At 43.1% G+C, this 288,358-nt stretch overlaps 1 protein-coding gene and 2 long non-coding RNA genes across 4 annotated transcripts; 1 reads left to right on the top strand and 2 right to left on the bottom strand.

Moving 5' to 3' along the window:
* Window positions 1-26,017: 26,017 nt before the first annotated feature.
* Window positions 26,018-33,591, bottom strand: LOC142924631 (uncharacterized). The gene is made up of 2 exons (XR_012941743.1): window positions 30,833-33,591; window positions 26,018-30,343 (listed from the first exon to the last, which is right to left on the bottom strand). It is a non-coding gene; the product is annotated as an uncharacterized LOC142924631 (long non-coding RNA).
* A 78,466-nt stretch (window positions 33,592-112,057) lies between these two features.
* On the bottom strand, window positions 112,058-114,351 carry LOC142924630 (uncharacterized). Its single transcript, XR_012941742.1, has 2 exons — window positions 114,240-114,351; window positions 112,058-112,390 (listed from the first exon to the last, which is right to left on the bottom strand). It is a non-coding gene; the product is annotated as an uncharacterized LOC142924630 (long non-coding RNA).
* On the top strand, window positions 113,507-267,600 carry LOC116942588 (exostosin-1-like). 2 transcript variants are annotated; one of them, XM_032954669.2, is made up of 11 exons: window positions 113,508-115,691; window positions 243,825-243,918; window positions 247,633-247,740; window positions 249,849-249,968; window positions 250,506-250,638; window positions 251,975-252,093; window positions 253,676-253,771; window positions 255,141-255,230; window positions 255,854-256,014; window positions 257,529-257,700; window positions 261,921-267,600. In XM_032954669.2, exons 1-11 carry the CDS (start codon window positions 114,568-114,570, stop codon window positions 262,104-262,106), a joined length of 2,403 nt encoding a protein of 800 aa, XP_032810560.2. In that variant the 5' UTR covers window positions 113,508-114,567; the 3' UTR covers window positions 262,107-267,600. The 2 variants fall into 2 exon arrangements, with proteins under 2 accessions (XP_075923332.1, XP_032810560.2); XM_076067217.1 differs by lacking the exon at window positions 247,633-247,740 and having other exon boundaries at window positions 113,507-115,691.
* The last annotated feature ends 20,758 nt before the right edge of the window (window positions 267,601-288,358 follow it).

Genomic DNA, 288,358 nt, shown 5'->3' with positions numbered 1-288,358 from the left:
AGGACACGTTGAAATTGTCTGGATAAAAACAAACATTTTACAACATTCCCTGAGCCTTCAGTATTCACACTCAGCCTCTCTTAAAAAACCCATTATGGATTAGAGTGTAAGACCTCGATGTACCAGACCACAAGTACTTATAAAAACAAAGGCTCATCTACAAATTCAACTATGTTGGTTTTTGCAAGTTGTCGTTTCCCCCCAAAGCTGCGTGGTATCTCGCTCAATTGAAGGCATGTAAGTATGTATGTTGAACTTCTGTTGCACCGTACACAACCAACCGTCATAATTGGGGAAGGACAACAAACTAAACACAAAAGGCGGTTCCAACGAAATTAGTTTTCAACCTAGATTTAAATTGCATAGCTCCGGCCTTCCGACACAGCGACCGTCTTTGCGAGACGGCCAGCCGTTTTCCGCGAAGCCTCTTGGCGTTTTCTGACCTTTGAACCGTCTAACGTGGCGACGAGAAAGAGTGTGGAATAATGGACTCTGTGTTTACACTTCGAAGAGGTGTTTCTGCACAATGCTTTGAGACCAAATAAATATTACTCTCCGCACAGCACAAATGAAAGCTGTGTGCACGGTGCACAGGACAACATTAGCCGTATTTATCTTGAGGAACGCAAGTTATATTTTGCCAAACTCATTCACAACGGTACCCACACTTTACCCCACCACACGCAAACTCCCGATTGACCGTTGTGTAACCATTTGTACTTATTTATGGACAAATTCGGTTGTGGGATTTAAGAAACTTGGCCAATATGTTAACTGCCACACCAGGAGATCGATCGGGCGACCTCTGGATTGCAATTCCAGCGCGCTAACCATTATACCACGGCAACATCCCTCTACCTACGCTTAATGAAAACTACAACTTTTTTAAAATAATAATTATTTTCAAAAGCGGACACATCTTTTGTCAAGGTCAAAGTTAATGTAATAACTACTGCCAGGAGGACAACATTTTCCACCCCCCCCCCAAGCTATTCAGTGTATGCAATGGGGAAATTCCATCAGAAATCCACCATGCATGTGATGCAATACCAATGCAACACATTCCACATGAGCGCGCGTAGCTGTGTCTCCCAGACATTCTAAACCCCCCCTTGCCAGAAAAAAACAGAACAACACTGATTTGAGCAAATAACAATTGCATTATACCTTGCCAGATGTTGCGTTCATTCATCGGGGCGATTTCTTTTGAAAGGAAGGTGGAAGATAAACACGTTTTATTGGCTTTGTAAAGTGGAGATAGCGCTTGTTGACGATGGGATGGCCATCTGTAAACTGTTACATGTTGTACAGAACGGTTCTGATTGGGAAAGCTGATAATGTACATTTCCAATAAATATTTGTTCTATCTGCTGAACTAAATTCCCTATTGTACTAAATAAAATGTGACACTGTTGGCAATGGTACACAAGCTCAAATATCAATAACGCTCTGCTATGAAGAAGGGCTATTGCCTAAAACGTCCGTATGTTGAGTTTAAATCCCAAACACAGTACGGTCCATGGGAACCAAACAGTCTTGATGGGGAAGATGAAATAAGTAGAGAGGTCCAATGTTGTAAGATGAAAAAGGTCACTTTAATGATAATTTATTACTTGTTGTGTATGTGCAAGATTGGAAGGGGTGAACATACGTACATGATGGAGATGCTCACTGCAGTAAAGGCAGAACTGGTAAAGGCAAAATGTGTTTGTGGGCGTCACTGCACGCACGCTCTCAAATGGATAATAGAGAGACAGGAAGGCTTTTAACCTTCATTCACTTGCAACGGGGTACCACTGAATTTTAAATGAATGTTTTTGCGTTTTTTTTCTTTCACACAACTGCTGTCTGAAAGGGCATCTGCCATGGTGAGAAACAGCATGAAAATATTCCGTATTAATTGGATCATGCCTAGGTTGCTTTTTTTGTAAGCTGCATACTGCAGCGGAATATATTGTCGTGTGTGATGCATTCTACCCATACGGAACGCTATTCTGTCTCCACATATTAATGTAAACATGTTTTAGTCCATCAGCCTATTGGCTTTTCAGACCCGTATGACCCAATAGTTTCAGCAAGCAAATACTGGACTGGTTCCAACCTTCGGGGTCTCATCAGCCTCGCGTAACAAATGTTGCTTAATTCCCAAATGTTATTGTCAAGAGTAATCCACCTTAACTGTGTGGCCCTGTTCAATGCCAACAAAAGCAATGTTGCATAAGCCAAACTCGGACCTGTGTTTTCACAAGTATAGTACATAAAAAAATGTTATCGAATAGGCTGATAGACTAAAACATATTTTTATTCATATGTTGAACATAGAATAGAGTTTTGCTGAATTATGCTGAAACCCATAATGCTCCACAGCAATGCATAATGGCGTTATATTGCCTCACATAAGAGTCTGCTAGCATAGGGATTATGGAGCATGACTTCATGATATTTGTTTATGTTAATGTCTGGATGGATAAATATGTATTATGACTTTTGTGAGAAACCTGGTAAAATAAGTATTGCAACTTAGTGGGAGTTTAACTTATAAAAACATAAATGATAAATTATGGTACAATTGATGTCAAGTGGCTGAAAAGTTGCGATAAATTGGTCACAGACAAAACAAAAAAATCGACTAAAAATCACGTTGGAAATACATTGACAGACATACAGAGGAACACACGGATTAGAGAATACAGTGCCTGGTACGCAAGAGGTCATGGGTTTCATCTCGACTTTGATGCCTGTTGTATATTTGGAATTCACGTGTTCCCTCTCTCTCCGCGGTGGTCGTGTGGATTTTTCAGCACGTCCACCAGTGTTGCCACCCTACACATTTAGAAACATGCGTTAAGACCATTTGGCTGCTACTATAATTTCCCACAATTAATGATAAGCCCTTCCACGAGCTATCATCATCATCATCATCATGTGTTGCCAGGTCGCCTCTGAACAAGAGTTACAATCTTAGTAGGCTTTACCTGGTAAATTTTAAGTTTATATTCTTTGGTTCTTTCGGTAAAGTCACGTAGATAGAAAAAGAACTAATAAATCACGACGTTTCGATCGCAACACAAGCAATCGTCTTCAGGTGAAAACAAAAAATTATACAGCAGGCGGACTGCTGAGGCAGGAAGAAATGTAGCGAGAGAGCTCCTGTAGCCAAAGGTTATATAGGTTTGAGGTGGGTACAACCCAAGGGTAAGTGGGCGGGGCTAGAGATGGAATTTGCAAGTCAATGTAAGATCGCAGAGCTAGGTATACCTCGGCTAATCCGAGGGGGGGGGAGGGAGGGGAGGGGCTGCCGTAACGGGCGAGAGGGTGGGGGTGAAATTCAAAGAGGGAACAGTGAGAGAGAGAGAGAGACGAAGAAAAAAGATCAAACTTAGAAATGTAATGCAACTCAGAGAGTCGGCCAACACAACGGTTAACAATTTACCTGGTTGATCAACGTCCTTCCAAAGATTGCTAAAATTTGCATCCATCTTCTCGGTGGAAGTCGTGCCTACTTCGGTTTTGCATGAGTGCCTGTAGGAACTAGTGCTGTTTCAGTTTCAGTTTTCATTTATTTGGTATACCCCAGTGAGCCATTCGGCTCTTGAATCGGGTGCAACAGCAACAAACAAAAAACATGAACAAGAAAACATCTTAAAGTGATTATGTGACCGTGCAAACAGAAAATCCAGGAAAAAAACAGCAAAATATTCCTGAAAAAGCACCATACACCAACGCTGTGTGCAAAAATCCCAGTGGGATGCAAGTCAAACAACAACCACAAGACAACTTAGATTAAGGCCATCAGTCTAACTCCATACAAACAAACATGGCCAAACCAAAAAACATTTTCGACATCACCAAAATAAAGCCATAAAAGCAATGTAACAGTGATCATAGGAACTGTGACCGAATTTTCACAATAAACGACAAACAACATGTAACACCAAACCCTAGAGCCATAGCTGGCTGCATGAATCACTCCACAACAGCAGGAGCATCAGTCGGAGTATCAAAATTTGCAATGCACCTTTAAGATCAGCAACACTAAATCTAAATACAGATCATACTTTGCAGGCATGTACTGAAGACACTTGGCACACGAGAGTATGGTGTGGCCTGCATCATGGCCATTTAAACCAAAGTGTACCCCGATATTATGCACACGTTTAAGTCAGAGTGAACACTGCGGCAGAGGCACGGGCTCAGGTACATCACTTGTTACTGACGTGATCTGTGACCGGTAATAAAACCGAGGTGACCGGAATCGTAGCGCGTTGTCGCTCACCACTCGCACCATCGCTCTGCCCCAACGCCCCCTCTCGACCACACGCGCCTGAGCGGTCGTGGATACGCACGTGGGCCTGTAATGCAGCACCGTGGAGGCAGAGAGGGTTGGTGGATTACCGCAGAGATGTTGTGAAACTCCCTTCCCGTGGGCGTCGATGGTGCTCTAACCCCTGGCTCGCCAGGGGGGGATTGGAGTACAGCAAAAACGTGAACTCCACCTGGTCCTGTCTGCGTGAGATGGCGTGTCCCTCTCGTATGCCTGGGGTTTTCTTCGGGTGCTCCGGTTTCCTCCCACATGTAAACACTCATTAATTGGCCGATGGAACGTGTGCGTGGGCTTCCAGCGAGTGTGACAGGGTGTGAGATGAGCAACAGATGCTGTGTGCAATTGCACTGAGCACAGTCTTTTGTTTTCCACAATAAAGCAGGTTGCATTACCACGAGTGCATTTATTTTTTGCTCGTGTTATTGTTTTTGTTACTGTCAGCAAGATACTGACGTGGACTATATAAAATATGCATATGCAATGTATCGTATGTGAGTGTGTGCATGTCCTAGCTGAGGTCATAATTGTCGAGGGCATACGGATGTTGAACTTCCTTCGCACCGTACGTAGCCAACCGTTGGTAATCGGAGGTGCGGGGGTAAGACAACAAACTAGACACAACTGCGGGACATACTGACGATACGCTCATTTTGGTGCGTGGAGGTTATTTTGTTTGAAAGATTTCGTTTTGACCACTAATCCCTGAGTGGGGCGGTGAGGCCCAATCTCCTCCCCTTCCTAGAACCCAGTTCGGACTTCGGTCGTCCGTGACTTTTCCGTACCCACCTCATTACAGTTTGTGCCTTTAACCGGCTGTTACGAAAACAAAAAGCATTTATAAAGAAATTAGTTTTCAATCTAGATAATATGTAGAGGACTGCAGAACTCGGGCAATTGCTGGTGCTCACGTACTTTTACCGGACTATTGATAAAAATAAATAAAATAAAACTCCCACAAAAAGCAGTTCTAAAGAAACGAGTTTTCAATCTAGATTATATGTAGAGGACTGCAGAGCTTGAGCAATTGCTGGTACCCGTGCACTGCGTGGCTGCCTTCCTGCTTGCCTGTGATTCCACCTCGCACTTCTGGGTTGTTGTCTCTCTTCGAGAGTGAGTGAATACTGTGCGCATTGCAAGTTGACATAATTATTATATTGTTACATACGTATATTTCCCTAGTTTGTACTTTCTGGAGTTGCCAACCTTTACAGGTATTAATTTAATCAGCCATATTTTTATTTCATATTTAAAATAAGAACAAGCAGAAAAAGCGTTGCACTGCCTCTGGTTAATAATGCCCCAGTGAAGAAATTAAACTGACTCACCGGCAACCTGTACACTTTGTTTAAAATAACGCGCTAACTCCACGTCTGTACGACGAAGTGGAAATCCATTAAAGACCGAGAGTGTGTTTATATTGCCGCAATTCAAATTAAATCCGTTTTTTTTTGTAAAAGTGAACACAGCAAAAGTGTGATATAGCAACGAAATATACAAACTTTAATGAACGAGTCAAAAAATAATACATGTACACGTTGGCATAGCCAGAGAATATTGGCGACAAATATATGCTATGTACAGCCCCAATGGACAAATTAGATGGATTCCTACACTGCACAATTGCGAGAGATCGCAGTGGCCTTGGGAGGCATTCATCCAGCAGTGAGGTGACCATGGCTGATAATTATGACGACAGCCCACAAATTTTGGATTTCCTTTCAAGTGTTGTGCATTCTGTGTGGCTTCGAATTGTCTGCATTGTGCGGAGGAAGCAGCATTACATACCGAAGAAATATTTTTCTGTTGGCATTGTGAAGACTCAACCCCTTAAATGGAAAGTGGAACACTTTTAAAAGCCATTTGTGTGTGTGAGTCACGGAATTTGCCAATTTATATTCCTGTAAATGTTCCATTTTAATTTGCATCGTATTTGTAAGTGGGTAGTTTTGTGAATCCTTTAGCATTGTGATATCACCAAGGTCATTAACTATGTGCCCTCAATCAATACCAAGAATCATTATGACCTTAAAGAACACAATATAAGCCAATTTCAGATAGCTGCCTACAAATACTTTCTCACAAGCAACAACCACATTGGGCTTACTTGTGTTACCGTCCTCCCACTTACATCCACCCACATTTTGAGATGCATCTTTTATATCGTTTAAGAGCAACACAAAAGACAGGGGCTGGATGTGAGATCCAGATAGTCTAGGGGCCTCATGGCCTTGTTACGTACGCAACTGTGTGGTGAGGTTTTGTGCATAACATACAACGACAAAGGTGCAACAGCAGAAGAGATGCTGCCATGCTACAATGGTCAGCCCACTGGGCACTTGCAGTCCAGTAGTCGCCGCTTCGATCTCCCAGTGAAGCAGTTGAAACAACGGTGCAAAGTTTCTTAAATCCCCTCCCCCCACCCATCCGCTTCTCTCCACCGACCAGGGTATACGGGGGCACCACAGAGATTTAATTGGCAGGTCACGTGAGATGGGGTCAAGTTGTGGGTACTCCCACCTCTTACAAGATGTCTACCCAGTGGGGAAGAGAGGGCGGAGTATTCCATAGAGGGGCTCCCTAAGATCTCCCTCGAGCGGAGGCCCTTCCATCAGCAGTCGCGCGACCAAGACAAATTCAGGGCTGCGCCTTTACCCATTTTTGCATTCAACAACAGGGCAGAGGTGGAAGTGATGATGGCGGGAGGAGTGTGTGTGTGGAGGTGGTGGGGTGCTGGAAATGCTGCGGTAGAAACTTGAAAGTGCGGGGAGCGCGCAAAAGCAGTGAAGGATGAGACAGATAAGGGAAAGTGAAGCGTGGTGGCGGAGAGAGAGCTGGGGGCTGAAGGGATTGGTGGGACTGGAGCGATGCAGGGTGGGGGGGGGGGGCACGGGCGTAAACAGCTCTCCTCGTCCACAATAGAGGGGGGTTTGGGTTAGATCGCGTAAATATAAAATCTGGCCCTCGCCTGACGATGCTGGCTGTGTTTACCGGCGAGACGTCGTACTCGAATTGTAAATGTTGTGGGTTTGCTCTCCAACACACCGGTGTGCTGAAACTGGTAACGAATTGGCGTGTTTTGTTTGCGTGACAAACCTCACTGATCGGCTGTGTCGGGTGGTGGCGGGTTTCACGACGCATTTATATTGACGCGATCTAACCCAAAAATACTCTGTTTTGGATATTGGTCGCGAAAGCCTACGTGTTAAACTGAGTTCTCCTCATTCAACGAAATGTACAGTCGTGCAAATGTATCCCTCGTTGCTTTACATGAGTGTCCTAAACTAGCCCAGGCATTCGAGAAGTTTGTGAAACTAACCGTGATTGCGGAAATTAAAGAAATCCCAAGGTGTGGATTTTCAGAGGGCTTTAAAGATGGTGCCGAGTAGACATGCCGGCTGATCAATGTAGAAGAATTAGCAATCCTCTTTAGTCATCAGCCTCTTTTCACTGCTTGTCTTTCTATCCGTCACGAGGAAATCCTCAAGCGATGCCTGATACAGGGATCACGTTGAACCGAGCAACATGATTTTAATTGCATTACTTGCATGTACGTAAAAGTAGTAATTTAATACCGTGTCATTTATTTATTCGTTGATTTATCCACGTCTATGGAGGAGAGGGACCTATTTACATTTGACAAGTAGAGGAGCTGACACCATCAATTTCAACGGAATGTTGGGAAGCATTTACACGGGGATGAGAAATAGCGCATTAATCAATTTCAGTGAGTCGCGATGCACACTCAAGGAATTCCACATCCCAGCGAGGCCTTGTTTACTCGCTGAAAGTTCAGCATGAATTATTTCTCAGCCGTGTGAATTTGTGCTTTTTAGGAACCACTTAGATTTTTTTTTGGAAAGCATTGGAGACTGATGTTCATGTAATAGTAAAACAAATGTGTACTGTACTCCAAAATGTGATGTTTGGGTAGAACCGCAACAAAAGCCACCATAAACCCGTTTGTTATTTGGAGTTTCTCATGCTATGGTGTCATGTATTTCTATGTAAAACATAAGGCCACCCGAAATAGCCTCTTTAGAGAGGATTACGGATGATGAACGGTACTTTCACCAAATAACTATTTATGCCGCAAATTGGCCACTGCAATGTATGACAAATCTCGTTTAACCCGAGTCGAATTGTCACCTGTTTAATTGCTTTAAACACAGTAAACACTGGTTGTAAGTGGCTCTATGGACTACCATTTATTTTTGTTCTCATTCATTAATGGTTATTTAGTATATGCTCATTAAAAAGGGTGGGTGTTTTCCTTCCCTGCTGTCATACGAGATGGCAAGGGCCCTTCCCACCACACAGTGCTCAACCCAGCCTGCCAGCACTCAAGAATGAGCTGCTGACGATGATGGTGACAGTAATGGTGTCCATTTGCCATAATGGTGGCAGGTTATTTACATTCATCAGATCAGCTGAGGCTGGTGGATAGGTCGAGTGTAGCACAGCAGTATCGGGGTGGAGAGGGTGTTGGGGGGGGGGGGCCCTCTTTGATGAAGGGCTCAGCTCCCTTTCAAAATTCCTACGGTCAAGTCAAACAATGTTGGTGCAATACGTAACACCGGAGGCAATGACGCCACTGGATGCCCCAGCCTCTCCTGTACGCATGTTGTACTTGTTTCACACCATATGTGGCCAACCGCGCTAATCGAAGGCGCAGGGGGAAGGACAACGAACTAAACACAACAAGCAGTTCTAAATAACTAAGTTTTCAATCGAAATTATTTAAAAGTGCATAGCTCCAGTGGCTTCCTCATATGGGAAGGAAGAGCGTTCCAGACGGCCGCAGAAGCGCATCTAAAAGCGCGATGCAGTGACCGTCTCCGTTCGATGGTTAGTCAAAAGCGGCTGCTTCGAGGATGAACGGAGTTTGCGTGATGGTCCATGCTCCTCATATGCACAGGGAGTGAGAGCTGGAGCAGAGGTTCATGGTCGACAAAAGCAGATCGTATCGTTTCTCGTTCTGCTCAGCGTTAAGCATTTGTTTTTCAGTTTGTTCAACAATTACGGTGTCCTGACCCCCATGAGTTGTCTCCTCACCCGCACCTCCTTTTAACGGGGTCACGCTACACGGATGGTCGAGCGTTCTCGACCAGAACACTCAAACAATTTCGAGCCGAGCTTCTCAATTCTCTCTGCTCTGAAGCATCGAGTTTACTGGTGCATGTGTGTGTGCATGTGTGCAGTGGGGAGCGGAGCTGTAGATGTTAGCCCGCTGCGCTACGAATACGGCGATTCACGCTCACGGTCAACATCAGTGACGAATATCTGAACCGGTTCTGGGCCTCTCCTATGTCGACTCGGCCTCAAATGAATAATCGGTGCAATGTGAAAACGTCGCCACTGGGGAGACAAAGGCGGACGGGCGTGGTGCTGGCCATCCACCCCCTTATGTGCCGTTCCGGCCTTCATAGGCACTCGCTAACAGCACTTGCCCCAACAGTCTGTTACAGCATATATGGGAGATTTTTGTTCTTTGTTTTTGTATGTGCTGGGCCTGATACGTTGTTTTTCAAATTAAATTTTCAAGAGCAAACGTTTTAGTTGCATACAAACAAGGGCAGCATAAACAATACAATAATTTTTAGAATACAATAAAAAAATTGTGAAAATGCACTCTGTCCATCCAGCAGAATAAATGGTTATGCCAAAATTAGTCAATTGGCGTTTCGCGTGTGGTGGGTTAAAGTGTGGGTACCCTGGCCTCTTCCAAGACATATGGCTAGCGAGGAAGACATGAATTGGAAATTCAAGACACAAGACACAGGAGTGCGAAGGTGGCCATGCAACCCAAACTATAGACCATAGAGTGAATTCAGAGACACATAGAGAAGCACAGAGACTCGCAGAGATACATTAAAGACAAGCCGCAGTCCAATTGTGGCCATGCAACCCAAACTATGGGCCATGCAGTGAAGCACTGTCGTCTGCGCTCCTTCAGCGGAGGAGGAATAGCAAAACTACACGGACTCTCTCTCTCTCTCTTAAAGCCCTTTCGTGGCTAGCAGACTTTGATATTTGACATTCAACTCCTGAACATATTGCCATATGCAAGAATTCCCTCTCGTAGAGGTCCTTCTGCCAGCAGTGGCATGATCAAACGATTACAGGATTTCACCGTGACCTTTAACCTTCCAAAACAGTTACCCACACTTCCTCGCATTACCCGTTACCCTTCCGCACCAGTACCTGTATTGTGCGTTTGCTCAATTATGCACTTTTAATTAGTTAAGGGAAGCCTTTTTCCTGTTTTCTCTGCCTCATTGACTGACGTGACATTTAGAATGCAACGGTGTCTATAGCCAATTACTTTTGGAGTCTTCGGCAGCCCTTGGTTGTTGATGAGAAGAAAAGATTTTCCTCCCAATTTCCCACAGATTCAATTGTGCCTCACATCCCACGCGGTCGAAAGAGATATCGGCAAATAGCTCGCTCTGGGACGAACAAGCATTGCTCAGTATTAACACTACACGTACGAAAAGGCGGTTAATTAAAAAAAAATTGGTAGTCATATTGGTAGGATGTGAAGCATTGAAGGCAAATGTGTCTGCGTTTAAAAAATAAAGTAGGTGCAGCCCTGCAATTGCTTGCTCGTGCCACTGCAGGCGAAAAAGGTTATTCATGACAAGGAGCACTAGAGAGCACTTCCGCAGGGTATTTTGGCCTACTCTTTCCACACTGGGTAGACATCGTGGGCGAGGAGGAAGCACCCACATTGTACCCAACCATACGTGAATCTACACATCGACTGTGGTGAACCCACGTCTTTTTTTTACTGCTGAGTGGACAGAGATTGGGTGGATTTAAGACACATGCCCCGTTTATTTCAGTTGGCACAACCGGGAGATTGAGTTGAATCAGCGAGCCCTAATGTTGCAAGTCGGGTGCTAAGCGTCACAGCCGCGGAGTTACCTTCCAAAATAAGTTATCTTCAAGTAATATTGAAGAAATTGTTGTTGCAAATCACATTAATGTGGGCACATATCAAGGTATTTATTTTATACCATGTAGTTGTAGACTGTGCTAGAGGATGACACTTAAGTTTTGTTTAGTAAATGGTCGAACAGAGTATGTATACCTATGGTAGTTATTGAAGGTGCAGTGGGATCAATTCAATGCAAATTGAATTGATCAAAGAGTGATAACAGGTCAGAATGCGTTTGGATAAGTTAATTTAGAAATGGAAAGTAACGTACAAATTCGCCTAAAGAAAAGTTTTTAATACGTGTATATTGCCTGCTGTAACATAGAAATTGACACAATAAAATGGAACAAAGGCTGAAAAAGGGAACAAAAAGCATGGGGAGGTGCGTGCTAGGAATTACACTTTGACAAGAAGAGGAGCACGTGGACTACACAGAAATGAAAGACATCACATTGGCTGTTAAGAGAAGCAAGTAGGCTTGGGTTAGGACACATCTGTCGAAGGGATGATGGAGGGTTGTCGAGCCTAATGATCATGCAGCAGCCACAGAACAGCCACCACCACCAGAGAGATCGAGCGATGAAATTGTCTCATTTGCTGGAGCTGAATGGATTGTTAGCACGAGACAATGGCAACCCCTTGGGGGAGGCCTTCGTCCAGCAATGGATAGGTCATAGCTGGTGATTATTATGGCAAACGGCAAGCGTCGTGAAACAATGTGTCAGATAAAGGGTTAACAGGTCGGGAGGTAAACTGACGGGCATCATTCTTCGTGGTCTGAGACGATGTAATAGAGGCTCGCAATTAGAAAGGCAGATAAAATCAGTAAAGCTACCCAGGACACCCTTTGGTAAACGTCTGTGTCCAGGCATAAATACTGTGCGGTTTTTTGCATGAAAGGCAAAGGCTAATGAAAAGAAGACGATATGGAATTTCACAGAATTCGAAGTGCAAAATATTGTTTAAAAAAGAGAGTCATTTTAGCAAACAGGATTCATTTACGAAAGGCGAGATCTCCAAAGAAAATTCACCCTTGTTCAGCCAGTAGGTTTCATGAAAATATAAATAAAACTCGTATCGATGGAGCTAGTATAGATATGCATAACGCCCTATTAATGCCCCCAAAAGGGTTGTGTATATGTATGCATGCATCGCACGCGTGCAGGTTATTTATTCATGCTTTCATTTCTTATCTACCATCCTCACTTGCAATATATGAAATTTATGATGATGATGAAGCCAGCAATATTTAATTTATGCTGACACAGCGGCTGAAAGGTGAAGCGGTATTGTGTTGTGGCACATCTTTCAACAATTTGATTGCAACAAGTTCACACAGAGCCGACGACACTGACCGCGCCTGTAAATACTTCAGCACCACTATCATTCACAAACGGTGACACAAAATATAAATACTGTATACGCAAAATATTCGTATACTGAGCTCACATTTTGTAAAATGACCCTTCTTCAGAGCAATGGAAAATAAAAGTGACAATGTTAGAATGTTTAGTTCAAAGCCTGACATTTGAAAATATTACTTTGCTGCTGCCATACAAGAAACTGACGCGGTGTAATGCTCACCGCACTCAACTTACAACCTCGGGCTCGCCACTTCAACTTAGTCCTCCTGGTGCGGCAGTTGAAACTACGGAGCAAGTTTATTAAATCCACCACCTCCATCCCTCTGTCCACGCAGCAGTATAAATGGGAACACCACAGTTAGTCGATGGGCAGGTCGACGTGTGATGGGGGTAAAGTGTGGGTACACACCTATCTTTTCCAGGACGTAGAGGGGGCTCTTCAGAGCCCTTCTGCCAGCAGTGGTGTGAGCAAAGATTTTGCAGGGCTGCGCCTTTATTCTTTTTTACACACCCAACTACAACAACGTACACTCCACAGGCCACAAAATCCACCTCTTCCAAAACGTCTGGTCAACATCGCAGGGCCGCATATTTAACTTTTTTTTCGTATAGGAAATGTTTTACTTATAAGCAGTGTAACACTGATTAATGGAATTGGACAATAATCCCCCCTGTAGAGCCCTCCGGACAAAGAGTCTCGCTCGAGACTCAGTGAGATTCTTCTGGATAAGTAAAAAAACAACATATATTTATTTAGTGATATATGAAAACTCCTGTTAATCGTGGCAAATTTGGGGAATAAGATCACGGATCTGCAGGATTTCTCGTCAGTACCCTCCTTGTCCATGGTACGACATTCAGATTAATTGGCCTGCAGATAATAGGATGTTTGCAAATGCTATAGCTGCCACGGGTAAAAAAGAGTTGCAGGTAAGAGGCCGTCCATAAATGACGTCACGCGATTTTGGACGATTTTTGACCCCCCCCCCCCCCTCGTCACACGGCGTCACAAAAAGTCAGACCCCCAATCAAATATGACGTCACAAAGCCATGCCCCCCCCCCCCCCCAAAAAAAAAAACATATTTCCATTTTGAAAATCGCTTTAAACTATTATCATTGTAGTGCGTATTTAATGTGGCGCTGCACTCTGATGTTGTAGGAGTGTTGGTATAACAATTAGTGTTGTTATCAAAATTCTATATTTATTTAAAGTTACCAATTTTGATGTGACTTCACATTTCTTAAGCCCCCCCCCCTCGTCACACATCGTTACAAATGTCTGACCCCCCTCCCCCTAGGTGCGTGACGTCATTTATGGACGGCCCCTAAAAGGGTAATGGATAAGAGAAGTTCTGTATTAGCAGATGGCGTCTTGCTCAATTCAACACGGGGTAGCGTTTATCTTCTCTTTAGAGCCTAGAGCCAGGGATGGACATTCCATATTCCTATGGTGAGTACAAGTAATTCCACAGAAACAACCACTGTTGACTTCCACACATTAGTAGTATTAATATGATCATTCCCAGGGGATAGAATATGCACGGTGACAGCCACACGCCTGTACTACTGTGCCACCTTGGTTGAGTATTCTTTCCACGGCATCATCATGTCTCACTAGTCTGTACAGCATCTTCAGATGCGGTTGCACCTAGACATTAATCATCATCAGCTGTCACTATCCATCAGCTCATTAGCGGCGATATGGCTGAATTAATTTTTTCCACGATTCTCTTTAGTCAGCATTACCACTTCACTCAATGTCTGTCCTTTTCATTCTGCATATGTTTTTATTCGCTGCATCTAACCACCTGGGTTCTTTCACCACTTCATTCATTTTTCCTTCCACTTGGTTCATGGCCAAGTACGGGATTCTGTCCGGTCTCATTCTCACAATTTTGTCCGAACCACGGTAGTCTTCTTTACTTGACATTGTCTCAGAGAGTTGTTTTCACTCCTGACCATATTCTACCATCACAATTGTTCAGTCTCTGCTCTCTTGATATTCCAAGAATCCTTCTGAACCTGCCCACCTGGGTTGAAGATTGTTTTTATTTCATCGAGTTTCCATGTCCTTCCATCATTCTGCGCCATACGGCAATCTTGGAACCTACCATTAACCTACTTACCGTCGTCATGTATCAATATCTTTCCAGATCTTGTCCTGTATATATTTGCCAGCTAAATCCTCCCTTTAATATCATTCAAACATCTTCATCCCGTGATATCAGATCTCATAAGTATAAACATTATTTAGACGCTATCCAAATTGTAGTTGTATAATATAGCTGAAAAGCGGTACATGGATAATGATTATTTTCTCTACATTTTTTTCTACATCCGTAGAAAAAGGTAAGTTCAACTCAGAGGCAGATCTAGAAACTTCCCAGGGGGATGGGGAGGTCTTTACATTTTAGCTTTAGAAATAAGCCCCTACATCATGAATTAAATTAAACATTCAACATATTTTCGTCGGTAAATATCAATTAAACACTAATTTTCGGAAGTGGACTCTCAGTGGGGAGACAATTGCCACCGCTGGTTCAACATACATCTCAGACTCCCAATTACTGTGAGTGCCCGCGCTGTCTGAAGCTGGCATCAACACAACTTCTCCCTCCAGTCTGCTGTCAATAGCTGTCCCTGGGGTATCCTCCGGAGGCAGGCCCATCACACCTGACCAACACCTTCTCGATCTTCCTCTGTCTTGCATACTTACTGTACATTGGATAAACATACTGTATCTTGGATGAACATATTCAACGTACAATATTTGTTTGTAATAACAATAACAACAAATACCTTTATTTATACAGGAAATGGTGGATAAACCAAGGGAAAACCTGGCCCTGTTCTTTAACCTAACCACTGATTCGGTTTTTTTTTTGGCCGGTGCGCTCTTTCCTGAACGTCAATACCTTTTATCGTCTCAGCATTCCACCGTCCACCACATGCCACGAATATGCTTTTGACGCACCCAACAGCAGCATGATTACATTTATATAGCAGCTTTCAGGATCAAGACCTCACAAAGCACTTAACGATCCAGTCGTAATCTATAATTACAATAAAACACATTAATTAAGAGATTAAAATCAGCTAAATAAAGCACATCTCATTGCTGCCAAGTTAAATGTTATTAAAAGCTTGTGTGGACACGTGTCTTTAGGCGTGATTTCAGAATTAACGCTAAATCAGCAATTTTTACCGTGCATATTGAAGAGTTCCGACATCTAGAAGCATCCCATGGAAAGGTTATTATCACACTCGGTGTGCCTTCTGAACCGAGGGAGCCCTTTTATAGTTCTGCATTTTTGTGTTCAGGTCGGATGACCTGGGACGTAATGAGAAAGTGGTTAAGTCAGGTGAGAGGGAGCGACACGTCGGTGCCTCCGATGAGCTCAATGCAGAACTCTGAAACAGTTCTTGAAGGCCACTCTCAGAATCTGTCAAAATCAACTCTAATCATCGTCATCACCGTCAGCCATGATTAATTCACTGCTAGATGAAGAGCTCCCTGCCCCTGTCACCATCCATTCTTGAGTTGCCTCAATCCTGAATCGTTCATTTAGGAGTATCTGGCTGATATAAATTTCCACGTGATGATAAGCCACTTCGTTGAGCTATCATTTGTGGCCAGGTTACTTCTGGAAAAGAGCTACACAGCTCAGCGGGCCTTGCTTGGTATTGTTAAAATAGTTATAGTTTAGTTTACTTCACTTCTACATACGAGCTGATCTCATCATTTCGTCTCTGTTGTAGTTATCCTCTCGGAATTAATTCCTCCTTTGGCTACTGTTCCGTCACCAATTTGGCCCATTGACCAGCATCCCTTCTCGCGGTGTGTCCTGCTACAGGCCCACCTACTCTGTGTAAACACAGCAGCACGGTTGGTCACGTAAGTTGCGAAAGAAGTTCAACACGCGAGAAGTTCAGCCGTCCAAAGGCGACCACATCTCAAAGTCCCCGTTCAGAATCGGTAGGCATGTTTATCCATTTTATAGGGCAAAGAAGGCAATCAGTCAAAATCAAGAGGTGGGACGAGATGGTTTTGATCCTGGCTTTTGAACAGGGGCAGGGAGTCGACAGTACAGATGGCGGGAGAAATCAAATTCTGTGCCGAAAGCAGTGGAGTCACTGGTTGCATCACGGTGAGCCAAGTGGCTGTGGACACGCACAACATCGGTTTTTTTTTACACAGAAATGGATCCCATCACATCTCCATCTCCATTGGCTCCACCTGGGCAAAACTAAATGAAGCTTACACCTTGGCACTTGCATATTTAAGTTGCATGTCATTTATATGAATGATTACAGTACAAAATGTACTTTGTTCGTTTTCCATGTAGACCTGTGACTCCAAGGACGAATTGACCCATTGCATAAGAACGGTATAACAACATGAAAATGTTCTAAGTTTAATTGCAGGCACATTTAATGTTTTTTTATTGGATTATGACACTGACATGGTGTGCTATGGCACGCACCAGTCAGGATAAATTAGCAACACATGCTTAATATTCTTAACGTGTTTGCCTGCATAGCGAACATACGATTGAATTCTTTTTTTTGGTAACACACAAAATCCTGTAATTTATTTCCACGAACGACACGGTTTAGTATAAAAAAAACTTTTAAGCAAAACATGAAATTGAACCCATGGACAAGTGTCATCAGAGCACTGGGAAGAGCGTTCCATCCAGATTGCTCTGCACTTTAGCGGCCGTCGAGTAAAGAGAAATGTGACCCTAACAGTGCAGCAGTCAAATTGCCACCTGATTTGATGAATGGCAAACAAAAAAAACACCCACTGTCGGATCTCGTTGCGGTGAACACCTGGAAATTGCCCTCTGAGAGGGCCCTCTGCGCTCGCGAGAGTTAATTTGAGGACTTGGTAGTGGCATATTTTCCACAAGTGGAGCAGTTGACGGAGAAGAAACAGAGGCGGAGAGACCGATTCCCTGGGAGTCAGATTTCCCTACGGGGATGGCTCCCATGTAAATCACCACCTGGTTAAGTAATGTCATGCATACCCAAGATTGTTCTCGATTGTAAAGGCACCAAGGTGTTGATAGCAATAGCATGAATTATATCGGTAGCACACAAGTCTCTGGCGCTGCAGCTCGATTTGAAGCCGCAGTTTGAATTTTGTGGTAATTCTCTGATGCTAAATGGTGCACTTAAAAAAAAACACATCTGAATGAGGATAATTAATATTGCACTTCCGACACGTGTACTGTTTCAAGCCTCCGCAAATCAATGACGCCCAAAACAATGTAGAAGCTAAGCTGTGGTTTTCTTTTAGCTATTTCTATTTTCTATAAATTGTCATATTAAGAAGCTGTTGACTGGACTTTCATCACAATATTTGCCCAGGAGTGTCCAACCCCAGCACTCTCTACTCTACAGCGCAACCTCACAGCAACCACTTTTCTTACATACTTACACTGTTTCCATGACCGGTGGAAAAACAGACCCAAGCAGTGCTGGGCAATTCCAAGAACATCCGAGAGCAGCTAATGTCTTGTCCAAATACTTCAAGTGGCTGTTGGCTTGGATTCTCCTGTCCTGCTGTGCCCCAAACTCCTGCCCGCTCTCCTGCCAAGCACTGAATGTGCATTTCATGTTGTCTATCGAAGTATGTGTATGTGTGTTGATATTGTATCCCTGGAGATATATACAAGTATATTAAACAGAAACGATACGTTTAACTCGTAGGTTTTCACGACCAAGATTATCCATAACAGAGATTTTTTGGGTTAGATCGCGTAAATATAAATGTGTCGTGCAACTCGCCACTACCAGACACAGCCAATTAGTAAGGTTTGTCACGTAAACAAGACGTGCCAATTAGTTACTAGTTTAGCACACTGGTGTGTTGGAGAGTAAACCCACATTTACAGTTCGATCGTCTTTAATTATTTTTAACTTTTGTAAAAATGTCTACTTGTGTTGTAGATATGATTCGGCAAAAAAAAAAAACTACTGTTGGGTAGAACATACGTGCAGGATGGAGGAGTGCCGGTTACCGAGACAGGCATTAGATTGATCTCCATGAGTCCGGGGGAAGAGCTGAGGCCAGATGGTGGGAGACTGAGGTCAGACCTTGGAGATCGCTGCACTATTAACTGTGCAGCAGCTGCTGGATCTGGTGGATGGAAGGACGTGTTGGGTGCGAGGTGTGGTGGCATCACTGGCTGTGGCCATGATCACTTCTTGATATTGATTGTTTCTTTATTATATCAGCCCTTGAATCTACATTCAGGATGCATACTCTTTGGTTCTTTCGGTAAAGTCACGTAGATATACAATTAATAGATCACGACGTTTCAATCGCAACAAGATTATTCAGGATGCATTTTATTTATTTTACGGGAGTATACAACTGGACGTACTATGCCAATGACTTCCTTTTAAATAAGTGGCATGACAAGCATTTGTTAAGTTTTCATGAGGTTGTACCAATGAAATTAATACAATCTGAAACATGTATACGTGAATAGTAACATTCTACGGTTCCTATACTTCGTGGCTTATTAAAATGTATATCACAAGTGTACGTAACATGAAAACCGCACAATAGAAAAAGGTCTTGTAGATTCCACTGGAAATAACGACGAATTTGAAATGTCAAACACGTTTACTTAAAGTTTACAGAAGCTATTTTAAAGTGCAATTATTCTGTTTATTTAACAAAAGTTCTTCTTAGAATGTTGTCCTAAATTGCTATTTTCTGCAGAAAGCCTTTTCATATCTTTATTATAAAATGAACATAACATTATCAAATGCATTTTTAGATTAAATGGTGTATTGGATTGCTAGTCGCTATTAAAATGCCCAATACATCACAGTACTGTACTCTATTAACTGTGCTTACAATTCAAAGATTATGAATGGAAGAGAATGATTATACATATAAAAAAAAACATTATATTTCCCAACATAATTTATTATTCGAATTAAAAATTCATTCAAGTCGAGTTTGCGAATAAAACATCCCAAATATTACCCATGCATTGCATCACAACAAATAATTGGCAAATGCATAAATATGTTATGGGGCTGTAAACTGCACTTGTGGTAATATATTCAAGATTTGCCAATGAGACCTTTGAGAATTTGCCTTTGCCGACTGTGAGAAGTGAGTGTAATTACCAGAAAAAAGTCTAGTAAGTTGTAGGTGAACGACGGGATTGATTTTCATGGTTTTTTTTCTTCCACAAGTGCCACTGAGAAGTCCCATAATTGTTACAATGCTGAAACATTCCAAGAAGTTTCACAAATACGGACAGCAAAGTTTGTTCATTTATTTGTTTAAAAAGGGATAAGGTATCCTGGGGGCATTGGGGAGGTTGTGTGGTGCAGTGGGGTTAGCGGAGACTCAAGTTGAGGGGGTTGCCACCTCTGAGACACAAAGAAGTGGACATGAAAAAATAAAATATCTTCAATTTTCTTGAGTGGTGATTATTAGACAACGGACAAAAACCGAGAGTTTTAATGTCTTGGGAAGACTTACAGACTTGCCAGGACACCTACCTAATAAAAGATGATGCTGGAAAAACCAGGATAGGTGGCAACCAGATTAAACCCCCTGTCACGGAGTTCTCAATTGTGAATGAACCGGACTGTTGCAAACTTAGCAGCTGCATTTCCATACAACACGGGCAATTTTTACTCGAAAATCCCACGCCACCCCCACAATGAATGGCCTTCTGTGTTCACGCGGCAACTAATTTCAGCACATTTTTGCGTTGCGTTGGGCCCTCAATAACACGCGCACTAGGAAAAAAAGGGGGAAAAAAAAACCGAGATTACATTTGATGCACAGGAGAATGGCTGGCTCATTCCGACTCGCTCATTCTGCTCTGCTGGCTGTTGGACCTTGTTGTGCAGTGAGCCTGACCGGTCTCAGTCGAGTAAATCCGCGGACATTGCCACACAGCACAAATTTCCTCCGCGCAACAGCGGCGGCATCAGCCTTAAATTTGGTACCCCCCCTCCCCCCCCCATTGCTGACAGGCTTCACATTCCAATATGCTATTTTGTTAACCGTTGTACAATGCAAAAAAATAGATATAGGGCATCTACATGGCCTTTTGTGCGTACTCTTCAAGCAACATTCACACATTTTAACATCGGAAGCACATTCGCACAGCCGTGTGAATAATTCATGAAAACTAGACAACACAGTGTGCTTGCAAAGCAAAAAGTAAGAATTTGACACAGATCTTAAGTCACGGCTTCTACGATTACTACTTTAGTCTGCGTTTTGATGGGACATGGCATTACTGAATCCCGCAGAATTTGTTTTTGGCTAAAAGCACTGTTGGACTATTAGCCGAAACCAGCAGTCAGTGGCATGGGCTTGTAGATAACCACCGCCCAAAACCTTGTGGGAGAGATCTCTGCATTTCTTTCCACCAAACATCATTTCCTAGCTCCCCGCAGATTTCTCTCACAACCAATGATTTTGGTCTGCAACACATCAGTAGCTGGAGATTAAAAAAGGGAAGCAATCTCAGGGTGCCAAACACTGTTCAAACCTTTAATTAATGTGTCTTGTGTTAGGAAGTGAAGAACACAAAATGGGCACAGTTACATTTAGAATTCGCTGAATGTTCCACGTAAGTGAACCTGCTCCCTTTTGCTATAATTTTGACTTATTATCACTGTTTGGATTTATTTTTTAAGTTACATTAGCTAACAAAAACTCTCACAGCAAAAATACATTTTGTGAACATTACTTAAAAATATATACTTGCTTTTTTGTACGTTATTTATAAGCTGCTGTTGTTGGACACACACAGCTTAGATGCCAATAGAGTATACAACAAGAGTGAACTGTAAAAACATAGTTCCAGTTACTTAACCCACTCTATTGTACACAAAAGAGAAACTTTTGGAGAAATTGAAGCAGAGCTGCGACAATGAGTAATAGACATGCTTTAGAATGGACAGGAAGAAACTTGCTGGTTAGTGAACGCAATTAGTAATCACACTCAGATGTAATAATCTTGCTTAATAGAGGCCATACATTTTTTTTGGTCAAACAGCAAGTTCACTAAATTAGGTGATACACATCAATACTTTCCACTAAAACACTGCAAAATAGGCGAAGGAAAGTCAGTAATATAATTGCCATTAAATGGCAATTTTTATACGTATTTTCTATTGACAATGTGGAACGATTGAATCAGCAACATACTTGTGTCCTCATAGATTACCATTGCGTACCCACACGGATGTCAGCCTATTACCAAATCACCTAGTATGTGCCCGATCTCATCCGATCTTGGAAGGTAAGGGCTTTGATGGGTGACTACCGAGGACGAAAGACAGCCATCATAGGTGATTCGCGTGTGACACAGCAGAAGGCAGTGCAACAACAACAAAAATCCACTGTTGTTCTGCACTTCCTTTCAATGTTGGGTTTGCATTTGTTCACTATTGTTGCAGTCAATATGTGAGCATATTATCTATCACCCCCCAAGCATATTGTCATTAGTATCCGTGGATTCAGAGCTCACAAGTTATATATTATTTACTGAATATTGCTGTCCAGAGCATACTCTGTACTATTGTGATACGATTTTATTCGCTAATGAGGCAATTCAACATTTTCCCTTGGAATGTACTGTACGGAGTTACTGGTCAATATTTTTGACACAAACACACGCAAAACGCAGCTTCAAATAATAACGAAGAAAAATAGCTCAGCTCATTAGGAATCATATAGTATTCATGTAAGTTGAGTGACTTCATATTCCTCCCCCCCCTCCCCCACAATGGCATTTTTCCTTTGTAACAGCTACCACTGGTGTTTTGTTCCATCATTTTTCCACCTGAACAGTTTTGCTGCCAATTATAATTTGCCTGTACTGCAATTGGACAGAATCTGTCCGACGGAGATTAATTAAAATTCAAACGTTTACAATGCGTTCGCAACTCCCGTACAAAATTTTTACGTGAAATTACGAAGAAAGCGTACTGTACATTTATTTGTTTGCTGTTTGCGAGTAGTATAAACTTTTTTTATCGGAAAGTATATACAGTGCATTTCTATCCGTCCTGTTGACTTTCCCCAAATAACTTTTTTTTAATACACGTAAATTGCATTTCTTGATTTATAAAAAAAAGTTAATTGGAAACGCAGCAACTGTTAACTCGCCGCTTTCAAATTTCAAAGTCTAATAAAAGAGCTGCCGTTTGCAAGTTTCAGCCATTAGGATTGAAGATGTGTTGAGCTAAATCTGCTCATTATCTTCCTCTCTCATCTGAAAATGCAGTTGCCTTTAATTGTTTACTAAAAGATCAGTCAGGCATCCTTTACGTAGCTGCAGGTGCAAACTGGGGTTCACTACATGCTTCTCCAACAAAAAAAGCCTGCATTACTCTTGAGAATAACACTACAGTCAAACTTTGCCCCAAGCGATACCCCTAGCACCTTGTCACTATTATTTGTGAGTCTCGGTTTTTTTGTCACGCAACAAAAAAATGTTGCATTGATGTGGATACGCATTTTAATCTTTTGTTTTATGGGATTATTTTGGGTTTTTTCTCCCCACTCTAGGAGGGACCGAAGGATCACGGTAGCATCGTGCCTGCAAAAAAAATTATACTAAATATCGCACGCCTGCATGGAATGTTTGGATATGCAAACGCTGCTGCGGTTACACAGCGGATTAATGTTTTTTCTTTAACCGAAACTTGAACCCACCTGGCTAGGAGCCTTGCGAAGCTCCCTCAAGAGGTGGGAGCCCATATCTCAATGAAGAGACACACTTCAGAATGCTTATCACCGATTGTCGGAACGAGCAGTATATTATTGCTAGGGCACATTCTCACCCCCTTGTAAGTGACCAACCTCGAAACCATCGCCACCCTTCATTCCCTTCCTGTCCAGCGCTACATCATAACACAATTGATCGTGGCTTGCTCTGCCTTAAATCTAACTCCTTCTTCCAATGTGTTCAGATTAAAATGGAGTGCGAGTCTCTGAAAAAAACAGGAAAGGATCAGAAAAGCAAAGATCCGGGCTCGGAATCTGAGCCAGAGCGTCTTATGCTGTTCATTTTAGGATTGGCAAAAAAAAATCTATCGTTGTTGTTGTGGTCGACGGAAGGTCGCCTTACGTGGCGCCAATGCATAAAAAAACCCCCATAAAAGTACAGAGGCAGCCATGAAGTTGATGGCTCGCGCCACTGCTGGTTTAAGGAACTCCACGAGAGGGAGTTCCGGAGAGTCCCTCAATGAGCGAATTTTCACCTCTTCATGCACGCTGGTCGGACACCTTGGGAGCGATGAGAGTACCCCCACACTCTGCCCCCACCAAACTCAACTTGCAGATTGACTTCTGCGGCGTAAGCACCCTGCACTGCTCGGCGCACAGAGGCTGGGGGACATTTAAGAAGTTCGCCCATCGTTTCAGCTGCCACTGGCGGGAGGTCGAACCGCCGACGGCCTCTTGATTGCAATGCCAGCGCGCTGAGCATCACTCCGTGACGGAATCCATGTGTAATACTTCCAATTTGAATAATGATCTCATCTTCACAATGCTGATTTACTACCGTCCTGATAATCTATATACCGCCTAGAGGTTAATAGGAAATAAGGCTTTTTGCAGAAATGAAGCTATGTTCATTACGAATGCTTCTTGACTTTGTGCCCACAGCCATTACGAACATAAACTATATATATAAAATATATATTTTACCAGGTGAGGCCCACTGAGATATGTAGCTATTTTTAGAAGCTACCTGGCCACAAATGATAGCTTAACAAAGTGGCATATCATGTGGACATTTAAAGCAGCCAAATACTCAAAATGCATGTTTCCAAATGTGTAGGGGAAACCCGGAGGATCCAGAAAAAAATCCATGGGAGAACACGCAAACTCCAAATATAGAGGCGTCATGGTCGGGATCGAACCCACGACCTCCTGTAAACCAGACGAGGTGGTTAACATCTCACCACCGCGGCACCCCTACATGTCTGCATGTGCAGCACCGTGATTAATCCACTTCTGGATGAGGGCCTCCACTCACCGTGCGGGTTTGTGGTGGATATTTGGCCGTACATCACCACGCTTGTCTGTCCAGGTTGAAGGCAGGCAGGATAGACACGTGCGCATGCAAGTTAAAGTTTGACGATGTATTTGGCCGCACAGCTCCGTGCCTCGCTTCCGGGTGGCAGCTGACAACAACCCGTTCGTGCACGGTGGTCACCCATCCAAGCACGATCCAAGCGAAAGCCTGCTTAGCCTTTTAGATCTGAGGGGGATTGAGCGCATTCGGTGTGATTTGGGCACAGGCACAGCTATTATAATGAAGAAAAAAAAGCCACACACGAGAGGTGTTTGCTTTGCAAAAAGGTCAGGTCATACTTCTCTAAATATTTGTTTTATTTCACCAGGGTAAGGCCCTCTGAGCTATATTGCTCTTTTTTCCAGAAGCGACTTGGCTATCACAAATGAAGGCTCAACAAAGTGGCTTATCATCACTTGGGAATTTCCAGCAGCCGAAAACTTTAAATGGATGATGTTGATTCTAAATGTGGAGGAAAAAACCGGAGGACGCAGAGATAAATCCACTTGACCAGAGGGAGAGAGAGACCACAAACTCCAAATATACAACAGGCGTCAGTGCCGGGATTGAACCCACGACTATCTTGCATAGCGGGCGAGGAAGTTAACATCCCACCACCGTGACACCCCTCCAGCACCATCGAGAGGGCCTACTGTGGAATGCAAATTGCTCACTGACCTAGTGACCCAAGTGAGCACAACTATTTTAAGAGTCAAGAGTGAAAGGCCCCAATGTTCCACAACACAGTTCATCCCTAGCAATATCGATAATTGGCCGGGAACTGCACTCCCAACTGTAACCAATAAGTTTTTGAAAATAGCTTTGCTCTTTCTTTCCAAAATTCTAATTGTTTGGGAGTTGTGTTATATATGTATTAGTTCCACATGGCAAATAAGCCATTAAGCTTTTTAAAATCATAAAATACATTTTAAAATTAAAGAGAGACTCAAACACAAAGGCATATGCTGTGGCAATAACGGTATTTTAAAATGTCAAACATAATTGGAAGAAGTGGATGACATCTAATATTGTGAGCTTATGTTCTGAAAGGTTCAATGTAAGCTTTTTATTATTGTGATGAGTCAAAGAGGACTAATCCTGAGTCTTGGATTATAAATAAAGGTACCTGTATATTAAACCATAAGTCGTCAGTAATTGCCTCATACTGTAGTTTCCACAACTATTAGAAAAGTGATGGCCTTTTTTACTTTCAGAGAGAATCACTGCTTGACAATGAATACAAGCACCACATACAACAAAAACATTGTTAATTTAGTGAATGCACAAGAGACCAGGAGAAAATAAACAAGATTTTTTCTCATTTTTAGTGAAAATATTTTTTTAATAAACTTTTTGGCCAGCAAGTCTTCCAAAATTGTGTTATGGTCATATAAACGGTGGGTCATTATAAGAAATAAACAAACGAGGATAACGGAGTAAATAATATTTCACGTGGAAATTTGAATCGGACCTTAAAAATATAAGTGGTTTTCTTGAATCTCAAACTCACTGTTAGGCAAACAATACCAAAACTCTGACGCTATTACGATTCATTATCACAGTGTTTACTTTGGGTTTTCCATCACTCCTGGGATTTTAGGCAAATCATAGACATGCAACTCAAGCAAAATTTGTCGAGAAGGAGAACCAAATAAACTTAGCTCTACGATATATTTTTTTTGTTGTCCGGCATGAAGTGCAATGACTTGAATTCGGTCCCTCAAGCTCCCAGCACGTGGAGAAAAACGTCAGACGTCGTGCCAAACAAACGCGTAGCAACGACCCCAAAAAGACGTCGGGGGAAGCTAAGCAGCGCACCCGTGAAAGCCCACACAGTTGCAAAACATAAGCCTTGCCATGAAACTTCACAAAGGATGCTTTTTTTTCCCCATTCGTACGAAATAAATCAGTCTCAGACGTTATGCTTGTATATGCACGAGTGTCGATAGATGGGGCTCAGATGACTTATTTTGATTGCGCACACATTTGTTGATCGCTACGCACGTTTTCACCTGTTCGATTTAAGAGGCGACACTTGATACGTTGTTATTGTTGTTAGGTAAAAGGAGCCAAACATCAGGCTCACTTTTGCGGTGCCCACACAACAAACATGTTTTGCGTTTGTAAGTGGAGCCTGTCATCCTTGGTTAAAGTTACATGTTGCGTGCATTCTCGTCGCAGGGAAAGTTACACAGATAAATGGACTTTTATAGTAGAGAGATCTCATTGTATATATATTTTTTTAATTCTAGATTTGAAGCTTTCGTGACTGCAAGAATCCATACTCTTTGGTTCTATTCGGTAAAGTCACGTAGGTAAAAAATAAAACAAAAATCACGTTTTGGCCACAACACAAGCGGCCTTTAGATATAAAAAATTAAGTAGTGCCCATTACCAAAACGTGTTCTTATATAATAAAAAGAAAGTCAATAAATCAGTTGAACACGTAGGCTTTTGCGACCAATATTATTCATAATAAAGGGTTTTGGGTAAGGTCGCAAACGTATAAATGTGTCGTAACGCTCCACCACCCGACACAGCCAATTAATAAGGTATTAGTCACGTAAACAAAATGTGCCAATTAGTTTACTACTTCAGCCCACTGGTGTGTTGGAGAATAAATCCACAACATTTACAATTTGAGCAGTACGACGTTTCGCTGGTAATTACATCCAGCATCATCATCGGGCTGAAGTAGTAAACTTATTGGCACGTTTTGTTTACGTGACATATCCCTTACTGATTCGCTGTGTCGGGTGGTGGAGGGTTACGACACATTTATACTTACGCGATCTAACCCAAAACATTTATAATGAATGTCAATAAATGTATGTAATAGTTTGAATATACACACAAGCGTCACTGGACTTCAATGCATCTTCTGGAGGGACCTGCATTGAGATGGGTGGCCAAGGATACAAGAGTTCTCAGAGAAAACCCACTCACGTGAGGGGATACCACTTATGGATCTGCGCAGATTCGTTCTCAAGTCCATTTGCCGAACTGCCACCTCAATGTCACCTTGAAGCCGCAGCAATTCTATGTGATCCATCAATCGTTGCATCTAAAGCTGTCAACGATTTACCCCCCCCTCGCCCGTGTGTTGGTGGCCTCTTCAGGAAACGAATTCAGTTCCAGAAGCTCCCTGCCCGTGGGAGAAAAACGTCGGACATCACGCGGGGCAACGCGCCGTACAAACCAGAACATGCCCGGGATCTGTACGGCACAACGGCGAAAAAACATAACGGGGTAGCGAGCGTAGAGAGTGAACAAAGATTGCTCTTAGCACGAGGCCATCGAAGTCAAAGTCTAAATTGGGATGATGTCAAGTGTGGTCATGCAACAATGTGAAACTTTGAAGACAGTTGGACCGAAAATCAAGGTAAATATATTGACCAGAGCGACACGAACATATGGGCTCACACCACAGACTGTATCTTCGATGTACAGGACAGTCACGAACATTTTATAATTGAGAAAAAGAGTTACAGACTGTTATGAAATATTTTCTCTTCGTAAGATGTTGTAAGATGTTGAAATCCATTAGGAATTATTGTAGTTTTGCTACTCATATACTGGTTAATTGTGGAAATGTTGCTTGTGGAGCACTGTAAATGTTCGTGAAATTACACAGTGTGCGATAAAGTACAATCGCAGTGAATACAAATGAGGCATTGTCCTGATCCAAAGGTGTTGCACATTAATTTATCTTTCAGTGTGCAATCCCAACGCTATTTTTATTTGCAGTGCTTGGCTTGTAAAGGAAGTTTTAAAATTATTTGCATTCATCTTCCCGTGATTAATGTTTAAAACGTTGATACTGTGGTGGATATTAAGCGATTGTTGCATATTATTTTTCCAGCAGGTGGCTCATTCACTCAGCATATTCCGTAGATTTATCTCAGTTACAAATAATGGCAGAAATATAACGAAAAAGGAATTTCCAATAAGTATAACCACAAGACAAAGTTAACAGGTTTGTCGATGCCAACATAAATCAAAATGTTATGTTACGACTAAGTTAAAGAAACATTTAACCAATTTCTGTCATCACAAGTAAAATGGGGATAACTATATATCAGCTGCACTGCATGGATAATGAGAAATGTGTTAGTTAATGTATTTGCATGTCAGAGACAATACTGCTGCCTTAATAAAGTAAAACAGCAGTAACAAACACTGTATAAAGTGGCAGTATCAGCAAAATTCTACAATAAACAGTAAATATTAGTAAACCTCTATTCCATCTCTCCATGTATGCATATCAAAATGTTTGAGTGGCTATCCAGACCAAAATTATCACGCGTTATTTTGCTTCACATTCTGGGCCTCATCGGCAGAGTCAGCCTTTTTTAAACAAAAGCTGCTGGATTGCCAAAAATGTTATTGGGAAGGTAATATAAAAGATGAAATACATTCCCAAAAAATATATAGGACCCTTTTCAATAAAAATACGAGTTAAAACTATCAACAGGTTTGTTAACAGTCATCAAGAGGAAATAAACATGTCAACTTGTGGACATTTCTGCCAAACTACTTTTATTTTCTTTCCTCTCAACGACTGGGGGGAGGGGGGAAGATCGAGCATTTTTTCCCGTTATTTTTATTATTGGGATTTATCCCATTATTTACTTTGAACAGCTACGAAATATAATGATTGTTCTTGGACAACGATGACGAAAATACCCATCATTTTCATCATAGGTTGCGTCATCGCAAAAATAACAGTGAAGTGCAAGCCTCGTGTGCCCGATGTAACCTCCTGAGCAAGGTCAGTGTTGTGTAGCGATCTAATGCAGAGGAGACAAAATGTTAATGTGTTAATGTCTCCATAAATCTGTCGTATGACTCACCAAAGTACTCGGCGCTTCCAATATAATGAAGTAATGTTCGACTGCCACAAACTAGCCATTGTTGGAGATTGAGGAGCTCTTCGATTCAAGCAATTACACTCAACGACGCTCCAAGGCAAGGGTGAACTCAAGTAACGTAAAAACCATACGGAAATCCGCGATGCTTCCATGGCGTAATGGTTCACACACTGAACCCTGCTTTTTGTGTTTCGTTTGTTGTCCTTCCTCCGTACCTCCGATGAGCACGGTTGGCTATGCACAGTGTGAAAGAAGTTCAACATACGTAGTGGCGAGATGTTAACTACCTCGCCTGGTATGCAGGAGGGTGTGGGTTCGATCTCGACCCTGATGCCTGTATATTTGGAGTTTGCGTGTCTCTCTCCCCGTGGTCGCGTGTATTTTTTTATCTGGGTCCTCCGGTGTTTCCCTCCACCTTGAGAAACACGCGTTTAGATTATTTGGCTGCTATACATTTCCACATGATGATAATAAGCCACTTCGTTGAGCTATTATTTGTGACCAGGTCGCTTCTGAAAAAGAGCTACACAGCTCTGTGGACCTTATCCGGCGTGGCAGTTGAAACAATGGGACAGTTTCCTCAATTCCCCGCCCCCCTCAACTACTCTGTCCACCCAGTAGAAGAGATGGATATACCAGATGTCTCGGCTTCGCTGTGCGCTGCGTTGCACCACTATCCGAGTAGGTAACCTCGCATTTAACAAACCTTCAGGGCCAGGGTGAACATCCGACTCCAAACGTATTTAATGAATTGAACGAGGTAAAACTGATGGAAAAACATAGCACAAATACAGCATCTGTTAATACTTGGTAATATCAATACAATGAACACTACAGCATCATAACATTGTCTTAGATAACATGAAACTCAACAATAGATACTGGATGTACCAGGCACCTACACTAGTACTGAATAGCTATACAAGAGAATAAGCTACTGCGTTAAGGGCACATCGTGTAATAACCATATTGCAGCCTAAATGTACGGCACTACACATAACGCTGAACTGTGGATGAGATATTTCGTCATCCTTGCTCTCAAGATCGCAATAAGGTTACATGGGTACAAGTCTGACTCGACTTATTCAATTACAAGTAAGATTCACTATAAGGCAAGTGGCAGGCTTCGTTGTTAACTAGGCCTGATATTTATCATAACAATTTAACAGCATTATAAAGCCATTTACAGCATTATAATGGCCATTCTAACATTATAACATCATTTCCAGTATTATAATAACATAAACGAACTTACAGAAAAAGCTTCTTAAAGTCTCACAATGAACAGATGCAGCTGCCTTCACAGAGACGTTATCGGTGCCTCCATTTTGTACTCTGTGTAATGGCTGAACCGCTACCGCGTGGCTGAGAGGCTGTCAAATCGTAACCGCCTGGTCACGTGACCAAACTCAACCTCAAATCACGAAATTCCTGTTTACACACACCCCCACATCTGCGGTGAGGCAGAACACCAGAAGAAGAGATGGATATACCAGAAGAAGAGATGGATATACCGCAGTCGATCAGCATATTGCGTGTGGTCGGGTAAAGTGTGGGCGCTCCATCCCTCTTCCAGGGCATATGGCCAGTGCAGAAGAGGAGGCCCCAATAACTCTTGAGAGGGGGCTTCCACTTGGCCCTTCCGCCAACAGTGCATGAGCAAGCGATTACAGGGCTACACCTTTAACTGTTACAGAAAGCTTTTATCTACAGTGACTCCTCGAAATTACGAACATTCGACTCACGAACTTTCAGAGATATGAACAAACCTGTCTGTATGTCCAGTTGCCTGTTCGGACCGAGAGGAGTAAGTTTGAACTGCTCCACAATAGATGGTGGTGGTGGCATCTACATCTGCAGAACATGAAGAACCAGTGGCATCTACATTTGCAGAACGTGAAGAACCAGTGGCATCGACATCTGCAGAAGGTGAAGAACCAGTGACATCTACATCTTAAAAATGTAAAGAACCAGTGGCATCTACATCTACAGGAGATTCTCGAATTTTAAAACCATTCCCCGTGTTTAGTGTACATGCCATACAACATGTTTTGAAATGACAAGTAAAACTTACAAACAGACCTTTTGAAACTAAATCGTTCGTAAGTAGAGGAGTCCCTGCAATATCATAAAGAGGAGCTGTTCATTATGTTGGTGCAACTCACATTTTGCCATTACTGTAACTCATTAAAGTTTAGTAAAAAATATTTTTTTATGTAATCCATATGAATGATATTATTTGCTTTTGATTCCTATGCTCATTGTGCATGCAGTAATTCACATTAGCAGAGCTGGTAATCTGATAAACCGGGCAAAAAGCAAACCACTTACTGATTTCACTCCACTTACTTGCAAGTGCAATACTCTGCAAGGTGCTGGATTTGATAAGGCACTCATGGCAGGAATACAAACTTACTTTGAGCAAGTCTTGTCATATTAACTCGCCCATTGTCCATTGATTTGCATACTTTTTGAATTAATGTATTGGCCTGTACGGCGATGATAGACTCCATATGAAGCTCTTACGATTGCTTGGTTAGACAGCGAGGCAGCCTTTACATGGATTTCCAACATTAGTATCACGTTGTGGAAAGTCAACATTGGTTGTCCAATGGTGAGACTTTTCATCGCCATAGGAATGTGACAGTTACACTTCTGGCTCAGATCTGTGATGTGGATGTGAACAGCACCTCTTGTTCATTCGAGCAGGAACCCATTTTGCGTTTGACGCTTTTCATCATACATCATTTTTCTCTCTTTCCTACAAATTTAGAGCGAAAATACATGATCGATTTATAAATAATAAATCGTCAATGTATTGTTCACATTCAATTATAAAGACGAAAAGTGAATTGATCCATTCACATGTCAAAAGTCACACGGACACAGTTCCCAAGTTGCCGAGTATGTAAAAGTAAATACACAAGCAGCTGACCACAAAATGTATCATGTCAAAGCAGAATTCCTTTCTGTATCCACATATAAATACAACGATATGTTAGTCCATCACCCTATTGGCGTTCCAGAAGAATGTGACTCAGCAAAATGTAACAACTTGTCAAATCTGTATATTATAATCTGTCCGTCGTTTCGCTGCACGTGCTGGTGGCTTATTTTTAGGAACTTCTTTAGCTCTTAAAGAAGAAGCTCCCAGCATCTTTGCAGTTGCTGAAGAAGCTCCCAGCTTGTGGAGCGAAACGTCTGATATCACGCCAACAATACGCGGTTACAACCATTAAAATGGTCTTGATGAAATGTTGGAACATATTCTTCTATCAGTAATATTGGGGGTGTATTTTTCTTACGAGCGGACGGAATTGTTAACATTCTGTATTGCCAGCGCCTGTTCTGTCCCTTCCACTGTCGAGAAACATTCATCTTTTGAAACCTTGTTAATGAATGTCTGACAGCATGACACATCATCCACTTTATCTGAAATTAATCTACAACTCATTTACCTGGTATTTTAATCCCCTCAACCCATGGCAGTGTTTGGCAGGTGTGAAAACGTTTGTTAGAAGATTAATTTCATTTTTATTGGCCAACTCTAAACAACTTTATATTGATCAGCGGACCAAGTCATGAATCAATTCAAACTAATCAAACACAATCTTGGCATGTTAGACTTTTTAAGAGTTTTTCTTCCTTTCTATATTACATGTTAATTATATTAATACCGAAACACATTTCCATGTGTTCGTTGTGTTAGCGAAATATAGTTTGTAGTGTTACTTGATATCACTGCGATGTAGGCGCGTTATTTTTTTTAAGCTTGCATTTCAACTGAAATAATACGTTGCAATACCAAATTGAGTGGTTACGTATCAAGTTGATAAATGAGACCAACGTAATGTAACACTGAAATTAAATATTATTGAAAGGATTTACGATATTATTACAATTTATAGCTGATATATTGAGGACGTTTAGATCACAATTAAGTCTTTAATGCCATACTCCATTCCCATGTATCACATGCATACAGTATATATACGTCACATATAATGAACGGTGTCAAGATGGATAAAATATTTACAAAACATTTGATCGCACTCAATAGAGGGAACAAAAGAACAATGAAGTGTGAGGCCACAATGTTTTTTTTTGGTTGTTTTGCCAAAGTCAGCATTCGAAAATTGGTTTGCGTCGATTTTTTTGTGAGACTGCAAATGCTGACGCTGCGTTTCCTTATCATTCATACATTTCTTTGGAATGGCCCTTCAATTAAAAAAACACCGGTAAACACACGCAGGCATCATGCGAAGCCGAAGCCATTTCCAGAGAATAAGGGTGGCTTATGTATTCTCCACTAAAAAAATATTTAAAAAAATCTATAAAGTGTTGGGGACCCCCACATAATTAATAATGTCCACTGCCGTGAAAATGGCTCGCCAGGCACCCCAGAATGCTACAGCCTGTCGTGGCTGATGTATAATCCTAACCTTTACCCCCCGCCAAGACATTCAGCAGCAGAAGGTCAGAACCTCTGCGACAGACAATTTACCATTTTACTGTTTGTGTGCAACGCAGCAGCACAGTTGGCGGCAGCATAAGAGAACGTAAAGTAATGCCACTCAACTCAACAGTCCAAAGGAATGACACTCCAACTTTTGAAAATACAGTAGGACCCACTTAACACCACATTCTTGAGGGTTTAAAACAAATGCCTGACAAAACACCGGGTTGACAAGAAGGGGAGCTAAAAACCGACGTGGGTTAGTAATGTGGCACTAATCAAACCGTTTTTTTTCTCCCTTCATGTCGTTAATATGAAAATAGCTTGAGAGTGACCATAACCACAGCAACAACAACAAAAAACATAAAATGTGTATATACGTAGCATCTAATTGCGTCCGAAGCTCAAAATGTCGTGCAAAAACAGTGGGAACGCCTATTTTACGCGAGAGACGGTCAGTCATGAGCAAGGACAAAAAAATGAAATGTCTCAAAGTCTGGGCTTGAACAGGGGCAGGGAATCGACAGCACGGACGGCTGGGCGAAGGGAGGTCCAGACCTTGGGGCCAGCAGAGGAGAATGAGCGACCTCCCTTCCGAGCGAAAGTTGACTCGGGGGCCTTCAATAGAAAGCCTTGGCCGCTGAAGCAGACGGGTGTGTGAAGTGGAGGAGAGTACGTCCGTATGTTGAACTTCTTTCGCGCCGTACGTAGCCGACCATGCTAATCGCAGGTGTGGGGGGGGGGGCACAACAATCTAAGCCAAAAAAGCAGAGTGAGATGAGAGAGGGAGAGATAGGCAGGGGTGAATCCACGGGGGGTCTTCAATATGGTGTGCGCGATCTTGAAATTAACCCGAGATTGTCTTGGAAGCCATAGGAGGATAAGGAAGCACCGCACACACACACTATACTTAGCATTGACAAAGGCTGTCAACTAGGCGTGTGACAATTCACCCCCACGGTTTTTCACAGAATTCTCATGATTTGGGGCTGCAAAATATTTCCAGAACGATTATATCCCTGTCTTGTTTGTATTGCTTCGATATTCTTTTGGCTCAAATATCACAGCTTTGTCTGGCCCGTTCGCCTCTACATAACAATAGCAAATAATCTCCATGCAATTTGCATGTATCGCAAAGAAAATATTTTTCACATTGCATGATTCAATGCGATAATTTGTTTGAATTCCTGAATCACTAGCTCGCTATACACACAAACTTCTCGGTATTTTATTTTCAGAACCGTATATTGGTGAAAATTTTAATTACATATACGTTGGTATTATGATTAAATAAATTAAAAATTGTTTTGGAATTCCAAAGATGAATGTGACACTAAACCTAAAGGCTAAATTGAATCTTTAAAAGCAATGTGAAAGTAGACCTTTTGAACTAAACCTTGCAGAGAAAGCAAAATGTTTCAAATTTTGTCGTATAATTACAGAGTGCAATTTACCATAACTTTTTCTTTTACTGATGTGTGGGGATATGATCCCATGCTTCGGTTACTGTGTTTTTTTTTCAAAGTCCGCGTACGGTGAGACAAATGTGAGGCGACAGAGGGGGTCTAGAAACGCGAACGTCTGGTTTCATATTAGAGCATTGGCAGCTCCAATGAGCAGGGTTTAACCTCACATGGGTTTATACGTCCATAGTTGTTACGTTAGAGCACCGTACACGAGCCTTTCTCGATGGCTGTCAGACAAATTCAACGCTGGGGTTAGTGGGTGGTGCGTGGATGTTGACGACTATGCGCTCTGAGTCCAGACACCTGGGTTCGAGTACAGGTCACGGCTCGCTCTCCGCTGCGTTTCGAGCTGTTCGGCACGACGTCCGACATTTCGCTCCACATGCTGGAGGCTTCTTCAGGAGTTATTGAATTCTGGATATGCTCTGGGGACTAAAGTGAATGCAGAAGAGGCTGCCAACACGTGGGGTAGAACGTCGGACACCATGCCGGACATCGTGCGATGCAACCCGAAATGCATGGGAGAGCTATACAGCACCACCACAAAGTCCTACGCAGAGGTATCAGTGGCGAGTGAAATCTGAACTGGTTCTTACTCCATCTTCACTATCACAGACTGACCGGCGTGGTGCAGTGTGGGTAATAAAGACACAGATCCCTGATATAGCTTTTAAGTGACTGCTGAGGCAAGTTCTGTTAACGAGCACCTATTAAGGTTAGCACAGGACAAGAAGGAGTGGGTGGCCAGCACCACTCCTGATTACCTTTGTGTCCACAGTGATGATGCTTATACACTGCACCAGGTACTTGTTTAAGGCTGGTTCGACCTAGAGGAGGGCCAGAACAGGTTCACACATTATTATTGTTCGTGAGCGGCAATCAAACTCACTAGTGCGCCCACCGCTACACTGCCATGCACTATAGGTCAACAACCAACACGCACAGCACTGCAGGCGGAAGCATTCATCTAGCTAGTGGATTAAGAAACGGTTATACAGTTTTCACTATTATGATTATTATTAAACAGAAACATTCCGTGTGAATGTAAGTCCATAGTTATGGTCATACTTTCCATGAAAATTAAATTGAATCAAGGTTTGACCTTTAGAACAAGCACAGTTTGGAACATTTTTTTTTACTAAAGATATGTCACGGTGGCGGGGGGGGAGAGCATTTTTTTTTCAAAGCACTCTTCCAATTTTTTTTTTACCAAAAACAACGCCGTGGCCTCTGGCCTGTGTGCTTTGGTTGCAAAGTAAACAGCCGTTTCGAAAAAAAGTATTTCTGACCTGACTGTCAAATATCCAAACGGTTCACTCTTAATACGCTCTGCTATGCTGTAAAGATAATTAGAGAAATAAGTGACATATGAGGTAATCGTTTGTAAGCATTCAGCCAAATCCTAAAGCTGACAGATCACATGGAATGGGACAGACTATTGCAGCTGTGCCACGTTCTCTCTCCCCTCTGGGCGTAAGAGCCAGATGTATAATTCAGGACTACACAGCCGTGGTTTAAATGTGTGAGCAAGTTTGCACCGACAATAAAAAAGGCAGTAAATGTACTTTGCATTGCATTATATACGTTTAAACGTTATATTCACACTCTATTAAAAATGAATTGCTCTGGGATGGTGGGTTACATTGTCAAACTGAATACATTGAAGCACTGTGGATACTGTCAAGTCAAAAGGGATTTTATTTTACTCATGTGAGTATTGAGGCAGTGCTCATCTTCTGCTTAAAAAGTCAGTGACGTAAAATCCACGCTCCTATGGCAGGGCCGAGTCTCTCCACAGGACAAACGCCGTTGACTTCCCCACAAATTGGTACTCACTTTATCGACCCCAGCGTGACGATGGGCTGAGTCGTCTCCCCTACCGGGATTTAAACTTTGCAGCCGACCGATTTGTGAGTCGCTTACTCTACCTGTGAGCCACCTTTCTGGTCAGAAATTGTATTCCTAAAATGAAGTACGGTTGAAATGACTCCGCTTTGTACGTATAATATTTATGTCAGCCCTTTGTCAATCCGACTGACGAATGAATGCCTCCCAACGCTGTGCTAGCCACGAGGGGTTGCTTCATCATACGTCAACCGTGCTGGTCAGTGCAGTTTTTGGGGGCACTGGTCCTGCCTTCACATATCACTCACGGCTCACGTGAGCCGTGGCCAGGAGCTGAACTCAGGTGACCGGGTTCATAGACGCAAGTGCACTCAACCGCTGCCTGCCTGGCCGCTCCACCCTGACATGTTTACATCGTCAGCCGTGGTCAATCCACCGCTGGACGAAGGCCTCCCCCAAGCCGCCGCAAGCCGCGACTCGCAAATCTCTCGCAATCCCGCGACGTGATGGTCGGCTACACACGAGCTGATTCGACCACTCCGTCTCCACGTCGTTACACACGACATCATCCTGCATTTGCGCTACTATTTTTCTTTACAATTTATTTTCAGCGCCGCCTGTGACTGGTGCGTACAGAAATCCATAGGTTATACTGCTCTGGTGCTATGAGTTATTCGCGTTCAAGCCCACGGTGAAGTCTGCGCGAATGCATTCATTCGGTACAGTGCGTGCAGTTTGCCGGGCATATCTACAGTCTGAGGACAATGGAGACTTCTCACGAAGCTGTTGAATGATTCAGTGACCATGAATGGGCCACCTCTGGGTCAATGGTCAGTCACAATCATACCAATACATTTGTTTAGTCTGTGAATTTTCATCCTTTCAACCTCGAGACAAAGGTGACTACAGTAGCAGGCTTTTTTCCCATTCTTTGACCATATTATGACACTGTGAGGCCAAAACAAAGGCGGCCTTAGACGTGCAATCCTATATAATCTTACTTTTGTATAGATATATCTATTCCACTAATGCCTGTGCTAACAACTGTCGCTGCCTTACAGTGGCAGCGAATGTTAGGTTGGGGTTGTAAGTTATTTCCACACACCGAGCAAGCCACATGTGTAGATAAATATTCCGGCAGCAAGCTATGCTGTAATGTAAACTCTGCCTCTCGTGACTTGGAGCTTTGGTGCACAGCAGTTGCATTAATTGTAATCTCTGCAGCCACAAGCATGCGCCTGGGGGTGCCCAAAACAAAAGATACAAGTTAATAACTAAACAAATATTTTGTCATTCCATTGATTCAAGCAAGCATGACTCTCCTGATAAGACACTGCGTGTCGAAACTAGCCCAGAATGTTGCTTGTCTTGAAACAATAGCTGCTGAAAGTATGCACTTTCAGAAGCCCGCGCGGCTGATGGGTTGCATACGAAATATTTCGTTATTTGTGGGGACAGATATGTGAAGGAGACATCGATTAGTAATTTTGTTACACTGCTGGATAAAGGGCTCCTCATGCCATGTCGGTCACGGGAGGTGCTGAGTGGACTTGCCGATGACTGGTACCAGCGGTGTCAAGATCGGCCTCTGTGGAGGAGGACGCTACTGGGCATTCGCCCTCCAACAACAACGGAGGGCAGAGGAGCGACACTCACAACAACGAGCGGAGCGCCGGGCGGCTAAAACGCAGCGAGTTGGCACAGTAGGGGGCACAGGTGGTGCATCGGCCACTCGTCTCAGTCAGTCGACCCGTGGCATTACCTGGCTCTGTCCCGTGACCTCCTGCCAGCGGGCGTTCGACACTTCACGTGGCCTTTAAAGTGCACATCGCCTGGCACAAGCGCTGTGGTTACGTCACTGCCACTTAGTGGCGAATGGCGGTTGTTGTTGTTGTGTTGTAAACCATACTGCTCAGTGGGGGTTCGTGAAGGGGTGCGGGGAAGAAGGGGGGATGGGTTCAGAGAGCACTCGTGACTGATGTTAGCCATGCACTGGAAACGAACTCGGGTTACTGGATTCATAGCAGTGTGCAAATCACGGTTCCACTGCCCCGCTGCAACCGAAACATAAATGCATTTTTCATAAACAGAGTTACCACGCGGCAGTGAATAATGGATAGCAGGGAAAAAATGTAATAAATACGTATAGAGCAATGCACGTGCTTTCTTTAGTCCACTGCTGGGAGCAGGGGCGGAGCCAGGGGGGGTGATAGGGGCGGAGCCAGGAGGGGTGACAGGGGCGGAGCCAGGGGGGGTGACAGGGGGGGTGACATTCTGCGTGTAAGTGCACGACACTCGGTCTGGAGGACTCCGTGCAACTGCATTGTCAGAGTGTGTCGCCAACCGATGGCGTCTGGTTCAACAGCCGGACTCTCTTAATCATTCTTGAAATTAAAATTTGTTGAATGTCACCCCGGCCTGAAATCCTGGCTCCGCCCCTGGCTGGGAGAGGTTATTTTCATGACGTGTGAGCTACGTGGGTTATTTGACCATACTTCACCATGTTGGTCAGTGTGGGGAGCTTTCTTCTTAACCACTTTTTCCCCAGACACTTTGGCTCCCTTGTGCAGTTTTAGATCTTGCGTATACAGGACGCTTCAAAAAAATGTGAACGCTTCCCGAGAATTTGCAACAATGCCACGAGAATTTTGCCTCCGGGCTCTGGAGACCACCTGGAGAAGATTCCAGGCACGATGATGGCAAACAAGTGGAGACTCTTTGACTTTTTGAAGCTATTAACATGTATTTGTTATCATGTTACAGTGCATTATTATCCGTTCTTTTTCCATAAAAAACGATAGTCCATGTAAGTGATAACATTTTTTTGAAGCACCCTATATATTTTTTATCTTAGAATATTTATTTAGAATTGTATTTGAATCTAAAGGTGTACACAGTATTCGGGTTGAGCGGTAATGCATTGTTGAGGGCACTGCAGTGTGAATCTGGCGAACCGGGTTCGATTTCTGTCCATGGTCAAGATTAGTGGAAAATGCCATCTGAAGCCATCATGGTTCACCGTCACCAACACGCATTGGGCAGCAAGCGAAGTGACGTAGGCTAAAACAAACCCCATGACCAAGGGAGCACAGGGAAGCCTTCATCCACCAGCGGATTGACAAAAGGATGGACATTATTATTGTGGAGTACTTTTAAATCTTAAATATACCATGTAGGAGAAACCCCAATATATGGGTATTTCTTGGGTGGGATGTTTTCTGTGACCTTCTATCTTAATCACATTTCAGCGGATTCCAAGAATCTGGCAGAGCCACGTGATTTAATATGTACACCCTTTACTGGCTGCCTCCTTTGAGTAAACACAGCGAGCTATGCCATCAGCAGACAAGCATGCATTTTTCAAGAAGACATTATGGGAGACTATTTAACGTAAACAATCTCTTAAAAAAAACAATCTCTCACGTAGCCGAGCTACACCATACTGCTGCCCGTGTAATGGTCAGCACAACTTGACTTGCAGTCCAGAGGTGGCTGGTTCGGTTAAATCTCCCGGCGTGACACTCCAAAAAAATGGGCACGTTTCTTAAATCTCTGACCGCCTCTGTCCACCCAGCAGTAAGTGGAAGTGGGCGCGCCACACTCAGTTGATCAGCAGGTCGCGTGCGGTGGGGTGTGGATACTCCCACCTCTTCCAAAACGTCGTCTCTCTCTCGAGGGGCTCTCTAGAGGTCCCTCTAGCGGAGGCGCTTCCGCCAGGCACTCTGCCCCCACAAGCAGGAGGCGTCTTCCACCTTCGTATCAATTTGCCCCTTGGAATCGTTGGCAAGCACCCTGCAATCAAAGCCCACCACCCCTCCAAAAAAATTATTGAGAGTCATCCCTATGAATGGCACTATCCGCGTATTTCTGACTTGCATTGTTGTATTAACCATTGGGTTAATCCTGGCTAGTTGAGCAATAGGACACCTTCGGATGGTACCATAAAACCCAGACACATTCTTGACATTTTCTGGTGCTTGGTGCTATATTAATTGTGACAGATTGCATCTCAGGAATGTGATGGTGAGGCATGGACTGAACTCTTGAACTTTTAATCCTCGGAAGAATGACAAGAATGTCTCAGGAAGTCATAAAAAATCCTACCTGAAAAAAGAGCCAGCCAAAAAGGAAAAAATTGTACACTGTAAAAAAATCATTATTGATGTATATTTTTTCCGTTAAAAATCACAGTTGATTTATAAAGTTGTCATAATATTTAAATTATTCCATGACATGTGTTACAAGCTATAAAGCCTTAAGTATAAACTTATACAATTCTAGAGAGAAAAAGAATAATCACCAGATAAATTACATGTTGCTCCATAGAAACAAAATAAGTTGGCTTTTTACTTCAGAGGGGATTCGATACCACAGTGGGACATTTTTTGTGGAAGAAAAAGAGGGCACATTTAAAATTTTCCTTCACATAATAATTTCATTAACCCATAGAGAAGCTGCAAAGAAAACGCAGAAACATATGAGAATACATTCAATCTCAAGATTAACTCTTCTTCAACTTTAATAATTACATGTGCCATCAGAAAAGATTTATTGTCTGCACGTAATTTTTTTATTGGATTTTCAAATGCAATCTCGTGGAGTTGCTAACAAATTGAAGCCGAAAAGTGGGGTTGCACAGACATCATTCACTTTATTAATTTTACAATGACTTAGCCGAGTGCTAATAAAGTGGGTCTCCCGTCTTGTTGATGGGCCTAGCATATCACACATTTCATTAATCCATTGAGTAGAAAGCAATAAAAAACTCATCATTGCCCTTTCACTCGGGAATATCTGCAATGTCCAGAAACGTCCCTTTTCCATCAAAAGTCCACTGTATGTGAGGTATGACCATATCAGGACTACGATGCCCGTCACTGTTAGCAGCGACTTATAAAGAGCAATGTGCGCACTTATATGCGCATGACTAAATCACCAATAATGGTCAGATCATGGAAGATAAAGCTGGGTTGAGCCCGGATCGTGTTTGGATGGGCGACCACCAAGCACGGCAGGGTGTTGCAGGCTGCCGTGCTACGTTGCGAGCAGCAGAGGGCAGTGCTCTAAAATCGAATGTTGTACTCTACTTCTATAGTTCTACGTCTGTGCCCTCCGTCTTCACCAACCCCCACTGACCAGCACGTATGAAAAGTCCTCATCTAGCAGTAGATTGACAAAGGGCTGTATATTTACATGTACACTGTAAATATGGCATGGTATAAATGTATATTTTTGTATGCATTTATCATTCGATAAAAATGTTAAATTAATGATATGCTTAAACATACAGTGTTTTTATTGGGTGGCTTTGACACCCTAGCATTGCTTTGCGATGTTTAATTTGTACATAATTTCCGAGCATCATTGCATTTTCCTGATCATTCGACATTTGCGTAAGCAAGCTGGTGATGAAAAAACATTCCACGCACCACATGATGAATATAAAAAACGCATGGAATTAAAAAGACCATGAATATTTCTAATGAGCCGCAGAATTAAAAACAACCCAAATTGTACAAGTACACTGTTGATATTTGGGCATAATTGTAGCTATATTAGGCGCTTTTACTCCCACTCGCAGGGTAATTGCGGTTATTCTGCTGGCAAATATATTTTGGCTCTACAGTGTGTTTCGAATTAAATGTGTTTTTTTTATGCTAGATAGGTATATTTTGCATTCATAATTTATTCTTAAAATGTAGTTTTTCCATTTAAAAAATAAACAGGAAAACATAAAAATAGTTCTTGCTTAAGACTTTCTCAGCTAGCATCAGATAAGGTAGTGTTTAAGACCACAGCTGTGTGTTTTTAATGCCACACAGAAAGGCATGCTGCTATGTTTCTCTACGTTGTGCTTGATAGCTCTTCAACGTCTATTCGGGTAGAATCGGCACAATGTCCAACTTTTATTCAGTTCCTGAAAAATACCCCAGCAAGTGGAGTGAAACCTTGGACCTCATGCTGAACAACTCGTGGTATAACTTTGAAAACACACGGGAGAGTGATAGGATGGGGTAGTTTATCTTAACATTGTTTTACTTTCTCTGTAGTGGCCATTTTTGAAGAAGAAAAAAATGCATCTGAATGTTTTTTATCATCCAATTAAGTGACAGGACTTGTATCTGTGAGTGAGTGTGTTTCACAATTATCTTGGACCCTTGCTTAATGTTTTATATTTATGTGTTTCAACAGCACTGACAAGAACTAACGTGAGAATACTACCAGCAAGAATACTTCTCGACTGAGAAACAACCACATTACAATTGCTTTCTGTTGATGTATTTTCGTAAAAAAATAAAATAGAAAAAACGAAGCGGTGAGACTTTTGACGAGCTAAATAAGATTTGCCAATGATTTTACGTCACGAAAAGCGATGTGCCGTGGCTTAAAGCATTCCATCTTAGCTATGCATTTTTTTCAAATAAACTTTCGAAAGAAAACATAAAAAAGCTGTAGAAATTAACGTGACTAATAAATTGCTTTTAAGTGTGGCTACAATGTTCCACTTTACGTAGTGTTGTAGAGGAAATTGGTGCACAATAGTGATTCATTGTTTATATACGCATTGTAGAAAAAAAAATGACCTTTTATATTTCAAACAAGCAATCGTTTTGTTTATCTCACCCATTGCTTTAGATCTATCAAAACCTGACGCGTCTGGCCATCAAAAAATTCTCCACTATTCATTCATTTCCCTCATATAAAGAAAGTGAAAACATATTTTAAAATTATGAATGTGTTCCAGGGTGAATTCATAATACTTGGCAATAACCGGTATTACATCAAGAATTGTCTGGATTCTAAATAATAGCCAAATAAAAAAAAATCCTATTTTAAAATTGAAAGATAAACACAGAGCATATTTAATCAAAATAATGTAATTTGCTAAATTGATAACAATCGTGTAATTTAACAAATGGAAATGAAAAACATATTGATGCAGTCAATCACACTTATTAATGTTTTGGTTGCGAGAACATTCGGACATGTTTGTCATCACAATGAACACACTTTAAGTATGAAATGTTAAATATATACGGAGGCTGCTTCCGATGTTCTATGCATTCGCAGGTATATAGGAATGGCAGATGCAAATATCGCATTCTGATACTGGGGAATAACACACTGAAGTTGTGTGGTATAAGTAAAATGTCTGGGGCACAGCAAAATCACCAACGGACCTGGGTCTACTTCGTTCAGGGCACTTGAAGCCATGGTTTGAATTTGATTTGTGTTTCATCAACCATGGCACGGTATCCTGCTGTTCACCTCTGGGATTTACCAAAGCCATTCATGTGTGCAATCCAATATTCTTATAGATTCATTCTAGACCATTGAATTACATTTTAGAGTAACGCAACTATTAGAAGCCGTCAAATGATTTAAATGAAACGGGCAGAATTCTAAAACATTTATTTTGCATGAAAAGCTTTTCTTTGGTATGTTATGATTAATGTAGCATAAGCTAGATTTTACTTGAGCAAAAATGTATGCAGAATTATTAAATATTCATTGGTTCTTGTAGTTTTTCAGGATAAAGCTACCCAAACTAAAACAAAAAAATTATCAAAAAGGCAAGTAGTGATGATGTGACACATGAAAAAAGACAAAAAAAACTAAAATATAAGTTTTGCCAATGCAAATTTAAAGCGTGTATTTTTTTAACGCATTTATAATATCTCTGAGCATCAACAAAAAATCCCCATTATCTATAACATTTTCCTTGTGGAGTGGTGGAACATTGGTTAGCACACTGCTCTATAAACACGGCGGCATGAGTTCCATCTCTGGCAATGGCTTGCATCAGTGACGAGTGATAGGGTCCCACCCTTCACTGACCAGCATGGTGAAATATGGTGAAAACAACCTCCATGATCAACACGACATTGAGAGGAGGCCTTCGTACAACGGTGCATTGACAAGGGGGTGGGGGGGGGTATCATGATATAAAATGTTTCATGGGCCTAGAGTACATTATTACGTACGTCTTCTTTGCCTCAATTGTGCGTGCCAATCACACGCACGGCAGACAGAAATAAAGCCGCGTTAAAGGTCGCCTGTTGAAAGAGGGTGGAAAGTGGCCCATGTGTCCAACCAAGTGACAGCCTTTTGCTGACGCATATATAACCAGAGGCCCTTTGGCTGCTTCAATCTGCTTCAATCTGAAGCAGCCATTCTTGTCCACATTTGGTAAGAGGCTTTGTCCCTTTCCTAAGATGGAATGGTGATGCTGGTGATGCTGGACAGGGGTAAAGTGGAGAAGTGGAGAGCAGATGGAGAGGAAGGGGTAGACATTGGGGTCAGCTAAGGCAAGCGGTTGTGTTGGCCCCCCTCAGCATTTTGCTAAATGTCACTTTCAAGAAGTTTAAAATGGGTAAAATGTGGCCGTTATTTGACCCACACACACTCACTAGGGTGGAAAAGTAAGGCCAAACAGCCCCCCCGCAACCGATCACAATGATGAAATGAAAGAGAGCAGGTTGGTTGAAGTGCTTTTTTATATATAAAATTGAATTTGATAATGAAAAGCACCATACCGGTGAGCCTAAACAGGAACGTTTTCAATCAGTGCATATGGCCTGCCTATGACAAGTATTCCGTAGACATTGGCTCCGAGGGAGAAAATGAAATAAAACAACTCAAAGGTACAAATGAAAGCGTGGGAAAGATGTATGCTGGAAATGGCACTGATAGACGGAGGGATGAATCTGTTGGTCAGAGGGCAAACGCAAATTAGAGACGTCAGTTTATGGGCTAATTAAGAAAAAAAAGGTAAGTGCGCTTGGGCAGTGAACATCGCTGGGAGGGATAGTGGCTGATAGACTAGGCTCTTCAAAGCAAGGCCTTACTACTCTCACAGCCTCGGCTCTTGGCCCCGTCGCTGGGGGTTCGAGCCTTCTCAGCATTGCCCCAAGGATCTGGAACGCCTCTCTGTCGGAGTTCCGGCACGCTACGTGTTGTTTGGGGGGGGGGGAGATTGCAAGACTCACTCTTTTTTCATGGCTTTTACTTCAACATTATTTTATTGTCTTTGCGTTTGATTTTAGTGTACAATGTTTTGACCCCCCCCCCCCCCCTTCCTTGATATTACATTTAAAATAAATACGGTTTCACGGTTGATGGCTGACGGATGAGACTGCAGATTGCAGGGGGAATGGCAGCCAAAAGCGAAAGAGCAACACTCCGAGAGGGGTGGGTGGATTCCCACGGAGATCGAGCAATGAGATTAGTTGATGTGCGGGAGAAAAAACGGATTGCGGCCATCACAAACAAAGTAAGTGTTGGTGATGACATCGGGGAGGGCTTCATTCAGCAGTGGATTGATCATGGCTCTTGATGATGATATATATTTTTAAAAAAGAAAATGTACAAAAATCATTTCATACGTGGACAAATATTGTGCTTGGGTGTGGTTGACAAATTGTGTTGTTGTTATATGACTGTGATTGGTATTATTGTTTGGATATGATAGGTATTATTTTCTGACAATAATAGGCATTATTATCTGGATATAAAAGGTATTATTACCTGGATTTAATAGGTATTATCTGGATATGATCGGTACAGTAGTATTATCCGGCTATGTTAGGTATTATCATCTGGTATTATTATCTGCCCAATGATAACTATTACATTATTATCTGACAATGATATCAACTGGAAATTATACGTATTGATATTTTGGGGCTAAAAGGGGTGTTACATAAAAAATAAACTGAACATACAATGGCAGTGTGTGGTTAAGACCTCGTCGAGTTATGATTGGATAACTCTTAACATTTTAAAACTACTCGAGTATTACGTAAAAGTGTGAAATCTGTAAACCAATTGAGAGATTTCACAAGTTTTATTTACTTACGTTTTTCATGTACAAAAAAACACGTGCTCTCAAAATATCCTGAAAGACTTCATTTAATTTGTTTGGATTGAAAGATATATTTATTTCCTTATCAAGTAAGATATTTTTTTTCCCGAAATACATGTTTCCCCCGTAAGTCTTGCTGTTGCTTTCGCAATAGCACAATTGTTTATACACTGCTCTTCTGTTTTAATTTCTCCAGGAACCTAACTCAATACAACATGAATTGCAGCTGCCAACGTAGCAAGCAATTTTCCTCCTCGAGAGGGACACCAAAAAACCGAGATCCTTCAGTGTTATCCGCACAAGCAAGCGTATAAAGCTCGACCACAGAATTTCTGCGTTTGAGCACGCGACTGTCTCCCACTAGGAAAGTGTCAGCCCGAAAATGAGTTAGCACTTTATGGTGACGGATGAGGCATGTGTCTGGGGTAGTCATTCATTGCACTGTGACACTACATTTATTCCAAAGATCTAAACCACCCCCTCTTTCCAACTCCCCCCCCCCCTTTTTTTCACCCGCCTCTCCTCTCTTTTGTATTCAGTAAATTACAGTAAAGCTAGTCAAACAACCGTTCTATGCCGCAATCTGTAAAACACACACTCACTCATTGCACACACCTTGCCTTTTAAAACGATCTACACATCAGTCAATAGGCGATCACGCCCACTCTGGCAGGTAAAGATTACTCTAAGATAACAAAAGGGTGGAGGAAAAAAGAATTCCAAGGACTCATTTTCAGGATCGTTAGATTTCAAACTGTATGTTTTCCCGAAGCCACGATTATCCTTTAAATTTAAAACATTGACAAAACCAGTCGTGTAATTGATTTGCTTTGAAGGTATTTTTTTCTTCCACATCATCATTATAAAACAGTAATTGCCAGCTCAGTAAGTCAATGGTGGTGCTCTATAGATTTTTCTGTGGCTTCAAATTCTGTAAAATGTCTTCTCTCCTGCTGCGATACAGATCTTTGTATAGATCATGTGTGGCATGTTTGTGCAAGGTCATGTCAGGAGTTTATTGAGGATGTTCAGACATTCATACTCCGCTGGAAGGTTAGAAATTGGGACCCTACTGCCAGATTCAACCTTGGTCAACCTTCATCAAAGACCTTTCCCATTCCCAAAATCTTTCAGTATGAAGCAAGAATAGAATTCCTCCAAATATGCTGCGGTATCCTGCAACAAATCACAGTCAAATGAACCATGTGCTTTGTGTGAAAGTTCAGTCACGACAGTGCAATTCTGAAAATTGAGGCTGCTCTGCTTTTTTATTAGATAGGCCTGGAAAGGCAACAGGCTGATGGACTAAAACATATTCATAATTTTATGTGTAGACAGTTTTGAGTTCCGCTGATATTTGCTTTTTTTCGATACTTTGCTAGTGTTAAGGTAGGCAGATGTAGATGGTTTGTAATTGACATCTAATTATCTATATAATTGCATGCCATCAATAGTTACATTCACAGTACTCGCAATATGGAATCATGCTTGTGAGAAGGTATTCATAATAAAGGTTTTGTTTGGGTTAGATCGTGTGAGTATGAGTGTGCCGGTAACCCGCCACCACCCGACACAGCCAATTAGTAAAGTTTTTTCACGGAAACAAAACGTTCCACTTGGTTTACTACTTTAGCCCACCGGTGAGTTGGAGAGTAAATCCACAACATTTACCATTTGAGAACGACGTTTCGCTGGTTATTACAGTGAGGGAAAAAAAGTATTTGATCCCCTGCTGATTTTGAACGTTTGCCCACTGACAAAGAAATGATCAGTCTATAATTTTAATGGTAGGTTTATTTGAACAGTGAGAGACAGAATAACAACAACAAAATCCAGAAAAACGCATGTCAAAAATCTAATCAATTGATTTGCATTTTAATGAGGGAAATAAGTATTTGACCCCTCTGCAAAACATGACTTAGTACTTGGTGGCAAAACCCTTGTTGGCATTCACAGAGGTCAGACATTTCTTGTAGTTGGCCACCAGGTTTGCACACATCTCAGGAGGGATTTTGTCCCACTCCTCTTTGCAGATCTTCTCCAAGCCATTAAGGTTTCAAGGCTGACGTTTGGCAACTCGAACCTTCAGCTCCCTCCACAGATTTTCTATGGGATTAAGGTCTGGAGACTGGCTAGGCCACTCCAGGACCTTAATGTGCTTCTTCTTGAGCCACTTCTTTGTTGCCTTGGCCGTGTGTTTTGGGTCATTGTCATGCTGGAATACCCATCCACAACCCATTTTCAATGCCCTGGCTGAGGGAAGGAGGTTCTCACCCAAGATTTGACGGTACATGGCCCCGTCCATCGTCCCTTTGATGCGGTGAAGTTGTCCTGTCCCCTTAGCAGAAAAACACCCCCAAAGCATAATGTTTCCACCACCATGTTTGACGGTGGGGATGGTGTTCTTGGGGTCATAGGCAGCATTCCTCCTCCTCCTCCTCCAAACACGGCGAGTTGAGTTGATGCCAAAGAGCTCCATTTTGGTCTCATCTGACCACAACACTTTCAACCAGTTGTCCTCTGAATCATTCAGATGTTCATTGGCAAAATTGAGACGGGCATGTATATGTGCTTTCTTGAGCAGGAGGACCTTGCGGGTGCTGCAGGATTTCAGTCCTTCACGCCGTAGTGTGTTACCAATTGTTTTCTTGGTGACTATGGTCCCAGCTGCCTTGAGATCATTGGCAAGATCCCCCCGTGTAGTTCTGGGCTGATTCCTCACCGTTCTTATGATCATTGCAACTCCACGAGGTGAGATCTTGCATGGAGCCCCAGGCCAAGGGAGATTGCTTGGCAATGGTCTTGTAGCCCATTCCAGCCTTGTGTAGGTCTACAATCTTGTCCCTGACATCCTTGGAGAGCTCTTTGGTCTTGGTCATGGTGGAGAGTTTGGAATCTGATTGATTGATTGCTTCTGTGGACAGGTGTCTTTTATACAGGTAACGAGCTGAGATTAGGAGCACACTCTTAAAGGGAGTGCTCCTAATCTCAGCTTGTTACCTGTATAAAAGACATCTGGGAGCCAGAAATCTTTCTGGTTGAGGGGGTCAAATACTTATTTCCCTCATTAAAATGCAAATCAATTTATAACATTTTTGACATGCGTTTTTCTGGATTTTTGTTGTTGTTATTCTATCTCTCACTGTTCAAATAAACCTACCATTAAAATTATAGACTGATCATTTCTTTGTCAGTGGGCAAACGTACAAAATCAGCAGGGGATCAAATACTTTTTTCCCTCACTGTACATCCAGCATCATCGGGCGATTTCGCCAGAATTGTGACGACACATTTACACTTACGCTGATCTAACCCAACATCCCCGAACCCCACCCACCGCCTTTATTATGAATAATATTGGTCGCGAAAGACGACGCGTCAAACTGAGAAGGTATAATTCACGATTCGAATCACAACACGCCAATGGATGCTAACGATGTATGCGGTATAGGTCAACGGAAAAAAAAGACAAAGGGAGAGAGGGGTTGTGTCATTGATATTATCCGAATGAGAGACCAGATTGCAAAGCCCTCATTCGTGGCAAATTTATTTTAATCACTTGGACGGCAATTTTTTTTGCGAGGCTAAAATGTAGCCAGAGTTAAATTTTATTCAAGCATCCTCTAAACATATGCGGTGACCTATACATCAAAAAACATCACGGAATGCCAACAGGTGTATTCATCGGCATTGCAGGAGTGGCAATATATAAACTGGCAGATTTATGACCATGAAGTTCATTACACACGCACACACACACATAGAAAAAACAGAAATATAAAATGTAACTTGAATATAATGTTACATATGCTTAGCTCATGTGTACAAGCGAGATGGATTGCGGCATTTCACGACTGTGAGAGATGATGAAAGTGTGGTAAGGCCTTCATTCAGCAGTAGATCAATCACGGCTGTTGCTGATGATGATGATAAAACACACATGTATAGAAGTATTTCATACGTGGATACAAATGATAAGTGCTTTAGTGTGGTGGATAGTTATTGTTGTTTGGTTATGATATCAATTTTCATGCAAAAGTATTTCTGTTATTATTATTTGCTGCAGAATAGGGATGTTAGAAACATGAAAACAATGGCAGTGTATTGTACAGTTCCTTGTGTTGACTGTTTTTCCACAATGCATAAAGGCTGAGTGCTTTGTGCAAACGTTTCTGTGTCTTGAGGGAGGGAGGTGGGGTTAGGGGAATTATGGCAACCATGATGGCACGGTGGTGGTTTGGTGAAGTGGGTAGCATTTTGGCGGGAAAATGGAACCGTGCAATTTTCACGTATAGTGGGTAGTGCAAACGTATACGTAGTTCTCATTTGCTTTAACAAGCATGACGTTTTGCCGACAGCCGCCAGCTTCAGATAGGAACTTGACCAGTTGACACCACTGCAGCGTAAAATCGGTGGTACCGATGAAATGAACTTATAAACAAATAACACACAAGCAAACCAAAAAAAGATTCCGTGACCCCTTTTGCTGCACGACATGCGTTTGTTTAACCGTGCCGTCTAAGCTCACGAGAGTATGTCGTACTGCACGCAGCTCGCAGTACTTTCTTCCATCTGTCAACAAAGTATGATTGTCAGGTGGAGGTGTTTGTGAGATGCCCATATCAGAAGCAATTGAGTGGAAAGTGTAGAGGTTGGGTCCCTGACAGCCTGCTGCAGTGCCACTCGCTGCATTTATTTATTTTCTCAAGTGTAAAATGTTCTCATTACAATGAATGCCGATTGTGACTGTGCGTGATCAACACAAATGCCCAGGCACTTTTCTCAGAGAACGTCTTGCTGCGTTTTCTACTTATCTTTTCCAATATGCAGGTAAGTGATTCTCTCTCGGATGCAAGGTGAATTTTATGACATGCTGCAGAGCTGTCTATTAAAGTTGGAATCGTATGTTTTTTTTTTACTTTTGAAAAACGTTTAAGAACTAGCATTATCAGAAAACATAAACGCTTAGCATTGCAATAGTATTAGGACGGTATATACTGTATATATGTATACGTTTGCAAAAAAATAAAGCCTATTTTTTTAGTTAAATTAATTTTAACTGGCATCATTATCGCCAGCTTTAATTTACTTACATTGGAAGTATATATACGACAAGCTAAAACAACCTAATCAACACATGCATGAAAAAGCGACTTTATAAATGATTTAATTACTCGTGCAACAAAGTGATGGCACAGAGGATAGCGTGCTGCGCTGCGAACCTGGTCACCCGAGTTCCACCCTCGACAGTGGCGGGCATCAGTGGCGAGTGGTAAAACGTTGCTGCTATTTCCCCCCTTCATCACCCACACTGACCAGTGTGGTGAAGTATGGTCAAAAAGCCCCAATGGCTTAATATGCCCATGCGGAGACCTTTAACGATTGGTGGATTGAGAATCGCTGGATTTATTTATTTATTTAATCCACGACATAATTACGACATTTTACAAAAATATATAACTTACATATTCAGATTGCTTTGCTGCCGCCATAACCGCAGTGGGCAAACACGATGCTGTGATGAAAATGAGAACGTCTTTCTTTCTTCTTCACGAAGCATCGAAGTATAATGCTCTAGAAGCGAAGCGAGAATAATGTTAGTCGGCCAGGTACAATGCAATCATAATAATAATAAGAATAATGTACAGCCATTTGTCAATCCAATGATGAATGAAGGCCTCCACCATCTAATGCCGGTCAAGTGGGTTGTTTGACCATAATTCACCCATGTGGGTTGGTGCAGAAGGGTTCAGGACTGGTGTAGATATCACCGACCACTGATTTTAGCTGTGGCCAGGAGCAAAACGTAGTCGCCTGGGGTCACAGTGAAGCGTGCTAACCATTGTGCCTCCGCTCCGCTCACCGCCCCACTACAATATTCCAGGAGGTGGAAAATGTGGAAATATTTTGCACCCTCGCTTGAATACAACACGAGGAAGGCGTAATTTATAACGATGTATGCATTCATTGAGTCACTTAATTGCATGCCGCTATTAGCAAAACGTAAAGTGAAAATGTATAAACGGTGGATAAGGATGTGCGATGGAATGACAAAAATGTGCACGTATAGTCAAGGACACGGTTTTAGAACCCATAGATTGGTCTTTTAAAAAATATAATTAAGTAGAAAATAATGTTCCCTGCACTGAATGGATTTCCTTTTGTTACTTGGTATAAATATGGAAAAACTGTATTTTAAAAAGTCCGTGATTTAAAAAGCAATCACGTTTTAATTTAATGATCATTGTGTAGCTGCTGCTGAATAGTAAAAATAAGGGATCTATTCAATAATGGGGGGGGGGGGGGATATCAATGTATAAAAATTTTTTATTTAACCATTATAAAATGAACTTACTGTACCTGGTAAGAGCAATACAGTATTTATGAACGATCACCAGTAGAATAAAATGCAGACACAAATTAAGTGGATATTAAACATAGAACCGTCCATATTTTTCACGACCAGGGGAGCGGTGGTGCAATGGTTATCGCTCTACATTCTGAATCTAACACCCTGAGTCACAGTCCACGCCATAACGAGCATAAGTGGCAAGTGACCGCCTGAACAGAAACCAGGACACCACCCTCCCAAACATTCACCAACCCGCACTGACCACCGCGGTGAAGTATGGTCAAAAACCTTGTGACTGACGTGACATGGGAGAAGCCTTCATCCAGCAGTTGATTGACATAGCCATACAAAACGACACAAAAAAACCACGCAAACACAGATGTCACCCTCTCTTTTATTTTAAGTGTTAATATTTCCACCTCGGAAACAGCCGAAGCAATGCATCAACAAAGGTCGCTTGTCTTTGAAGAATCTTGGCACACACAAGACTGGACTCCAATACACTTTGAGCGTGCAAATATAGACCTCCTCTCCAAGAGATCTTGCTTTATTTAAAGTTATTGGGTCGCATCGACCCCAGAATATAATCTGAGAAATGTTTCGAAGAAGAATGAGCGTTTGTTATTATAGACGAATTCTTCATCATCATAATCAGCCATGATCAATCCACTGGTGGATGAGGCCTCTCAAAGCTGCTGCTGTGTAATAATCCACAAAAACAATGCACACGAGCTGTATTTAGTCGCTCCGTCTCCTCGGTGCAACGTGCTGGGCGTACAAATAAAATAAACGGCTTCCATGGCGGTATCAACCATCAGTAAACAATTATAATTAAAGAGCACTTTGAGCTCAGTCAATGAATCCACACGCACGCACTTTGTAGGATACGGATTTTTTGTTGCACACGTCTGATGCCTCTACACCTCCACGTGTCGACAGTGGTGTTGACAACACGCGTCTCATCGAGACTCGAGAGAGTCCAAGTGTTCCCGAACATCTTGGGTGTGATTTTTTTTGCATGCTCCTGCTGTGCGCTGAAGCACGAACAGCACGGACATATTTTTACCTTTTTTTTAATTCCTTCGGAATCAACTTTCTCCTTCACGTGAACTCCCGTGCAGTTCAAACCGCTGTCTTATTATAATTTTGTTTTAGCAACGGTTGCGGTGGTTTTTGCACTGCGCCATGAACCCGGAAATCCCGAGTTCAATTCCCTGTGCCGCGGATAGCTTTCAGCGACGAGTGATGTGTGGACACGGTGCTGGCTTCTGCCGTCACTAAACCCGCAGTGATCAGCGTGGCGAGGCATTGTCAACCCCCACGACCGACAGCGCGAGGAGGCCTTCCAACGCCAATGGCTTGACGAAGGAGCTGTATGGGGTTTTATAAAAAAAAATATATATATTATGACAGAGTCAAAACCCTGTGAAAGTACGCAAGGTAACAGTATACGCGCGTGACACACGACTGCTGTTGAATCCGCAGCGCATGCAATTACTTCATTCCGCAGCCGATGAAAGCATCCCGCCTGCAGCAGCAGCAGCAGCATTTAAGGTAAGGTCCCTGTGGTATTTGTGTCATTTATACTTGGAGTGTCCCCTTGTCATCGGCGATATCAGCTGTCAACAAAGGTGCAATACACAGCAAAAGAACAACACAACTGGCTGTATGTGTCATCAAGAGCACGGCGTGCAGCACACATGATAGTGAACCACATTATTACTTTATTTAGATGTTTTTAATGCATATGTGTGTTGTCGTGGTGTAATGGTGAATACACCGGACTTACAATCGAGAGGTCACCGGTTCAAATTCGTGGCGTGGCAGTTGAAACTATGGTGTAAGTTTATTATATCCGCCTCTGTCCACCCAGAAGTATGAATAGGTCCACCACTGTTAGTCTATGGGCAGGTCGTGTGTGGCGGGGTGAAGTGTAGGGACTCTTAGATGTCTGGCCTGGCAAGAAGAGTAGGCCACGTTCCCTCCGGAGAAGCTCTCCAGAACTTCCTCGCATGGAGGTGCATCAGCCAGCGGGGAGTGTATGCAAGTGATTGCAGGGCTGCGCCTTTAACCTTGTAATTATACTATACAGCAAGTCTCTAAGCAATTAAAAGTACAACATGAAATTAAGATATTTGTCACTTAAAACTTTCGTGACTGCAGGAATTCGTTTCCTGAAGACGATCGAAACGTCGTAGTTTTTGTTATTTTCTTTGAACCTATCTACGTGACTTTACCGAAAGACCCAAGAATATTAATTCCTGCAGTCACGCAAGCTTTAAGTCAAGTTTTGTGTCTGTTAAAAGGCCTAAAATCAACAACAATAAAATCATAACCTCTCCTCTTTAATAATTTCAAATCTTCGCTATTTTACAATCCGGTGACGTTATCAACAAAATGTTAGCGTAACGGACATACTTGGGATAATTAGACTTTTAGAATCATGATTCTATCATCCGACTGTCGTTAATCCGTCTTCTATTCGCCCATTCATCGTACTTAATAACCTTCGATTTTAGAGTGGCTCGGAGACAAACAATAACCACCCTTTAGTTATGAGACTCCTCTAAGCATCTGCACTTAATACATCGCCATGACTCTCACATTTTATTGCCACAGTTGTACGCTGTTTGCTTTAATGATCACCCGGAGGATCCCTCACGCCTGTCACGGAGCTTACAATTCTGCAGCAGGGCTCCCATTAGGATGAGACTCCCGTTCCTCACTTCGCATGGCTGCGGCATGCGCTGGAGGTTGAGATGATCTCACGCCCCTGCTGCTCAACGTGGAATATTGGTCAAGGCATACTTGTGCGTGTAAGTTGGAATGACGTGACCACACTCCCTCCACCAACCCCCCCCTCCCCACCCCTCCCCCCGTCGAAACTGCCTGGGAAAGCAAGCATGCCAAAACATTGCAAGCAGGTGTCACCGCAAACAGAGTGCTGACAATTTCCACGTGTTCACGTGGCCTTCGCATCAAAAAATGAAAAAGCGCTCTCGTGCGCCAGCATTTGCTGCGTTAAGCCTCGCCTGCGTGGAGTACGCACGCACGTATGTATATTTCAAGATTTGGGGGAAAAAAACACACACACTCATTTCTTTAGAATTGCTTTTTTGTGTTTAGTTTGTTGAACGGTTCGACTACGTACGGTGTGAAAGAAGTGTGTTTGGTTTGTTGAACTTGTCCCTCACAGCATGGTGAGGCTACGCACAGCGCGAAAGAAGTTCAACGTACAGAGACCGTTTATCGTTCAACTGCTGGATGAAGAAGAGCCTCTGCACACGCTGTGGACCTGGAGGAATATTTGAGCATACTTCACCACGCTGGTCAATGTGTGCTGTGGGAGGTGGGGGAGGATGCAGCGCCGACTGCGGACGTCTTTTACGCACTGTGGCCATCCATCCGAGCACTATCCACGCTTAGCTTCTGAAATCTGGTGCAAACTAGGTGACCTGGTCAGAGATGTGTTGAATATTGAGAGTAAAGCCTTACACTCTCAGTGCCCAACTTCAACATGTATGTATGGCAGTGACCATTATTCATTCACATCCGTAACAATCACTCAGGCTCAAAACCTTTTTTTTACCCTCCCAGAGGCTCCTGCTTGGATCTTAGGTCAATTTATTATTGGAATATTTGCCTGTCGGAAGTAAAACCGAAGGTAGCTAATGAGAACTCTTGCAGATAATGAAAGAACAACAACTAAGTCAGTGACTTATATGTGGGATTACTTCCTGTAGAAGGTAACATTCACGTGAGTGATAGTAATACACATCGTGATGCCATTGGTTAATTCTAAGATGACAGTACAGGAGATATATCATAGTGCTACATGAATACTTTGCAACCATTTTAGAACAGTACGTACGTATTTTTTGTCGGCGGGGCCACTTAAAGAGCCTGCGTTAAAGTGGCCGGTGCGTGCAGCTGCCCGCTGTGTTCATGTGGATAAATGACGGTTAGCCATTGCACAAAAGACAAAGACAAAGATGCCCCCGTATAACCATAGCGTTTTGGGGCAAGTGCTGCTAGCGAATAGCACCTACGCAGGCCGGCACGGCACACGTGCGGGTGAGTGGCCAGCACCACGCCAAACCACCTTTGTCTCCCCAGTGGCGATGTATTACCCACCACACCAGGTACTCATTTCAGGCTGAGTCAATATAGGGGTGCCTCATGACCGATAACCATCACTGGTGTTGGCCTTGAGCTGGGCAAAATAATTTGGGTTACTGGGTTCATGGCGCAGCGCGCTAACCGCTGCACCACCGCTCACACACTGCCATTGCGCGCTCACACACACGCACACGTGCGCACCATCACTGGAAACTTTCGAATTTCCCTTCTTGTTGGTAGACCAAATGAAAGAAGCGCTACTGTTATTAAAAAGGCACCGAGGAGTTCTATCTCATCCACAGACATATTTTTTTGTTATGGGCAAAGCTGTCCCGGTTGCAAGGTCTACTAAATACCAACCTCCGGGTCAAAATAAAAAAATAAGACACTTAAAACATAGTCACAGTGACCAGGCCTCAAGGCTTGGCCACAAGAAGTATGTTCTCTACGTTGGGCAGCAGCAGCACATTTTCTTAAATTAAGTCTTCTAGATGCATGGGCAGGAGCCTATTCAGGTGCGAAACATTGACAGCTAAGATGTAGGTGCATACAGTTGAGGGGCCAAATGAACGCTTTGGGAGGTGAGAAGAAATGCAGAATTAACAATTTGTCACTTCTGCATTTTCGTGTACAAATCCTGCCTCGACACATCAGTGGTCACAGATGGAAAAATGTGCATCACTTGATGCGTAATAGGCGATCGTAATGATTCCGTCTGTGTGCGCTGATGGGTTTTTGTGGGCTCCGCGATTATCAATTTGAAATACAAAAATGCAGCAGATTTGGAGGCATCTGCCACGTTTCGGCCTCATTAACATATTCATGCAGTAAACAAACTTGATTTTTTTTCTCCATCACGGCAGCACCTACTTAACAGCTGCAAACAAACATGCATGTACGTATGTCTTCTAATTATAAAACGAACATTTTTTTTCCAATGTATGAAACGGAAAGGTGCAGCCCTGCAATTTCCTTCTCAAACCACCGCAGGCGGAAGGGCTTCCTGCTTGTAAACTTTAGAGAGCCCTCTCTAGACTGCAGAGGGTATTTTGGTCTCCTCATTCCACGCTCGCACCTCAACCCCCCCCCCCCACACGCGACCTGCCCGATCGGCCAACTGTGTTGAACCTATTTATACTCCTGGGTGGACACGGTGTGTAGGGAATCAGGAGACTCGCCCATTGGGGTCGCCGCGGTGGCGAGATGTTAACAGTGTAAAGCAACCGCCACTCTTGCGTGGCCTGTCCCCCCCCCCCCCCACCCTCTATTGTAATAGCTGTGCCTGTGACCAAATCACCCAGAATGCGCTCAATCCCCCTCAGATCTAAAAGGCTAAGCAGGCTTTCCTTTGGATCGTGCTTGGATGGGTGACCACCGTGCACGAACGGGTTGTTGTCGGCTGCCACCCGGAAGCGAGGCACGGAGCTGTGCGGCCAAATACATCGTCAAACTTTAACTTGCATGCGCACGTGTCTATCCTGCCTGCCTTCACCAACCTGGACAGACAAGCGTGGTGATGTACGGCCAAATATCCACCACAAACCTGCACGGTGAGTGGAGGCCCTCATCCAGAGGTGGATTAATCACGGTGCTGCACATGCAGACATGTAGGGGTGCCGCCGTGGTGAGATGTTAACCATCTCGTCTGGTTACACAGGAGGTCGTGGGTTCGATCCCGACCCTGATGCCTGTATATTGCGTGTTCTCCCCCATTAGTCGCGTGGATTTTTTTCTCTGGGTCCTCCGATTTTTCCCTACACATTTAAGAATCAACATCACGATTATTTGGCTGCTATAAATGTACACATGATGTGCCACTTCTTTGAGCTATCATTTGTGGTCACGTCACTTCTGAAAAAGAGACCTGGTAAAAAAAACTAAAATTAGGTTATCGTTAAGTTAATCGTTTCAATTCCTACGCCTGGTGATCAGACCTGCAGCCTCTGGAAAGTGCAGTGTGCTAATCATTTACACCACGGCAGTATCCTGCCACTTCATGTCGTGCAGTATTCCACATAAGCGTGTTTATTTATTTGAAAACAAATCTATATATATAAGTCCCATTAGTGCCAATCAATGCATACATTACTATTGATTTCAGAGAGGTGTTCTCCTGCCGATCCAGATCGCCGTGCATTCTATGGATTCACCTTCCTTTTTTTGCACCATAAGCAACATCGGCGGTTTTAGAGGAGTCAGATATTTGGAATTGGGGAGTTTTATTTATTTATCGAATCAATTTTGTTTCGTTCAATTTGGTTCTTTCATTGATAAAGCAATGTCTGTGCTTCATGAAAGAACACAATCGAAGAATAACCTTATAACCTTCTTTTTTAAGTAACGGGACATCGTATTGCTCATTGCAAGTGGCTGATCAGCAGGATTGGCCCACAGAAAACCACATCATCCCTGACGATTTGCCTGGAAGGTTCATGCCTTCTCAATTTAATTTATATATTTTGGTCTCTGTGTCACATTTTGGGTGTACGTAATAGGTGTATGATTTTGCTGCATTTTAAAAAGCAAAGTGGGATAACAAAAACAATCTAAGCTGTTTCTAACTAAATCAGCAAGGAATAATGCTCATCTCCTGTGTACAACTTTGAGCTATTGGTTGATATTCCACAATTCCGTGGTAGACATTAGTGTATGCACATGACAACCACTGTTAACTTACCACAAAGTGGTACTTATTTTCATCGTCACCATCCATGATCAATCCACTGCTGGATGAAGGCTTCCCCAAGCTGTCGCCATCTCTCACGGTCTCGCGAAGAAACAATCCCCGTATCGACCACAGGTGGTTGAAGTGCCAAGTCGATCACTGACCAGGATTTGAACTCTCAAACTCTCTGATTTCGAGCTGCACATTTCTAATCACTGTGATACCCCTCCCACCACCCACCACCCACCACCCACCACCAGATCGCATAGTAACCCAATATGTTTGTTAATGACATGAAATTAAAACAGTTGCGAAAATCACAGAATATACTGCCTGCTGCATCGCTAAGTCGAATTAAAAAGTTTGCCTGTGCCTACTGAGAATGTCAACAAGAGGTTTTTATTAAAACGTAATCTCTACCGTGGATCGAATGCAAATGCAATTAATTGTAGCCTTGCCCTTTGCCTAAATGTATTCACAAATAATCCACTGCTACTTATAAAAAAATGTAAAAAATATATATATTTGGTCCCACCCTTTTGGTGGTGTTAAACCGAGTGCAACGAGGGATGGGGCATGGGAAAGGAAGGGTGGTGGAGGTGCATGTGCCTCGACATTAGCACGGTTGGCTACGCTACGTGCGACAGAAGTTTAACATGCATTTATACAACATTACTTGTGCGGTGGGTTCACTGAGAGACACACTAATTCAGGATGCAACACGTTTCATTCTATAATAACCACAACGGGATAACTACATAAACGCATCAGGTCAGTCGGCACACTGCCTGACCCACTATGCCGAGCATGAAGACCGAAGACCCAGAAGAAGCCGTAGCACGTAGCACGGCGCGTTCCATTCCAGAAGACAGCCCCCATACAGCCTCGGGACCCTCCTTTTATCCCCCAGCGTGGCCTAGCTCCTTACCCAGCCACGCCTCCTTCTGGAATCCTGCAGAAGGTTCTGGGCTATGCCCCATGTGTCCCTTCTGTCACCCCTATGCCTCACATATATTACTCTAGCACATCACATATCTCGCCAGCCTCCGGCTGCTACATCTTCTGATACCTCTTGTTAATTTATCCGGCGCTACGCGCCGCAGTGGCTCATTATATAACGCTACACTTGCATTGTGCACACGGTTGCCATTTCAGCATAATCGTCACGATTATTATCAATCATCATTGTCGTCATCCATGTTGAGGAATTGTTATCACCTTCACCTAGGTCACGGGTTAGATCCCGAACTGAACCATGTCCTGTATATTTGGAGTCTGCGCGTCCTCTCTCACCATAGCTAATGGCTCAGCGGGCTTTACCTTGTAAATACAATATTTTAGCTTAGTTTATGTCGTATATCTGCTTCTGGATGGCTCTGAACACTGAGTTCCAATCAATAATAATTTACAATATTTCCCACATGCCCCTGTGACAGACATTAGAATACATCTTCTGTTTTCTTCAGTGCTACATTGTGCGTGGCGAGGCAACGTCGTGCTAATAAAAATGTTTGTTTCGAAATAACCTTGGTCATGCGTAGCATTGTTATTTATAGAACGAAAACCTCCCGCCTCCCACAATCCTTGCGTGGAGATCTGCAGCATGAACGCAGGATGCAGCCTCTTATTTATTTCACGTAGATTTCCTTTTGTTTCTCAATCATATAATTGGGAGCAGGAAAAACGGGCAGGGCGCATCAAATCAGTCCACGCCGTCAAATGAAATGCTGCACGCACAAAAACAAACGGCCTGGTCGTTTAAAATGTTTCGTATCAACAACAACAAACGGAACTCGCCAGAAGTGCGCGGCTCTCACTCGAAATGCTCAACGAGGAAACTCGGGAGATGACTCTGGGAGCGTAGCGTCCCCTCGATCCTTCCGCGAGCCAAAGTGCCTTTCCTTCCTTATTAAAAAAAGACTCGCCGATACCCCAGAGTGCTCTAACCTGATATGAAATCTGACAGGCACCGTGATCTTCTCGCCCGATGTGACACCGCGACAGGGATGTGAGGCTCGTCGTGAAATGGACCAATTTCACTCGGCGCCGTGTCTGCACACCAGGCACTAACGCCCCTCCACCCTGATGCCGGGGCAGAATTGCAACCCACCATTGCTTGATTAGAAATGTATACACCGCATATTTTCCTGAGTGGATAATAAGTAACAGTAAATAATAAGGTGGAAGGGGTGGGAGAGATTTCAGAAACTCGCCCCGTTATTTCAACGCTGGGAGATCAAACCGGCGACCTCTGGATCGCGGGTGCAGTGTGCTGACCATCGCACCATGGCTGTATTGTGTTTTAGATATAAGAGCTGACATGTAGCAAAAACAAAAATGAAATATGCGACTTTTTTTTATTCTGTGCAGGCATTTTGCTACTCAACTGAGAACATCAACTCGCCACATTTGAGAACCCCGATGAATCGTGGGCAGCTTAAACCTGCTGTCGACCGCGGATTTACCTGATACTGGCAAATAATGTCCCACAGATATGACTGCTCAACCCGAGCTATGAATACTTCGATACTTGCATTGCCTTTGTACTGTTCGCCTTTTGGCATTCTCTGGCCTAGCAACTGGCGAGGCAAGTTCATGAAGAAGGCTGTCTCTGGTGTAGGCCATCAGTTTCAAAGACTATGCGTATATTGGCAAAGCATCTTTGTTTGCATATTTTGCCACAAGCACGTGTGGTTAATGCAGACTTGATGCCTTGCAACAGGTATCTGTTTGGTGTTTAAATATCCTAACACCTATAGTAATAGGTTTTACCCTTTTAACTGGCACAAAAACTGACACCTTTATTCAAGGTATCATGTTTGCAATAACCACAACACAAGCAGTCAAAATGCAAACAAAAGAGACAACTCTGATAATAATATGCACTGTCCTTCAATTTGATTGGTCCACACCCGAGACGGCTTTTCTTAGAGCCTAGTCTCCACTGGTGTTGGACCAGAAGACGCCAAAAAGCGTACAACTCAAAAACAGCACACTATCAGAGTATTGAGGGCTCGGGGTGAGCATTTACATCATGAGACTTCCTTTGCCAGTAACAAGATATAGTAATAGGTTTTACCCTTTTAACTAAATCCTAACACCTGTTTTATTGCCAAAAAGCTCTGTCCAGCCCTGCCACTGCACTTCTCTATGAATTTTAAAACCTCAGCAAAATAAAAATTATGTTTGGGTGTCATGTATCCTTGACTGGTGTAAGCTTCTTTGTCCTGACTGTTTTAAAATCATTGTACAACACATGCAATGTTAAGTTTCATGTTCATTCATTCATTAAGAGGTGATATTGCCTTTTTTTTTACATAAAAAGGCAGATGTGATAAGTGTATCGTTCATTGCAGCAAAACAGTTGCTTTCAGTTCATGCTCAGATTGTAATCATAGGCACCATTTGCTATGAAAACATGGTAATGATGCCTGTGACATGCTGCGTATCAACTGTCCACATTCAAAAATAACAATTGTATATTTTTATTGCAATCATTCAATTAACACAACCCGTGTCTTGGATGACACACATATCATTGTGCAGCACATCTCACTGTTGAATGCTGCGCGCAGAGTATTATTGCTTTCATACCCAATCACCCCTTGGCGCATTTATTTATTCACACCATACCACGCCAGGAAAGTAAGGGATGAGCCTCCCTATCTACACAATAACCCTTGGTTCACGTTAACCCCCGTGAATACCATGACTTCACTGGCAACCACTGCTATCCTGCGGGTGCACGGAGCCAGCGACACGGCCGAGTGGTAGCACATTCATGACGCATCTTGCAGAGCTTCGCAGTTGGAGCACAGCCGTCGCCCTGGTTAACACTGCCGTGCACGTGAACGAACAAAACAATTGCTGCCCGCGCCACGGTGGACATTAAATATCCTGCGACTTCAATCGGAAAGGGTACAGGCCCATTTGTGCTGGCGCCACGGGCAAAAAAATTGGCAAAACTTGAAGAAAAAAATGCCTGAAAATTACTTCACTCGGTTACAAATTGCAGAGCAATATCGGACCTTACTGACAGACTATACCCGCTGATGAAACGTAGCGCCTTAACAAAGGAAGACGATTGTTCATATTTTTTCAGAAAAGTAAGTGGGCCTGGCAAGGACGTGTCGCTCGAAGGGTTAACGGGCGGGGAGGAAGAATAATGAGGGAGTGGCAACCGAGGAATGAGCGAGAGTCTGAGAGAATGTCTAACAAGGAGATGCAGCGATGAATCGGACCTGACGATCGATGAACTGTGATGTCCCTAATTTATACTTTTTGGTGTTCAGAGGCGGACGAATTTTAGAAATTGCTGTCCCAACTGCCACGCCAAGAGATGAAAGCGGCGTCCTCTGGGCTGCAAGCCCAGCGTTCTAACCATTACGGGACAGCAGCGATTGGTTCAAATGCAAGGGGCCCTTCTGTAAATACTTCATGGGTAAATAAAAAAAGTACTTCGTTATTATCATGACCACCGCCACATTAATGCCACGCTTCTTGTTTACATACACATCGGTGTGTAAAACAAACGTTGGGACTTTAATTGTGTTGACACGTAAGAAACAATCTATTAGCATAGTAGTAACAGTCTGTGAGCCTATCTGATTTGATTATCTAGACGTGTGTATTCCAAAATGTTCACATCGATCAACAGTGACATTATCACGTGCCTCCCCATGGATTAATCTTTTATCGGTGAAGGGGAGAGAATGTTCTGTTACTCAGTCATGGCATATATGTGTTTTTTGTGCATACAGTATTCGTTAATTTAAGCACTTTCAGTTGAATATGTTTCCAGGGAAATGAAATGAAAAATGAAACGAGAGCCATGATAAAATGAAATGCGTATAAATGTATTGTGCTTCATATTATATTCGAGGCAGCGGGTGGAGCGGTGGTGCAGCGGTTAGCGCACTGAGTCTGATCCCTGGCCACAGTGAACATAGGAGGCGAGCGATATCTGAACTGGTTCTGGCCAACCAACACTGATTAGTCTGGTGAAGTATGGTCAAACAATCCCCGTCACCAAAATGGCATGGGGAGGGGCCTTTATCCAGAACAGGATTCGTAATGTGACGTAAAAGAAATTGCCAGGACATGTCATTGCTTTCCGTAGTATAGCTTCAACTCCGTGAATTACGGAAGGCGGTTTGCACACAATTTATTTATTACCTGGGCATACTTGCAGAACCAGCAACAATTTATATTATGTACACGGCAGTATATATTACAGATAGGACCAGTAGCGCGCTCTGTTACCACATCTTCCCATAGCCATTGTTTTTTTTTATTAATGTACAGATTTCAAATTTTTGATTTACAAGCAGTGTCCTTTGTATTGGTGTTTGAAGTTTATAGGCATGCTATAAATTAGTAAACTCGTTTTCGCCGCGGAGAAATATATTGTTATTCTGTTAAGGGACATGACTGCATTCAGAGTGCACATGCACGCAGGACTTCGATGTGTGCAGTTTTGTTTATGGATGTAAAAGCACAGGGGCTTGTTACTGCAATTCGAGTGAGTTTTCCGATGAAATATGTGTTCACTTAACGCCTTGTCGTCTGTTGACGTACGTGTGTGTGTGTGTGTGTACGTTTGCCTGGATTTTATTCTCCCACTGCCGTTTGTTTCAGACTATGAATAACCCAACTGGTAATGAATAGCCATTAGAATTTATATGCATACATTAAACCCACCCCCACCCCCTCTGGTCTTCGCACCTGATTGGCTCACAAGTGAGGACATCACATTTACCGCCTCTATTTTAATACCGAAACGGGAGGATTTCTCCACAACTCTTGTTGTCTGCCTGATGATGCTGGATGTAATTACGGGCGAGACGTCGTACTCGAATTGTAAATGCTGTGGGTTTACTCTCCAACACACCGGTGTGCTGAAACTAGTAACGAGTTGGAAATGTTTTGTTTATGTGACAAACCTAACTATTTGGCTGTGTCGGGTGGTGGTGGGTTTAACGACACACATATTTACACGATTCAACGAAAAAGCCTCTAGTATGGATAATATTGGTCGCGAAAGCATACGCATTAAATATCAGCTCAAATAGACCATCATCTCTTTTCAAAACAATAATTACCGTGATATAAAAGTAGATATATCGGGACCATTATTTTTTAATGATGAAAACAAACGTAACCATCAAGACGGCTGTTTTTACCATTGCAGAGAGAGAAAAAGAGAGCACATCAAGAGGCATTTCATCGCAAACAGTCTGAGAATGCAAGACCGAGAAGGTGTTTTGCGCACATATGGCAAGATCCGGCTCTAAGTGGTACTCAGGGCATTCCTCCATAAGGCCCCAAGAGGAAAGCGTTGGGGGAGGCAGGGATGGAAGTTTTCAAGGGGGCACAGGGCAGGGAAGGCAGCTCGGTGAGAATCTAATGGTCTTATTGTGTGAATGTAAAAGCACAAATAAGCAGAATGCTATTTTCTGTTTCCACATATATATATAAAAATACGTCTGAATTTTAGCCAGCAGTGTGTTCAAGCAACCACACTCTGGACCGGTTTCCACATTCTGGGTCTCGTCAAACTTGTGCACGTTATACATTAGACGTATTATGACTTCCAATAGTCAGGCTTGTTTAACACATTTTTGCTAGGCTACCGACTATTATTGACACGAACACTCTATCTAAATTACGGGGCCTGTTCGCTTTCCAGACGGATATTATCCAGCACAATTTGTTTAGCTTCCACACTGTGCTTCAGTTTTTACCTACTGGGTCTCATCAGCAGGGTCAGGCTCTCTAAGCAAATGCTGCTGGATTATCAGGATGTCAATGGCAAGAGTAACTCCATATAAATGACCGGGTCCCGTTAAAATGTGAAATATAAAGCTCAACATGCATTGTTGTGGAGGATCATGGGTAAAAATGGTAAATTTTGAAGGGTGCGACTGCGCACAACAGCTGCCCTCTCGCTCACGCTCTCTTCATATTTTTGTATTTAAATTTCGAATTGCATTTCAATCACCTAGTTTAATTTATTGGCTTATAATTGCATTCCATGGACATTTTCACGTGTATTGCATTTATCTAATCGTGTGTTTTTGTTTGCCATAATATCACTTTGTTTTGTTTGTCGATTTATCTTATTTTATTGATCCCGCATCATTTGTTTCACTTCTGCGTGGATTTATTTTTTACCCACGTTGTCTTTGACAAAGAGAACAATTAACACACCAGTACTCATTTACAGCCCCTTCTCAATCAACCACCGCTGCACAAAGGTATCTCTATACCTCATTATAATACAAAAAATACATTTGTAAAATTGTACATATCATCCGTAGATCCCCAATGCGCCCCGTGCATGAAACGCAGGAAACGAACTAGACATGTAGGGTAAATGGCCAGGACGAGGGGGCTGAAGGCCAATTTAAAGAAGCGAGTTTTCAAGACGGGACTTAAATGGTTCCAACGACTCCGATTATCTTATTAGCAAAGCGGTGTTCCATTGTCTTGGAACTGCATTGCCAAAGACCCCATCACTCCAGGAACAGAGCCTTGACATCGGAGTCCTTACAACAGTGGTTCTTCTTAACCTGGGGTGCACGTACCTCCTGGAGGTGCGAGATGCCCTTTCTGGAGTGTGCGATACATGGTCAGGTTTTATTTTAAAGTTAAATCATAAAAAATACAAATTAGGCATGGGCGCTTAGGTACAACTACTTTGTTTCATGAAACCTCTTTATTTATTAACAGTATAATTTATTTTGTGCGATTGAGAACTAAATAGGTGCAATGCTGCAGTCAAGGTTAAGAACCACTCCTGATAAGACGGAGAACGGAAGATCCCAAGGACCTTGTTGGAGAGTAAACGTGGATCAGTTCACGCAAATATTGTGGGAGGCTGTTTGACCATACTTCATCAAGTTGGTCAGTTAATGGAATTGGTCGCGAAAAGCCCATCTGTTAAACTGGTGAGTGAACGGTTGTAAAGCAGATGGAGCCCAGGACTGATTCAGATATCACTTGCCCCCAATGGCGGAGCCAGGATTTTCAGGTAGGGGGGGCAACCCCTCCAGCAATGAAAAATGAAAGAGGAGTTGTTAGTAAGTAAGGACTTGTCCCTTGCTTTTGATTCTACGTGTGTGCGGCGATGGCACAGCCATCGATCGAGGGTCGAATTAGAACCGCGTTGTGTGATCGGCATCGCGCTCGCTGAAGGTGTCGATGCCTTCAGAGAAGTCGTGGACTCTGTGTACGCAACTGCGCACGATTCTGAGTCACTTATTACCGCTTTGCCGTTACTTATTGCCAATTATGGACTCAGACTATTGTTCTATCATCTCATCGAGTCACTGGCACGTAATAATATGCTACACAGTGGCAGTGGGGGTCGCAAAATTCCGATTTATTACTAAATAAACCCCAATGTTCCTATGGAAAGAAGGGATTTCGATCAGATCATTGGGGGTGGGGGGGGGTACGTGCCACCCCCCCCCCCTCAACTGGCTCCGCCAGTGCTTTCCCCTGATGTTCGCAAGAGCCAGGAATCTAACTCAGGGGTGGAGTGGTGGTACAGTGGTAATCACATGACATTATTAACCTGGCAACATGAGTTCAAGGGGCTCTTACTGGGTTACAAATAACTCTTCTTTTTCTGCCTGTCTTTCATTTCCCTCGCTCTAAATCACGTCATCTTTTCAGTCCATCGGCAATATACAATGGGACCTAGAATCACGATTTGCCTCTTCATGTATGGGGGAGATTTTGTTTTGTCCGTTAAGCAAAGATACGACGACGACAACAACAAACGGTGCTTATCTTGTAGATGCATAACCTTGGCTGCCTGGGGCTTTCCAGCGTGAGTTTGAAGCTTCCTTAGATGAGGGGAAAAAAAAAGACTACGGAATTACAATAAAGTGCGTCACAATTGTGACGACAGTGTGACGTCATTCCCATCCTTTGTATGCATCAAAGGTGTGATGCAATTTGAGCACCGCAGATATTCGTTAAAAATTTCGTTTTTCTCATTAAAAAAAGCCCCCCCCCCCCCAAACTCATGTTAGACAACCCTGAACAAAATAAGGCATTTATAATTGGGTAATAGCTTCCTTTAAGCCATGACCGGAAAATATAACGATTCCAACTTTATATTCTTGGTTCTTTCGGTAAAGTCACGTTGAAGGGAAACAATAAAATAATAAAATATATATAAAACAATAAAATTCTCACGACGTTTATATATATTTTATTATTTTATTGTTTCCCTTCAACGTGACTTTACCGAAATAACCAAGAATATGAATCACTGCAGTCACGAAAGCTTTAAATCAAGATTCCAACTTTGTACAACTGAAAAATACTTCGTCATACTTGTGGCTGTTTACTCTGGCTTTAGCCAATGCAACTTTGTGAACTTACAGCGGCTGTTTTCGTAACTGTGTCTCGTTTGTATCAATCGTCTCAATGTACAGCCGAGTCTATCGCCACCCCTCCACTGATGAATCTCAAACGGTGGCTTCATTACAATTCTCTTCGGCGCAATATCAGCTGTCTAAGATTAGAATGATTCTCATCATTCCAAATGAGCACTGGCGCTCCTGGGTAATGACAGCGTTACATCAGCGAGCTACTCTCCTCCGTAATAATCCATCGATGAGATTGAACGCTACATGTTCTAGCGAGGGATCAATGCTGAAGTAAGCAATACGTTACGAGTGTGCAGCGTCTGAACACAGAGATCACAATTTGAAGTCACGCCGACGGTGTGTTTTTTTACGAGAGCGGAGGGCAATTATTCAGTTGGCCTCCACCGTTTGTCTATGCCTTTGGCGCAGGTAGCCAAATGCAGCGCACCTTTGCCACGCGCGTGCACAACTCTCTCAAAATTTCACACAAGGTGACATTTTCCACTTCCCATTATTTACGTCCATTATTATTTTTTTGCGCGACAGGGACGCACGCACAATTTTTCGGGGCCACGCAACCAAATGAGACACTGCCCTACCCTTACCGTCTCTTGACCCTTACAGGGTTGTTTTGGTTTCAAATGACTGCTCAGTGAGTTAGTCCCGTGCTAAGTACTCCAATTCACCAAGTGCTCCCATTCATACGCATACCGTCAGAGCCCTATACAATTCGGTCTAGTTCAGGCCTATTCTAATGATTCAAGTGGTGAGTCCAATGTTCCAAGATCTCTTGACACATTGCAGTGCATAGTTGATAAAAAAAATGGCTTATTCAAGCAATGATATATGTATATATGTTTTAAGTCAGTGATTTATTGCTGAAATGAACATTAAGGTATCGCTACTCTATTTGTTGATAATTCCTGAGCCAGTTGTGGACGTTCCACATTCCTATTGTAGGGGCAAGTCTCTCCATGAAGGGTTACATTATTTTATTGACCTCAGAAGGATGATGGGCTGAGTTAACCCCCAGCCAGGGGTTGGATTTGGAAGCCTCCAATTGCGAGCCGCTTGCTCGACTGCAGAACCACTTGTCCGGTTTTACATTTATAGAAAACATTTAAAAATGTTGGCTTTTATAGTATCAACATAAAATGCAAATATTTTTGGGTTATAAACGAGCATGCGTTTTGACCTTTAAATATTTTTGAATTCAGCTTGAGAAGCTGCTATATGAACTTAAGAAACTGATTTTTTTTATAATGTAGTATTCCAATGAATGGCGCAATTGAATTATTAGTTTATTAGCAAACAAGTGTTTTTTAGGCGAAAATATAATAACGTTTATTCATAATGGTAGTGGTAATTGGGCTGAACAAAACTTTGTAATTTTCTTTTCTCTCTCCGTTTAATCCCACTTCAACAATGGCACACACTTAGCCATGATTCATTTACGATGTTGTAATGTAAAAGCTTAGATAATAGTTAATTAATCCATTAGCTCTTTATCTTTAATATTGCATTTCATTTGTTAGAAAAGTACTCTCTAGGCCCAATTTCTAAAGTCGAAGGCATTTTTGAAAGAAAAAAATCCTTATCTTCCAGCAAAAGTTCTACAAAATGTACCGACGCTTTGTTTTTGGGTCAGATTCTCATTCCTTTGATGGCCTTGGCTTATACCCGCATGTTGAGATAGGTAACCAGAGAGGCATGACAGCCTCACGGTTATATCTGATTTGCGCATCGTAATCATTTATCAAGGGCATTCAACTCACCTGCCGTCTTTTTTTTTCGTTGGCGCAATAAATCACTGACCATCATTTTATGGCAAGGGCCATCCCCACGCGCGAGAGGTGACGACGACCCGACAGGTCACCTGCTAGTGACTTCTCGGGCGTTTGTTTTTGCAACATAAAACGTCGCACTCCGTCGGCAGGTCTCCCGTCACGCGTTCTCAGGTGAAACCGGCCACAATCAGCGCCTTTTAAACGAGGATGTTATTGTGACCGCGACAAGACTTTTTTTGTGTTGTCTACCCACAGCTCTCCACATTGCCCCCATTCTTCTCTTGAATTCAACGCTCGTTTATCCCCGAGCTTGCATCATTGAATGCGCCACTATATTTCACTATCTTGTTTTGAAATGCGGTGGAGGAGGCCCTCATACCGGACTCAACAACAACAACAACAAAAGCTCATTATGCGCTGCTGTCAATAGAACGAAGGCATTTGCGCGTCGGGGATAAAACTGCAACTGGAGGGTGGCTGCGGTGAATAAACACCGTAATGGGGGCACCGTGCCCAGCGCCTCCGGGTCTCCCCGGTTCAGATCTGGCCATGGGAAGGGGCGGGGGGGGGTTGGCAATTTATCTTCTTCCACTCTCAAGGTTGTTGAAGTATCGCCTGCCCGCCGCATGTTGATGGACTTGCCCCTTGGTGGCTGGCTGGCTGGCTGGTTGCTGGCGCTTGAGCAACGAACTTCTCGGGCAGACAACGGCATCGACTGCCCCGGAAAATGCTGCGATTTCACAGTCGAAACAGCAGCGCAAGCAAAGCAACGCCCTCTTGTAAGCTGTTAATCACTGGCTATGCCTTAATGTGTAATTTTGCCTCCCGTTCGGCTTGCAGAGTGATTCTGATGGAGAGCAAATTGCTTGCGAGATGTGCGCTATTGAAACTAAGCGGAGGCGTGGAAAGCTATAAAGAACATAATTTTCATATTCTCTGCCAAGTTGCACCTGGTTTACGTTGTAACAAGTAATTAAAATGGACGTTGCTGTATCACACTTATTTATGCACTGTAATCTGATAATTAATGCTTAATTTTTAAACTAAAATGCATTTTGACAGCAGGGACATTATCTATGTAGCCCATTGAATTTTTAATCTGCCCGTTCCTTTCGTTGGTTTCACAGGCATAAATGATGCACGCCGGTCTTTTTAATTAATTGTTGGTGTGGGGAATTGATGGGGGATGTTTGGGAAGTGCAAACTTTCACTCTCTTTCCCCACGCAAGCATCCTGCCCTTAACCCACAAACTGCATACTTGAATCAAAGGACAGGCGAATAGGGCAGGTGGTGGCATAATGAGGACATCCACCGGCTGATTAGCCTGAGGAGCACGCAAACAAAACCAGCAGAATCCGCTTACACGATCAGGGGCACTTATCCAAAATCCCACGCAACGCATTAACTGACAGGCATCCTATATGTGATGGCATTCCTCTACAGACGCCTAATGATTGCTTGGCCAAACTAGCAAAGCCTCCTGACACAAAAGACCAATGCACAAGCACAGCACACGAAGAGTGTGTGACAGCGTCAAGGAACTAACCATGAACTAAAGCTATATTCATGCTTTCAACGAAAACAAATTACAGCATTTAAAAAAAATACCCACAGGAATCGCGATGGATTATTCCAGCATTGAATAAAAAACAAAAACGAAATCTATTTTTTTGAATGTTCATTTTTATTTTCGTTCAAGATTGTTGAGCACAGGGTCCAAAGACCCAAAATGCCAAGTGGTCAGCAACAAACAGCACCGCTGAAGATGTAGCGGTAAAAAAGAGCTGCGACGTTTGACGAATTTAGCAAAGTTATACCAACTCGGGAGTAGAGATGATGGGAGGGAATTCCCAAGTCGAGCCGTGCGAGGGAGGAAATAGAAAAGATAAGCGTCTCGACCCGGTATATGGCTGTTGACCACAGTGTGCAGAATGACAGGGAAACAGTGGGTCCGGTAGACTGAGTCCTCTAACATGGGTGGACATAAATCAATTGACCGAAGTTAACGCGGAACAGTAACCACGGTAGTAGCAGTAGACAAGTGATAAGGAGAATGACTGACTGCCCGCGAGTGAGTGACTGGAGTGAATCAGTGAATGCTGGATCATCAATCAAACCCGGCTGCTTTACGTTGAATTATTTCAATTGCGCAGGGGGGTAGGGACCGCGTACTATATCGCAGTATTCCAACTTCAAACAAATTGTTTGGCGTCAAAAGGTGGCCGTGGAACGGAAAAGAGAGCCGAGCTTAAAAAAAATCTCTCCAAATGGGAATGAACGATCGGGATGGGGGGTTTGAGTCCTCACCACGAGTGGATAAATCGCCTCCGATGAGCACGGCTGAATACGTGCGGTGTGAGAGTAGTTCGACATACACACTGCACGTACGTACTGTGTGACGTTCAACGTGGCATCCGGTTGCAGACTCCGCAGTGTTGGGCAGCTTCATTGCGCTGGCAAAACGGGCAACTCTCGAGCTGCGTTCGTCCGACTATTTGCACGTGGCTTTACCCCCTTTCACCCTCGTGCTCGAACTCACGAACAACGTGCGGGCGAGGTGAGAACTGGGTACTCCACCCAACAGGATGCCAACTTCCACTGAATTTGTCCTCCGCACAGTAGTGACATCAATAATTGTTAAAGAAGGCTTTGGCAAATGGAAATAAGGCATCTTCAATTACCCCATAGCTAGATTAGTTCTAAAGCCAGCGCAGGCAAAGACGAGGTATGGATAGCAGCAAGGCCACTGGGTACTTCCTCCGCCACCTTAGCTTCGCAAGGGGGAACGCTTGCACATGCTCTGCGCGATAAAGCATTGATGAAAGCGGCTGCGGTCGTTCCCTTCATGACATGTGTGGAAATAATAATAATCGATTAATCAATTTCACATATTTAACCAGGCCAGGGTACAGTCGTAGATAAATAGTAAGTGGAACAAAAAATTGTATCATTTAACAATATAATGGACTGCCTTGGCAGCGATGTGCAAGCATGAATAAAATTAACTCACAAGATTTGTCATTAACATTGCCTTGTAAGAGATAAAAAATATAGTTATACGGGGGAGCGGTGGCACAGTGGTTAGCGCACTGCCCAACGAACCTGGTGACTTAAGTTTGCATCCAGGTCAGAGCTAACAACGATGGAGAGTGACATCTGACCTCGTGCTGAGCCTCCTTGCTTCACCAATCCATACTGCCAAGCAAGGTGAAGTATGGTCAAACAACCCTCTTGACCAAAAGAAAAGGGGAGACCCAGAATTCGGCAGTGGATTGCCAAGGGTTGGCTGTATGATCTTACTTCACCACGCTTACTGGAAGGTGGGGAGCATAGGCCTGGGACCATAGAAGTACAACACAACAATGGATTATGCTTGCGTTGCTTCGCTCTGCCCACTACGTAGCCCTGCAAACTAAACACCCTATTTGTGCGTGGTGGTTATCCATCCGAGCACTATCCAGGCTCAGAACTGCTCAGCTTCTGACATCTGATGACATCGAATGCATTCTGGGTAATTTTGTCGCAGGCCTTTTGTTACATCATTTTATTGTAGTGGCGTTTGAATTATTGTAATATAAAAGGGTAAACTCGTATTATCTGTGATTACATAAGTATCCATGGAAGCTCCGATTATTTGCATATATTTCGTTAAGAAATGAGTGTGTACATTTATACATTAAAGGAGACTATTTTAAATTATAAAAAAACATACATTTTTGGACAATTTGACTAACAGCAAACATGCAATGTCCCACTCGAGCGAATGGCAACAACGCACTTTTAACGTTCGCTTTAGAGAAAATTGCACATTTTGGTAATGGGCAGTGAACCATTGACCCTGTGCGAAATAGATTAGTGGCAAGCATGCTAACCATGAGGCTTTATAACCACAATAAATCCTCTCCTGTGGGTGTAAGCCAATAGATAGCCGCAAATAAATTATTCTCATGCTTTAAGTTAAGGTCATCCAGCCATGCTATTTACCTGCCTCCTACATGCTAAATGATTAGGGTAGGATGACTACATTTTGCCTCGTATACAAATAGCGCCTTGGAATAAGGTGCTCAATAACTCTACATAAGGTAAGATAAAAACAACTCTACCAAACTGCGTAGGATTGTGCGGCTGTGCGGTACAGCTGTCTCGTTGTAACGCGTGTTGCTCGACACGATGTCCGACGTTTCGATCCACGCTTTTTCGAATGAGTTCGTGGAAAGCTCCCAGAATGTGCAGAGAAATGTCAGACGTAGAGCTGAGCTCCATGTGGCACAACGTGAAACACCACGAAGAACTATAAATGCCACACACACCCCATTGACTACGATGTTCAGTATTTATACCGTGTGAAGGCTCCATTTTGGAAAAATAAAATCAAATTCCTGAACAAAAGCTCGCATGAGTTAATTTATTTTTCAACCAGAGTTATTTTTTTTATTATTATTTCTAAGTTACGTATCAGCGTATCCTGCTGTCTGTTGTTTTGTGAATGCGTTGCTTAAATATGTACTGTATCCAATTGTCCCACTGCATCACTTGCACGTGCCGCATTTTGGAAATCAATAATACAATTAAATATGCCTTTATCGCCCAATGTAACAATAAGATTGTAATATAATTCATGCCTATACCACACAATGTAATACGATAGTCCAAAACGTTGTGTGTGTGCATATTCTGGACTTGACAATACACTGCCGTGGGTGTATTTGAGTGTAAATTGCAATTGTTGTTTTTCTGTTGTTTACGTCATAATATACAGATTTGATTAATCGCTAAATAATTGCGATAATAGGACTATTTCATCATTTACAGTCATTTGCAATCCACGAGTGGATGAAGGCCTCCCCACGCAATGTCGGGCATGGGTGTTTTTTTGTTGGTAACATACTTCACTGCTTTGGCCAGAACCAGTTGGTGAAGGGGAGCAGGCAGGCCCAGTTCTGATATAATTGGCTGTCCGTGGCCCTGAATCGAACTCCGATCGCTGGGTTCATAGCACAGCGTGTTCATCACGAAACCACCACTCCAGCAAAATAATTTCTACAGCATTATGCACTTAGCTATTGTATAATGTAATTTTAGTTTTCACTGAAAACATCCGTGTCGTAGTAGAAAAAAACCCTCCTCCTTCATTTATAGCATACATTTAGTACAGAAATAAATGTTCATTTATACTTTGGTGTATAGAAGAATTGGGAGAACTGTGCAGGGGTGGTTCAATATAACCATCAATGTTAATGTCGCTTTAAACGCGTTCCGTACTTCTACTCAAAATATGCAAAACCAATTGTAATGTGATGACGTCTTTTCCGTTCAGTCACTGGTGGACGGGGATGTGACCATCAACTCACCGCACTTTAAGGACCCGGTTTGATCACAGACAGCTGCTTGAATGTGAATCAAGGATCTCAGTGGAGCCAGCTTGGAGCTCTGACCTCTGACCTCTGAGCCAGGTGGCAACCTCCAGCTCAATATACAGGGTGGCCCAAAAGTCAGGACACAGAGGGTTCTTATATTTCATTTAACAAAACACATAGGGTTATCTTTTTATATATATAAATGTTCAAACTGCCTTCCATAAACAAGAATGGTTTCCTTTTTTAAAAATTTCGGACTTTGTTTAAGATTGTAGGTGTAATCTCTGAACACTGATCAATTTTTTTGTCTCGATTCATTAGGGTTCTTGATCGAGTTTTGTAAACAACGGATTTGAGGTGACCCCACAATGAAGAAGACGAAGAATAATAGACATGAATAATAAGAGACACATTTTTTACTTAAAAAAGTGAAAAAATTACATGTTTTAATGCCAGTGTTAAAATGTATTAAAAACAGTCATTCCATGTGTGTCCTGACCCTGTATGCACAACTCAAAGACTTACCCTTTACTTGACTTATACTGCACTCGTCCGCCAATCGTGTCCTACAGACACCCAACCTGATTTTGACAAGATAGTCTCGTTGTCTCAATGGGCTTTCACTTCGTCATTGCAGAATAACGTGATTGCATAATGGACAAGTGTCCATTCTCTGTTATATGCTGCATTGTTGATAGCACAAAGTGGTGTTCATTTTGAAATTATCCTGAACAGAATACGTATAAACACCTGTGATCCGTGATTATCCAGATGAGTGCCATTTCACTGATTGACAAAGTGCCTTATCATTGTCGCTTGACTGCATTTCAATCGTAATTAAGTAAAGGGGCCTGAGGTTCTGTTTGTGACTAAAGCCTATTTTTCCGTAATTGCTTTCTTGACAATGAGGTGATTAAATAAACCCATCCGATTAAAGTATCCAATGCTTCCCTGCCACTCGGTTAACATGACAAAGGCAAATGCTAGGCACGAACAGACATCGATGTCAAAATCAAGCCCGTTTCAATGGTAAACAATGCAGAGCTAATTTATACAATGCACTTTTAATTGTAAAGCAATTGTATCTGTCACACACATACACTAGAAGATTTAATTTAGTTACTATTATTTCATGTGCCATGCATTTAAATAGAGCGACACTGCATGATGTAATCAATTAATGTATATTATTCATGGCTGCGTTAATTATTCTCACTATTATTACATTGTCATCTACAACCCTTACAGAAAACATCCCATGGGACTGCTAATTATGAAGAATAATATCCGACAAGTACTGCAAAAGCCAACCGCATGTTGAAATGGAAGATGCAATCCTGTTGATACGGGGCATTCGTAAATGTATATGTGATAACTTTATGAGATATCTGAACGTTGTATATTTGAAATCTTTGCACTGGCCTAGGATTACTTGAATGTCCGAGTGTTGTGCAAAACAAGAACTGCCTTGATATATTATACAAAGCGAAGTGCTTTGTCAATCCACTGCTGGATGAGGGCTTCCCAATGCCATGGAGGTCAAGGGGCATACTTCACCACGCTGGTCAGTGCAGGTTGATGAACATTCGGGAGCGACAGGGCGGGAACGGTAGGGAGCACGGTACAAACTTAAAACTTTTTATTTTATTTTACCAGGTAAGGCCCACTGAGCTATATATATATTTAGAAGCGACCTGGCTATCACAAATGACATCTTAACGAAATGGCTTATCACGTGGAAATGTCTAACAGCCAGACACTCTAAACGCACGTTGATTCTAAATGTGTAGGGAAAAACCCGGGGACCCAGAGAAAAATCCACACAGTCACGGGGAGAACATGCAAACCCCAAACATACAGGCGTCAGGGTTGGGGTCAAACCCACGACCTCCTGTATACCAGGCGAGGTAGTTAACATCTCGCTACCGTGGCGCCCCAGCGGTGAGTCCTGGGTACTGACGTTAGTCGTAACCGTGATTCAAACTCAGCTCGCCAGGTTTACAGTGCAGTGCTTTGGCCACCGTGCCAGCTTGATTGTACTAAAGTCTTGAAAATTTAGCTTTTTGGGTATATTTTAGTAAACTGTAACATTGGCAGATGTTTTACATTGGTCTTAAGAAATGTACACGTACCTTATGCCCGATAAATGCAACAATCACACCAGTACTACCAATAATTGTAAATGACGGTGGCATTGTGTGACAATTGAGATGCCATCTGTACTCTACTTTGATGATTCAATATCAAATAATCCGGCTATAGGTTGACCGTGGTGTTGAATCATAGACTGCATGCTTTGCAGTTTCTTTTTCGTTTGCATAAAGACACGTAGAGCAAAGATTTGTAGTTTTTGCTACCACCCGATGTTATAAAGACCCATGCCCTCCATCAACCCCCTCCCTCCCCACCACCTTTTCATATGCATGGCAGCACCTCCAGACACAGCCGTGCATTTCTCAGTACGCGGCAGGAGGCGAGCAAGGGAGGGGGAGAAGTTGTGGGAGGGAGGGAGGGAGGAGGAGAGGGGGGGTTGTGGAGGTGAAGAATGTGGATGAAAAGTTATATTGTCGTGCCAGCGTATGGGTTGCCCGTGGCACCCTTCCCATGACAGAATGAATAATGCCAAGTGTTCTTTTTTTTCTCTCCTGAGGCATGCTCGCCAAGCCGGGCACCCTGAGGTGCCTTTGATGTGTTTTTGCCCCCACCCGGCATTTCCCTGTGCAGAGTTCAGTCCGGAAGGTCCTCACTCTTTCATCACTGCATACACAAGAGGCTATAGCCTCCAGCAATGCAATTTGTGCTCTAACATATGGGCAGCTCTCTCTTTAATGGTATTTAAATAAGTCCTATTAAATCACGTTTATATGCAGATTGATTTCATTATATATAAGGTGTGAAAGTATAAATTAACAGATATGCAATTTTACTTGACGAGACCGAAACAGTCCATACAATGTACTGTATGGAAGGGATGCGATATATCGTAGTATCGTGACATTTACCGCACTTCTGACGAACAACAAAATATACTGGCTGCTGCTGCGTTGGCAGTGGTACACATGAACGAACAAAAGGAAGGGGTCTCCATTTGGCATTAACGCAGCCTTGTAAGGAGAGCCTGCATGGCGGACTGACATGTTGGGCAAACGGCCCTTGTCGATCAGGGCAGAGAGAACAGCGGAAGGAAGAAGGCCATTTGCATGTAACATCAGTATGTGTTACTCTTAATCTTTGGTTCTTTCGGTAAAGTCACGTAGGTAGAAAGATAAATAAAACAAAACATGATTTTGATTTAAAGCTTTCGTGACTGCAGGGATTCATAGTCTTGGTTCTTTCGGTAAAGTCACGTAGAAGGGAAACAATAAAATAATACAAATATAAAAAATACAATTCTCACGACGTTTCGACTGCAACGCAAGCAATCATCATCAGGTGTGAAAACCACAGCAAGAAAATTTGAAGAAAGCGGCGTTTTTTTAACGTGGCGGTTTTTTAACGTTAGCACCGTGGTGCTAACGTTAAAATTTTATTGTTTCCCTTCTACGTGACTTTACCGAAAGAACCAAGAATATAAAAAAACAAGATATCACGACGTTTCGATCGCAACACAAGCGGTCGTCCTCAGGCGGAAAAAAATAATCCAGCAGTGGAAACTGCTGAACCAGCGAGAGAGCTGTTACAACAAGAGGTTATTTATGTGGCGATGGGCAAGCAAGCGGGGTTTGAGCTGGAAAGGAATTCCATCCCCGGACGCAAGCACGTCAGTCGTATATAATATATATTTTATAATTTTATTGTTTCCCTTCAACGTGACTTTACCGAAAGAACCAAGAATATGAATCACTGCAGTCACGAAAGCTTTAAATCAAAATTCACGTCAGTTGTGTTAATGGCGGAGATTTGGGATGTTATTTTTTGTTTTATTTAATTTCTTTTTCTGCCTACGTGACTTTACCGACAGAACCAAAGAGCGTGGATTCCTGCAGTCATGCAAGCTTCAAATCAAGATTTGTTACTCTTGTTCACCTTGTTCACCGTCATCATCACGATCCACGGGCAGATAGCCCCGTGAGTTGCCCACTGCACATTTCGTCACGTGTTTCCACTTACCTCTGTCTTGTGCCGTCAATCTGCTCAAGTAGTGTCCACATCTTTCTGGCACCAATCTCTTATGTCGCCGTCAAAGCCATTCTCTGTTAGCTATTCTGCTCTTTCCGGTTCCTTCCATTTTTCCGAACAACAAAAACAACAACAACAACAACAACACACTTTTAATGTTCCTATTGTTGTCTATCCTACATGTGTGTGTGTGTGTGCAAATAGTGGCAGTTTCCTTCTCATCGCTGCCTGCATCATCATCATCATCGGGTCGTCTTCTTTTATGTGCAACATTTGTCCTATTTTCTACGTTGGTGACTCTTTGGGCCCATCCTAAGAGGCAGCAATATCCTTCTGTAGCAATACACTTCGAGTGGCAATACTACTACCACTGCCTGTTAGTAGGCAGTAATAATAATAACAACGAATATGGTAACATTGTACAATCGAACACAATGAAAGAAATGTATAATTATAATGAATTAAGTATTACTCTGGCCATACTTCACCACTCTGGTCAGCGCAGGTTGGTGACATAAAGGGGTTGCAGGGGAGCCCCCCCCCCCCCGGACTGGTTCAGATATCACTCGCCACCGATATAAGCCGTAGCTGGGAATCGAACTCAGATCGTTTGGCTCAGAGTGCATCGGATTAACAACTGTCACCACTTGCCCAGTCAGAAAATCTATCTCTATTTCCCATCAATTTCAACGTTACTTTTTTTACAATACAGTAAAGTATAAACGTACATTTTTGAATACTGTGTGTGTGATATATGTGTGTGAGCACACACTGGTTCGCACCACTTTCATGCCAGAGTTGCTCGAGGCATATATAACGTCTATTATTTACCGCTATTAATTCTTGAGAAGGTGAAGATAGTGGCACAGTGATTAAGCGTGCTGCACCGTGAGCCGCGGGACCTGACTTGGATTCCCACCCACAGCTTGCAACGGCGGCAAAGGGATATCTGAACTAGTCCTAGCCCCATAGCTCCACTCCCCCACCCCCCTTCATCAACACATCCTGACCAGCGTAGTGAAGCATGGACAAACACTCCCTATCGCTGGCGCGGTGTGCAGAAGCTTTCATCCAGCAGTGAATTGACAAAGGGTTGAATATTATTGTTGTTATGAATGTATTACGAGCTCTTTTATTATTATTATCAATCTCAATGAAATATAACGTGTAGACAACACATTGCTTTGTTCAGTCAAACATTTTATTTCATTTCTATAAACTGCCCAACTTTTTCAGTTTTTTGGCAGCAGACTATGGCATGTTTAATTTATATTTTACATTGTGAATTGCTTCAACATTTTAAGAATATAATTTTACATTAAGAGGCACATGAGTATTTACACGATGGGAACCACCTGCCCAATGAAGTTTGTAATCGCATATAACTTGCATACATCCGCGCGCACACAAATATACAGCATGCTTCAAGAAAATGTTAACACTTCGGAGAAATGCAACAATCCCACAATAAATGTGCCTCCGAGCTCTGGTGACCACCTGGAGAAAATTCCAGGTATGTGTTGACAATGATGGCGAATAAGTGGAGACTCTTTGACTTTTTGAAGTTATTAACATACATTTGTTATCATGTTACATTAAAAAGCCCCATTAAAAATCCCATGTAAGTGTTAACATATTCTTGAAGCATACTGTACAATCCTAAACCGCACACTGCGTGCCAAAGAAGTGTCCTTACACTTCCAGGGACAGCATGCATATCCTTACCTCCTGATCGTGTGCGTTCATACAGAATCACCCGTCTGCGTGCATGCTCGCTCTCGAGTTCAAGCACATTCTGCAAATGGGGAAATCTTGTGGCTTCAATTAATGAATTGTATTCCAGTCGTGTCATCCGTGTGTATATTGATATGTGGAGAAAGCCGTAGCTAGACAGCTGGGGGGCCTAGGGCACATTGCCACATTAGCACCAGCCCCACCAAAAAAATTGCACCACCGGCCTCCACTTACTTTGTTTCCAAAGACTTGGCTTCTCTGCCTCTCCCCTACCCCCTCCTCCCTCCCTCCCTCTCTCCCGAGGCAGCCACTTTGCCTGTGTATACATTGTTACGTTGTAATAGTACACGTTACATTTTGCATACGCACACACTTTTGAAGTGTCATTGCATGAAGCTTCAGTTCGTCGGGCTCACAATCCTGAAACGTTCGGATGAATTCCTGGCAACTGTGGTTCAATTCTTGGAAGTGCCTCTGCATCTGGCTTTGTTATCGCTCACCCAAATGACACATCATCGTCATCACCATCATTAGCCATAGTCCATCCACTGCTGGATGAAGGCCCCCCCATGCTGGCACCATCCCTCAAGTTCAAGGCCACAATCCATCTTACTCCATCTCGTCCGTGCTGGTCTCTCAGCAGTTTTTTTTCTCCCAACGTTGCCCACCATGAATAAATTATCACTTGACATGCATTAGTTATATTGATCAATTACTCATCATTTGTTAAATACGTTGCAATTAGTAAGTTGGTTGGAGGCTCACCTATCCACCAAATAATAGTGGCATGTTTTAGACGCTTTGGCCCGTCACTTTGATATATTTTATGAATTGCTTCATCTAATCATTTCCTACTCGGCCTGATTCTCGATTATGACTGCAGATTTTCACAAGTGCAAACGTAACCTTCTCCAGACAAGCATACACATGTCTTTTCAAGCGCTTTATGGTTCGTTAGGAAAATTTATTTAATCTAAAACTCTGATTTCCGAAGAAATTAAGAATCCCATTCTTCCATAATCACTGTCATCTTTCAATCTTCCATCCGTGGGAGAAAATATTGCTTCCACTTAAATGTATGGAGGTCACTGCTTTCCTTTTCGCCTCACCGAGTCGAACTATGTTCCAATGTATTCATTTTAATTTTATCTACGGTTCAACAAGGTTTGATTCAAGTGACAAAAATCTGGATGTGTTGCACGTAGCAGTGGTCAAGCCAGAAGGCGTCCGTCCGGTTCACACCCAGTGACGCTTAGCACCTCCTGTTCCTTCACCTCCCCAGCTGACGCGCAGGAATACAATATCCTGGGGACGGAGGGCTGTGGTTTGGGCAAGTTATTTTGGGGGGTGGTGGGGTGGAGGTTGGTGGGTGCAGTGGGGGGAGGGGGGGTGTGACCATACTTCACCACGCTGGTCAGATTAGCCTGATGAAGGAAGCAGATTATACCTCTTTTCTCTCCGTGTTACACGATTGGTGTGAGTGCCGCTATCCAGTAAAGCTCCTCAGGTCTTCAAAGCTGTCAAGCGTCTTCGCCGCATCAAGGCGGTGCTCTCATCGAAGGAGAATGCTCATTGGTCAAACACAAATGTGCTCTCTTATTGGGCATGTGGATCGGATAGACGGCCATTAACCGACAACATTGAAAACTGAAATGTGCGCGAAAAAATCATGGAGTGATTCATGCTTCAATCAATCAACAGTTATTTTACGTGCCAATATCTCCCTCGATAAAGTACGCATCAGTGGACATGCTTGACAATTGATTATCGATGACAGAATACTCCAGGCTCTACTACTGTTGTTATTCCACCAGCACACGAACAACACACGGACACTTAATCTGAATGAACATAACCCTAACTATAACAAATAGACTGAGGGCGATTGCCCCGAAATGTCACATATTTCATATTTATCGTTTTATTTTAAGACAAGGTTGTCAAAGGATGTGCTGAGTTTTTGTTGTTGTTAATTGTGCTTGAGCGCCACTCACGGCAGCAAAAACATCACCAAATGATGTAACTCTTTTTTATATTTAGTCCTGGGAATTAATTTTAATGATTAGTATAAGGGGCCGTCCATAAATGACGTCACGCACCTGGGGGGGGGGGGGTCAGACATTTGTGACGATGTGTGAAGAGGGGGGGGGGTTGAGAAATGTGACGTCACATCAAAATGCGCAACTTTAAATAAATATAGACAACACGTTCTACTTAATTAAATATACTTTTTAATAAAACGTTTTCTCCTACAACATCAGAATGCATCGCCACATTAAATACGCACGACAATAGTTCAAAGTGATTTGAAGCATGTTTTATTTTTTTGGGCGGGGGGGGGGGCAGAGCTTTGTGACGTCATATGTGATGGGGGGTCTGACTTTTTGTGACGAGGGGGGGGGGGTCAAAAATCGTCCAAAATAGCGTCACGTCATTTATGGACGGCCCCTAAGTGAAACATAGCCTGTATAGCCTCGCCGAAGCCACGAACATCCTGCTACATCGGGACGCTTGGCCAATTAAATTTACACACGCACCTTCCATAAAGGGCACCTCTTAAAAGTTTTGTGTATGAAAGACAACCCCAGGTTGTACGGATTAGGGATGTTGCTGGCTCAGTCATTTACATTCCAGTACAAGTCGCCCTCCCCGTGGGGATTAGCGCGTCGAAGATGTCTTGCGGGCAAAATGTCACGTGGCTGCCCACAAAATCGTTTTTTTTAGTTTTGATTCAAATTTTGTTTGAATTTCACCGATTATTTATATTGTCGGGATGTTGCTGTTCATGTTCAATTTAAGGGCGAACGGTAGTGCGGTGTTATATGCGCAGCGTTATGGACACGGTGGCGACCCGACTCCGATTCCGCACCATGGCTAACAGCCGCGGTGAGTGGTATCTGAACCGGTTCTGTCTCTTGCCTGGCCATCGCCAACAGACCCTGGCCAGCGTCGTGAAGTAGTCTGCCAACCCCCACTGCCAAGTTGGCATTGGGAGGCCTTAAACGAGGGGCTTGACATAGTTACCGTCACTTATTGTTTTTGTATTATTTTGAAATTCGATTAATGCCCGATATAGACACGTGCTCTTTTTTTGTTTTGTTTTGAAGTTCACACTACCGAGGCTCCCAATACATTGGTGACCCAGTGCTATGTGGTGGCGACAGGAAAATTCGACACGCCACGCGTCGTACTGAAGTTATGACTTTCCACCTTTTTTTTATATAGAACAGGGGCGCGACCGTGCCAACAAGGTGACTATTAAAGCGTAAAGCTTGTGCATGCACAATGCATTCTTCGGTCCGATGTCACATTACGTGCGTGGTATAGCACTCATCTTAAGCGACGCATAATCCTGTTTACACGTAACCTTTCGGTTTTTATGTTGGTGCTCGGTATATATATATTAAAAAAATGTAACATGTTGATACGCAAAAAAGTGTCAAATGTTTATGTTACTATAATCCAAAATGCACGTGTAATGTTTTTACAGGTGGCCCAGAGTCTGCTCGTGTTTTGACAGCTAGAATGTAGGAATGCTGCCGCGGGGTTCAAGTGGCAAAAGAAAGGTTTGCTTGTCGACCGGAGAAAACTTTTGACTTTTGCAGAAACTGTAATATCAGCGAAGGAGTCATGGCCCAGTTCACTGAGGCGCTGGCTGCTTCGCGTGCGCAATATGCACGGCTGCCGACGTGCCTGCGTTGCTTAGACATCATCTCAGCTGGGCACGTTGCTAAATTACGCACGCAAGCGCGCCCGTCGATTTTCAGGGGGACGCTGCCGTGGTATAAGTCAGCGGGTTAGCACACCGGGCTTGCAATGCCGGAGGTCGCCGGTTTTAATCGATCTCTCCTGGCAAAGCAGCTGTAACCGCGGTGCAGGTTTCCTAACCACACCTCCGCTGCCCTCTCCCCCAGCGTCGCCTGTCCACCCAGTAGTGACACCGAAGGTAGCCGATCGCCAATCCCACCTGTTCCCACGATATCTGCGCAGTGTGCCAGTGGAGGCAAAACGCAGATTGCGAACGGGACTGTCTAAGAACTCTCTCTGTCTCTCTCGAGTGGAGGCCTTTCTGCCAGCAGTGACGTGAGCAAGAAATTTCGCAGCTTTATCTTTACTTTTGTATATTCACGATTTATTATATATGCTACCAGTCACAGAATGAAGAACATAATTTTAACCAACATGCAGAGACTGGTGTTGTACTGACACAATAAAAGAAAAAAGATGCAAGATTATATTGCATTGATGTCTATTTACTTTATCGAGAGCACAAGAATAGTAATATGCGTGCATGTTGGACAGTATAAGCGATTGTATAATCAATAAGTAAATAGCGAAGCTGAAAACTTAACCTATTACCTTGAGTTTTTGAAGTGGAGTGGTGAGAGACAGTGGCCATAGCTCACCGGTACAAGGCAAATGCATTCACCTCCAGACCGTAGCTCTGCCAGGTCTAATCTAATATTTAGCTCATTGAGCTCTGCTCATCTGTCTTCAAAGCAGCAACATACATGGCCATCTATAATTGCATTTATTGTTTTGTCTTTTCCTCCCATTTTTGTCCCATATGGGCCATCACCTTCATGCCAAGAGACAATTAATACATCCATAACTCAGGCACGGAGGTACACCACCCCTTGTTAGAGAACGATGCGCAGGAGGAGACATCACTGAACTACAACTTTGAAACCTCTGCAAGTGACTTATTATCTAATCTAGGGATCGGCACTTTCCCACCTGACATGCTACACACAGAGCAATGCTCATTATATGACAGTCAAACCGATATGTACAATTTTTATTTTGAATTCTCAATGCTTGAACAAATCTTACACAACATTTTTGGAGAATATTATAAACATGGCGAACCTCTTGTTTTTTGGCGCAAGTGATTGCCATTCACATTTCTTCCACATTTCCTTAAAACGGAGTACGCTTTTTCATTCATTAAAATCTAACTGCGAGCAGCTCAATGAAACAACTGTGGGAGCGAGTAAGTAAATAAGTAATACCAGATAACCACACGAGACGCAGCTTGGGGTGAACTGTATTGTGTCCAACACGTGTGATGCTACAGCAGTGCACGAAGCACGAATCACAACAAACTCAACGCAATCGTCAAATACATAATAGGCAGAGCGACAGAGAAGCCAAACGGATTGAGCGAGCCATTTTCAGATAACGCACGACACAACTGATGGAAATGTAGTATTAATTGAATGTAACTATACATCGTATGGTAAATAGCAGTCTCCAGCTATTATTCACTCCATCTCTCCTGCCTGTCTGTGAAGGTCTGTTGTGTCAGGGCAGTGAATGAGCTTCGGAAAATAAATGGTACGGTCCACATTGCGTGCTCTGCAGAGCAACCCCCTTTCTCGAGGAAAAGTGACAGGCTGTAGGAATCACCCCTTCACTACCCCCCCCACCTCCCTACTCCTCCCCCCACTTCTCTCACACCTCCCCCATCATCCCCCATCATCCCCATAGCAGATTCTTCTCTGGGAGAGCCCCATTTTTCGTAAAGAATACAAAAACATGTTTTTTTAAAGAGCGCCATGGACACACTTATCGCTTGCGTGCTACAACTAATGCAGTTATCAAATCGGGGGGGGGGGGGGGGGGGGTAGAGAAACAACGACACTTGAAGGACACAGCGAGAATGACCAGTGCAGTCTTTTATCACCCAGCTGTCAGCCTCGGTGGTAACTGACATATCCAATGATCCACGCTGATGTACAGCACCTTGCAGTGACACGCACTTGATGAAAAATTGGACTTGGTTCTTACCCATTACACTGTGACTTCCCCTCTCTGCTCGCGAGTCACCGCGCACTTATTTCGTGAATTGCAAATGCAAAAGCAGCTCTGGCCAGTCCGGGAGCATTTTTCATCGGGCCTGCTGTGACCACTGTGCAACATTCAGCCGATGGATATCCGTAACATATACTCTACGGACTACATAGCGTGCATTCGCTTCTTGCGATATGAATAAATGTTCAACTGCGAATACATATGTTAAGGCCACACACTTGTCAGGCATTCTCAAACAAACCATTTGCAGGCTTTTTTCATGATCACAGCCAATTAAAAAAAAACTATATAATCGTAGCCGCAAAACTGTCGGCTGATGATTCAAATTTCTGAGCTAAGTTTTAAAAAAGGCTCATATTTTCATGCAATGAGGAAAGGGTTTTGCTGACTGGCTTCCTGGATGGATTCATGGCTGGCAAGTTGGCATGATATCTCCCGTCATGCCTCCTCCTCATCCACCCTCCACCCTGGCTGTGTATTCCCAAAGAATGCGACAGAGTAGAGAGGTGGAGGGAGATTGAGGAGAGAGGTGAGGGAGAGGACGGAGATAGAGGAGGGAGATAGGGGGTGGAAAGTGGGTGGAGTTGCAGGCGAGGGAGGAGAGGAGTAGAGATAGAGGAAGAGATAGAGGGGACAGATGAATATAGAAACAGAGACAAAGTGACAAATTGGGATATATTGTGTTATACAGTACAAAGAAGGTAAGAGAAAGGTTGAGAGAGACAGAGCTCTATATAAGATTTAAAAAAAGTTTTGCTGGCTGTCTGAGAGGGACGGACAGATGATCACGTTCAAAGGATGTGTGGGTTATTAGTTAGTAGCTTAAATCAGTTGTTAGTAATACAGAAACATTTTTGAGTTATTTTAAGATATTATATGAATTTTCTAAATTTAAATATCTGCTGACCTTCACGAAGTTAAATCTTTTGGGTTTTTGTTTGTGAATTCATGTTGAATTACATACATTTGAATGTTTGATCAATTAAATGTTTTCCGACACTGTTATTTTAGGATTGTTTCATTCGTGTTATGATTCTTGCAGGAGTATAATACAATCCTACTGTTGTGTAATGGGTGCTTTCCAATTTATGACAATTAAGTGGCAGTTTATGCAACAAAAAATATATTATTTTATCACCGTAATCGTAATCGCCGCACGAGTGCTCGCTAACAGCACTTGTCCCAACAGTCTGTTAAGGCTATATGGGGTCTTTGTCTTTGTGCAGAGTGTCTCTGAAATTCCGGTGCAGACAAATACTTTATAAAACAAACTTGCACGGACGAACCGTTACCTGATCACCAGATTCTCCATAGCTGGCCAACAATGAACCGGGTAGCAAATAAAATTTGTTAATGGTTAGCTGTCGTTGCATTAGGGGCCGTCTATACATGACGTCACGCGTTTTTGGCCGATTTTTGACGCCCCCCCCTCCCAAAACCATATTTCCATTTTGAAAATAAAACATGCTTCAAATCGCTTTAAACTATTGTCATTGTAGTGCGTATTTAATGTGGCGCTGCACTCTGATGTTGTAGGAGAAAACATGTATTAAAAAGGAGGCGTTGGAAAGCTGAAATTTAGCACAAAATTCACTTGAAAATATTTAACGTCTAACTAAAACTGCAGATGTTCAGAATATTATATTGAAATTATCTTATAATTATAAAATATTAAAAGTAATTATAACCATAAAAAAATACTTTAAACTGTGTAGTAGAACGAAGCAGAATGGAGAGTACAATTATAACAATCACATATTCATTTCACAGAATGAAAAGCCCTGGTAGAATCATTAGAATCAAAATGTTTAATAACAATCATTCAACATTTTTACTAAATGTATGCTTATCCATTCTCCCATGGAGAAGCAAAATGCTCCTTCATGGAATAAATAAAAGGTAACCTTAGTAAATTAAAATAATCACATAGTTAATAATGAAAATTAATCAAATTAGTGTTGTTATAACAATTCTATTTAATTCATATTCATTAAAAGTTGCGCATTTTGACGTGACGTCACATTTCTCAACCCCCACCCTCCCGCCATCGTCACAAATGTCTGACCCCCCTCCCCCCCCCCTAGGTGCGTGACGTCATTTATGGACGGCCCCTTAGGTGTTTACGTTAAAGCCCCTCTTGTAATCCACTGTTAGATGCAGGACTCCACAGGTCTCGTGCCAGCCATGGGGGTTGTTTGGCCACACTCCACTGCGCTCATCAGTCTGGGGCGACGATGAAGGGGTGCGGCGAACACCCAGAAGGCAGAGAACGCACGAGACGTGACACACGCACGTGACGTGACACACGCACGTGACACACGGACGTGACGTGACACGCACGAGACATGACACACGCACGAGACGTGACACACGCACGTGACGTGACACACGCACGAGACGTGACACACGCACGTGACGTGACACACGGACGTGACGTGAGACACGCACGAGACGTGAAACACGCACGAGACGTGACACACGCACGAGACGTGACACACGGACGTGACGTGAGACACGCACGTGACGTGACACACGCACGAGACGTGACACACGCACGAGACGTGACACACGCACGAGACATTTTTGGGTCTGCGTGTTGTAGCGGATATCGTGACTGCCTCTGAAGCCGGGAACCCGGGTTCAAAACTCACGTTAGATTTTGTTAGGAAGCACGGTTGGCTACGTACGGTGCGAAAGAAGTTCAACACACATACATACATACATGCACCCAATCACTTGTTAGAAGCTAAGCAGTGTTGAGCCTGGATAGTGCTTGGATAGGTGACCACCATGCAGAACAAGGCTGTTATAGTCTGCAGGGCTACATAGTGGGCAGAGCGAAGCAACGCAGCATAAGCCATTGTTGTGTTGTACTTCTATGGTCCCAGGCCTATGCTCCCCACCTTCCAGTAAGCGTGGTGAAGTAAGATCATACAGCCAACCCTTGGCAATCCACTGCCGAATTCTAGGTCTCCCCTTGTCTTTTGGTCACGAGGGTTGTTTGACCATACTTCACCTTGCTTGGCAGTATGGATTGGTGAAGCAAGGAGGCTCGGCACTAGGTCAGATACAATTCTCCACCGATGCCAGGCATGGCTGGGAGTAGCGCAGGTGAAATAACCACTGTGCCACTGCTCCACCCAGTCTAAACACACCGCTAAATGTCCAGCTGTGGGGGGATTATCAGCAGCTGGTGTAGGTGCGTCATGCTCTCATGCCGTTTGCCCGCAGCATATTTGTTCGTGTCAACTTCATTCGCGTGCCGAAATTCGGGCAGTAGCGGATGCACGAATTTGAGGCCTTTAAACCCACGGCGCAGGGACATCTATCTTGGCCCAGTGGAAACAAAGTTATTAATTTGAACGTGTCTAACATGGCCTTTGGTTGAGACTGCATTGAGCGATGTTGCAATGTACACACACACACAAATGTTTGTCATTGTGTTCATTTATGGGGTTTATCCCTCCCCCCGGTCAATTATAAGAACACGGGGGAAACTCGCATTGTTAAATGTCCAGCCCTGCATTTTCTTGCTCACGCCACTGCTAGGAAAGACACTTATAGTAGAGGGAGCCCATATGGAGGGTATTTGGTCTACTTTTTACACGCTGACCAGATGCCTTGCAAGAGGTGGGGAGTTACCCACACTTCACCCTACCACACCGAGGCCTTTAGATCGCCTTATTGTGATGTATCCATTTATGTGGCTGTCTGGGCAGAGGTGGGAGTGGGGGGGGGGTTAAGAAACATCCATTATTTTCACTGCCGTGCTGGGAGATCGAACCGGTGAGCACACTGGACTGCCAGTCCAGTGTGCTCACCGTTATACCTCAGTATATATCCAGAGAAACTAAAATGCCACTTAAAATTCGAACAGAAATTAAATGCAACCTTCTGGCAACAAACCTCTCCAACAAGAACACGTCGTGCTCTACCTCACTAAAAAAACAACACGATAATTGTTGACTACTGCGATTATTATTTTAAGAACTATCTATTTCACACGTGTTTTGCTTACACATTATATCAATACGATACTTGCTCGGTAGCTGATACAGCATTACTGATGAACTTCAATTATAGCCTAGTAAGCACCTTGTTTCAAGTGCTGGATATGGAGTCTATAAATAATATCACATCATGACCCGCAATGGTATTCAGCTCTTTGAACCCTGAGCTGAAAATGTATTGTAAAGAAGATTAATACTATTCGTGCATGACAGTATATGTATGCTTTGTGTTTAATTTTGCCTCAAATGCAATTAATTGCATTTATCGGTTTAAACCAAGGTGATTATTTTCAATTGAAAACTATTACGTGGATGTAAAGTAATTTTCATACTTAATTGATCTGATATTCTTTAGGTCTTTCGGTAAAGTCATGTAGAAAGACTTCAAAGAAAATAACATTAGGAAAAGGGAGGTTAGCTTCTAAAGACAACCGTTTATAAAGGTTTGAAATGGGCGTAGCCCGAATGTCAGCAGCCAATGTTAATGTAAGTGGTGGGCAGTGACCGTGACGGTGGTGGGTTTTCCACCAATCAAAGGGCTGCCAGGTCAATATTAGCATGTTAATGGTAGATTGCCGAGCATCCTCCACGTCGAGTGCGCCAAGGTGGCTATGTTAATGTGATAGATTAGCATCTTAATGTGATAGATTAACATGTTAATGTGATAGATTAACATGTTAATGTGATAGATTAGCATGTTAATGTGAGATTGCCGATCAGCAACCTCGAGGATGGTGCGCGAGGTAGCTGTGTTAGTGTGAGAAATTTAATCTGTTAATGTAAAAAAATCAGAGAGCCGAAACTAACAACTAACATCGGAAAGTGGTAGGACGGGAACATCACAGCCAGTTATGACTTCAACTGGTTAATAACGTCCTTCCAATGATTGCTCAGTTTGTACCCATCTTCGGCTGATTTTTTACATGAATAGATTCATTTTCTCACACTGACACGGCTACTTTGCGCGCCATCTTCGAGGTTGCTGATCGGCAATCTTACATTAACATGCTAATCTCTCACATTAACATGCTAATCTCTCACATTAACATGCCAATCTCTCACATTAACATGCTAATCTCTCACATTAACATGCTAATCTCTCACATTAACATGCTGATCTCTCACATTAACATGCTAATCAATCACATTAACATGCTAATCTCTCACATTAACATGCTAATCTCTCACATTGACATGCTGATCTCTCACATTAACATGCTAATCTCTCACATTAACATGCTAATCTCTCACATTAACATGCTGATCTCTCACATTAACATGCTAATCTCTCACATTAACATACTAATCTCTCACATTAACATGCTAATCTCTCACATTAACATGCTGATCTCTCACATTAACATGCTGATCTCTCACATTAACATGCTAATCTCTCACATTAACATGCTAATCTCTCACATTAACATGCTAATCTCTCACATTAACATGCTGATCTCTCACATTAACATGCTAATCTCTCACATTAACATGCTAATCTCTCACATTAACATACTAATCTCTCACATTAACATGCTGATCTCTCACATTAACATGCTGATCTCTCACATTAACATGCTAATCTCTCACATTAACATGCTAATCTCTCACATTAACATACTAATCTCTCACATTAACATGCTGATCTCTCACATTAACATGCTGATCTCATACATTAACATGCTAATCTCTCACATTAACATGCTGATCTCTCACATTAACATGCTAATCTCTCACATTAACATGCTAATCTCTCACATTAACATGCTAATATCTCACATTAACATGCTGATCTCTCACATTAACATGCTAATCTCTCACATTAACATGCTGATCTCTCACATTAACATGCTGATCTCTCACATTAACATGCTGATCTCTCACATTAACATGCTGATCTCTCACATTAACATAGCCACCTCGGCACGCTCACCGTGGAGGATGCTCGGCAATCTCCCATTAACATGCTAATTTTTACCTGGCAGCCCATTCATTGGTGGAAAACCCACCACCGCCGCAGACGCTGCCCACCACTTACATTAACATTTGCTGCTGACATTTGGGCTACGCCCATTTCAAATCTTTATAAACAGTTGTCTTTAGAAGCTAACCTCCCTTTTCCTGATGATGACTGCCTGCGTTGCGATCGAAACGTCGTAGTTTTTTTTGTTATTTTCTTTGAACCTATCTAAGTGACTTTACGGAAAGACCCAAAGGATATTAATTCCTGCAGTCACTAAAGCTTTAAGTCAATATTTAATTCATCTCATGGCAATGGACCTATGTAAATGCTGCGTAATTATACTTTCAATTAGTAAATCTCCTAAGCACTACGTATGGTAAAGGAGTACATGTAAAATGAGTCAAACTCGCATTCCATCTGCATGGATGTCTTACTAATTAATGCACACAAAGAAAAAAAGGACTGCACACCCTGTTTGCTATGGTCTGCATGCGGTGCGTCAGTCCCCTTTCCGAATCCACGGTCATGCCCTGAATCTGAGCTGCCCCCCAACTTAATCATGCCTTATTGACACGTTTGAGGGGCTGGGCGCAAAATGAACTCGGTAATAATTTTATGAAAGCCTGGAAAGATTGATGGGCTGTGGCCTGAGTCGACATGTGTGGAAATGGATTGGAGTTGTGCACTGCATGGATCATGTCTCTCTCTGATAGCCCCGGCCTGTTTCGCCGTGCTTTATAGAGGCCGCCATGAAATGACTTTCTCCGGCCCATAGATCAGAGTGCTGTTTATCTAATTTGGCGGAAACCCATTTCACTGTTTATGTTTCCCATTGCCGTTTTGTGTCGGCTCCCGTCTAATGCCACGCGCTCGCGCGCAACAAAAGATAAAAGACGAACTCAACTGCAGACCGCACGCCGCGATCAAGTCAAGAGTGCGTCGATTGCAAGCGAAGAAACACACCGTCTAACTTTTTGCCACCGACGAGACAGATAACGCTGTCCATGAGGTAAACCCTCCCTTGGCGTGGACCAATTTCACGCACCTGACCTCTTTAGCCTCCTCGCAACGGTTCAACTGTGGTGTGAGACAATCGTGTCGCAGTGTTGCTTTCGTTACCGCGTTATGTTGTTACGGTTGCGTTGCTTTAATTATAATCTGCAATTTGACGAAGCCGAGAAGGGAAAAAAAAAACATCGTAACAGACATTAATGGCAAGCGGTTATGTGAGCAAGTAGCTTTTTTTTATTTTCATGACAAGAAATATCGCCTTTCATCTTCTGCATGTAAAAAAATAACTTATAGCCTTGAATGTTGCATATTTTGCTTTTCGCAAGTCATCCAGTGTGTGCAACTGACAGCCTCAACCCTAATCTTTGAGATAGTAAATAACGTGACTAAGTAACCAAAATGCAGCACTCTGCATATGAATTCGACGCAAAACAAAGTTCCATCGTCGCCAAGGTTGAGTCCGTCCGAGACCATCCCGCTCCCTGTCACGTTGGCATCGCACGCCCGCCCCTCACCCCACGTCCTGCAGATGGTGGGGTCCACGGGACGGCGCCACGTAGCCCTGTCGGGCTTGGGGGGAGGGTCACCCGGCCACCAGGCGCTTGCCGGCGAACACCGCCCCGAGGCCTGGCTACAGAGGGCTGTCCCGGTATACCTCGTCCGGGCGAGGGTCTCTCATGTTTATACTTCCGAACCGTTCATAAGGGGCTTTTTGTTTGGACCGTTATATGTCCGCAACCTCCCCCCAGACCTGTTCGCCAAGGGAGACCCGACCAGGAGTACAAGGCTTCAGGCGGCGTAGCTCTGAGGGTTATTGGAACACACAAACCCCAACACCACGATCAGGATACGATCCTGAGCGATGAACCCGGGGCCGGCCCAGGACACGCTGGTGGGACAATGTTGCTCAGCTGGCCTGGGAATTCTCCAGGAAGGGCTAGAGTCTATGTAGAGTAGTGTAAAGTGTAGTGTATAGTGTAGTCGTGTATAGTGTAGTAGTACTGGAGTCTGTCGCCGAGGAAAAAGGAGGTCTGGACCGCCACGACTCAACACGCTGCCGCCGCGACCCTCACCAGGACAAGCGGATTGAGAAACGAACTAACGATTATAACAAAGGTCGAAACCTGTTCTCGAATCAAACAATAGAACGAAAATAACACTCTACTACCAACTCATTGAAAATCAAATTGTTACAAAACATTAATATAGGGGGGAAACATGACCAACAAAAGATCTAATTAAAGTCATCTGTATTTTTCGATTTAAAGCTTTCGTGACAGCAACGATTCATCTTCTTTGGTTCTTTCGGTAAAGTCACGTAGAATGAGAATAAAATAATAAATTGATAAAATAAAATAACACAATAAAATTCTCACGACGTTTCGGCCACAACACAAGCGGCCTTCATCAGGTGAAGGGACGAGACTGTCTGGAGGACAGCGCTAAAGTCACGTAGAAGGGGAGCGAGCGCTGTCCTCCAGACAGTCTCGTCCCTTCACCTGATGAAGGCCGCTTGTGTTGTGGCCGAAACGTCGTGAGAATTTTATTGTGTTATTTTATTTTATCAATTTATTATTTTATTCTTATTCTACGTGACTTTAACGAAAGAACCAAAGAAGATAAAGTCATCTGTATAATCTCGGCTGTAACTGATACATATTATTGCTGATTTTTAAATGAAGTGTTTCACTACTCTGCATGCATATTCTTGCTTCTTTCGGTAAAGTCACGTAGAAGGGAAACAATAAAATAATAAAAATATAAAACAATACTCTGCATGCATGAAGCACTCGGACAAAAATTGCAGAAAGGTTTCGGTTTAAAAATAATTGGTTTAATGTTATTTTAGGTCTCAGACCAATCTGCTCACGCATTTAAAATGCACGTGACTTTGATCACCAGTTCATGTGGCTGTGTGAATTTGTTTGTCATTGTAGTATATGTGGAATATAGTTATGTTATATAAATAAAATGCACACAGGCATCGAATTTTCAATCAAGAATTGAGTATCACTCGGACCTGAGTTGTTTGTGACTTTTTTTGTTGTTCTCTCTTAAAGAAAATACGCGATGTGAAATCAACTTAAATGTAAAATTCCTGATGTATATATAGCCAAATGATTGCGAATCAATTCATCTTCAAAATAATATATTCATCGTCAAAATAATACATAATGCAATTCGTGAATATGTACACAAAAGTATAATCCCAAACGGAAATTAATCGCGAGCAAATGTCCATTCTAAATATCATAATGTTCAAACGTTTTGGGCAAAATATCTCTCATCCATGGGGTTGTCACCATCACAAAGATCCTACAGTTGTGTCTTTGGAAATTCTGTCCTTGTCTGTGTCCACACGTTCCTCAAGGCTTTTAAAGCCGCTACAAAGGTTTGCTGCAGCACTGTTCTCACAAGGTATTTTAAAGCAGAAACAGACCATTGTGTTTCCAATTACCTCCGGCATTGCCGAAGCAGTCTTCTCGAGCAATTTCTTGACTCAAAGGAAAACAGAAGGAATAGATGTCACGTGAGGCCATGTCTGGACAAACAGGGTGGTGGGCAGTGCAGAACAAGAAATGATTTTAGTTCTCAATGACAGTAACGTATTTGCTATTACGGGTTTGAATGAGTCATCCTTCCCCCAGCAATTCGATGAATCTGTCATGATCCAAAACATTTTGGTGAATGGTAGCACATCCAGTGGCTGTATTGGTGATGTGAACCCATTATTTGAACTATATATCGGATAAGAAAAAACAATGATGATTCCAGAAGCAATGTGATGCATATATATCAATCAATTAATCTATGCATCACTCCGACACTACTTGCTACACTGCGTTTGATATGGTAACTGACACTTTTACAAGACTGCACGCTACCTGTAAGTGATATTTATGGCTGGCTCCATTGCATTTCTTGACAAAGATATGAGATGACAACGATGTAGGTCTTCCCAAGTAACCATTTAAACTTCAAATGTGCAACAATGATGAATTAGGTCATTGTGATGAATAAAATAATTACAAGGGACAAAAATAACCTGGAGCACTGCATTTACGTGACAAAGAGGCTTGATTAGCTCATCAACCCGAGGAGCTACAACTGGATCGAGGCATCCGTAGCAGGCAGGTACAATTTTTTTTTTATTTTACCAAGCAAGGCCCATTGAGCTACTGCATATAGCTATTTTTTTAGAAGTGACCTGGCTATCAGAAATGATTTACTAATGAAGGGGCTTATCATGCTGAAATGTCTAGCGGGCAGCCAAATACTCTAAACGCACGTTTCTAAATGTGAAGGGGAAATCCGGAGGACTCGGAGAAGAATACACGCGACCATGGGAAGAAGATGCAAACTTCAAATATTCAGCAGGTGTCAGGGAGGTCAGGGTTTAACCCATGACCTCCTGTATACCAGCCGAGGAAGTTAACATATCGAGACCATGGCGATCAGTGTGGTGAAGTATGGTCAAACAACCCCAAACTCCCCCGCTCCCTCCTAGACCAAAAAAAAATGTAACTCAAATAAATAAACATAATTAAAAAAGAATAAAAAATTGTATCCACATTGCCATGGGTCCTATCAATTTGAAATATTTCTAAGGAGAGAGGTAATTTATTGCAGGAACGTATCATTTATCGCTGGATCGAACAGATGTTTCTGGTTTATTGCCTGTTACATTCTTGTCAAGGAAGCTAGTACCAGCATCAGATGCGTTACACTGTACATATTGCAGGATAAACATTTACACATATATGCATTTTCCCATGCCTCACCTCTTAAGCCACACAATTTTTATTTCAACATCAATTATATAACCAGACAACGATTATTGACTGTCAAGTCTCTCATTCAGGAGGGTCTTGCTTTGGAATGTTTGGCCAATTCCATTAATGAAGCATATTATTAAATAATACACGTTACATTTTGATTTAAAGAATTACTAATCTACAACTCATTACTAATCATAACCAATGACTGATTACTAATCGATTATATAATTACAATACCCCCCCTCCGCCTCTAATCACTGCATCTGATATGAGTTAAGTGATGACGTCACCCTGCTGCTCTATATAAAACCGGGAGCAAGCGAGGGCTTTACCATTCTGGTGAATTGCCCGATGATGCTGGATGTATTTACCAGCGAAACGGCGTACTCAAACTGTAAATGTGGATTCACTCTTCAACACACCGGTGGGCTAAAGTAGTGAACTATTTGTCTTTTTGTCAACGTGACACTTTTTTTTGCTGATTGGCCGTGTCGGGTGGTGGAGGGTTACGACACATATATAAATAAACGCGATCTAACCCAAAAACCTTTATTATGAATCCATTAATGAGTGTTTCACTTTCATGCATATTTTTTGAACAAGCTGGCCAGGATTGGGCAAGGACCCAGGCATGTGGGACGACATCGGAGTACCCGGAGATAACCCACCACGGATATGAGGTGACACTCAGCACTGCCAAATCACGACCACCTCATACCCCTATGCCCACAACACCTGGCAAGCCCGAGTAGTTGCCCATCAGGCTCCAGCCCCCTTATCTTCCCAAATCTGATGAATTGGAACACATTTAGACGTTCGCGATGTCGGCGAGGGGAGGGGGGGGGGGTCATTTTTCACTTGCACATTGTGGATGAAGTATGAAGTGCAATGTTCAAAGTCTGATGCCAAATTGCCACTGCCATGCACCGCGTGTCTTCCATGGGCATTTGACCCACGTTAAAGTGGCCAACTGTGCTTAATGATTAACAGTGCATTCACCCATAGACCTTGGCTCTGGATAGACACATTTCCTCATCCACTGAATCAATGGCTCAGTTTCCAGGGATGGTTTGCCAAAGTTTAGATACAAATTTGGCACTGTTCATTTTCTGGGCGCAGACTCATTGTGTCACTTTCAAGACTGGAACAGAAAGAGTAGCATCTTATTTTACTGACTTAAAACTTTCGTGACTGCAGGAACTCATATTCTTTGGTTCTTTTGGTAAATTCACGAAGAAAAAAAAGACATGTTTTTTTTCTATTTTTTTCTATCTACGTGACTTTACCGAAAGAACCAACGAATATCTTATTTTATTATGATTTTATTAAGCGCCTCAACTGAAGGCTCTCAACATAGTTTAAAAAGCGGTAACAAAATAGAGTGATTTAGATGGCAGTTAGGAATAAGCGACGCCAATAGCGGACACATGGAGGGGGGTGGGGGTCACTAAAAAGCAGGGGACGCACAGGAACGAGTGGAGGGGTGAGCGGAGGGAAAAAATAACGTTCCATTTGGTAGTTCGTCCAAAAGATGGTGAACAGTGTAGAAACATAGACTAATAATTATTATAATAATATTGGGTTGAGGAATAATCTGGTGAGCAACCCACACTGGCAAAGCAGGTGAAGTATGGACAAAAACTCTCGAGATCGATTGGTGTGGGGAGACCTTCATCCCAAATGCCTACAAATTAATTAGGAATAAACTCATTCTCAATTTGACTGTGACATATTTGCAGTGTCCAATAAGATTTGCTGCCGTTTCTATAATTAGGAACAATTTGTACAATTAATATCGATAATTATGAGGTGCATGAGATGTGTATTATCACTATGTGGAAATGACACATTTTTTCAAGTAACATTTCTAACCATAAGGGTTTTTTTTTAGGTTAGATTGTGTCAATATAAATGTGTCACTGCACCCGCCACCACCCAACACAGCCAATTAGTAAGGTTTGTCAAGTAATTAGCTGTGTCGGTTGGTGGAGGGTTGAACAAAACATTTATATTTACGTGATATAACCCAAAAAAAACTTCTATTATGGATAATATTGATCACGAAGCCAACGCATTAAACGGACATTTCCAACGTTTGGCAAAATTCTGTTGCGAGTGCAACTTAATTTCTGAGATGTAAAATTAAATGTAAAAAAATTGCATGAGTTTTGGAAACGATTGAAATTATTGGATTATGTTCACATGTGGGGGGCAATTATTAGAATGTCTAACATCAACTTTATGTCTAGATTTTTCGAAATATATTTTAAGAAAATAATTTCCATCTCACAACGAAATTCATCTATTGAAAGTGGCTTTTATGCATGCTGTGAATGAATGAAAAAAGCGTTCTGGAGACTTATTTAACTTCTAAATTGTCTAAAATTCACTGTATATATGTTCTTACAATACAATTGTAAGAAAATATAGAAGTGGTTATGCATTCACAAACTTTTTTTTGTTACAATTCTCAAACTACTCAAATCCATTTAAAAGTTTGTGCCGCTTACTCTTCCAAAGCCAAGACATTGGTAAAGAACAACAAACTCACAAGATGTAACAACTTCCAAGCATCTAGATATAACATCGATAACGATTCCTCAAATGTTCACTTGAAGATATTTTAATGTCTTCGGTACAATCGCCTCAATACACTGGATTAGAATTGTGCAATGAAAAGGAATATATGGAAACTGTGGTGCCAACCTATTTCAGACATTTTAATCAACAAATCATTAAAAAGCTTTGCCATCTCAATATTCTACTGCACTATTAATAAGCATAGATATGTTTTGTTTGTTTGCCAAAAATCATACACGTGGCTTCATATATATATGGCCAAGAGTAATGTTTGCAAGCGGTGCCCTCCATAAAATCTTTGGCTTTCCTCGGATGTGTTTTCCCCACACCTGGGCTTTATGGCTATTGAATTCTAAAGCTCTGGGCTGATGCCTTGTGGCATGCTATTGATTTCTCCTGGCACCTATGCATTCTGTCATTCTGTATGATCTTTCCATCACCCAGAGGCCATGAAACAGTACGTTAGGAGCTCGTGAGACTGCCATCCAGTGTTAATTTAGTCAGCAATTTTGTTTTATTGCGGTCATAGTCTTAGTGTAGTCGATGACAACCTGTGGAATTTAAGAAAGTCTTATCCGATGGATTCCATTTCGTCATTCTGTCGACCTTGTTGACCAAAGCAGTCAAAAATGTAGTTATGAAATGTTTGTATGAGGTGCATGTTCATTCCCTAATAACCCCCCCCCACCGCCATAAATATTATCAGGTCAGGGAATTAGTGAACTCATTAAATCTTGTTATGATGCATACACAGCATAGACAAATGCATTTCTGGTCTTCCTCAGCGAAGTGCTGTCTCGCAAAAGGTTGCTAAATTAATTTAATCTGCGACTGCATTCAGACTTGTTCATTTTGTCTTTGGGTGTTTCGTTAAATAGTCGTAGTCCTAGTAACGTTTGAAGGATTTTAGTCCACTCACAGTCACTGACGAAAATACATTTAACAAAAACCTTTGTTTACTTGTATATATTCATCACTAATTTGTTGTAAAAAAATCAACACACCTGCCATCCCATTACGGCCCACAACGACACCACATCACAACCGTATGTACGATCATCCTGTGGCGCTGACCGTACGACTGACGGTCCGTACAGTTAGTTCAATAAGAGTGATACTATCAAAGAGAACTTTGTCAATCGACTGGTGGACAAAGGGTGTGTTCCCCCAAGCCGTGTTCGGGTTACAGGGGTTGTTTGACCGGACATCACCACGCAGGTCATGGCATGTTGGTGACAGAGGGAGGCCCACAATAATGACAGCCATGGCTGGGAGTTTAACTCGGGCCCCCCCCCCGGGGTTCACGAGTGAAGGTCGCTGGGATCGGTCTGTACCTTGCCGATGACCAACGGGGATCTCTAATGATTGTGAACGACTGCCGTGTTCGCGTCGGGTGCATTTTGAGACTGAACATGTGTGTGCATATCCACTGAAACTCACTTTCCCACTGGATCCCTTCAGATCAGTTGCAACGAGCGCACGTATGGCTGTCACTCAAGAATGTATACCTCGGGCTAAATAATTTCCAGAGACGATGAAAAGACAGATGAGACAGTGAGAGCCCAAAGATAAAATAGCCAAATTCTTTGTGCCTTTTTTGCAGACAGGCAACCCAACCCCAGCCTCCCCACTTTGCGAGCACATGCCCCCATCTAGCCTTCTGCTGATTCTTTACATTCCCCGTTTTCTTGCATGCCAAATCTTTATCACGTGCTTTTAGATAGCCTCCCCTTCTCTGCACATATAAGCTTACTTTCCATCGGTGTCATGGAAGTGGAATTTTCAATTTCATTAGCCATGAATGAATGGCCTTGGGCAGAGAGAGTCCATCAGGACAATACTGACCCTCACCTAAATGTCAAAAGGTTGGCAAACCTCTTGGGAAATTGACAGAGACAGGCGGATGTGGGAACGAGGTGGGGGGGGAGGTAGAGATTTGTTTTCTTAAAAATCAGAAATCCCGCAAACTATTTACAGATAAATTATCTAATCTCGTGGAATTGTTGTGAAACTGATTTGAAGTGCACTCGTGTTTGTTTCCGTTTATTGTTTTGAGTTCAAATGGGGTTCGCTGAGATTTTCTGACTTCAAGAGATGAAATGAATAGATCAAGGGAACATTACATGAATGTTTTCTTGTCTTGGTCGTTTTAAAGACAAAACTATCGTTGCGATGAAACAGAAACATCTGAAATATAATATGACACGAAAAGAAAACATGTTGATACTACCATATGCTACTTCAAATGAATATACATTTTTAAAAGCCGTCTCATTTTGATATCGATTCATTGCAGTATTAATTAGTATGAAAATACATTATGTAATAAATACATCCTCCCGTCTGTTGTATAGCTTATATTTTCCATGTGCTGACAACGTTAATACATTTAACTCGAAAATGTCCCTCACCTATAAACATATATGTTTAATTCAAGTACATGCAACATATTCAACAGTATTTCCTTTTTGGGCAATTACTTATGAATGCATTTGCAGTCATGAGCGTTCTCTCTGCTTACCATCATCAACCATTATCAATCCACTGCTGGACGAAGGCCTCTGGAACACGTAGATTAGAGAACGTGACACAGTTGATTTGAAGCTTTCGTGACTGCAGGAATTACTCTTGGGTTCTTTCGGTAAAGTCACGTAAAAAGAAAATAAATTAAATAATAGAATAGGACGTTTCTATTGCAACACAAGCAGTCGTCATCAGGTAGAACTAAATGTGAGAGAGAGACAAAACACAAACACGGAGACACACAGACAGACACACGAGCAGAGAGAGACAACACAGAGACACACAGAGAGAGACACACAACATAGATATGTGTGTCTATGTTGTGTGTCTATGTGTGTCTATGTGTGTGTGTCTGTGTGTCTATGTTGTGTGTCTCTCTCTCTGTGTCTCTGTGTTGTCTCTCTCTCTCTGCTTGTGTGTCTGTCTGTGTGTCTCGGTGTCTGTGTTTTGTCTCTCTCTCAAATTTAGCTCTACCCGATGACGATTGCTTGTGTTGCAATCGAAACGTCGCATTACATTATTTTATTTATTTTCTACGTGACTTTACCGAAAGATTCAAAGAGTAACGTGACACAGGTTAAAGGATTTTAAAACTGCGAGGAAAGGTGAGTTGGCCCTGAGCGGCGCACGTCGCTAGAGGGAAGAATGATGGCAGATGGTCAATAATAACGATGGAATGGCAGCCAATGAATGGAATTCATCCGAGAGGACGTCCACCAACGGGGCGATTCAATCGGCTCATTGCAGCTGCTCGGTAGATTATTGCTCCGCAAGTTCGTGAGATGGTGGCGGGATTGGAGGAGGCTTTCATCCATCAGTGGATTGACCATAACCTGATGATATGCGTGATTTATAAAGAAAGGTGTATACAATATATATATAAAAAACATGTATATCTGGTTAACGTAATATTTGATTGCAGTTTGTATCATTGGTCATCGAGCCAATACGAAACTTACTTTTATATATGACTGGAGACTGTGCTCGGTCTCTTTTTTGTTTAATTCTATTATAAAGAATGTATACAATCTGTCATATGCTTTGATATTCAGAGGTGCATGTCGCACAACCTTATATGGTAATGCGTGCTCACAATGTCACGTTCACAGAGTGTAATATTGCACAAAGTAGTGGTGTATTCAGCCAGGTGCTTGGAGGTTGTATTGGCGCCCAGCTTGAGGATAGGATGTCTGTTTATTTCAACATGCTGGTGTTATAGCATGCACGCAGCACAGCTGGGCTTACAAAGCACCCACTGTGAATACTAAAAGTCAATAAACCGTTTAACGATTTTGAAATTTGCCAATTTGTGTTGTGATTTTTGATCTCCCTGAAAATGTGTTAATAATAATAATAAATCTCAGCTCTTTGTCAAGCCAATGGTGGATGAAGGCCTCCCCATGGTGTTTCGGTTCTGGAGCTCGTCTGGCCGTACTTCACCATGCTGGTTAGTGGACATGGATGAAGGGGGGGAGTTCCATGGATCCCATTAGATGTCACTCGCCTCCGATGTTATGTATGTAGAACTTCTTTCGCACCGTAGGTAGCCTACCGTGATGATCGTAGGTGCGGGGGAAGGACTACGAACAACATTTTTTTTAGATGTTGGCTAGGAAGAAAATTTAGGCGACTGGGTGAACAGGGCTGTGCGCTGCCCACTTCACTGTTAAAATAAGCGAGCGTTTTATTAATACATGTAGATGTAATAAATATATAAATATATAAATATATATATCAACCCTAGTGTTAATAATCTACAAGGAAATCAAAAATGTTGCCTACGTATATATTGTTGTATGAATGTTGCACTTCCATCACACAGTACATAGCCAATCATGCTAATATTCTGTTATAGCTAGATCAAGAATATTCATACAGGATGTACATCGATAATGCTGCAGATATTAAGTATACAATTGATAGAGTAAATAACAAAAAATAACCCCAATCATTTCATTTCCACTCGAGAGTTGTTGTGAATCTTGCGGAGTTGAACTATGACCTTTTCCTCCAAAACGTAATCCATGGCCAAATTGTCAAGGCACGACTCACCTATGAAATTCTACTCACGCAGGTCACACGGTTCGCAAGGTATTGTGGCTATGAGACTAGGAGAGGTTGTGGGAAATAAAAATGCAACCTTGGCCTTTGACCTTCAAATGCGACAAATCGATCCTATGCAAAATGTCATAGTCAGAATCAATCACTAAACGTTCCGTAAAGTACTGCAAAAACGACAGCGACATTGTTACTAAATGTCCTTCTCCCTTTGTGGAGGTTTGGCTTTTAGCAAATAATTGCAACAAAAGTCAATGAACGATTAGAATAATACTAATGCACTGTCCTTTGTTAATCCAAAGTGGTATGTCAATCAATGGAAGAAGATTTTTTCATGCCACGTTAATAATTGTGACTGTTTTGACCATACTTCACCACACTGGTCAGTGTAGGGTGGTGAAGGAGGTGTGGGGAGTGGGAACTGGGGCATGACTGGTTCATAAAAACATTCCACTAATGCTAGTTGTGGCCAGGAATCAAACTCTATTTAAGGTAAACCAATTAATCTAGTTGTAAGTATTTGGGGATTCATGTTTCTATTAATAAACTGCTTTGCCAGTTTTATTTTGCTATTTTGCAAGAATTTCATGGCTATGATTTTGCTAATTAAGGAAATGATCAAATACCTATGAATTTAATTTAAAATCGAGCCTAAGCTGTTACTTAAAAGGCAAGAGTGGCTCCTAATCCTCGTCAATGCTTCCAAGTTTGCATGCAATTAAAATCAATTAACTCTCATGGGATGCTGCATGAATGTCTCAAGATTAAACAAAGGAGGTGAAAACCACAAAGCAGGACTCAAAAACATTAGATTTTGGAATAAACCGAGGCAGCTGAGACCCTTTTTCCCCTGAAGGCTAAAGCCACAAATTGGTGGCTCATTTCTCCTGGATTAACAAGGCCAGCAATTCCTTCTCACTTCCCCAGATTGCATGCAGGACCCATAGTACGCGGCGGTGTCTAATGCTTAGCAGACAGCTGATATTAAAATACTAAATCCCACATAAGGGCAGCCCTTCAGCATGGACAAAAAAACAGCAACCATTCAGCAGCCATGGCAGAAGAAAAATGGGGTGGAGGGGGGGAGACTTATGGTAAATAATTAGATAACAGCCCCACAGGACATGATCGATGGAAAATCAAATCACTCTGAGCTAGGTTATAAACCATATATATACAGCTCACACATGACGAAGAAAAATGTATTAAAGCCTGGTTTGAAGGTTGTGCTGCATTAGTCCACAGAGCACTCATTTGCATGCCAAATGGAGAGTCAATCCACAGTCATATCTGGAAGCCTGGTTACTCATACCAGAATTAAAGTTTTTAGGCCGAATTAACCTCCGTGAGCCTCGAGTAACAATTGAATACTGTAAAAGTCACTCATGCGGTCGCAATAAATTGAGCTCAGACCACACGGATTTCACTAGATGCACAATCTATGTCACTGTTCCCCATGTACACGGCATATACCAACGTACACACCAAATGGGATCCTGCTGTGGTTTAATTGTTGGCTTTCCATGTGAAGGCGTTGTCGAAGTTGCCATTATTAGTAGCTCACTGGACTTGCGAGACCATAGGTCCGGTTCAGTCTCCCAGCGTTGCCGTTGAAGCAATGGGATAGTTTAATAACACCCCTCCCCGAATCCCTTGTCCCATCTCTGTCCACAGAGCAGTGATATATATATATGAGAACGCCTCCGTTAATTGATTGGCAGGTCGCGTGTGATAGGGTAAAGTGTGCGTACATCCACCTGGTCAGCGTGGGAGAGTAATATAACAAAACATACGGCGTAGAGGGGGCTCTTCAGAGCATCCGTCGTTAGTAGAGGTCCTTCTGCCGGCAGTGGCGTGAAAAACACTTTGCAGGGATGCACCTTTATTATATATTATTTTTACACACCCAATTACAAAAATGTTCACGCAAAATGGTTCCACGCATCATTTGTGCCTGCAATTCAAAAAGTATTCCACTGGAGGGCGGTAGTTCTATGCCGAGTAGACATTTGCGTGCATCAGTCGAAATTCTAAGAAACTAAAAGTGAATGACAAAATGTGCTTGCTAATCCGGCACATTTACATAAATATTGGCCAAAGATGAATCGTATCGGAAAAAAAAATAATAACAGGCCATCCACCTCTAAATGTGTGTAATTTAACTTAAATGTGTAATTCTTTTTCACTATTAATCTGAGTTATCACAATGTCAAAAGCCCTCGACGTTATGTCGACGCCACTTCTGGCGCATGGGCCCCCCTCTAGAGGGTAATTTTGACCCTCACCCTTCTACGTTGGCCAGTCGCCTTGGGAGAAGGGGGTGGCAGGATTCACACTTTAACCCACCACACGTGACCCGCCGATCGATTGACTTAACTGCCAGGGTCTGTAAAGCCGCGGTACTGAGGTCACTGCTTGACTCGGGTCATCCTTGCGAGAGACTTGATGTCTCGTTGGTTTAAGGCTGGTGACGTGAAGTCTATTGTTATTATAAACATGCAGTCAGCTCCCCAACCACTATAAGTTATACTCGTCATTTCATGTTTTTCCCGAGAACCACATATTGGTGATGTCCCTTCTTGATATGTCAGCTCATTTATCCAAAACTGCGTGGTTCAAAACTAAATTGTAAACATAATTTACGTTGATGTGGCTGTATATGTAAAATATATATTTTAGCCATTTGCAATCCACTGCTGGATGAAGGCCATTCATTGCTCTGTCGATCACGGGGTTTGGTTGATCATGCTTCACCACACTGGTCAGTTTTGGTTGTGGAGGGGAGGCCTAGGACAGGTTCAGATGTTAATAAAGTATTAAAGCTTTCGTGACTGCATAAAATTACTCATTGTTTTTTTCGGTAAAGTCACGTATGTAGAAATACAATAAAATTATATTAAAACAAAAAACAATCACGACGTTTCGATCACAAAGCAAGCGATCTTCATCAGGTGTCAAGAACAAATCACGGAGGTAAATACAACAAAAAGATGAGAGACAAGAATTCAACAAACCTGAAAAAACATTATGTGAAGCACAACCAGTCAGGCCAACAACACAGTTAGACACTTCCTGGTGGACCACGAATTTCAGACACTCTTCTAACACTCTTCTGAAATTCGTGGTCCACCAGGAAGTGTCTGTGTTGTTGGCCTGACTGGATGTGCTTCACAAAATGTTTTTTTCAGGTTTGTTGAATTCTCGTCTCTCATCTTTTTGTTGTATTTACCTCCGTGATTTGTTCTTGACACCTGATGAAGATCGCTTGCGTTGTGCACGAAACGTCGTGATTGTTTTGTTTTAATATAATTTTATTGTATTTCTACATACGTGACTTTACCGAAAAAAACAATGAGTAAGTTCAGATGTTACTCGCTGGCAATGTTGGTGATGGGTGTCTGGGTTTACTAACCATTGTGCCACCGCTCCCCTCATTGATGAAATGGCATATACTCTGTTCCAAGTGCTGCAATGCCTTAATACCTAAGTGCAAATGCATGCTGCGTCAACAACGCACGTAAAAGAAAGAATAATTATCGCTTTGCTCATTGCTGTGTATACATGTATTGCTATTTAAGGATTTAAATTCTGTCGTTTGGAATTTCGGCACCAAGGGGCATATTAAAATATTACAATTCATTGCTCGTGTTTAGGCCTTCGCTAATTTACTCTGCGTACCACTTTGCCTTATATTAACCCAGAACTGTTAACGAGATCACATTACCAGCTCGTAATTAAAGGGCATCGCACGAATCGCTGGCTTTTTTTTGCTCGCATGCACGCAAACCCACGACTTTGTTTTTGTTGTTCTGTACACACACGTGTGTGTGTGTGATGCTTCGAATGTGGAAACAAGCTAGTATTTCCTTGACATTGTGAAGCGATAAAAACAACGAAACACAAGTCACACTTGGTCTCTCCTCCACTTGCACGGGTGCCCATTTCACAAAACGCGCCAATCAAGGCACACGAGGGGACAGTTGGCGCACTTGGTGATGAAGATCAACATTTACAACACAATAATGCCATTCTTTACATGTCTACACACACATACTGTACGACTACATGTCGATAGCTTTCGACTCCACGATAAGGACACGTCAGAGAAACTATATCATGTACTGTTAAGCTTGAGAGGGGTGTTTGATGCTTTAACTGAAAGGAGATATTGTGTCACTGTGAGTTGTTGTGTCACTGTGTGCCAATCGTAGTGAGCTACGAACAAAACACTTTTTTTGTAGATTACTCAGGCCGTAGAAACATCGTGTTTTCTGGATTATAAGGCGCTCCCGAAAGTAAGACCCATTCCAAACGCTTTCTTTAACTGCGGGGGGAGGATGGGTGGGTTTGTTGTGCGTCTTATAATCTGGAGAATACGGCGTAACTGTGATGCGTTATGCTAACTGGGGAGGAAGCTTCCTTTACAAGCGCTATTGTTCTTCGGGGCTTCTTTTTGGTAGTGGAGGGGGGGTGGCGAACACGGGCTGGTGTGGCTGTTAACCATTTATTACGGGGTTACTCATTTGGAGCGTGACTCCTGCGGCAACAAAGGGGCTATTTGGTAACGAGGCGGTCACGTGATCTTTAAAGGCCCCCCCCCCCCAAAAAAAAAAGGAAACCCGCACGTGCTACCGACAGGACACCCGCACCGCCACCTTCTTCCTCTTCTTCTTAATTATTCAGCGATCCTTGTGGTCACAGTGAAGGAGGGATCTCTCGAGAGCGAAAGCGATTGTGCGCCGCGGGTGTCGAGATGTTAACTACCTCGCATGGTATACAGGAGGTCGTGGGTCCGATGCTGACGCCTGCTGTATATTTGAAGTTTGCGTGTCTCTCTCTGATCATCATCATCATCACGTTGGCTAGGATATGTTAATTAACGACCTTGCCTGGTATACAGGAGGTCGTGGTTCCGATGCTGACCCTGACGCCTGTGTATTTGGAGTTTGTGTGTCTCTCCCCGTGGATTTTCTCTGGGTCCTCCCGGTTTACCCCTCGACCTTTAGAAACGTGTGTTTAGAGTATCCAGCTGCTATACATTTCCACATAATACGCCACTTTGTTGAGATGTCATTTGTGGCCAGGTTGCTTCTGAAAAATAGCTATATAGCTCAGTAGGCCTTACCTGGTAAAATAAAATAAAATAGTTTAGTTTTCGTTTATAAGACGAAAACAAACTTTTGATAAACCTTATCATATGACTGGTATAATAAACCCACACAACATAAATTCGATGGTGACTATTGAATTGAAACAGGACCGACTCACTCTCCCAAGTAGCAGAACAAACAAGTGCACATGGGGCACTCGCTAAAGAGCGTCCAATAATCCCTCCCCATGACTTTTGAAACCTGTAAATTCAGAACAGTAATAAATGCGGTTATTGCAGGCATATAAAAGGCGTCTGACTCATTTCTTTCTTTCAGAGAAAACATAATAAAGAAGCAGCCCTTCATTAAGCAGAACATAAACTTTACGTTATGATATCGCTTCCCCAACAAATTCTATTACTCACGTTTGTTAACTTAATCCTGGCTGTACGTGATAAACCTTATTCTTCTGTAAGAGATAGAATGATGGAATGCAGAAAACGAAATGGTCAACCGGAGGTTTTATTAGACTGACATCTAATTAGTTTCGGTGATACATTTCGCATGACCCATGTCAATGGGTATTGATCGGAAAACATCGATTTAATTCAGTCTATCAAAACTTGACAAAGTCCAAGGAGACAGATTGATTTTGGAGTTAGCAAATTCCAGCTGCTTCGCATTTTAGCACGTAAAATTCCGATCCGTCAAAATATGATGTTGAACGTGTAAGTGGGCTCATGGCAACGACAGACGTGGATTTTTCATGGGCTCTGTGCTGTTGTCCGGGTTCGGGAATGATGTCCGACGTTTCGCCCCACGTGCTGCGTGACGCCGAACTACACTGGGCGGCACAACCCGAAAACACATCGGTTAGAAACTGCAACAAGTTGAATTAAAAGAGATTAACTTTGCATTAAAAGAAGGCTTCCAGTGACGGAAGACAACAAATTGGTCCACCGAAACAGCATTCCATTATGAGAGCGAGAAAAAAACCATCAATATCGTGGCGGCGACCACGTCTGGCATTGAGTGGATGTAGTTCAATCCAAACGAATGCTTGGAAGCAGGGAAGGGCTGTGATGAAATCATGTTGGGTTATTATTAGCCGTGACTTGGCAACCTCGTGTTATTTAGATTAGCCTATATAATGTATGCACGTGGCGTGCTCGCATGCAGTCAATGTTGAACGTACATATATACACACACACACAGCACTTTCATATATAACCATGCCATATATGCATAGTCATATTCGAAGTAGTTACTGTTTAAAATAAAAATAAAATATTGTCAGGCATACTCGCATCGCATATTCCACTACACATAAATTATACACCGACAATTCTCTGTGCATCCTGGAACGACCTCTTGGGCCAAAAGTGTTGGGAGCGAACACGGTGTGGACATCACCATGCCCGGCCACCTTTGTCTCCCCCAAAGTGCCGATGCTTTTTTTTTGTTCTCTCTCACCAGGTACTCATTTGAGGCTGAGTCCACCTCGGGGAGGCCCACGACCGGTTCGGCCCACCTTCATTGATGTTAACCGTGGTCGGGAATCGAACTCGTCGAGCTGCGGTTCGGAGTGCACTTCCCAACTCCTCCCTCACCAACGCGCGCGCGCGCACACACTATACATTGCGCGTGCATATAACGAATATATATTGACAAAAAAACAACACATATATACAGCGGCAAGCAAATTGATATACTACACAGAGATCCATCAATTTCCCCTTTGCTAAGAGACTTCTTTGCATTGCTGCTGCTGCTGCTGTTTTTCCAGGGGTGTTGAAACACGGAGCTGTAAGGACACGGGGCCATCATTCATCGGGAAACGGGTTAAGCCGGAGCGCTGACGTCAGGCGGCTGTGCAAAGTGGAGAGGCAGGAGGAGGAGCCTTCATCGAGCTGGGCAGAGGGGAGAGGAGAGATAGGGGGGGGGGGGGTGGAGGGGATCCAGGACTCGTCCGCTCACAGTCTCGACCGCACGGCGACTCAACGAGGCGACGTGGGCAGTGTGGAGGGGAGCAGAAAGGGAGGAGTAGAGGCACCCCAACTCTCCCTCCCTGTCCTCCAGCCCGCTCCTCTCTGCTCTTACCAGGCGGACCCAGGCCAAGCGCACGGCAGCACGCACCCCCCTCTCCTCTCGTTCCAACACCACCTCCACTACCATCCGTTCGCCCGCCCGCCCTCTCCCTCCTCCGCCACTCCGTACACTCGCATACACCTCTCTCTCTCTCTCCTCCCAACAACACTGCCATCCACCCGCTTTCTCCTCCTTCACTCCGTACACTCACCCCTCTCTCTTCCCAACACCACGACGGCCATCCCCCTGCACCCACCCACCCCACCACCCACCCCACCGCTGACAGAGTGCGCCTGCCGGCTAGAGACGCGAACAGCGCGGATTCGTATCCTCGTCTGCACGTGTGATAGACAATCCTGAGCGCGTGTCTCTCTTCCCCGTGTGTGTGTGTCTGTCCCTGTCAGCATCGCTCGTTGTGTGTGTGTGTGTTGTCTGCTACTCGTGCTGTCTCCCGTTAGGCACTTTTGCTTGCTTATCCGTCTTGTCTCTTTAAAACTAAGAAACGCAACCTCGCTCACTCACACCAACAACCACCACTTTTGTTTTCTCTCCTCCTCCTCCTCTTCCAAGACACACCTCCCTCCCTGACTAACCACCTACCTCCTCTCAAAGTCCTCCTCCTTGCGCGACTTCTGTCCTCCCTCCTCCATCATCCCTTCTCCTCCTCCTCGGTCTTGCCGCGTTGCCAAAGTTGCCCACACACGCGCACCCCGATGCTGGGCTCTCAGGGCCGGGGAGTCCAAGCGCCGCTGCCGTCTCGACCGTGCCCGGCAGGGCTTTGCCTCGGCCCCAGCGCGTCCCATGTCTCCGTGGCAAGCCTAGGAGGAGAAGTCCTCCTCCTGCTGCTGCTGCTGCTGCCGCTGCCACCACTCTGGTGGCCTCCGCGTCCGTGCCTCCAGTGCGAGCTCCCGTTGGCCGGCCCGGACACATGCAGGCAAAGAAGCGCTACGTCCTAGTGTCAGCGGGCGTCTGTCTACTGCTTCTCTTCTACCTGGGCGGCGTGCAGTTCGGGCAGCTGGTGGCGGCGCGCAAGGGCTGCAGCCCGCAGCTGGTGGCGCGGGAGAACGCCGCCGACAACCCCCCAGGATGCCGCCGCTGGCCGGCGTGGGTCGGGCTCCGGCAGCCGGCCGGCGTGCACGCTATGGACGAGGAGGAGCAGGAGGATGGGGAGGAGGATGGGGGGGAGGATGGGGACGGGGGGCAGCCGGAGGTCGAAGCGATGGGTTCGATCCCGGACGAGCGAGGAGCAGCAGCAGCAGCAGGAGGCGGCGGTGGTGCTGGAGGAGGAGGAGGAGGCGGTGGGGGGGTAGACGTGTCGCCCCGGCGCAGACGGGAGATCTGGGACAGCGTGTACCGCGGGAGACGCTGTCGCATGGAGAGCTGCTTTGACGTCAAGCTGTGCGAGAGGAACGGCTTCTGGGTGTACGTGTACCCGCAGCAGCAGCAGCAAGGCGGAAAAGTCGAGAAGGTCTCCGAGAGCTACCAGAAAATCATTGCCTCCATCCAGGAGTCGCGCTTCTACACGCAGGACGCGAGCAAAGCGTGCCTCTTTGTGCTGGCCATAGACACCCTGGACCGGGACTCCCTCTCCGGCCACTACGTGCACAACGTGAGAGCCAAGATCCAAAGCCTGCCGCTCTGGAACAACGGCAGAAACCACCTGGTGTTCAACCTGTACTCGGGGACATGGCCCGATTACACGGAGGAGCTGGACTTCGACATTGGCCAGGCGATGCTGGCCAAGGCGAGCATCGGCGTGGAGAACTTCAGGCCGAATTTTGACGTCTCGATCCCCTTGTTCTCGAAGGACCACCCGCAGAAGGGCGGCGAGCGAGGCTACCTTGGGCACAACAGCATTCCGCCCACCAGAAAATACCTGTTGGTGTTCAAGGGGAAACGCTACCTGACCGGCATCGGTTCGGACACCAGGAATGCCTTATATCACGTCCACAACGAACAGGATATCATTCTGCTGACCACCTGTAAGCACGGCAAGGATTGGTGGAAGCACAAGGATGCCCGCTGCGACAGGGACAACCAAGAGTACGAGAAGTGAGTTCCCATCAAACTGCTCCTCTGATTGTATAATGCAATGCGCTGTTGTACAATGAGTGCTGCGTGACGTTAGCGCGAGGTCGTTCAATTCGAACTCCTTGCGAAAGTAGTTTGGAAATGGATGTATCGCATTGGATGGTGTTGGTGTGCTCATCATCACCCTGTCCCTCACCGTGACCATAATTGGTAACTCTTGTCACTCAATCCCGAGCCTAACGTGAAACTTCAACAGTTCAGTCCCGACGTCGAATGCTAATAATGATGCTTGTGCAGCACATTGTTAATCTACCCCTTGTCGTCAGTCATGGTACAGCATGCTATGTTTGGTTAGTACAGAACTTTGGTTCCGATATCACTCGCCACTGATGTTCGCCGTGGCCGGGTATTAAACTCGGGCAACCATGGATTTACATCCAGCACCTACTAATTACGCTACTAAACTTGGCACCGAACAAACTTGTATTCTAAACCAAAAACCGTATCTCGAACACAACAATTACTTGTTCTTGGCCCCTTAAACCTGACATAATGAATCACCAACTCCGAGTCCCCAAAATCATTGTTTGAAATCAATTACGAAGTTACTTTTACACAGACGCACACGCACACAAATCTATTGTTCCAGCAGCCACGACGCCAGGTGAGTTTGCCGAATGGACAATTGCATTGACGCTGCATTTGTGGGTGTCGGCGATGCGGGTTTTTTTTTTGGTTGACATGCGTTACGAAGGCGCGGAATTGCTTTGAGCTTTTGACGCAATACAATCTCCCCTGCGTTGTTGTTGACACAGAGGGGGGGGGGGGGGGTTGCATGAGAAGGAGGGTGATAATTGCCAACCGTTATTAATCACCTCCTACTGTTAAACCCGCGTAATACTTAGGGGCCCGATCGTCGGGAACAAGGAGTGGATATAAATAAACACCCAATTACTTATTATCATCAGCCCAATGTCCCGTGGTGGTGGGGTGTGGGAGGGGGGGGTGAGCGTACAATTATCAACAATCACAAGCGTATAACAGAATGCATGGCGGGGGGGGGCACGTATTGTCTTGCCGTTAGAGGAGGAAGCAATACATTAAGGAAGTGATAAGGACGCAACATTCGCAATAGATTAGGATATTGGATAATACACTTCAAACAATGTTCCTTTGTCTTGTAAGGCATGATCGCATGCGTGGTAAGTGTCAGACGGTTATTAATAGTCAGTGATGGATATTTGTGACAGCCCACTAAAAATACACGAACAAAGTTTGGAGTCGGGGTGGAGGGGGAGTTGGCTCTGCTATTTTATTTTTACTGCCCAGCTGGGAGGAAAGAGGATGTTAAGTTAATGGGCAATTGAGCCTTTGTGCATGCTTTTTTTTTGTTAGATACAGTTGCTAAAGTACTACTGCACGAGGCCTTTTTTTTGCTTTCGTAATATTCGTGTAAATTAGTATTCAACGTTGTGTTGTCATCAGTACGTAGAGTATAAGGGTAACATTGCTGTAGCTTCTCTTTCGCCTGTGACTCCTAAAGATAAACACTTCGTATGGGGGAATCGTTGGTTGTTCTATTCGTACACGTCTCGGAATAGATAGTACCCACATATTATTACGGCAACGCACGTGACTTGCTGCTGATGGACGAACTATTGCCGTGGACTCATTTATCGGGCGCCGTGGTGGTGAGATGTTAACTACCTCACCCGGTATACAGGAGGCCGCGGGTTCGATCCCGACACTGACGCCTGTTATATATTTGGAGTTTGCGTTTCTTCTGGTGGTCACGTGGATTTATCTCTCGAGTCCTCCGGTTTGCCCCTCCACATTTAGAATGAACATGCGTTTAGAGTTACTCTTTGGTTCTTTCGGTAAAGTCACGTAGAAAGAAGAGAAAATAAATAATAGAATACGACCTTTCGATTGCAACACAGGCAACCGTCATCAGGTGTGAATGCAAGCTCGGAGAGAGAGACATACAGGGAGAGAGACACATAGAGAGAGAGAGACAAACACATATAACACCTCGTCACAGAGGCGCAGTTTCTCTGTCTCTGTGTGTGTGTCTCTGTCTGCGTGTCTCTCTATGTGTGTCTCTCTGTGTGTCTCTCTCTGTGTGTGCGTCTCTCTCCGTGTCTGTGTTTGTCTCTCTCCGAGCTTGCATTTACAGCTGATGACGGTTGCTTGTGTTGCAATCGAAACGTCGTATTCTATTATTTATTTTCTTTTCTTTCTACGTGGCTTTACCGAAAGAACCAAAGAGTTATTACCGCAGTCACGAAAGCTTCAAATCAAGTGCGCGTTGAGTTTTTGGCTGTTGTAAATTTCCACGTGATAAGCTACTTTGTTGGGCTACCATTTGTGGCCAGGTCGCTTCTGGCAAAAAAAAAAGCTTCACAAGTGATGGATATTTGTGGTCAAATAAAAAAATAGTTGAGTTTACACCGCTTTTGTGGACACAGCCAGTGAGGATTTTTCGAAACTTGCACCTTCATTTCAACTGCAAACGCCAGTAGATGGAATCGAACCGGTGTGCCAACCAACACGCCATGGCAGTAGCATCCTGGCCTATATATTGTTTTATAACACAATAACTATCTCTGGAGTCGGGCATGCAATACGCTAAGGCTGATAAATTGTGCACATTCAATTGAGAGGGGAGAAGATTGCTTATACTGCACTGTATGTAAATCTACATTATTTGGCAATTGAGTTTGGCTGAGTGGAGGAGTTTTAAGAGCTCAAAAATGTGCTGTGTTGACATCAAAAGGATGGCACCATCCAAAGTGTTTATTGCTTTACTTGATTATCCTTTCACTCTTTCCATTCTAGAGAAGCACAATACAGCAAACTGCCTTTTCAGGGCCTTTAACTTAAATTTGCGAGGACAATATTTGACCGCATTGTTGTCACTGGCCCTGCTTTTTTTTTGCAAAGGAAGAATGCCTTGGGATCTTTTGTGTCCACAGGACCAATTTTTGTGGCAAGTCGCAGCCATCACCCCCCCCCCCCCGCTTCTGAAAGCGCGCTTCTTTTGCGATAACCATCCCATCACAGTACACGGAGCGAGATTGTATTACGCCACTCTTAAGGCCCGATTCACATATGCAAGTAAAGGTGGCCAACGTAATGCCTCGCATAACGGTGAATGGGAAGTGACAGTTTTACAAGGTGTGAGAAAATGCACCATATGTCTGGCGCTGTTAACATTTTTTGCCCGCGTGTTTTTGCCTAATATTACAGGGCAAATTGTTTTGCGACTGTAACTGCTCTGGCCTACGACCAAGCCCCCCCCCACCCCATAACCTAGCACAGCACTGTACTCGTTTTTGGATTGTAAACGGTAAAGGCGCAGCCCTGCAATTGCTTGCTCATGCCACTGCTGGAGGAAAAGTCCTTCCACTAGAGGGCGCTTTAGGCGGCCCCCTCAAGATGGTGTTTTGCGTGCCCTTCCACACTGACCGGGCATCTTGGAAGGAGGCCTGGAAGTACCCGCACTTTATTCCACCAAACTTGACGTACCAATCGACTGGGACATACCCATATATAGTGCTGAGTGGATGGTGGCCAGCGGTGGTGGGGGGGGGGGGCATTTAAGAAACTTGCTCAGTGCTTGAAGTGCCTTTCTTTGCTGGGAGAGGAAATCGACAGGACAACCTTTCGAATTGCAAGTCTGGTCCGACTAGCCATTACGCCAAGGCAGCCACCCTCGTGTATTGTAAAGACTTGTAACTTTGATTTTTTTTCTCCTGGGCTGCTATGTGGCCAAGCACTTTAGACTGCCATCCCTGCAGGATGCCAAGTTACTGGTAAGTGGGAGATTGGGAGCAGATTCTCTGTGCGCCTCCTGAGGGTGCCGATTCATCTGCACAAGGCATGTAGAGGGAATGAGCTATTCCTCATTCCAATGTCTCGCCACAGCAGCTCAAAATAAAGGGTTTAACTTACCCGTGTGTCCTATATTGATTTTTTTTTTACCGTGGTTGGTGGGCACACACTCCAAGGACACATAACAACAAGCGGCCGGCTACAAACGGCACTTTTGAAGTTGTAATAGATAGATGAATCCGTATGTTCATTGATTTGCAGAAGGTTGCTGAAATAACTTTGTTAAAAGAGAGGAAGGGAATTGCAAAGTTGAGGAGGAGGCGGCAAGCAGCCAAAGGGGGGTGGGGTGGGGGTATTGTGACCTGCAGTGTGGTTGTATTAACACATTGTGGATGAGACGACACAGTTTGTCAGAGTCCTCAACACGAGCGGAGCGATCCATGAGTTGAAGTCCATGGGGACAGTCACCGTTGTCGTCGTAGTAGTAGCGACACAAAAGACACGAGTCGTAACTGCGTGGCTGACCGCCGGCGAGCGAGTAACCAGAGTGGTGCGGTCAGTACTGGATCATCAATCAACCCCGGTTGCTTTATGTTGAATTATTTAAAGCGCGCAGGGAGGTAGGGGACTGGGCACTAGATCGCGGTATTTCAACCTCGGCCAAATTGTTTGGCGCTAAGAAGGCTGTGGAACGGAAAAGAGAGCCGAGCTTGAAGAAACTCTCTAAATGGGAATGAACGATGACGGGAGTTGAGCCCTCAACCACGGGGGAGGGTGGAGGAATCACCTCCGATGAACACGGCAGGCTGCGTACGGCGCGAAAGAAGTTCAACACACGTACATACCGAGTGAAGTTCAACTTGGCATCCGGTAACAGACTGCAGTGTCGGGCAGCGTCGTTACGCTGAGAAACAGGAAACTCTTTAGCTGCATTAGTTCGACCATTTGCATGTCGCTTTACCGCCTCACCCCCTTTGTGCTCAAATTCGTGAATAATGTCCCAGGCTAAAGCCTCGAGTGTGCGTGGCGCATGGACAGCTTATTCATAGCTGTAACCAGAAGTTTTTTATTCTTACAGTTTAAGTACTTTACTGTACCGTGGTTCAATTGCTTTGTCATTGTTTTACCCATTTTAGATTAAGCGTGTTATTGGTATTAAAGTTCAAATTAAGTTGCCTGCATTGAACGTGAAGAAATACGGTGATACGACATTGCACCAGCTCGCATAGACGAGTGTGAAGCAAGCACAATAAGTTTAGTCTAGGGTTGTATTTATGACACATGTGTTTATATCTTGATCACTGTATTAATACTAATAATGATGATGCACCCATCTGTCAATCCACTGCTGAATGAAGACATCCAACATGCTCTGTCTGGTCAATGGTGTTGTTTGACCCTACGTCACCACGCCAGTGAGTGCAGATTGGTGAAGTTGGGCAAGGTTGAGTGAGAAGGGGGCCACCCTCTCGACTGGTTTGGATGTCACTCGCCCGCCGATATTGGCCAGAGGTGGGAATTAAACACGAGTCGTGTGGCTTCAGAGAACAATGCATTAGCTGGCAAATAAAATCACCTGCGGAAGTTCAGACGCTGGAGGCAATAATCATGCACTCGCATGCAGACACGTACTCTTGCTAACAACTGTAAAGCTCTCACTGTCACACACACACACTCACCGGTACACCTTTACCAGCTGGCTGTTTCAAAAATAGACGTCCCCCTCCCTATTGTGAATTGTTAGCATAATTCCAAAAGATGGAGACGTGAAAATGGATTGTTTGCAAATCAATTGGAAATCGGGATACCTAAAATGTAGATATGCCTGAAAGTGTGATGCGTGATATGCCATTGGCCAATTATCACAATGCAGACCCCTTCTGGTGAAAAGTTTGAAGATTCACCAAGGCTTTCCTGGGGGAGAAATAATAATGATTACATGGGCAAATGTTGAATCGAGTCATTAAACACTAGATATACATCTAGCATTGTATCCACTCTGGTGTTGGGAAAGTAAGAAAACTAGATTTGAAAATACGCGAGCGTTGCATTCATTTGGTAGCGTTATGGCAATGTCTTCAATGTCTTATTTCCCGAGCTCACAAACACTTAACAAAGACTATAGACGTTGGGACAATATATAACATTACCATACTTACGTGGCGAGGGATTGTGTGTAGTTATCCCCGTCGGGATACCATCATGGGCTCTTCTTCCACTGCTGAATGGAGGCCTCCCAAAGCCACGAGGAGAGCGTGGGAAAATAAATTGAAAACACCTTTAAAAGGATTACACCCCCTAGATGGGCCCTGTTTTTTAGGAATAATCTTTGTTATACACATTCAAACACTGTCTATCACAGGCTCTATGAGATTCTGCTTGTAAGGGCAACATCACATGATTAATACATGTGCACCTTCGTAATTGACACCAAACTTATAGCACAAAGGCTACGTATGACAAGGGTGCTATGTTTCTCAAATGGGTATCGACTGCCAGTAAGGAGTGATCCTGCTATGTGGTTTTAGCCAGTTCAGTAATTTGTGAGTAATTGAAAAAAAGGGGGTTGCCAAGTTTCTATCATGACAACAGCACACATATATACCCAGGTCACTTTGGCATATGACAGTCAACCTGGTCTCTAAGTTATCACCTGGTTCAACGAATTACACCTGAGTACATGACCTACTCCACAAACAGACAGTGTCAATTCGCGGTTACTACACCTGCAGGATTGCAACTGCAAACAATAATGCTCAACAGAAGTTTGTTTTTGTTGCTGTTGCATAAACCTGGACTGTGTCGCAATAGCTACAGATATTATTTAATAGCCTTGCATGCACACCGATTTTACTTAAAAGCTTAGGGAAGAATGGTGACAGTGGTGGGGATTAAAAGTGGGGGTTGGGCTGAGAAGTGGACTGTCCACCACGACTTATTTTCCTTCTTCCTCCCCCGGCTTAAGACCTGCAAAGAAATTCCAAGCAATTTTTTCCCCCCAACAGTTTGCCCATTACCCATTAGCAATGGCTGCGCTCCTTGCAACGGACGAACGGCAACAACAACAGCAACGCCGCAAAACATTGTCGGGTTTGTTTATGCATTGGCAGCAAATGAGATGTTCTCTCTTGCACGATTAGTGTTAGCATACACCGGACAAACATTACAAGGAAATCGGTATTGGCATGCAAGGGAGCCCTGGGCCGGCCGAGGCCATGAGCATCGTCATGTTAAACGCACTGAGGCCACGGGGTCCCTTGAGAATTTGTATGCATCAGCATGTGTGTTGTTAAAAGTAAAGGGGCGGAGAAGCTAGCAGCATTGGGGGGAGCGGGAGCGGGGGGGGCTGTTGCCAATTGTTTTTGTGTCTGGAGTGGGGTGGGAGTTGGGATGGAGGGGGGGGTTGGGATGGAGTGATGGGGGGGGGGTTAACGTTTGGTGGGGTCGTGTAAGAGGTGTTATTTCGGGAGGAAGAGAGGGAGAATCATGGGGGGGGGTGGTATACATTGAGGGGAAAAAAGTATTTGATCCCCTGCTGATTTTGTACGTTTGCCCCCTGACAAAGAAATGATCAGTCTATAATTTTAATGGTAGGTTTATTTGAACAATGTGAGACAGAATAACAACAAGAAATTCCAGAAAAACGCATGTCAAAAATGTTATAAATTGATTTGCATTTTAATGAGGGAAATAAGTATTTGACCCCCTCTCAATCAGAAAGATTTCTGGCTCCCAGGTGTCTTTTATACAGGTAACGAGCTCAGATTAGGAGCACACTCTTGAAGGGAGTGCTCCTAATCTCAGCTTGTTACCTGTATAAAGGACACCTGTCCACTGAAGCAATCAATCAAATCAGATTCCAAACTCTCCACCATGGCCAAGACCAAAGAGCTCTCCAAGGATGTCAGGGACAAGATTGTAGAACTACACAAGGCTGGAATGGGCTACAAGACCATTGCCAAGCAGCTTGGTGAGAAGGTGACAACAGTTGGTGCGATTATTCGCAAATGGAAGAAACACAAAAGAACTGTCAATCTCCCTCGGCCTGGGGCTCCATGCAAGATCTCACCTCGTGGAGTTGCAATGATCATGAGAACGGTGAGGAGTCAACCCAGAACTACACGGGAGGATCTTGTCAATGATCTCAAGGCAGCTGGGACCATAGTCACCAAGAAAACAATTGGTAACACACTACGCCTTGAAGGACTGAAATCCTGCAGCACCCGCAAGGTCCCCCTGCTCAAGAAAGCACATATACATGCCCGTTTGAAGTTTGCCAATGAACATCTGAATGATTCAGAGGACAACTGTGTGAAAGTGTTGTGGTCAGATGAGACCAAAATGGAGCTCTTTGGTATCAACTCAACTCGCCGTGTTTGGAGGAGAAGGAATGCTGCCTCTGACCCCAAGAACACCATCCCCACCGTCAAACCTGGAGGTGGAAACATGCTTTTGGGGTGTTTTTCTGTTAAGGGGACAGGACAACATCACCGCATCAAAGGGATGATGGACGGGGTCATGTACCGTCAAATATTGGGTGAGAACCTCCTTCCCTCAGCCAGGGAATTGAAAATGGGTCGTGGATGGGTATTCCAGCATGACAATGACCCAAAGCACACGGCCAAGGCAACAAAGGAGTGGCTCAAGAAGAAGCACATTAAGGTCCTGGAGTGACCTAGCCAGTCTCCAGACCTTAATCCCATAGAAAATCTGTGGAGGGAGCTGAAGGTTCGAGTTACTAAACGTCAGCCTCGAAACCTTAATGACTTGGAGAAGGTCTGCAAAGAGGAGTGGGACAAAATTCCTTCTGAGATGTGTGCAAACCTGGTGGCCAACTACAAGAAACTCTGACCTCTGTGATTACCAACAAGGGTTTTGCCATCAAGTACTAAGTCATGTTTTGCAGAGGGGTAAAATACTTATTTGCATCATTAAAATGCAAATCAATTTATAACATTTTTGACATGCGTTTTTCTGGATTTTCTTGTTATTCTGTCTCTCACGGTTCAAATAAACCTACCATTAAAATTAAACACTGATCATTTCTTTGTCAGTGGGCAAACGTACAAAATCAGCTGTTGAAGAGCTGCAATTTTGCTGTAGGCTTTCGTCGGCGGACGGTCGCGAGATGGGAACTCGCCACCTGTGCCGCGCATGTCTGTGCATCCGCTGCAGCTGGGAGCGCCATCTGAATGTTGCGATTTGCAAACACGGGCAGAGGTTTTCACTGCACACAAAACAAAAATGGGTGCTTTTTCAGCTTATTTGTCTTTATTTTTTCAAGAAAGATTTCTCTGTTTCACAAGTGAATTCGGGGTGAGCGAAATCGTCGGGAAATCTAATCTTTTGAAATCTAGACATTTCTCATACATTCAGTGAAAGTTCGCATATATTGCAAATTGCTCGACATTAAATTGAACATCCTGGTTGATGTCCTGATGTGCGCCATGTAATACAATATGCACATCTATCAGGTATTGCTCGCTCTTTCCACACACGATAACATAAATACTCACTTTTAGTACACACACATACACACCACACATTGATATACAAAAAGGTAATGGTACAGCCCCGCAATTACTTGCTGATGCCACTGCTGGCAGAAGGGGCCTCATCGAGACCCAACGCTCGAGAGCCTATCTAGAAGGTATTTGGCCTACTCTTCCACCTGGGCCAGACATCTTTGGAAGAGGTGGGTGTACCCCACACGTTGACCCATTTACACTGCGAGGTGGAGGAGGCATTGGCATTTAAGATTTTTCTGGATCGTTTAAACGGCACAGCAGGGGAGAATGAACAGAGCTGGTGGCCCCTGCAATACAAGTCCCGTGTCCTCACCATTAAACCACAGATGGCAGCATTCCATGAATGCATTATATCATGTAAGAACACTTGGGGCACCATGGTGGCGAGATGGTAATAACTACTTCGCCTTGTCTGCAGGAGGTCGTGGGTTAGATGATGCCTGCTCTATATTTGTAGTTTTTGTGTCTCTCTCCCCATGTTTGATGTGGATTTTTCTCTGGGTCCTCCGGTTTTTCCCTTCACATTTAGAATCGACGTGCACTTAGTAGTATTTGGCTGCTATACATGTCCACGTGATGATAAGCCACACTTCGTTGAGCTACCGTTTGTGACCAGGTCGCTTCTGAAAAAGAGCTCTGTGGACTTGACCTGGTAACATTTTTTTAAATAGTTGTAATAGTAAATATTTACATATATAAACATTTATCCAATTAAAGTGAAGTCGTATTTTATTTACTCCTAAAATGTGTGTGTGTGTAAAACATGTAATTCAATCAAATAATAATTGCAGTGGTGCAATTAAGGGATATTTAAGAGACATGAAATCCTCATAAATGAATGCTTGGAAGCCCTATAATTACATGAGCTGAGTATTGGGAAAGTAAATAATACATTTCTTGAACCCCCCCCAGTTTCCAATAATGGTGATGGCCTGTTTGTGTACACTTATTATTATACACATTAGCATAGAGTCTTAGCTCAATAATTACATGGCACGTGTTGCTAGTTTTGGTTCCTGATGATTCTCAAGCTATCACATTTAGTGCTGCACATTTATTCATACTTCTTTGGGAAACACACATGGAATGGCGATTCAAATCAGCATTTCTTTGAAATGGTTGCATTCAAGAAAATAATATCATACTATAAGAATTGTGGTTGTTCTGAAAGTGACAATAGACCCTTTTAAGTAATGTATCTTAGAGGCAGGGAGGTGAAATTGAGTGAGTAAGCATTAGAGGAAGGAGTAGAGACGTTGCAAGGCTTATATTATTGATAACACGTCAACTGCAGTAAGTTGCCATTAGCAGAGCAAATGGAGAACCTTTGATAATATGACAAAAGAAAAGGATTAACAAACTGTATGGCAGTGCGTAGCATTTATGAGTTTTTACATCAGCTTGTGTCACTCCACTGCTGGATGAAGTCATGGCCGTACTTCACCACACCGGTGAGAGTGTGGGTTTGTGTGCGGAGCCCCCGACTGGTTTTGGATATCGCTCGCCACTGATGTTAGCCTTGGCCGGGAATTGAAGTCATATCGACGGGTTCATGGCACAGTCGTGCTAACCACTCTGCCAGAGCTCCACCAAGCATATACGAAATTGTAGAAATGTATTCAACGAAGTCATAACAAGGTTTTGTTTTAATTAATGGGAAATAGTTGCATTGAGATGCTTTCTTTTTAATGCCACATTCCTCATTATAAAACTGTTTTTACGTTTTCTCGGCTACTATGCAGTATTTAGAAACATAATCCACGTCATGCCTTAGCCCCAGTTTCCCAGACAATGTTTGTAATAACAGTGTACATATCTGTACAATGTACCTTATCTTCGTAGACATAACATATGCGTCACGTTCCAGTGAGAGAAAAAAAAGACACTGACTTGATCCAACGTGATTCTTTACTTTAATGTCAAATATGCTTATAGTACTCATAACAATGTCATTGTTTACCGACACATTTTCAAACAAAAGGGATGTTTCATTGGGGATCCGAGGATCCATCGTCCATCAATTTGCTTTGACCATATGTTTTTAATTATACAATATGCCTTTGAATTTGTGCAACAGGGACATCATTGTAAACATGGCTTAATTGATCATCTTGCATTAATGCAAATTAATAATTCATAGCTGAACGCATACCCTTTGCCTCGGACCAAAAAAAATATGCATTGCAAATATGAACATGCTGCTACAAAAAAATAATAATAATAATAACCCATCCCCCCCCGCTCAGTCAGAAATTGCTTCTGGAGAGCAAGGTCGCTGGGTTTAGGAGTCCGCCGACTACACTACAAACGACATGCTACATCCCACTGGATGTAGGAATGCATGTACCACCCAGGCAAGCCCGGGCATGTAAGTTACTTACGATTTCTTGGAATAACTGCTACTGGGTGAGCAGAAATATTTGTTTCTTCCTCGCTTCCCACAACCGGACTTTTGGTACACTGATATTATCACCGTCACTTGCATTTCACCGACGCACCTCCAGAGAGGCCATTGACTGGCACACATCTCTTCACACTCTGGGCGTGGCAAAGCGCACGGGAACGGTTGTCACATTCCAACGGGGAGGCATTGCACTTGCCACTGCTCGACTGTTCGGAACACGTCTCATTTCCCAAACAGGAAATAAAACATCATGTCAGTCACGAAACGTTTCAAATAAGCACCATTACTGCATGCCAACTCTATTGATGTCGTTTTTAAGTGATGACTATCGCAGCACATATTCTTGAGAGGTTTGAATTTTTTTTGTGAATGCTAGTTTCAAATTTGTTCAATATTTTAACTTGTTCAATCGTGCTACAGTACATGTTGTTGTTTTAAATTAAAAAAAATCAGGTTATTTTTTTAAATGTGTAATGTAGAATATAAGCCCCAAAAATGTGTAATGTCAGAGGATATTTTTGGGAACCTTATTGAAGTATACAACATCCTATCACACAAGATTCCTAATACGATAGTATCTTTTATTTGCAAGAGAGTGCTTTGTAGTGTCATATTTAGGGAGCCTTTAAACAATCTTGAGTGAGGACAGTGCACTTTATAGTATGGGCTGTAATTCAGTGTGTACGTGCTTTTCTTGCAGCGGGTCATTAATCACCAAAATCAATGCACATGTAATAGGGAAAAAAAGTTGATTGATTAAAATGCATTAGATAAAACGTGTAGCCAGCCAGGTTTGTAACGGTATTAAAGGGTAAGAGTATTATATTTTGCTGTCGGGATTCACGGGAGCACTTTGCGGAATTAATATTTAGGACTTTATTAAATTTGGTGACTAATGAAAAGTTTCAATCATGCAGATTACAACAATAATTTGTCGGAGGCTCACGGGATAAACGTATGTGCTGGGAATGATTGTCCTATTTACAAGCCAAGATACCAGAGCCGCCTGCTTTTGTTTGTTTGTTTCATATTCCTGTGACATCCTCTTGGACATTCAAGAAAATACGCAATTGTGTCAAAAGTTGGCCGTGTAAATAAACCATTAATCATTTCACACGATGCCATCTTTCTCATGGGAGGTATTGAAACCAATTCGGCGATCCCCGACAGACGTTATTTGTGCCTACTGACACGGTTTTGTGCCCAGTCTCTTCAGTCCAATCTGCTACACGCCTGTCCAGAATGTGTATATCATCCGTACCTCGCATTGTAATTGTATTTATAACCACTTGCTGCATGTATGTATGTGTATTTGGAGTGTAGCGGTTAGCGAGCTGCGCTATTGAACCCGGCGACCCGGGTTCGATTCCCTGCCACGGTTAATATCAGTTGGCAAGTGATGTCAGAACCGGTCCATCTCCGCTTGGGCAAATCGACCTTAAAAAAAAAGCAATTGTACCTGGTGCGTTTGTGTAAACATCAACGTTCATGGATGCTCGCTAAACGTCCCAACAGTCTGTTCAAGGCTACGCTGGCAGGGAGGGAGGGGGGGTCTTTGTTTTTTGTGTTTCACTTCAGTCCCGGGTGCAGGATGACACTGACATGGTGGTTCGCAAGTCTGTGAAATTTGCAACTTGACACCCGGCGTGATGCTGTCATGCCGGGTGACAAGTTAGACATGTTCTCAGGTGGCACGTACACGTTTCGTGCCACGCGTTGCATCGGCGTTGCAGCAGCTGGACGTCCGAGTCGAGGTGGAGTGAGCGGGAGGCAACGATTGCGTGCAGCTTCGCCATGATTGGATCGCGGGCGTTCAATCACTGCCGAATCTCCGTGATGTATCTGGGACCTTGGGTGTTACCGGTTTGTTTTTGTGCAAATGAAATAAGGTGGTGGGTATTTAATTGGAAAGCCACTTCAGCAGGGATCACGCTCCGAGGCAAAACTACAATAAAAGCTTATACCACCTTTTAAATGCATATGGTGAATGGCAATGTTGCCAAAAAACCCACATGATGGTTGAATTAATGATGACAGGAATGCTTATGGATGGCAATTTTGAGATAGACGCTCACATCACAAAATACTAGCCTAGCTTAAGTAAATAACTCAGTTGAATGCCGTATTTGTTTTCCATTTGTTTTAAATATAACATTTGAGGATGCTATTTGCAGATTCATAAGATAGATATGTTGCTTGTAAGACGAAACATGAGGAGTTATATTTTCTAAAGCAACAACGTGCCATTCGTATCGACCCAGTTAAATCATCAGTGCTTGCATAAAACATGAATGTTGAATTGGATGAGAGCTAAATTCATGCGCCAAGGCTTAACTCATGAGTTAGGGCAGTGCTTCTCAAACTGGAGTCTTAACGACCTCCCACAGAGCACTCCGTGCTTGCTTCGCCATAAGGTGTGTGTACACCATACGGCGGCTTAGTCCGTAAATTAACATAAAGGCGCAGCCTTGCAATTGCTTGCTCAAGCACCCTGCTGATGGGGAAGGGCCTCCAGTATAGAGAGCGCAAGATAGCCCCTCTCTGGAGTGTTTTTTGGCTTTATTCTTCTACGTTGGCAAATATGCAAAACGAATCAAACAACATCAACAGCAACGACAACAACAACAAATCGGTAAACCTAAAAATATGGAGGGTTGCAATGGCAGGCGTTTGCCATACAATAGTTTGGAATTTCCGATGTTTATAGTGTTTTTTTTTCCTTCTTCCAATCTTCTAATCTTCATTTTAAGCACACGCATTTTCATTTCACCCACTTCTCCTGGGCAAATTTTGTTGGCCTGCTTCTCTGGTGTCCGCGGTTTGGTGGAAATGATCAGAAGGAAGACCCAAGAGTCGTGTGGGGTGCACTGAATTTAGAACAGGGCGATCCGTTTCTTACGTCAAATGCGGGAAATCCCTTTAAACGTGAATACATCAGCAATGCAATTCGGCAATTGCCTCTATCGGCCACATATGGCAATGGGAGTTTTAAAACCCTACGGAGGTTCACCGACAGCGTGTAAGTGGAACCTTGCTCTGCCTATAAGTATGACTACACATACAGTACTTGCCCGTGCTACTGCGATTAATGTTGCTTCATTTCATCTTTCTTGAAGCCTATGGCTCCCCCCCGCCCGCCCCTCCAGCCCTACTCCCCACACCTGCCACGGTGCCTAGCCCTCTCTCCATCGCGCCGCCAATGCTTCCAGTGTAGGCTCAAGGCCCCGATCTACGCTGCCTTAAGAGGCTTTCCCTCCTTCCGGCCTAAGGAGTCCCCTGCGGTCATCAAACCCTCCCTAACTATCGGCGGGCTGCCGTAACGTGGCTAATATCACAAATCCTGAGATTCCTCGCGCAGCGTGGCAGCGGTGCGGGACTGCAGAAATTGAGGCGGTGCATTTACGCAACGCTAAAACGCTATCCTTCGGAAGAAAAAAAACAAATTTCCTTGAGGATTGTTTAAGGGAGTGTAAGCAAATCCTGCAGGTATTTTTTTTGTGTGCTACAATAATTCCTACAGGTATTGCACAATTTAAGTTATGTTTATAAATTTCCTTTCTTTTTTTATAAGGAGATGCAATTATTTTTGTACTTTGAAGGTTGTTTTTTTTTCTTCCCCCATTTCATTCCCTGGTATGCTTTGGTGTAATTTCCAGAATTTGGATTATGCTGGAGAGATCTCGGATATAAGATATGTTTCCTAACATTCTATGCTGCAGGCTAATACCGGGGGAAAAAAAAAACAACCTGTACTTCCTACTCGCGTGATTCTTTGTACTGTTATATTTGTTAATGAGTTTGACGATAAACGAATGTGACGGGAGATCGGATTCCTCTGGTAAGTGTATAACTCTGGAGTTTGTTACGCAGCGTTTCGATGATCACAGACTCCGAACGGGGCGCTTGTTATGCATTCGCCGTGGCTGTTTGGAATTAGCGGTCGGCGTTCCGTGTGTGCCAACTTCCTTGACGAGGGACTCGAATGCAGATATGAGAGTGATCACAGCGATAAGTGGAATAAACAGGACGGGGGTAGGAGAAAGAAAGGATAGCTAATGGGCAGCATTATAAAGCAGTTAGGACAGAAGTCGCAGAGCTCTAGTAGAAATGGTTGCTCCAGCTAAATTAGGGTGGTTTGCACCGGCGAAATGTGTGGAGATTTAATCCCTACAGAGATTGCAGATTAAATGAGGAAATACCTGAAGGGGAGGAAAACCTGCTGCACGGAAACAGAGTACAGAGGGAATTTGCGATGCTTATATTATAACGAAATAAATAAAACATGTATACGTGCGTGAATACACTTGATCAGTATTCGTAAAGCTTCTCGACACGCTCAAAAGAGATTACAGTTCATACGTTGCAAATACATAAGAATACACTTACCATTTTTTTTTTAAGTTTTGCAATATCGACGGTATGCGGCACAAACAGATGCCGCCGGTTAATGGTGAGCCCACTGGACTTGAAAATCCGGAGGTTACCGGCTCGAATCTATCCCGCAGTCAAAATACTGGGACAAGTTAATCAATTATCCTCACACCTCTGTCCACCGCGCAGTATAATGGTTACATGGGTACGCCGAGTTTGTCGTGTGTGGTGGGTGAAACATAGGGGTACGCTCACCTCTTCCAAGATGTATGGGCAACGCGAAAGAGTGGTCGGCAAAACACCCCGAGGACTGCCTCAAGCGTGTTCCCTTCTGCCAGCAGTGGTATGAGAGACAAACTTCAGGGCTGCGCCTTTGCCGTTGACATTTGCCTCTGAACGGGAAAACTGTACCGTATACTGATGACTTGCAAAGGTTAATTAAGCTGTGGTTTCACACGCATACACCTTGTAGGTTATTATAACTACTGCAAGGCAACAGTTGAATTGTCCACTTAATAGGCCAGAAGTTTATCTGTGTACTTTTAATCCATTTTGTGTGAACAGTCCATGGTGTGGGCAATGGGAATTCATGCGCGGCTTTGATTAGTCATGATCCACTCTCTTCTTGTTTTATACAACTGTGGATATAAATGTCAAATATCTTTGAAGCACCGCACATAACTCCGTCACTGATAGTTTGCCAGGAGCAAAAGGACGTTACGTAACGCGATGCCAGCTTGTCCATGACCGGTTTTGTGCGTTTACAAATTGTTAAGCTTCAACTGTAGTCATCCAGGTAATGAACATTTAATGCATTTTTAAAAACTTATTGCTGCTGCTGTGCAACTGCTTGCTCAGGCCACTGCTGGCAGAAGGCTCTTCGCTGGAGCGAGCTCTGAGAGAGCCCCCTGTAGAGATAAGTTGGCCTACTCTTCCACACTTTGGACAGGCATCTCGGAAGAGGTGGGGAGTTCTGACACTCTACCCTCTGTTTTATAAATATATATTATTTAGCAGGAGTAACGACAGATGCCAACTCCATTCTGCATTGTTCGACATTAACCCGGTGGTGTTGTGGGGGACCTTGAAGCAAGCTCATTTTCGCAACTCAGGAGCCGTCGTAGACATTCCGCGAACAAGTGGACAGCACCGACTTAAGGCGGTTGAAAAATTAAGGTCATTAGGAAGGCGCATGTTGCACACTGGTGCATAAAACTAGAACTAGAATGGAAGCCTCGGCGGGAAAACGCAATTTGGGGTAAGGTCCAATCTGCAGATTGATCACGGATTGGTGCCGAACTTGCAATCCAGAGGTCGCCAGTCCAGTTCCTTCTCCCAGCACAGCAGATGAAATAGTGGGGCGAGTTTGCTTTAACCCTTCCCACCGCCTGTCCATCCGGCGGCAGAGATGAGTAACACCACAGTCGCTCGGCAGGGTGGCGTGTGTTGGGTGTAACGTCTGATTGCTCCCACCTCTTCAAAGATACAACGGCAAAAACCCCTTCTCGAGGGGCTCTTGACAACTCCCTCTCGTCGAGGGTCTTCTGAGCAGCATTGGCGCGAGCAAGTAATTGCAGGGTTGCACCTTTGCTCTTCAGAAGCAGACGAAAATTCGCCAAACATGGAGCCTTGAATGCAACAGTGGATTTATTTTGTAGGCTTCCAGTGTTCACTTAAGAATTAAAATAAAAACTGGGAGGCCCCTGTATGTCCACGGTGGCTAGGAGATGTTAACTACTTTGCCTGGTATGTAGGAGGTCGTGGTTTCGATCCTGACCCTGACGCCTGCCGTATATTTGGACTTTCCACGTTCTCCTCGTGGCCGCGTGGATTTTTCTCCGGGTCCTCTGGTTTTTTCCATCCGCATTTCGAAACATGCTTTTAGAGTATCTGGCTGCTATAAATGTCTACATGATAAGCCACTTTGTTGAGCTATAATTTGTGAAAGCCAGGTCGCTTCTGAAAAAACAATTCTATATAGCTTAGTGGGCCTTACGTGGTATAATAAAAAGTTTAGTTTATGTAGCCTCAGGAATGTATCGGTTTTAAATGCCCCATCTCCCGTTTTACTTTTTTACCTTGTCATTCTCCTATTTACAGCTTCTCTTTCGGTAACGGTTGAGCAACCTGCTTCTTCCTCCTGTGAGCTTGCTACGTGAGCAACTTTCTTTTTTTGCTTGCTATGAAAAAGTTAAATTACGTGGAAATGCCCTTCTGACATCCGCGATTACTTCAGAGTACAGTAATTCAGCAGTTGTTAAACAGAATTAGCCAGAGCATGAACACATTTGACATGAGTGAAAAAATATATATGCTTAACAGCGTGGTTGTTCATTCTGTATTGTTTAATCACAGCTTGTTTGTATACTAGATGGTCATATTAAGGATACAAATAATCTGCCGGGATTCATGAAAGTAAAGGATTAAGATGCAGGTTTCCCTCGCTGTATGCGGGTTCGGTTTGTGCCATTTCACGTTTATGCAGGTTAAACCGACCCAAGTTTCGCCGTATGCGGTTTTAATTCACTCGCGTGCGGTGATATAGTCAGATTCTGTATGATTATGTGTGTGCACTTTATGCAGGCAGCTTTCTCGTGCGGCTTCGCTTTACGCCCTCTACACCCTTTTTTTTGGAACGCATCTACGACCGCATACAACCAGAACGCCTGTACAACTTTACCCGTGCTTAAAATTACGATTATGGAAACACGTAAGCGCTGCTGCTCAATCGACGACATGTATGTTTAAGTCAAATTTCCAAGTTGTAGGAAGGATATATTTGCAAGTAATCCACATCCTAAATTTTTTTTTTATTTAAAGCCCCATTTGTCAAACCACTACTGGAGACGACCGGGATCATAGCCGCCCCAATACCATTCCAGTATTGGGGGTTATTTGAGCATTCTTTACCACGTTGATCAGTGGTTTAGTGAAGGGAATTGGGACAGGGGAGGGTGGCGATGTCCTGCAATTCAAAGCTGACGTATGTCAGTCCTGTGGGGGAATGACAACAAACTATATAAAAATAGCAATTCTAAAAAAATAAGTTTCCAATCTAAATTTCAAAGTGCATAGCCCCCCAGTGGCTTCCTAATGTTGGAAGAGCATTCCAGACAGCCGCAGAAGTGCATCTGAAAGTGCACGTTGTGGTAACCATCTTTGTTCGATGGCTAACCAAAAGCCACTAATGTTCGCCATGGCTGGGAATCAATCTTAGGTTACTGGGTTCATAGTTCAGTGCACCAACTGATGTATATGGCAGGGAAATTTCAACTGTCCTTTCTAAGGATAAGCTGAAATATTTTTTACGAGCATGTGTTTGTCTACTGCAGTGCTATATATAGCGGTAGTGACGAGTGGTAGTGTAGCGGTTAGCGCGCTGTGTTACGAACCTGGTCATGGGCCTCCCCTAGGTCGACTCAGCCTCCAATGAGTACCTGATGTGGTGTCTAAACATCACCATTGGGGAGACAAAGGCGGCCGGGTGTGGTGTTGGCCACCCACCCCCTCGTGTGCTTTGCCGGCCTTCATAGGTGCTTGCTAACAGCATTTGCTCCAATAGTCTGTTCAGGCTATATGGGGGATCTTTGTCTGTGCTATACATAGCAAACAATTGGTGGAACATGCGCTATAACCATAGTTATTACAAAAATACTATGTAAAGTCAGAAAAAGAAGTTTAAACATAAAATGTAATTTCAACACGTAGGTTTTCGCAGCCAATATGAAAATGTATAATTGTTCTTTGGGCTAGGCCATCTAATCATCTGGTCAAACTTCTGTTGCAAGACCTTCAACAACTCCAATGTTGCTAAATATATAAAATGGTCACGTATACAAGTGTTTTCCACAACAATACGTAGCCCTTAGACATCTACTGTTATTGCTTCATTTTTGTTGCGAGAATTGTTCATCGACTTACCCGTAACATGTAACAAAAATTTGGCACATTAAATGCTTGTACACGTGACAATTTGTATTTCTCTGGCTGTGTGCATGGTGGTGGAGTGTCTTTTGGCGTAAATTTGGCCAGATCATTACATGGCCCGACCTAACATTCTATCATGAATCATAAACACTACTGTGGCGGTGTTATACCCCAAGTGCCATCAAGTCTGCACTCCACGACATGTTAACACTGATGTGACCCCCGTGTCTCCACAAGGAATTCTATACATGGGATTTTATTTTTCGCAGCTGCATGTGCTCAGAATTCATGAGAAAATCCACGAGCCGAATGGCACATATATGTGTAGAACAAATAAAAAATGAAACGCTATCTAACGCACAGCACGTGTGTGGCTATGTACGAGAGGCTGCGACGAAAACAGGCGTTGGCATTAACCACAGCGATGTGGGATTACTTACGTACCAGGATTGTTTCCGAGACATATTGCTACAGCAAGCAGGGATATAAGTAGGCATTTAGCTCTGGTGAGTGCAGTCTGAATTTCGAAGCACAGTCAGACACAATATTCTCGTCATATGGTGATCATTAGCTCCAACTATAGAAAGACCTTTTGTAATAATAATAGTATAAGCTCGTGATCATATAGCTTATTTTGGCATATGTAATAATGCAGTAATAAAAAAAACAATACTAGTGCTTGATAAGTGGTTTACGGTCATAAAGGACATGCATTGAAACCTTTAAGCTTTTTTTTAAAAAAGAGGGATTGGCAAAGCCCCCCCCTGCCCCCCTCAAGGGTGTGGTATGGAAGTGGAGTGAGTTCAGCCACTGGGAATGCATCCTGCGCAGAAACACGAAGTCAGCAATATCACCACATGGTGACCATTGCTTGCTTTTGCTCTGGGGGTAGAATGCTTGGCGGCCTCTATCTGTGAGGTTGCTATAATTGTTCCAAACAGGGGACCAATTATGCTGTGCATTAAAGCATGTGAGAGGCAGATTCCATTTGGCCGCTTGCACTTTCTCACATTGTGCAATGAAAATATACTTTGGCGTGATTTCAATACGGTTTATTACAGTGTGTTAGTCTTGCGTAATTAGGCGCTTATTGTATGGCCCTCAATAAAAGGCTTATTTTTTTCTTTCTTGAAAGCATAAACATCCCGTTTGCCTTAGGGAATAAGGTACAGTTAAATGAATGCTATTTTCTTGTTTGAACAAATTGTTGCGAAATTAGTTTTTCGTTCCAACAATGTGCACACTCGTGTTACTGATACTGACAATGACCAAAAGATTGTGGTATTTCTGCCGGTTGGCCCTTCTTCATAAAATGTTTTTTTTTTACATAAATAAGTACGACTCTATTAAAGCAGAGATGGCTTCTTTTCAGAAATACATTCCAACTCCCAAAAATATATCTCGCTTATATTTTCACTTCATCAAACTGTGTATGCCGACGCAGCAGTTTTTTTTAATGTTTTGAGAATTCGCTGTTAAAAATAGCATACTCTGTGCTGTAGTAATGCACGCTACGAACACGGCCATCAGGGAAGTTCGATTCCCATTCACACAGCTAGCCTCGGTGGCACGTGAGAACTGGACCATGTCTACCCGTGTCCATCCATCCAGCCACCTGTCCGCCCACCAGTATTGGCCAGTATTGTGAAGTATGGTCGAGCAATTCATATGATTGACACAGCACGGTGAGTCTATCATCTAGCAATGGATTGACAAAAGGGGAGATGTACACACGCGTGTATCGGCTGTGGGTCCGAGTGTGTCTGTAGTTGTGCGTTCGTGTTGTTTGCCAAATACGGTGATCATGTGCGGCGGCCGAGTGAGAACACAACCGTTTCTTTAAAAGCTGAAAAAATTGCAAAAAAATGACTGTTCCAGGACAAAAGTACAAATGCGAAGTACTAACATTTATTTTCACTCTCAAGTGCACCTCAAAGCAAGTCAACAGGTCACGCCTCTGTGTTGGCAATCGTCCCTTTGTTACTCTCCCATTGTGGAACTGTAATGCCTGAGTTTTTCTCTCTCTCTCTCGCGGCTGTAGAAAAGCAATCTGCCCAAGAGAAACGCGCTTGGGTATTGAAAAATAAATGACGGGGTGCCCAGGCACGCGGGTTGTGATGAAAACTGTGACATTCTTATTGCGTTACACGGGTCCCTCAGTCTATTGAAGTAGGAAGCGTGAGCGAATGTGTTGAAACACAAAGGGGTAAAGTGCGCCGTGCGTAAGTGTCCTGCAGCAACGTGATAGCTGATAAGGTGTACATGTTCTCTTTGGTTGGGTGGCCAAGGTGATCGTAGTCATACCTGGCCATCTGCATTTTTTCCACAATCAGGGCTTAAGCAGAGGCTATAGACGCACACAAGAACATAACTTAATTCGCAGGTTAAAAAAGCTAAGGGTGCAGCTCTGCGATTGCTTGCTAACAGCACTGCTGATGGAAGGGATTCCACAAAAGCAGTGGTTCTTAACCTGGGGTGCACCCTGCACCCGCTGGGGGTGCGAAATGCCCTTTCTGGGGGTGCAAGACAAGGTCAGATTTTTTTAGAAGGTAAAATAATCGAAAACACAGATTAAACGCGGGCACGTAAGTAAAACTACTTTGTTTCATCAAACCTGTGTATTTATTAACATTTTACATTTTTTTTACGATTGCTTCGACTGCCGCGCCAGGAGATGGAGTCGAACCAGCGGACCTCTGGATTGCAAGTCCAGTGTGCTCACCATTTACACCACTGCAGCTCCCTAAATATCTGACATTGAAGCTAACCGTCCCAGCATCAATCTATACTGTTGCTTTTAAAATACAGAAACTGTAATCGTTTATTTTTTTCCAATAAGACAGACATGCTGCTTTTGTCAGCGATTATTCATTGGGATATGAAGGTATTTTAATCACTAGTAGAAGATTTTTTAAACAGGATTGTATCAGATATACATTTTCTTTCAAGTGCGTATAAAAATGCGGATTGTCTAACCTTAATCAGGATCTTCCTGGTCCTTTACAGCATCTTGAGATCAAATGAATTCGAAATTACCCTTTTTAACTGGCACAAAAACTGACACCTTTATTCAAGGCATCATGTTTGCAATAACCACAACACAAGCAGTCAAAATGCAAACAAAAGAGACAACTCTGATAATAATATGCACTGTCCTTGAATTTGATTGGTCCACACCCGAGACGGCTTTTCTTAGAGCCTAGTCTCCACTGGTGTTGGATCAGAAGACGCCAAAAGGCGTACAACTCAAAAACAGCACACTACCAGTGGAGACTAGGCTCTAAGAAAAGCCATCTCGGGTGTGGACCAATCAAATTCAAGGACAGTGCATATTATTATCAGAGTTGTCTCTTTTGTTTGCATTTTGACTGCTTGTGTTGTGGTTATTGCAAACATGATGTCTTGAATAAAGGTGTCAGTTTTTGTGCCAGTTAAAAGGGTAAAACCTATTACTATATCTTGTTACTGGCAAAGGAGGTCTCATAATGTAAAGGCTTACCCCGAGCTCTCAATACTCTGATAGTGTGCTGTTTTTGAGTTGTACGCCTTTTGGCGTCTTCTGGTCCAACACAAGTGGAGACTAAGGGCTCTAAGAAAAGCCGTCTCGGGTGTGGACCAATCAAATTCAAGGACAGTGCATATTATTATCAGAGTTGTCTCTTTTGTTTGCATTTTGACTGCTTGTGTTGTGGTTATTGCAAAATGATGCCTTGAATAAAGGTGTCAGTTTTTGTGCCAGTTAAAAAGGGTAAAACCTATTACTATGAATTCGAAATTATTAGCGTATTAACTAATTCACACGGACGGAAATACAAATTCTAAAATGTCAGATCTTTATATCACATAAAACCGCGATTAAATCAACGTTCATAAAAAAAATTAACGACAAGATAGTAACTAGGAGATGGAGTAATGAAATTAGTTCACGTGCAGGTGCTTCATAAATCTAAAACATATATACCAAGGCGTACGCCATACGAGGTAGATCGGTGTTTACTTTTTGCTGTATTAGTAAATCAATTATAAGTGCTCTTAGAACATCAAACAACGCATTAAATATCATAATGCAACCATGAAAATGCTGGTTAAATATATTTTTTGTTTAGTTGAACACCCCCCCCCCCAACCTTCCCATCTTGGACGACTTAAAGTTAAAACTATTTGCAAAGCTTCGGTCGTTTAACTTTTGCACGGCACAGATTTTACCATCGTGTTTTGCGACGCGCGGGGACGTGGTTTCAAGATAACGAATGCGGCGCTACGCTTGGCTGGAGCGCGCGCACGATTCGTGCGCCGTTCCATGATGTGCGGCGTTGCCGCAAGTCGTATGTTGCCGTGCGAATGTGAAACCGGTGTCCTGCGTCAATGTAATTGATCCCAAGAGCCATGAACTGGGCACCACAGATTCCATAAATGAAAGGACACTCTTTACGGTGTGTGTGTGTGTGTGAACAGGTGGGTTGACCCTTTCATATGTAGGTCACTGGTTAGAAGTATGAGATGATAACAACAACGAAAAACCTTTAGAAAGTGGTCGCTATTAAAATATAGAAAATGTCTGCTTACAACAACAACAACAAGAAACGTCGTCTGCAAATTCGAGGCTTGAAGGAAAGAGGTCGCTCACTGTGGCTTCAGACGGAACTAATTGCACGAAATTGGTTAAACTCGTGTGAATTCCACACCCGATTTTGACACAGGCGCAGAAGACGTGGACGAAAAGTAATCCACCGAGGGAAGACATTAACGTGGCTTTGTTTTCGTAGCTCTGCTCTTTATTTGGGCATATATACAGCACGTGTGATTTGGACAGCATTTGACACAATGGGGCATTTTCTCTCTCAAAGCACCGTAATCCATAAGCGCTCGTGTAATCCATATGCATTATGTTAAGTAGCGGTTGTGTAATTGTCCACGGGATTTCCATGAGTCAACAAGTAATCCTGGGTGGTTTCGCTCGCAGAATGCAACCCTGAATCACCGTAATGATGGTGCGGAGCAGCGATCCACATCCCGCAACATCCATAACATCGTTTTCTCCCGGGCACCTTTGCGTTAGAATTTTCATTTTAGATTTATTTAAGGAAAATGGATTTTGCACCCCCCCCCCCCCTCCTTGTGTGTAAAGGTCACAGTTAATGAGATTTCAATGCGTGCCGAGTCGGAAGAGGTGTGGTTGGGTTGTGTGTGCCGGGTTGCCAGGTGACCGGACAGGGTGCAGCGGCGGGTCCGTTGCTCTTGCCTTTCTCTTCACATCTTCACGCGCCAGGAACGTTCAAAAACCCTTCTCCATGGAGATGCAAGTATCTCGAGCGGGCTAAGTTATTGGGGCATTATTCACACCGCGAGTGACCCCGTCAGTTTTTCTGTCTATCTATTATGTGCGCGGCATTGCGTACGGGCGTCAAGCAAAAACATAATACAGGTTTTTATTATGGATGATATTGGTGGCGAAAAGGCTACGTGTTAAACTGTCGAGCAAAGCGCGTGCTATGAACGAAGGAGGCTAAATGGGATCCCTTTCTTTAATTTTTGTCGCAAAAATATTAAATAACAATGTGTGTCTCACAGCCCACAGATGGGTTTTGGGGTTGTAATTTCCTCTTGCTCGGCAATGATGTCCGACGTTTTGCTCCATGTGCTGGGAGCTCCTGCTCCCACGATGAAAGTTCTTCTCCCAGGACATGGGGCGGAACGTCGGATATCAAAACGAACACACGGTGCAACGCGACAATGCAACGGAGAGCGACGTTGGCAGCATAACCACTAAACCCCACACAGTATTAATGATCGGCTTACTTTAAAATTCCTGTCTTTACATCCTAATCATACAATATAATGACCGTAATAATGTATTTGGAATTTTTTTGATAAACAATAAATCAAGTTTTAATCTGCATACATTTGTAATACTGATCAACAGGTTGTTTAAATGCGAGTGCCCTTGATTAATCCACACGTGCTCTCACTCTCAACATTGATCCTTGCGGTACAGTAATTGCAATTTTTTTTTTTACGATTGTTAAGAAATTATCTCCGGTCAGTTATTAAAGATGCTGTCAATAAGATGTCTGATTGCATATTTCACAATCGACTTATCGACGCAAGCGCCTCATTAATGACAGAGGTTGGGTCAACTTTAATGAACGTTAAATTTACACCCATCGAGAAGCCAGGGAGTTCGGGTTGGCGTAATGGCTTTGTTCTTACCCTAATCCTTCTCGGTATTGTGTAAGCCATGGCTTTGCTTGGCTGCCCAACATCTGTACTGCCTCTCAAAGACCACATTTCTGTTTGATCGTTAGTTGTTAAATTTAACAGGGGAGAGCAAAGAGAAAAGGAGCGGGTAAAAAAACTCACCCCGAGGTAAGAAATAGATTTAAGGTCCAGTGCAGTATTTGGCAGGTCGGAACAGGCTTAAACCAGTCATGTTGTCAGACCCACAGAAATATGTAATGCCAAAGTCGAGAGAAAAGTACATTCAATTCGGTAATGTTTTGTAGAAACACGATGCAGTCAGGTTGGCATGCAGCCGAATCGTAGTATATTTGCCGTTCTGAAAATTGTTATTTTGTTTACTTTGAAAATTGTTATTTGTTTACTTTGAAAGGTAAACATGTCAGGGCGGTGACATGGCCCAGCGGGAGTGTTTGCCGCTTGTGGCAGAGGTCAGAACCTGGTAGGACGCCCCGGTTATTACTGGGGGTGTATACACTGTGCATGGAACACGCCGTCTGCTTCGCACCGGGCGTTAAAGACCCCCTGACGTCATTCGAAATGAGGAGGCCGTTGAGTGCTAGCATCGTGGTCCACATTTGAATATTACCTGCATATTACTCAGTTGGGAATACACAAAGTAACATCACATTTTCTACCATCAGACTATACCTGTCAGTGAAACAGCACCTTCATGACAACCCTGCTCGATAAGAATGGTGATATTACCAAATGCACTGCATTGTTAAAAGTTTTGTTTAAAACATTTTATTGTGCAGCTGTGGCATTACTATTTGCGTCATATACCATATAAATGCACGTTTGTAAGTTGCATAGCTTATAATTCAGAAAATAAGTTACAATAGAGACGTATTTAAAACAGTCAGTTAATTATTACACATAAACCTACGTTGATGTGATGATACAAAATAATTTGTGGATTAGAGCTCAGAACACTGAGCTGATGCCCCTCAGCTTCTGGGTTTAAAATGAGGTTTGAGTCGCTTGTGATTAAACCGATTCCTGAAGGGTGGCAGATGTTCTCAGTCTGGTCACGAATCACCGCAAAAAAAACTTGTAAAATTAATTTTGGTTTTTCACTTAATTGCATCAAATTCCAACACCGCAAATGTATCTTTCGGTTCGACTGTCATGTGATATGATATAAAAAAGGTCACTGGAATGTATTTTTTTTCTCAAAAGAGGTTCTGTGAAAGTCTCTTTACACGGCCGTCATCAGATGTACAGGATTACACAGCACTGCGAGATTTCTGAATGGATTCTTTGTTTTGTGGCATGATGCTGAGTGTGCACAGTTATTAAATTTGGTGAATAAAAAAAAGTCCAATGATATTTAAAGAAAACTAAATTGTCGATGAGTCCTCAAAAAATGCACGTACTGTATGCATAATATGAATACATGAGTTAATCATGTGGTGACTTATATATATATAAAAAAAGTTAGACATGATATTCCCTATCCTCTATTTTATATATATATAAACCATGTTATAGTTACATCAATAAAAGCATAAATAGAAGGTGCAAGTTATTTATTATCTCAGAATGAGGAAAGCATTGATCTGGGAACTAATGCAAATTTTCCGAGTTAATCTTTATTTTGTAAAGTAAGTGGGCTCAGTGACACACCTCGCTCAAAAGGTATGATGACCGATGGCTGAGACTGGTGATAGAATCGCAGCCAAAGGACAGAACACGCCTTGATAGGATGCCCACAACAGACATGATGTTCTAGATTTAAAGCTTTCGTGACTGTAAGGATCCATACTCTTTGCTTCTATTCGGTAAAGTCACGTGACTTTATCGAATAGAACCAAAGAGTATAGACACGATGTTATGAGACGAGTGAGATGGATTGTGGCAGCAACAACAAAACGATGACACGTATCCAACATCAATTGGGCCCTACATAGGCAACATGCATGTTCATAACACGGGATTGCCTGGCTCTTCTGTGAACGAACGTGCAAGAAAAAAAAAATCGTGCCCCTCGGATTCTGTAGAGCTCTCCGACATGCATTCGTCGTTGGAAGTGTTTCATTAGCGACCGTGATGACAGCACTCGCACCAGGTTCGTATAAAGAAACTCATCCCATAGGCCACAGTGAGGCGACAAGGGGGTTCGGGATCGCAGCTCTGCTGGGGAAGGGTCAGCCACAACCCCTTGGTCAATTGGGGCGGTTTTTCTTGTGTTTTTCTTCAGGCGAAGTCGCGAATAGCACCACTACCTTATGCCGCAATTGCACTCGCATAGGGATCGTCTTTCAAAAGCGTTATCACGTCCCCCCCCCTCCCTGTTGCGGACGAACAGACTGTGACAGATGGACATCACGCGAATGCAAACACTTTCAATCTTAGGGTCTGAAAATGTCTGCATGGTTCATAGTGAATTTGTAAATAGACTTTGCATTCTTAAAGAGCTGCACTCGTAACCATGACACGACAATTCTACTTTTCACGACAGACGAATTAAAGAGCACATTTAGGGTATAAAAAAGTATCGTACTAATAATTGAAATAAACAAGCTTCATCGCGTATAATTCCTTTGAATCCTACTCAAATACCATATAGAGCACTGCTTGCTCTATATGGTATTTTTGTTGAGACTCTGTTGAACACATCTTGACAGTTCGAGGGCCGGAATGAATGAAAAATAAATTCTCAAAAATGTAACGAGATGAAAATCACGATCAACTTTGATACATTTTAGAGCTGCTGAACAATGGCTGCTGGGTGTATATATGTAAGATGCGCGCGTGTGAAATCATGCTTCATGGGAGTAAAATTACCACGCTTTCAAGAAAATTAGGTAAGATAGTCCAATTTTGTTTCATATAAATTGCCTACATCAAAAGCAACAATGACAGGTAATTTTTTTTTTACCGAACTGGATCTTTTTCTGGGAAATATAAATGACGACTTTGACCAAAAAAAAAATCAGTTGGAGTTTTTTTCCCCCAAAAAACTTCAGCATCAATAATTATGTAATTATATGCTTTTGCGGATAAGAACATTTTCCTTGAAAGAAAATTGTACACCAATGAAAGTACCTACAGTAGTTTTACTTCGCTATTGTATAAACCTTCCAAGCCCGTTTAATTTTAACGGTACATATGGACAAACTTCAGCACAAATACCTGGTATTTACCGTATATAACATTGTACACGTACAGCCCTTTTGTTATTTCACTGCTGGATGAGGGCCTGCCCAAGTTCTGAATATCGTGGAGATTATTGGACCGCACTGTATATCACGGCACTCGAGTTCACGTGGGTTGGTGAAGGCGGGGAGCCAAGAGGAGCGAGCTTAGGGGCCGTCCATAAATGACGTCACGCACCTAGGGGGGGGGGGGGGTCAGACATTTGTGACGATGTGTGACGAGGGGGGGGGGGGTTGAGAAATGTGACGTCACATCAAAATGCGCAACTTTAAATAAAACTAGACAACACGTTCTACTTAATTAAATAGACTTTTTAATAAATGTTTTCTTCTACAACAGCAGAGTGCAGCGCCACATTAAATACGCACTACAATGACAATAGTTTAAAGCGATTTGAAGCATGGTTTATTTTCAAAATGGAAATATGGTTTGGGGGGGGGGGCAGAGATTTTTTACGCCATATTTTAGGGGGGGGTGGACTTTTTGTGACGCCGTGTGACGAGGGAGGGGGGTCAAAAATCGTCAAAAATCGCGTGACGTCATTTATGGACGGTCCCATAGAAGTACAGCACAACATTTGATTTTGCTGCATTGCCCCCTGCCTACAACGTAACCTCGCAGCTTATAACAAACACCTGTTGTTCATGCCGGTCTTCCATCCGAGCACTATCCGCGCTGTTCAGCTTCTGAGAGCAGACGAGATCGGGCGTGTTCCGGATGATTTGGTCAGAGGTGTGTGTTTCTACATCATGTGGGGAGCGGTGGTGTCGCGCTTAGTGCGCTGCGCTATGATTCCTGCTAATGGCCAACACCAGTGACGATTATCTGAACCGATTATGGGCCTCCCCGACGTCGACTCGGCCTCAAATGCGTACCTGGTGCAGTGTATCGCCGCTCGGGAGACAAAGGTGGCCGGGCGTGGTGTTGGTCACCCGTGCGCCGTGCCGACCTCCATAGGTGCTCGCTCACAGCACTTGCCCCAACAGTCTGGTGAAGGCTACACGTGGGGATCTATGTCTTTGTTTTGTATACACATCATGTTAGCAGACGTGAAAAAAACTGCACGTACAAAATTATCGCCACTTTTTGTGCACCCTCGTTTTTTGTTTGTACTTTGAACTCTATGGGATGCGGATTATTTCAATTTGCTTCTTCAATTTTATCCTCAATATGGGACAGTTCTGATCCCAGCCGCCGTATACACACACACACACCCTTCCTCCTTGCAGATCGTGCCCAGCTGGCCTCCATTCATTCCTCTGGCTCATGAAAGGAGCTGCTCATGCATTTTGTGCGATGCTCGGTGAGGGCATGTAGGCCTAGTTTTGTCTAGACACTCAGTCATCCAATCCCTTTGTTATTGCCCAACGTCACAGTTCCTCTAACGGCAATGTAGAGCCGCCTAATCATCCGGTCTCAAACGCACGTTCTGCCTACATTGTGTCGTACACTTTTGTACGTGGCCCGGATGTTTTAAAGTAACGCGCGCTGTGCATTGGTGTAACGCATGACTGCGGCTTTGATGGCACACAATGCCGCGTCGAACGTACATGGCACAGACGGTGAAGTTAAGAGAAACACAAAGCACAACGCGTGTTTTTTTTTTTGGTAAGGCAATCACTCAGTAAGTGTCCTTACATACAAATACATACGCACATAACAGAACACAATGATCCCCTTTTAAGTGATGTCAGTAGGGCACATCGATGTCAAACTGATATTCGACTATAAAAAGAGAAAGGTAATAAAACACAATCTCCCACCACTTTATATTGCTATATAGAAAACAAATCTCAGGAAGTTTGCGCACACACCTAGACATACATTTGAAGATACAATTAATACGAAAAATGTTCAATATCTTCTGGAAATCACGAGTACCTTGTAAAATATGTCCCGAGTACCTTGTAAAATATGTCCCGAGTATGTACAGACAGAATTTCTAAAATGAGTCTGGTAAAATGCTTGCAAAATTGGACGTTTACAAGAACAGAAACTGTTTAGCAGCATTAATTTTTTTTTATAACTTGTAGTGCACTTGCGAGAACAAGCAACTTTTTCTCTGCTATATCTAAAGAACGTGTTACTCGTTACAGTTACTGTACAATGCACTTGAATATCAGATGCACGTATGAAAGCTTAATTTTATTTTATGAAGTGTGTTGACTCTGCCCTGCCATAATCCCCATTTCAGATGAAGGCCCGAGCCAATTCCTTTGCTGCATCACTCTGAAACCATTGATATCACGGAGCCGTGAATTAAGCTTGTAAATTTATGTTAATCTGCGAACAGATGGAAGGAGGAAAAGCTGACCCCAGAGAGAAAACAAATAGAAAGCTTTGACAGAGTGCATCCGAGCATGAAGCTTACAACATTGCCATAGAATGCCTGTGCATTTATTCTCCAATTTTTGTATGCAAACTCAGAGGCCCGTTTATGGTCACTGAAATTGGCGCTACAATTTCTGTCAGTTGTATTCCGTGAAAAAAACGTAAGGGAACGACGACATAAAATTAGTTTAACACGTGTTATCACAACTGTACAATGCAAACGTGAGATTTTCGATTTGGTGGCATTGTATGTGATAGTAAGGTCTAAATTTATAAGTAACTAATTTGAAGGCTTAAATTAAATATATGCACGACTTGAAGCTTTAGTGACTGCAGGAATTTATATTCTTTGGGTCTTTCGGTAATTCTAGATTTGAAGCTTTCGTGACTGCAAGGATCCATATTCTTTGGTTCTATTCGGTAAAGTCACGTAGGAAAAAATAAAATAACAAAAATCACGACGTTTCGGCCACAACACAAGTGGCCTTCATCAGGTGAAGGGACCGTGCTGTCATGAGGACAGCGTTGGAGTGAAAACAGCCAAGCCCAGGTCGCGTCCTTTAAGCTGTGTGGGAGGAAGCAAAACGCTTTGACAAAGGAATTAGCATAAAAATTAGCATGATGTACGTAGGAGGTGCATGGGCCATGATGGACCAGGAGCGGGTGGGGACCATGACGGACCAGCAGTAGGGGGGAGGGGGAGTAGAGTGAGTGGGTGGAGTGAGTGGGTGGAGTGAGTGGGTGGAGTGAGTGGGTGGAGTGAGTGGGTGGAGTGAGTGGGTGGAGTGAGTGAGTGAGTGGAATGAGTGAGGGGAGAGAAATAAGCAGCTGTGAAAGTTTGAGATACCACTACTTGAATTTTTTTTTTACTGTACCATTGAAAATTAGTTTAATGTTTGGTTTGATTTAGAACATCTTTCCAATGATTGCTTAATTTGAAACCATCCTCTCGGTTGAAATTGTGTCTGTGTTTGTAAATCTGAATTGCCTCGTGGACAAATCTCTGATAAAATCCCGTGGGTTTGCAGAGAACCTTGGTATCAGAGAAAACTATATCGTGATCACCCACAGCGTTGTAACAGTGGTCAGCTACAGCAGAAGAATTCGTTCTGCCGTGTTTCAAATCTGATTTGTGCTCGCGAATTCGGTCAGAGACATGTCGCTTCGTCTCCCCGATATAGCAATCACCACAAGTGCAGCTCAATTTGTAAACCCCGGGGTACTGTAAGTCAGGAACGACATCCTTCACGGTAGTGGTAATGCCACGTTCATAGAAAAAAATAACAAAAATCTAAATCACGACGTTTCGATCGCAACACAAGAAATCGTCTTCAGAAAGGGAAAATCTGCTGAGGCAGGCTGTTTATAAAGGTTTAGAGATGGGCAAGGGGCAGCTCATGTTAATGTAGGGGAGGTCTCCGTAACCTGCAGTCGGTCTACACCAATCACTGAGCTGTTTATAAAGGTTTAGAGATGGGCAAGGGGCAGCTCATGTTAGCGAGTAGGAGAGAAAAAAATTGCTTGTAAATGTAAGCTTGGCGAGGGGAAAGCTGGGCTAGGGCCAGGAAATTGGAGAAGTAACAGCAGCAGATGTGAGGAAAATTTGCGACTCGTTCAGATGAGCCTTCTTGTCTCGAAGTTTGTTGAAAGATCTAATAGTTGTGTAGAAACCCTGCACAGTTCTGCCCTGTTAACACCTCTCTTTTGAACAGTATCAATAAAAACGTCATTAAAATGATGAAATAAAACGTTCGTTTGAACAACACATTCGTTATTACACTATCATAACTTTTTTTTGGAATATAGTAATGCATGAAATCAACAATTACAGTTCGGTATATGATATTGATCTTTTACAGATCAACGCAAATTATATGCTCATGTTACATTCATGATAACGGGAGTGTACTTGATTTGCCACCTCCGAGATATAAAAAGACTAAGACATCAGAATCAGCATCTTGATTTAGACTGCCGAAGGATTCCGATGAGCTATGAAGCTCTTCATGTGACAGATGTCCAGTATGGGCGGGTCCAGAACCTTACAACAGTAAATAATACAACGACAACAAACGCTAGGAGTGCAAAATAGAGAAAGCAAGTCACTAAATATAAATAAATAAAAATACTGGTAGGAAACGTAGTGGACTGGAAGCCCAACCGGGATTTATTCACAGGAGGCAGGAGATTAATTGTGGATGTCTGTGGATGTCTGTCCACGTCGGAGGGGTGGGGCTGGGTGGAGAGGGGAGGGTAGGGAGGGGCTGGGTGGGGAGGGGCTGGGTGGGGAGGGGCTGGGTGGGGAGGGGCTGGGTGGGGTGGGGCTGGGTGGGGAGGGGCTGGGTGGGGAGGGGCTAGTCACCCCGTGGTGCCCTTATATGGACTGGAAGCCCAACCGGGATTAATTCACAGGAGGCAGGGGATTATCACACTGCACTTTCTGGTGCGACCTCTTTTATTTACACTGCACTTTCTGGCGTCGTTTTATAATTCTGCTCACTTTTCATTTTGCTTTCTTCTGCGCACGACCCTAACAAGTTTGGCTTAAATATCCGTACATAATTACTTCATGATTATTCTTGGTTCTTTCGGTAAAGTCACGTTGAAGGGAAACACTAAAATAATAAAGTAATACATATTTTATTATTTATAAAATAATATATAAAATATATATTATTTATAAAATAATATATATTATTTATAAAATAATATATATATTTTATTATTTTATTGCTTCCCTTCAACGTGACTTTACCGAAAGAACCAAGAATATGAATCACTGCAGTCACGAAAGCTTTAAATAAAAATTCACTTCATAATTACTTCTAAATTTCCTACCAGCCCCCTCCGCAGGAATGTGTTTGCATTACCTACTATAATCACCCAGAAATGTCTGTCCGTCCCGCGCGTGACGTCACTGCACATGAAGCCCGCCTCCCCTCCACGTGACTTCACTCCACATGAGCACCCCCCCCCCCCTTCATTAATATTCATGTCCGCGTGCAAATTACACTGACGCACAAGAAGGTCGCGCACTCCACATGCCGCACCCTCTCATTAATAATCATGAGCGGGTGACGTCACTCCACATGCCGCACCCCTCAACAATAACCATGAGGGGTGACGTCATTCCGCATGCCGCACCTCTACCACAATAACCATTAGCGGGTGACGTCACTCCACGTGGGGCAACCCTCCCCGCCACCCTCATTAATAATCATGAGCTGAACAATTTTTCTATTGACTATTTCAGATTTTCTGCAATCTACACCGGGCCTTGGACGTGCAAACAAGCTAGTGAATATATGTCCGATTTATCAAGCTTGGGCAAGACAACAAAACCCTAAAAGAGTACCGGACCACACCAAGATGACACACTCCCAATAAAATGACACATTAGCATGTAACTCTCGATACACGGCTCAGGACCAACGCTACACATCACATTCGCAAATGTGGCTGTGCCCAGCACTAATTAGGATTCGTGCTAATTATATTATGATATGTCGTGGGAAGACTAATATCTCACAGCTCAGGGAGGGTGGGGTTGGGGGGGGGGGCGATAACTACGTGAACACACTTTTCCTTGAGTAGTTCATTATTGCTCGACTGACAGCCGCCACTGAGACTCGTGCTGTCACAGGGGGGACGAACAAATGTCTCAGGACCTTGGGAAAAGCAGTGCAGTTGGCAACCAAAGGGAGTGACCACCCTTGTACGAGTCGGAGCGGAAGAGATTTTATCGAATTGAACACGTTGGCTTGTTATCACATCTACCCACTCTATTTGTGGAGCGTAACAGGACGATTTTTTCCACAAATCTGGCTGTCGCCTGATGTAGCTAGTTGTAATTACTGGCGAAACGTCGATTGTACATGCTGTGGCTTTGCTGTCCAACACGCCAGCGTGCTGTACTCGTAACGAATTGGCCACGTTCTGTGTCACATGGCCTTAATAAGTGTCACGGTCGAACACAATGGAGGGTGGGAGTCCACCTGTATTAGGGAAAGCGGCCTGATGAAAACGAGAGACACCTGCAACAAGCAAGATGTCAATCACCATTAGTGCGGCCGGCTTCCTCTCAATAGAGACCCCCCCCCCCCCTCACCAGAATGAAGGAAGACCCCAGCTATATCTGCTCGCGAGCTCCACCCAGCAGGGAACGGGGAGCGGTCCCCCTAAACCTGCAAGCGTCCCAGTTTGGGGACACCCCGTGGAGGTGGCCAGGGATGGGTGGCCAGGGATGGGGGGCAGAGGAGCGCAGGGAGGGCTGCCTCTGACTGCTGCCCCCTGTTGTGGAGAGGAGCTGGCAAGGGTGCAGGCTCCTGTCCCTCCTCGGGACCCACGGTGGCAGGCCGGGGTTGGCCCACGTCGGGCGACGTCGCCTCGAAGTTGCCGTTCTTGTGAATGTAGCCCAAACGTGGGTGGTGAACGCCCTGCTAAGGCTACACGTGCCTTGAGGGTGTTGTGGGGGGTGTGTTGTGTGTTTGGGAACGCGTAGCCTCAGGTGTGAGTGTGGGGACAAAGGGTTTGTCCTGGGGGCGGGGGGGGGGTAGAGTGTAAGCACACCGTTGCGTTGCAGATATACGCTATGGTGTGAAAGCAGGCAGGGGGAGCTTGTCTAGACTTTAAAGACGAACCAACCGTCTGAAACCGTCTCAGTTTTGATTGCCATTACCCATGAGACTCGACCCACGCTCTACACGAGCGTGACTCTGCTGACCAAAGATCTAATCGTGGCGGCAACGAAGGGGGTGAGCTTTGACGCAGGCTCGAACCTACTTACAAATTGTGACAAACATTATTAATTGGCTGTGTCGTGTGGTGGTGGTGATGGCGGCGACGGGTTTAACGACACATTTATACCGGTAGGAACGGAGTTGTAAACTGAGTGTACCAGCCTGCAATAGATTAATGTGTCCGTCCGTCCCCTTTCAATACTTTAAAGAAGTAAAATCTCGTGCTGTTGGGTGTAAAATCAGCAATAGACAGCGCAGAGACTTGTCCTACCAGCCCACCCTGCAGGGACCTGTTATTTATGCGATCAAACCCCACCTCCGCAAAAAAAAAACCTGAATCATCGAAGATAGTTTCAAGAACATAGTCTCTCGCACTGGATTGTGACCTTGAACGGTGAGCAGTGTACGGTGGGAGAGGGGTTTGTGTTTGGGGGGGGAGGGGTCAATAATTAAACGCCGACTTTTTTTCTTCCCCGCCCCACCTCCTTCCCTCCCCCCCTCATCGTTGCCGAACGTTTCCACTCCGTCAGTAAGGGGTGGGGGAGGCAGTGAGCCCACAACCACCTTCCCTTTCTCCTGCCCCGTGGGCATCTGGCCCCCGGGGTTGTTGTCCACAGTACATCACTTACCGACCCCTCCCCTTACCGCTCGTGCTCTGTACCGGACTCCTGTGTTTTTTTAATAATACAGGAGGTCGTCGGTTCGATCGAGACCCTGGCGTTTGTTGTATACTTGGCGTTTGCGTGTCTTTTTCTTGGGTCAAAGAAAAATAATCAAAAAAACAACAGATTATTTTTCTTTGAACCTATCTACGTGACTTTACCGAAAGACCCGAAGAATATTTTATTCCTGCAGTCACGAAAGCTTTAAGTCAAGGTTTGCGATGTCTCTCTCTCTCTCCATGGTCACGTGGATTTTTCTCCGGGTCCTCCGGTTTTCCGCTCCATATGTAGAATCGACATCACACATTTAGAGTATTTGGCTGCTGATAAATTCGCACGTGATAAGCCACAAAGTGGCCAGGTCGCTTCTGTAAACGAGCTTTATAGCTCAGTGGGCCTTACCTGTTAAAATATATTTTTTAGTTTAATAAGAATTTTTTTTTAAATGGCTACGTTTTTACAAGCAAACTCAACATTCTTCACTCAAGGGTCGGGCTGAGTTATGAGTTCTTGATTTTTTTTCATGAAAACCATTTTAACATGCGGCCCCTAATGCTGTTTTCTCTGATTTGACCCGTAAGAGCAACATCATCATCACCAACTTTACTACCCATTCATCGCACTCACTCATCATAACCACTCATTATTACTTTAATTATGGTTTATTTCATGCATTGTTATATTCATCATGTAATAACATCCTTCTCATCATCTCCTCTCATCACACAGCACACTATTCTGCTGTGCAAATTGCTAATTATTTGTTTTAGCGCCTTGGTTAAGGCTCAAAATAAATAAAAATAAGAAAACAAGATCTGATGGTCTTACAGTGGTGAGACAAGGCCATTAAGGAGGCGGCCTCTGGTGTAGGCCAATCCGTTTCAAAGACTGTATATATGTTATTAAAGCAGTTTGTTTGCATATTTTACCACAGGTACGTGTGGTTAATGCAGACTTGATGCCTTGCAATGGATATCTATTTGGTGTTTGAACATCTTAACACCTGTTTTATTGCCTGTTGTTATTTTTTCATCACTTAATACTTGCAAAAATGTCCCAAGATCTACCCACAGGTCTCCACTGTCAATTCAGAGTCCCGCGACGACACAGTGCACAAACATCGCTCCCGCACTTTTACATCTAGATTGAAACCTCATTTCTTTAGAACTGTTTTTTTCGTGTTTAGTTTGTTGCCCTTCCCCCGCACCTCCGATCAGCACGGTTGGCGCTACGTACGGTGCAAAAGAAGTTCAACGTGCATACTTACACCGTAGCCGATCCCATTGCTCCCATCCCCGTGGTGGTCGTCCCTCTCGGCTGTGTTCCTTCCTTTGGCTGCCATTCCATCACCAGTTTTGTACGTTGCCTGTCATCTCTTCCAGCGATGCGTTCTGCCTAAGCCTCTTCTCTTTGCCTTATAAACACGGTGTCTAATTTGCTATTTTTGTTCCCCTGATCCACGCATTTATCTTTCTGTCTCCCGAGTACGATTCGCAGCACACGCATCTCTCATTGCTCATTTGCACACTTTTAGGCGTGGGAGCTCCGGATTAGTTCAAAGATCACTCCTCCACAGGAGTTTAAACTTTGGCCACCGACTTCATAATGCAGTGCGTTAACCACCATCACTCAGTTAGTGTGCTCGTCACTGTAGTTTGTTTAACATACAAAGATCCCCTGTATAGCCTTCAACAGACTGTTGAAGCAGTTGCTGTTAGCGATTACCTATGAAGGCCAGTACGGCACACGAGGGTGTGGGTGGCTAACATCATACCACCTTTGTCTCCACAAGTCGTGGTTTTTACACACAGCACCAGGTACTTAGTCAAGGTTAAGTTGACCTATGCGAGGGCCCAAGACCGGTTCAGATATTCATCACTGACATTGAGCGGGAATCGAACTACTACACTACCGCTCCCCACTCAATTAGTGCGTTAGTAGACACTGTTGCTGGCTTAAAAAAACCACGAACACTTCACAAATGCATAGTTGGTTTCTTTTGGGTTAGATCATGTATGTCAATTTGATACTGCAATATTGACAACATTTTGCTTGCTTTTCATTGCAACGGTTTGCTGGCAAACAAAATCAATTGGCACATTTGCCCATGTGACAACTTGATTTATTTATCTTTATCAGGTGGAGGCTTATAGCTCAAATTGACATTGTACCTACACGATCTAGCTTAAAATAAACCAATTATAAATCATAATACTGGTCGTGAAAGCCTTCATACAAGATTGACTTCACACATAGATACTTTATATTTCCCTTACCATTTATAATTAGTTTTTTTTTAGATTGTATTACTTTTGAATGTGTCGCCGTGCAGCCATCTTTGTTTTGGTGATGTTTTGAATTATCACTAGAAGCCTGTAATGACTAAAAACACATATATACGTGTAGTGAATATATTAATAAAAAGCAACGTGTGAATATAATGAAATGGTATAGCTGATGTAGATTTTTTTAAACGATATTAATTGTGACAAGTGTTTTACAATTTAGAATAGGATTTTTAAACACATGAAATGATAATCTCGCTTTGAGCAACGAAAATTATCCTGACAAGAAAATTATATATCGATGAACATAACAAAGGCATGCCAGTAGAAAGTATTTATCCTGCTTAGAATAAATGACTGCTTTGTCACAATAATCCCTTTTAAAGTCATTGTTCTTTCCTAATTCAGTGCCAGGCTGTATTTAAAATTGGACTTATTACATCTTTGTCAAGTTACATTAGAATCTGATTGCATTAACTGTGTTGAAGATTTTTTTTGTGCAAAAGTTGGTGCATGAGCAAAAAGAAACGACATCAATTTAAACATCTCTCTCGTGGACCCTGCACTTTAAGCACACAGTGAAAATAGAAACAATTGCACCGTTTTTTATCGAAAAAAATGTTCAAGAAACAAGCATTTTCTGTGATTGGCTCCGTTTTGATTATTTTTTTACATTCATAGTTTATAGTCCCTTTGTCAATGCGGTTCTGATTGAAGGCCTCCCCCATGCCTTGTTAATTGTGTGGTTTTGTTTAACCATACTTTACCACACCATTCAGTACAGCTTTGAATGTTGGGGGTAGGAGGGGAGTGGTGTGACAGGACAGGTTCACATATTAATGCCACAGGTGCAATGCGATGGGAAACATTTGTAAATAGGCCTTTTAATTTTAAGGAACCATTTCAATAAATGATATCGAGACATTGAATGTAAACATTTGTATCACGTTTTTTTCTGAAAATAACTTTCTATAAATAACCCCACAAGTAGATATCTGCTTTGTGCTGATGCAAGTCTATTAATATGTTTTGTTCCATTCTTAATTGCTTACCATGGTGCAACGGAGCAACATTAAGCCACTGTAAAAATTAATCATCAGCATTGCCTGCAGAGAGACCGTTGGACATAAATGGGCCTAGGAGGCCCCTGGTGATTCGACAGGGCCAGCCTCGGACAGTTAGCAGTACAAACTGATGCACCACAGTGGTGTTGGGTCTGTCTGTGTTTGCACCTTACCATTGACAAAGCCACCACATTGTGAGTAATGACCTAGACGAAGCTGGTCTCTGTGTGGAAGAAAATGGCAATTTTATTTTGTAGCCAGGGCATCTGCAGAATTTATTATTTTTAGTTCATCGTGCAATATTGGTGGACATTTCAGTCCATGAAAGCAAAAGACAAGAACATTTTACAAAACCAATCCATAGAGGAAAAACAAACTTATAGCACTATTTTAAAAGAATAATAACAGTACCAGTGCATTATACAGCAGAAACCTGTGTGAGTGTTACACATGTTACACTCACACAACGCAGGTAACACGAGTGTTACGACTTTTGTAGGCTGTGACGATGTACAACCTGGCTTTTCACCTTGCTGCTGGAAAGCCCTGTGTTGCTACCATGGCAGTTGTATTGAGTTCACAATGTTGCAGCCTTGCACGATCACGCGGGAGTAGGCTGCCATTTCATAAGACATTTAAATCAGCTCCAGCGTTCTGTAAATCACGTGACTTGCTGTGTGGCCAACTCTGAATCCCTTCTCTTCTCCCCGCCCCCAGTGAAAGCAGATACCCCTCCATGCAGTGCCGAAGCTCTGATGCAGCCTATTCTTACCTATCCTCATCTTTCTCCTGACCCGTTGGTCCCATTTTTCTGTGCAATTTCCATCGTGTTCTGAATATTTCCCATTCATTATCTTTTCCCCCTTTTCCTGCTCCTCTGTCTTTTCCCATGCAGTATATCCTTGACACTACTCCCCTTCCCATCTTTGGGGATTTCTGGACACCCACAGCGGCTGAATCCCTGACGCAATGCCTTTTCCAACTTCGAAGAGATAAGTTGCATACAATTCCTTCAGGGGAATTTCTGGATAATGAGAGATGGTGGCAGCTTGAGGAGGCATTCATCGCAGCAGTGGATCGACTACGAGCGATGGTTGTGGCAGTCTAGATTTGCCCACATACTTTTTGCATATTTTTGCCGAATCTTCAGAATGCATTCCCTCCATTACATCTCGCCATCGTGTCCAATTCCACGTGTCCCCTAATTGTGCGTGCGCTGCATGTGGCGAAATGAAAAGATGACCATGCTGTGAGTGGCAGCTTTACTGACAGCGGCAGGTATGAAAAGTAACCATATGGAGTGTGACCTAATGGGGTACGCCTCAATAATGTATAAGGCGAATGTTTATAGGCCTGCCACGTCAGCGTTATTTGAAAATGAATGGGTATTGTTTTTCATCTCCGCATGTAAATTTCAGTGCAGTGTTCCCTCTATAATTAGAAACGGATGTACCTGCGGGTTCCACAAGGGGATGATGCTGCCGTGGTCTTGCAATTCAGAGTTTCCTCTGTTTTGTCTCCTGGCGCGACAGCTGAAACAATGGGCACATTTCTTCACATCTCCCCCGCCCCAACTCTTTCCTTTCAGCAGTATAAATTGGTAACATCGCAGTTAGAAGTCACATGTGGTGGGGGGAAATTGTGGGTACTCCCATCTCTCCATAGGTGTCTTTCCGGCGTGTCGATAACACAAATACCCTCTACAGATTGGGGGTGGCCAATCTGTAACAGACCAATAGCTAAAAAGTACCCATGAGTTCTGCAAAGAGACAAGTGTATGTGTATATATGTGTATATATTGACAGTTTCGGCACCGCATGGGAGGCATTCATTATTCTTTGCTACTGTGACAACACGTGCTACGTTATGCCCCTTCGATAGAGCGGCATGTGGTGGATTAAAGAGCCGCATGCGTCTCGGGAGACGCCAGTTGGCTACCGCTGGTCTCGAGGAGTACTCTAGAGAGCTCCCTCTAGTGGACGCCTTTCTGACAGCAGTGCTGTGAGCAAAAGCAATTGCAGGGCTGTGCCTTCACCTTTCATAGTGCCACAACTCCTTAACATCACGGTCTTCCAGCTGCAAAATCCGCAACCATGAGGGGCGATGTAACTTGTAAATTATTTGAAATAAAAGTAACTTGCTGTTGCATTACATTTTATTATCATGTGTGCAGGATGGCAACTGAAGCCCAAATTAGCCTGGTACCAATCTACCACTATTTAATATAGATGATCGTTATTTACAACCGGTTAACAGCCCTTCGAGATCAAAAGTATACTTTTGAAGGTCATCATATAAAACATACGCATACAGCCTTTAATGATCAAAATGTGTGAAATTATTTCTACTTGCAGTATTTAGATAGTTTCACCCTGAAAGACATAATTATTTTCCACCGAAAAATGTAAAAGTTATAGGATACTTAACGCTCCGTTTTTAAATGTCTTGCAAAAAAAAGCGATTTATTGAGCTGCAAAATAATGTTCGGTCAATGTTAAGTTAATTGCATATTGCATTGCATTTGCCAGAGCCTTCTTGTTTGCCGAGTCCATTAAGCAGCCATTAAGTTTTGGCAGCCTCAGATCCTTCTAATAGGATGGTTGTGAAATGGAGATAAGAAAAAGGCCACACACATGGCATCTAATTTTTGTGCTATTACACTGCCATTAAGTATGTTATCTTGAGAGAACAGGCTAATCGTCTCAAGCAGAATGCTGCGAAGGCTTTTGTTTAACTTTTGACGTTAAATGTGTCTGTCAGAATGTACAGCACCTAGTAAATCCAATGTTTCCAAGGCATGGCCTATTGTGACTTTTTTAACACACGCCAAGACGTGCAAAACAATTACCCTGACATTTGTACGTTTTGTGCGAATGGTAGTTTAAATTTAGGGATTTTTTATTTTTATTTTATTACACCATTGTGAAACAGGGGAACGCTCAAATGTAGGACGCAGTATGAAACTACGAGCCAGAGACGTAGTAGAGGGCAAAATGATAATATATGAATGAAACAGATTATTCAAGAGAAAATGTCATGAATAAACAGCGGTCCTTGTGCGTGTGTGTTTTGTTGAAATGTCAGTCTGGTAAAAAAATCATTATACGCAGTGCGTAAGATTATTTTAAGGAGCACAATATGATCATGGCCACGACAGCAAACGGGTTATACATTATGCTTCTTTTGGATATTGCCTCAAACTGGACTTCCTTATTCTGCATAATAATTAAATGCTCACATCTCCCTCGGTTGAGAGTACAGCTTCAATCCAACACCCCCAAATAATCAAGCATTACACGTCTGCAGATGTAGTTAGTACAGAAGTTGAATATATACATTATCTAGTAAAAAAAACAATATAATATACTACTATCGTTAACGTTTGTAACTTACTGCCTTTTTAATATTCCACTGCTGGATAAATGCCTCCCCAATGCCATGCCGGGCATGGGGGTTGCTTGACCATATTTCACCACGCTGGTCATTATGGCCTGATAACTAGGAGCCTCAGAACAGGTTCAAATATCACTCCGCTGCGATATTATCCGTGGCCGGGAATCGATCTAGGGCCTCCTGCTTTATAAGCGCAGCTAGCGGCGCCACCGCTTAGATTTTGTTTTTCTCACAATGCCTTGTACATCGTCATGTCTTTATGGGAGGGGGGGGGGGGGAAAAACTGCGGGCCTTAAATGACAGACTGTCCTTGTCTGGGGATTGTGCCAAGGTGACCTTTAGCATCCCTAAGGAGGGCAGCGGATGGCCTCTATCCTGACTGGTGCAAGCAGCTGCCTTGGGTGCCAGCTCTTTAGCTTCACCTGCCCCAGTCACTGCTGCGGGCATGCTGTGCCACGCTGAAGATTCGTCAGTGCCACCAGCACGGTGTCTGTGCCGCAATTGCTGGGGTGGCAATGAGCCCTTGGCATCTGTCAGGCATCAATTCATTATTTCTTGGCTTCCTCCAGAAACCCCCCCCCCCCCTCAAAGTTCGGCTTCGTCTTGCATCTTGGGGAGGGGGGGGGGGGGGGGACCTGGGGGAACCTCCCAACTCATTTTTTAAGGGAATTGAATCTATGAGATGGTGTATGGTGATGCTAAATTACATGCATATAGCTCTCTGGTGTGTTAAGATTGTACCACGTGTTGTTCGGCATGGTGCCCGAAGTTTTTATCCATGGGCTCGAAGCATCTTTTCCCTTGGGAGCTTCTTCGCTCTCTCTTTGTAGAACAAAATGTCAATTCTTCATGCCGAACAAAATGTCATACTTCATGCCGAACAAAATACGTGGTAAAACCATAAAATACCGCGGAGAGCTAGACACTAAAATGGAATTAGGATTTCAAAAACACTGTTGTACAAACGTCTGTATTACAAAGCTTACATTATTGGCATATTTCATCGTTGCTCAGTGCAGCCCTTGATGTATATATAATATAAATGATACGTACATCATCAACGTGTAACTAAATCAAGGGTTTTAAATTGCAGAATGTATTGCTTTCAAAAGTATATTCAATACGTCAACGGTATTTTTTTCCCCTGCAGTTTGTTCACCTCAGGCACTTTAAGCCACGTGATTAATTTGGTATTTATACTTGTCTGAGTCACCCTTATCAAGTGGAACACTTTATGTTTACAGATAAGAGCAAGGTGCTACATAGCGAAGACAAATGTTTGATCAGTAGAACACACAAAGACACACAAACAGGCCGGGACTGAACAAGTGACCTTGCAGACAAGTCGATTTTAGGAATTGCTGTGCAGTTTTTTTCTTCTGAGAGTGAAGGAGAAGGTTGTTTGGGGGGGGGGAATTGAGTCCGTGGGAGAAGGGCGGGCCTTATGATTTAAGCAACGCTATCTAATAATATCATTCATAATAAAGGTTTTTTTGGGTTAGGTCTTGCAAATATAAATGTGCCGTTAACCCGCCACCACCCAACACACCCAACCAGTAAGACTTGTCACGTAAACAAAACGCGCCAATTATTTAGTACTTCAGACCACCGGTGTGTTGGAGAGTAAATCCACAACATTTACAGTTTGAGTAGTACGACGTTTTGCTGGTAATTACATCGAGCATCATCGGGAAATTTTGGCAGAATAGTCAAACCATACCGGTTGGCTGTGTCGGGTGGTAGCGGGCGAACGACACATTTATACTGATGCGATCTAACCCAAAAACCTTTATTATAAATAATATTGGTCGCGGAAGCCTGCGTGTGAAACTGAGCTTTCTAATAAACCCCACGTGGTTCCCTAAATTTGTTTTTATTTTCCCCAAACGGCATTTGAGATATTAGCGAATGGGGATGATGTATTAATCAGTCATTCTTTCATTGTCCTCGGCTGTAATCGCACGCAAACTGCGGATAGTCTGCTCAGTTTGATGTGTTGCCTCGAAGTAGGGCAGAGAACTGCCCTTTTGTTATTTGATGCCACCGCTTGTCACCATCACGTTGGCAGACGATCACCTTCTATTGTTCTTCTTCCCTTAATGTTTATTTTGCTGCCTTGGGTTTTTTAATTCTTCTTCTTCTGTGAATTGCCGGCGCGAATGGCAAATATAGATACAAATATCATGTATGAGACCAGACCAGGGCAAGGAAAAGATCTGATAGGGAAGGGCAATCACCGTTATTATTCCCCGTGTCTGTCTCGTATTGTGCAAAAGTAAATGACTATTATTTGCTGTCATCGCGAGCAGCAGTGTTGGTATTAGCAAAAAATACCAACACGTTGTTCTTAATATATTTCATGCCAGCGCCTTTTGTCTTTTAAAGGACAATTTTAGATTGCCAACAATAAGACGTGTATATGCCCTGTTTGAAGTTAATGAAGGGAACTATCACGACTTTGTGCATTACTGCAATCTTTCGAGTGATATCGAAACACGGTGTTTACATGAAATATTAAACATCGCATTTACCGAAAGAACACCTAACACGATGTCCATTACCTTCTGTTCCCTTTGTACACGCTATCGCTACGTGAACTGGTTTCGCTCCCTTATGTACGGTATTCTATTCAATTGTGCCTCTTGATTCTGTTGTCACTTCGGTGCTTGCTGTATACCCGTGCAAGGAACGATATATTGGTGTGGTCTGGGGCTCTTCTAGCTGTTGTTTTGCTGCCTTGCCGAAACTTGAGAATTTGTGTACTTTTGCAATTTGAACGTATACCATTTACCTATAATTTGTGTTCTTTCGGTAAAGGCACGTAGATAGAAAAGAAAAATAATAAAATACGACGCATTTTTTCTTTTCAATTTTTTATTTTAATTTTATTTTTTATTTTTTTATTTTATTTCTATGCGACTTTACCGAAATAACCAAGAATATGAATTCCTGCAGTCACGAAAGTTTTAAGTCAAAATCATTTATCTATTTTACGTATTTATTTTCAGTAATTTGCTTACTTTTCCGAGACTTTGCACACCTATTTGTGGTTGTATTGTTTGTTGTTGTAACTTTCTGAACCCGCCACCAACTGGACGCCTGTAAAAAAAAGCTTCCTAGCTCATCGGATTTCTCCAGGATAAATAAAGCTTCTGATTCAGAGTAGCGGATTGAGTTTATTTTATTTGGTACACGGGTGACGGTGCCGTTTAGGCAGTGGCCTGCTGTTGTACACGGGAGGTCCGTGCTGCTTCAGCGCTAGCACAGCAGCAACAAAAACAAAAGATAAAAAACAACTCGTTTAAAAAGTTTTTTTTAAAACAACGGTTTTCTTAACAATTTCGTCTAACTCACGGTCAAGGAGTGCGTCAATGGAGCCTGAGACACGCGGCGCCTGCGTTTTGTGTGAGCCGATTACACATGTAAATTGCTTTAAAGTAACGAATTAATTGATTAATTGATGCCGATTTTGATACAGGCATGTATTGTCACCGGATCTGAGTACGTGTGCAAAATGTGGAATTGATTGGACAACGGGAAGTAGACTAAATTTTGATTCCAAGATTTGACCACGACACAGGAGTCAAGTTAAGTATAAAACCGTTGAAAAAAGAGGTCAGATTTTTGACCCCGAGTACAGGGTCTTAAAGGAATATTTGCCATGTAAGATGATGATGATGACATTATCAAACGTAAATTTTGACGCAGATTTCAGCAAACGTAAGTCGAATATGCATGGATATAAAAGGCACACATTTGTATCAGAATCTGAATCTTGGTTGCGACTGCAGGAGGAATCCGATGAGGTACAAAGCTCTTTTTTTCACATATGTCCAGTAAGGGCGGGTCAGGAAGTTACAGCAGCAAACAGTACCAGAAAGAAAGACAACTACAGGAGTGCAAAATATAGAAAAAGGTCAAGCAAGTTACTAAATACACGTAAATAATCAATCAATTAATTATATACGTCCGAATTATTCAGCTTGGGCACGGCAACAAAATTCAACTAAACAATCCCAGACCACACCAAGACGAGATAGCAGTGGTCCCTCATTAAACGGCACATCAATATTGAACCATCGATACACAGGTAAGGATCAAAGTTACAAATCACATGTGCAAATGTGACTGCTGTATCCGGCGCTAATCTTCTGCTTCAGGATATATTTTTTTTGAAGGAAGATTTACGATGTTAAAGGGGGAGGAAACAGGGTTGTTCCCAAATGTTGCTGCCAGTGCATTGGACAAAGACCCCGGCCATATAGACCGCGATCTGTTTTCACGAGGTGTCTCCTGCGCTTAAATACATAATGCCTTTTCGTTTCATTCACGTAACCACCGCAAGTGTTTCATTATTGCTTGGTTTAACCTTTGGCTCAATATGTGGCTCTATCTCATCTGTGCTGGCTACGAGCAAATGGTGTCTTGTAACATCCCCCAGGCAGAATAACGGCCTCAAGCTGTTCTGGTCAAAAGCAGATGATTTAAATGGACAAGTGAAGCCAACAAGTTTATCAGGTCACAGTGAATGATTTGATGTTTCCTTGCACCAAAATCTATCCGATTGATATGTGTACAAGCACGCACGCACGTACACATGAAGAGTGATACGTAAAGACAGACGCAAACATACAAAGATCCCCCCATGTGGCCACTTAAAAGCTTTTGGGGCAAGTGCTGTTTGCGAGCGCCTATTAAGGCTCGTATGCCGCACCAGGTGTGGTGTTGGCGGAACCACTCCCAGCCGCCTTTGTTTACCCAGTGCTAATGTTTACACACTGTAGTAGGCACTCATTTGAGGCTGAGTCAACCTAGAGGAGGCCCAAGGCAAGTTATTATACCGCGCGCGACTTATGTTGACAATGACTGCGAATAAATCTCAGGTGACCAGGTTTGTCTTGATTGTCGCCAAGCACGCACATTTTTTTTGTTAATTAAATGTGATTCACATCTCTTGTGAGCGGTACGTAATTTTTATTTTAAATGTGTTTTTTTCCAAACATTACATGAATTGGATACCTTGTATTACAATATTTCCCCACTTACCTTGTGATGTAAATTGACACAGCTTAATTATTTGCAATGTCTCCAATTTATTTGCCTTTCAAGTGTCGCTATCCATTACATCAGACAAATTATTAAGTGAATTTATGTTTTGCATGATAACGTGGCCACAGTACGGGGTGGGGGGGGGGTGAAGAGATGAATTTGGCCGTTGGAAATTATTAGCGCAGACTGACTGTCAGCTTAAGTTACACCTTTCCTCAGTCGTATAATTTGCAGCCGGACCAAAATGCAATCTAGCAAGCCGAGTTTAATTTAAAACTTCCGTACATTATACATGGTCGCTTGAAAATATAGGGCCCAGGGAATCTATAAACAGATTCCACTTTCCCCGCTCCGTATAATTTGGGCGACCGCTACTTGTTACATTTGTTACAGCAAATTAAAAGGTGAATGGCCGAGAAACACCAATGAATTAAATAGATTTCTGTGGAAAGTAATGATTGCTTAAAAACTCCCACTCGACGATCCATAGCCCATTTGCCTATTGACAATTTACGCAGACACACATTATAAAGAACTCCCCTCCCCCATGGACGGTTGGGACAAGTGCTGTTTGCGAGCACCTATTAAGTATGTCTCTGTGTACAAGTGCGTGGGTGTGGCCAGAACCACGTCTGGGCTGCCTTTGTCTCCCCTGTGCTGCTGCTTTGACACTGCACCGGGTAACTCATTTATCCCGACCCCGAAAGAGAGCCAGGGCCTAGTTCAGATACGTGCGCCACTGATGGTTTCGCCCTGGCCGGGAATTGAACTCTGGTTATTGGGTTCATAGTACAGTGCGCTTATCCATCGTTCCCCACACAAACACACGCCCATGACAACCAGAGACTTTCCACTCAACCTGCTTTCATGTTTGAAATGACAAATCTATTATGCTATAAATACTAATTAGTACATTAACTTTTGGAGACTAACCCCAGCTATAAACCATTCATGTGGGTGAATAACAGAAAGTAGTGCCGTGAATGGCAAGCAAACATCCCCCCCCCCCCAACGCATTAGTGTGATACCGCCCTTCCTACATGCTGACATAAGCACATTTGCAATCTGTTTCACTTAGGGATAACCTTTAGGGATCCATTGAGGACGGTGCGCAGCCAATTACACGGCACATATTCTCGATTAAGGTGAAGTACATGTTTCTTCGCTAATGTTGCAATGTAACAGATGACTGCCAGAAATAACACATTGTTCTATCACAGAACGTTATTACGGCATGTGTACATCCACGATGTGAAAAATGACCCCTCTCTCTTCCCCCATGCTGTTGCTTGCGCACCACCCATTTCGAAGCCCACGCGATCCGCAATCAAACAAAACAAAGTCAAAAGTCAGAGCGATTTCCTGCTCATCCGCTGTTTACAGCACTGAGCCGGTGGTGGAAATTCTGTCTGTCTATGGCAAGTGCGAGTCGATCCACAGCGCACACCTAACGCGGTGCAGCGTAGCCCTGTGAGACGCCAGTATAACGACTCAAGCTGTTGCAATATACGACGCAACATTGTGACTCGAGAGAAAGGTGACAGCCACACCCTTGCTCCTTGGACCGATATTGGCAAATTTCATCTGCGCTGACCTGCTCCAGTTTGTGTTGTGGTCACGACGGGTGAATTGTCAGCCTTCTCGGCTTTTGTTTGTCAGAGCATTGGTGATTATTTCCCACGCGTCTGTTGCAGAGTTTTCGCCCCATTGGTGAATTAACGCGATAAGGCAATATGCAGATGTATGCGTGCTGAACGTCTTTCGCACCGCACGTAGCCAACCGTGCCGTTCTCGTTTTCCGTCGATCTTTCCCATTCTCAAGGCCAAAGTGAGTTGTCATCTACGCGAGGAAACTTTTTGCTGGGTCCAGGATCACCAATCCCACGGCCTTCCAACAGTGGACCCAGGGCCCACACACCCACCCTTTTGTTGAGTGACATGCGATGAACGCGCCCAGCTTCTCTACGACGTGAATTTTTTTTTTATCAGCGGCCAAACAAATACCCTCCTGAATGTATTCTCAATGCAAGATGGAAAAAAAAAATCGCACAAAAGTATATTCGAAATACAAAATATTATTTAAAAATAAACGCAATCAAATGTATGCGGTGTATGCACTGCATGTTTATCTGTCTGCATTGGTGTGTGGGGTAAAATTTGTGTACGTGTGCATGCTTGTGTACACGTGCATGTGGACGTTTGTTCTTGCGTTTTGAAATGTATAACAAGCAAAATATATTGCAGCAAAACTAATGTATTTTATATACATGTTTGAAACACATGCATTTGATATGATGGCCACCTTTGAATACTGTACTTGCAACAACAACTTTAATTTCCCAATGAAGCACACATACAACACAATGGACATTTAGTTTTTTTTTAACAGATGGCTCACTTTCTCACAGGAAGAGAGAGAGAGGCATTATCCATCCTCTTTGCCTGGCTTCCAGTGGCATCGTAGCGTGTTTGGTGTGGGGTCCTTGTGCAAGGAATGACATGGGGGGGGGGGGGTGGGATCCCATCTCCAATTTTTCTCCTTTTCTTAGCTATGCTCATGGGCCCATCAGGCCCATGCTATAGTTCCCTGGTGCAGTTGTAGTGAGTCATTCAGAGACGCTATTTAGGGGGCAACATCGTTTATTCTACATTTACGTAACACCGTTACACACGGGACTAAATACACCTATCTCTCTTGTTACACACAGGACCATAATACACCTATTCCTCTCGCATACAAGATAACTATAACCGGCTCAGAGCAGCCAACGTGTTGTCTGACCCACAATGTCGAAGATGGAGATGAAGACGTAGCACTTGAGTTCCTCTTCACCTGCAGACAGCCCCGATAAGTGATAGGAGCTCCCCTTTTATCCTTCCCGGCACGGCGTGGCTCCACCCTCGGCCGCGCCTACCTCTGGAATATTCCCGACGGTTCCAGGCCACACTGCACCTGTTCCCTCTCTGGCTTCGCCCTTAACCACGCCCCCTTTGGCAACTCTCCAGCTACTCTTTCCGTGTCCCCACGTTCACCCTTGGCCCACATTCCTCACCCCCGGACCATCACGTGCTTAACCCGGTGCCGGGGTGACTCGTCCTTACATGCCCCCCCGCTACCGCCAGCCTCCCCCACCACACCCCCCCAGTGACCGACTCTGTGGCGATTACCTGCGGCGTTGGCGGAGGCTGTTATCCCCTACTCTGTTGGTAGGACTCATCTGGCTTCCTTCTGCTAGCACCCAGTACCATGCCCCTAGTGGCCTACTGAATGGTACTGCATGGTGTGTTAGTCTCTGTGCCCATTTCTACAGCACTTGGCGCTACGTGACGTAGTGATCCATTTAACATCACTATATCACCCTCCCCCCCCCCCTTATAAAACTCAGCCGTCCTGGCTAATCCCCATACCTTGCACAGCGGGACGAACCACTGGAACACAACACATAAAAAATCAAAGCCCCTAGCTTGCAAGTCAAAAGTAACCACAACAACTGGAAGACCTCCTGCAATCAACAGTGACATAACAATGCGAAGACCTCCTCGCAACGAACAGCAACAATAATAGGAACCCCCCCCCATTGCGAGTCAACCAGAAACAACAACCAACAAAAAAAATTCTGGCGCACCCTAATGACCCAACACCCGACGACCGCCGACTCGCCGCCATCCACAAACCCAGGAAGAACCCAGTTCAACCGGCAAACGCAGCCGGGCTCATGGCTGCAGCCTCTTGCCAGGCAGTGTCGAAATAAATAGGTCGACCAGGGTGGTCATTTAAAAATCACAGTTTTGGAGCGGGTTCTCATCGTCGGGCCCCCAGGCGGGACGAGGGCAGGTTTACCGGGGGCCCCGGGGACGACGTGAAGTTGGCCTAATGGGCGCGGCCCCTCCCGGACAGAAGATGGGAGAGGAGGGGAAGCGGATGTCAGTCGCTCCCTCCCCCTTGCATGGCTTTTCGACGACGTGACTGGCAGCTCCGTGGTCATCAAGTGCTGGATTCCTGTGGGCAGAGGAACAGAAATCCGCTGAGGCACAACCTCGGTGGTCGCACACCCGGGCTCGTCGGGCACATCAGACAGCCGGTCCTTGGGGCAGTGAGGATGAAACATTTTAACAAGGCGGAAAATACAATTTCAGTCGCGACGGGTGCACATACCAACGTCTGCGACTGACCTGGATCCGAACGCACTGGGGCCTCTTGACCTCTATCACTTCGACCGGGCACTGCCATGGTCTATGTAACTTAGGGGACATGCCCAAGGGCACCTGACGGAAGTGTAGCCAAGCCCTCTCCCCGACGTTCCACGGCTTCCCTAACTCCCGGAGCCCCGCAAGTTTTTCGTTGGACGCTTGCCGTTTAGCTGAATTCAGACAGGATGCCTCCCGCGCCTCAGTCAAACGTTTAAGCAAGAGGCGCATCATTTCCAGCACAGCTATATTTTTAGTAGATGAGTAAATATTTAACTGGGCCTCCATGAGGGGGTTTGGGGGGTCACACTCTCTCCCATGCATCAAAAAGAACAAGGAGAACCCAGTAGAGGCTTGAGGGGCCATTCTATAGGCCACGAGGACGCCCGGAATGTGTAAATCCCAGTCGGACTGCGCCTTGTTGACCTGCTGGCACAAATGGCCGTGAGAGTCCTATGCAGCGGTTCCACCATCCCTTCAGTCTGAGGGTGCTAGGGCGAAGTCCGAATTTTCCTAGTACCCAATAGGTCGCACACATCCTTCGACAACTTGGAAGACAAATTACGGCCTTGGTCCGTAAGGAGACATTCCGGGGCCCCCTTGTCCAATACATATCCATTAATTAAAGCATTGGTAATGGACGCAGCCGAGTGATCCTGCAGGGGCCATGCGACGGCCCACAGTGACAGGTATTCTACTCCCACGAGCAGAAATATATTTTCCCTTGGCGTGGTGGGAAATGGGCTGAGGATGTCGAGAGCAAACAAGCTCATTTATGCGTGACACCCCAATAGACTGCAGCGGTGGGGCCGGTTTTGGCGGAGGTTTCCGACCCGCACACTTTACACATCCTTGCAGGATGTTGTGGACATCTGCAGACATCCCGGGCCAGAAGAAGTCATGCTTCAAAAAAGACAATGTCTTCTGCACACCAAGGTGCATTAGCTGCACATGGGCAGCCCTCAACTTTACTCCGCAGGACAGTTGGCACGACGATGCAATGGCACTGCACTTCTGCATCCCACCTCATGAGCATCCCATATCTGATGACCACTGGGGACATATCCCCTGGGCCCCAACTGCAGCTCGCTGTACCGACGCTGTGATGCATTTTCAAAAGGGAGGCATCCTCCACCTGGGGGCGTCCCCCATTCATCGATCGCAAGACCGATGGTACTGTCGCACGCGACTGTCGCTATGGGTGGTGAAATGTCCACAGACACCACCATAGCGCAAGGGACTCCATCGCCTACCAGTTTACAATGCCCTGCCCCAGTCGAACACGCACACTGACCTTTTGGCGGCAAACGCGACAGAGCGTCTACGTTACAGTGGCACAACCCCTTTTTGTAGGTAACTGTGAAGGAGTAATCCGGCAAAACATTTCACCATCGCGAGAGCTGTCCCCAATGGTTTATCAACTCATAGCACAAATTGCAGAGCCGCATGATCTGTGCGTACCACAAAATGTCTACCGTATAGGTATGGCCGGTACAGCTGCACAAAGTTTACGATGGCTAGCAACTCATGGCGCGTAACACAATAACGCTGCCCTGCAGAAGACAGCACCCGGCACCTGTACGCGACCACACCTTCTACCCCATTCTCCACCTTCGATAGCACGGCCCCTATTCCGGGGTCGCTGGCGTCCGTGTCCACCAAAAAACGGTACAGAGAAATAGGGGCAGCGGAGGGGAGGTGCATTCACGAGACCATCTCGCAACGCAACAAAAGCGGCCTCCTCCTCTCCCCACCGAAATCTCTGCCCCTTAGCAGTGAGAGTGTGGAGCGGTTTCGCGACTGTCACAAACCCTGGCACAAAGCGGATATAATATGACGCGAACCCCACAAAACTGCGAACTTCACCCACCGACTTGGGAGTTGGCCACGAGCGCACACAAGCAGTTTTGTCGGGGCCCGTGGCAATCCCCGCCTCACTCACAATGTGCCCCAGGTAATGAACCAACTTCTGCAAGAAATTACACTTCTGCGGCTTAAATAAAAAAATTGCCGCCCGCATTTTAACAAACACAGCGCAATTGCTGGAGATGCTCTCGAAATGTGCGTCCAAAGACAATCACGCCGTCCAAATATACCAATCACGACTCCCACTGGAGTCCCGATAACACCAATTCCACCAGTCGCTGAAACGTAGCCAGGGCCGAATGAAGTACCATTGGCAAACAGTTAAACTGAAAAAGCCCTTGTGGGGTGCGAAGCGCTGTTTTGGGCTTCAAGTGCAACTGCAAAAACCCCGACAGCAAATCCAAGGTGGAAAAGTATTGCGCACCCGGAACTTCAAAATTTGGCGCCATTTTGGCGACAAAATGGCGGCCGCCCGCGTGGGCTGCGGCCCCATGGCTTTCCACGCTCATGAAATGGCTGTCTCCTCACTTTTCCTGTGCCGCCGCTTCTACATCAGGCTCTTCCATCTCGATCTTGGCCACAGGCGCCGCCGCAGACAACAGGTTGGCTTCTCAACCGGCATCCCCCTGCAGGGGGCCACAGCGCCGAGGTACAGTCCTCCTCATGCTGCTCCACGGGGAGCGCCTCCGCGGGATTTTTCTCCAGGCTCCCGGTCCCCAGGGCTGTCTGGGGAATCATCTCCCCATCGTTTTCATCGTCCGTGGACATCACGGTGAGTTGCAATCTCGACTTTTACATATTACTTTAACTATTCTTTCCTAAAGTTAATCGTTAACACTTCCGACACCAAATGTAGTGAGTCAGTCAGAGACACTATTTAGGAGGCAACAATGTTTATTCTACATTATGTAACACCGTTACATAACGGTGTTACATAATGTTACACACGGGACCATAATACACCTATTCCTCTCGCATACGGGATAACTTTAACCGGGTCAGATCAGCCAACGTGTTGTCTGACCCACGATGTTGAAGATGGAGACGAAGACGTAGACGTAGCACTTGAGTTCCTCTTTGCCCCGATATGTGATCGGAGCTCACCTTTTATCCTTGCCGGCGCGGCCTGGCTGCACCCTCGGCCGTGCCTACCTCTGGAATATTCCCGACGACTCCCTCTCTGGCTCCGACCCTTAACTAAGTCCCCTTCGGGAACTCTCTAGACGTTTCTCAACTACTCTTTCCGTGTCCCCTCCTTCACCCCTGGCCTACATTCCTCACCCCGGACCATCACGTGCTTAACCCGGTGCCGGGGTGACTCGTCCTCACATGCCCCACCCCTCCGCTACCGCCAGCCGCCCCCACCACACTCCCCCAGTGACCGACTCTGTGGCGATTACCTGCGGCGTTGGCGGAGGCTGCTATCCCCTACTCTGTCGGTAGGACTCATCTGGCTTCCTTCTGCTAACACCCAGTACCATGCCCCTAGTGGCCCACTGAATGGTACTGCATGATGTGTTAGCCTCTGCGCCCATTTCTACGGCACTTGGCGCTACGTGCCGTAGTGCTCAATTTAACATCACTACACAGTTATAACTGTACCTTGCACAATCAGTAGCTATGCCACCGGTGGGTGCACTGCAGTTCTCATTTAAGTCGGCACAGCAATGAGTGGTGTGATTTTCACCCGTTGCAGTATTCCATTGTACAGGAAGGAATAGTGTGGGCGTTATTTCTTTCATTTTAGAGGTAATACTTAAACCTGTTGTACAAGTTGTTCAGGAACATACCACTTCCCATTTTCTTGATTCGTGCATCACATGCGACTAGAACATTCTAAATTTAACAGCAACTTACGAAATGTATTGCGTTGTGGCACATATTTTTTGTAACAAGATAAATTACGATCATTCTCTGCTTTACAATGTGACACAACTACTAATGAGAAATATACTAATAAAAAAAATCCGTGCTTTTTCTGACATGAAACATTCGTCAAACCGTAATTGTAATGCTATATTTAACACGTAAAAAAAACACTGCAGCTTTACATAATGCGATTATGTTTGGAAACTAAAAGGTGACTTTCAATAATTTATTAATTTAAATAATGTCAGTTGTAAATTTCATTGTTAGTGATAATTCTGTGAATGTTGCAAAATATGGTTAATCCTGCAGACATTGAGCCTATTAATGTCAAACTGACAGTCAAATGATGTATAATGTTTCTGCAGGGTTATCTCAAACGCATTATAATGCATATGTATTTGAATTTTAAATTAACCCATTTGGAGAAAATTATTCTTCCCCAACCCCGTCACTTTCTTTACCAATTGGAAATACGCATTTTAAGTTTGTTAAATACAGAGCCGCTTTGAACATACCATTGTTTTCGTAACATTATTTAAAATGTCTTTCATTTCACAGCTGAAGGCAATCGCATGCATCAACACAATATTGTTTGCACGCACACAATCCAATTTCAAAGGAGAGGAAGGAGAAAAAAAAAGAGAAATCCCTAGGTGAAAAAAAGAAAGTCGTGGGACATACATTACGCATGAGCAAGACATTGCTTAAAATTCCAGATAAGAAGCAAAGCGATTTACACATTATCCTATGGGCACCTGCTCGCCCGGTGGGACTTGAACAAAAAATGGGTTTGCAGGGGGAGAACAGCCATTTGTTTTTTGCTGTTGGCAGATAAGAGGACACTAATTGATGTGTACCGCCTAGGTATTGGATACCGTTATGTGCTGCTGAGGGCAAAAGTTCCGTGACGATATGCTTTACAGCGCCCGCGGCCAAAGCGGTAATTAAGGCCAGCGTGTGGCTTCTTTTCAGCGTGGCAAGTGTAATGAGTCGGGAATTAATCTATTCCCTTAGTTACATATTAATTGCTTTGATTTTACAATCCGAGCAGATCTAGGTTTTTTTTTGCAGCTCGAATGAAAACGACGCCAAAGTTTTGTAAAGTGATGCGCCGTGTCGTTATTCCACTGACGATGAGGGATGTTTCTGTTTCTTATTTTGGATCGTAACAGCACGCATATCAAAACGCGATCGAGTCGTCAACGACAGTCATGGTCAATCTATTGCTGGTTGAAGGTCTCCCCAGTCTGTTGCCAAATCTCATGATCCTGCGTTATAATAAACAAAGAGAAAGATCCCCCCCCCCCACCGTGTAGCCTAAACAGTCTGTTGGGGCAAGTGCTGTTGGTGATTAGCACCTATGAACGGTGGTACAGCATACGAGGTGAGTGTCCAGCACCACGCCCGGCTCTGCCTTTGTCTCCCGAGCGGCGATGTTTAAAAACCGCACCAGGCACTCATTTGAGTTATAATAATCCACTAAGTACCTGGACGCGAGCTGATTTAAACACCTCCATCTCCTGCGTGGACGTCGCTCCGACAATTTCCATTCCTTGGTTCCCATTAATTCTGGACCATTGGCCAAGAATAATGGACATCATGTCCTCGCGATGTGTCCAGCCCAAGCCGCCCACTTATTTTTCTTCATAATATGTCTAGGTGTTAAACTAATCGTGATCTATTAGTGCGCATACGTTATGGTACGTTTAAATTTTCGCGTTGGTCAGACATGTTTGATAACCTTCACACCCGGCAGCAATGTTAATGTTGCGTCTCTCACTTCTCCACTTAGTCTCTGCCTGCTCCACCCCTCTTGCAATCCTTGCTACCGCAATGACAAAGTAAACAGCAGATTTAATTTATGAGACATTTCTGGCAGTGGCAGGTGGTCAGGGTCTCAGGATGCTCACCAGGGTCCTTAATGTATTGCTCATGATTATGATTGGCGTGTGGCGCTCTGCATACACGGACAGTAATTAGAGAGCTCAGAAGACCCCCCCAAAAAATAATGACGTTACTGCTGGCACACAATGCACCCGCACGGTCAGCTGCTTGATCACTGGTCTCCAGAATTGGCACGTCTGTCAAATTACTTATTAGTGGCCTGACATTGGGACTTTAACGACTAGTTTTTGTTAGGTGGTAAGGTTGAGCGATTCTCTTGAGGTACGTAAAGCCACCTCTTAAGATCCACTCTCACAGCAAGGCTCCATGCCACCTCTGGGGCAGAACAATTCAATATTGTCTATGTCTATCGACATAGATGCCCATGACTACTCTTGAGCCGGAGGGTAATGTGGTCAATCCCACCGGGCAGAAGTACAAATATGGGTGGCAGGCTGGTGTGATTGAGAGACGCACGTACATGACACCAGATCAAAGCTCATTCTCCCTGGGGGTTTTCCACAAAATGTACATACATGTAGGATGTGTTACGCAACATGCTGGCATTTAGATAGTGTATGCTCTCACATGTATTGTGTAAAGCTTACCAACTTAAAATCTATGCAATATATTTGACAACATTTTAGATTACAGCCCTTTTGTCAATCCACTGCTGGACGAAGGGCCTGTCTGTGCCTTGTCGATCGTGGGAGTTTGACCATGCTTCACCATGCTGGAGTGAATGGCAGGTGACCCAGGATCGGTTCAGATTTCACTCGATACAAATGTTATCTGTGACCAGGAATTGAACATGAGTAGCCGGTGGTCATATCGCAGTGCAGTAAGCACTGCACCACTGCTCTCCCACAATATGTACAGTACACAGCAAGGACATGTTTTTCAGCTCAGAGAAGATAATTATATTTACCTTTTTACTTGTCATGAATGGTTTTGTCTCCTATTGTGCAATATATATTTCTACGAATAGACTTGTATGTTTCATATGCATCATTGGGCTGGTTTTATGGCAGTGGGAATTGCTGAGAAATGTAATGGTTTTGCTGTGGAACTCAAGCATGGAGTGACTATAATTTAATGAATGGATACTCTATTGTTGCTTATGGTCGCTATTTTATATTCCACTTACTCAGTTTCATACATTATCATATTGGTCATAAACACTCGCATTGCTCAGTTTACAACACAGTTTACTTGTAGAATGTTGTGTAAGCGTATGTATGTTGAACTTCTTTCGCACTGTGTGTAGCCAACTGCGCTAAGCGAAGGTGCGGGGGAAGGACAACTAACTAAACACAAAAATCAGTTCTAAAGAAAAGAGTTTTCAGTCTAGATTATTTCAAAGTGCATAGGTCCAGTGGCTTTCTAATATCAGAAGGAATAGCATTCCAGATGGCCGCAGTAGCGCATCTGAAAACGCACGATGCAGTGGCCGTCTTTGCGCGAGGAGGATGACCGGAGTTTGCATGGTGGTTTATGCTCCTTGATGAGATCAGCAAGGCATTGTGGTTCAAGCAAAGATATTGTGATATAACACGTTTCCATCCTCGTTGGTATTTTTTTAACAAAATATCTTCCCCCCCCACCTCCACCCACCCACATTTCAAATTGAACCGTGCTATTTTATTTTAGCGCGTATTAAATTACGTTTCAGACAAGGGCCCTCACTGCCGCCTTGCAGCATCCAGACATTCTTGTGTCGCAGGGCCAGCGACACACTCACAAGCGTGGCATTGTGTCTCCCTGCAAAGGTATGGTGCGGTGCAATGTGCAAGTGTATTGGGAAGCCCTTTCCACAAGTACAGTATCAAGTGCACAGGACAAAAGCTTCCTTATGCACTGTGGGTGATAATCCAAGGTTTTTTTTCTTTTCTCAAAGGCACTTGACTTGCTCAACTTGCCCTGCAGTGCACCTGCCTGACTATTTACAAAACCTTATGGCCCTGCGCTGTATAATTAGAAATATAAGCCGCCTCTGAATCCTGGCTGAGAATCTGTTTTTCATTTTATGCCAAAAATTAAGGACTTTGGGCTTGCGCATCCTTTTAAGGTCGACTTGATTTGGGAGGGGTTTGGACCGTGGTGTGCTAACAAATGTCAGAAAATCTTGTATACGGGGATACGAATACGTGGGAAATTGTGGACCTTGAAAGAGAAAAAAACATAACATTTGTTAAATGTTTGGGGTAAAATTATAATGTAAAACATCTTTCCAAAGGTGCTACCTTGAAAAAGGCCTTTTTTTTTCTCCTGCAATGATTATAACATCATATAAATTTCCACGCAACCTTAACATGTTGTTCACTCTGAGGCTTAGCATGCACGCACTATTCATGTTACAATCTCAACACATTGATGTTACGGGATAGTTTATTTCAACACAAAAGTAAAAAAAATAATTTGTGGATGCTTTATATTAAATTGGGTAAACATTTGTCCACTTATATATAGATTTGCGGAGATAAATAATTTTTTTCGTGCCCTTGAAACATTTCCCAGTGTATTTTTTTACAATTGATAAATCCATGGGTAATGGTACGTTTGTGGCATCGTGTTTCGATGGTATATTCATAATAGTAGTTTCAAGGTTGGCTTCAATCGATATCAACTTTTTAGTTTCGCTTTATAGAATACTGTACGTGGGTTTCACAACAAATGCCATTTCTTTGAGAGGGCTTTGTTTTGTCATATCTTGCGCGTAACTAAATGATCGTAGCAATAATTTTCATATGCACTTCTCACACCTATCACAATGTACGAATTATGCTTTCATTGTGCATTCCAGGATATCTGTAATGCTAGATAAATGTTGCTGTTCATAGCCTTGTTAGGTTCATGTCATGAGCAGTTTTGCAGTTGGTTTGATTTTGCGATACAAATATAAGCAGTTCACTCGCTGGAAATCTGTGTGTTGCCCATGGAAACCAGTTTGGCCATATTTTCAAGTGACCAACATGATAACAACAACTATGGTACAATCCCAATGAAAAAATAATGAATATCAAAACATTTTAAAAGAATACGTGCGATAGCTGCAATATTTGTATATGTTATATAATTTCCGCAATTCAAAGTTTCCGGTAAATTGTAGTTCACATTTTCAATGCCAAGATATAGCCAGTGAGGAGGCCAATTATATAAGTGCTGCTCGGTTAATTCTCCACATAGCCAGCGATGAGTAAGTATTCCACTTACTATCCTACACAAGGCTGCAATGCAGCTATTGTGCAGGAGTACAATGTGACAGTGCCTTTACAAATGTTTATTTTTGTAAGAGGGCCACAGTTGAAAAAAATAGACAAGGCTCCTTGTCTGTACCAGTTTAAACCAGGTACACCGCAGTTAGCCAAATCGGCAGGTCCTATATAGTGGAGTGAAGTGTGAGTTCTCTCACGTCTTCCAGGAGCCTGGAAGAGTAGGCCAAAATGTTCTCTCCTAGGGGCTCTGTAGAACTCCCACACGTGGCGGCACTTCCGCCAGCAGTGGTGCAAAGAGTAATTTCGTGGCCGTACCTCTTGCTGTCGCTTTTTTTGATACACAGAGAAGCAATTACAAGTCAAGCTTTGGGAAAGCTGGAATCCATGCTCTCTGATGGTCATTTCCCTTCACGTGACCGCGCCTGCCCTGTAAACCACATCTTGCAACATGAACTCTCGCAGGGCCAGTAGTGAGCCATGAATTACCTCCAGGGCATGTCAGGTCGAGTGTCCACTTCCCCAGAGCCCGTTCACGAGTCTCCAGGAACGGTTCGCAAGCCTGACCTTTCTTGATGTGGCTTCACATGCAGTTCACTGTCTTAGCGTGACTGCAGCGTGCCACATGTGAGGTTGGTCGCTTGTAAGTGCCACTGGCATTGCTGCCACTGTTTCATTCCTAGACCTACAAACAGTAATTCGTGAAATGGGTAAATACCATTTATGGTAAATCTTGGGTTGTGCATGTGGGATTTGTCCCCTGGCCCCAATTAACTTGGATCCAGCGCAGTTTGTGTTTTCCGTTGTTATCCTTACCATATATATTGTTAGCAATTTGCACATTTTTTTACAGTGAATTTAAGTGCCTTACAAAAATGATGTAGTGTGTTTGTGTGTGTGTGTAAATATGGAGAACGGTAGTGCAGTGGTTAGTGTACCGCGCCACGAACCCGCTGACCCGAGTTCAGTTCAAAATCAAGACAAACAATGGTGGCGAATATTTGAATCGGTCAACTGATCCTTAAATGAGTACTTGGGGCAGTGCGTAAATATAAGAGCTGGGGAGACAAAGTCGGTTGGGTGTGGTATTAGCCACCACCTCCCTCGTGTGCCCTGCCGGCCTTCATAGGTGCTCGCAAACGATAATTGCCTCAACAGTCTATTGAAAAGGCTATACGGGAGTATGTCTTTTTTAATATATAGAGTATACATGCATATATAAACACACAAAGTTATTTTTTTTATTTACGTAGATTTTAAATGCAACTACATCATGAATAGAGAAGACTTGGTTGGTAATAGAGGAATCTTAAGAAAAAAAACCCCATAAACGTATCGCAATATGAAAATATATTTGCACACGATACAATATATCATCGATAGCCACCGCATGAGTTGGCAACAAATGCAAAGGTTCCGTCTCGATTTTTTTCGAGACGATAACCGCCGAGCGATTCCAACAAGGAGTAAATCTCGCCATTCACGCATCCCCTGGGTTGGCTGAGTGTGAAATAGTCCGTGAGCTTAAGCACAAGCGATGAAATGCCCCTACCTGCTCACCGGCTAATAAAATATGCTGTTTGCTTTTAAACGCGTATGAAACAAGATGCGGAGCACTCGGCCCCTTTGTCGAAGAGCCACGTGCGTTTGCGGCGATGGTGGTGGTGGTGGGGGCGGACGATTTTCGGGCGGTAAAGAAACGAAGGCGAAAAGCCAGCTGTGGCGAAAGCCACAACACTCTCTTGTGCCGGAGGTGGCGTCTGCTGAGGGAAATGAGAACATCACTCAGAGGCAAACGGGAACGCTGTGACCTTCCAGGCCAGAAAATGAGCTGCAATGGGGTGTTCCCGAGGGGGCGACTGCGCTCAGCTCTCTCTCTCTCTACCCTTGCCCGTGCACTCGCCAAGGTTTCTGCTCCGGCCACTAATCCTGTTTGCGCGAGATTAATCTCGGGGGCTTGTCGCCCCACCCACTGGCTTGTGGGTTTGGGGGGAGTCAGATGTGGGGTGATGGTGGTGGTGCAAGGCTGGGAGAGGAGTGGGGAGCGGTAGTGTAGTAGCGGTTAAGCGCTACGCTGCGCTATGAACCCGGCGACCCGAGTTCGAGTCTCGCCTATGGCCAACACCGGTGACGATTATCTGCACCGGTCCTGGGCCTCTCCTAGGCCGACTCAGCCTCAAATCAGTACCTGGTGCGGTGTGTAAACATTGCCACTCGGGAGGCAAAGGCGGCCGGGCGTGGTGCTGGCCACTCACCCACTAGTGTGCCATGCCAGCCTCCATAGGTGCTGCTACAGCACTTGCCCCGACGAGTATGTTAAGGCTGTAAAGGTGATATTTATCTTTGCAAGGCTGGGGGGCGTGGGGGAATGGTGGTGGTCGTGGTGGGTGGATGTTTGGGCTCAGACATATCCCTGTTGCTGCCCAATCACGAGGACCACCGACAGAGCCCTAACCCTCTTCACTTCACCCTTGCCTCTGCGTGCTCGGCGAGCTGTCACCTATCTCGCCCGGTGTGCAGGTGGGTCGCGGGAGCCTGAGGCCCGCATATTTGGCGTTTGCACGTTCCTCCGTGTGGCCGCGTGGTTTTTCCCCTCCACGTATCGAAACACGCGTTCAGAGTATTTGGCTGCGGTACATTTCCACGTGATAAGCCACTTCGTTGAGCTATCATTTGTGGCCAGGTCGCTCCTGAAAACGAGCTGCTTTATATATCTCAATGGGCTTTAACCTGGTAAAATAAAATAAAAAAATAAGTAGTTTAGTTTGCTACGATTTGCCCCTTGCAGTGAGGAAAAGTGCCGTTCCCACGACATAGGTGAAGTGGCGTCTGACAAGTACAGCGGCCCTTTGGTCAATCCACCGCTGCACGGGGAGGACCTTTCTACATCGTGCGTGCCATCGGTTGTTGTTTGACCATACTTCACTGGAGCACAATCACCAGTGTGGGTTCGGTGGAGATGCGGCAGGGAAATATATACATGGGAGCACAGATTTCACCGTGCGATAGATGTTTTTGCCCTGCACTCTGTTTCCCACTACGTAGCCCCCACAACCTATAAAAAAATAATAACCTGTTCCTGCATTCCAGGAGATTTGACTAGAGGCGGTGTATCGTACAGAGGGGTAGGGGTGTAATGATTTAATGCGGTGGTTCTTAACCTTTACTGCAGCTTTGAACCCCTTTGGTTCTCAGTCTTTATTTTTTATATAGTTGTACTCATGTGCCCGTGCTTAATTTGTGTTTCGATGATTTTATCTTCAGAAAAAAACTCTGGCCGTGTCTCGCACCCCCAGAAAGGGCATCTCGCACCCCCCAGGTTAAGAAGAAGCACTGGTTTAAACCATTCTGACTCTCCAACCCCCGCAGCCCCTGTTATTAAATGAATCGTTGTGATTCAGGGATGCGATTAAATTTAAGCATCGATTCTCTTCATAATATTGCTTCGAATTGAGCGGCCTCTAGTAGCTAAGCTGCAGGAGGTTCTCACGACTGCTTTAAAAAACAACTTACGTTGATTAAACAAAAACAACAATTATGGATTGAGTTTGGCTTTGTCAATTATTACACTATGTAACACAATTTGTGTCCCTGGGTACTAAGTGTTATTTTTGATTGCTTATGCCTAAAAAGTATAGAAAAAGACTTATTCCCCACAAACTTTGCGTTTGTGACCAGGACTTTACGTGAAGGAATGACACAAATGCACACCACGTTTTCTCATTGAAAATAGGTACATGTCAAAATATCAATGTCCTGGTCACAAAAGCAAAGTTTGTGGGGAATAATATCCATTTTCCGTACTTTTGAGGCATAAGCAATTAGGAAATTACACTTACTACGCAGGATCAAACAAAAAAAGTAGTTTTTGTTATTTGTGGTGAATGGAGGCTACATGCAGAATTATTAAAATAACTGCAACTTAATTATGGAAAAAAAATAGACTTTACCCATGGAATATGACTTCGCAGCCCGAACAATTAATGCTTTAATACTCGCATTGCCTATGTGCTCATTGCCTTTTGGCGTCATTCTTTGGTCTAACTCCGGTGAGGCAAGGCCACAAAGGAGGAGGTGGTCTCTAGTGTAGGCCAATCAGTTTCAAAGACAGTGCATATGTTTATCAAAGTATATTTACATGTTTTACCACGTTCATGTGTGGTTAATGCATATATATTATGCCTTGCAATAGGTATATATTTGGGGTTTTAACATCTTAACACCTCCTGTATTGTTGCCAGCATATTATTTTTTCATAAAAACGGTCCACTAGATATAGCTGCAACTGAAACCACAAGAATGTGGCGCTATTCTGTCCAACTTTGTGATCTCATGTTCACGTATACGTGGGCACAATTGTAAATTTTGTTGGCATTTAGGTCTGGCTGTTGATCGCTAGAGTGATCATGCCACTGACATTGTACAACTTGTGTCATCATGCTTGCTAATTACATTGAGCCAAGTATTAAATCTTGTAAGCCAGTGATTCAGTCGAGGCACAACAGGCTATTTAATAGGTGGGTTTGGAGCATGGTTCACTATAGTCCATGCCAAATCATTAAACAGCCAAGAACAATTGAACTCAATTGAACATTTCACCACACCAAAAACTGCTGAATGTTTTGAATAGAAATGTTCAACTACGTATGCAAGGGCAGAGCAGCTCGATATCAAATAGACTTGGGTGATTGAGTTGTGCTAAACTCAAATGCCAGGGTGCTGTGGTTCCTCTTGATCTTTGGGTTGTCTGGGTTCAACGGATCTGTAAATAAAGGCAAAGGCATTTGCTCCATCGTACAGGTGGCGTGTTTGAATGTGTTGAATATTGCAGAGAATGCATTTGCAAATCGAGTTTTGACTTGCAGAGGTTTAACTCAAAGATAATTAGTTGTGGCTTAGCAGAGAGAACAGTAATTCTGGCATTTTTTAAAAAGAAATATTAACCCGAAGTTGCTTTCATGATTTATTCATCTTGAGCAAACGATACAGGATAAAATGGATAATAGTAGACCTGATATATACACTATATATAACAATAATAAGCATGATTAATAAGCATTATTTCCGAAGGTGAAAATGTGTGTGTGAGGTTATATTATATGGTGCTAAAGAGAGGAAATTTATTCCAAAGATCAAAAGATTTGTGCCCCTATTTGCTGAACGCCCCTCAGACTGTGCTCTGTGGGTAATAACTCATTGCAGGCAGAACATATTCCCCACATTGATTTCAGTGCACTGCCTCTCCCGGCCCTTGGTAAACACTTAAATCAATCAGGCTGGAATGTGTTAAGAAAATTGCCTGTTTAGAAATGAGAACTTGGGTAAAATTGTCAGAGTCAATTTCCACTTCATTTGAGCACTAAAAATGAGTCGATCGCCAGGTTGTGAGGTAAAGTGGCCGTTACCCCTCACCTCTTCCAAGACATTTGGCCAATGTGGAAGAGTAGGCCAAATACCCTGGAGTAGGGTTGTCTCGACCTTCCTCAAGTGGAGGCCTTTCTGCCTACAGTGGCATGAGAAAGGAATTCCAGGGCTGTACCATTATCATTTCTAACACTTTAAGATATCTGATATGAAATGCAGAGTATGTGATGTTTGCAACCTAACAAAATGAATAATAATTTAATCACAAAACATGCACGCTACATGTAGCTTCCAATCAGGTTAATAAACCGTGGAGCCTTAAAAATATTTTTGAAGGCGTAACCCTTAACCAGAGGCTACTTTTTGGGGGGCCTTCTACTCATGACATATATATTTTTAAGTTGAAAATCTGTAACAATGAAGTTCCTTTTAGGAACAAGATACATATGGGTGCCCATAACTCTGTAACATAGATACTGTGATAAGTATCATCACAGGGCAGTATAGGGTGAAAGTTAAACAACCTGTCTGGCATGATACTGAAGCCATCGTCATACTTCTTGGCTTTTAGCATGATCAGCAGCTTTGCAATGCTACTTTTTATTTTCAGCCAAAAGTCTCCATAATTACGTGGGGTCGACTGCCCGGATTTGTTTTCGTTTGTGCTTGTACTCTGTGCCTCTTTTCCAGTCCCATCCACTGCCTGCGTTTTATTGTACCACCGCATCCTTCCATCTCGGTCTGCATCAACTGTTTTTGTGCTGTGGGCTTCTCCACAGCCCTTCTAATTGCATCTTCCGTGCCTCTTATTTTTATATTAACGCAATCGTAGCAAAAACAGCACGCAACCAGTCACACCAACCACCAGCCCCCTACCCGCACTCCCAACCCACTGCTGTGTCTGTGTCACGGCGGGTCACCACATCTCACGCGAGTGGAGCCACGTTCGTTTGTTCGTCCGACCGTGGCAAAGTTGTGACGCCACAGTGTCGGTCAGCACCGGGCAAGTTGTCGCAAGAATTTTCATGAAAGTTCAGACCTTGAAAATGAACCATTGAGTGTGCCCCAGTTCTGTTTCGTGTATCTGGGACTTTATAAATAATGGGCATTGGAGAGCTATACAACACAAACACATGAGCAAGGGGCATGCGTCAACATTTCCCCATGCCATCTAACTTTAAATGCAACTCTGCATTATCTTTTTACATTTTTATACGTACAGAAAACAACAAAAAGAATATATAATTTTAAAAAAAAATGTGTCAATCCACTCCTGGACGAAGACATTCTCATGCCTAGTTGGTCATGGGGCTGTTTGACCATAATTCACCAGGCTTGTCAGTGTGGGTTTGGTAAACACAGGAGCTCAATACTGGTTCAGAGATCACCGAGCCACGACTAGGAATCGAACTCCTAACGGCAAGGGTTAATAGGGCGATGCACATACCGCCATGCCCCATCACTTTCCCTTACATTTTTTATATGCATACAAAATGTATGTTGTTTTTCTCCCACCTTTGACATTTTTGGGTGTTCACAGTGAACTAATAAGAACCCTAAACCCACAGCATAGAGGTGGCGGCTCATACAGCCGAGCTCCTGGAAGACGATATAAAACTTACCTTGCCGTAATTTCATTGCGTTCCAGTGTCCAGGGGATAGCAGGTAGGAAAGGTCAACATCAGCTTTATGAAAAGTGCACCTTTCATTCAATTATATATGAGTAGGTCAAGGCTAGCAATCATAGTTCATAAAAATTAAATATTTGATGCCTCACACTCGGTGATGGAGCCTTCGGGGAGGCCTGGGGGACACGTGGCCCTGCCTGGCCGTGGCGAGATGTTAACTCCCTCGCCTGGTATTCAGGTCGCGGGTTCGATCCTAACCCTGACGCCTGTATATTTGGAGTTTGCGCGTTTTGGCTGTTGTCGCGTGATTTTTTTTAATCTCCGGATCCTCTGATTTGTCCCTCCACATTTATAATCAATATGCGTTTAGAGCGTTTGACTGCTAGAAATTTCCACGTGATAAACCACTGCATGGGGCTATCATTTGTGGTCAGGTTGCTTCTGAAACAAAAGCTGTATAGCTCAGTGGGCGTTACCTGGTAAAATAAACAATAGTTTAGTTTCGTCGTAGTGCTTCTTATCACTGGCCTCCCCCACATCGCCCATCACATGTCTCTCGGTAAGCGAAGCGCCACGCATCCCCAGGTCCAATTGGCGGTGCATTGCAAAATGATATTGTGCGCACCGCCTGTGCCAAAATGTAATCATTTATGGATTTGCTACGACGAACAGGACATGAGAAGTGCCATATCTAACCCTAATGTTCTTCTCAATGTACACATTAATGTGCTATTTTATTTGGCTGCAGACTGAGGACGCTGGACTAAGAAAAATGGTTAAACATCCCGAGAAAGTTAATCATCACAAAACCCCCTTGGACAAGGGGATCACGCATTTGTTGTTGTGTGTGGACAGCATCGCTGCAGTTTTTCACCGCCTGGTTGTTTTTCAGCATTCCTATTGGCCACCACAAACACACACGCGCGCGCACATGCACGGAACGAAATGACGAAATGTCTCAAAAATTAAATATTGACCAAACGTGGTAAAGTGCCGTCAATTGGTGCGCAGCAGATTGAAGAGCCCAGACTAATGATTGCTCTTTTGAGGGTCACCTTGCATGGGACAGTTTGCTTGCTCATGGTCTCCGTGATGAAGAAGGCCACAAGCGGCGAATCTTAATTAAATGTTTACCGTGTGCCTCTGCCCAGCATGCTTGCTTAGCCCTGCTGCTTTAATTTTAATGTAAAAAAAGAGAAGGGAATTGACTTTCACCAGATAAAGGGTACTGAATTTAATTAACTTCACCTTCCCAGTTCATATAACCAATCTCCCTGTACAGCATACCGGATTATAATCAAGATATCACACTTACGTGCCATTATTTTTTGCGAATTTGACACAATTCGACTCGCCCTGTCAGCAGCTTCACATAACTTTGAATGCACGATATGACTACAGTCCACGCCATGTGATGCAATGGAAATAAATCATGATAATAATAATGCGAAACAAAGACTAAAATTATATTCATCATTGAAAAGTAGCCAAGAAAATTGTCCAATTATCATTTCGCACCTCGCATTAGCACGGTTGGCTATGCGCGGTGCAAAATAAGTTCAACATACAGTGAGGGAAAAAAGTATTTGATCCCCTGCTGATTTGTACGTTTGCCCACTGACAAAGAAATGATCAGTCTATAATAATGGTAGGTTTATTTGAACAGTGAGAGACAGAATAACAAAAAAATCCAGAAAAACGCATGTCAAAAATGTTATAAATTGATTTGCATTTTAATGAGGGAAATAAGTATTTGACCCCCTCTCAATCAGAAAGATTTCTGGCTCCCAGGTGTCTTTTATACAGGTAACAAGCTGAGATTAGGAGCACACTCTTAAAGGGAGTGATCCCCCTGCGCAAGAAAGCACATATGCATGCCTGTCTGAAGTTTGCCAATGAACATCTGAATGATTCAGAGGACAACTGGGTGAAAGTGTTGTGGTTAGATGAGACCAAAATGGAGCTCTTTGGCATTAACTCAACTCGCCGTGTTTGGAGGAGGAGGAATGCTGCCTATGACCCCAAGAACACCATCCCCACCGTCAAACATGGAGATGGAAACATTATGCTTTGGGGGTGTTTTTCTGCTAAAGGGACAGGACAACTTCACCGCATCAAAGGGACGATGGACGGGGCCATGTACCGTCAAATCTTGTGTAAGAACCTCCTTCCCTCAGCCAGGGCATTGAAAATGGGTCGTGGATGGGTATTCCAGCATGACAATGACCCAAAACACACGGCCAAGGCAACAAATGAGTGGCTCAAGAAGAAGTAACTTAAGGTTCTGGAGTGGCCTAGCCAGTCTCCAGACCTTAATCCCATAGAAAATCTGTGGAGGGAGCTGAAGGTTCGAGTTGCCAAACGTCAGCCTCTAAACCTTAATGACTTGGAGAAGATCTGCAAAGAGGAGTGGGACAAAATCCCTCCTGAGATGTGTGCAAACCTGGTGGCCAACTACAAGAAACGTCTGACCTCTGTGATTGCCAACAAGGGTTTTGCCACCAAGTACTAAGTCATGTTTTGCAAAGGGGTCAAATACTTATTTCCCTCATTACAATTCTGGATTTTTTTTGTTGTTATTCTGTATCTCACTGTTCAAATAAACCTACCATTAAAATTATAGACTGATCGTTTCTTTGTCAGTGGGCGAACGTACAAAATCAGCAGGGGATCAAATACTTTTTTCCCTCACTGTAGATAGTTTGTTGTCCTTCCCGCGTACCTCTAATTATCATAGTTGGCTACGTACGGTGTGAAAGAAGTTCTACATATGGTACAAATATAAGTTGACCACAATGACACTGCCTGCCATTTAAAGTATGAGAATATTCCTCCGCTACAATGCGCTGTATACGTGTTAAAAGCAATGTGCATATGTATAGCATTCAGAGATAATTATCATACTCATCAGCCCTGATCAATCTACTGCTGAATGACAGTTGTTGCCATCTCTTACGAGCTGATGTCATCACTCCGTCTCCATTTTGGATCTAAGCCTTGGGCGCGTTTCTTCCTTTGCTTGCCATTATGTGATTAGTCATTACCATCAGCCAGCGCGTTCTCCCCAACTGATTTTATTTTTTATAGTTCATGCAGTGTTTTCTTTTCCTCTGGAGAATGTTTCAGAAAATGCAGAGTTACTTAATAATAGGATCAAACGTGTCTCCGTGATGTAAGCTATTTATGCTAGAAAAATTAAATATGGATAAAAATATATATTAATTGGTGAATTCATTCCAGTGCTACTCCGTGGTCAAGTAAAAATCATAAACAAATTCCAGCGATTCGCCCCATGCGATGTATGTCACGTGTTTTTTTCGTTTGTTTTTACCCCACTTCACGCTGGCCGGTACGAGTTGGCAAAGCGGGGTGGATGGCAAAGATATCGCTTGCCACTGATGTTCGCCGTGAATGGGACTCGCTTCAACGGGCTTTCATAGCGCAGCATGCTCACAACTTTACCGCTGCTTCGCGATTATCATGTTATGTTAAAATTACATATTTTAGCTTACTTGAGTTTATCGTAAATAAAAAAACTAAAATGGAAGAAACCGTGGAATGCAGAGCTATTTTTTCAAACAGCACGCTGCAGTTCACGGCCCCTTTTGCATCAAATTTAAATCAAATTTAATTGCTCACTTGCACGCGTGTTCAAGTGCACGCACGCATGTGTTCTCCAAGGCATGAACACACGCACACATTACATTTTGACGTGGCCAGGATGGGTGACGGGAAGTGCCGCGTGAGACACCACTGTGCACAGCAGCAGGCTGATCATTACTAAAGAGGTTCAGCAACCCCTGTCCTTCTCAATGACGTTCAGTGAAATTCATATTGCAAATGTGTACCAAATAAAGAAACGTGATTTAAAGCCCTCTGTCAATGTTACTGCTGGTTGAACGCTTCCCCCATGCAGTGTCAGCCAGTGGTGGGGGGCTGTATGACTATACTTCACCGATGCTGGTGACTGTTGGTTGGGAGATATTAGGGGATGTCGGGAAGGGTGACAGCACAGGGGTCAGATATCATCCGGCATTGATGTTAGCTATGGCTGGGATGCACGCTTGGATCACCGGGTTCATAGCAGAGTACGTTAGTCACTGTACCACCGCTCAACTCTAAGCTTGGAAAATGTGTCACAAAATTAATTTATAAACTATTCGTGCAGAGTATCCATCTGAATAGTGCCTTTGTTAATGCTTAACAAATAACAGAGAGTGTCTCTGTTAAAACTATCAATGTACTCACTGCATGTGCTTGTGCGATAACACGAAGCAAGATGTGTTACTTATCCCATGGAAAGTCAACATTTAGGATCCTGCTATACTGTATATAATTAACAGTAGTGGGTATTCATATATACATTGTGGTAGATTAATTAATATCTAACCAACCACCAATGTAGTTTTAATTGCATTGTTTAGTTGGTTTTGAATAATGTCACACTTTGATGGACCTGGCTTCTGACAAGTAATAAAAGATAAATGATTACCCATGTAAGCCCAGTGTGCACAATTTCCCAATGTTCCCACCATGTACTTTTAGAGAACCACAAAGAGTTTGATGGCCAGTAGTTCTCTGGCATTATACTCACACCACTTTATTTGACTTCTACACTGTCGGAATTCATATTCGGAATTGCTTTAAAAATTTTGTAATATTTCAGTCGAATGGAAAAGTAAAATAAACTAAAACTCATAAATGCACGGAATGGAAAAAAAAAACATCTGAAAAGTAGACAAAGAAGGATGAAAAAATAAATTACACCGAGAGACATCAGGAGAGAAAGATATTGATATGAGAGAACAAAAAATGCTAAATAGAGGACATTAGATTGACGGTGAAGGAAAGGATAGTGGGCTTGGGCAGGACACATTGCTTGGAGGGATGGTGGCCTGTGGACGAGGCCTGTTGGTAAACGGCAGCCAAAAGGGACACGTCCGAAGGGACGACCACCATGGAGACGCGGCACTGAGATTAGCTCATGTGCAGGCGTGAGACGTGAGCGTGAAATCGCAGAACCTTTGAGTGCCGATGAACTGTGGAGGGCTTCGTCCAGCAGTGGACTGATCGTGACTGTTCATGACGATGACAATGACAGTGGTATTAAAGGCATCCTTTCTGCTGCCAAAATAACTATTTTAGCACAGCTGTGCACTCACAAATATGAATAGAACTCGCTGTTTCTTACACATGTAGGAAAACAATTATTCCGATTTGAGCCGAGGCTGTTGCGGAAAGTGCTCTTCCTTAAGTGCTATTATGGCTTAAACAGCAATGCGACATGAGGGGGGTAGTGGGACCAACACCGCTCCACACTGACTCAGTCTCTCCTCAGCACTGCTACTCATAGGCTGCGCCATGTACTCATTTCATGTCCAAATCACCAAACAGGAGACTAATTCAGGCACAGGTCAGGCTGATCTGCACTGAAGGCCACGACTGGGAATTGAACATTGGGGTAAAGCTGTTGTGTGTGTGTGTTCATGGACTACACACTCACAGAAAAACAAATAGCGCGATTTTGTTTCTGCTGGACATTGGATATAAAATGCTTTTGAAAATAAACTATGTATGGTCGGGTGGAGCGGTGGTTCGGTGATTGTGGTGCTACACTATGAGCCCACCACCTGAGTTCAATTCGCAGTCGCAGCTAACTTCAGTGGCGAGTAACATCAGAGCTGGTTCTGCTTTCCCTACGATTAATCAACCACGCACTGACCAGCGTGGTAAAGTATGGTAAGACTGACATAGCACGGAGGGGTCCCTTATCCATTAGTGCATTAGGGTTGGATTGTATGTAAGGGTTAGAGCATTTTTGCTCAGCAACCTCAAGCATTCACGAGTCCTGCAAATGTATTTATTTCTGAGTTCAAAATAATTAGTTTTTCAAAAGAGCTTTAGTCTAGATTTTAATTTGTACATGTTTCTTAGCTCGATGGTTCTCATAGTTGAGCAATTCCCTCCCGAGAACGGCGCGTTTAGCTGTATTCGTCTGGGGCGTTTGTTTCTGCAACTCACCTCGTGCTTGAGCTGGGTGTTTGAGTAGGGTGCCGAAGGAAGATGATCTTAACAGCAGGATGGTCTCTCAGAGCCCTAATAAATCACTCTAATGCAAGTGGATCAAGTATTTATTAACGTTAGACGGGGGGGGGGGGGGACACACACAACAGCGTCTCGATCAAGATTCCCAGAAATGATTCCACATTCTCAGCTGATTTTGAACCGTGTGATGTGAGTGTCCTACATTGCCAAGGACATTTGCTTGTCAGGTTGCAACAAACGCATCTGACAGTTCAGGCTTTAGAGGTATTGTGTTCACTTCAGCAGTCCAATGTTCACCAAATTCGTAATCCAATCACCAGCCAGCCAGGACCATATTTTGAGAAGAGAAGCTGAGTGCAAGCGAGTACACGGCACTCTGTGTACGGTTAGGGCGCTGCCTTCCCCCCTGCGCGAGATGAATATCAAACGCTCGATGCATTTCCAAAACTTGCAAAGAATATGAAACGCCGCTTAGCAAACAGAAAATAGCCACGCGGGAAAATGTTTCATTTCCGTAATTATGAAGCGAAAAAAATTGTGTTTGAGATATACTACCATATGTGTGATGCAAATATTTGTGCATGTATGCATAGTTATAGTTTCACAGACTTAATATTGTATCACAAAAACGGCTTTAACTATGACGACGTCGAGACGTACTATTGTGGGATCTTGTTATTCGCTTCTGTTATTCGTCGAGTTCTCTACGGATACCAGGATGAATATGCTACCACTTCCAGGTGAATACGGTTAAATCTTGATGGGAAGCTTTCGTGACTGCAGGAATCCACGCTCTTTGGTTATAAAATAAAATAAATCACGACGTTTCGGGCGCAACACAAGCGTCCGTCATCACTCGCCCCGGCCACTACTTTATGACCCTTGGGCTACACCCATTTCAAACCTTTTTAAAACAGTCTGCCTCAGCAGCAGACCATCGCTTTCCCACCTGATGACGGACGCTTGTGTTGCGCCCGAAACGTCGTGATTTATTTTATTTTATACCTACGTGACTTTACCGAAAGACCCAAATAGTATGAATACGGTTAGTCAACCAGTAGAGCACGCGTGGTGGGGTAAAGCTGTGGGGATGCTCACCTGTCCCAAGATGTCTGGCCTGCGTAGGAGGGTAGACAAAATACCCTCTAGATGCCGTGTTCTTCATTGCAAGGACCGTAGGCCACTGGCGGTCCCTGGTGCCCGATACACAAATGTGAAAACACTCCATTTGAAAGGCAGTGTGACAGCCCTCACACTGATGGTTTCTTAATGGCGAAAGTGCCCCCCCCCCCCACCTCTTCTGAAAATGCAGTTCGCTGCTCTAGAGAAGGCTCTCTCTATAGCTCCCTCTTGTAAGGCCTCATCCACCAGCGGTAGCATAAGCACGAAGGCTTGCACCTTTACTTTTTTCTATTCGTTCGCCCTCTTATCTGTATCAAGCCAAGGGTAAATTTGGCACTGAAAGAAAATCACTTATTGGTGACTCTTTATCCGTGTGTGAGCACAGATAAAAGGGAGAATTTGCCAGCATTACCTGCTGAGGTATCTTATCTATGTTGAAGTGGGGATGTAAGAAAGTATTGATTCAGTAGTGTGGACAAAAGGAAGATTGAACAATAAGAAGATCAGATAAGGGGAGTTTCACTCTAAATAAAAATGCAGTTGAATTGAAAAATAAACTTTTGATGAAATATATTTCGCCCGCTGTCAGTTTTTTCTCGTGAATAAATTAGTTGTTTAATTGCGTAACAAAAGTTTCACTGAATGTCTGTTGTTGTTGTTGCACAATGAGCATTGCGTGATCTGCAGAAAACAAATCTAAACCCAATGGTTATATCATGTTAATAATGTTCGACCATTTAGCAATCCACTGCTGGATAAAGGCCTGTCACATCTGTCAGCCATCGCTGGGAATTGAACTCAGGTCACCAGGTTCATAGCGCAGTTCAGAAACCACGGCACCCTTGTTCAAATACATTGATTATATGTAATATCATTAATAGGTAATTTAGTCAGATGTGTGCCTTATTGACAGGTGGGATCCTCTGCCAATCAATACGAAAATGTCACATATAGTGAAATATTATTACATAAGTAAGCAATGTAGGTACCGTGATATTATTCTGCAATTTACTCCATCGTAAATTGTCATGGACAGACCAAATCAGCCTTAATTCTCAGCTAATGAATGGTGGTTTTGGCCAAATTGATTTTTACTACCGGAATAAATTGGGTGAACAAAGGCCATACCTTTGAAATGGCAATGTTGATTAACAATAACAAGAAAAGAATGCATACATTGCATTCGTTATGTATGTTGGCTGATAGCTGAGCATGTCAAGGTCATCTGTTGCACATACCTTCGAATGATCCACTGTGATAGAAACTGCATGTGCAGAGAGTAATACGAGACACTGTGGGCTTATGGTTAATCTACTGCCTGCGTTATATCCATCGGTGAGTACTCACGGGACTCTTACTGCTGGGCCCTTATTTCGTTAAAATGTCCCATATATCCAAATATAGTGTCATATTCCTTAACCGACCCGATCTAGTCTGCATCTCATCCGAGAAAAAAATGTAACCTTTAACTCAGCCTTTTAAGACGATATCACTCGCCAAATCGCAGTCTGCCTTTATCTTCGATGCATTTTCAGCAATGCTTTCGCATTGAGCCAACCGGCCATGTCTCGAGATTCACACGCCAATTGCACTGCCAAACAAGGCTCGAGAGAAACGTTTTCTTTGTGGGGGAAGCAACCGCTTGAGTTGAAAAAGTAAATGTTTTTGTTGTCAATCTGTTTCATTATTCTACTCTCGTATTCCAGTACAATCCAAATCTCATTATTTATGAGCATAGAGTCGCTTCAGCTCATTTAGTGAGTCACAGCTTAATTGTAGTTTGTAAATATGCTGGCTTATTTGAGCAGCGCCGAGAGAGACAGCTCCTACAATAGTCACGCATTTAAATATCCGAGGACAAAGCGTTGGCATGTTCGTGGCCCGCGATGATTTCATACAATTACATTTTAACATTCGTTAGAAAAAGCAGAAATGTCAAGCTTCGAATGCATTTAATTGTTCTGCATTAATTGTGAACACACTGCCTGCCTGCCGTAATTTATATGTGTAGCTGGTAAAGTTAATGTTTCTTGAATGTGCGGTTTGTTTGTGGTCGTAACAAACCACCTATTGTTTTAGCTAAATGCATCCAAACCAATCACAACATATATTGAATGCACTGGGCGTTGCAGTCACACCGGGCCAACGTGAGTCATTAAATTTTTTAAATAGGAATGTAACTTTTAAAATACTCGTCTGTGCACACCTTTGTGTGTGTGTGTGTTTATGGATGACTAAAAATGCTTGTATATTGTTCGCCCAACGTGCAGCTGTTTGAACCCACTGCATTGCGTACGCACATCGGCAATAAATACCGTGCCCCCCCCCCAACACACACACACAGCTTTCATTCGTTTTGAAATACCATTGGTGGAGTGTTCACCTTGAAAACGTGCACAAACTTTGTTGGCCCTCATGTAACGTAGTTTAAGGAAATGAAACACTGGGAACACTGTGTGAGTCACACAATAAAATTATAATGCACTCTAAAAATTGACTTAAGCACGACGTACAATACATATATAAAGGAATAATTCACCTTTTTTGTGCTACTATAATTGCTCTTAATGCTATGATTATATTCAGTGCTAATTAATGTTACTACTAAACGTATTATTGCACGAATGATAAATTTAGTCAATTCCATTATAGGTATGTGTTTATTTTTAAAGTCATTAGCCACATTTTGTTATGCCTGTGACCAAATCACCGTGAATTCGTCAGAACCCGTCTAAGGATCGAAGCTAAGCTACGTTGATCCTGGTTCGTGCTTGGGTGGATAGCCACCAGTGCATATCAGGTGTTGTAGGCCTGAGGCTTTTGACTGGACTGTGGCCAAGAGATGAAAGTACAGCAATGGGCTCAGTTCACATACAGATTGATTTTATTTTATCCGTCTATACAAACAAAAAAAATTTTCATTGTGAAGTGTTGCATGTTATCCCCCTCATATGCATGGATTTTCTCTAGGTGTGCCCCAGTTTCCCCTGACATGTAAAAAGGTACATTATTGGCACAGGTATTGGTCAAACATTCCGATGTAGAACCCTCGAAAGGATATATTCTTGAGACTTAAGGCCCAATTATATATTAATGTGTAAATTGGTGATATTATGACAATTTCATTAGCTTTAACAACAAAATACATGTAGGCATGGAATAAAATATGGGTATAAATGTAAAAATATATACTGCGTTGGCAGCGGTGCTTAAACACAAACACTTAAAATGTTTTGTGCAATGGCCCTTATTCATAGCAGACCTCTCTGCAATGAAGAATTACCATTTCCTGAAATCTCACCTATTCGACATTTTTGTTCCTTTTAGGGCAGTGTTATTGATGAATGTGTCCAGTTTTTTTTTATTTACACAAAATACAGATAAGCACTGCGAGTCATGATGCATGCCAGAATCCTATTTGCTGACTCACTGTGCTTTTACAAATTTCATTCGGTCCCAGGTTTCAGAATGTGTTGCCACTGCCTGCCAAATCTACTTTTACGGGAGGTAAGTAGATAGACATTTTCTTTGCTTCAAAACAAATTAAATTCCTATTCTGCTGGCAGCTTTTTGCTGCCACAGTTCAGCTATATGTATAATAATATGACCAATAATTTTGTGAAAATGCCCAAAGCTGTTATGGTTGTATAAATGTAAATTATACTCAAAGTATCAACTGTTATTTACTAAAAAAAATGGGTTTGGGTAATCATGGAAGAATACGTTGAGATTTACACATTGAATGGGCTGCAACCATCAAATTACTTTCTTAAGAGCTGATATTACACTTCACAGAGGCAAAGGCTTGAATGGCAAATGGTTATACATCGCAGGTCTTATTGTGAAAGGCTTTTAAAGGAATAGAATGGATTGCTGGTCACGGTGGCGCAGTGGTGAGCTGGCACGCCGCAATACGAATCCGGTGACCTTAGTTTTAATTGTTAATCACATCCCACTTCAATGGCAGGGGATCTCTGAACCAGTCGCACCTCCGATTAGCGCCGTTTGCTACGTACAGTGCGAAAGAAATTCAACGTGCCTATGTACGGTACTGGGCCCCCAACAACGCGTTCAGCAGTCCGCACTGAGCAGTGGGACGAAGCATGGTCAAACAAACCCCGTGGCCAACATAACACGGGGACAGACCTTGATCTAGCAATCGAGTGACAAAGAGCCGTATCTTCTCTTTTCTTCTCCTTAAAGAAATACGATTTAGCATATGTAGGGTATGATTAAGCACGCGAGTACATCATAGCTAAGCCTCTGTCATAACATACATTTCGTCGAATTTATGTTGGACTAATATGAAACACATTGACATTGTGCGACGTTATCCAAATTAAATATAAATGCGTGTTTTAAATACGACATTGTAATTAGATTGCCAATATCTCGTTGGAACAATGTTATCACTAACGAAGTGAGAATATCGCCAGGTGATTCATAAGGAAGCAGCAGGCTCTGCTGCTGCACGAACATGGCCAAGCAGCCAAGCGATAGTACGTTTACTGCTTGTTGCAGACGTTCATGGTTCAAGCACCCATGGCTGCCCTGGTTAATACTCTGGGTTTATTAACCATAAAAAAATACACGCCATCTGTGCACGGGCATTAAAGATCCTTTGACGTTATTCTAAAAACAATAGGTGATGTTTTGCTGGCATCATGACCCAAATTTGCTAAATGTGACTTACTCAATTTGCTACGTATATATGCGGCAACATTGGGCACTACTGTGACACATTGTAGGACCCTCCTGAAAAGTCTTGAGACTCGGTGTATCTTTTCTGGGGTAAACAAATGTCTTCAATCAGTTATCGTTGTGATTTATGTGCCCAGAGTATGTCTGTGCATTAAACTTGCTGTAGGATTTAAGAGAACCTACAAGTGTGTGTGTTTTATATATATACACACCTTCACCGATATGTGTTAATACCTACAGGCACTTCTAAATGTGGCCGTGCATAGCAGAGCCATTTATTAGCTGAAGCTTTCTCCCGTTTCACATGTGAGTGAGAAAAAAAGTGTTTTTGTAGCTATCTCCCATGATAGAAGCAGACCACCCTATGCCTGGACTCGATGCAACGTAAATCCTGCTCGGGCAGATTTATCCAGTGGTGAATAATACTACTTCCAGCTTTCTTTTGTCTCCACTGTGCTGTAATTTTACAATTGCCCAATAATTCAGATATTGTAAAGCCAAGGCCGTAAGTCGAGACTGGCATGGTTAAGATACGCGCAAAAGTTTATCGTAATTCACATTAATTCCAACAGGACATAGTCAATCTTTTAGGATTTGGTTCTGTGTAGCTTCTAACAATGTTAATGGTGGGCAGTTGGATTATGCTTTAAACAAAATGTCACCTAGTTATTACAATATAATGTAAATAGGAAACATATTTCTAAATATTTAAAGCCGTGTAACATCCATAAATTACGTTAGTATATTATCTGTGGAATTTTTCACGACATTTATAGCTTTGCCACATCGTGTACATGTAAGCTATATGACCTCCGCGCTGCAAGCCTACACCTTCATAGGGAGTTTAAAGTATGAATAACATCTTGTTTTACGCTTGCCAGAAGATAACACAAATATGCCCACTTAAACTAAAGAGTTACAATTTTCAGAATTTTATTATTATTACCAACCATTATAATTTTTTTTTATTTACGCTTAACAAAGTTAGCAAGGGAAGCACGCACAAACAAGCAAAGGTCGAAGGAGATTTTAGCCCATTTTCCATTGCGGTTCTGAACCGTAATGGCCTCCTTGGGGCAAAATGTATTTCGTGGAGCAGTAGCAAAGAATCCATCAGACCCTAAACAATTGGCCCGCAGGCCCGGGGGCTGCTCTATCACTCCTATTTCACACCGCAGTGCCGCTGGCTGCTGTGCAGTTTATATCGGGCCAGGCCCCCCCCCCCCCCCCCCGCCCCCCCCCCCTTTTTTGCTTCTTATTATTTCGTGAGGTTTTTTTGCACTTGGCTTCCCCCCCACCCCCCCCCCGCCACCACCACCACCCAAAAATAAAAATATAAAACGGAACTGAACACAAAAGGAAAGAGAGAGCCCAGGGGTGGCTGATGGATGCAGAATCTTAATGCAGCCTCGGGAAGCCGATGCTGTTATAGGTCACCTTTGGCGCCGCTTGTCAAAGGGGGGGGCCTAATTAATTTGTTAATATTTTATAAACCCACGTCTGAACATATTTGAAACAGGCGCATGCAAGGAGCCATTGCGGCGCACTTGTTGGCCGGCAGTATTTGCGAGCGTTTGTCTTCGGAGTATCTGGCGACGCTTATTCCAACCGATGTTTGGCTCATTCAATTGCATTTACACGGGTGGTAAAGGTATGGCCCTGCAATCGCTTGCTTTACGAAATTGCTGGCGGAAGGGGGCTTCCACTCTAGAAAGCCAATCCAGAGTGCAGTTTAACCTACCTACGCTTTTCCAGGCAGGACAGGCATTTTCATGAGAGGTGTACGAATACACCGTATATAACTTTAAAACCGTAAACGCTACATGTTACCTTTCAAATATATATCGAGCATATATTTGTATAAATTACAATGTGTAGAGTGAATTAAAAAAAAACGTTGCTATGGTATGTGTAAATCTAAAAGGGAAGATTTAATGTGTGAAAAATGGCACGCATTTTTTTTTGCACCAAAAAGAAAAATGTATTCCCAATTTGACCTTATGCTGTCACACGGAGTCCATTGAGTGTCATAATAATCATTGCTAAGATTTATCAGTATGCTTTTAAACTCTAACATAATGGCATTTAATCTTAACAAATTGCACATTATGAGCAAGGGAGAGTTCACGGGTCATTAGTTTCAAAATTTATTATCTCTGGGGATTACTAATGGCAGTAAATGGACACTCAGCTTCCACTTAGGTTTTCAATATATTCCTTTATTAGACTTTAAACAAATTGTTTCAATTGTTTTATAGAAAATATAATAAATACTTTGGAATTCAACATTTCAATACGTGCAGTTTCACTTTCAGAGTTTCTAGAAAACCTGTTTTGAAATTTCACAAACAAAAAATACGAAAATATATATTTCAGCAGACTTCTGCTAATAATGTGACATTCTGAAAGTCCCAACAGATTTTGCTACATGTATGTGAGAGTAGGAATGTTTTGTTGATGAAAAGTGGTGAAATAATTTGTTTGACAATTACATTGTACAAAATGGGACTTTTTTGCCAGTATAAAAGTATGAAAAAATAATCATGGGTTTTACTCTTCTGGTAATAAAACAGCAGGTGTTAAGATGTTCAAACACTAAATATGAATCTTTTGCAATGAATCATGTCTGCATTAACCACATGTACTTGTGGTGAACATGCAAACAAACATGCTCTGATAATATATGCATTGTCTTTAAAACTGATTGGCCTACACCAGAGACAGCTTTCCTTAGGGCAAGTCTCACCAGTGTCAGACCAGAAAACGCCAATAGGCGAACAGTCATTTCCTGCAAAAGGTTTGTATTTGGTGTTTGAACACCTTAGCACCTGTCTTATTGCCAGAAAGGGTAAAAATATTCTTATTTTTTCATTATTACATTGTACTTTCTGACCATTTGCTGATTTTTTTTAATTAATTGTAGTCTTAAATTTTGATTCAAAGCTTTCGTGACTGCAGGGATTCATATTCTTGGTTCTTTCGGTAAAGTCACGTAGAAGGGAAACAATAAAATAATAAAGCATATTAAACAATAAAATGCTCACGACGTTTCGACTGCAACACAAGCAATCATCATCAGGTCCGTTATAATATTGTTGTATTTTAATTAACTTAGACAAGTTGAATGGTTCTTATTTTCCCTCAGATGCAGTCTCTGATATGTTATAGAAATATGCTTTGACATGCCCCTGATGAAAGGAAAATAACATTTGCATGCGTATGGACCCGCACATTTATATTTACACGTTCTAACCCAAAACAATATTTGTTACGGACCAACACAATTTTAATTAAAACCCAAAAAAGATGAACTGTGAATTTCTCAAGGTGACAAATTATTGTCTCACAGTCAAATTAACGCCTCTCTTTTTAAAACCTTAAACCTGAACACAAGTCCCACAAGTAATAATCAAGACAGTACCTCTTTTGTTTGTGGATGCATTCTATTAGCAATACAAAAATGTTTTTGGGGGGGGTTAGTTCGCGTATATATGTGTGTCGTTAAACCCGCCACCACCCGACAGCCCGTTAGTAAGGTTTGTCACGTAAACAGGACGTGGCCAATTCATTACAGCACACCGGTGTGTTGGAGAGCAAATCCACAACATTTACAATCTGAGTACGATGTTTTGCCAGTAATTACAACTAGCATCATCAGGTGGACAGCCAGATTTGTGGAGAAGTCCTCCTGTTTCATTCTAAACACGTGACAAACCTTACTAATTGGCTGTATTGGGTGGTGGCGGGTTTCATATTTACACGATCTAACCCCCCCCCAAAAAAACTGTATTATGGATATTTGTCACAAAAGCCTACGTGTTAAACCATGCATTCCATTCGCCTCACTATACTGTGAACATTTTGAAAATGGTATGAATTGCAGAGAAAACTCATGCTTGACTTAATGATTAAAAATGTAAATATTTAAAGGAATGTTTTGAGGTATTTGTACAGAACTCGTTTTGAATACTTTCATACGTTATACATTTTTCATGCAACAATTTTCAGGGCAGCGTGAGTGGGTTAGTATTCATATGGTGTGTTACTTGCCTGCCACATTTTGGGTATCGCACTGGGTTGGGACAATACAGGTCGTGGATAGTGGCAGTTACTACACCGCACTTAATTGGGTTTATAACGTAGAAATTATCCTAGAGTTCATTGACAGTTATACAAAAAAATCTAATTTAGTACTGGCCACGCATTTATCCGAGATATATGTCTGGAGTGGAGGGTGGGGGCACGGCGTGACGTCACGGCGTGACGTCAGCACGCATGAACCTCAACGCAGTGGCACGCGGGCGACATCAGAATGAGTATTTAGTCTGGAAAAATCCAATGAGTGATGAAGCTCTTTTTCACAAATGCCCAGTCAAATATCATCATCATCACCACGGAGATTGTGCATTGGCATCACCATCACACTTGCCCGCACCGTGTGCCAGCCAGCCAGCAAAACTTTAAACAATATATATTTAAGTATTATAGTATGCCCCGCAGCATGCTTTAGATTCTAGAGTTAAGTGTCTTTGTTTGACGGGGAATTTGAAAAAAACTCGATTTTTATCCACATACCATAAATCTGCAAACGTTAAGCATTCTGTAGATATGCGTTTTACCGTTTTGCATCAGTACTTGAAAGTGATAACACTGTAACAAATTTTGATTTCAAGCTTTCGTGACTGCAGGGATTCATATTCTTGGTTCTTTCGGTAAAGTCACGTAGAAGGGAAACAATTAAATAATACAAATATAAAACAATACAATTCTCACGACGTTTCGACTGCAACACAAGAAATCATCATCAGGTGTGAAAACCACAGCAAGAAAATTTGAAAAAAGTGGCGGGTTTTTTAACGTTAGCACCACGCAGGGCGATTTGGCAGTTATTCAGGTGGACGAGTCCATCTATGTTCGGGAAAAGAGGAGGGGGGAGACGAAAATAATGGATGCGGTCTGAAAGCCACCGTAAGCGTGAACAATCAATTAAGACCCGAAATGGTTTATCAAATCCTTCCAATGATTGCTAAACCAGAATCCATCTTCTCGGTTGAAATTGTCTCTGTGTTTGTATATGTGGATAGCCTCATGAACGAATCTCTCATGGTAGCCAGATGGCTTGCAAAGAACCTCTGTCTTGGAGAAGTCAATGTCATGTGAGCCTACTGAATTATAACAGTGATCTGCCACGGCTGGGGTGTTGGTCCTACCGTGTTTTAGGTCTGCTTTGTGTTCACGAATGCGGTCCGAGACATGTCGTTTGGTTTCTCCAATGTAACTACTACCACAGAGGGAACTTAGTTTGTAGACACCAGGGTACTGTATGTCCGGAATCACATCTTTTACAGACGGAACCAGATCACGGATTTTATGTAATGTGTTGAATCGGACCTTGATCTTGTGTTTATTCAAGATTTTGGAGATCTTTTTGTGATCCCCGCAATGTAGGGTAAAGTGATGGTTTTGAAAGGCTCCTCAAGAGGGTCCTTCTTCATGGTTGGAGTGATAGCTTTGCGGATTGTGTAGTCGGAGTAACCATTAGCCTTAAAATTTTGGTGTACGTGCTTGAGTTCACTGGCTATGTGTTCCTGGTCGGATATGCATTGGGTTCTATGGTGCAGAGTCATGATGAGGGAATTCTTCTGGGATGAATGGTGGTGGGAATCCGGTTTCAGGTAAGCATCCGTATGGGTAGCTTTCCTGTAGATAGAGTGGCTCATTGAACCATCAGGTTTCTTTTTTATTAGGACATCCAAAAAAGGTAGCTTGCCATCTTTTTCGACTTCCATGGTAAATCTGATGGCTGGGTGTATGGAATCGATGTGGTCGAGGAATTGGTCTAGAGCAGGCCGGCCATGTGGCCAGATGACAAAAGTGTCATCCACGTACCTCTTCCATAAGGTTGGGCATAGAGTGGCAGTCTGGATGGCGTCAATCTCAAATTTCTCCATGAAAATGTTGGTTACAACCAGAGATTGGGGGGAGCCCATTGGGGTGCCCTCAGTTTGGTTGTAGAAAGTTCCATTCCAAGTGAAGTATGTATTGCTTAAGCAGTGTCTCACCAGGGAGGGTACCTCAGTGTTTAGTCCTTGATGAACCAAGTGTTCAATGATTGCGATGGTGTCAGGTACAGGAACTTTGGTGAATAAGGAAACTACATCAAAACTGACAAGCAGGTCGTCTGGGGACAGGGAAATACCCGTGGTTGTCGATACCAGGTGAGTAGAATTTTGTACCGCAGAGGTGTTTTTTCCAGTGAAAGGCCGCAGGATTTCAGACAGAAAACGAGCCAGTTTGTAGGTGGGGGAGTTGATAGTAGAGACGATGGGACGAAGGGGTGTATCTACTTATGTATTTTTGGTAAGCCCTATAATCTTGGTGGTAACAATTTTGTTTTGTTCCTGGGTAGTAAGTGTTATTTCATAATTGCGTATGCCTCAAAAGTACACAGAATGGATATTATTCCCCACAAACTTTGCTTTTGTGACCAGGACAGTGATTTTTTTCAATTTACCTATTTTCAATGAGAAAACATGGTGTGCATTTGTGTCATTCCTTAACATAAAGTCCTGGTCACAATAGCAAAGTTTGTGGATAATAATAGCCATTTTCTATACTTTTTAGGCATAAGCAATTAAAAAAGAACACTTACTATTCAGGGACAAAAATTGCGTTACATAGTGCAATCACTAGGAAAACGAATTAAATTAAATTTGAATCTCATAATATTTAACCATGTGTGCTTGTTTCATTGTCTTTGATGGTGTGGACAATTAACGTAGTATCCCACAAGTCCACAAAATACGTGGAAACAGCATGTCGAGCTATATGCGTATTTGATAAACATCTGCAAATGTGTTATCTGCGACCCGTGTAACGATTGTCAAGGTATCAGAATGTTAGGCTGCAAAACATCTGCGTACAATTCGACAAAATGCCTATCCATGCGGTTGCTATGTCAGGGAAATTTGGAAATGTGTTTTGCCGAAACATATGGTTCAAAACTGTACCCTGATTCTAAACAATGTTTCCTCCCCACAAAGACGGAATTGTCAAGAAAAAAGTTACAGTAAAAAAATATCTACATTTTGTTTTAATGTGCACGTTTTTCGTCATCAGTTGATAATAGGTATTTAAATGTTTTTTTTTTCTGTGTTAGGTTGTACATAGGTCAATGCCGCAGTCCTGACGTTTTAGGGAGCGTTCCTATTTTCGGTTAAAGAATCCCCTAAACACATTGTTCTGTTCAATTGCACACATTTATTAGAACTGCTCACTGCACAACATGTCAGGTCGACTTACAGTTCAAAATCAAAGTAAAAGCATACTATAATAGGTAAAAAAAAATGGCACGTGTTTTAGCACAAAACCCCAATGGCATTAATGTGGGGGGATATAGCTGTGTAATGTCACTTCAAATTTTGTCACAAATGCTTTGCTGCCCATGTTATACCCGAGTGCTTTTTGAAAGATTAAATGGCACGAACACATTCCGGATGTTTTCGACTGTTTGGAGACAGTGTGATATAGGCTGCTGCTTTTTTTTTATTGTGGGTCTGCACAAAAAAAACAGTCTTTCCACTCTACACAGCCTTTTTTTACCAGATGTGCTTTCAACTTGTGTGCGAATTCAGGAGGACAGCCGGTTCCGAATTAACATATCAACATGCCAATTGTAACGTAAACACTGGACATATGACACATCGGCTTCATAAACAGAGTAAACATTTAGACCCGTGTGCCAAAGAAGGGCCTTGTTGGCTTATAACAAGTGAACTTGTTTAAAACTCACGACACACGAATCATAAACTGTATTAGACACCTGACTCCAATACCTAAACATGTCTAAGGGCCTTCAGGGGTTGCCTTTAAAAGGCGGTTTCTGAAACCTTCAAACAAAATCCTATTGGATTACAAAAAAGTCACGTAGAATCCCACAGGAATTTAAATTCCAATAGGAACCTACGTAGGATTATTTTAGGATTGCCAAGGGGTTTGTTGTGATTTTCGTGTGTGTGTTTAATTTGTCTCAAAGATATGAAGTTAAATGTGAAATATATTTTTATTATTTGTTCAAACACCGATATGTTGTCGTTTTTCTTTGTACTGTCAAATCAACCCGACATGCATAATGTATGGGATGTACCGAGAAACAGATCACATACATATGTAAGGTTTATAAAACCAAAGTGCATTTATAGTGCAGTTGTAGAATTCCTGTGTGCAGCGTAAGACCGGCATAATCTTTGCATAGCTTGAGAATTCAGTGAACTCTAGAAGTTTTTTTTTCCCCACAATAAAAAAAATCGATTTCATCCCCTTCCCTCCCTTCAATGGACCTTTCCACTATTCCATGATTATGTGGCTTATTAATTCACGCGCAAATATACGAAACACACATACACTGTTGACACATAAGGACACACATCACAATGCTAAGGGGTCAGCAATGATAGAGTTCTCAGAATAGCAACATTAATATAAAATCAGTATTGTCGTCATCCTCGGGCAATCCACTGCTGGATGAATTCCTCCCTAAGCCTCTTAAAGGCATGATCTACTTGAGCCTCAAGGAACCAGGTTTTTATGGCCATATGTGATGACACCCATGGAATATCATATTTGGAGATTTTATTTGTGTCAGTGCTTTAAAAAACAACTCCCAGGCACCATATTGCTGCATTTGTAACCATCTCTCCCATCCACCATCTCAGCTTGGATATCACTGATAATAGATCTCAGATGTATAATTAATTATGTAGGGCTACTGGGTGTTGTCATAAAAAAACATTCCAATGATTATTCACCTGCCAAATGGATAACGACCTCCTCACACCATGTCGATCAGTTGTTTTTTGTTAAACTATATTTTACAACATTGGTGAGTGTGGGTGAGTGAAGAAGAGGCCGGACTTGTGCTGACATATTCTTTTCCACTGAACTTTACCATGGCCGGGAAGTCGAACTCGAGTTTCCGGGTTCACAGAGTATTGCGCAAACCACTGTACCACCAATCCACCTGTGTAACCATGTCATTATTATAAATTTATATAATGGCACACGTTAGAAGAATAAAAAAAACTGTTGGCTGATCTCTTTTGTTTCTGCTGAGAATTTACAGTCTGTCCATCCGTGGGCTGCTATGTTTTCTCAACTACTATTGATGCTTGTCACTGATAAATATAGAAACAGCAATCGCCACTTTTATATGGCAGAAGAGGACCCGTGAGACACGGAGCACCTGCTACCTCCAGACTTTGCAGCCAGGACCTTCTTATTCTTGCCTTGACCCCCCTAGGGGTTTCCATGAATAGCCAGGTGCCCTGATGCAAGGTCACATCCCTGGAATCCAGCCCTGCCTGCACTCTGCATCCTGAGGGCTGAGCCTCGTTTTTAAATATCCACCAGGACCTGGGGAGTGTTCCTCATAGTGGCACCAGAGAGGGGCTTTGTGGTTAACTTTGTCAAGAGTTCAGTATTTGAAATGTGTCTCAGGATAATAATAATTCGTAATGATCGTAGTTCTACTACTGAGAGTGAATTATGATGCTGCCATGGTGTGATTGAGTAGCACACTGGAATTCCAATCCAGAGATTGCCTCTTCAATTTCACCTCCAGGTGTGAAAAAGTTCAAACAATGAACAAGTTTATTAACCACCCCTTCCCCGACCGCCCTGTCCTCCCTGAACTAAAAATGGGTTCACCAAAGTTAGTCAACTGGCAATTCACATCTTGTCAGCGTGAAAGAGGAGGCGAAATTACATTCCAGAGAGGCCCTCGAGAGCTCCTCTCTAGTGGAGGCCCTTTCACCAACAGTGGTACGAACAAGTAATTCTGTAATAATAGGGGTTTTCCCCTTTTTTCTGGCAACAAAATTTAAACCTTTTTATAAGGATTCATGTCTGCATTAACCACAATACCTGCAGTCAAAATACAAACAAAAAACATACTATGATAAAATATGCATTGTCCTTGAAACTGATTGGTCCACACCAAGGGACGGTTTTCTTTTGATACCTCGACCCAATTGGTGCTCGACCAGATTGGTGCTCGACCAGATGACGCCTTTTGGCGTCTTTTGGCGTCATCTGGTCGAGCACCAATCTGGTCGAGCACCAATCTGGTCGAGCACCAATCTGGTCGAGCACCAATCTGGTCGAGCACCAATCTGGTCGAGCACCAATCTGGTCGAGCACCAATCTGGTCGAGCACCAATCTGGTCGAGCACCAATCTGGTCGAGCACCAATCTGGTCGAGCACCAATTGGGTCGAGGCTCAAAAGAAAGCCGTCCCTTGGTGTGGACCAATCAGTTTCAAGGACAATGCCACATATTTTATCATAGTATGTTTTTTTGTTTGTATTTTGACTGCAGGTATTGTGGTTAATGCAGACATGAATCCTTGTAAAAAAAGGTTTCGGTTTTGTTGCCAGAAAAAAATAAAAAAGGGGAAAACCCCTATTATTACATTTTGGAACTGGCAAAGGAGGTCTAATGAAGTCATTGTGGAGTTGCACCTTTACCCGTTCACACCTTTAATGTTCACACAGACAATTATTTTATTTTAAGATTGACTAATTTAAATAACGATGCGGTTATGAATGGAAATAATATTCAGGGAGCAATATTATGCCACGATATTGTGGATTCCTATGGACAAGCATCAACGATCAAACTGAGGAGCTAATGCATCGCATAAGGCTTTTAGGGATTTAGATGAAGGAATACCGTAAGTACTTGTTATTTCCAGATGTTATTTCCAGATGGAAAATTATTTTTCGTAAATGTGCAAAAAAAACATCAGTGTAACAATACATTATTCCTTAAGATAAACACGGGATAAACACGTACAAATGTCGCCGTGTAATGCACCAGAGCGAGTAGTGGACTCCATCGGGTACCATTGACGGACACTTCACTTCGTAACTTAGCCGTGGGGCATCTGGGAAATCTTGAAGTCATTCCCCTTAAGTTGCAGAAATATGGCATTTACTGGTCACGGCGATGAATCAAATGCAGCTTAGAATGGCAAAAATCAATAGGTGGGGGTTTTTCTTCGGGCGTGCCTGTGCGGTCATGTGTGAATGGAGTTGGGGCCCTTTAAAAGAGGCCCCGGTAGAAAGGGCAGTAGCTTACTGCTGCCACCCCTCTGAAGGCGGCCTGCCTCATTCTTCCAATTCCTCACATTCTGTTGCTGGGTTATCACAGCGACCACCGTGTTTGTCACGAGGTCTGAACAGGGCATGTAAAATTCCTGCTGCGCATAAACATAAACGATGCCCAGTAAGTAAATAGATTTCTATATATGTTTTTGAACGTGTTTTTTTCCATCTAAGATATTACTTGCTCTCGTCCACCTCTTTATTTAATCAAATTTGACCACGTGAATTGTTGTTGTTGTATGTGTTTGCAAGATTGTTATGCACCAGTTTCCGAGTCAAAATATGTTATCTACATTCAGAGGATACAATCACAGTTTTCGGGGGGGAAATAATAACCATTCTACAATGGCAGCACGTAGCAACTTCCTAAACTATCTTTTCCACAATGTATTTCAACGAACTTTTCATGTTTGTCATTTACTCAATTTCATTTTAATTCCGTATACGTTTTTTTTTATCACGAGACAGTATCCATTCGGAACACTTTTGCAGAGCCAGTGCATCATCCTGTGTTGGAGAGAAGTTTGTTGAAGACGATGTTACAGAACAACTTCTGCGAAACGAAGTGGCCTTTTTAAAAAAAAATTCTACACACAAGGAGGGGCTTTATCTTCCCGCGTGACATGCCAGAGAGGTATTTGTATTGCGTGGCAGTGGAAACTAATATCTATTTTATTCTATATCTGAAAGTTTGCAAAATTAAGTGACAAACTAAATGCAATTTGTTGGTATGTTTGGTACAGTAATAGGTGATTGGGTTGAGACCATCAACTTCCTAGACTTGAGAGAATCCTGTTTAATCACATGGAAATAAATCGCGAATTCTAATATTGGACCTCAGCAGTGCCGGTGCCATTACTCTGGCCACGAAGCCATCTGACCACCTCTTTATTTTAGCGACGTTATCTGATCTATGATTATTATAGGTTGTAATACAGCCATCAATGTGAATTGTTTTGAAGGACCTCCGATGACTTGATGACATCCTTTTAATCACTTTGAAGTGTTAGGAATTCGAAGGGCTCGGCACGTTTTTTGCTCGGCGAGATGTATTCACGTTAAAGCCGACTGGGGGAACTGGGGGCAGCAGTGGCCCCAGGGATAGTGTGTTGCGCTACGAACGCCGGCGACTTGAGTTTTATTGCCAGCCACAACTAACGTCAAGCGTTGAGTGACGTCTGAACTGGCCATGGGACCTCCCCCTTTCACCACCCTTCATTGACCGGTGTGGTAAAAGTGTAGTAATAATAACAACCTCTATTTTATAAGGCGCCTTTAATCTTGGAAGTATCTCAAATCGCTGCATTGTAGAAACTACGCTCACAAATATAGACGACAACTAAGCGAAATAGAAAGCTGATAACAAAAATATCAATAACCACTCTTGAAATTCCAATGAAATTAAGAACTATGATGCAAGTGAATCATAATTACAGAGTAATACAATCAGACAAAATAAGTTTTTAAAAAAAATCATAAGTTACAGGCAAAGCATATAGTACAAACAGGGTGAATTTTAAGACGTGATTTAAAAGTGACACAGACTTGGAGTCCCTAATGAATCGAGGAAGGGGATTCCATAATCGCAGAGAAGCAAACCCTATATATTTGGAGAGGCCTTCATCCAGCAGTGGATCGACAAAAGGCTCCAAATTATAGACGAATGTGGAATTAATGGATAACTGAACGGTGATGAATAATGTTCTGTCTGTGAATTTGAGAAGAATTACCCATGTCAAGCTTAGGCTCTACATTTCACAATATTACCATGGACTAAAAAAAAAATAGAGATTCGTGTGACATTATGCGTTATCCACAGCAATTTTAATTGCTGTAACACAATTGAAAATGGCATAGATACACGCAATAATAATCATCAAATTCCTGTGATCTGTGCTCCTTGTGTGGCTTTTACGTAGATGACTTTACGATGTAAAAACGATGGGACTTCGAACCAAGCAGTAACGACATGGGAAATGATGCCCTGATGTTCATCAGATAAATCCGACCTTTATACGTGAAACTGATTAGCAATTAGCTGTCAGTGTGAGTTACACAGAAAAATAATAAAACATTTTTTTAAACATTTCATCGGGTAATCATGTTTGTTGGTGTCTTGAGGTGTCAATATGAAAAAAAAATGGGCTTGGCCTGCGCCTGTAAGTTGCTAAAAACACTTATTAATGTGTTAGCACATTTTATGACTGCTGGTTTATCTACGACGGTGACACGGGTCTGCAGCGTGCTCTATTTAGATGAACTGGAAGTGAAGCAGCTGTAAGAGAAGCGTTTTTGTTTTGGATAAGTCTCACGCGGCCCTTTGCCCAGAGTGGCGGCAAAAAAACAAACGCCCGCTCTGCCAGCTGAAACGCGATCACCGCCGCGTTAGGGTTAAGCGACGCCGTCGCCGATGGAGGAAAAAACGCCGTCGCAGTGGCGAGCCTCGCGACGGCGGGGGGGGGTTTGACCTCGTGTGGACGACCCCACCGGGACCTGCGTACGCTCACACGGCGTGACCTCGCGGTGCGGCCTCTCCGGCGCACGCGGCGCCAGACGATGGGGAAACTTTTGTTTCGTCACGCGAAGCAGGTCCACCGTGGGAGCTGCAAAATGCTGTGCCGCATGAAATGTGCGAGCCTTGGCAACGGAGAACTTAAGACGATGGGGTGAGGGATGAGTGTGGGCAGCGATTGCTTCAAATCGGCATCTGAAAATGTATAGATGAGGGTAATTAATGACGAGGCAAATGCCATTAAAGGATCACTTCCACGGCTGTTGTTTTGTTGCTGCTGCTGCTGCTGTTGTTTCAGTGGGTTGCTGGTATATTTCTCAGCGACAGCCTCAGGAAACAGTGGTGTGGCTATTTTCCGAATAAATGTACACATCAAATAAAAAAAAAATATTTCCCAAAGCCATAACACAACCGCCTTCATCGGCTTTCATGCCATTTTTCACCCTGTGTGCCCCCAAATACGCACAATTTATCAACACTCTGAATGCACGTGCTCTGATAATCAATTTTGAAATAAAAATCAATTATCATTATCACACGCAATTCACAAGAGGCAGTGCTTAAGAGGCCACTTGTTTCTGATAAGCTCACTTGAGATGGGAGGCACTTCTGCTAAAAACCCCATTACTTGGCCACAGCCTTTTCTTGAGTTTTATAAATGTATGCGGCATTGCGATATTTCAAAACGTTGAGTGTATTATTTATTGTCATCCTCTGACTTTTCCGCAAAATGCATTTCAGAGCAAGCCCAGTGGGAGCGTGGCTGTTGAGTTTTTGCTATTGTTAGTATGACGGGGAAAGGGTCACGCTCATTTTCAACATGCTTAGCGAATCGACGGTGGAGAAGCTGCTGGGGTTCTGTACTGCGTAACAACCTAATTTAAACCAGTGCAGGTGCATTATTTTTGAAAGCACGAAACACAATAAGCATCTGACCCCTTTGACATCATTCCAGCTTCGGCAAACATTTATGTCTACCTCCGTGACACACGTGACCTCCTCTGTCCCCAACTAAGCAGGCCGCAAATGGCTTGCCGCACCCTCAGACGCGTTTTGAGCTAAATTAATTTGATTGCGTGAACGGATGACGGAAAGAACGCTTAAATGAACAAATGGAATGAGCGCACTCGTGAAGACATCAACACATTCGTAATTCATATTCTTAGTTTTTTCGGTAAAGTCACGTTGAAGAGAAACAACAAAATAATAAAAAAATATATAAAACAATAAAAAAATTCTCACGACGTTTCGACCATAACTCAAACGGTCGTCTTCACCTGAAGACCCTGAAGACGACCGTTTGAGTTATGGTCGAAACGTCGTGAGAATTTTTTATTGTTTTATATATATTTTATTATTTTGTTGTTTCTCTTCAACGTGACTTTACTGAAAAAACTAAGAATATGAATTACTGCAGTCACGAAAGCTTTAAATCAAAATTTGCATTCGTAATTGTTTACCCCGTAGCATCGAGCATGAGCAAGCTACGCTGCAGAATATATATTCTATATATATTCTATATATATTCTGCAGCGTAACTTAAGGATATATAAATATATTTTGAACTATCTTCTGCAGCGTAACTTTATTTTGAATAATTTCGGAATGAATATAGATTACTCGATAACATTGAGATGTGAGATGACAGGAAGTCTATGATAAAATGTGTTTACTGAATTTTCAAAAGCTACCTTATGATTTATTTTAATAACCACTACTTTGTATTTGTGCTCTATGTAATTATGCGCTTGCAAGTTGTGGCTTGTGCTCCGTTGGCATGAGTTGGATAGCATGACTTTGTTGTTAAATTATGTCGGGAACATAACCTACTCATATGTAGCCTGCATGGGCGAGTTCATATATCTGGTCGTGATGAGTGTGTTACATTCTTGCAATAAAATAAATATCATGTGATTGAAAATCCTCCCATCACCTGCACACAAACTGACTTCACCGCTCCATCTCCTTGGCAAACACTCTCTTGGACGTGTGTTAATTCCTTGGCGACCACTCCGTCGTTATTCCCGACAGTCGTCCACCATCCCTTCTAGCGATGTGTCCGGTCTAAGCCCGCTTAGTGTAACACGTCGTAAGCTTTCGCGACCAATATCATTCATAATATAGGGTTTTTTTGGGGGGTTAGATACGCAATCTAACCCAACAAAAGCCGATATAAAGCCCACTTACTCGCCTTTATATTTTCGAGGGTGTTCTTCACCTGGGTACGTTCTCTGATCCACGTCTTCTTTCTTCTCTCCGTCTCCCCAATTTAATTCCAAGAGTGCATCTCTCCATGTCCGAAATCAATCGACATATTAATGGATTAATTAATGAATTGGTTACTTGAGAGACGGAGAGAAGAACACATGAATTAGGGAATATAAGCAGGTTAATAAAGGAGTGGTAGCCAAGGAATGAACACGTCCAAGAGAGCTTTCACGAAGGAGATGGAGGCTATGGGTGGATATTTAACATTGCAGGTTCGTGAGCGGCGGCATTTTGGGGAGGCCTTCATCCAGCAGTGGAGTGACCATAGCTAACAACGATGATTTTATTGGTTATAATTTGAGATGGTAGTGTGTTTTAAATTACTGAGCTTGTCATCTTCCTTTATATATTTTGCTCAACATAAGTAATGTAAACGAGGATGCTATAGATAGTGAGTCACCACACATGAGACTGATGCTTCACAAGGCTGAGGAATGGTGTTAGAGTGAGAGAAGGAAGCAAAGAGGAAAGTGTATTCTTGGTTCTTTCGGTAAAGTCACGTAGAAGGGAAACAATAAAATAATTAATAAAAATATAAAACAATACAATTCTCACGACGTTTCGACTGCAACACAAGCAATCATCATCAGGTGTGAAAACCACAGCAAGACAATTTGTGGTTTTCACACCTGATGATGATTGCTTGTGTTGCAGTCGAAACGTCGTGAGAATTTTATTGTTTTATATTTTTATTTTTCATTATTTTATTGTTTCCCTTCTACGCGACTTTACCGAAAGCACCAAGAATATGAATCCCTGCAGTCACGAAAGCTTTAAATCAAAAGAGGAAAGTGTCGCAAACTATTGAGCAGACGCAGAACCCTGTCTTCCTCCACTGCTGGATTGTTTTGTGAAGCCACACGTGGGCCCTGCAATCCGCCTCTTTGGCCACTCGCGGCACCTGAATCGATCACTTCGCCCCTTCGAGGGACTGGCAGTCGCTGAACGTCGTCGTCTTCGACGACGTCGTTTTGCCGGATGCCACCCCGCGTCGATTTTTTCGAATCGCTTTTAATTTACACGGGACAATCTCCGTGAGGTGTTTGTCGTGATGATTAACAATGTGCATGCTGCCAAGTCATCCCACCCACCCGGTGCCAGGAGGCAGAGATACTTTTATTTGTTGGGCGCGGCATGTGTGGGAGACGGGGGACATGGGGCCTCCTTGACCCTCGCTCGACATCAATGGAGCTCCCCTCAGAGTGGCGGAGAGAGAACGAGAGAGAAGACTTTTAAACAACTTTTATTGCCGCCAGCAGCAACAGCACTGGAGGCGATTCCGATACGAAATACACAAAGTCACCAGCAACACAAATAAACAAACGCTGTACATCCACGCGCTGCGGCGCTAAATGCACCGCGCACAACACAAATAAAATCCACGTGGTGGTTGGTGGTGGTGGTCATCGCGCACGCCACGGTGACGGAGCGAGCGCTTCAGAAGGTGAACACGTGGGGTGCCGTCCACGCTGGTCCAGAGGGCTTGAGACAGAGAGAGAGAGAGCACGCGGTAACGGCGCCTCGTCGAAATGAGCGTGGCCGTCGGGGGCAAGAAATCCAACGGCAACCGGCGGCTTTTTTGAAAACCATTGCGGCTGCGTGTACCTCCCAGAAGCTGCTCCGCTCGGTCCGCGGGACATAAATCGCTTCACACGGTGTGCTACCTCTCTTCGGGTTTCTGCTTTGCTTTCTGGCAGGCGCATGTCAGGTACATGTAAACAGTGTTGTTGGAGGACCTGTAGTTTCCACTGTCGCATCCTGCTTTGGTATTCAGGTACAGAGGCTGCAAGTAGATGGGAGGACTGACATGTGAGAGCAGTTTGCTGGTGCTTCTGTGTCCAAGTTTCCACTGCATATATATATAACCTGGCAAGGGAATCGAATTACTGCTCTTGGCAAGAGTATACGCGGTTCCTGTCTGTACTTTGTGCAAGTTTTGTATTTTGTTCTTTAATGGTTTTGGCTCAAAGGAATGTTAGACCTTTCTACGTCTCCTTAGTAAACACATCTTACCACTACTACTACTAATAATAATAAAACTTACACAGCATGAGATTTTTCCCTAAAGATTTGGCCAAATAATTAGTGCTGCCATAATGTGAGCAATTTACATCGTGAATAATTAGAAAGTTAGACGGTTGGCCTATTGGGTCTCTTCGCTGGTCTGGCAGTGTCTCTAGAGAGGCGTAGTGAGGAAGTATAGTGTTGGCTTAAGGGAAAGGTGTCGCATACCTGGAATATTTACAAAAAGCTATGCCTTTGGTCAAATAGTTTGCACCCGCAGAGGTTACAAATGGAAATTGGTTAACAACTTGTTTCAAAATAAGTTAATGTAAATTCTATTTGTGTTTAGAGAGAGAACACATATACAGAACAAAAAATGTGTTATATCCTTTGTTGTGAAATTGTGTCAATGTGCTTGAAGGAGGCACAACATGAGGGAATCGTAAAGAAAATATATTTCTTCCCAGAGAAAGCAAGTTTTTTTTCGTATTATCCTTGTCATTAATGAAATTGTATACGTTGTCTTCACGCTGCTGTGGTAGAATAGTTAGCACAATGGACTTGTAATTAAAATGTCTCTGGTTGGTTTTTATGTCGTGGCAGTTGAAACAAAGGTACACGATTATAGAATGGCCCTGCCTCGGTCAAGCCAGCAGTATAAGTGTGGGTACTGCCGGCTCTTCAAAGACACGTGTCCCTTGTGGAAGAGTAGGCCAAAAATACCCTCTAAGAGGAGCTCTTGAGTTCCCGCTGGTGGAGGCTCTTCTGCAAACATTGGCACAAGCAAAGGATTGCAGGGCTGAACCTACACTTTATCCCATCACGCGTGACCTACCGATCAACTGTGGTCTACGGGGCCGTCCATAAATGACGTCACGCACCTGGGGGGGGGGTCAGACATTTGTGACGATGTGTGACGGGGGGGGGGGTGAGAAATGTGACGTCACATCAAAATGCGCAACTTTAAATAAATATAGACAACACGTTCTATAAATGTTTTCTCCGACAACATCCGAGTGCAGCGCCACATTAAATATGCACTACAATGACAATAGTTTAAAGCGATTTGAAGCATGTTTTTTTTTTTTGGGGGGGAGAGTTTTGTAACGTCATATTTGAGGGGGGGGGGTCTGACTTTTTGTGACGCCGTGTGACGAGGGGGGGGGAGGTCAAAAATCGTCCAAAATCGCGTGACGTCATTTATGGACGGCCCCTACTTTTTGGGTACTTGCAGGTGGACGAAGATGGTGGGGAGAGAATTTAAGAAACGTGTCCATTGTTCGAATCGGGCGACCTGTGGTTTGCAAGTCCATTGTGAAATTTCACCACGACAGCATATATCATTATCCTACTTGGCCTCAACATGTACGTTGGTTGTCATAGGTACAATGGCAATGTGGATATCATGGTAGTGATGCATGGCAGTTGTGATTCCCAGATACATTGAAGCCTTGGGATCTCGTTGAACAATGCATTAACGCTTTGCCCATTTTGTCTAATATTAGCTCCTGCCTTGTACTTATTGAAGTAAAAAAAACATTGTTACAAGTTGGGAGGTGTCTAGGGATACTGTAATAATTGAATGTATAAATATTATGTACTCTGCACAAAATCACTTTTTCGAGCATAATCCAATGGAAGCTTCTAATTACACGTTTTAAAAGTCTGTATAATCACTCCTCGTGTTGTGTTTGTGAGTGTTAAACTAAAACAACACACAATTTAACATGATATAAACCTTTCCAGTAGTCTGATCGGGTTGTTTTTTTAAGACGAGTTAAAAAAAACACACCACTCAAGCGATGCAATATGCCATAACCTTTGTGAAGGTCAATACAGGGAGCTCTGCCAAGTGAACGGAGACATCGCAATGGGGGGAAGAGAGAAACGGAGCAAGCTGCTCCATGAATATAAAACAATTGGCAATCCATTGGGGGTCATTGATAAAAGTGATGAGAGGTCAATTATGATATTGTTATGTTGTCTGTGTCAGAGTTGATCAAAACGGTGCCCATCTGCTGCATGGCAATATAACAATTATGGTGTAAACTCCTATTAACACAATGTTCCAAAGAGTTGTGTTGCTATTTGTGAATAGTATGGGGTTTGTTGTCTAAGGCAAGGTAGAGATTGACATTTTCTTCCAGTTTTTTTTATTCCACTTTTAAATATATATATAAATGTGCAGCAATGCAAAGATGTTAATACATCGTTGCCGTTCACCTCACCGTTTGGTTAGCTGACCTGCATAGTTTATTCATAACAATCTGTAGTCCTTTGTCAGTCCACTGCTGGATGAAGGCTTGGAGAGTTGTTTGACCAAACTTCACCAGTGCAGATTTGTGGAGGGTGGCACAGTCCTCGAATTATTTGGATGTCCACATGCCAATGACGTCTTAGCTGTGTTCAGGAGTCGAACCCTGGTCGCCGGGTTCTTAGCGCATTGCACCAACCTACTGCACTACGATAGAAGAAAATAAATGGGCCGCTAACCTTGGCTGAAAATATTTCGAGGGATTTATTGTAGACTGGCCCTACCAATCTGTTGTACTTGAATAAGGTTAAGGAAGCCGATGAAATATTGATTTTTCAGCAATGTATGTGTGCATGTGTGTGTTTAATTTATCACAGAGCATTGAATTAAATATATATGGAATGGTATCTAGAGGGTGTGTGTATTCTATACGAAGCTGTAATGCTTTTTTATATAGAAAAGTATTGTTCTTCTTTGGTTCTTTCGGTAAAGTCACGTAGAATGAGAATAAAATAATAAAATAAAATAACCCAATAAAATTCTCACGACGTTTCGGCCACAACACAAGTGGCCTTCTTCAGGTGAAAGGAACAAACCTGTCGGGACGACAGAGCTTCAATGAACGCTGTTAAGATTCGCAGCGTCTTTAACGTTGTGAGAATTTTATTGTGTTATTTTATTTTATTATTTTATTCTCATTCTACGTGACTTTACCGAAAGAACCAAAGAAGATGAATCCTTGCAGTCACGAAAGCTTTAAATCGAAAAAGTATTGTTGTTTGGAGTATATCCTCAACTGTGAAGAGTTGCAAAGACTTTTAGCAGGGCTGTTGTTTTCACCCAGCTGTGTTCCACAACAATTAACGACTCTTGATTTTGTTTGTGGTACTTTTTGCACCCACCCTAATTAAAACTTAAAATGTGTTAAAACCCTATTTGCCAATCAACTACGATTGAAAACAAGCACCACAGTCAATATTTGGGATCAATTAGCACTGAGCAATTATTTTATGTTAATTTTAAAACGCAAATGTACGCAGAGGACCGTACTAAAGAGTATATACGCATGATACATGTTTTGAAGTTCCGCCAAACATTTGTACACAATTTTACCAAAAACAGCTCTTCCTAAACGCCTCACCAGCGTGGAAGAGGAGGCAAAATGCCCGTTAGAGCGGCGTTTTAGTGCTACCCCTAATTGGAGGCCATTCTGACAGCAGAGGTACAAGCAAGTAATTTCAGGGCTGCACCCTTAACAAACTAAAGTATTTAAATCAAATGCTACTGTTTTCTGAGATGTTAATAGTAAATGTATTCGCCAAAAATTCATCCCTAGAAATGCATGGAGTGTATTAAAAAAAATACTCACTCACTCTTGTGCATATGCATACACACCAAAACGCAAAGGCATATCTTACGTAAATTCTTCATGCAGATTTACAACAAACACATTTATTACGGCACAAAAAAACTGCACAATTTATCTGGACGCAGTTCAAAGACTCGTTTGCACTTAACAGCAGGTCCATCATGTAGCAATCAGTCTATTGAGTGTGTGTATTCAGGCTTAATTGTGACCGTGGAGGGTTGAAAAGATGGTTAATCTTTACCTGCAAATTACAGGGGGCTCTAGTGGGGGCTCAGGGTAAAATACGCCCTGGAAACTGTAACATACACATCGTGACTGTTTATTTTCCCGTCACAAAATTTGCAATCAAAGAATTTCCTTCTGAAGATCTCCCGACATAAGAACACGTGTAATTCGAAGCATCTTGACCCCTGAGGGTAATAAGCAAATATGTGAGCATTGTGGGTTCGAACGGATTTACAAAGGGATAATGGCATGGATGCCCAGGGACCACTGCTCTTGTATAATTCTTGAGAGATTACCTCGGTTTGGATGTTTTTTGTTTGTTAGTTGTGTGGGCACCGTCAGTGCATTCTAATCTTCTCAAATATGTGTCTGTCGGGCTTAAGAAACCTTTGGTGATGTCCATTCGCGTACATACAGGAACTATGAAGTATTTATTTGTATTTTAATTTCGCCGTAACAAATGTGACCTGCCACCTGCACGGTTGGCTACATTCGATTAGCACGGTTGGCTACGTACGGTGCGAAAGAAGTTCAACATACGTACATATACCACAATGTGTGTAGTGCGTATATAACCGTGAACCCATGAGCACAGCAGTTGCCCTTAACCACGACGTCGTTTCCCACCTCTTTTAATCCTTTCCAACTATTACAATAACGAGTACAGTAGCTACGATAAAGATGATTCAACGTGAACACCTCATTTAGTCTTATTTTGTGCAATCAAAGGGTCGCCCGACACGTGGCCATACAAAACCAGTGCATTGTAGATCATCAGCCTGTGTGGCCAAGGTGACGACATCACAAGTAGAGGCTCGCTGCCCGCATGGAGTGTGACTCCGTTGTTGTGAAGTCACCTCACGACGGTCAATTGGCAAAGCGGAGTGTGCCTTCCACCTCATTACGGCTCAGAACGCAACCTTTTTGCTGCTGCACGTTAATACAAAAAAACGCCTCTGTGTACAAAAGGAAAAATTGGGAAAGCGTTACAGAGATCCACGCACATTAACGATTTGTTTTCTTGATTTAAAACGTGTTTCCAATGGTAAGTGCCATCGGGGATGTTTAAAAGTGGCTATGCTGGATTTATTTGCATTAATTGTTCACTTGAATGCATACGAAGGTTTATACAGGAAAAGTTTTTTTTGCGCAGAAGGACTGGAAGATATAGTTCAATCATAGGCATTATTCATTGGGAAATACAAAAGGTGAGGTGTTTTTAGTTTACCTAATCTGTGCCATTGCCAAGCCACCCGTTACATTTATTTGAAGTTCATCGTCAGGTTTTCTTCTTCATGTTATGAAGATCACACATGGGACGCACAAGCGTTCTGCTCTTTGATTATTTCCACACATGGCCTCGTTGTTTCCGTACGTTCTTTCCATATTTTGTGTTTAAAAAAAATATACTCGTTACTATTTTAGAGGACAATAGGAAGCTTTTTTTTTACAATTACTCCATGGCTGCTCGTATAACAACCTCCGTGGGTGTTTTGGTTTGAGCAGCAACACAATGATGGACAGCCAGCGTCTTCCGTCCCATTTTGCCGAGAGTCATTAATTTCATGACACCACATTCGTTACTGTTGCTTTGTCGAACACCCTCCCTTGAGGTAGTCTTAGGGAATTAATTACATGCAGACTCTCCCTTTGTTGTCGACTCTTAGTTTAGAGACATTGCAAGAATGAAAGGGTGTTTTACCAATTACTGTCATTGTTTAGATGATACTGCAGTACCCTTCTACTAATAATCAGAAACTCTTGCGTTTATTTCTCTGCAGGGGTGATATTCATTTGTTTATGCAGTAGCATAATGAATGCCCAGCATCCTCAATTCACAATGTGTTTCGATTTGAAATCTAGTTTAGGCCTCGTGATGGTTTTAAATTACAGCAGAATACATGCTGTGTTAATCGTATGTGGCAATTAACCAAACAATATTTTTATATTGAGCAACAGTTCTTATTTTAAGGCTTCCGTCTTGAAATGATTGGCTTAGACAGTAACAAGCATAATGGGCATGAGACAACAACAAAAACAACAGATTCGTCACTAACACCGCATTAAAAGTAAAAAGAGACATACAATAGGTGACATTTTCGGGCAATGGCACTTGACGATTGAGTTGTTCTTGTTGTTAATTGTGCCCCACCGCTGCTGCAGCATAACCAAATAATTTGCTTGACAATTGAAATTAGAAGCTTTCTTTGCAAAACCTGTAACAGAACATTACAACCATGTCCAAGTCGCCTCGCCCCCCCCCCCGCCCCTTCCCCGAGGTGTTTACTTGCAATTATTTTACTCCATTGGGATGCCTCTGTACTTTGTGACTTGAGAAGAAAGAGTGCCACGAAATGGCGGTTTTCACTTTAATCATGTTGTTGTGGAACGCAGCCACCGTTGCTGTTCGGCCAGTGGACGGAGGTTGAGCCGTAAGTTTAGTTCATCCATAAGTTTTTTTGGGTTAGATCGCGTAAATATATAAATGTGTCGTTAAAACCCGCCACCACCCGACACCGCCAACTCGTAAGGGTTGTCACGTAAACAGAACGTGGCCAATTCGTCACTAGTACAGCACACCGGTGTGTTGGAGAGCCAAGCCACAACATTTACAATCTGAGTACGACGTTTCGCCAGTAATTACAACTAGCTTCATCAGGCAACAGCCAGATTTGTGACGTTTACTTCATGCAGATCACCCTCTCTTGTCCCTTGCACATTTTCTTCACATGAGCACTTGAACAAGCCGGTCCATACGGGTGGGAATTCACGAGTGCCTGATGGCAAACATTTCCAGGCAATTTCGTGAACTTTCATTTTACGATAAAATGACTCGTTGTTGTAAATGAGACTTTGTGACCTGCCAGAGTGCTCGCTTGTGTACAGACAGCTGTAGCTAAGCGTCAGTCTGCCCCCCGGGGTGGCAGGGGGGGTCGGCAACCAAAATAACATAAATACCCTTTTTTTGGGAGGGCAATTCGGTAAACGCCCCCAATATTTCAAGAGCTGCAATGCACGTGGTGAATGCCAGTCACGAAGCGGTCCTTCAAGAGCCGCATGCTGCTGTGGAGCCGCAAGGCTGCCGACCCCCTGGTCTGGCCCGAGTGGCTAAGTGGACTAAAAGCACTGTGTGAGAGTATTGTGCCGGACACATAGATGCCCAGAGCTCGATTGCATCCACCCTTGAGAGGGCCGAGCGAAAAGCGCTGCAGCTCGAGCAGCTGTTCACGGATACCACGCAGAACATTTTCATTGACTCGACTCACACGTACGCGAGCTTCATACTCAATTCAATCGTCACCTGCGGTCACGCATTCATCGTTTTTTTTCTTCCGCAGAGGTTCGCAGTTCGAGTCTTGCCAGGCCGCCCTGTTAATGCAGTACTGGGGGTGTATTAGCCATAACGTACGCACCCTCTGCTTCACAGCGGACTTCAAAGATCTCGCGACGTCATTTGAAAAGCGAAGGCCATTGCGTGCCTGCTTCGTGGTCCACACGTGTATAAATCTACCTGTGAAGCACACAAACGGAATTAAACGTGTGAACATTTCCCTCCCCCCCCCTCCACGACTGATAGGCTACTGCAACTATGTCCGTGAAACACAGCGCCTTGGTGACGTAGCCTTGCCTTGCTGTGAGGATACCGTGAATACCAAATGGTTCTAATGATTTTATTTGGTAACGCTTCACACCTTTCACCTCTTCAATGTGGACCCTCAAACTCCCCAGAGGTTGGTGGTAGGTTGAAACTAAATGGAATGTATAAAATGCCGCATTGTCGATGTATAAATCGGGTCAGGAAGGAAGCGCGGTTTCACAGATCAGAGCACACACACACACGTTGAAAGAGCTGTCCGCGGAGAGTGGCATAGCAATGCTTTGGCACGTCACCTCAACCTGACAGCCTTGCGAAGGCACCAGGATAAATATGGAATCTTAAGTGCAATAATGTACGTCTGCTGGAAGATGAAAAATGTAAAAGGTGCAGCCCTGCATTTGCCTGCTTATGCCACTGCTTGGACAAGTTCCCTCGCAGAGGGAGCTGTTGAGAGCCCCCTCCAGAGGGTAATTGGCCTACTCTTCCAAGCTGGCCACATGTTTTTGGAATATGTGGAAGTACGCTCGCTTTACACCACCACATGCAGCCTGACCAATTCACTACGGTGTACCCATTTATCATTTACACTGCTGGCTGAGACAGAGGCCTAAGGGGAGCAGGGGGGTGCTGGTGGTGGGGGGGGATAAAAAAACTCGTCCGTTGTTTCAACTGCCACGCGGGGTGGTGGGCAGGGGATGTCACCAGTAACTTCTAGAATAATGGTAAATGTGTGCCAGTCATCGCGCAACACACCAGCATCCTCTAGCTCAGTGGTTCTTAGCCTTTTACTGCAGGCCTGCACCCCTTTGGTTCGCAATAGTTTAAAAATATATATATGTTTTGTTTTAAATAAATACATAGGTTTGATGAAACAAAGTAGTTGTACTTACGCGCCCGTGCTTAATGTGTGTGTTTAGATGATTTACCTTCTTAAAAAAATCTGGCCACGTCTCGCACCCCCCAGAAAGGGCATCTCGCACCCCCAGGAGGTGTGTGCACCCCAGGTTAAGAAGAACCACTGCTCTAGCTAGAAGGTAAAACACCCTCCCCCCCCCCTCCTAAAATGTAGCACCGCAGTTCTGTATACCAATACGTCTTGGGAAAACGTTGTTGAGGGAGATGTTGTGAAGCAGATTTCTCATTAAGAGCAAGCAGGCCCCGTAAGAGGGGAATGGGTCCAAGAATACGAGCACCGTTGAGACGGAGCCATGAGATCACTGAATGTTGCATCGCAAAGACCGTAAGTGACAGTGAGAAGCCTCGATCCAGCAGTTGAAAGAGCACAGCTGCTGCTGCTGCTGCTGCAGCGACGTGCGTACACACGTTGAACTTTTTTCGTACCGTACGTAGCCAACCGTGCTAATCGGAGGTACGATGATGGCCATGATGCTGGTTAAACGAAGGACAACGATTTAAAGCGTGATTTATTTTTCCGCTCCACGAGAGCGGTGGTTCACATTGCCACGGTCTGCACGGTTCGTAGAGAGGGGCGACTGAGGGTGATGCCTAAATTGGTAACGGAATGGTTGTATCCACAGGCCCCCTACCTATTGGGGCCGTTCATAAATGACGTCACGCACCTAGGGGGAAGGGGGGGGGTTCAGACATTTGTGACGATGTGTGACGAGGAGGGGGGGGGGTTTGAGAAGTGTGACGTCACATCAAAATGCGCAACTTTACATATAGACAACACGTTCTACTTAATTAGACTTTTTAATAAATGTTTCTCCTACAACATCAGAGTGCAGCACCACGTTAAATACGCACTGCAATGACAATAGTTTAAAGCGATTTGAAGCATGTTTTATTTGGGGGGGGGGGGGCAGAGCTTTGTGACGTCATATTTGAGGAGGGATCTGACTTATTGTGACGCCGTGTGACGAGGGGGGGGAGGGGTCAAAAGTCGTCCAAAATCGCGTGACGTCATTTATGGACGTCCCCTAACGGAATGGTTGTATCCACAGGCCCCCCTCCCCATTAGAGCCCAGACCTTACTGCAAGTAAACGTGGCACAGATATAGTAGCCTACCTCCGCGCGCACGTAACACCGCATGCCAGACACGCTCGGAGAGTAACTGGCTTGTTGTGACTTCCATGACATGTATTGCACAGCTGACCTCTGTAACATTAACATTTCCCAAGCATTAAACCAAATGTATTTTTTTTCATCTTCTCACTTGAAGCATGTCAGTCTGCGCTGGAAGCGAACATTGTTTGAATGCCATATTCCTTTGTCACGTAGGCCTGTAACCTCGGGTGTGGGTGTAGTTTCTGAAGCAGCGTTGCCTTTCTCGCTTGAAACGGGATGTTACAAAGGTTATCTTCTCGCACTTTCTATTCGGCCGTCGCAGACCGTGTTTGACTTTGCCCAGAAGAAATAAAGGGTATTCTGGAGAGAGAGAAAATAAAACTAGACTTGATAAACCCCCATCGTCTCCTCAACCAGTGAGAGTAGGCTTTTGTTGAGAGTAGGTTTTGTTAAGTGCATGGAAAACAAAGACGTGATTTATTAAGTTAATTGTGCAACCGTCTGTGCGGAGACGATACTATTATATTTATTTCAGTTGGAATGTAAAGTTTTATATTTTTTATAAGAATAGGTTTTTCCCCTTTTTTCTGGCAACAAAACTGAAACGTTTTTTAAAGGAATCATGTCTGCATCAACCACAATACTTGTGGTCAGAATGCCAAAAAATAACCATACTCTGATAATGTATGTGGCATTGTCCTTGAAACGAAACTGATTGGTCCACACCAGAGACGGCTGTCTTTTGAGCCGAGTCTCAAACGGTGTTCGACCAGAGGACGCCAAAATGGGTTAACATTTTCTTTGGTTCTTTCGGTAAAGTCACGTAGAATGAGAATAAAATAATAAATTGATAAAATAAAATAACACAATAATATTCTCACGACGTTTCGGCCACAACACAAGCGGCCTTCATCAGGTGAAGGGACGAGACTGTCTGGTAGGACAGCGCTGGAGTGGACTCCAACACAAGCGGCCTTCATCAGGTGAAGGGACGAGACTGTCTGGTAGGACAGCGCTGGAGTGGACTCCACTCCACTCCACTCCAGCGCTGTCCTACCAGACAGTCTCGTCCCTTCACCTGATGAAGGCCGCTTGTGTTGTGGCCGAAACGTCGTGAGAATATTATTGTGTTATTTTATTTTATCAATTTATTATTTTATTCTCATTCTACGTGACTTTACCGAAAGAACCAAAGAAGATGAATCATTGCAGTCACGAAAGCTTTAAATCGAAAGGGTTAACATTTCATAAACTTTTCCGGGGACACCCCTCAAATAGTGGCTGTGGTATGCGCCACGAGTGGTTTTGATATATTGTGCAATCTTACAGATTTAGCGTGAAGCTAAATATTAATAATAACAACAATTAGAATTACAGGTGAACTCTGCAATATGTTTTCGGGTTGTGCCGCATGTTGTTCTACATGATGTCTGACGTTTCGCTCCACGTGCTGGGGAGCTTCTTCAGGAACTGAATTCTGAATCCTTCTAACCGAATTCAGCTCCCAGCATGTTAAGGGAAACGTCAAGACACCGTGACCCGAAAACACATCGGAGAGCTATACTAAATAACCACAGACACCTACACAGTGGTATATATATAAATTCTTGGATCAATGGCACTTGAGATACGGTTACATTTAGACGCTATAGTGCCAATCCAAATGGTATTCTATAATTGCATTGTTTTTTTTTTGCCGTGTTGGGCCAATGGCCCATGAGTTACGTGTGATGCTAACCTGGCTGCACGAATGCATTGCAGCCATGGAAACAGCATTTCCGCTCTCCGCAGGAGCGCTCTGTAATGCCGTAAGCTGCAGCTCTCGTGTAGCAACAAATGAGGCCACACCGAACAGATTTTTTTTTAGACGTGCCTTTATTCGTAAATTAAAAATTCCACTGCAATGTTTATGCTTCACAGGCGCACGCATGTTTGTGCATGGCACGTCTCAGAAGCACCATCTGCGATACGCTATTCATTAAATGACATTGATAAGCCAGATAAAAGGCAGGTTTTGTACGCCTAAAGTTGTTTTTTTTTCATTGAAAGTACGTAGTTAAAATGTAATGCTCCGGCAATTGTTGTGGTGGAGCGATGCCTCATTGAGTTCTGGGCTGCCTGCTGCACATGCATTGTATTAAGTGTGCATGTCTTATTAGATACACGAGGGGGGAAATATAATGAGTATTGCATTCGAGATGTATTCCTCTCCTGTCTTGAGTATATTTTCTTAATGAGGCAATGTAGGAGTAACCCCTCTGAAGCGTTTGCTTTGCGATGGGCCAAAAGCTGATGCTAATGTATGGACGCAAAAAAGGATAAAACGTGCTTTAAAAGCTCGCCCTGGTACCCATATGTCCGTGAAAGAGGCCAGCACAACAAAGCTGCATCAACACAGAACTGAAAATGTTTTTTTCCTCGCAGGCCTCTTGGCTGCTTGGGGCCATCCCCTTGCCCGTTTGTTTGATCGGAGTGGAGTTCGACTTTGGCCTGCCTGGGTCACGCACGTGGTTGTTTTTAATGCTGCTGTGTGGTATAGTCATAATAATAACAATAAAAAATCATGTAGCACCCTTAAACGATCCTTCTCAGGGCGCTGTGCATGGAAAGGTGGAGCATTGTTTCGCGTCAATCGAGGAAAGCAGAAGTGAGAACGACGTTAGGAAAAAACAACTAAAGAGAGAGTATTCATCAGCTACGGGTGTGATGATCAATTAAAGAATCGATCCTTTTTTCATAATAATTCATAATACGCTGTGGTGAACGTCGAGGCTTCCAGCGGCTGCAGGGGTCATGTCTCATTTCACATGGGCGTTGAGAAGCGACGTTCGTGTGTCGAGGTTGGTTTCTGAGTCAACGGATGGCTTCTGGAGATTGCCCGTGGACATCTGAAAACGTGCCACGAACGATTGAAGCGGGCAGTGGCGTCATCCTGCGGCCAGTGGATTTGAGATTGGTGGGCACAGTTGCACTGTGGGCTATCCTGAACTTTCCATCAGTGTGAGAGATGGCTACTGTGGTCAGTCACGTGAACCCATTGCATGCAACATATTTGAATCAATAAGCGAGCTTTAGGAATTAAATGATTCATCGGTTGCATCATTATGGTCCGACCACCAACATTTTTAACGTGCATCTGAACAAACATCTTTGAAGATGAGTTTGCCCCATGTTAGTTTATTTGAAATATTGCTATTTATTGGAATTAACTTGTTAAAAGTAAATTTATTCGTTGGGAATCAGCTGAAAAGACATTGATGCATTGTTCTGTTTAACAATCACCATTATATTGCGATTTGAAATATCAAATTATTGACAATAAGGATGTGAGGATGCATTGATTCATATTAATCGTGAGCATCCATTATTTAGGATTTTATGTGGGTTGTAACTCGTAGGTTCATGTGACCCCTGCAGCCACTAGAGGTGCTACCGTGCACCACAGCATTAAAATTATAATAGATCTTTAACTTAGAATAGCGACGCCGAATTGTGACAATTCATATAATCGTATCCAATAGTTCCACAATTGTACCCTAAATGAAATGCAATATACATAGTAACCAGGTAGGAACAGCTCGCCTCCTGTTTCTCCGAAAATGTTGAGAGAGTTACGAGTAGCATTCTAGTGTCTGCTCCCCCAGAATCATAATATCTATACTGGAGGAATCCGATGAGCTATAAAGCTCTTTTTCACAGATTTCCAGGAGTTGCACAGATGCCCCCCTGTCGCCTGTCATGTCTCCCCACCGCCTACTCTTGAATCCCTCAGCCTGTCACCATAAACAACAACAACAACACTCAAATAATCTCCAACCCAAACAAAACAGGCTCCCCTCTGCTTCCACACTTGATCTTATGACCGCCACCTCATTCCTCATTGCCTACCCCACTCAAACCTACAACATTACCAGCTTTTGTCAATGCCTCCATCTCATTCCGTACTCTACTCTCGGCGCTCGAAGATTGCTGCTGTCACTCCAATCCCATCTCTCCTCCACGGCCGACTGGAATCCCTCACCTCCAAACTCCAGGATGATCCAAAATGCTGCTGTCAGACTTTTTTTGACCCACACTCCTCATCGAGACATTACCGCAAAACTCTAATCTTCCCACTGGCTCTCAATCCAACTCTTGATCAATTTCAGGATGATACTCGCCACCCTGAAGATCATCCGTGGACTCGCCCCTGCCTACCTCTTCCCTCTCACCTCACTGTACTCCCATCCACGCACTCTCCACTCCAGCGACCACGGCTTTTTGTCAGAGTCCCCCCCCCCCCCCCCCCCCGGTCAACCTTTGCTGAGCGGGAGGTCGCTCATTCTCTTCTGCTGACACCATTGTCGAGAAATCTCGTGCACCCAGCCATTTTTGCTGTCGGCTCCCTGCCCCCGCTCGAGCCTTGGCTAAAGACCTTGCTCCCCCCCCCCCTTCTATCTATAACCGACTGTCTATTTCTCTCTATAAAGCAAATATGCTCACCATTTTTGTACAGCGTCTGTCGGCACGGTTGCATTTTAACGTCACACCGGTTCCCTATTGCATTGTTATAGCTCCGGTCAACTGTTTGTGTTGGAGCGCTCTCAAACACAACCTGAACGAATAAATGCATGGCTCACTTTCGCTTTGCGATGTAAAATAATAATTCTCGAGTGAAAACCCCGCGAAGGCTTTTGGGAGGGTTACCGCTTAAAGTGCAAGGTTCACCCCTGTAGATGCTTTTTGTTTGAACGTAAGGGGAACATGATATGGCAGCCCCCTATCCGCCCGGGGGACCTGTGGAGTGAATCCAAAATCCATGCGTGTTGTAGCAGGTTGTATAAAGTATCTGAGAAGACCTGTCTCCTCTGATGAGGTCTCACAGGTCCCGACAAAACTTTCTATACATCGAGCCGACCACACGGTGCATTATTTATGAGCCACATCGATCCAAAGGATGCAGCTCAGAGGAGCGGAGGTATGATGCTGGTTACAGGTGTAATAATTAATAACGTACTGCGTTGCATGGCCGACATGCTCATTTGATTTTGGTTGGGCATGCGTGTGCACGTGCATTAAATTGATTGGAGACATGTAAGCTTTTGCGAATATTATTTTGCACTGGGGCAAATAATTTTTTTGCACTGGGGCAAATACATTTTTTCCACACCTATTAAAGTATTTTTGGATTAATTACGTTATTTTTCAGTAGTTTGAAAGAATAGTGGCTCTGCTTTGATACGACTGCCGCGTTGCAACGTTTGTCATTAGATATAAAAAAAACCGGGAGTTCCCATTTCATCCTGCTGTTTATCCAACCCTGTGACCGTCATTGCCTAGGGCTGAAAGAATTTGAAGTCATAATAACATTGTCAGGCTCATGGTTGTTTTTTTTTACATTGCAGGGAAATAAGAGAGAACATGACCCCTCTGCTAATTGTGTCACATTTTGTGGACATGTTCACTTGATTGCAGCTGATAGAAAGCAAGGTATAAGGATGCAATCTCTACATTCAATCAATGTTTTAATGTCAACAAAGCCTTTGCGAATGTCTTTTTTTAATCAAGCCTGGTGATATTACTGACAGTTGCATATGTTAAAATGCATACTTGATTATTTATTTGTTTCCAAGCAAAAGCTGGAGACAAAAATGTTGCATAATTCAACATGTGTAATAAATATAACAGAATGTATCGGTAAACATGGTTCCATTAGGAACCCAAGGTTTCAGTAGTCTTAAGTGCTTCTAAAAATTGTGATGTTCAATGCCTCCCATTTGGCATGTTTGCTTGACATTGCATTTGTTGGAGGAAGCTGGAATTCATGCTGGCAAACAGCTAATACGTTACAAAATGTACCTAAAGGCAGAGTGACCTCGGGCTAATTTGGGGTGTTTCCTAATCTAAGCTCAATTAATGTCCCTCGGTTTAACTGATGCTGCGAATCAACGGTTAATTGTATGTTCGTACAGCGACCGAGCAGCTCACACTTATGAAGCAATTAGTGCATTCTCTTCCCTTATTTACAGGCTCAGCTGATGATAGAGGGCAGCAGATTTCCGGTCCCTCACTATGACCATCAATGTAAATTGAAGTGTTACCAACATGCATGTTTATACTCCAGTTGTGCATTCAGAGTTCAGTAATTGTTCCTTTAAAGCCCGGACACCAATGACTATAAATCAAAGATAGACAAAGATCCCCCGTATAGCCTTGACAGACTGTTGGGGCAAGTGCTGTTAGCGAGCACCTATGAAAGGTGGCACTGCACACGAGGGGGTGGCCAACACCACGCCCGGCCGCCTTTGTCTTCCCAGTGATGATGTTTACACACCACACTAGGTACTCATTCACCGTGACACTACCGCTCCCCACTAATGACTGTATCCACACACACTCAAAATCGCAATAAATTATGTCCTGCACAAAATTTGTAAAAAAATCCAGGATTGAGCTTAGTTGGACTTATGCAGCAAACATTTTAACTCTCATGCGAAGAGCAGGTGTAAAAGTGTTGCCATTTACCACTTGGACCAGAGGTCATTTGAAGGGATCTCAGACGTAGCTCTCTGATCTCCGCTTCAGTGGGACGTTCACGAACACGAAGGGTTTGCACAGCTCTACGGGAGATCACGATGAATTCTTAGCCTCATGACGTGACGTTGATTGCACGATTAGTATACACTTGCCAGGATATGATCATTAAGAGGGGAAAAATACTATTTGCTTCTAATTTATTGGCATATGTTTAAGTATGGTAATAAACTAAATTAGCGTTTTACCAATTCACCCGGAATTAGCCTGGCATCGTTCGAAGCTTAGAAGTTAAGCTGGTTAAAACTGGATAAAGCTTTAATGGGCAACCACCATACCCAGTTTGTGATAGGATTGCAGGGCTACGTGGACATCCACCACGATTTGCACGGTTGACTATGTACGGTGCGAAAGAAGTTCAAGCAGTGCAGTACAATCCATTGTTGTACTGCACTATGTTTCTATGCTCCCATGGCTATGCTCCCTGTTTTCACAAATTCCTACTGAGCAGAGAGTGGAGTGTGGAGGCCCTCATCCAGCAGTGGATTTACACAAGGGCTGTACACGTATTCTAAATAAATTACATTCTGCAAGTCAAGTGTTCTTCACCACTCACCGCTCTGAGCCATTGCTCGTTGGATTTCGTTTAATTGCTAAATCCTGAAAAATGTCTGTATAATGCGAATTATTCCTGTTTCTATGATGATAAGTCCAGAAACATGTTACTTGCATGAATCCGTGTGTCAGCTACAAATATCACAGTGAAAGCAAATTTGCATGCCTTATGAAGGTTTAGCATAGGGCAAATCACAAAATCTTCTTGGGTTCGTTTGCGTTTAGCAATTCCATTGGCAAAACGCTGTCATACCACGGCCCTATTCGCTGGCTCTTGTGAGAAGGAAATTGGCTTGCCATCACATGTTTAAGCCCGATTAGCGGGCACTCACATTGAGTCAGTTGGCGGCTGCTCACTGTTGAAGCGTGCCAACGTGTACACAGTCCTTATAGCAATATTGCTATATACAACGCCGGTAACTCTTAACAATTTCCGAGTGCAACTCCCGTGGTGCGCACGTGAATGTTTGCATATGCGCATACGCTACTCTTTGCACGGCGTAGCATTATGTTGAATTATGAAAAAAAACGTTAATAATATTTATATTTTTTTAAAATACCGCAATTCATGAGGACTCAATTAAAGTGTTCTCGAGGCAAACGTGCACGTGGGGGGGCTGAGAGTGGGGGGGGGGGTGAGCACGTGTTGCAGCACTGTCCTCCAAACCTCAAGTCATCAAGAGCCACAAGCCTCTCAGCAACCTGATACCTGTCTCGCGCCGGCTCACGCATAAAGCATGACGACACTTTAACCTACAACTACCGCAGAAAGCTGCGAGTGTTATCACTCGCCATCGTCTCGGTCGACTTCATTAACACCCGTCGCATCGGCGGGTTCGTGTCGTCGTGGTAGCTTCGTGAACCGGTGGCGCGATTCCCATTTTTTTTGTGTGTGTGTGTGTGCTATCGACGCGGAAACAAAAAAAAGTCTCGACTCGCGGAGCTGTCAAGGGTCTCTCCGTGATTACCGCCTTAATTGCGAGCTTCCCACAAGGGTTTGACGGGGCACTGAAAAAACATGCCATCGCAACTGTGAGTGAGCATCGCCGTAGCGTGCAAGAGCCGTGTATCGCTTGGCTAATATGAGACGAGGAATGCGTGTCATGTGCCTCGAGGTATATTTTGGGTTGAAGATACCAGGAGTCGTTCTTGTCAAACAATTTATCACAGCGGTCTGTAATCGCAGGTTTTCCCCCCCCCCCCTCGTCTTCTTCTTCTTCTGCTGCTGCTTCTTCTTCTGCTGCTTCTCTCGTGCATTTAGGGCACGCATCAGAAGGTCCATTGCTCGCGCTTTGAAGCCATTTCTGGCTGAGAAGTACGAGGAAGAGTTGGCGTGGCATTTTGTGAAACAACATAACCGCCACGAGTCAAACTCGGTTGGGAGTGTTATTGCAGGCGCTCGCGTTGGTGCCGAAGATCATCTTATTGGAAGCGACGCTGTTTACGTTTACTGCTGGGCCTAGATTGTTGTCATGAATTAGATCGCACGTTGCGCTAGCTGAGCGTGAGGAAAGTGCAATAAACGCGGGTTCCTTTTCCTGTGCACCAGAAGCATCGTTTGTCGTCCTTTCCCCGCACCTTCGATTAGCACGGTTGGCTACGTACGGCGCAAAAGAAAGTTCAACACGCATGCGTACGAGGCAATGCTGCTATTTGCAGAGCATGTTTTTTTTCTTCTTTTCAAAATGTAAGTTTTTCAGAACACGGCACATTTCTTTTGACGGCTCGTAGTTTAGGCAGGCATTGTAGTGCCAAATTGAAGAGAACAATGCATTGTCCAACTATTATGGAGAAATAGATCATAATTATTTATCTATTTAAAAGTAAACCAAAACAACCCCGAGGCTTTTGTCCATCTTCTAAGCAATCTGTACAGGAATCACGAACGAGAAAGCGTACTCCCTCCATTTCATGGAATGGTACATTTAAAACTTTTTTTTTTAAGATTTGACAAATCAAAAATATATTGTGTATACGCCAAGCATAATTGAACAACACTCGAAAAAAATATTTAAAAATACAACAAATCTTGACTTAATCAAAATGTTTTAGAGATGAGATCTGAATATTTACAATGACCTTGCGTGAGTCTGATATTGAGGCCCCGACATTTGTGCATGAATCATGTAACAGAATAAATGTTTTGATAATAGACTTGGCTGTATTTTCATTATACATTAATAAGCACGCTTCTTCCACATCAGTGTTAGTGCTCTCATGGAAACGACGGACAAACAATAGCACCTATAATTACTCAGAACGTCATTCTCAGTTCTGGTTGTTCCAAGCTTTTAGGCTGCCAAACACGTGCACATATTGTTACGTGTTTAACAAATGAGTTTGAGGACAAATAAACATATGTACCTTTGCCTTTTCACAGTGCAGCTTATTTGCCAAGACATACACACAGTTTTATGAGCTACTCTGCAAGGCACACTTAATAATTGCAATGCTTGCTCTCCTTTGGCTGAAATTTACAATGAATAAGTTAGGCAATGGTGGCCTTAAGAAGTAAGAGACTAAGAATAGCAGCATTGCTATGCCTTTTTAAAAAAAGCTGATCAAATGGCCACCCAAAGTGTACACAAAGATGGGTTATGCCATTTCCACCTCTCTTGCAAGAACAGTTTCTTTGCCACCTTACACTATTAATATGAAGGGACTCGTGTTGCTGTAGGTTAATCTGCAGTTTAGATTGTCTGTAATAAATGTTTTTGGGTTACATCGCGTGAGTATAAATGTGTCGTACCCATCCATCACCCGACGCAGCCAGTAAGGTTTTCATATAAACAACGCACCATTTAGTTACTACTTCAGCCCACCGGTGTGTTGGAGAGTAAATCTACATTTTGAATACGACGTTTCGCTGGTAATTGCTACAGCATCATGGGGCGATTTGCCAGAACAGTGAAGCAATCCACCTGCTTCCGGTCTTAAATAGAGCAGCAAGACGACGTCATCACTGAACCCATCAGGTGCAGGAATCAGCGAAAGCCTACGTGTTAAACTAAGATTGTCTGGTTTGCTCAAACCAGATTATGATCTATCGAAACGAGTGGTGGTGACCCTATGGATGTATAAACTCCAAGTCAGAATGAAAGAAGAGATAAAAAATCACAAGCAATGTCAGTGTATCGAGATAAGAGAAATGTGAACAAAATATCGAGATGTCGTTGAGATGAGTGAAAAACAGCTGCAGACGAGATAGAAATCAAAGATTTTATTTGGATGTTATTAAAGTTATTTCGTTTTCTATTTCATATTTATTAGGATCTGAATGTGAGGTGTTATTTTGTGAATTTCAATTTTTTTTTTTTAAATCCAGAGTCCACCTTGAGCTCTTCATGGCTCTGAGATTTTGCTCGGTGGTTTTCTTAGGCCTAGCGCCACTATTGCTCGCAATCAAAGTTGTGCCACGATGTTCCCTTGACGAAATTGTGGTACAGTGTCGCGTGTCTTTTGCAATTAACATGTTTCCCTCCCAAACTATCTTCTTTGGTAAACCGGATTAATTGCTAGGACATTTTGGGTGGAATATATTTGAATTACTGTTCTGCCCAATTTATTTTTCACTTTGTTTTTATCCAATTTATGGTATGCATTTTCCACTGTAAATGGTTTGAATTTTATTTAACTATTTTATATTTGACACTTAATTCTCATACGGTGCAATATGAATTGTATTCCTCTCATATTCGCTTCATTAACCCCAGGTCTCCCTTGTGAAAAGGATACTTGAAGAATCTTATTGAACAAAAAAATCTGTGGTTTTGCTCTGTATTTCCGTATTACCCAGAAACAATCTGTAGCTACGCATTGTCACACAATTTACCGTAGATTATTAAAAGTCGTTTTCTGCTCAAACGAGCGTTGAGGCGGTGCTCTATCCTGTGTGCAGCCCTCGGCCACTGGTGGAAATTCCACGTTCCTGTGCTGTCGAGGACTCTCTCCCTAGGACCACTGTTGAATGCCCCCCAAAGTAGTACCTAATTTTACACACTCCAGAGGGATGAGCCGAGTCAACCCCGCTCCGGATTTGAACTATTTATTTTTGGAGCTGCTCACTCAACCACTGTGCCACCTGGTCGGTTAATTATGCATTATTGGCGTCACTTAAAAAACAACAGCCTGCTGTGCGCTTTTAGTCATCCTCCTGGGCTGTGCGAGGGGGTTAAATGGGAGCGTGTGGACTTAACAAGGGAGGCTGACATCGTAGCACGTGCTTATTTTATTGGGATGACCCCGAGTTGTGCGAATGAGGCCTTAATGGCTTTACGGGGCCAGGGAAAGATGCGACCTGCTCTTTCCATCATACACCTATGACAGATGGGGTGAAGAGACGTTGCAGTGGTTAATGCACAGTGGTATGAACCCAGCATCCAGAGTTCAATTCTCAGCCATGGCTGACATCAGTGGTGAGTGATTTCTGAAGCGATCCTCGTCCCCACCTCCTTCATCAACCCACCATGACCAGAGCAGTGACGTATTCTATCAATCAACCACCCCTCACCCAAGGATGACACGCCATGGAGGGGTATTTATCCAGCAGTGGATCGACAAATGGTTGTCATAATCTGTCATGTAGTGATGTGTACTGATATGTATAGCTATATTAAATGTTTTGTGATTAAATGTGCATTGGACACCTACGACTATCTGCCCGTGGATCGTGATGATGATTTTTTAAAATGCAGAAAACCTTAGTAAATAATAGGAATGCTTCACTAAGTAAACCTAATATTAGTCCAAAATCTTTACATTTTCACGAATGAATATTTAACGCATCTGGCGATTAAAAAAAAACCCCACCCACCAAAACCCCACCCCAGCTTTCTGTTAGCATTTTGCCGCACCACAGGAATTTCAACCATTTTAAGTATGAATCATTAGCAACACTGGCCACAAAAGGAAATACAGGTGGTCTCCAGTTTACAACGTCCCATTTACAACGATCCACATTTACGACGTTTATAAAACGCCACTGTGGATCAATTTACGATGCAGGAACTTGATTTACGACGCATCTTCCGGCATTGACTCAAAACATGAAACGAGAGGCAGTCTTGTTTCTGACGTGACTTGGCGTGGAACTTTTGTTATTCACAAGGCTTTTTTTTGCGTATGTTTACCTATAAAACCCTGCCACAATGTGGCTGATAAAAGGTAATAAACACATCGGAAAGTGATGTTTCGACTGTCCGTGGTAAAATAGGATCCGATTTTACGTTCGACACCATTGACGATGGGAGTTTTTCAAAAACGACGCATCGCGTCGTAAAAGCGGGGACCGCCTTTATATTGCTTTCTATATATACCAAACGGCTGCTTCATTAACTATTAAAACATTTCATGGCCACCCACAGTTTGCCCAGCCACCTGTACCCTATGAAACTGTACCTTGATATATACATAGCGAGAAGATTTTGCCCAGCCCTCATTCTTTACGCACTGCTGCTGCTGTGCTGTGCCCCCTGAAACTGGGGCATTCTTCTCGGCGAAGCTGCAAAAGTTCGTCCCGCGTGCTGTTCTGCTCTTGAGCTTCGCTGGCTCGCGTCCAGCAGTCGTGTCACCGAATCACTTATCGCTTGCGCGATGACGGACGGGTTTCTAAATATTGCAAGGTGCCGAAGAAGTGCTGCGCGCAGGCAAGCCCGATGAATTTGCCGATTCGTGGGAGAGAAAAAAATGCAACCTGTGTGACAATACAGTGTGGGTCTGGGGGTTGCCACCTCTGATGTTACGCAAAACAAAACCAGGGGGCATGTCATGGGAAGAAGACGACCTCGCGATATCCGAAGAATGGAGGGCCACGTGTGCTTGTCTTTGGCCATGTCAACCTTGACTTGAAGCAGGAATCCATATTCTTTGGGTCTTTCGGTAAAGTAACTTAGATAGAATAAAATAAAAATGAAAATAAAGTAAATAAAAAATATTCACTTTATTTTTATTATTTTATTGTTCTATCTACGTGACTTTACCCGTAAGACCCGAATAATATTTGGTCATGTATTATTACGTGACCGACACAACAACAACTGCAATGAGAGGACATGATGCGTTAAAAAACCAGGATGGTTGGGCGATCAGAGCGTAGTCTCCCCTTCCACGAACAGGTTTCATGTCGTTCTAGAGCAGATAGATGCTGCTGAGCCGAAGTGCCCTCTTGAGCCCCACGTGTCTGTGTGCCCCACAGCCCATCCCCCCTTTGGTGATGCTTCTCACGAGTAATCGACGTTCACTTGAACCCCGTCTGTTACTCGGGTCGGTCGGCATGGGCCCCGTGTCAGTGCAGCGTCTTTCCTGGGCCAGGCACAGCAGCAGCATACGTCTGCAGCACGAACACTTTGCAAGTACTGTACTTTTGATTTAAAGCTTTCGTGACTGCAGTAATTCATATTCTTAGTTTTTTCGGTAAAGTCACGTTGAAGAGAAACAACAAAATAACAACAAAATAACAATGATGACCGTTTGAGTTATGGTCGAAACGTCGTGAGAATTTTTTATTGTTTTATATATATTTTGTTATTTTGTTGTTTCTCTTCAACGTGACTTTACCGAAAAAACTAAGAATATGAAGTACTGTACTGTTGTACGCTTGAGATGCCCGATATGGAGGACTAGAAGGTGGGCCAGTAGAGAACGCGATATAAAGCGGGTTGATAAACCTACCTGTCAGCTTTTTATCATGTACATTTAACAATGCTGTACGTGGAATTTGAGTAACATACTCAGACTGCGATTCATAATTTGTTTCTATTGGGTTAGGTCGTGGTTTATAAATGTGTGCCGTAAACCCTCCGCCACCTGACGCGCCCAATTCAGAAAAGTGTAACGCGGATGAAAACGTGCCAAATGTATTTCTCTCCAGCAATGCAGCAGTCGTGCCGAAGCAGTCATACATTCAGCACGCTTCATTCACGGGGAGAGTCGTGTTCATTTGCCGCGCTGGGTGGAGGAGCGTTTAACGAAACACAGTTTTACACGATGGTCTGACCCAAAAGAAAAAAAATATGAATCATAATATTGGTCGTGAAAGCCTACGTGTAAAATAATCAACTCAAACTGTGTATAGTATTCCCTCGCTATTTGCGAGCAAACCGTTCCGGAAATGCTCGAAAATAGAAATTGTTGCCGCTAATGATATATCTTGTTAGTTAATTTCCTTAAATAAATACACAGGCTATTAAATATATAAACGTGTTCGTAATCGTATCACGTTATCTCTCATCACGTTATCTCTCATCACGTTATCTCTCATCACGTTATCTCTCATCACGTTATCTCTCATCACGTTATCTCTCATCACGTTATCTCTCATCACGTTATCTCTCATCACGTTATCTCTCATCACGTTATCTCTCATCACGTTATCTCTCATCACGTTATCTCTCATCACGTTATCTCTCATCACGTTATCTCTCATCACGTTATCTCTCATCACGTTATCTCTCATCACGTTATCTCTCATCACGTTATCTCTCATCACGTTATCTCTCATCACGTTATCTCTCATCACGTTATCTCTCATCACGTTATCTCTCATCACGTTATCTCTCATCACGTTATCTCTCATCACGTTATCTCTCATCACGTTATCTCTCATCACGTTATCTCTCATCACGTTATCTCTCATCACGTTATCTCTCATCACGTTATCTCTCATCACGTTATCTCTCATCACGTTATCTCTCATCACGTTATCTCTCATCACGTTATCTCTCATCACGTTATCTCTCATCACGTTATCTCTCATCACGTTATCTCTCATCACGTTATCTCTCATCGCTTTCTTTGTTTCCATGCAGTCGCGTCGGATTCCAGATGCGGTTCGCGGACAGCCAAAATCGCAGATGGCAAGTTAGTGAATTACGAGGCAATGTTCGCTATATGTGTCAAGCAATCCAGTGCAGAGCACTATTGAATACAATTTTAAAATTAGTCAGGCATTGCTGCATAAAGGGCTATCACAACTCTTGCTATTGCAGCATTTCACGTCAATTTTCCAGCATGATTTTAGTTTGCACTGTGAAAGCGTTTTCATTTATTCAACACAGTAAATGTTTTGATTTAAAGCTTTCGTGACTGCAGTAATTCATATTCTTAGCTCTTTCGGTAAAGTCACGTTGAAGGGAAACAATAAAATAAATATAAAACAATAAAAATTCTCACGACGTTTCGACCATAACACAAACGGTCGTCACCATGACGAAAGCATATGAATATACAGTAAATGTTGTAACGTTGCTTTGTATAAACATAAAGCAAAGCAGTAATTGGATACATAGCATTGTTATTAAGCCTTCACACGCTGCCAGGATTTCCACGGCTGTAAGGACCTTGGTCCTATTTACTGTTTGTGGAATCATTCTGTCGAAAACATGATTACATGAAGACAAACGACAGTGCCCTTGACTGATACAGGTGTTACCTACTGTGAGCCCTACATACATTCATATCAACTTTGTACTTTTTTGTAAATAGTAATTTATCAGTTGTGTTTTTATTCCTAACGCACGTAAACCACGAGGACCACGTAGATACCCACATAAGAGACCCATCGACTCACGTAGATAACTGTAGACTTACATTATAAGGTCGGCACAGCACACGAGGGGTTGGGTGGCCAACACCACGCCCGGCCGCCTTTGTCTCTCTTAGTGGCAATGTTTACACACTTCACCAGGTACTAATTTGAGACTGAGTAGCCCTAGAGGAGGCCCAGGACCGGTTCTTAATAATCGTCACACTGGAGTTGGTGTCTGTGAGCAGGAATGAAACTCGGGACCGCCGGGTTCATAGCGCAGCGCGCTAACCGCCACACTTGCTGCTCGCCACTAGAGAAAAAACAAACACACACACAACACTCAAAATAGTTGGCGTATAGTTTCTCGCGGACGAAATGAAGGACTCTGCGCTGCTAACCGAGCACCGTAAAGCGGTTGTCGAAAAGCCTACTTCAAGCTCATCGCCTGACAGTTCGCGCGTTGCAAAGCAGGCTACCGAAATAGATGTGTATGGGCCAAACTGCAGACTCGCATTCCGTTTGAGCAAGCGTTGTTGCGCGGCGAGGAATGTGGGACTCACAATTCTCTTGCGATGCGACTTGTTGCCTGCGAGGCATTCTCCGGGCTTGCCAGCGACACGTTTGCAGGTCGTGAATTGTTTGGTGAAGTCAGTGGAGCCGCGAGGTGCCCTCGGGTTAACGCAGAATCCTACAGAATCCAACGGTTAAGAATAATGTATTTTTTTTCTGGTGGACGTGGACGTTTTAGTCGATACCTGTTAGAGTAACGAGTTGAAATTTTTCATAGTACCGGAGTAATTTTTTTACGGTAGAAACTCATCTTGAAAATACCGTGATGTACGGTTTAACGTTGTGGATGCCATTATCCACGATGTCATCCGCAAACGTACTCCGCTTACCCTGCACAAGACAAGAAAGCAGATTTAAAAATATAATCTTATTCACGAAAAAATATGCAGATTGCATAATTTATCAATAAGTTTACAAAGTATATCCTGGGGAAGAGGGAAAGTCAATACACACGATAAGCTGTGGTTAATTGGATACATTTTTCACGTGACTCCTGTTATCCATCAAAAATTGCAGATGATAGGAAGATATTCTGCCAAACAGGATGGTGATAAGAGCAGATAATCACGAATTATAGGAGAAATAGGATGCAAATACAAGTGTAGTGAGCGACTTCTGAGACACGTCGACTAGAAGGCTTCTTATTTATTAAGAGCACACTGGGCGATACATTGTGTAACGCAGCTACACATAGGCGATCCTAACACGTAGCCCCATCTCCGGCTTCGCTACGCAAGCTGTTCGACCAGCGCAGCGACGGAGAGAGTCTTCAGAAGATCAGCCACGTGGTCGGAGACGAAGAGATGACGACAAGCAGCGACGCAGCCGAGACCCAGGACCCGTTACAGCCACGAACCTCTGGTTCGGTGCCCTTTATATCTGTCCCAGTGTGGCCAAGCTCCACTTCTGGCCACGCCCCCTTTCCAGAACCTTCGAGCCGGTTCCCGGCACTTCTCGACTGACTCCGCCTTTCACCTTTATCCCGGACACGCCCCCCTTATAATAAGGCATTACGTAATGCAGCTACGACCCTAATTACCACTCCCGGCCGACAGGTGTCACCCTGTCATTACACAAGTAATAGGAATAATGGTTAAATGGGTCCGAGATAGCCCTAGTTATACTGTATATATTGTATCGTAGCAATGAATGGGGGTGAAAAAACATCAACACATTATTTCTGATATATTCCTGCAAACGATGGCAATATATTCAGGAGCTAAATACCAATGCCGAGGTCTGCTAGCCACGAGAGGGCTTCAGGAGGGAGTTCGTGGAGTTTTGCTGTTCCACCATTGAAGGAGTGCAGACTGCAGTGGTTTATCGTGGTCCATAGTTTGGGTTGCTTGGCTACAGTCACCCGACTGTGGCTTGTGTCTTCAATTTTCCATTCATGAAGGAGATGTTGTACATCGGACTGTTGATGGTCTGATGCATTTAAGCTAGGGCATGTAATGTTTTAAACTCTGGTTATATGATTTGAAGTTACTGAATATTTTATGTGCTCAGAATGAATACTAAGAGATACTCCTCGCGTGTAAGCTGTTCCATTAAAGGAGACATTCTGAGCTGATATTTGGATATGCAGCATCAGCTATGAAACAAGCGGCCACTGTACATTTTCGGAATTTTCCACGTGAGCACACTGCACTCAAAATTAACAGAGGCGGGTTCACCTTTGTACACATTGCACACTGGTGGCTGTAGTAGCTGTACGATGCCATCTAGTGGATAGATAATAATTTCAGAGGCGTTTTTTTCCATTTCGAGAAATAGAGTTTTACTTCAGAAAAAAGCAACGCTATTTCGAAATGACGAGGGCTTAATATTTGTGGTGGTGTAAAGCCACGTAGAAAATATGACAATGCACCATCAAGAGGCGTTGTTGTTTCTGTTCTGATTTTTGCATAAATTTGAAATGTATACAATCATTAATATTGAGTTGAACACGTGCAGTCATTGCAATTTATTACCATAAATGTTCATGCGATGTCAGTTGAATATACATATCGTAGTCAATTTATTAACTACACATTTCCTAGCATCACAAATAACACAATATTTTACTATAATGTTTAGCTGTTGGCAGCTCTACAGAATTCCTCTGCAATTTCAAACTACTTTTTGCAAAAAAAAACATTTTATTTTTTCACGATAATTTTCACTCTGAATTTGTTTTATTTTCTTTAAACGCATGTTGCTTTGTTACCCCCATTTTAAGTGCTTTCCACCACAGAGAGTATTGAGTGCCTAGAAATGTGTTCCAATTAGCCACTATCCACTATAGGAGGAAGGACTCACGGTTGGTTTCCTTCTGTCCATTGTGGCTGAGATCAATGTTTTTTTTTTTGTCATCGTTACAGCTGGCATATATATTTTACCGTTTTTAGATCATTTTGATCCAATTGCATTTCTTTGGAGGGGACTCAGTGGAACTACAAAATGAGGTTTGGCTTTTAAATCTGGGAGATAGGCAACACCTTTTAAAGCATGATTTCCACCACGGAGATGATATTGCAAATGGCTGTATACAGTGAGTGACTTGTAATACATTTAGATTTGCAATTTGCTCCTGCTGCAACACATTCTCTCCTCCAATTATCAAGCCACCCTTGTCCACTCGTCATTCTGGCGGTGTAGAAATTCAAAGAGTTTTCTATAAATATGCGCCATAAGAGGTTAGGTTAATAGCATAGAGAAGACGTGGCCAGGACGTTGATCGTGGAAGAGATGAACTGGAGAAGTGTCCAACAATTTGTATCACATGATCATCACCAGCCATGATCTACCGCTGGATGAATGCCTTTTCAAGCCATTGCAATCCCTTAGTTCAGTGGTTCTTAACCTTTAATGCAGCCTTGAACTCCTTTGTTTCTCAATCGTTTAAACATGTATAATGTTAATATATCCATAGGGTTTGATGAAACAAAGTAGTTGTGCTTACATGCCAGTGCTTAATTTGTGTTTCGATTATTCACCTTCTAAAAAAAAAATCTGGCCGTGTCTCGGACCCCCAGAAAGGGCATCTCGCACCCCCAAGTGGCACGTCGACCCCAGGTTAAGAACCACTGTCTTAGTTTCTCGCGATTCCACAGCACATTGAGTTTCTCGCTCGACGAGCCGATTTCACTGCTCAATCTCCCCCGGTGATTGTGCCCTTGGTCGTGGTCTCTGTTGTTAATCTCAACCAACTGGCATCCACGACACTGTCCATAATGAAGATGCAACTATACACAGACGGGTCTGCAGCGCTTCCGTCAGCAGTGGCCACGACCTAGAAACTGCGGGGACTGTTGTGGCCGAAACGTCGTGAGAATATTATTGTGTTATTTTATTTTATCAATTTATTATTTTATTCTCATTCTACGTGACTTTACCGAAAGAACCAAAGAAGATGAATCCTTGCAGTCACGAAAGCTTTAAATCGAAAAATAGAGGTTATCATTATTATAATTACCTTCACTGTCAGAGCCCAATCCCGTGCCCATCAGGCCGACCAATAATGCTTCACAGTTGACGCGCGTCTTTTAGAAACCTGGAGGCATTTTTCTGGACAAGGGGGGTGGGCGGGGGGGTGGAATCCTCCTTCGGTGAGTTGCTTTTACGTCCACCCACGCCGATGCTAAACCGCGCTTGTGTGTCGCAGGTACGACTACCAGGAGATGCTACACAACTCCACGTTCTGCCTGGTGCCCCGCGGCCGACGCTTGGGCTCCTTTCGTTTCCTCGAGGCACTGCAGGTAGAAACCCGCCTGCGCGTGCCCCCTGAGGCTTTCTCTCTCTCGTCCGACAGGTTTCCATGTTTAACACCCGTTGTGTTGTTCAGCGTGATGTCCGACGTTTCGCCCCCCCGCCCCCGAGACACGCGCCCAGGGAAGGGTTCCGCAAGGTTGGCGAAGGTCCGGGCTCGTGGAGGCAAACGTCAGAACGCGGTGGCCGGAGAGTTGCCATGCAGACCCTTCCGTTAAAGGATTCGATTTGAAAGCAGACCGATCGAGTACATTTAATTATTATTGTCAAACTTGTTTGCCGAGGAAAGCCTCCCTGTGTCTCAGGACATAGTCAGGAGGGTCCTGCAAAGCGTCACAGTACGGGGCAATGTTGAGCTCTGCAATACAATGTGATTGATTTGCAGGGAATTTTTCAGCATTCGGATGTTTGGCCAATTACCAGTTGCATTGTATGGTGTTTTTTTCTTGCTATGGAAGGAAAGCAGAAACTCGCGCAGAACAGGGGAAGGGGATATGCAACACTCCACACACACACAAAGGTGTCTGTGATTGGAATCTAAACGGGGCCCTTCTAGCTGTCAGGCACGCATTATGACTGTGCCACCCTGCCACCCTTATTGTAATATAAACAGGCTTGGCATTTCCGCTCGGGAATTTTAATAGACTTTTTTTTCTTCCAATTGGCACTTATTGTTATTACTTATACAGCACTTTGTCAATGCAACTCTTGATTAATGCCTCGCCGTGCCATGTCGGTCGTAGGGGATTGTTTCACCATCCTTCATCACGCTGATAAGTGTGGGTTGGTTAAGTGTGGTGTGGGGCCTGGTTCAGATGCCACTCGCCACTGATGTTATCCGTGACCAGGAATTCAACTCAGATCGTCAGACTCATAGCGAGGTGTTCTAACCACTGCACCACTGCTCCGCTCCCAGTGCACACATCAATTTTCATGCAACTATATAACCATAACTCTAGGTAAGTGAGCCGTTTTCCCAGTCCAAAAATGTTTTAACAGGTACATTTACATATAAAAAAATACATATTTCTTTGCTGGCCATGCCCACTGCCGTGTTAGTTTCGAAAACCTAGCCATGCCAAAAATAGGCTGGTCCAGCACTGATTGCATTTCTGCACTTAGCGGAGAGAAAATGTATGAAAGAAATCTTAAATACACAAAAAAATACAAAAAAAAAATTCACAGTTTTTTTACAGTGTTTCAATGGACTGGTAAATAAAAGCAATTTGGCATGGAAGAGAGGCTTTGTACATTGTGGGAGTTCCTGGGCAAAAGCACACGCATTCTTTTTTAGAACTAGCAAGCACATAACTGCGAAATAGAGCCCTACCATGTAGTTATTTTACCATATTGTAACATCAGTCTTTTATTTTTCAGTTTGCAAAGAATGTTTGAAATGTACTTTCATTAATCATCCCATTTAATAACCTTGTAAATTATTTGTGTTCCGATTTTAATGCGATTATTATCTACAGTAACACTGCCAATTGTGAGTTGTTTAGTGTTTCTCGTGATTAATTCCTGTGACTTCCTTACTTAACATGGCATCAAATGTGACCTAATAAAGCGGGTGCCTAAAGCTTAATATGGATATGTCTTGTTCTATATAAACCCCCCCACCCCCCAATGCGTATTGATTAATTCACTTCTTACTGTCAAAATAATTTTTTAATCTGTAACTTAATTAGGTCAATTTTAATTGCGATTGCTTTCACCTGCGTTAAAACATTCCAGTAATTAAAACCTGCTGAGGATTAATACAAACTTAAATTAGAAACACATCAACAAGTAATGAATGTCAATGTTTTACACCCTCATTTAGGAATGAAACTTTTATATGTTTTAATTTGTTTTATCCCATATGCTATAGATATACCTTTGAAAAAAAAGTGCAGTCTGCTCGGCAAAAAAAATGAACAAGTCAACACAGTTTAACACGAGCCTCATTGTCACAAGCCAAGATATGCAGATGAGATTAAAATATTATTTTATCAGGCATGCATATCAATACGCCACATCATGCATATTTTATTAAAACATTGCCTTTGTTTAATCAATACCGTTATTGTTGTATTGCTTATTTACACATTTTTGTTTGTTACGAACAGCAATTACATCATTGCAAGTTTACTTGGGACAAGTCTCGTGTATTCATCGTGTTTTCCTGCAAATGACATTTTTTTAGGGTGCCTTAAGTGGCATAATAATGTGTTAGTACAATGTGCAGGATGCAAGCACGTGGCACGTGTAATTCAATGCAGAATATTTGCAGCAAGGGATTTTTTTTGTTTTACCCAGAATAACTGGCATTAGAGTTGTCCAGGGCTAAAGCAGTGCAGCATGCAAGCTTTCCTTGCTTCCTTCCAAGGCTGGCTCTAGCTTCAGTTATGACACCCTCCATTGCCTCTCTCTCTCTTGCCCCTTGAACAATACTTGCCTCTGTGCTCGGGGTCACCAAATGCCAAGCCCAGACATGACGTCAGTGCGTTGGGGTATGGAATCACAAAGCACATCGTCGGCCTTCAGAAGTGACACAAAACCCTGCTGCCTCCGAGCACTTGTGGACGTTCTGTATTCCGCAACTCTCCATGTGCCCAGAAATCTGTTTGGAGCCAAATCCGATGCCAGCGTGACCACCTTGAATAATTCTGTGCTTGCATTTTTTTAAAATCACGGTCTTCATGTTGCCAAACACCTGCGCTTCTAGCCCTCGTTGTTGGTTTTGGTTCTCGGACGCACATACATTAATTGTTATTTGAAAGGCAATTTGGCCAATTCATTTCAGACCACATTTCACCACGCATTAAAAAAAAAATTGACCTCACGCTTTTGTTTTGTTTTCACTCATTGATTTTTTTCCTCCTCCCCCACAGGTTTATTAATTTTTCAAGCAAATTGTGCAATCATTTTTTTTGTGTTTCTCCAACGGTCTCAATTGGCTTTTACCTATGTACCAGTAGAGTAACGTGGACGGTGTAATGGTTACCGCACAGGATTTGTAAATCCAGAGGTCACCGGTTCCATTCCATATCTCGGCATGGCAGTTGAAGCGATGAGCAAGGTTCTTAAAAACTCCTGCGCCTCTGTCCACCCAGCAGTGCGAATGAGTGCATTCTACAATGACTCGATAGGAAGTTCACGTGTGGTGGAGGTGGAGTGTCGGTACTCACTCCTGTTTCAAGATGTCTGGCCAGCGTGGGAGAGAAGGCCAAATATACCCTCGTGGAGGCCATGCCGGTACCATAAACCAAAATAAACAATGAAACAATTCCTCTCGACCCATGCTTTCCGAACCCCAATCTACTTCCCGCTGGGCAGCTTTGCGTTTCCGCATTTGGTGGCTAGGAGATGTTAACTACCTTGCCTGGTATACAGGAGGTCGTGGGTTTGATCCTGACCCTGAAGCCTGCAGTATATTTGGAGTTTGCATGTACTCCCTGTGGTCTTTTTTTTTTCTCTGGGTCCTCTAGTTTTTTTTTACCTTCACGTAAAAAAGAACATCTGCTGAGAGTATTTGGCTACTATAAATATCCACATGATAAGCCACTTTGCTGAGTTATCATTTGTGGCCAGGTCGCTTCTGAAAAAGAGCCACATAGCTCAGTGGGCCTTACCTGGTAAAATACAAAAAAAAAGGTAGAAAACAAAATCCAGCCTTTTCTTCCTTAACCACGGGCACGATGATTTATTCTCTTCTGTGTCAGGCCGCATGTGTTCCAGTGCTCCTTAGCAATGGCTGGGAGCTTCCCTTCTCCGAGGTGATCGACTGGAGCAAGTCCGTCATTCGCGGGGAGGAGAGGCTGCTTCTTCAAGTATGCTTGCGAGCGCACGTGAACGAGCGGCATAACTTTCCACCACTTTTCCGCTTGACCGCTCCCAAGAGCATTCTGGCCACAGCTTGTAACCCTGCAGATTAATGAGGCACCGCCACAGGCTTAAGGCAGGACTTTGATTCCGACAGGCTGGGGAAAGCTATTATTAAATGATTGGTGTTTGAAAGAGGAAGCAGTTCACTGATCCAGTAATTTGCAGTTCTGTCTGATGTGTTCTTTGTTCTTTGTGATGCAATGATAAATCAGTATTTTTTTCATTTTGTGAAATAAAATGCATGAACAAAAAAACATGGGATTGTTCACCAAAGCGTACATGCAACTGCATATCTCTTTCATATAGCCTGATCCATCCTCCCTTAAGAGACCTGGAACATAGATGTGGGCAGTTTCATTTTATATGAGGTCACTTCATGAAAAAGAAATGCCTGTTAAGTTTACTTCTGCTGCAGAAAAGAGTGCAACATTAGGCAGAGTGCACGCGTGTAACCCACGTGACTCAAAGCAACACAATGTATGAATGCAGCAGCAACAAAAAAATAATCAAACACACACAAATAAACAAAGATCTCTCATATAGCCTACATAGATTTTTTTTGCAAATGCTGTTAGAAACCACCTATTAAGGCATATCTAGCACCATGCAGAGCCACGTTTGTCTCCCCATTAAAGTTTCTACATCATAAAGGTTCTACATCATACCAGCTACTCAATTAAGGCTGGATCGTCTTGGGGAAGACCCAAGACTGGTTCACATATCGCTCGCCACTCACGTCAGCCCTGACCCGGAATCAAATTGCGGTCGCCGTGTTCACAGTGCGACCTGCTAACCATTCTCTATCACTCTTTTCCACCCCGCAAAGTCCCGGCCATACACACACGCGCACACACGTATATTTTCCCCCAAAAATATAGCCCCAGAAAAATATCAAAGGTATACACAGAAGGTGAGGTCATGTCTAAGTGCACCCATTGTACGTTGGCACGAGTGGCGTTGATTTCGTCAAGCGCCTGGGGTTCGCGGCTCGCGTGAAAACGCGGATGGGCCACGGCACGCCGTCCTCTCGTTGTGGCCACAGAGGACACGTGGGCAAGTGCGGCCTGTGCATCACTGAACCAGGAATGGGGGAGGAGGGCCCTCCTCCCCCACATTTTATTCCGATACAGCTGATCGCAGACTTATCGTGGGTCAAAAAAGCACGACGATCCTATCTGCTGGATCATCCTCACCAAACGGATCTCCCAGGAGGATCTGCCGGCTAGGATTTGCCAGACTCGGTGGCTCCTAGGCCTCGAGGCAGCCACAATATGGCAGGAGGGCCTGTAAGCTCGTGTAATCCGTCGAAGTAAATTGGATCCAATGCCAAGCACTGCCTTAAGTGCACTGGTGGCAGAAGGCAATCGAGACCTCCTGAGGCCAAGTGTGGCCTTAGAAATGGTGATTAACCACTCCACGTTTTTACATTTTAAACAAATCCAGTGTGCTGCATTCAAATGAAGTGGGTTTTGGCACGTTGCGCTATCATTTGAAATGGGACACTTTTAATGGAATGTGTGTTTTGGTATTGTTCGGGTGGTGCACAATCCTGTGGAATTATCACGAACACTCTTCCATTGCACACATGTGGCCCTCAATGAACGTGCGTGTCAAACATTTAAGCTGGAGTTTTTGTGAGTGCAACATGGAGAAATCCTATCCATATCAGCGCCAATGACGTCATTGGCGGACACCACAACTTGTGTACAACCACGGAGGTTTTTTTTGTGTGGTTCCTGCTGCAATGCTGTCCGGTGTGTGTGTGTGTTTGTTTGTTTTTGGGTTCCGCACTGCGTGTTGTTCGGCACGATGTCCGACGTCGCGCCCCACGTGCTGGTAAATGGAAGCCCCCAGTGCGTGGGGCAACACGTCGGATATCGCGGGCACAGCTCGAAAACACATCGCAGAGATGCACAGCTGCACGTAGCCGTGTAACGTACACCGATTGCTCTAATTAACTGAATCACATACAACATTTACACGGCGTGGTGCCAAGCGCACATCATTTATGATTAAAACATCTGTTTGTCCTAAAATCCCCTTCCCTACCTAGATCCCGTCGGTCGTTAGATCAATTGACCATGACAAGATTTTGGCGCTCAGGCAGCAAACCCAGATGCTGTGGGAGGCTTACTTCTCTTCCGTTGAGAGGATAGTGCAGACCACACTTGAGGTAAGACCGATGAAGCGCACTGCCGCATTTACCCACCTGCTCTCTGAAGTTGCAAAAATGAGAGCGTCTCCATTGTTAAGAGAAATCGACTTGAAAAGGATGAAAACATATGACAGGATATCATTATTTGCCACCAGCCAAAGGCGTTTTTGCATTGACTTGTAGTTCGTTAAATATGAACCGCTTTAACTGTGCGACACATGCTCTATATTTGGTTGATTGTGGCTTAAAATAATTTTATACGTTAAACTTGAATACATTTTCGCTTTGTAGCTCAAGTTACACGCCTGTGAAATAATAGTTTATTGCGTTGAAATGACGGATACGGTAATTTAACGAATACAAATTATGAAACTAGTATTGTTATAAATGACTAGCAGTGACGCTGGGCTTAAAATATTGAATCGTGCAGTTCCTCGGGCAAGTTGTACATCATGTGGTGTGGTCCGGCGCAGAAAATAGCAAGTTTATCATTCTGCACAGCCCTTTTCATGATGAACGTTTTACAATGCCACTTGCAAAAAAATGTATTTGCAGATAATTCAAGACCGGATATTTTCACACATAGCCAGAAATAAAATGTTGTGGAACCAATCGCCTGGTGGACTATACGCCCTGCCACAGTATTCCACGGACTGCGCTGATTTCCCGTTTTATTATGCCACTTTGGGTAAGTGTTGTGCAACTTTAAGGTCTCCTTAATTAATTCCGACCGTAAATGAAAGCAGTTAAAAATGCAGAAAGTAAACCAGATTTTATTTCCTGTTCCTCAGCAGACAGCAAAAAAAATCACAAAATGGCAGTGATTTGCACAAGTGTTTCAGGAAATATATCTCCACAGTAACATTCGAGGCAGCAGTCAAGGTTATACGATCAGTTTTCAATGCGTGCGTGTGTTACTGAACGTGCCCATAAGGTGTTTCGTTTTTGTGCAGAGAGAAACCGCTACATTTATTGCCTGCTGATGTGCGTAATTCATCACAAATATACATTTTTAGGATACTTTCAATATCCGTCATAAAAAAATTATTGGTCAAGAATATCACGATAACGATATTTGTTTAAATAGCAAAAAATATCACGATGAGATTGATATTTGTAAAACAAAAACAAGCATTGGTTAGGTACCTTCCTTTTAGAAGTCTTCAATGTCGAGCAGGGATGCATGAGGATGTACCAACCAAATTTAAGGACCCTCATTGAGACAGGTGCCGGTTAGCACGTTTGGCTATGTATGGTGCGAAATAAGTCCATCATACATACAAGCAGTGTGTATGTATGCATTTGGAAGTTATTTCGCACCGCACGTAGCCAACCATGCCCATCGGAGGTGTGGGGGAAAGGACAACAAACTAAACACAAAAATCAGTTCAAATGAAATTCGTTTTCAATCCAGATTTAAAAGTGCACAGCTCCAGTGGCTTCCTAATCTAAGAAAGAAACGTCACCATTTCAGGCATTTAGCGGCAGATTGAGTTCCATTGCACGTAACAGCAGAGGCTGAAGAGGGGGCAAGGTTTTTCTGCTTGCGGGGTTTTTATTTTGGAGGGTGGGGGTGAAGGGAAGGCTCTTTCAAATATTTGCTTACTTTGGCACTTTTTGGCCGGATTCCTACAATCCCACAGCCGCGAGGCATGATCTTGTCACAATGTCAAACGGAGTTCGGTCTGTCGATTTAGCACCAGAGTTTACGCACTTCCACTGAATCGCAAGTTGGTGCCTCCGAAATAAATGACGAGTCTGGTTGGCAGCGTGGCTAGCACTGACATGCACCGTGTCAAGGAAATGATTTCAGATGTGTGCAGTCACTTATGGATATTTCTATTTAGGTTCATAAGCTACCCGGGGAATGTTTGTGAGGTTTTTCTTTTTGAGTGGACAGTGAGTTTTAAAATGTTCGACGTTAACAGAGTTTTGGACGAGCATGTGGTGATTACGATGCTGATAAAAAAAAAACAATAATAATAATCGAGATGTTGATGATGTTTTTTTATTTATTTTTTCAGGGATCAAGCCTCTGGAACAGTTCACAGCCGTTATTTATGTAGTTTCCCCACTAATCTCTCAGTCCCAGCCTATCATCAAACTCATACTCGCTGTTGCAAAATCCAAGTACTGTTCACAAGTAAGTCTGATTATACAATAATCTGTGGAATGTGGCCAGGAACAAGCCATATACAGTATACATAAATATAATTTCCATATAACGTGTTACTTTAATATTAATGATTGTATTAACATTATCACCGTATAAGTACTGCCCTTTTGTCAATACACTGCTGGATAAGGGCCTCTCCATGCAACGCAGATGGATGGAGTTTCTTTAAATATATTTTACTCAGATGGTCATAGCCGGTTGGTGTAGGTGGAGAGCATAGACGTGGGAGCATAGGACCGTGCAGCAATCTCGATTTTTCTGCACTACCCTCTGCTGCCAACACTGGTATCCCACAGCAGCCTATAACACCTATTTTATTCAATGCCAATGGTCACCCATCGAAACACAATCCAGGCTCAAGCCTCCTTAGCTTCCGAGCTATAATGGTGTCGGGCACATTCCGTGTGATTTTTTTCCCACGATAAATGTTGATTCATATACAATGAATATGTGAGTACAACTCAGGAATGTTGCAAACTTGGGGTGCGTGAGAGTTGGCTGAGAAAATAAAATGTTTGCTCCGATTATGCCTTAATTGTCCTATGATATATAAATATGGATAACTTCAAATGAGCCGCCAAGTGCGAGTGAATAGCTGAAAGGAAATGAAATAAGAACAACCGTAACATTGTTTTTGGGAATGATAATTACGACTAAAAATAGTCCCGCGTACATCTAAACAGCAATCACTTGCAAAAAAAAGTGAAGTCTTCACATTTTAAAGACGCGCATTAAAAAAAAATGTCCTTATAATTGATCATATTAATGTAAAATATACTTTAAAGCATATTTCACTTGGGGCGGAGTGGGGGGAAGAAGAGTGGCACAGTGGTGACACTTGTGCCTGTCAGCAAGAAGGTCCTGGGTTCGATTCCTAACTCGATCGCCTATCTGTTCAGAGTTTGTATGTTCTCCCCCTTTTCTGTGTGGGTTTCCTCCGGGTTTTCCAATTTTCTCCCACAACTAAAACACACACACACACACTGTGTAACTGTCATTGGCCAAACATCCCAATGCTGAAAAATCACGCAAAATGACTCAACAAAAACTAAAACTAAACTTTTTTTTTTACAAACGAAACTAAACATTTATTTATTTTACCAGATAAGATCCACTGAGCTCTATAGCTTTTTTTCAGAAGTGACCCGACCACAAATGACAGCTCAACGAAGTGGATTTTCACGCGGAAATGTACAGCAGCCAAATACCCTAAACACACGTTTCTAAATGTGGAGGGAAAAAACCGGAGGACCTGGAGAAAAATCCACGTGACCACGAGGAGAACACGCAAACTCCAAATATACAGGTGCCAGGGTCCGGATTGAAGCCACGACCTCATGTATATCAGGCGAGGTGGTTAACATCTCGCCACTGTGTTTCCCCACGGATTACATTTTGCAACATCGGCCCCCTGCCCCCCCCCCCTCCCCAATTGTGTAAACTTGACAGGACCCTCCCGAAAGAGAGCGATGAGACTCTACGAGGCTTTTCCTGGCTAACCTAACGTAGTAAATGATGTCTCCCCAATGTCATTCCTTTTTGTCCTCAGATTGTGATTCTGTGGAACTGTGACAAGCCCATGCCAGCAAGAAACAAGTTGCCAGACACCGCAGTGCCTCTAATAATGATTGAGGGAGAGAACAAGGTGAGGGCTCCATCGCAAAGGATGAGGATCTAACGCTCGTGACAGGAGCGGACTGCTTTGTCCGGCGGTACAATGGGGTGCCACTGTTAAGGGTGCCCTGACGGTGGGGTTATTGAACGTGACAGTCGGTAAACGTAAAGGACCGGTGGCACGAGACTAATAACGTCTAAACAGCACTCGGGGCCAGGTTGTGCTCACCGAGGCAAAGGTGATGTAATCTTGTGAATGTGTTGCGCCGGAATAGGATGAGTGATAGGGGCAATTTTTTTTTCATCGTTATTAACCGAACGAAAATAGCACTTTAGCACTTTTTTTTAATTCCAGAATGTGCCGATCCGTTTCATATTTTCATGCTGTATATTTTTACGTTTCGAATCCATTTAATCAGATATTTTGTAATATATAATAATATATATGCTGATATTAAGTACTGTTTACACGTATGCAGTGGATTTTTACACATTTCTGTTTATTGTTAAAAGAACATAACGTGAATAATAAAGAAAACAGCCCTGCATTCAATTAATGTTTTACCTAAGCATACATTTCGTCTCATGTCTTATACAGAAAATTAAGAACATAATCATGAAATGCAAATATACAAAAAAATGGCCAGTGCATTAAAACCAGCCTGTCTCGGTATTTGTTATCTGCAGGTTGCACATTTTCTTGGCTTCCAAGTGCTTTTCATGAACATTCCGGTTGTCTGATGAACATACATTTTCGTTCTCATAACCATCATCATCGTCATCGTCGCGTCTTCACTGGGGTGGTTCAGACTTTGCTGTTTTTTCCCTGGATTTTTCTGTTGCGTGTAGTCACTTTAAGACGTTTTCTTGTTCGTGTTTTTTTGTTTTGTTGCGGTTGCACCCGAGTCAAGAGCCGCATTGGCTCACAGGGCTCTACCTAATAAATGAAAAAAACTGAAACAGGATTGCGATATCAAGCGACCTACAACATGAGCAAGCTCGACGTTGCGTTCCTCCGCCCTCCCCGCCGTGGCTTCGGCTAATAAGCAACCGCAGTTTAGAAAGATTAAATCTGCCCAATTGATCTCCAGTGCATGATAGACTTGAATGGAGAGTACGGAAGACACTTTCCACTTAACCTGTTATCTTATTTGGCTATTGGGAAAACCATTCTTCTTCATTGTGTGTCCTTATGAAGATGTTTGACTTCGAGTACAGCAATCATTACAGCAGCAAAACCCCTTTCATCGTTTTTTTCCTACTCTCCGTACCGTCTCATTCATTCGCGTACTCGATTGAGCGGTCTCATTCCGCCTCTTTTGACGTCATTCAGCCTGTGACATCGTCACGGTAACAAAATGTTTTCCCTTTGTCGCTGCCGTCTCCCGTTGGCTGGGCAGGTGATGAGCAGTCGGTTTCTACCCCTTGACGTCATACAGACTGATGCCGTTTTGGGTCTCGATGAAGACACGGTCCTCTCCACAAATGAGGCAAGTCCACCGTGTGCACACACGCACACGCACAGTTATCCGGGGAGAGAACAACAAAAATGCGGACGGGTTAATGAGCGGCCTCGATATCAATGTCGGGGTGTGCGTGCGACCGCCCCTCGCCACGTTCCCGTTTATATTAAAAGCGGGCGTTGTTTTCTGAATAAAGCTCGCGATTTTGCAACAGCAACAAAATGGCAATGCATAAACTCGGTTGCTAAATGACCATAATCGAACGCAAGCAATTCTCTTATTTAGTACACTGCTGACACGGGAGCTGCACATTGCGCAACTATCAAAATAAATTGCCACCTACACCGAGAACAAATGTTGTTCATAGCTGTTTATCCTTAGCACAAGCACCGATACGCATTCTTGCAACGGATTTAAGCAACAGCAAATGACATTCTGTATTCATATACAAAATGCACAAGACCAGGGCTATCAAGAAACGCATCTGACATCTGTTAACATCCTGCTTCCTGATCACGGCGGCCTCCAAATAAGTCAGTTGCGTCTGCAACGAATCGCTCGGGTGTTTGTGCAAGAGGTGCGTAAACACGGAGACGCCTCGCGCCGATTTGGAGACGCCTCTGGTAGAATTCCCCCATCGCTGCGCGCAGGTGGACTTTTCCTTCACGGTGTGGCAGAGCTTTCCCGAGCGGATCGTTGGGTACCCAGCTCGCAGCCACTTCTGGGACAGCAACAAGGGGCGGTGGAGCTACACTTCGAAGTGGACCAACGATTACTCCATGGTTCTCACTGGGGCTGCGTTTTACCACAGGTGAAAGCACTTTCACCATCACCTTCCATCATCATCAGCAGCAGTAGCCATTGCCTATCCGCTGCTGGATAAACGCGTCCACGTTGCTGTTGCTTTCCCTCACGGTCGGGCAATGCCACGCCACTCCATCTCACTATCGCAAACGAACCGATCTCGTCACCCCCATCTCTGCGGTGGTCGTCCTCCCAAGGCGCGTTCTCTCCTTTGGCTGCCATTCCTTTGCTTACTTACCTTGTGATGTGTCCTACTCAAAGGCAATTTGCTTTCCTTAACGGTCAACACGATGCCTCTGATTTGCATTTGTTTTACTGATCCATGTCTCTCAGTGTGGTTGCAAGGACGCATCTCTCTGTGCTACTTTGCACACTTTTCCAAAGCCTAATCCCTTCTGACTTTCTAAGCCACGTCTGGAAAGCCTTGCAGATAACTGTTACAAGACTTTTAAGTTCTATGTAGTAGGCATTTGACTAATCACCCACCTCTACATAAATTCGATGAATTGTAACTATTAGGAGTCGCAGTTCAAGAATTAATTCCATTTGTACAATGCCATTAGTATTGTTTTCTACATTTTTCTGTGAGACTTGTTGTTATGTTTGTTTTATTTGCATAACTATAAGCACTACCCTCTGCTCTAAATGTAGTGGTTCTAGTAACGAATTGGCATGTTTTGTTTACCTGACAACCCTAATTAATTGGCAGTGTCGGGTGGTGGTGGCGGGTTTAACGACACATTTATATTCATGCCATCTCACCCAAAAACCTCTTATGGATAATAATGGTCGCTGAAAGTCTACTGCTATGTGTTAAACTGAGTTAGGATTCATTGTGCAGCAGATGTGTTAAGCTAAAACTAGTGAGCCAGCATCTCTGACAACCTTGGTTCAAATGCCTGGCTTAAAGGGAATAGACGAAGCACAATAGAACGTTATATTTTCAGTCCCAACGAATTGAAAAATTATCACGTGGAGCGGAATGACCGTTTCAGCCCAGTTCCCAACAACGGAATGGAATATATAGATTGTTGTTGCTGGCGAAAGTATTACATAACAGACACATGGAAAATACCGTGCGATTAAAAGCTTATCCGGTCACGTAATCCCTAAGGCAATAGGTTGAGGCCCGTTGAAGAAAGATCCAGACGAAATGAAATGATTTTGTTCAGTTTAGCCACAAGTAAGTCTACTGCTGAGATTGTTTACATATTTAATCCATTAAAATCTTTCAAATCTAAAGAGAAACGATATATGGGGCACCCAGGTTTCGCCAAGGCATGAAGACAAATCTTTTGCCCCTTTTGGACTGCACCCTCTCCCTCCCACACAACCACCAACAGGGTGGACAAAGATCCAATGTCATTTTTTTAGGTTAATGAAGGAAACATGTAAACGAATGTGTTTCTACAGTTTCACAGACATCCAAATTCACAATTCTTGGCCAAAATCCCAGTCATTCCCCGTAAAAGTGCTGAACATTGTAGCAGGGTGTAACACATTATTACTGATTTATTTCAGGTACTATCATTATCTGTACACATATCACCTTCCTGAGAGCTTGAAGGCAATGGTGGACCAAATGGCAAACTGCGAAGACATCCTCATGAACTTTCTGGTGTCGGCCGTGACTAAGCTTCCACCCGTCAAGGTCACTCAGAAGAAGCAGTACAAAGAGACAATGATGCAGCAGGTGAGTTAGTGGTTCGTTTTTTGCCATCCCCCCCCCCGCACCTTCGATGAGCACGGTTGGCTGCGTACGGTGCGAGAGAAGTTCAAAGTGCACACACGCACATAAACCATCACACAAACTCCGGTCGTCCTCGCAGCTGATTTTGGCGAGCCATCGAACATACCCGGTCGCTGCATCGTGCGCTTTCAGGTGTGCTTCTGCGGCCGTCTGGAACGCTCTTCCTTACGATAGTAGGAAGCTACTGGAGCCATGCACTTTTAAATCATCTAGATTTAAAACTCATTTCTTTAGAACTGCTTTTTGTGTTTAGTTTGTTATCCTTCCTCCGCACCTCCGATTAGCACGGTTGGCTATGCACAGTGTGAAAGAAGGTCAACATACATACTACAAAACAATAATGGGCTTTACTGGACTTCCCTATAACACTTGTGGCCATCCAAGCATTACCCAGGCTGCTAAGCTTGTGAGATTTGACAAGATTGGGCACATCCTGAGCTCTAGGCATGATTGAAAATGTAGTGTGAAATATTTGTAGTGTGAAAAGTTTGCGTGTCACAAGTTCAGGTGACTGTTCGTTCAGTTTGTTTGCAACTCGTCCCCTATCTGTGCATGCAGAACTGTGGAGTATTTAATATTCTACGGTTCTTTTGGTAAAGTCACGTAGATAGGAAAAATAGCAATAAAATAATAAAAATAAAGTGAATACAAATATCACGACGTTTCGATTGCAACACAAGCGGTCGTCGGGTATTTATTTTCTGCCGAAGCAGTGCAATATCTTACAGAAGCAGTGCTAAAGAAGTTCAACATTCATACGTACGTACGAAGAAGAATCGGCAAAGAGGAATGTATACTCTTTGGTTCTTTCGGTAAAGTCACGTAGGTATAATATAAAATAAATCACATTTTTTTTCTTTCATATCTACGTGACTTTACCGAAAGAACCAAAGAGTATGGATTCCTGCAGTCACAAAAGCTTCAAATCGGCAAAGACGAATGTACCGAGGACTCCACTAAGAATGTGGAGGACATGCAGGAGGGGGGCTTTTTGTCCACTCCGTTGGTGGTGTAATTGAATGCGTGTTCCCACCGAGCACCGCTGCGAGGTCTTAATCTGGTTTTGAATTAATGTTGTCTTTCTTATCACACATTACAGATGATGATTAACATGTCAAAACAAAAGTACTCTTGAATGCACACAAGATAATGTGCTTTTCCTCAAGTTGTTTTTGTTTATCAGAATCGCTTTTAGTTGGAGGCGAAACGGAATTGAAATGTCTAAGTGGGGTAAAGTTATGTCAAAACGATCGCAAAGGGAGTATAATTGACTTCACATTTCTTTGCCTAGGTTATAATTTACTTGAATCACATATGTTGTGTTCGATATTGCCTAGAATTCATTGTGTTAACCTGTTATTGTTTGCAGAAAATTTCTATACACATCAACATACACATTTCCGGTCCATGCATATTTATAATATATGTACAAATTCGTTTTAATGGGAATAATTGCATCGTTGCCTTCAAATAACTACGGGGAATCATTGCTATGATTAGAATAGATATTTGAAAATGATACAACAGTGCCATCTGTATTCATTGCTGTTGTGTAAGTTCGGTGTTGTCGCATCAAGTACCTTAACTACTTTATATTGGCTGCATAATCACACTCTTCCAAAACGTACCAGGACCTTTGAGCCATAGAAAATGTTGTCATATGTCGATTCAGGAGGCTGTAGGGTTGAAATGGTTAGCATACCGGACTTGCAATCTATAGGTTGCCTGTTTGATCTCCAACTGGGGGTTAAGTAAAAAAAAATGGGCATATGTCTTGAGTTCTCCCCCTTCCCATCATCCAGCAGTATAAATGGGTACAGCACAGGTGGTCAGTTATGCCGAATGTGGTGGGATAAAGTGTGGGTATTTCCATTTATTTCAATTATTATATGTCCAGCGGGGAAGGGTAGGCCAAACGCCCTCTCAGAGGAGCTCTCTAGGCCTCTATAGCGGGGGCGTTTATGTCACCGGTAGATTGAAGAAGCAATTGCAGGGCTGCACCTTTACCTCATTTTCATTCGGTCAACTTCCAAAACTCCAAATGCAATTTCTTCGTAGACCTATATATTTAATAACAAAAATGTAAATTCAATTCTCCCACATTTGGAAAGCTAAAATTTAAAATGTGGGTTTTCAGATGTTTCTCCTTACACATATATGTCACAAATATATTCTCTCTAGCCTTTATACAACATGATGAGAACCTACAGCAGTCACTGCATCAATCATGACAAGCTACACGTATTAGATGACGTGTAGCGTCATCGACCGGATGACGTCTTTGGCGTACGCCTTTTGACGTCATCCGGTCGAGCACCAATTGGGTCGAGGCTCAAAAGAAAGCCGTCCCTTGGTGTGGACCAATCAGTTTCAAGGACAATGCATATATTATCATAGTATGTTTTTTGTTTGCATTTGACTGCAGGTATTGTGGTTAATGCAGACATGAATCCTTGTAAGAAGGTTTCAGTTTTGTTGCCAGAAAAAAGGGGAAAAACCCTATTCCTAACATTAATCACGTGTCTCAAAACGAACGGTTTGCCAAGATTCACAGGGCATTAATTGCGTCCACTTTGTTTTCACTCATTAGCTGGCTGAAGGATCTGCCCTGAGGACTGAGTTCTGACAGAAACTCTCAAAGACTTCTCCCTGCCCAGCTGCCCACCTATTTAACAAAACAAAAAAAACCCAGCATTGGCAATTGTCTTCGCCAACAGGGACTTTGTGCGATCCATCTAGGCCAGGAGTCTGCAACCTGCGGCTCCTGAGCGGAAATGCAGCTCTTCAAGGACCACTTCTTGCGTTATTATATTAAGGACCCACCATCTCGTATTCACATCGCATTGTGGCTCTTGAAATAGAGGGGGTTTTTAATACCTAATTTAAACCAAAAATTTATTTTGGTTGCCGACCCCCCCGATCGAGACGAACACATGTCCTGAGGCAATGTTTAAAATGTTAAAAACATTAAAATTCCATATGCTCACTATTGCCATATGCCACTTACATAACAGGGCAGCTTTGATCCAATAACAGTGGCTACTGTTGCACTAACGGGGACGCTGGCGTGGTGGAATGGTTGTCTCACCCGACTTGCAATCCGGAGGTCGTGGGTTTGACCTTTCGGCATCGTGGTGCAAGTGGGTACACTGGGTTAGTCGATCGGCAGGTCACGTGCTGTATGGATATTGCCACCTCTTCCAAGACATCTGGCCAATGCAAGAGAGTATGCCAAATATTCGCTCCACGAGAGTAAGAACCAGGAAATTTGTACGTCTGCGCCTTTTAGCTTTTGATGTGACACAATAGATATTGATTTGTGCCGAATTTGTTGTGATTTTGTTTAATTTCCGGTCTACCGTTAAAAATACACTTTTGGTCCCATTGAGCTCTACCTGAATATAAAGGGATTGCTACATGTGTGAATATAAAGCCCCCCTACATTCTAAACATTGAAGTTAGGACTCATCATTTGGGTGACGAATGACTGATTGACTGATCATTGTGAGGAAGCTGAAACTTATCTCAAATATAGTCGAGGCTATGGTTATGAAGTGGATGATAAAAAAATGGGCCATTAGAATGTACGGCACAACTTTTAATTGGTTTTACTTATGGGGCAGGAGTCAGCCTACAGGCTTGTGCTAAACACCTTAAAGTGGACGGTCCGGATCATCGGTGAACTTTGTACCTCACTTTCCTTAAGAGTACGATGCTAAAACCAATAAAAAGCAGGCAAAGCCCATTTCTGGTTCAAAAGTAGAGTATTAACATCACCCCTCCCTATAATCATTGCCATAAATAGTGTAATGTGTTATAAATTATAGGTCTGTGCTTCGATATCTGTGAAGAATACATCAGTTTTCATATAAATATCGTTTCATGAAATATTAGGCACATCGTGCGTCACTGCTCAACTCTGGAAATTCTCTGCCATTGTCTCTCGCCCCAATTTCTTACAACCTTGCTCTAAAAAAGGAAAAACCGCATTAACTCACGAATTCCACCTTCACGAGTTTGTTGCTGGCCAACTTGGAATTTGGGCCCTTCGTGCTTGTGCTCGGCAACCCTCTTCTGACTTATTGAGGGTGAGACTTAACAATCCTCGTGCTGTGTGCATTGCCTGACCCCACCACCACTACCACCCCCCATGTCACTCGCAGGGCTCGAAGACGTCTCGCTGGGCAGACCCCGACCACTTTGCACAGCGGCAGACCTGCATGAACACCTTTGCCGCGTGGTTCGTGCACATGCCACTCATCCGCTCGCAGATGCGCTTAGACCCTGTGCTCTTCAAGGACCAGGTGTCCATCCTGCGTAAGAAATACCGTGACATTGAGCGACTCTAAGTGACTAATATCTGTACCGTGTAACATCCGTGGCTCAGCAGGACGCCCACGAAGCAGAACCCAATCGCTTACTGGGGCCCTTTCCTGCTGAAATAAATACACATCTATCTAAATCTATGTAGTGGCAAAGAGGGGAGAAAGGGGGTGTGGGCAAAGAGAAGAAAACTAAAAGTAAATGAAGATTGTGAAAGGGATGCAGAAAAAGAGAAGAGACGATGAAGGAGGGTCTGAGAGAGGTGATCGCAGGGTGACGTTTTCGCAATTTGCAGGAATCAGTCAACTCGCCGGTGACGTTCACAGCAAGTTGAGAGGTTCCCATGCGCATGCTCAAGTACTGAAAGTAAATACTAAGACCTGAGGGTCATTCTCAAAGAAAAAGAGAGAAATGACTTTTAACTCAATTCAGTTAATCCATAAATGCCAGAATGCTTTGCTATCTATCGTTTAACATATTGGCATTTCTAATACGGTGTTAGACAAAGAAAATCCAGTGCATCATAGAGTAATGTCAAAGCCTTAAACATCAATACGGTAATGATCACATTGTTAGCATGTGCAGCCCCAGTGAACTCTTGTTTATGTTTCAGCACTGTCTGAGGGTACCTAAACAATGTGTTGATTGACTTTACCTGTTTACTTAATTCCACACCTTTTTTCCCCCCCTTTAATTGTTCCGTCTTCTTAGGCATCTTATTGTACGAATATTACTTGATCATGTAAAATCTATATGAAGAGCGGCTGATTGAGCGTTCATTAGCAGGTATACGATGCATGTGGTGCACATGGAACTGCGGACGGAGGAGACTCGGTCCTGAATGCAGGATGATTGCAATTGTTAAGGCACTGTGGCCTGTACAAAACATTAAATGTTTTCAATGTGCACTGTTGTTTTCAATTTAAAGCATTGAGATATTATTTTTTTAAATTTATTTCGGTGCATTTGTCAATCGACATGGCTCTGTATTCATTAAAAAACAACAACTTTTTTTCATGAATTAAAAAACCTTTTTTTTACTTTTATCTCATTACCAACTGATGTTAAGCCAAGGCCTCTTGTAGCATCCTTCAAAAGGGCCCCACGCAAAACCCAGTTCCTGGAGGGAGATGAAAACGGTAACATTCTCGTTTTGTGTTTTCGCATTAGGAAATAAATTAACTGTTTGTAAATGCCTCCCACAGAGCAGCAGACAAATGAACAAAAAAGCCACCAACTTAACAAGTGCAATGAATGTTGTGCAAAAGTATAAACAAGATGTGAAGTTTAGTTTGCTTTGTAAAAGTACATTCGGTTGTGGAACGATTTATATTGTAGAAGTATCTCTTCAGAAACTGTATAACTACAGGCGTTCATTATTCACGTATTTATTAGTTCTCATTTACATGTTCATAATGCAAAGCATCAATACGGCAGTTTGAAACATTATTTGATTTGTTTATGGAACCATGAAAAGGAATCCACGTCGACAGACATGGATTTCTGGTTTACGTTTTTATTATTCATATCGATTTTTATGGGTTTCATTAAATCGGAATCATTAAGGTGTGCCCAGTGTCATCAAATTACCCTTTCAAAGCGTATTGTTAAACTCGAGATTAATAGGCTCATTTCAGGTTATCAGATATGCTAGATGCAGAATGACGAATAGTTTTTGTTGCGCGTGTTTATGCAACTGATTAGCAATGCTGACACGTTTTGATTTTATGGTTTGTTTACGGAACAGACAACATGCTAGGTGTGCTTGATCAATGTGGCTTTACTTGATAAAGTAATTGCAAGGGGTGTAACAGACCTAAACGAACATTATCCGCAGAAGAGTTTCAGGAGCAGGTAAATTATTGATAATAAAAAAAATCATTGTACAGTGAGGGAAAACAGTATTTGATCCCCTGCTGATTTTGTACGTTTGCCCACTGACGAAGATATGATATGTCTGTAAGTTTAATGTTAGGTTTATTTGAACAGTGAGAGACAGAATAACTTCTAGATTTAAAGATTTCGTGACTGCTAGGATCCATACTCTTTGGTTCTATTGGGTAAAGTCACGTAGGTGAAAATAAAATAACAAAAAATCACGACGTTTCGGCCACAACACAAGCGGCCTTCATCAAGTGAAAGGACGAGACTGTCTGGAGGACAGCGCTGGAGTGGGAGAAGCCACGCTTAGATCACGACCTTTAAGCTTGTGATCGCGGCATCTTTTGAGGAAGGTCAGCGTCTCGATGAGCTGTGACTTCTTGTCCCGTTGTCTGTTAAAAGCTCTAACAGATAGGTGAAAGCCCTCCCCATAGAGGTTATCAATTCTAGATTTAAAGCTTTCGTGACTGCTAGGATCCATACTCTTTGGTTCTATTGGGTAAAGTCACGTTGACAGAATAACAACAACAAAATCCAGAAAAACGCATGTCAAAAATTGTATAAATTGATTTGCATTTTAATGAGGGAAATAAATATTTGACCCCTCTGCAAAACATGACTTAGTACTTGGTGGCAAAACCCTTGTTGGCAATCACAGAGGTCAGACGTTTCTTGTAGTTGGCCACCAGGTTTGCACACATCTCAGGAGGGATTTTGTCCCACTCCTCTTTGCAGATCTTCTCCAAGTCATCAAGGTTTCGAGGCTGACGTTTGGCAACTCGAACCTTCAGCTCCCTCCACAGACTTTCTATGGGATTAAGGTCTGGAGACTGGCTAGGCCACTCCAGGACCTTAATGTGCTTCTTCTTGAGCCACTCCTTTGTTGCCTTGGCCGTGTGTTTTGGGTCATTGTCATGCTGGAATACCCATCCACGACCCATTTTCAATGCCCTGGCTGAAGGAAGGAGGTTCTCACCCAAGATTTGATGTTACATGGCACTGTCCATCGTCCCTTTGATGCGGTGAAGTTGTCCTGTCCCCTGAGCAGAAAAAAACCCCCAAAGCATGTTTCCACCTCCATGTTTGACGGTGGGGATGGTGTTCTTGGGGTTATAGGCAGCATTCCTCCTCCAAACACGGCGAGTTGCGTTGATGCCAAAGAGCTCCATTTTGGTCTCATCTGACCACAACACTTTCACCCAGTTGTCCTCTGAATCATTCAGATGTTCATTGGCAAACTTCAGACGGGCATGTATATATGCTTTCTTGAGCAGGGGGACCTTGCGGGCGCTGCAGGATTTCAGTCCTTCACGGCGTAGTGTGTTACCAATTGTTTTCTTGGTGACTATGGTCCCAGCTGCCTTGAGATCATTGACAACATCCTCTCGTGTAGTTCTGGGCTGATTCCTCACCGTTCTCATGATCATTGCAACTCCACGAGGTGATATCTTGCATGGAGCCCCAGGCCGAGGGATATTGACAGTTCTTTTGTGTTTCTTCCATTTGCGAATAATCGCACCAACTGTTGTCACCTTCTCACCAAGCTGCTTGGCAATGGTCTTGTAGCCCATGCCAGCCTTGTGTAGGTCTACAATCTTGTCCCTGACATCCTTGGAGAGCTCTTTGGTCTTGGCCATGGTGGAGAGTTTGTAATCTGATTGATTGATTGCTTCCGTGGACAGGTATCTTTTATACAGGTAACAAGCTGACATTAGGAGCACTCCCTTTAAGAGTGTGTACCTAATCTCAGCTCGTTACCTGTATAAAAGACACCTGGGAGCCAGAAATCTTTCTGATTGAGAGGGGGTCAAATACTTACTTCCCTCATTAAAGTGCAAATCAATTTATAACATTTTTGACATGCGTTTTTCTGGATTTTTGTTGTTGTTATTCTGTCTCTCACTGCTCAAATAAACCTACAATTAAAATTATAGACTGATCATTTCTTTGTCAGTGAGCAAAGTACAAAATCAGCAGGGGATCAAATACTTTTCCCCTCCCTGTATGGTAGTTAGATACTAATGAGTAAAACACATTATTTTTTTTGCAATTTAAAATACTTGGTGCACCTTTAATGTCGATGCTGTTGTCGATTTATAACGGTCACGCATCATGTGACGTTGACCATTTTTAAGTTCGCGTTTGTTCAAGGAACGCAAGCAGTGATTTTTGTTTTGTTTTGTAACAAACAGAGATGGGTCGGTGTTTTTTTATGCTGGAGGTGTCGGATAAAGATCCCGTTGTCATAAAGTGGAGTATTGGTCGGCTTGGATGTTATTAATGCCCCTTTCTGCCATGTACTCACCAAGTAGATGCACACGGATAGCAGGAGATTGAAACATTTTATAGTAACTGCACAAAAAAAACATTCCTGATTTCATTTCTCAACGCATCCTTATCTTTTGTGATTTATACACTTTTAATGAAAGTGGCTTTTTCTCAGTGTCTCTCCAATTCGGTTCATTTTCCCTTTACATAAAATACAGCGAGAAGATGTGGGCTAAATAATTGTTTTCTTTTATTCACGGCCTGTATATCCAAATACAAAATATAAAATGATGTCAAGCCTCTGGCTTGAAAAAGGAGGTGACTCGTCAAAGTAATTTCAAAAGTGGAAATCCACAGTACATCATTTTTATGCAGTGGTTCTTAACCTGGGGTGCGCGCACCCCCTGGGGGTGCGAGTGGCCCTTTCTGGGGGTGTGAGACACGGCAAGATCTTTTTCGAAGGTAAATCATTGAAAGACAAATTAAGCACGGGCACGTAAGTACAACGACTTTGTTTCACCAAACCTATGTATTTATTAACGTTATACATTTTGTTACCATTGAGAACCAAAGGGGTGCAAGGCTGTAGTAAAGGTTAAGAACCACTGCTTTAATGGGACCTGCCTCAGATGCACGTCTATGGTATGTTTCCATTTAAATATTGGTTTTGAAAATTGGATATTTAAAAAAAAAACTTCAATAAAGGCAACGTAACCGCTTGCAGATCACTCAATCCAATCGTATATATTTTCTCTTGAACACACTTTCTGGAAAAGTAACAACTTTCGTAGATGTACTTATGCACACTCTGTGGCCAATGTTACGTTTTCAAAGAGGGTCTTTGATTTTGTTTTATTGCATTGCGTTTGCTTATGCATATCTCTGTACTTTTACCAAGGTTCTGAATGCTTTCTGAGACAAGAGAGATATGGCTGGCGTATTACATTCTGAATCGAGTAGGTTTGTAATTTCGAGAGACATCTTTTTACTAATTCAAACGTAATTTGAAAAAGCAAAAATCCATACTAGATATTTTTCACAAAGTAATCAACATTGTACTGTATAACATGGATGTCCCGATTTGTTCCAGCTTCTTAAGGTTACTTATGTTTGTGCTGGCCTCACCAGCTAATTTCACGTATTGCATTTTTTTGTTTTTGTTGCTAAAATGTGTATGACAAAAAAATAGATGCTCTCTGAACTGTGGAAGCACAGGATACTGTGTTTTGTACAAAGGTTTAAATTTCACTGCTAATTTTATATAAAAAGGTAATAATGAATAAAAAATAAAAGAGCAACAAATACCGAAAAAAACAATCCCCTGCAAAACAATAACTTAAAAAAAAGAATAAACTATTTGATATACTGGAATGTGTCCTTGTGCGTTTATTTATCAAGGCCGCTTACGTTGCTTCTTGTGTTTTACCTGAGGAATCCATTTAGAGCGCTCTGACGTGATGTTTCCAGGTCGTACCACGTGTTGTTCGGCACGATGTCCGACGTGCCGCTCGACGTGCTAAGAGTTTTGTGAACTGAAGTTTGCTTAACGCGGAGCGAATCGTCAGACATCGTGACGAACAACATGCGGCGTATGGATACAGACATGCGGCATATGGATACAGAAAAATACCCAATCCAGAAGTAACAGGGAACACATTTTAAAACCAAACCTGAACGTTTTTTTTTGTTTTATCAGGTAAGACCCACTAAGCTATAGAGCTATTTTCGTCCCAAAATTACCTGACCACATTATGATAGCTGAATAAAGTGGCTTATCATGTGGAAATGTATAGCAGCCAAATGCTCTCAGCACATTTTTTTAAATGCGGAGGGAAAAACTGGAGGACCCGGAGAAAAATCCACGTGACCACAGGGAGTACATGCAAACTCCAAATATACAGGTGTCAGGGTTGGCATCGAAGGCACGACCTCCCGTATACCAGGCGAGGTAGTTAACATCTTGCCACCATGGCGCCCATTTACTACTCCGTGGCTAGAGGAAGGGGGATTTAATAAACGTGCCCATTTTTTACAACTGCCACCCCCGGAAGATCAACTGCAACCAGTGACCTCTGGATTGTAAGTGCGGAATGCTACCCAGTACACCGTGACACCTCCACGGTGGGGTGATGTTTTTGCACATTTGCTTAACTGATGAGCGCAATACCACTTCAGACATCCCGTATGCAGGCTCATATTATAAACACCACCAGAAACACCGCGATGACTTGTAAAATTATTTTCCACATTCTAGTAAAAAGTATGTGAAAATTCTGCCGAATAACAACACACATACTACTCCAGAATTTGCTTTAATTATTATTATTATTGTGCGGCAGTGGCAATCCTTACCACACTGTTCGGACTGCATTTAGCTATCTCATGCTAGGAGGAATTGTACTTGGCATGCTGCTTTAGAGCAATGACCAGAGAGCCGGCCATGCAACATGAATAAATAAATGTACCACCTGCTGTATATCCGGACATTTGTTATTTATGGTCAGGAGCAAACAGGCCCTTTGAGGAAAGAGTTCTGCTGGATTTAAGATATTGCACTGCTTTTATAATCCACAGTTCTGCATGCGTAGGGACTAGCTGAAGCCAAACTGAATGAACAGTCATCTGAAATCGTTACAAACTGTTCGCACTACATTCTCAATCGTGCCTATCACTCAGAATGCGCCCTAATGTCAAATCTCACAAGCTTAGCGGTTTGGGGCCTGGTTACTGTTTGCATGGGGTGGCCACAAGTGTTATAGGAGAGTCCAGAAAATCCCGTTGTTTTTTTGTAGTATGTATGTTTAACTTTTTTCACACCGTACGTAGCCAACCATGCTAATCGGAGGTGCGGGGGAACGACAACAAACTAAACGCAAACAGCAGTTGTAAAGAAATGAGTTTGTCAATCTATATATGATTTAACAGTGCATAGCTCCAGTGGCTTACCACTATCGGAAGGAAGAACGTTCCAGACGGCCACAGAAAACGCATCTGACAGAGCGTGATGCGGTGAAGGTATTCTCCCCCATTTGTGTTCTCCTGCCTTCACCCACCGGAACTGACCGACGCAAAGATAAACAACCCCTACAACCCGCTCGGTGTGAGGCTCTCATCGAGAATCGCAGTGACACAAAAAGGGCTGTGCATTTACATTCACCTTTCGTGAAAACCGCAGCCATATGCAGTCGATGTGCATTGTCCTCGTCCGCCGTGCGTGGAGTCCATATCATTAAGAGTATTGAAGAAGCAAAAATAGCATTCGTACTTAGTCATGTGCTCTTTCAACATACTACATTTACAGCAAATGCGAAGACAAAGCATCCAACAGAAAGTACTGCGGCACTGAATCACTGCGTTTTTATTTCTACTCAGGTTGCACATAATGTGTTTATGCCTGTTCATTTGTTTATTTATGTCCATGAACATGACAATAGTGTATATGATCCGATATGGACGAATTCCAATTTTAGCATGTTAACAAGCCAAATCAACCAACCCACAGAAATCACCATGCTTTCAAGGAAAAAACTACTTCAGTTTACCCGAGAACTGAAACCGGTACCAAAACGTCGTACATAGGTGCAGCCCTGAAATGGCTTGCCCAGGCCACTGCTGGCAGAAGGTCATCCACTCATAGGGCGTTTGGGCCTACGCTTCTGGGCTGGCCAAACGACTTCAAACAGGTTGGAGTACTTTACCTCACCACGTGCAAATTGGTGTAATAGCCCCTTTAATTTAGCATCTAGGCGAATATCAAATACATTGCACTTCAAAAAGATCAGCGATCTGAAAACCTACCTCAGTAAAAAATGGTCTCAAACGTTGGGTGCTTCTTCTGAAAACTATCAAAATTCCCAATTCATAGCTTTCGCAACCTTTGTATTTTTTTTAAAGGCCACACATGTAGCAGTTGTGGCATACAAACAATGCTGCACAATCATTCAAAGGTTTGAGTGGAAGCGCCCTAGAGTTCGAGTCAAAATGTAAAACTAGCAGGTGAAATGTCACACGCCGGCCTGATTAGTTGCCTCATTTTACATTTTCACATCTGGATATGGGTAATTTCATTTACGTCGAGATGGTATGAAGAAATGGTAATTGCTGTACCTATATACAGTGTACACAACAATTGTGGCATTTAAGAATGTAGTGCTATTACAAATATGCATAGCTAAAGTTTACTAACTTTACAGATTGATTTTAAGTTAATATTTCCACTTTTCTCTTGTACAATGCAAGCGTATTTTAATATACGAGACAAACACTTTTCATAAAAAAATTAACACTTGTGCATTTTTAAAAAATCCATGACAGCGAATGTCTAACCATCAGTGTGCTATTTTGAATTATGACACGGCAATTTGGTGTAGACAACATTTCTAACACAGCACAGTGGTATAACTTAAAAGAAAGGTGTATTTACTACCCAATAACCAAAGCAAATGTTCTAGCTTTTATGAATCCCCATGTAAATATGAAGCACTATCAAAGCCATGGGGACTTGAGGCACACCGTTACATTTTAAGGGTAATTAATAGCTCGGGAGTGCGCGTGCGGCGGAAAATTTCCAGGCGCACGCATGGGAACGTAAGGATTCAAATCAAAAGAGGCCTCCATCGTAATCAAATGTGAGCATCAACCTGGAAGAACTAGCGAACAGAGTTTCATTTTCAGCAATGGCTAACCACCAATGAGGAAAAATTCGGGAGAAAAAAAAAAACCCGTGTAGGCTTTGGCGAGGAGGGGAAATGTGGGTGAGTGGTCAAATCCCTCTTTATTCGTACGATTTAAAAGCAGTCCGATTAAAAATATATATATGTAATTTTAGATGTTGTTAGCCACTCGGTTGTCTGTTCAGACGCCGAGTGGACGTCATCCGTGTGCCTCCTTTAAAGGAGTGAAGGCAGCAGTGGCGGCAGCAGCGGTGTTGACGGTGGCCGTCGATAGTTTGGGATTCGTGGCCGCCACTTGTGGCACGAGGTGGTCGCAGCGGCCACGTGGGGCCCCCGCGTCCCGATGTCGGTTGACGGTTCGGCCATTGGGCGGCGTGGAAGGCTAAAATCGGTGTGCAGGTTCGACTGGTAAAGGCGTCCACCGTACGAGATGGGTTTTTGTTTTGACGTCGGCCGCAGTCCAAACTCTCGCTTCCATCTCTCGCCTACATTTGTATTCGCGGCGTGGAGTGAGGCTGCCGTGATGCAGAATGGGGTGGCGGTGATTCTAGGCGAACAGGCGGTTAAATGAGAAGCAGTCGGTGGGAGGGGTGGTGGTGTGCACCCAAGGCCATGGGGGATAGGACGCTGTGGCAAAATGTGGGACGAGTGCCCCGGTCGCAGAGCCCCAGGGGCAGAACTGATGGGGAGAGAGAGAGAGAGTGAGGATATGTGCCAGACCGTGGCAAGCGTGGACAGCTGGGTCCGTCGTCACCATTTCCCTCAGCCCTCGCAGTGCTTAAAATACGAGACTTTTAATATTAATACGTGCCGCGCCTCGCTTTGGCAAAGGGACCGCTGACTTCACCTCCGTGTGTGTGTGTCGGCTGTGCAATTTCCAGCTTAACTTATAGCACGCTTAATTATTAATGGCTTACAGTTGATGAGACGCAGGAGGGTTTTGCGTGTGTATAGTTTTTTTTTGTAGTTCATCTAAAGGACACCGCCTTCAGTAAGCATTAAAGTTTTCTGCTCAGTGGCCTATCGAACCAAAATGTTTCGGGGGGGGGGGGCGGGAAATATATTTATGGTTGAAACGTTCATAGCAAATACAGTAGGTGCACACGTGACGTGAAGCCAAACCTTGCAAAAGGCCTTCCTCTCATAAAGAACCTTTTTAGGAGAATTCATCGGACACCTTGAATGAGTCATCTTCTTTGGTTCTTTCGGTAAAGTCACGTAGAATGAGAATAAAATGATAAAATAAGACAATAAAATTCTCACGGCGTTTCGGCCACAACACAAGTAGCCTTCATCAGGTGAAAGAACAACTGTCGGTCAGGGATGTTTCAAACATGATAGACTTTTACGCTGCTCTTATGTAAACAATGCAAAGGGATAGCCTGTGCAATGTGACTTAAGATTTCTTAATTATTTATCATGAAGTGCACAAAAAAATGTGCACTCCAACATGTGAACTCCTACAACTCATACATATTTTATAACGCCGCCAGTTATTTTGCTAGAAGTCATTTTCTCGTTGCCAGCCCAAGCCTCTAATATGTCTGCCATGAGAATACCAGCTGGCACTCTGAATTGCACCAAAAAAATGTAAACCTCCAAATTGTGATTGGTGAATCCATAACAATTTTCGTTTATAACACAGCCAAGCACTGAAATGGAAGTCCTTGAACAATTGAATGGGGAAAAGAATGTATTTTTGTAATTTTTTTTTCTTCCAAAGCCATGAATTAAAAAAAGTTCTATGAGGCTCTAAAGGCTATTAATTCCGAGGAAATTGAATTGATTTAGGCGAATAGCAGTGTGGTGTAGGCAGTGCTCTATGTAGGGCATATCCATGTATTATTAAGAGTAGTGCACAAGCAGCCACTGCTCTATCTTAGTTGGGGTGATCGCAAGGCTCACCCCTAGCAATGGCCATGCTGATTAAACCAAATTGGCACGGAACCTGCGGGGCCCTGCATCATAAATTTCAGCGGCATTTGGCTCGTCATCGAACAAAGACGGTCACTGCATCGCATGCTTTCAGGTGTGCTTTCTGCGGCCGTCTGGAACGCCCTGAGGAAGCCACTGGATCTATGCACTTTTTAAATCTACATTGAAAATGAATTTCTTTACAACTGCTTTTTGTGTTTCGTTGTCCTTTCCCCCCCCCCCCCTCCGCACCTCAGATTCGCACGTACAGTGCGAAAGAAGTTGAACATGCATACATTTGTACGATACAGTGGGTGTTGAAATGTTTCAGAGGTTGCCAAGTAGTGAAAAGGACAGCGAGGGATTCTCAGATTTGCAGACGAAAATTGCACTTGCAGACCACATTTGTAAGGTTTCAAATATAATTTCCCATATGTCTCAATGTTTATTGAATTAATCAGACCATCTCTAAAAACCGTGAAAAACTGAACACCTGCCTGGCGGGTGGGCGTACGTCGATTTAAAAATAGAACGGCTCCCGTCAAAAGCTGGCAACTTAAAGGGTATATCTGAGCGTTAAACAGATGCTCACTGACTTGGAACACCCGGCACATGGCACGATCGAACCCAGTCGGCACAGCTGAAGCGGGGGTGCGACTGGTCCAGTGGAAGGAGAAATCATTTGGCTCCAGGCAATGCACTTTGCAACGTCACTGTCTCTAGACTTGGCTTTCTAAACGCATGGTTACGAGATGTTAACCATCTCTCCTCATGGGTTCGATCCCAACCCTTGACGCCTGCTATATATTTGGAGTTTGCATGTTCTGTTTCCCCCCGTGGTCGTGGGGATTTTTCTCCGGGATCCTCCGTTTTTTTCCTCCACATTGGAAAACGTTACGCTGAGAGTATTTGCCTCCTATAAATTCCCACACGATAAGCCAATTTCTTGAGCTATCATTTTTGGCCAGGTCGCTTCTGAAATAGAGCTATCTAGCTCAGTGGGCCTTAACCGGTAAAATAAAATATTGTTAATTTTTTTAGTTGCCACCATAAGCAAATTAGAGCGCTATTATTGTGATTTACATTGTGTCCCACACATGGCTGGGCTCGTTTAAACATACTTGAACCGGGTCTTCTTGACCTTGGTGCATTACTTTAGTATCAGCTCATTAAATAAACACGCTCCGAGTGCAACATTTCACCCCTGTTTGCCAGTTTGTCTTGAGATCTTCTTTACACCGATGAAACAAAAGTGCTGCCAACTGCTTTCCATAAATTAAAAATGCTCCTCCGCTTAATTCTGCCGGTGCGTGGTGCCTCTAAGCCCCCCCCGCCCCCGTTCCCCCGATGTCCGTCATTTCTGAACACGTGTTTGGCTGCGACTCCGACCGTCCGGTCCCCTCCAGCCTCGCAAAAAGTTTCTGCTCAAGGTCACAAGCTGTTTAACTAATGTGTGCAAGAGTTCTCATGGCGCCGAGGAGCTGACAGTGTGTGATACATTCCAGATGCTTTGTTGATTTATTTCGTTTCTACCGAACCGTACCCAAACCCATCTGCTCTTCCTTAGCGGTGGACATAGTACAGGTTGACAAAAGAATGCATGCCTGTCACGATCCACTTTTGCCACTTATAGCAAACTGTTATTTGTTGAATGTTGTCAGCTCTGCCAGTTATGTTTCTCAGATAGGAGAGCAGTGTGTTCTCACAATGGCCTTTGGTAAACTGGCTGTACATTTGTTCGTACACCTCTTACATATGAGCGATGTATGCAACGTACAATTAATACAAATTACGTCAATGTAAAGGGTTTACTTTTGTGTATCATACGCATACCCTGTCTGAATGACTGTACTTTCAAATATCAATTGTTGGTAACCCCACATACTGCATTCTTGCCAACCCTACCCATTGAAGGGGTATGATGCTAATGTGTTAACCATTTTCATTGCATACCGACTTACAAAGCTAATCATATCGCAATGTACACATATTTTTTGTGATATTTTGGCTGACAAAATTATTGTATCATCGACACATCGATAGCACATACTGTACATGCATTCAACTATAAAATAAGTAACTATTTTAAAAATCCACGTTATATACCTAATGTAATATTAATAATAAGCTACAACCCTTTGTTGATCGACTGCTGGATGAAGGCCTCCCCGTTCTGTCCTTGTGGGTTTTATTAACCATATTTGGCCATGCTGTTTAGTGCGGTTAAGGATTACCTTAAATCAGTTCAGATATCACTCACCATTGATGTTGGCCTTGGATGAGAATCCAACTGGGGTCAATAGTGATTTGAAGCTTTCGTGACTGCAGGAATCCATACTCTTTGATTCTTTTGGTAAAGTCGCGTAGGTATAAAATAAAATAAATCACGACGTTTCGGGCGCAACACAAGCATCCATCATCCGGTGGCAAAGTTTTATTTTATTGTATACCTACGTGACTTTACCGAAAAAACCAAACAGTATGGGGTCAATAGGTTAATTGTGTAGTACACTAACCACTTTGCCACTGCTCCCTCATACAAGTATGTCACCATCATCACCAGCGACCTCTATCCACTGCTGGGTGAAGGCCTACCCACATCACTGCCACTCCCCATGGTCCCACAAGGCCACAATCCATCTCACGAGCACATAAGCCAAACTCATCGTTCCCTTTTCCATGGTGGTCATCTTCAGGCACGATCCCTCCCCTGGCTGCCATTCTGTTACCAGTCTTATACATCAGCCATCAACCCTTCCAGTGATGTGTCCTTCTCAAGCACAATTTTTTTAATAGTCACTATGATGTCCTTGATATACATTGGATCTCCATGTATTGCTCCCTCTGTATCTCAATACAATTCCCAGCATGCACCCCTCCAAGCATCTTTGTGTACCTCTCAGCGATTGTTCCACATTCTATGTCAAGGTCGATGTCTACGATCCATATGTTGTGGCAAGTATTATGCACCGTTTGTAAACTTTCTGTTTGGCCCACATTGGTATGTTTCCTTCCATTGTAAAATTAAATTTTATAAAATCTCTCCAGCCCACTCACACTTCATTCTCTATTCCGTATTTTTTTAATCACAATACGGTATACATTGAGAGGACACGACATTAGTTCTGTGTATTTAGTTTATACGTCGCATACATCTACTCGCACTTAACATAGACACTGATGTATTATGTACACAGCAGCCAAAATGTTTTGCAAGATTTAATGACTCAAAAATGTCTGAAACATAACAAAAATCAACACGCAATTTCGGGACACCCGTGCCAGTGCTTGACATTGACATATGGACTCAAAGCAGCTTGGATAGGCTATCTGTAAAGTGATTACTCTATCTATTTTACAACCAACCTTTATTTGAAGGTAATACAGATTTGCACATCAATCAGCAATTCAACTGTGAGGCTCCCTTAGCCATTCCACGAATTTCCAAGAATAAAAAAAACGGACGACGTAAATGAATTCTCAATTTTGCTTGAAATGATCCCTTGTGCTTTTGTAAACCAGTGGAGGGTCCCCTCGTCTCTTTTTTATATTTTCCACTGAGCTCCAAGAAAGTAAAAAAAAACAGAACACAACCAGCACCGAAAAATGGAAACCAAGGTCACGCATGCCCTGCACATTGGGCGATGTGCCACGACCACAAGGTCCTTCTGACAGTGAACAATTGATTGCACCGCATGATGAACAATGTTGTTGGCAACCGATGTCTGTCCGACTTTGTTGGGTTGCTGTGGTGCGCATCCAGAGAATTCCATTTTAAGCAATAGCTATACGAGCGGTCCTAATTTTAGAGAGGCACAACTTCTCTCTACTTACAGCAGTGCACTCAACCAGAGATTTCCAGCTAGGGGTCAGCCGAAGGAGGAAAGACCGTCTCACTTCCAGAGTGAGCACTTGACCCTTCGTGCACCTTGCATTGCATCCAACTCCCATTGTGCACGACACGTTTGGTCGAGTGTACAACTTGTGAACAAGAATCAACACTGTATACATATAAACCAACCTACTTGCATGAGAACCAACAATATTTTACTCGATATACACGTTATGTACAAAGGTAATTTTACTGATCATATTTCCACACACCTTTATGACTGTACACATTTTGGTTGGTGTTCGTCATCGTGAGACATCGTCGATTCATTGCTGGATGAACGCCTTCCCCCACCAAACTGCCCGGCTCAAAAACACGCATCTGAAAAAGCCGCAATTTGACTGCAGAGAATCAGGAGCGAGGGAATAGATCAGTGGACACTCCACCCACCATCTCGTTGACCATGCCCCCTCATGTTGTCCACGGTTACAATTATTGGGCAAGTGCATCGACATGTTATAAGACACCTGGTAAACAAAATATTCACTATCATAGCTCAACAGGCAACATTTTGCAATGCAGGACGACTGCCAAGTTGTTGTTTTTAGAACTGGAGCTTAAGGAGTGGGCTGAAAGAGTCATTGATATCGATACATGGATCACTTTCTCATACAGTTTTCAAGTTGCTCCTAAGGTAGCCAGACAAAATATATGCACGTGTAATTACCAATTGCTCAATCGAATTCTAGGCTGTAAAAGAGCAGGATTAACACACATTAAATGCTCTTCTTCAATTTCCTAATTTTCCAAATCAGCTGACAGAGAGAAAAAAATCCATCATCTTCTCTAACACAGCCAATGTAATTATCCAGTGGTGGAAAAAAAAATCTCACTTTCAATATAGTGATTAGAGAAACGTGTGCTGCCTGCCCAACATATTAATTAACATTTACTCTCGAATACCACTCACTCACTCCCAACAGCAGTGCTGCATATATATGAAAACGTTTTGCATAACTCTCATAGGAAAGCACAAAAAATAATGTGATATGTAGTTCATGGTTTAACTTCCATGCACACAATTACACATATTTCGGAAGCATGCCTAGAGTGTACTTTTACCAATGTACTGCAGATTTAGACATGATCTCTGGAGCATCTCGACTTGAAAGTACAGAGCCTTATCAAAAGCATAACATTTTGGACCTCTGCCGGTGAGATTGTTCGAGAATGAATTAATGTAATGCTTCACTCCAAAGACCTGTGAAATGTAAACTGCTAAATAAATGTCACGATGATTTCACACAGTTCGTACACTATTAATTTGGTGACTAACTACAGATCCCTGTCTTTAATGCGCTTGCACTGACTAATTGGCATGGTCTCAATTGGGGCGTCATCACCCTGCGAGTGTAATGTGAAAATAAATGTCAAATTAGTCCACTGTGCCTTTGCATACGCTTAAAATATTTCATTGCATCCGTTCTCCCGTAAGCTACGGGCTACTTTTGGAGGATTGCGTGCAATAATTCTCACACTCGATATGCAGTGCATTTGCGGCCAAACTTTAAAAGTATATTACAGGCCTCAACTCGTTAAACGTGCATTTCCTTTCATCAGCAACATAAAAGATAAATTGGTTTAAAAAGTGAAATGAAACGTATGTACAGTACTATACACACATTTACTTATAAAAGTAACATCAGCCCGGCTCTCGGTGTCCCGGTCTGTGCTCTGTACCGGGCTCTTATTTATAATACGATAAAAAAACACTACAAAAAAAGTCACATCGGCAAAGGAATCAGGCAAGGAGATACCCTTCCACCAAAATCAGTGACAGAAATATTAGAAGGGATCTAAATACTCGATGAGAGAAATAAAAGGCATATGCATGGAAGGGCTAGCCATCTCAGAGCTGCTGATGGCAGTCGTGAAAACTAGCAGTGACATTTCACAATTGTGAAACAAAAATCTTGAAGAACTTCAGAAAGAACGCTGAAAAGGTTGTACTTAGGATAGATATGATCAGAGCAAAAGTAATTTACATCTGGTTTACTTTACAATGTAAATGAACCGTTGAAGGGACACGACTAAAAAAAGAAAGCAGAATGTGTTGTATGTTGAACTTCTTTCACACCGTACGTAGCCAACAGTGCTAATCACTGGTACGCAGGAAGGACAACAAACTAAACACAAAAAAGCAGTTCTAAAGAAATGAGTTTTCCACCTAGTTTTCAGTTGCTATTTCGAGGTTGCGTGACTTTATTGTATTATAATATAGATGGCGATCAGCTCTGTGTGTGTGCAGGTTGCATGTATGCATGTTCAACTTCTTTCGAAACTGTACATAGACAACTAACACACGCAAAAATCAGTTCTAAAGAAATTCGTTTTTGAAGGCAGCATGGGATCAAAAGAAAGGGATTTTGGAGACGATTAGCAGAATGGGCTGCCTTGAACAGGATAGTGAAAAATAAGTGCAGCAAAGTACATAAAGAGGAATATTGTCAATCAGTGCAAATTATCAGCTGTGGCAATATGACACAGAAACACAGACACCGACAAATACAACAGAACTAAAGCTGAAGAGTGCACAAAGTAGTATGGAGAAATATGCAAGGCTTGGAAGTAGTGTGCACACGGAGAGATGGACACGCAGATAGTGGAACAAAGACGTTTCGGAGACAATTAAGAAAATAAATCTAGCTTGAGCAGGCCACATCACTGTATGGGATGATGGCCGATGGATGAAACTGGATGGAATTATAAAATTTAATATGAAATAAACATTTATAGAATCGTTATATGAGAAGGGGTGGAGCAAATTGTACTTTGACCAGCGAAATGAAATAAGGCCATTGCTAGAGATGACACGAAGAGATTTCTTAATTTGAAGGATACAGCATATTGGGCATTTGAAACGAGGTTTTTAATGCAGTTGGCAGATGTGGCAGCATTTATCGGGCCTCGTCTCGGCAGCATCACCGAGGAGACCTCATTGAAGACCCCATCAAGGCTGCTTTAAGACAGAGAAGTATTTAAATATATCATTTGATCATCTTAAAAGCAATGGAACATAATGGCAAGCCATACGGGTATTATATCCTCAAGTTAAAGTTTGATGTTTAATACCATTAAGGTATTAAAAAATGAAATAATTATTACTGATAATAATTCGCTTTAAAGTATTGATATCCATTACATTTCTCAATTTTATAATTGTTCCATGAAAATAAATTAACTGTGCCCTCAATATAAGGATCACTTCATTTCATTTGAATACTCAAGATAATAGTTAATTGTAAATGACTCCTGCAGAAAGAGTTTCATGTAATTTACATTAGATCTCAATTTTAGGCTTGATGGCCATTTAATACAAATGACGGATCAAATGGCCTTGCCGATCATAATGCTAGTGGTTTATATGGTTACCCGTGACAAAGGATCAACTAATTAACTGTACTTCTGCCTGGCAATTAGTAGCATGATGGCTATGCTTGAATGGCGAGAGACAGTGGGTGACTTGGTAGCCAAGATTTATTGTCAGAATTGGGGGGGGGGAAGACATTTCGCCAATTTAATACTGGCATCATTTCGACTTAATACACCACACGTGCTAAAATGTGGTCTCTGCTCACCTCATTAACAGACTTCTGGGAAATACATTAAAAAAATACATTTAAAATGATACTTTATTGAGGATTAAACGTTGGTATTATGTTTTAAGTCAGCGAGGTAATATATATGCACTGTATATGTACCATCTTTTAGCGACAGGCTCCAATATTGAAGCTACAGTACTTTAAAAATATATACAGTCGTGTGTAACACTTTAATAATTCATGGTCATATATAATGTATCCAGTATTGGCTGAGGAATATACTGAAAATAATTGTAATTAAATAGAAAAAAGAAATGTATAATAAAATAGTAAGCATTATTATTTCTGCAAAGCCAATATGAGGCATATACATTCATATGAATATATATTTTAATGAATACAACATATTTGTGAGTGTTAGGATTAGATTCATGATGCTATTATATATGTAGTCATAACAAGCCTTCATGAATGACCGTCTGTTGTATGAATGCTAAAAATTGCACAAGTATGAAGGCTCTTCTGTAAACGGACAATGTAATAAACATGAAGGCAGACAAAGCTGCATTAGCAATCTGGATACGTTCAATATTAGACAACCAGGCTAAACCAGTCACGTCATTTTATTTTCCCACTACCACTATTTAATTGCAAAATTAAGTTTATGGAGTTGATATTGGTAATGAAAAAAAAAACTTCGTTGAAAAGACCAGTTTAAACTCATCATGTTAATAATGTACAACCTTTGTAATTCCACTGCTTGCATAAAGGCCTTCCCACACTATGACAGGCATGAGGGTTGATTTACCACACTACTATACCACGCAGGTCAAGTGTGGGTTGGTGAAGGGTTGTGGAGAGCAGAACTGATTCAGATATCGCTGACGGTAGCCGCGGATGAGAATTAAACTCAGGTGACTGGATTCACAGTCTTCTTCTTCCACGCGTTTGTCCACACACTCATGTGGAGGTGTCCGCTGTCCTTGCCAACTTTTTACACGCTGCCCTGTCCTGCGCCATTTCTCTTTCCGCTTCTCAGGCCACCGTGGCCCTATCGCACCACGTCACCACCCCCCCCACCTCTTCTTGTGCCTTCCTCTTCATCTCTTTCCTTCCACTTGCATCACTTCCACCTTCTGACCCACATAATCCATAGTGCGGTGACTGGATTCATAGTGCAGTGCGCAAATCACTAAACTGCCGCTTCCCCCTGTCAACTACACATTTCTTCTAAATGCACTGTATTTTTGGCAATACACATTCACGCAATTGCAACATTGATGCAACATAGTATACTTTCGATGACACTGTGTAACACTATTTTTGTTCCTGGGTAGTGCGTGTTATTTCGTAATTGCTTATGCCTAAAAAGTATAGAAAATGGCTATTATTCCCCATAAACGTTGCTTTTGTGGCCAGGACAGTGATATTTAAAAATTTCGTTCATGCAAAGTCAGAAAAAACAACATATTAATCAAAATTAACATGTATTTATACTAAAGTAATACAAAAATGACAACAAAAGATTTAGAAGCGTGTAGTTTTTCGAGATTTACGATTATACTCTAAATCACGTTCATGAATCAGCCCCCATAATGTTATCCTTATACTGTCATTGGTGTTTTCAAAATAAGAATAGGTATTTACCCTTTCTGGAAATCAAACAGGGGTTAAGACGTTCAAACACCAAATACATACCTTTTGCAAGTAACCAAGTCTGCATTATCCACACGTACTTGCGGTGAACATACAAATACCCTCTGATAATATATGATGCATTGTCTTTGAAACGGATTGGCCTACACCAGAGACATCCTTCTCTATGGCCTAGTCCCACCAGTGTAAGACCAGAGAATGCCAAAAGGCGTACGGTACAAAGACAATGCACGTATTAGAGTATTTATAATTATCAGAGCATGTGCGTTTGCATGTTTTCCAGACATGATGCAGGACTTTATGCCTTGCAAATGCTCTCCACTTGGTGTTAGAAGACCAAATAGAGCATTTATCGCTCGGGGGGGGGGGTGAGCTGCTATATCATGGGAACTTTTTGCCAGAATCAAAGCATGGAAAAAAAAGAATAGGTATTTATCCTTTCCCGCAATAAAACAGGCGTTAAGATGTTCAAACACCAAATATATAACTTTTGCAAGGAACCAAGTCTGTATTAACCACACGTACTTGTGGTGAACATGAAAACAAACGGGCTCTGTAATAATGCACGCATTGTCTTTGAAACTGATTGGCCCACACCAGAGACATTCTTCTCATATGGCCTTGTCTCACCAGTATTAGGCCAGAGAACGCCAAAAGGTCAACAGGATGGGTGTTTAGCAATTACCCCGTTCAACATAGCCCTGTCCCTTTCTATTTAGCCCCGCCCTTTTAGCTTAACCCCGCCCCTTTGATTGTTAGCCCCACCCCCCACGAAGCTATTTTAAACCACCAATTTGTGTTCTTGGTTCTTTCCTTTTGCCCAACCAATTTGTATTCGCAAAGGTTTGTTGTCATCTTGATGGAACACTTGGCTACCAAATCGCAGAGCAGATCTTTTGAGGGTAGAGTGTTGACTGCTTGCTGTAAGCAACTGGTTGCGGAAACATCCAAAATATAAGCGATTCAAGTTGCATGAAATCAAGCTGCGCAACTGATCACCCAGGTGGAGACCCAGCTCAAGTAAACACAGTCGTCCCTCTGTTAACGTTTTTTTTTTAATCCGTTCCACGAAAACTACTGTTAAGCGAAATAACTGTTAATAGGAGAGAGAGAGAGAGAGCAGTTGTTTCCAATGACAAAACAGAAAAGGTAACGCAAACAAAGCAAATAGAAATTTAAAGCCAGTCGAGGCCTAAACGACTCATAAATGGGTGTCGCTGATTGGTCGTGGCCATGGCTCAGCCCCACTTACGAGCGCCGGGGATTGGTCGAAATTGGCGGCCGCGTGCATAACGTAAACGTACCGTCAGTCAACGTTTGTGACGTTGGTAGAAACCATGGGAGGGGGTCCTATGGTTACGACACATTTATAAATAACGCGATCTAACCCCAAATTTTTTTTTATTATGAATGATATTGGTCGCGAAAGCCTACGTGTCAAACTGTCTGTGTGTCTCTGTGTGTGTTTTCTATTTTATTTATTTTCTTTCTGCACGACTTTACCGAAAGAACCAAAGAGTAATGACAAATGTGTTGAATTTGTTTTAATAAGCGTTGTCTAACGTGCTTGTTTATGCATGTATGTCCATATTGACGTGTGGATATATGCGACTTCGATTCCCGCTCGTGGCCAACACCTTTGATGATTATCTGAAACCAGACCTGGGCCTCCCTTAAGTCGACGCAGCCTCAAATGAGTACCTGGTGTGGTGTTTAAACATCACCATTGGGGGCGACAAAGGCAGTCAGGCGTGGTGCTGGCCATCAACCCCCTCGTGTGCCATGCCGCCCTTCACAGCGGCTCACTCACATCACTTGGTGTATATTGTTTGTGAGATTCACAGCTGTGTCCGTGCACGAGAGAAAGAGATGCTGTCTGCAGGGTGCATCCAGATTTAAAAGATATATGACGAGTTTAGAAATGTTAACCTTTAAATGTTGAGTCACAGGTACACATATGGCCATGGGAAAAGTGCGGTGATGTGTCCCCAGATATGTTTGTTTTGTTCGACTGTGATCCGAACAGTGCCACAACCAGGCAGCATATCTCCTCCCTCTGCACAATCTGCCCCTTGTACAATGCTGTTTTATTGTTCGTGAGTGTCTAAAATTTAAAGTTGCTCAGTTTATTAATTGTCCTGAGGAAACGAGGAGCGTTCGAGTGGCAGACAGGATACAATTACGAGGACGATATCAACCGTAAATAATCTCCATACATGTAAAAGGCAAAGTTGTGAAATGTTTAGCGTACTTCCCGACAGGCAACAAACTTGAAATTTGCCTTGTGGGTACTTTCCAGAATGTACACCATGCAACAATTATAAAATATACTTTGTTTTTGGGGGGGGGGAGCTCAATAATGCATATATTTTTTGCACGGCAAGTGAGCTGTGACGTCAAATCTGTCACGTGACCCGCGCATGTGGAAGCGTAACGCATTGTAGTGGAGTGGTTAACGCGCTGTGTATGTGTCTGTGTCTATCTGTGTGTGTCTGTGTGTGTGTCTGTGTGTGTGTGTCTGTGTGGAAGCGTAACGCATTGTAGTGTAGTGGGTAGCGCGCTGCGCTACGAACACGGGAACCCGAGTTCGATTCCCGCTCACGGCCAGCATCGCCAAAGGCGGCCGGGCGTCGTGAATCTAAAGTCCCGGGCGAAGCCGGGTAGTAAAGCTAGTGTCGTATATGAAGCAAAAAATATATATTTACGTCATTATGAAGTTGCTTACTTTCCAGTAGTTCTCAGAAAATGTCAGCGTAACAAAGAGCACTCTCTAACCACTTACACGTGTGTCCCCTCCCCCACGTGTGTGTACACACACGTGTGTTCCCCCTTGGTATGTTCACACACGTGTGTCGCCCACGGTACGTTCACACGCGAGAGAAACGCAGAGAAGAGCCTTCAACAAAATCAGTAAAGCCCTTCTCAGACAGCAGTTGCGCCTCTAATCACGTCTCTTTTCATGGCAGAGACTATTGGCACCTAACGCAATTCGAGTTCTTCATCATCATCAATCGCCATGATCAATCCACTGCTGGATAAAGGTCTCCCTATATAATTGCCGAAGCTCACAGTCTTGTTAAGCCATAGTGCACTTTGCTCCTGCACGAGAGATAATCTCACCACCCAATTTCCACAGGCATCATACTCCCCTATGAATCTTTTACATAAATCATTATAAAGTCTCCTACCTACCGAACTGGATATGTTGATGTTAAACGTGTTGTTTTTGCTCACAAATAAGGTAATTTTATCCTCTCTGGCAATTCTGAAGTGTAACCTGCATTGCACTAATGATTCTTTACGTTGCTGAATTTGACGAGATCACGGACATATCTGACTATTTGGGGCTTTTCCATCAGAATAAATTCAAATAAATTTCTGTTTATTTCTGTTTAGGCAAGTACATTTTTGAGACCACTTTTTCCAAGGTGTTCGTTATCTTCTTGTCACTTCTGGCTGTGCGCTCCATCTCCATTTTGTGTTTTTCTATCTCCTCTTTCATGCCTATGCCAACTTTACCAATAGTCCTTGAATTTCTGCACATATTATTTTGCATTTGAAGCCTCGAATATTGATGTTGTGGTGTGCTTTGGGCCATTGCAAACGTTTCATAATTCCTCCATGCATTTGGTCTATTTCCACATCTTCACAGCTCTTTGTTGAAGCATATATGAATTATCCTATTACTCGTAGTGGTTCAAGATCCTCAACATTAGTAACCCTATCCGAAGTACTCTTGAGTTGCCTAGAAAACATTACAGCTCTCGAATCGGTCCAAGTTTAGTTTCATTATCATCTATTATAATTATCAATGTAATGATTCATTATTACCTTGTACAGTCTAAACAGTGCTTTTTCTTCTTCTCCAAGAGTGTGACTGATGTGAAATCATCGTCAATTAAAATGCATTCGGACAAAGAGACAACACTCCGATCTAGTTGCTATGTTATCTAAAATATTGGACATCTTGCCTGAACATCTGCTAGCCCTAATCGCCACAATTCACAATGTGCCCTACAAACACGAGGAGGACTGGAATTGGGTTTTAAAAGCAATAAGCTGTGCACTTGAAAACCAAGCCACTGCTGCGAAGTCTGCCCTGCAACACTTCACACGGAACATAGCTTGACGCCGTCTGTGGTTTAATGTGCTGGAAATTAACCCCCCTTAAATTTAACCCAAATGTGTGAAGATAATTCAAAGTGAATCCTGAACTGCTGCAGTGTGGTGCAGCGTGAACACAAAAAAACCCGCACTGATTTTGAAGTAGATGGACTGAGCTATCAGACCCCAACTGGCAGCTGCAGCAGCAGCAACGACGATGTTACGCAGAAATCAATGGTCAAGTGACGAGGAAAGAGTCAACTTTTGTGCCAAATTGATTCCCCCCCCCCAGCCATGCACATCTCCATCGATACAACGGGCAACGACCCTTCCTCTATTAATTACCGAACGGCGTGGCAAGGCCAGAGGAGAAAATTAATTATCAATCATTAGTATCATTTTATTTTTTATTTGTACAGGATAATAAATGATAATAACTTGTCAAAATAATTGGCAGTCAATTGTCAATCCACTGCTGGGCGCAGGCATTCAAGCCACCACACGAGTCGCGGGCCATTGTTTTAGCTTGCTGAGCAGTGCGGGTTGGTGAATGGAGTTCGGTGCCCAGGACCGCTTCAGATATCACTCACGACCGACGTGAGCCGTGGTTGTGGCTAGGAATTGAACTCTGAGAGCGGGGTTACTGTGCTAAGGACGGTGTGCTACTGTGTCCACAAGACTTAATAACCAGTAGGGGTGGAACGAAAAATTAATTCATTGATTAATCTTGATTCTTAATCTCACCATGCGAAATGCAGTATGTTTTAAATTTGAATCTTGTATTTAATCGGTTCACGTTACTCCTGCATTCTGTAGAGGTTGCTATGTTCACCATAGTGTTTACTTTTTTTATCTTGAATATAATCGATGCATTGCATCTTGATAAATTGCACGAAGCTCGTTCCATAGCTCATTCCATACGTGTGTCGCCGTTTCAACCTGAAAAGGGCGATTTCATGAAGATGTCATACCAACACAGCTCCCCACTGTTGTAACGGTGAGCACACGTGATTTGCAACCCACAAGTCGCCGGATCAATATTATGGCATCCGCCTCCTCTGTCCACCCAGCAGTATAAATGGGTTAATTCAGTACTGAACCAAGATTGAACTTATTTTTAGTTTTTACCAGATAAGACCCACTGAGCTATATAGCTCTTTTTCAGAAGCGACCTGGCCACAAATGATAGCTCAACCAAGTGGACTATCATGTAGAAACGTATAGCAGCCAAATACTCTAAACGCATGTTTATAAATCTGGTAAAAACCGGAGGACCCTGAGAAAAATCCACGTGACTATGGGGAGAACAGAAAAAAAACTCAAAATATACAAGCGCCATGATAAGGATCGAACCCACGACCTCATGCATACCAGGCGAGGTAGTTAACAACTCGCGACCATGGAGCCGTGTAAGTTTTTTGAGCGGCCTCGTGTGGCGAGGTTAAAGTATGGGTACTCGCCTCTTTGCAGACATCTGCTCAGCGTGGAAGAGCAGGCAATTGCAGTACTGCACCTTTGCCATTTACAAATACGTGCCATGTTAAATGGGCAATTCATTAACATTGTAATAATCATGATAACAATCCTCATACAATGTCTATACAAGGAACAATTAAAAACCCCAATTTACGGCATTTCACATGCGTGCTTTCTTTTTTTTATTAAACCTTAATCTTTTCTCTAGTTGAGTTTTGATCGGATTTTTTAAATATATATAAAAATGGTAATGATAATATAAACAATGAATGGAATGGGTACAAGGCGCCAGATGTTGAACAATATAGTATACTAACACTCTCGCTCTCCCTCCCATGTGTCTGGCTGCTTCTCTCACAAGCAACCACATGTGCCTGTTTAGGAAGATGGAAATGCAAAGATAAAACTGCACGTGATTACAGTTCATCAGATCGAACTATGATTGTTTTTTTAGAGTGCAGGTGGTATCAAAGTTACATGCGGTCTGTGTAAGCAAATGAATATATATGCAAATGTGATATCGTGAAGCGATGGCATATATTTAGGTACACTTTTTTGTTTGGTTTGTTTTAAAAGTAAAAATATTCCCGTACGCTAGTTTTGAGGTTTTTCTCTTTTTTTAGATGACATTCTTTTGGCAAGGGCCATTCTCTCACAATCATCGGTGAAATGTTGTCAAGAAGAGACATTTATCAGGTGGTACTCATTTTACAGAACCTGGAGGGATGATGGGCTCCGTCAAGGCCAACAGGGAATTAAACTCGTGACATTTTTTGGTCATGAGTCCCCGGTACTGCGTAAGCCGAGGTGTCCCGGTTTTAATTATAATTCACTGAAGTATGTGAAAAAAAGTTTTTTAGTGCTTGCTTGGC

The sequence above is a fragment of the Petromyzon marinus genome, chromosome 15 (genome assembly GCF_048934315.1).
Source record: "Petromyzon marinus isolate PM22_M1 ecotype Great Lakes invasive population chromosome 15, UKy_Petmar_22M1.pri1.0, whole genome shotgun sequence".
NCBI classification, from domain to species: Eukaryota; Metazoa; Chordata; class Hyperoartia; order Petromyzontiformes; family Petromyzontidae; genus Petromyzon; species Petromyzon marinus.
This window is presented reverse-complemented; position numbering and strand designations above follow the sequence as displayed.

Excerpts from the sequence above, each read along its gene's own strand:
- LOC116942588 (XM_032954669.2), top strand. The coding sequence starts at position 114,568 with ATGCAGGCAAAGAAGCGCTACGTCCTAGTGTCAGCGGGCGTCTGTCTA. Across the intron at positions 253,772-255,140 it reads TGATTGAGGGAGAGAACAAG|GTGATGAGCAGTCGGTTTCT; the intron begins GTGAGGGCTCCA and ends TTGGCTGGGCAG. Across the intron at positions 256,015-257,528 it reads GGGGCTGCGTTTTACCACAG|GTACTATCATTATCTGTACA; the intron begins GTGAAAGCACTT and ends GATTTATTTCAG.